We start from the raw sequence: 205,869 nt of genomic DNA on the forward strand, positions 1-205,869 counted from the left end.
TGGAGCTCAGTTACCCGACGGTTCCGTTACGTTTACATGTAATTCGTGGGTGGCCCCCAAGTCCGTTGACCGAGCCAAGCGAATATTCTTCTCCAACAAGTGCTATTTGCCTTCTCAAACCCCGAAGCCTCTTAAACAGCTGCGTAAGGAGGAGCTGAAGACCTTACAGGGAAAGAACCGCGAGTTAGTTGGTGAATTCAACAAGTTCGAGCGCGTTTACGATTATGACGTGTACAACGATCTGGTGACCCTGACAAAGACCCCAAACATGCCCGTCCCGTTATTGGAGGTCTTTCTCATCGGTACCCAAGGCGCTGCAAGACTGGTCGCAAACCCTGTGACAATGACCCCTCCTCAGAGAAACGCTATGGGGAGTTCTATGTCCCTAGAGACGAGGAGTTTTCTAAAGCCATCTTGGCAGCTCTTCCTTCTGTGTTCCCACACTTCAAATCTATAAAATATCTTTTTTAAGTAGGCATCGAGCTTCCCAAGGATGTAGGCCTTTTACCTGTGATCCCCAAACTTATCAAAGCTGTTTCTGAAGCTCAAGATGATCTTCTCCAGATTGATCCCCCTATTCTCCTCAACAGTACCAAGCCACCCTCTCTCCTCTTTAGTCCAGCATTTATTTTATTTCAATTCTATACTATCTACATTAATTAATCTCACTTTCTTGTATCATTCACACTAATTCAGAGGATAGATTTTCATGTATCCGAGACGACGAGTTCGCTCGCCAGACACTTGCAGCACTTAACCCCTATTCCATTCAGCTAGTTCAAGTAAGCTATTTCGTTCTATTTTAGTTCGAATAATCAGTTTCTTGTGTTTTATATATTAAAGAACCTAATTAAGACAATGGCATTGTTGTTCTAGGAATGGCCGTTGAAAAGAAAATTAGACCCTGCGGTTTATGGTGATCCCAACTCACTCATTACTTGGGAAATTGTGGAAATAGAAATCAGAGGAGTCATGTCAGTTGATGATATTAAGATAATTAATATCGCCAGGTAAAAAAACGCACATGGATGATTTTCCTTAATAAATAAATAATATGTATTGATGGGTGTATGCAGGCTCTAAAGAATAAAAGATTATTCATGTTGGACTATCATGATTTGCTTCTACCGTATGTGAACAAAGTGAGAGAGTTGGATGATAGCTCCTTATATGCATCTCGAACAATATTTTTCCTCAGCGATAATAGCACATTGAGGCCTGTTGCCATTGAGTTGACTTGCCAGTCGCCCCCCAGATGTCAACAGGCCCCAATGGAAGCAGGTCTTCACGCTAGGCTATGATGCTACCTGCTGCTGGCTATGGAGTCTTGCTAAGACTCATGCTGTTGCTCATGATGTCGGTTATCACCAGCTTATTTCCCACTGGTATTCGTGAACAAATTCGACCATTTAAATACATACATATATTTGTTTTATTGACAACAAAATTTGGTTTAACTGCATAGGCATTACACATGTATGTGTTATCGCTAACTAGAAAATTTTACAGGCTGAGAACTCACTGTTGTATGGAGCCATACATAATAGCTGCAAACAGAGAACTTAGTGCCATGCATCCTATCTATAAGCTTTTGCATCCCCACTTCCGTTACACCATGGAGATCAATGCTCGTGCACGCCAAAGTCTCATCAACGCAGGTGGAATCATTGAGTCTTGTTTCTGGTTTGGAAAGTATTCAATAGAGCTAAGTACAGACATCTATAGTAAACTTTGGAGGTTCGACAGGGAAGGTTTACCTGCAGACCTCATCAGCAGGTGTTAAATTCATATTGTTTTGTTAGTAATATTAATTATATAAATTATCACCACAGATTAATTGAGCTAACATATTTTGTTTTTTACACACAAAAAAAAAAAATACAGAGGACTGGCAGTGGAAGATGAGACCGCGGAACATGGGGTACGGCTGATGATACCAGACTACCCATTTGCGAATGACGGTCTAATGCTGTGGGATGCACTAAAGGAATGGATAACAGATTATGTGAAGCACTATCAATGCAGGACTGATCATGTTAGATGAGGAACTCCAAGGATGGTGGAGTGAAGTGAGGAACATAGGTCATGGAGACAAGAGAGACGAACCATGGTGGCCTGTCATCAAAACACAAGATGACTTGATCAGCGTCGATTGTGTGGGTGGCCTCCGGTCACCATGCAGCTGTAAATTTGGACAGTACGGGTATGGTGGATACTTTCCAAACCGATCAACCACAGCAAGGATAAGAATGCCAGTGGAAGAGCCGACAGAAAAAAAGCTAAAAGAGTTCTATGAGCAGCCAGAGAAGGTGATGCTTAAGACATTCTCGTTGCAGAGGCAGGCGACGCAGTGATGGTGACCATGGATCTTTTATCGACCCATTCACCTGACGAAGAGTACCTAGGAAAAGAGCCAGAAGCATCTTGGGCCAACGATCCTGTCATCTATGCTGCATATGAACGATTCAAAGGTAAGCTCCAATATCTAGAAGGAGTGATAGATCATAGATGAGAGGAACGTGAATGTTTCTCTAAAGATAAAGCTGGATAAGCTGGTGTTGTTAAGTACGAGCTTTTGAAACCCATCTCTGAACCTGGTGTTACCGGAATGGGTGTTCCCTATAGTGTTTCTTTTTTATCTAAATGCATTGGTTTTTCTGAAATTCTTATGTTCCTTCTCAATAAAATGAAAAATAAGTTTGCCTTTTGCACCTTTTCTTATAATAATAGTAATAGATTTCAAGCTGCGCAAGAATACCAAATGCTAAGCGGAGGAGGAATTTGACAGTAGCATTTCTTTTGGAGAGAAGAGTTAAGTAATGCCTCTTTAATTTTGGTCCTTACTTCTCTGTTGGCAGTGAAGCAGCAGAACATGTTTTGCTGATTACAGACTTAAAATGAAGAAGAAGAAGAACATATTTCATCTCAATCTCAAGCGCAGGCTCTGTCTCTCTGACTCTCTCCATCAGCTCCTTTTCCTTCCAGATTCCATCAGAGAATGCAACGATAAGTTAAAGAATTTTGTGACAAGAGGGTTAAACTTGTTGCCCCTTCGTGCAAGTCTTTTTACTTGCTTGAATAGTGTATGTTTGGTTGTTTATGATCTCTACCCTTTTTTTTTTATCAATGCTTACTATACGTTTGATGAATAAAGCGAATCCGATTATCTTGTTAACAAAATAGTCATCATTATCTATAATTTTTTTTCGGTTCATAAAGGATACATCCTCTCGAGTTTTATGGTTTTCTCATCCATCACTGTAAAGAGGTTATCATTGTATAAGAGTTTTCTTTGGGGGCCCAAGCAACACATGTAAAAAGTTCTCAAATTCTGTCTGGGGTCTTGTTTCATAGTTACCTTCATCTTTAGTAAAGTAGTTAGTACTAGTATCTTGTATAAGAAGAGATGATCTTTATTGCTCTCTCATAATTTGGTTAACAGAAACTAACTCCATAACCTTTGCACAATGCCCCCTCATTAGGGTTCTCACTTAAAGCTGAACCCCTCAAGTATTTGATGCAAATAATTTTTGTAAGACAAATTTTTCTTCAAGTCTCATATGCTCTTGCATTTCATTTGTTGTAAGTGCAGGAAACATAATTTGGACATAAGCAATAGCATCTTCTTCAGTTACTTCTTCAGCTAGAAAAGGCTCTTAGTTTGCAGATGCAATAGCTGGAGACGAATAAGCAATGCAACAATAGTAAGAGTATATGAGAGGAGAAAGATGAAGGGAACTATGAGACAAGGCCCCAGACAGAATTTTAGAAGTTCATCAGTCTTACAAGAGCTGGTGATAGTTAAAACAAAAACCTTGATAGATTTGGCATTAACACTTACCTACACTATTGAACATTCTTGCTTCAGAGTCACTGTTCCCCATAGATGGTGGAGATGCTTCACCGTCATGAATGTTGGGATTGTAATATCACCAACCTCTGCAATTAAAAGAGGACGACTTGGAACCGAGTTTGCGAAGAAAAAAAAAAGTTGTAGCTTTTTTTTGGTGTTATATATATAGTACTTGCTTCAAGCATTCAACTTGTAATCATCTCTTGTTCAAGCTATTGTATTCTCATTGCTAGAGTTGCTAACTTGAGAGACCTGACTGATATTTTAGTTCTGAACAAGAGTAAAATTTGACCCTTCTGTAAAGAAAAGAGACCAAATACTAAAAAAATTCCTGGTACAGATGAATCCATGGAAGATAATTATTTAAAAAACGGGTGAAATTTCTCTTGAAATCATTTCCATTACCTGAAAATGTTTTTTTTTGATTTTTTGGAGCAGCCGCAATGGAAGGTGGATGCTTTTAATAGATAGAAAGATTTTGTATTTTTATTGTTGAGGAAGGGAAGGGTGTGGGTGGGTAATAGCGAGCGAATGCCGCGGGATCGTGCATCATATCTGCCTAAGACTCAAATCTCCATTTCATCCCCGATCGAATCTAGATTTGATTTCCAGAGGCAGAGCCCATCTCAAGAATGGGTTTTGAGACAGGAAATGCGAGAGAAGACACACCCCTTGTCGGGGATGGAAGAGCATTGTCGAGCCAGTTCAAGACATTCGCCAATGTCTTCATAGCGATCGTCGGTGCTGGGGTTCTGGGTCTTCCCTACGCCTTCAAGCGAACCGGATGGCTCATGGGTGTGCTCACGCTCTTTTGCGTCGCCGCTTTGCTCAACCACTGCATGATGCTTCTCGTTCACATCCGCCGCAAGCTTGGTGTCGCCAATATCGGCTCTTTTGGGGACCTTGGATTCGCCGCCTGTGGCCCCCTTGGGAGGTTCCTCGTTGATATTCTTATAATCTTGTCTCAGGCTGGCTTCTGCGTCGGGTATCTCATCTTTATCGGCACCACTTTAGCTAATCTCTTCAACCCAGCCGTGAATCTTCGGCATTTAATGATGTCGTCGTCCCCTAAGAGTCTCTACATATGGGGATGCTTCCCGTTTCAGCTGGGCTTGAATTCCATCAAGACCCTCACTCACTTGGCACCTCTTAGCATTTTCGCCGATGTGGTTGATCTGGGCGCAATGGCGGTGGTGATTGTGGAGGATGTCAAGATTACAATGGAGCAAAGACCTGACGTGGTTGCCTTTGGTGGCATGTCCGTCTTCTTCTATGGGATGGGAGTCGCCGTTTACGCCTTTGAAATTGTTGGGATGGTTTTGCCTCTCGAATCGGAGATGAAGGACAAGCACAAGTTTGGCAATGTGTTGGCTCTCACCATGCTATTCATCGCCTTGCTATACGGAGCTTTCGGTGTGTTAGGCTACATGGCTTTCGGGGAGGAAACAATGGACATAATCACGGCCAACTTGGGGCCGGGGTTGGTGAGCATCCTTGTGCAGCTGGGACTCTGCATCAACCTCTTCTTCACCTTCCCACTGATGATGAACCCTGTGTATGAGATCGTTGAGAGGCGTTTCTGGAGTGGTATGTACTGCGTGTGGCTCAGGTGGCTCCTCGTCTTAGCAGTCACCCTGGTGGCTCTCTTGGTGCCCAACTTTGCAGATTTCTTGTCATTGGTTGGCAGCAGCGTCTGCTGTGCGTTGGGCTTCGTATTGCCTGCTTTGTTTCATCTGATGGTCTTCAAAGACGAAATAGGGTGGAAGCAACGGGCTCTGGACGTAGGGATCGTTCTACTGGGCCTCGTTCTTGCTGTCTCAGGTACTTGGACTTCCCTGAGCGAGATCTTCAACTGAAACCAGACACTGTAGCCTTGTAGGTAGGTGAAAGAGACTGATTGGACAATATTCTTTCTTTTCTGCCCATTTTGACGGACTGTTGTTTAATTTGTTGGAATCTTTAAGATCGGAATACATTATATATATATATATATATTTATTATTACAGTATATTGACCCTATTTGAATGCACAAGTGTGTGCCATTATCTTTTTACAATTTCTTTTGGAGTGTATATGTGTAGCTGTGGAAGTAGTAATATTTATCCAAACCAAAAAAGTCATATTCCTGCTAAAAACCAAAAATGTCTTCCTGGCCCTCTGGGATGGTGTTGTGGTTACGTAGCACGTTTGAACTCATGAGGCTTCGTCACGACTCGAGTTAGAGGAGAAGCTGCCACATGGCACATGCCACCCAACACAGAGGCCACGTGAACCCCCGGCATCTATATCTAAATCAATTCATATGCATATTATGTGGATTGTGAAAATTTAAAAGAGGTAAAGAAATGGCAGACACAGGTAAAGGAAGCTCAGGCGCTGGTTGCAACGATCGCTGTGGCTGTCCTGCTCCCTGTCCCGGTGGCGATTCCTGCAGGTTGCTCCTCTATACCCTCTCTAAGATTGATGTGTTTTGTTCATCTTAAACACAACGTGGTTGTGGTTGGACTCCATGTAGGTGCAGGATGAGCGAAGCATCTGGTGGGGATCAAGGACACAACTTGTGCCCGTGTGGGGAGCACTGCGGTTGCAACCCTTGCACCTGCCCCAAGACCCAGACCTCCGCCAAGGGCAAGGCCTTCTGCAACTGTGGTGAAGGCTGCACCTGCGCCACTTGCGCTGCTTAGACCATGTCTGTGGCATATACTTGTATAATAGGTACGAGGTAGTCGATTAGGTCCCTAGTCTCTGAAATAAAATTTGTGTTTACTAGGTCCACAAGTACAACAAAATATATCGTATGCTCTGTTCAGCTTGTACTGTAACCGCTTGGCTCTAAAGTCTACACGAGACAAATACAATACCTTGGGAAAGGTGATGTGAGTATCAAGAACCCAAGAACCAACAGGGCCTCTTTCTCCACATCAGTCTTCCTAATAACTTCACTTTGGCCTCGCAAAGTACTTACCACTTGTAACCATTACACCTTAGCTCCCCGAATTGAGCCGTGAACATTGTCCTCAAAAGCAGGCTCTAAAGTGTAGATAAAGAGTACTCCAACCCAAACCACCGTGCTTATTATACATCAGTTCATCCTTACAACTCACTAATACTCTTGACAATATCCCTGCAACCTGACGGTCTTTGAAAAGCATTCCACTAATTGAGTGTGAGGCATCCCCAAAATGAAAGCCAGTGAAATGCCTATCACCACTCTAATCTGTTCAAACGTTTAATCGTTGAAACTGAATGTGTAGCAATATTTTCTACTACTTGATAACTTTGGAAATGGTTCAGATACCAGAGAAAAAGCCACTGCCTCAGGCCGATTAGGATTGATGCTGATTACTTCCTATCTACTTAAATTTATCAAATGTTTTGAGGCAACCTTTGATAGATTTAAGAGTTTTGATATGGTACTGAAGGTCGACATGGAGACGCCAGCCATACCCCTGCATAGGTCCTGCTAAAATATGAAACCATGAATCCATATGCATTTACATTTTTGGAGTCTAATCCATAATTTTGATTTCGGTGATGGTACCCAATCGTCTATTTGTTTTATCTTTCTTTTATAGCTTCTAGAAGCAATATATATATATATATATAGAGAGAGAGTATATATATATATATAAAGAGAGAGAGAGAGGAGTATCATACAACATACAGAACAATGAATGATACAATACTACTACAAATCTAGCTCTCTGTCTCTCTGTACCATTGCTTTACTTATGTCTGTCACCATTAAATGTGCGCCCATGAAATCAAACGATTCAAAAAAATGTTGATCCGAGAGATGAAAGTATCACGCATCCGGAGAAAAGAAAGACAATACGTTTCATGAAATTCAATACTTGCATGCAGTAGAATGGATGATAGTTGGTTGCAAAAGTGAAAAGAAGTATGAACCAGGGGTCATTCTGATGCTGAAAATATATTCAGACAGAAACCACATTATGATTGCAGGTTCTTTTCAAAGTCAAGGCTACTCATAGAATCAATCTTTGTACTGATTATATTTGGTTTTAGGAGTTTAGCCTTGTTTTATATAAGATTCTTGGCTCTAATAAAGCGGTGGAACTGTAATCTAGTTACACTAATATGTGATGAGTTCCATCACTTTTTGATTTGTCTGTGGCAATTGGCAATGCTGCTGGATGAAATTGGTTGATTGCAAGAAGATACATATTATATCCAAGAACACAGACAAGTGTGTAACGTGGTGTCAGTGGTGATGAGTACAGGAGTGGAGAAGAGAGATGGGTTTGGGGAAGCGGTTGGCATTGAGAGTGAAGGAGCAGATAATCCTTGTATGGAACTTGGAGGTGACGAGTCTGCCCAGAATGTATGCTTTGGAATGGAGGATGAGAGTGAGATTGAGGGGCAGGGAGAGTGTGTCGAGATGGACAGAGACACCACCGTATAGGGGAACCTGATGGCCGTGCACCACCGTGACAACGCTCTTTCCTCTCTTCCGACCCACCGTGAACTTCTCCATCTCACCGGAGGAGAGGAGGAGGTTGGAGTAGTGGAGAAGGAGAGGGGAAGCAGTGACGTGGACGGCGAAGAAGGTGGAGGGGTTCCGGTAGAAGATCCTGACCGTCGAATTAAGAGACAGCATGTCCGTGGGGACTCCGCTCAGATCGTTCCCTGCCTGCACGTTCAAGTTCCTCACGAGCATCCCCTGCAAGTGCACACTTTTCTATATTCAGTCTAATCACATTCCAACCAAATCAATTGCACACTTGTCTGTCTGCTTGTCAGAGCCGTGCCTATAGTGTTAGAAATTAGGCATCTGCCTAATGCCACACCAGAATTAAAGAAATAAGAAGGCCACATTTTTTTTTAGCTAAACATTTTTATATATAATTTGGTAAATATGATTAGAATATTTTTTTGAAAACTCTATAACAATAATATTGTTATTGATATCTTTCATTTTTATAGATATGGATCCACATATATTAACAAATATTATCATAATATATGATAGAAAATTAAAAATATGTTAAAATAGTATTATTGTGTGTTTAATGACGATATTATTTTTTAATATTTATAAAAATAAAGGTCATATTTTTTCGATTTGCCTAAAACCTCGATGAGTCTAAGCACGTCACTGCTGCTTGTCAATCTCTAGACCCTTTTTTTTTTCTTTTTCCTTGGTTGGTGTTGTTGTCGTTAGAAAGTAGTGTTGAAATTATTATTATTATTATTATTAGTGTTGGCCTTTTCCAGATTGTTTCTTTTAAGGAAAGTGAAACGGAATGAAGTAACACCACCGAGCGATCCACTAGACGAGTCGGGTCTAGTCTTAATATTAACTCAGGCCGAGTCACCGAGTGGAAGAATTAAAGGAGTGATATATGATATGATTCATTTACCTTTACGACAACTTTAGGAGGGTAGGATTTGCTAGCACCCCAGAGTATGAGAGAGAAGGTTGTGAACAAGAGGAACAAGGAGAGGATCAAGCAGGCGTAGAGGCGCACATTCCGAAAGGGGTCGTCGTCATCTCCACCGTCCGTTTCGTCGTCTATGGCGTTGTTGATGTATCGGCGGCGTACGCTTCCTTCGCGGATGGACTTGTAGGAGAGGAGGGCACGGTCGGAGAAGCGAGAGGTGGATGACTCGCGGGAGTGATGGATTGGTGAGCAGTGATAATAATGTGGGTGTGAGGGCGAACCCAACGGGCTGCAACCCGACCCGAATGACATCTTCTCGACGTCGTGGTTTGATGGGCTCTGTACGTAGTATAGAGGTCTAACCGCCGAACGCGGCGGAGAACGCGGCGGCCATGACAACGCTGCGTCGATGCTAGTGGCCTCCGAGTCTGTCTTCGCATGCATGTCCCTCTCTCTCTCTCTTTCTCTCTTTTGTGTTAATTTTAGGTGTTTTCCTTAGGCACAGAGCAAGCGAGCAATAGAACAGAGATGCTAAAGTGCCGTTTTTGGCTCTTTCTTTGTCCACCACGTCTTATAATCAATACAACAAAACGCTTCTTCGAACGAAACGCGATAGTTGCCGATAGACGTTAGACGCAAAAAAAAAAGAAAGAGAGAAACTGGTTTGGGAGAGTGTGTAATAAAAGCGAAGCCGTATGGGGTCTTTCATAACTCTTTTCAAGCAAGTTGGTCCCATTTTTAGATGATCCTCGTTACGCGCTTACACGCGTGGCCAAACACACCAAACGGCTCATATTTATAGATGGCGGAAGGTGAGTCTCACGCCCGAGAATCAGCGCGTGGAATCGTGAAGGTCGAAATGCAGTCAACTGTACTGACAGTAACCCAGAATGTCTTTGAAGATCTGAAAATTAGATCTTTTACACATTTAATTTCTTCACTTCTTCATTTTGGTGGGAAAAAGGCCGACGTCATAGGCCCAAATCACATCATAACTTCCTTATTTTAATCGGTCTACTCTGGACCCAAATTACTTCCTCGGAAAGTTTCAAAAGTTAATGAATTTAATAACCAAACAAATACTAACATTTTCAAACTTTACTTTTATCGGAAACTTGAGTATCCATTGAAGAAAAACACAACAACATTTCCATAGGAAATGTGACGTCTTCATCCCTTTTTTATCCCCTTTTATAATACTGTTTTAAATTGAGAGTTCGACTGAAAATGAAATGTGGTAGTTAATTCATAGAGAGGAGTTAGATTGATTAGTAAATGTGGATACAGCTCACCTAATGTGACACATAACATCATCATGCATGAGCATGAGATATTTCTAGTAATCTTTCAGATCCAAATTGAATCGTTGCCATGAGAGAGAGAGAGCTACAGCTGCAACTGAAGGTGAAAGCAAACAATCTTCTTAATTATTGTCCCTATCAATTTCAACATTCAATATAGTTTCCATTTTATTGAATTCTCTTTCTTTTCATCTCCGCCCATTTAAGGAATCAGAAGAAGACGCCAAACTGTGTTTTTTCTTTCTTTTTGTATCATCTCTTGTAACTCTTGTTAGATATTTATTAGGTATATCGTAGTAGTATTATCAAAGTTATTAACCTTTGTCCTAACCTTAAATACGTCGCTCTGTGAAGCTTTCCAGTCTCCTCCTGAACGTGATTTTTTTTTTTTTTAAGTTTCTAAGCTTTGTATACAAGTTATAACAAGATTGATCAAGTCGTCAAATAAAATGCTTCTTTGTAAAAAAATGTTTTCAGTGAAGAAGCAACAAATTCATTAGAAAGAAACAAAACAGAACTCATTGAGTAGGTGGGCCGTGAATAGGAGGAGGCTGGGCCTCTTGTTCGTAGAGTAGAACAAGGCTAGAGTCGACGTTCTCCTGAGGCTCCCACGTGGCATCAGCCATATCAGTCCATTTCACAAGATACTCCGTCTTGCCATCGTCACCCATCCTCTTCCCCATCACTCTCTCCGCTACGGCGTACTCCAGGCCAGCCTCGTAGTCCTTGACTACGTCTTCCGCCACGTGTACGCCTTTCACCCACTCGCACTCTCCACCGTCCTTCCATTTGACCAGATATTCCACGTCATTGCCTTTCCCTCGTTTCTCCACGATCTCCTGCACCTCCGCGTACTCGAACACTTGTCCTTCCAGGACTCTGATCACCTTCTCCAGCCCCAGTCTCCTCCCGAACTGCATCGGATTCCCCTTCGGCGTCGTCTTCAGGATCTCCTTCGCCAGCTCCAGCGCCGTTAACCCTCTCTCATCTTCCACCTCCGCATCGGCCCCGAGCTCCACCAGCGCCGCCACCACTTCCGGCTTCACGTATCCAGCCGCCATGTGCAGCGCCGTTAGCCCGCCCCTGATGTCCCGGTGGTCCAGGTCGGCTCCTGCCTCCGCCAGAAGCCTTACGCACTTGTCCGAACCCAGCCCCGCCACGAACAGGAGCGCCGTCCTGCCGTTTTCGTCTACGGCGTTGATGTCGCGACCCTCCGTCGACTCCAGAAGCTGCGCCAGGGCCTGTTCGTCGGCTTTCCTCGCGGCGGTCCACCACGGGGTCTCGTACTCCGACACCACGTCTGCTGCGATGTAGCTGGATGGGACCCACGACGGCGAATGGCCGTCCTTCCACTCGATCAGATACTCCATGGCGGCGCCGCTTCCCGCCATCCGGCTTCCAATTATCCTGTTCACTTCTCCGTACGACTCATCGTCTTCCACGGAGGAGGCCGTTTCGTAGTTCCTTTGCACGGCAGATATGGCTCGGAAACACAGTCGGTTCCGGATCTGTCTGATCGTAAAGGATTGAAGGGAGAGAGCACTAGATTTGGGAATAGGGGAAAGTTTGATGATGCGAGACAGAGACTGATTAATTACGAGAGAAGCATCCATGGCCAGACGCAAAGACCAGACGAAGGTGACTGTGTCCGAAGAGAAAGAGAGAGAGAGTTAACGGGAACATTGGATTTTCTTGTGGATAAGGAATCTTAGCCACCCAATCATTGGAACAATCCAAAGGCCCATTTCATTTGCGAGTTTTGTTGGATCATTTAAAATTGACCCAGAATAAAGTTCTCTGTTTGGTGATGTATATAACCAAAAGGAAAAAAAAAAAAACACTCTTTCAGGATGACGTATAATAGGTACACACACATAAGGCAGTTATGGTCTTTGCATATGTATGTATCTCCTCCATTTGTCTTTCTTACTATATCATAGAGTTTCTACACAAAGCACAATCAACAAGCAATGTTGGCGAGCAGAATTATGCCACGAAGTATCTTACATTAGATCTTCATCATACTCTCTCTGCCATGCATCTCCCTCTTATGAGACCTTTCCATGATTTGATTTCGCTACCAGTTGCATTTCACTCAGCAGCAGCCTGTTCAGGGCATAGTTCAGCTTCCCATTGTCTTTACCAATAAAACATCAACTACATACGCATTTTGAAGAAGCTACTCTTAAATCATTAACTAAAAGTGAGATGGATTTTCACTTGCCTGGTTAAGAGGATTATCTGGCGATTTCTTCCACATCTTCCATATCAAGTCCTTGTACTGCGTGTGAGTAAGACCTGGTTTCTCCTCCTTCAGCCTTGGAAGTTCAGCTTCTTCATAAGCCTAAAAACCACAAATACAGCAACACAGCATGTAAATCCACCAATCTCGTGATCATTCTAACATCATTTTATCCACCGAGACTCTAGTAAACTATAACAGACATCAAAGACGTTAATTCTAGGACCTTCAGAATACCATTAATCACACGATTGCCAGCTAAACCATGAATTTCCTCTAGACCTCAGTTTCTTTTCTTTTTCTAGTTGGAATATGGCAAGTATGCAATAGCTTAGACATGAGAAATGAAGCCAGGAAAAGGATACATCATCGCTATACGGAATTGTTGCGAATGTTACGAAATCAGAGAGCATCAAACGTAGTAGTAAGCCACCACAGGAGCATAAAAGCAAAGGGCACCAGAGAATGGATAAAATAACCTTAAAGGAAGCCTTGAGCCTTTTTTCCGGGTGCCGATCAACGGGCAGGTTATCTGAGACAGTAATCCGTGCGAGCGCCTCGTCAACGCTATGGGCCTCGATGAGGGAATCATCTCGATTCGTATTGGTCACCAAGACCATCTTTTCGTACTCGTCTTCCCCGGCCATGCGTGTCTGTTTTTTCTTAGAGTCTTCCGCTTTCTTCGCCAGCGCCACCTGCTCCTCCTCGCGCCTTCGGATCAGCTCCGCCTCGGTGACCTTAGGGACCGGCACGGAGACGCGATTCACCTTCTTGTCCGGCTTTTTCAGAGCCTTCTCCAGTTCCTTCTCCTCCTGCTCAGCCAGACGCCGCGCCTCCGCTTTCTTGGCGGCAGCCTCCGCCTTCTTCTCTGCCTCCTCCTCCCGCTTCTTCGCCGCCTTGGATTTAGGACCCTCGGCCTCGCGCCAGTATTGCTCCTCCTTCTCCCGAGTCTGGCGATCCTTCTGCTCGGCCTCGGCGGCAATTTTCCGGGATTTGGCGACCTCCGCCTTGCTGTTGACTCCCATCTTCTTCGGCATCTTCGTCGCTAGGGTTAATTTGATCTCGCTCTCGGCTTTCCTTCACCGCACCGACGAGAGAGAGAGAGAGAATAAGATGTATACTGTAGCCCAAAATTATTTAACTCAAGGCTCAAGCCCATCAATACCCATGACATTTTTTAAAAAGCTGGTCATTTCCGTTTGTCCCACATCGACAAAATGGGATAATTTAGAAAGGGAAGCTATACTTTAAATAAGAGTCTTCAGCCTTTTTGGACAAAATGGGACAAAATGCTTCTCCAGGATCGAAGAAAGAAAGAAATGTAGAAATGAGACTAGTGAGCAAAAATTTCACTGTCCCATGTGAAATTTCGAATCCAACGTATTGCTGTTGTTTTCCTCGTCTTCATTATAGTATCCTGACAGAGCCATCAATATCATGCCGTCCCGTGTTGAGCCGAGTTCAGACAAACCCATCTCCCAGTGTCCAAGTCACTTCTATCGCTGTAGGCCCAAACAATGTTTTTCACCGGCTGGATGCCAGCAGCAATGATTACTCTCCCGTTGAAGCGATCGCTGTAGGCCTAGACGATGTTTTTCACCGGCTGAACGCCAGCAGCAATGATTACTCTCTCGTCGAAGCGTTTTGCTACATCCTTGAGCTCTGCGGAAAAACGAGAGCGCCTCTCTCTCTAGGTCGCCAGCTTCATTCGCTCATCTTCAAGACGTCTCTTGCAGTTGAATCAGATTTCCTGGCCGGTAAGCTTGTCTTCATGTACGGCAAGTGTGGGTCTTTGGCTGATGCAGAGAAAGTGTTTGACGAAATGCGCCACAAAACGGCCTTTGCCTGGAATGCGATGATAGGAGTGTATGTTTCGAATGGTAAGCCTGCTTCAGCACTCTCTGTCTACCGGATAATGCGTGCTGAGGGCATCCCTGTCCATCTCCACTCTTTCCCTGCTTTGCTTAAAGCCTGCGGCATACTTAGAGATATCCAGACTGGGACTGAGATTCATTGTCTTGTCGTTAAACTTCACCATCTATCAACAACACCTTTTATTGTCAATGCTTTGCTTTCCATGTATGCTAAGAATGATGACCTAAACGCAGCAAGGCGTCTCTTTGACGGATCGAAAGAAAAAGGAGACGTTGTTCTTTGGAATTCTATCATGTCTTCATATTCCACCTCTGGTAAATCTTCCGAGACTTTAGAATTATTCAGAGAAATGCAGATGAATGGTCCTGCCTCCAACAGCTACAGTATTGTTTCGGCTCTCACAGCGTGTGAAGGCTTGTCACATGAAAAGCTAGGGAAAGAGGTTCACGCTGCTGTCCTGAAATCAAATCACTTTTGTCAAGTATATGTATGCAACGCCTTGATTGCAATGTATTCAAGGTGTGGTAAAATGCTTGAGGCAGCAAGGATCCTTCGTCACATGGACAACAATGACCTAGTGTCATGGAATTCTCTGATTAAGGGCTATGTACAGAATTTCATGTACAAGGAGGCCTTTGAGTTCTTTTGTGATATGATCGCTTCTGGCCACATACCCGACGAGGTTTCATTGACCAGTGTCATTGCAGCGTCAGGAAGATTGAGCAATCTGTTGGTAGGAATGGAATTGCATGCTTACGTCATTAAACATGGCTGGGATTCTAATTTGCAGGTTGGGAACACGTTGATAGATATGTATTCAAAGTGCAACCTCACAAGTTATATGGGTCGTGCGTTTCTTGCGATGCATAATAAAGATCTGATTTCGTGGACTACGGTCATTGCTGGTTATGCTCAGAATGATTGTCATAGAGAGGCCTTAGAAATCTTCAGGGAAGCGGCTGAGAAAGTGATGGAGATTGATGAAATGATGTTGGGAAGCATCCTTCGAGCTTGTACTGTGCTAAAATCCATGATTATTGTCAAAGAAATTCACTGTCACATCTTGAGAAAAGGTTTACTGGATACTGTGATACAGAATGAGTTGGTAGATGTTTATGGAAAATGCAGGAACATGGGCTATGCTTCTCGAGTATTTGAATCAATGAAAGGTAAAGATGTTGTCTCTTGGACAAGCATGATTTCGTCTAGTGCTTATAACGGTAACGGAAACGAGGCTGTTGAACTCTTTCGACGCATGATTGAAACTGGTTTGGTGGTTGATTCTATAGCATTGTTGAGTATACTGTCCGCTGCAGCAAGTTTATCTGTCCTCAAGAGAGGGAGAGAAATTCATGGCTTCTTACTCCGTAAGGGTTTTTGCCTAGAGGGGTCAATTGCAGTTGCAGTTGTTGACATGTATGCATGCTGTGGAGATTTACAGAGTGCAATTGCTGTATTCGATCGGATAGAAGGGAAAGGTTTACTGCAATACACAAGTATGATCAATGCATACGGAATGCACGGCTGTGGAAAGAATCTGTTGAGTTGTTCAATAAAATGAGGCATGAAAACATCTCGCCTGACCACATTTCATTTCTGGCACTGCTTTATGCCTGCCGCCATGCAGGTCTGCTTGACGAGGGTAAAGGGTTTCTCAAGATCATGGAACATGAATATAAATTGGAACCATGGCCTGAACACTACGTGTGTCTGGTTGACATGCTGGGCCGTGCAAATTGTGTATTTGAAGCCTATGAATTCGTTCAAATGATGAAGACAGAACCGACAACAGAAGTGTGGTGTGCACTCCTTGCGGCATGTCGTTCTCACTCAGAGAGAGAAATTGGAGAGATAGCAGCTCAGAGGCTCCTTGAGCTTGAACCTAAGAATCCAGGAAATCTTGTGCTTGTATCTAATGTCTTTGCTGAACAGGAAAGATGGAAAGATGTTGCAAACGTGAGGACAAAAATGAGAGCAAGCGGACTGGAGAAACACCCTGGATGCAGTTGGATTGAGATTGATGGCAAGGTTCATAGTTTTTCAGCAAGAGACAAGTCTCACCCAGAGACCAAAGAGATATATGAGAAATTGTCCGAGGTTGCTAGAAAGTTGGAGAGTGAAGCTATATTTATATACAATCTTCATATGATATAAATATAATAAAAGAATTGTATATATAAAATATAGTATAAACTTATAGTATAGTGCGCAAAAAGATCTAAAATGTGGATGCAACAAAAGGCGACATACACCACGTAAATTGGTTGCGCACACACACACACACAAAAAAAAACACCACGTGAACTACAAAAGATTTCATCTTAGTTAGGAAACCATCAATGTCATTGCAAAACTGAAGCAGCATCAATGAAAGAGCACACTGCAGACACACAACTTTAACAACATTTCCTAGAGAGAGGAGATGAATATCTGACTTTAGTATAAAGTTCATAAAGAAGTTGGCAACTGAGGAAGCTCTTGAACACTAGAAATTCAACCTTCAACTTAAAAACATTAACTTTTTTATCATTTTTTAAAATCCTTATCACTTGCTTGCTTCATAAATAAAAAAAAAAACAAAGAGAAAATAGATGCACACCTTTAAATTTTTCTCTGAAGTACAGAGCCGATCTTGTCCACGTTGTAAAGAATTTAATCAACCTAGGAAATTATGGTTAAATTCGGATACAAGGACTTTTATCTAATGTACCATGTGTGTGAAGATAAAGCTAAAATTAAGGTATTGAAATGTGTACTTTGAATCTCAACATCATCAAAGTTGTTTTATCAACCAAGGCCATCATCAAGAACTGTGACATCAAAGCCTTAACAAATATCATCAGTAAGTATAAAATATGCAAATGATGTTTGAGATGAACTATTAACTCTCATGACAAAGTGACCACAACATTTTGTTCTTCTCTTATTCTCACTGTGTTTTGCGCTTGTGGGTAGTAATGTGCAGAAATAATACCACATGGTCACAAACATAGACATTAAATCAATTCATAACCAAGTTTTGTATTTTTATTTAACTAAACGATCTCACTTTTTTTACTAGCAATACTTATAAATTATGTATATTAGGTCCAAAGGACTTGTGCTCCGAAAGTATTGTCCTTTAAACACATGTGCAAACAATAGATTTAGTGTATCAATCAGCCTATATAACTGTTCTGCCAATAAAACCATGTTAAAATCCTCGATATCTCGAAATCCGATTCTCCCATCTGTTTTATCTCTACACATTTGTTTCCACGCTATCCAATGCATACTGCAATGGTGTCCGTCAAAGTTACCTTGCCGCTGCACCAATACCTTCTCTACATTCATATTATCATAATTTGTTATTTTCATTTTTCGGTTTCCTTTGTCATCTTTAATATATTTGTCCTTGTATTTTCTGAAATTTCTCTTCGTCAGCTTTGTATTTTTCTTTCTCTTCTTCTTTATCTTTTTTTCTTCATCTTTCTCTTCATCTTCTTCGACTTCTATTTCTTCTTACTTCTTCTTTTTTCTTCTTTTCATTTTTCTTCATCGTATTTTTTTCTTATTTTGTTTCGTCTCTTATTTTTACTTATCTCGTATATGTATTCTTCTTCTTTTTCTATTTCGTTTTCATCTACATGTTTTTCTTTATATTTTGATTTCTTCTCCTATTTTTCTTATTCTTTTTCATCATCGTAGTTTTCTTTAACTATTTATTCTTATTCTTTTTCAGATTTTACTCATCTTCTTCTTAATAAAAATAATGATTAGAAACAATGTGTGAATTAATTAATCACTAACTTTAGTATTAGTATTTTTCTTTTTTTATTAAATTAAAATAATATTATTTAAAAATGTGTGAACTATTTGGTCATTAATTTTAGTTTTTTTTTCCTGCTTATGTGGACACTCTATATAGAATGAAAACTCTTCTATTATATAATAGGTTTGATTTCATTTTATTTCGTTTTCAATATAATTACGGACAAAGAATATTGTTTCTACAAGTTGTACAACCAAATAAAGATTATCCATTTTACTTACTTATCAAAGAAATAGAAAAAAAAAACAAGAAAGAAATTAAATGGGTAAGTATAGATTTGCCAATTTATATTGTTTCCATTATTCTAATTGTAGATTGAACCCAATTTAAAAGACCTATAAAATGATTAGCATAGAGATAATTATATAGGTTTATCTACCGTCCGCTGTTCCCATCCGACGGCTGTGATACAACCCGTACAGCTTACACTCAATCTGACGGTGGACAAGAAAAAGATCACATCCCTCAAATCAAAAATTTAACAAGAGCCGTCAAGTTTTGGTTTCGGTGGAGACAAACCAAACCAAACCAAACCAGAGAGAAAGAGAGAGAGAGAGAATGGCAGCCGCAGCTCTCTCCGCAGCCCGACCCAACCGCCGTAGCTCAGCCGCCGAAGCTCCTATTTTTCTATGACAAGCAACGGGAGGGAAGTTACAGCTGTTATGAAGCTTGTTGGTCATACAGCAAGGATTCTCCCTAGAGTTTTCTATCAGGGATATCCTGCCGCCGATGCTCCTCTCCAGCCGCCGCTGCTCCTAAACCCTATTCTCCCTGTGATTACTCATATTATACCATTCTTTTCAGAACCATAATTTCTGTAAGTGACGAGAGATTTCACTCTATGCACATCACTTTTTCTGTGTAATATAAACTTTCTTTCATCAAAGACCTGAGTTTCGCTTTAATCCCTTCTCTTGCTAACCAGTTGCAGTCATGTGCATGGAGTAATACTTGAAACTGTTGCATCTCTCTTAATGTTGTTGCGCTCTAACTCAAGGATGGCTTACCGGATGTCGTTCGTGACGCTTTTCAGGCCGTTGAAGATGAGAGTCTAAGATTTACAACTTTCTTCCCTGTTTATCGTAATGCTTTGGCCTGATAATCATTTTCTTGGACCATATGTACTTTATTTTCTTTTTCAAAACATCTTTAAATTATCTTCAGTTTGTTCCATTAGTCTTACAAGGACCAACTTTACTGTTGGAGGTAGTTTCTTGAAAAACTGACATCACTTTTTGTGTTTGAGATGAGATTAACACTCATGACAAAGTGACCAGAACATTTTTTTCTTCTCTTATTCTCACTGTGTTTTGAGCTTGTAAGTATATGTAGTAATGTGCAGAAATAATGTCACATGGTGATGAACATAGATATCAAATAAATTCATAATCAAATTTTGTATTTTATTTCTATTAGCAATACTTCTAAATTATTCATATTTGATTTCCTTCTATATCATTTTCAATATTAATCACAGTTAAAGAATATTTTTCCTTCAAGTTACAAGACATGGACCACAAATACGTTTCATGGAAAAAAAAACAAAAGCAAAAGAAAGATTATTCAATTTACATACTTATAAGAAACAAACAAAAAAAAAACAAGAAGAAAATGAAATGGGTAAGTATAAATTTGCCAATTGCTTCCACGATTCTAATTGTGTAGATTGGACCCGGTTTAAAAGAGATGACATAAAGATAAATGATTAGCATAGAGAGAATTATATAGGTCTATCTACCGTCCGCTGTTCCCATCTGACGGCTGTGATACAAGCCGTACAACTTAGACTCAATCTGATGGTGGACAAGAGAAAGATCACATCCCTCAAATAAAAAATCTAACAACAGTCGTCAAGTTTTGGTTTCGGTGGAGACGAACCAAACCAAACCAAACCAGAGAGAGAGAGAGAGAATGGCAGCCGCAGCTCTCTCCGCAGCCCGACCCAGCCGCCTTAGCTCAGCCGCCGATGTTCCTCTCCACCCGCTCCATCTTCCCACAAAGCTCAATTCGCTTTTCTTTCCTTCCGGCAAGACTCATCACCCGGCCGCGATTCTCCTGCCTACGCGGCGGCGGCGGCGATGCGCGGCGCCTCCTAGAGCCAGTTCTCGCGCTGACGATTCTCCGCCTTTCGACATGTCTGTGGAGACGGCTCTCAAGGTACTCGGCGTCTCTGAAGGAGCTTCCTTCGACGAAATACTTCGCGCCAAGAAGTCCATCCTTGCTTCCCGTAAGGACGACCCCAACGCCATCTCCCAGGTGACTCTTTGGATTTCATCAGCAGCTTAGTCTGCTTTCTTCATTCTTTTCTTCAAGTTTCTCTCAGAGTTCCCAAATTAGGATTATCGGAGTTTGTTTAGCTTCGGGAGGAGAATCTCGCGATGAAGAATCATGGAGATAGTTAGTTTTTCTTGCTCTTGAATTTTTACTGGTAAAGAATGTTTTTTTTGTTCCTTGTCTCAGGCGGAGGCTGCATATGACATGCTGCTGATGCAGAGCCTAAACCAACGCCGAGCAGGCAAAGTTGTGAGCAACAACATTCGCTACGCCGACGTTAAATCCACTAACCCTCTGGGAACAGGCAGGGTGTCTCAATGGCTAAAGAATCCACCTGTCTCTGTTGATATGCCATCCACTAGCAATCTTGGAATACAAGCCGGAGTCTATGGAGCAATGATGGCCTTGACTTACGTTAACGGGAGCTCCATAGAGTCTTCCGGGGTGCCTTATGCCGCTGCTGATGTGCCCGGTCTGATATTGGCCACCAGCTTTGGAGCTTCCCTGTACTTCATGACCAAAAGGAACGTCAAGCTAGGTATACTCTATATATATATATATGTATATACATTCTTCATCTGAAGGAAGCTTCACCCCTCACGCCGCAGCTTTCTGTGTTGGCTTGGTGCAGGGAAAGCAGCTGCAATCACGGCAGGAGGACTAGTGGTAGGTGCAGTGGTGGGGTCGACCGTAGAGAGCTGGCTCCACGTTGATGTGGTCCCGTTTCTGGGTCTCCACTCCCCGGCCGCCGTCGTCAGTGAATTCATAGTCTTCTCTCAGTTCTTGGTCTCTCTCTGCTTACGGTAAAACTTTAGACTTTGGCTTTAGCTCAAACCTGTGACATTGGTATATGTACGTCTTCCCCTCTCCGTTTATATGCATTTTGTACAGAACACACCCCACAAAGTCCTTTGATCGATTCCTTTGGTTATCTCTCAAGTTTCTATTCTATTGTGTAAACCAAATCAAAGAGCAGAGTTGTCAAATTAACAACCAAAAAAAAAAACTAAGGAGGTATAGAGAAGTGCTAACGACTCTCGTGATCATTCTTCTTTTTACAATTCACACCTACTAACACAGTGTTAGGAAACAAAACTAGAATTTGCTTTGCTTCATTTCCCAGGCAATAATCAATACAGCTAGACTAGTTACAGATCTTGGATCAGGAGCCACGGGTAGCTTATGTTGGCGTGGTGATGCCAAAGTGTTAGGTAGGTGACAGACTCACACCGGTCCCTTTAGTTTTCAATTCCCCCGGGTTCAAGGTCATTATTATGTGGCAAATTTTTCCATTTTGTAACCAAATATATTAGACTACAAATCGAAAAAGAAATCATAACACCAAAGATAGATGGTATAAAGTCATTAATTTATGAAGAGATAAGAATAATGCAAAACGGTAGAGAAACAATAAGAAGAAACAGAAAAAAAAGGGAGAAGAGCTAAGGAAAATTTTGGGTTGGGAAGGTCCCTACTTGCTCAACATATCTTACATCAATGACCAAACTTCAATTTCCATTCATGTCTTAACATGTGAAGAACCGACAGTTCTTCTTACAGCAATTCCAGTGTTAATATGAACAACAACAAATGATGATAAAGAAATGACATTTCCTCAATGCTCAATAAACACAAATTTTGAGCTACAAAATAGCAACTGAGAGGTTCAGTTCAAACCGTATGATCCGACGATGTTGCTTACAGTACGTGCAAAGGTTCTTGAGGTTATCTTTTTGCCAGGGACATGGAAGGGGTTTGAGACTGCATCCACGTAGGCAGCATGGAACTTCCTGAAGAACTGTAGAAAATAAGGGCAATACAAAAAAAAAATGAAACTCTTTTTCATAGATTGGTGGTACGAAGAACGAACACTCTACAGGCCAGCAAACACAATTAGAAGAGCATGAACTAGTAAATGATAGAGAAAGAGCATGAAATGTAGTGTCGCAAGTCATGGAAAAAAAAAGCCTTGGTTTGATGCGAAATTAAGCAGTATCTGAGAAGATGAAAGATACTTACACTTGTCACATCGATGTCATTGACATCCAAATCAGTTGTGACCAGTATAAATTTCACTTTGGTATTAGTCAAGTAACCATATCTGCAGGAGAAGAGAGAAAAAGAAAGAGCCAAAAAAGGAGTATCATGAGATCTGAGTGTGAAGGTATTGTACAGTGAGACTGCTTAGTGCTTACACTTTGTAGTTCAGTGTAGGATAAAGCAGGCCAAGAAATGCCTCGTTCAATATCGAGCCAGACTTTTTTGGATTGTTCACTAAAGAAACAGATTGACACGTTTCAGAGACAAAAGGACATTACCCTCTGATATATATATATATACCTCAAGGAAGGACACAACAATAAGATGAAGAAATGCAGACAAGAAAATCAGACTCGGAAATAATAAAAGATAAAAATTGTCTGGGAATTCTTTTTTTTTGGTTGTTTTTGGAGAAAGGAACGAACATCGAGGGAGGAGGATAAAAGAAAGGACCTCGCTCTTGGATGACATCGAGGGAGCAATGAACGATGTGGTGGAGCTTGAGGGCATCGTCACCATCCGTGAAGCTCTGTATGTAAAGCGGATTGTTCTGTTTGCGGATCCAAGTCAGAAACAATCAACATATCGGAAAAATTCGGAATGTTTTAAAAAAGTCAGCGGAGGCAGACCTGGTGGCCGACGACGGAGACGCAAACGATCATCTTCGATAGATTTTGGAAAGTTCCGATGAGACCCCGAAACTGTCAAGATGTCGAAATCCACTCTTATGGGCCGGGCTTTTATTATCCATAAATAACTCTTGGGCTTCTTTTAACCAATCTAGTCAACAACTTTGATATACTTTCCAACTGGTCCCAGGATTCCTCGTTTCTTCTCACGGACATACGCTGTATCAAGCAAAAGAAAGCTTTGGACAGTATTTTTTTTTTGTCTGCAAATATTAAGTAGAATGGAGGAGAATGCTAATGGTGTGAAAGTCCATTTCAATATTGGTAAATCTGGGATTCCTTATTGTAAGCATCAGTCAACAATATATCTCAAATTTCTCTAACACGACATCTTTCCACATGATTTCGAACAAACACGCACATAAAAAACATAGACAGATAATGAAAGGAAGAGAGAGAGTCATCCGCCGCCGGTCTTGAGGATATTTCTGTGCCTGAGGAATCTGGCGATTGGGGGAGTGAGAGCCATCGTGATGGGCACTCTAATCGGAAAGAGGGCTTTATTGCACAGAACCGCCAGCGCTAAGGCTCCGCCGGCCGATTTGGCGAGCTGTTTGGTCTTGTTATCGCTCTCGCTCGTAGCCAAATCTTGCTCGAGGCGATCCTTGGTGGAGAACCAAGGGATTTGGTACTTGTCCAGGACCGACTCGACATCGACGTTGTTCTTGATGGCTATGTAGAATCCACTGATTGAGACGCCGGAGACGGAGAAATGGACCCCCAGCGCTACTTTCCCGTACTTCTTCACGATCTCCTTTAGCCGAGTCGCCATCGATACGATACTCCCAGAAGAAACTCACACGGATTAACACAAAACAAAGGTTAGGGTTTATCTTTCAGACCCCTCCTCATGGGCCATTTGGTCAAACTCTCGGATGAGTAAGCCTAATTTGGCCCATTTTAAAGCCCGTTAGTATTTTAAAGAAAATAATGCATAAAAGAGACGATCAATATTAGAGAGGTTGGTAACAATGCCGACAAAAAAAAAGAGAGTCACTAATCCAATATGGCGGGATGGTTGATTCCTTGTGACGTTTTTGGTCGTGTGTGTTTAATTTTCCTCAATAGTTTTGTCGTCAGATTTTTCAAAAGAAATAAGAAAGAAAGGTTGCCAGAATTGACCAGGTCAGTGTGAGAGTTGGAATGTCATCAATTCAATTATACAGACAGCAAATGCCACAAATTTTAATATAGGACCGTGATTGTCATTGTCACGTTGTTATTATACTCCCATCCATAATATTAAGACTAGAGTCGAGTAGAGTAGTTAGACTTCTGTCTTCTCCGGCGGCTAGTTCATATTTTTTAGGTACTTTCTGTCTCTACACGAATATATATATATATTCAGTTAAGTGTGACTGATACAAATTTGCACGCAGGCTTACATACATACCAAATTACATACCAATCCGAGGATGGATTTCTTCAATTCCAACAGGGAGAAGAAGTATGGAAAAAGAGCAGGTCACTTTTTTTTTTGTTTTTTCTTCTTATTAAAAGGTGAGATTAGATTAGATGGTGGCTAAACGTAAAGGAAACTCAAGTGGTGTCTGTATGTGTGCAGGGTTGTTGAGTCACAAAAGTGAGAGCAAGAGCAATCCTTCGAGCCCTCCTCATCCCACCGACGGCCGATCTTCGCCGGTTTCTTATATCGGCATTAAAAGATCGGAGTCAGAGTACGCCTTCCCAATCTCCGATGACCATACCACTCACTGGAAACAACAACAACAACAGCTACGCTCTGAACGTGTCCCCAATTCCCACCATCGGCCTCCTGTCTACAGATATAGCACGGTACTCTCCTCTACTTAGAAAACAAAAATTCACAGTACATCTCTCGTGGTTCTGATGATCCTTAGTTCCATACTCCAGCCGGAGCGCCCTAGAGATCAGGGCAAAGAAAGAGCAGAGGGCATTTCTTATGAGGCTGACGCCGACGTGACCCCAAGGAGCAACGCTTCTGTGAGCCCTTTTCGATCTGCCAGAACCCGCACGGTACTCACCTCATCATTTCTGCTTCTTGATTCTTCCCAAGATCGATGATGACATGGGACACATAACGTTTTGGGGGGTTGATTTGTCTCTGATTTGCAGCCTGATCGCCGTAGGAGGAGGTCTACCGACTTTAGCAGAGAGGCAGAGGCCAATGTGAGCCCCTTTCACCCCTCCAGAAGCCGCTCTCCAGCTCCCTACAACACGGTACTCACTCAACTTGTTTTTTTTTTTTTTTTTTTGTAACAAATTCTTGCGATTCAGATCCAAAACTCACTCACTCACTCAGTTGTTGTATCTGCAGCATGACCGAGGGAGAGACTACAGTAGAGAAAGGTATGAGGCAGAGGAGGGCCATGTAACACCACGGAAGAGCGCTCCTTGGAGCCCATTTCATCCATCCCGAAGCCCGCCACACACAAGGGTGGGGGTGCATTTCTACTCCAAACCTCCTTTTGTTCATTTTTTAAATTATTCTCTTGACTGATTTTTGTCTCTTGTAATATAAGTTGCAGTCTCAGAGATACTACAACGGGAAAGATCATTTGGAGGCAGATGCAGATGTGACACCGCGTAACAGCCCTCCAATGAGTCCTGTTCATGGAGCTACAAGCCGCTCTCCACCACCACCATTCTACTACTCATCCAGCGACGACGACGACGAAGACAACCATTCCACCTACCTCTTCCCTGAGATTGCAACTGGACATCGTTCCAGGGGCGTCTCAGGGAGCAGCACGGTGCGGTGTTTTTTTTTTTGTTCAACCATAAGTGTAAAAATGAAGAAAATACTCCCTTCCAAAATGATTGATTACGACTTTCCTGTGCTAAAAGATGTTGTGTTATGTGCAGCCGGTGCACTACAAATACCAGATCACAGCGGCCGATACCTTTTCCTACGAGCAGCAAGACAGGCAGTTCGAGCCGCCGGAGCTGCCGGACGAGTCTGAGAGCTTCACGGTGCAGGAGATGAGGAGAATGCGCGGACTTGAGAGCTACGAGGAGGAGGCAGGAAATAAGGAAGCAGAGATACAGTCGGTAGTCTCAGAGGCCTACGTGTCCGTCGCCAATTACAAGGTGCGGCAGAGCGTCTCGGGCACGCTCCAGACGATACTGGAGAAACACGGAGACATCGCGGCGTCGTCGAAGCTGCAATCGACATCGACAAGGTCGTTTTACCTGGAGTCACTGGCGGCGGCAGTGATGGAGCTGAGATCGACGGCGCTGAGAGACCTGAGGAAGACGCGAGTGGCGGAGATGGCGGCGGTGGTGAAAGACATGGATTCGGTGAGGATAGACGTGTCGTGGCTGAAAACAGCCGTCAAGGAGCTGGAGGAGGCGGTGGGGTACTTGGGGAAGTACGACGCGGCGAAGATGGAGAAGGAGGAGTGCGACAAGGGCATGAGGGAGGGGAGAGTGGAGATGGAGGAGCTGAGGGAGGAGCTGAGGAGGAGAGAGAAGGAGACGAAGGAGTGCAGAGAGAGGGTGACGGCGATGGCGGGTAGGCTGGGGCATCTGGAGATGAAGGAATCCAATGTGAAGAAGAATCTGGAGCTGTTTCAGGGCAAGGTCCTTAAATTCGACGGCGAAGCTGTCCTTGTCGACGACGACGACCTCTAAATAAATCAATCATTTTTTAGAATTCTTCTGATCATTGGAGAAAGTAGCCGTTGGAGGCTGATTGAGAATTTTCTTAAACGAGAAATGAAAAAGGAAACCGACCAGTATAGGATAGGATCATGATTCATGAATGGAGGAGTCTCTGTTCCAAATGCTTTCCGTGTGATTCTCTCTCACTTTGTTGTTGATGTATTAGTATTATTTATACTTTGTTTATAACAAAGCTCATTTGATCTGTCTCAATATTTCGATTTCTTTAAAAGAGTAAAAGACCAAGTCCTCCTGTGGGTCATATATGTTTGAAAAGAGCGTCGGAAATTTGTTAGGAGACGCAACACCAATGCTTTGAAGTTTCTACATATATGTATTTTGTGTTAATTTTTTTTTTTTTTTTTGCAATGAGACCCGCAGTCTTCCGAGTCCACACTAAAACTACTAAAGTCGACATTATTATCGTTGTTTGTATGTCTGTCTGTTTTGTGGAAATGGAGAAATCATTAAAACTGTGGGTGGTTAGTTTGGGTCAGAAGAAAAAGTAAATAACTTTGGGTGTACGAAGAATAAATGGGCTATGGGTGAGAATAAGAGAGTAAACGCTGGTAGACATTAAGCCCAATAAAGAGCGATACAAAGACAAATTAACTGGAATGCGACGGGTTTGTCCTTTCTGAGAAGAGAAGACCTTTCTCCAAATTCTTTGTCAAACTGAAATCTCCAATACATTGCTTAATTGCATAGCATTGGATTTTTTACTCTTGTTTTTTCTTTTTCTTTCTTACCCTTTCCCTAAAGTATAGATTAGCGAGAAGTCTAATTATATGATAGAGAATATAAACAGATAAATTTTAGTATAACAAGATTTAAATACAGGAGAAGAAAGAGAATGGAGTGAGAACACAATTGAAATGAAAGTTTCCCGAGTCCTCCCTCAGCTTCAATCTTTGATTCCTTGCTGCTTATACTGAAGAAGAACCCTTTCGATCTATATTATATTCTACTTTGACAAGAAATATATATGTAAATAAAATAAAAGAAATGGCGAATTGACGAAGTCTCGGCTGAAACTGTTAATAATAATAATTTTAGTGGCGGTCAAAGTCAGCGATACTAGAGATGCCTCTATGTATGTATGTATATATATACACACAAAGCAAAGCCAGAGTTTCATTCTGTCTCTCTCTCTCTATACAGATAAGAATAAGATAAATCATTACATTTCTTCTTCAACTGGCATCTTCGATCCTTTCCTCAAAAAAACCCTCAAGGTATCCCATCCATCTCTCCTCCGTTGACCTTTTGTTTATACTTTTTACATTTGCATGCATATATTTTTGCAGTTTAATTTTAGTATTTATTGTGTGATGGGAAACATATAATAGGATGGTGAGATTTTGCAATTGATCATCAACATCACAATCCATCTGATAAGTATTTGTGTCATGTTTGACTCCAATTTGTGTGCTAATTAAACCAACTCATGGAAGATGGTCAATCCTTTCTCTGTTAGTAAACATAATTAAGGGGAAGAAAAAACATCATTCATACTCTGTGATTTTTGCACCAAATCAAAATTCCAAAAGAGTTGACTCACTTTTTTTTGGTTGTTTTTTGGATTTTGTATGTCGACAGGTTCTGTTGCATAAAAGAGATCTTATTTATAGAGTTGCTGTAAGTTTGTGAGATGGAATTGGTGTCTGGAAAAGTAGTTCCAGGTTGCTCCAATGCAGGCAATCCTTTCCATGAGTGTACTGCTATCTGTTTCGAGAGATTAAACTCGGCAGATGTCCACAAGAAGGAAAAGAAACTCTTTGGTACTATATATGAACACTTTTCTATTAATAAATGGGGTCAAATTTTGTCATCAAGAAAGAATCTCTCGCTGATGATGAAACATTGTTTTTTTTGTGTGTCAGGGTTTGGTAAGAGAACTCCAAGCAGGGACACTCCCCCAGGGAGTCCAGCTCGTGGAAGCAGATCGCCTCTTGCCAGCTATTTCGCCAAGAAGAAGGTTGAGTCAGACATTTCACCTTCCACTGCTGATCACACCAATGGCAACTTCTTCAGCCGCCTTTCCCCGCTACATGGACGCCCATCCCAACTCAAGAACGAGCCTGCCAAAAATGTGGACTCGCTCCCCATCTCGCCTTCTCTGGCTGGATTTTCAGGGGGAGACTATTTTGCAAGAAGGGTAAAGGTCCCATTCCTTCTTATCAAAGAAAGAATAGCGCTATATATGCTTTCTCTTGTGACTCTCACTCATATATATATATACATGTTTGCTATTCCTCCTGCCAGACTGATCAGCGCGGAGGTGAGGATGATGACATGTCCCCAAGGCCCTTTGGAAACCAGCCTAAGACTCCTGAACACCCTCTTAGGACGCCTCAGCATAGGCCCCGCACACCCCAACACCGCTCTGATACTAGGCCGTGGCCTTACCAAGAGGACCCTATTTCACTTGAAACTAGGCCGACGACTCCTCAACGGCGATCCAACATCTCTGATAATAGACCAAGGACCCCCATACACGAGTCTGCTGCTGCTATAGGAAGGAGGCCCCAAACGCCAGAAACTAGGCCGAGGACTGGACAACATAGGGGGAGGTCACCTGAGTTCAGGGCAAGATCCCCCGGGCCAAGGTCCAAGACACCAGAGCCTCAACCTAGCTACTTTGAACCTTTTTCAATGACTCCAAAACAGCGGTCCAAGACGCCAGAGCCCACCCCTAGGATTCCTCAAACACAGCCAATATCCCACAGATTCCTTGACAGCGCTGCTCTTCAAAAGCCTCGGACAGCTGAAGCTAGGCCTAGGACGCCGCCAAAACACCAGTCCAGGACCGTGGAGACAAGGCCAAGAGTACATGAAAGTAGGCCAGAGACTTTAGTCTATGGAGGAAGGTCACCTGATCAAAGGGAGAAGATCTCACAAACTCAACAAACGTACTTTGAGATGACTCAAAGACCATCTCAGGCCTACAATTATCTTGGGAGCAAAGCTGAGTCGGTCTACATTGAGACCGACGATGAATCAGTTCTACTCTATCCAGAACTTATTTTGTCACCTCAAGAAAGGCCACTCTCTAGACCCATTACGGTACTGCTCGATCTCTACTCTCTACCTTCACATCTTTGTATTGCTGCACATGCCTAATGACTGTTTTGGCCGCTTAATTATCTCAGCCTGGTCGCCGCGGATATGAAACACCCACAAAACAGGAAGAACATTATGATCAACTGGATGAGTCCGCGAGCTCAGATGACGATAAATTTTCATTTGTGGATGATCATGACGATAACTCTGTTTGGCTTTACCCTGAAATCACACCGAAATCTGGAAGCAACACGGTATGTGTGTGTGTATCCCTTTGTCTCATGGCTTTCATGTTAGTTTCAAAGCACAACAAAGAGCTGATATTGACACAAAATTATATATTCTTCTCGTCTTGATGCAGCCCGTTCATCACAAATCCCGTAAATCGCCAAGGGAACTAGAGGTACAAGATAAGCAAAGCAACGAGCCTCCGGAGCTACCAGATGACTCGCAGAGCTTCAGTCACTCAGAGATCTCACGCATGAAAGGAATAATAGTTAAGAAGAAGGAACCAAGTTACGAGATACAGTCCATACTATCCGAGTCTTCCGTTTCTGTGGGAGACTACAAAGTAAGAGCGAGCGTCTCTGGCACTCTTGAGCAAATCATCGACAAGCACGGTGACATTGCATCCGCTTCAAAAACACATTCGCTTGCCACGCGATCCTACTACCTGGACATGCTTTCCTCGGTGGTTTTAGAACTCCAGACGACACCCTTAAAGCATCTCACGGAGAACCGAGTTGTGGAAATGCTAGCGATTGTTAGAGACGTTGAGTCCGTGAAAATCAAAGTAGGTTGGCTCAAGCCCGTCCTGGAGGACATCGTTGAGGCGGTGAAGCACTACGACCAACACAAGATGGGCCTAATGGAGAAGGAGGTGTGTGAACGGGATGTGTTGCTTGCGAGACAAGAAGTGGAGAAACAGGGGAAAGATCTGAGGGAGAAGGAGAAGGAGATGAAGGAGTGGAGAGAGAGAGTGACGGAAATGGCTGGCAAGTTAGGGAATCTGGATATGAGAAGAGCGCGTCTCGACAAGAGCTTTGCGTTTCTGAGTTCCAGGGTGGACAAGTTTCAGGGGAAATCTGTTTTTGAAGGCATCTTATGACCACCCTAATGCGGAAATCTGTTTTGCGTCCGGAAATTCTTTTGTTCATTATGTGGGTGACTACTCCTCTATATAACAAACATGCATGATACATATGTAGTTCAATGTGGCTTCTTTTTGTTTTATTCATAATTAATCGCTTCTAGAAAATAGAAATGTGCTCTAAACATTTCGAGTTCGCCTATAAGCATGCAATTAAGTGAACATTTGAGAAACAAGAAGAAAATATTGGTTAAAGTGGTTGTATGACTGGTTATTGTTTTCATGACTATGAGAAGAACAACAAATATCTATATCTCGACAACAATGCTCTGCATATGGCTAGAGCCGCAGAATTTGAATATTCGTTAAGGCCTAAATCAAATGTTTGACAATGTTGAGAGGACTCACTCATTCTTCGTCAGAGCTGCAGAAATCTAGGACCATCATTTTTCCGGTAACGTTCTCGGGAGTTTCCCTCTTTTCACGGCCGTGCTCTGTTCTCTTTCTCTTCGGCTCAACCTTCACTTGCGTTTCTTTTGCCAATGCTTTCCTGGGGAGAACAAATCCAGAACATCATACGTTTTCTTTTTACATTAGTACAACAACTCGGGAAGATAACAAATCAGGAAGATGGTACCTCTTCTCTACAGACTTGTTCACAGCTTCAGAATTTTTGTTAGCGTTCTTCAAAGCCGTTTGTCCTGTAAGTCCAAGATCAGTCACGCTGCATCTTATAAGCTTTTAAAATGTTTTGTATCAATAAGCAGAAAGAAGAAGAAGAAGCATACTGGCCATCTCGTTCAGGAAACGTATTCCTTGTGAGTGTACATTAGGCGTCACTTTATCTGCGGTACTGCATATTCACAATTAGATTTGGCAAGCCGATTCTGTTTCGTTATGTAAAAAAAAAAAAAAGACTTGATGGGAGTTTCCAACCTTAGAGCCTTTCGGAGACCTTCCACTGATAGTACTCGGACAGGCTGAGTAGCCTTTTTATTTCCGCTCCTATCTGCTGGTGGCTCAACTGTGTAAATCCCTTGGGATCTTGGATCTCTGAAAGACGTTCTCAGGTTCCTGAAATAAGATTAAGAAAAGACACTCCCAAGAATCATGCAAGATTCCCACTAAAGAAGAAGAAGGTATATGCCCAACACAACTCGGTAGCATAAACATACCCGCCTTTGAGTTCAGTTCTCGCTGTAACAAATTTGTCTGATGCATTCTGTGGAAAAATTCACAGTTAGTGAAAAACATGCTTCATTGCATTTGAAGCAAGAAAACAAGACTAAGGCAGAACCAATGTGTACCAGTTTATGAATGTTGCAGAATGCTCCTTGGCGTCTGATACAAAATTCAAAGTATACAAGTCAGCATTCAGAAACAATACACGGTGATATGCAATGGCCAAGGTAGCTTACTTGTTTACAACAGATGTACAAGTTGTTCCATCTTTCCGCTTCGCTGTGCAGACTCCATAATCAGCCGAAACTCCAAGTTTTACCATTTGTTTAGCAGAGTTGACACTTAATGAGAAGTCACCTCCCTGAATGCTTAAAAAGGTGAATTTTAGTTTAAAAAGGCATCAGGCTGCTTCACAGGCAAAGGTTGATGGGGATTGCTTACCACTTTGTCCTTGCGAACTGAGCAGTTAAACAAACCGAAAACCGTTCCTGCCATTTCGGTCTGATAATTCTTGTAAGCATCACCAAACAAGAACAAGGAGACAGTGTTTTGGTTTAAGCTACCGATTTTCCATATCCCATAAGGCTGACCAATTGAGCTTGTTTTGGGTTGTCCTTTCTCTGTTAGCACTCCCATTGTCGCCCAGCACCCGGAGAGTTTGTCACCCATTAGCAAGTTCCTAGCCACAAAATTGGTGTCAGGCTCTTTCAGCAACTAGCTCGTCTATGTTCATTTATCTTAAAAAAAACTGTAACTTACTTTATTGTTGGCAACCGGACGAAACGAATATCAGAAAACCGATCATTAATCTCTGCAGGGCTAAGTAACTGATTCCTACAAGAGACCAAAAGATTGGATAAAAATTAAAACAGAAACTGCAACTATATACATTGGGGACTTAATAAGTGAGTTTGATCGATGATATATGTGAAATTTCAGCCCAAGGAGCAAATTCGAGAAGATGTGGTCCGGAATGCTTAAGCTGAGATTACCTAATGCGCAAGCCAGAAAACTTTTCAATGTCGTTGAGATTGGAGCTTTTAAGCTTAGTAGTATTTTTGGCGAGTGGTTTAGGATCATAGTCAAGGCAATCTTGAACGACACTTCTGAAGTCAGACAAGTCCGCGTGAGCCCTACGTCTCGGGGATTCATCATCCGTCAGATATACTGCGCCAAATAATACAGCAACAAAAGCCTCCGAATTAAAATATACTGTATATCATCAATCTGAGAGAGAGATAAAAAAAAAAAAAATCATCAAACTTGACAATAATTTGGGCGAATTGGGATGGAAAAAAGAGGAACCCAGATCTATTATGCAAGTGGTTGATCGAACCAGAGATACAGATCGTGTTTTTTTTTTGTTCGTGAAAAGACGGCTCACCGGGTGGAGCAGAGGGAGAATCGGGAGGAGTTTCAAGAACCCTATCGTCAAGAGACAGAAGCAGATCAAGATCCTCTTGGTGCTTTTCCATTTTCAAATCTCACGCACGCAGAGTATCAAATCAATTCAATCAATTTCTCAGTACAACAAACCAGACACAACAACTGATTAGGCAATAGCGAAGCAAAACATCTCCTCTTCTGGTTCTGGGCGGGAGACTGATTTCGTTGCCGCCGAAACGTAAAAGCGACGCCGTTTCTTACGTAACCTTTGTGTCTCTGTGTGGGTCCTTTGGTTCACGTCCCGGTTTAGAGGGAAAAAAAAATCATCAAAAACCGAACGAATTTGCGTGGCGAACGGAGTGTCGGCATGCCATTTTGTCTCTTTACGAGAGCCATGTTCAGATGTGTTCAGCCCTACCGTGGACTACCAACAACTGGATTACTTCTTGTTGCGCTACTATCCAATTAAAGTGTGACAGGTCATGTGATTATGGGCTCCCATCGATTGTTAGCCTTGGCCCACATACGTTGGCCCAGGATCAGATGTTTACTGCTCATATTTAGGTCATGTTTCAGTCGAGACCCTTCAATTTCAAAACTTTTACATTTGGGTCAGATTCAGATGCTTTACTGCTCATATTAAGTCATTTTCTTAGTTACATTATACATATGCTTTTGTGAACAAATAACCATAAAATTGCCGTATTAGTTGAGAGGTGTATCATGTAAGTGATTGGGATGGGGTCAAAACATGTTATTAAAAGTGGAAAGTTCTGAGAGATGGAGTGCGATTTTCTTTAATTATTTAGTAGTACTAGTAGCATCAATCTGTTAAGAAACCGTATCACGAAAGAAAGAGATTGGTTTCTTTCCCCAAAGAGGCGAATTCGAATACAGAATAATCCTAAATAATAAATAAATAAAATTTGATAATAATTTTATTACAAACTATCAAAATAAAATAAAAAAATGATAAAAATAAAACAAACGAGAGAGAGAGAGAGCGTTTGTCTTTTGCACTCACACACACACATAGAGGAAAGATATTGCTTTGGTAGCGCTTTGACGAGATTGTGGCGACATCTGTTCATCTCCACCAATTTCCACGTCCATGGATCTCAGTCAATCTTCCGATTAGTCAAAATAGAAACCAATCATCTCTGTAATTCTACCACAGATCGGAGAGCTGCCACGTTAAAAAGCAAGGGAGGTTTTAATCATATCTTCTCGGAAGAATATACATTCCTTCCTGATCGGGATCTCTTTTCTTAGGGTTTTGTCTGCTTTGATCTGATTCAGTCCAAAAAAAGATGGGTTTCTTCAGCACTATTCTAGGGTTTTGCGGATTTGGAGTTGGGATTTCCATGGGACTTGTTATTGGATACTTACTTTTCGTCTACTTGCAGCCCAACGACGTCAAGGTCCTCTTCTCTGATTCCTTTTCCCATTTTTTGTTTTTGTTTTGTGAAAATCAGCAAATGGATTGAACAACTACATCTGTGTATGCTTTATTCTAGGATCCTCAAATTCAATCCATAGCTGAGCAAGACCCCAAAGCTATGCTAAGGATGCTTCCAGATATACCTCCTTGGGTTAAGAATCCGGACTTCGATCGTGTATGTGATACCCGCAATCTTCTACATTCTTCTTCTATCTTCTTCTTCTGCTCTCTCTGCCTCTCATGATTTTCCTTGTATATCTTCCTTGTCTACCAGGTTGACTGGATTAACAGATTTATCGAGTACATGTGGCCTTATCTCGACAAGGTTCCTGCAAACCTTGAACTAATTAAACTTTGCTCCTGCTTATCTTCTCTGTCATACTTGTGTTTCGTTTCCTAGATTTTGAGTATTTGGTCTCTCCAATTATCCCTCTAGGCCATCTGTAAGACTGCAAAGAATATAGCAAAGCCCATCATCGAGGAGCAGATACCTAAGTACAAGATTGACTCTGTTGAATTTGAAACTCTTACACTTGGTTCTTTACCTCCTACATTTCAAGGTAGGTTAATTGTTTTTTCCTCTTTTTTATCATCCTTGAATGTCATATTCCACCTAAGAGCTGGAGGGGAATTGGTCTTGGACTTACGATTATTATTCTTCTCTTTGCAGGGATGAAAGTTTATCTCACGGATGAGAAAGAGTTGATTATGGAACCATGCTTGAAATGGGCCGCAAATCCCAATATCTTGGTTGCTATCAAGGCATTTGGCTTCAAGGCAACAGTTCAGGTAGTTAGATATCCTGCTAGTGCCTATGCAACCTAAAACCAAGGAAAGATCTACTTAATATTAGCAATCATCGTTGTCCCTTATACAATACTCACATGCCATTTCCTCAGGTGGTCGATTTACAAGTTTTTGCCCAGCCTCGTATCACTCTCAAGCCATTAGTCCCAAGTTTCCCTTGTTTTGCCAGCATTTATGTGTCTCTTATGGAGAAGGTATGTGATTCAACCGATTTCAATATAGAGTCTTTTTTTTTGTATGTAGTAGTCAGTCAGCTTCTTTATCAGATCTTTGGTACAGCTTTTGTGTTGTTGACCATTCCTTGCTACTATGGCAGCCACACGTTGATTTTGGGCTGAAGCTTGGTGGAGCAGATCTTATGTCAATCCCTGGCCTCTACAGATTCGTCCAGGTTAATATCTTTCTCTTACATATCATCATTCAGAATCCTGACTTGTTTGACTCAGAAATTGATATGTATGTATCTGGAGATTCAAACTCTTATTTGGTGAAAGTGGTTTGGTCTTTTAGCTCTTACGTATCTGCTGGATCAAACTTTCATTTACTAATCAATGGCGGCGTTAATTGTTTCAGGAGCAAATCAAGGATCAAGTTGCAAACATGTATCTCTGGCCTAAGACCCTTGTAGTTCCAATCCTTGACCCTGCCAAGTATGCCATTCCGCCTTATTTCTGCTTTAAATAAGCAACCCATGACTTAAACCTTCATTGTTGCTTAGCAAAATCTTAATTTGTAATCTGCAGAGCGTTTAGAAGGCCTGTTGGAATCGTCCATGTGAAAGTCGTGAAGGCTGTTGGGCTGAGGAAAAAAGATTTGATGGGTGGGGCAGACCCATACGTGAAAATCAAGCTCTCTGAAGATAAGATCCCTTCTAAGAAGACAACTGTGAAACACAAGAATTTGAATCCTGAATGGAATGAGGAGTTCAAATTCTCGGTCAGAGATCCCCAGACGCAGATTCTAGAGTTCAATGTGTATGACTGGGAACAGGTAAAGAAGCCATTCCATGCCATGGTGAAATGGAGTAGGTAGGATACATATATGTTTCTTTCTGTTAATATATTTTGTTTCTCCTGCATGCAGGTTGGGAAGCACGATAAGATGGGTATGAATGTGTTAGCGCTGAAAGAAATGGTGCCTGACGAGCATAAAAGCTTCACCTTGGAACTGCGTAAGACTCTGGAGGGCGGTGAAGATGGGCAGCCTGACAAGTATAGGGGGAAGCTGGAGGTTGAGCTCTCGTATAAGCCATTCACGGAGGAAGAAATGCCGAAAGGATTTGAAGAATCGCAATCCGTGCAGAAGGCTCCAGAAGGCACACCGGCGACTGGAGGAATGCTTGTGGTGATAGTGCATTCGGCTGAAGACGTTGAAGGAAAGCACCACACCAATCCTTACGTACGCATCTATTTCAAAGGGGAAGAGAGGAAAACCAAACACGTGAAGAAGAACAGAGACCCAAGGTGGGAAGAGGAGTTCACCTTCATGCTCGAGGAGCCTCCAATCCGAGAGAAGCTGCACGTCGAAGTGCTGAGCACCTCGTCCAGGATAGGTCTCTTGCATCCCAAGGTAACGCAAACTCAAAACTCATCAGTGTAACACTAACAAAGTGGGTTTGGCTTTTCTAAAACTAAAAGTTGGTTGTTGATATGGGCAGGAAACACTGGGTTACGTGGATATTCCGGTGGTGGATGTGGTGAACAACAAAAGGATGAACCAGAAGTTTCACCTTATTGATTCGAAGAATGGAAAGATCCAAATCGAGCTTGAGTGGCGAACTGCCTCGTGATTCCTGTTTCGATTCGATTCCAGACCAAACTAAACTAAAGGGAGAATTGGTTTGATGTTGTTTAAAAACTCAGTGTTGTTGTTGTACAAAATGGGCTTAAAACTCTTAAAACCAACATCTGATTTGCAAAGTCCGCTTTTTTTTTTTTGGATTCTTTGTTTTCTGTCTTCTTCAACTTCTCTCTTCTATGCTATTCGATTATGTTTCTATTATGACCAAGTCAAAAGGGGTTGCATCTTCCGCCCGCATAGAAATGCTTTTTTGGCTCAATAATATAAAGTCTGTAAATAGTACCTGTAGCTGGTAACTCAATTCACCTCTCTCAAGGTCACCAACCACTTCCGCTGGCTTGCACACCAAGACGAAACCTACTGCTCTTGTCTGAGTGCTCTTGTCTGAGTTTTCTAGTTAGAATAGCAACCAAAGTGTGGTGGTTGTGGGCTATTAAAAGCATTTTCAGCCACCAAGTGAAGAAGGTAATTTTTGCTTCGATGACAGTCGATTTGTTGGGAGCAATCGAGAGATTCTTTTTTTTACTTTTAATTTTGTTTTCAAAACGACTTTTTTTTGAGATTTGGCCCAATTTCTTTTTATAACTCAGATAAAACCCATTTGTTTCAAATTTTGTATCCCCTTAAACGACGTCAATTCATAACAACGGACAGTAGGCGTGGCACCAGACTCATTTCTGTTAACGGTATATACATATTGACTAATGTGATAATAGTCAATGTTGGGATCGCCCAAAAACAAAATAGTTTAGATATAAATTTTCAAATAATTAAGAGTTCAAATATGGATTTGGACACTTAAAATTCTCAGGCCCGAATTCATATTATTCAGAAAAGTTTAGGCAGGTATTGGTCGTATTCTGGCGGATGGAGACATTCCTATTTCAAACTATCTATATATTTAATTAGTTATTTGTGAAGTGATTTGTTGATGTATAGTTTCATAGCGAGTTTCAAAGCGGTTTGTTTAAGCTCTTAAAATCAACATCTGATTTGCAAAGTCTGCTTTTTTGGATTATTTTTCTGTCTTCCTCGACTTTTCTCTTTTATGCTATTCGGTTATGTTTCTATTATGACCAAAGCGAAAGAGGGGTTACAACTTCCGCACAGATAGAAATGCTTTTTTGGCTCAATCATATAAAGTCAGTGAATCGTTTCAGTAGCTGGTAACTCAATTCACCTCTCTCAAGGTCACCAACCACTTTCGCTGACTCGCACACCAAGTCGAAACCTATTGCTCAAGTCTGAGTTTTCTAGTTGGCGCAGTTGGAAGTTGCTTGGGTTTAGTCGTCAACAAAGATCTGTACAGAGAAGAAAATCCATTACCGAATAGCAACCAAAGTGTGGTTGTTGTGGGCTATTTAAAGTCAAACATTTATTGTGTTCCTATCGTTTTACCCCCATGAAGTAGAGCTGATGAAGTAAAATAAAAAGATAAGGAAAAAAATATGGGTTTTTTTCCTCCCTACACTTTTAGCTTTTACTATTTTAGTGAGGTGATCCAAGAAAAATTCGACTTTGAAAAGAAAGATGGCCAAGATATAGGCATTTCTAAAAACTAATATTTTAGTTGAATATAACTTTGTAACTCTAGAGAGAGAGCTTCGATCCCCAAAAAGAGAAAAAACTAGAGTGTAAAAACAAGACAAGTTTCTAAAAAAAAAAAAACAAAAAACAAAAAACAAAACAAAAACCACAATCTATTATATAATAGGAAAGTTTTTCTCCATCTAGGGTGTCCATATCAGCAAAACTATAAATAAAGATGTATTTAATACATATTTATTTATATTTATTATTAGTATATGAAATATAATTAAATATAATAAAAAGGATTTTAATGTTAAAAAGGAAATAAATGACAATTAGATATCAATAATTAAATAACCTTGTTATAAAAGTTAAGAAGCATAGTGAATAGACCTTCCTACTTCAAACTATTTAAGCTTATTAAGCGTTTTTGGAATAAGAGTCTAATAGACCGCTTCATGGATTGAGTCTGTTATGGCTGAGGGTAATGTTTTAAACAGATTTTTTTCGAGCTAAGAATAAAACTCAACTAGATTTTATCATGTACATATGCAGGAGACTTTTTTTTACTAATCAAATGTTTTAATGTAATTTATATTTTCTTTATAGATATAATTTTTTAAATAAATGACAGGAAATTTTTTTTGTTTAGAGATAAATTGTTTTTTAATTTTATTTTTTTAGTATTATTATGACCACAATGATAAAAATATAATTATAATCCAATCATTCTATTAATAAAAAAGGACAGTTATTATAAAAATATAATTATAACTCGGTCATTCTATTAATCAAATAGTTATAGAAACATAATTAATTTTCAAATAATTTTTAGCTTAATATTTTGCATGTTTTGATAACATAACTCTCATAAGACCACAACTATAAAAAAAAATCTAATTCGTCCCATCAATTTTCCATATAATATACATATTTATTAATTTTCAATATGTGAAATTTTAGACTGATTGATTATTGTTAAAAAATACAATAATATATTTATTAATCATATGTGTTATTATGAAAATATTATTTAAATTTCAAATATTAAATTAAATTTAACTATATTTAAGAAAGTCTAAAGTAATTAAAATTAATATCTAAATTTTTAGAATTAAATTGAATTTCAAACTTTTTAAAATATTTAAATTTTAAATTAAATATAATCTATATTGATTAAATCTTTAGTTATGTAAATTAATATTTATTTTCGAAATTAGATTTATGTATAAAAGATATATTTTTTAAAGAATAATATTGTAACAAAATGAGATAATTTTAAAACAGTTTCTAATAATTTTTTTTTGAAAAAAAAAAGTAAAAATGTTTAGATGAAAACACTAAAAAAAGTTTTTGTTTTAATAGAATAGATATATGTTATGGTCGGGTTTGAATTTTCAAAACACGTAAATACTTTTAATGTCAATTATTTTCGGGGGGCCATTATTTTCTTACTACTTTTAATTTTTTTTTGTCTTACCGCTTATATAACTATCCTACCATTTTGTATCGTTATTCTTTTCTGTTAATTTTTTTTTTTACTATTTTGTGTCACCAATTGAACTTGTTATTTCTTAGTTTTTAAACCTTATGACTCCAAAATTGTGATTACATCGATCGTTAGATTGGCTTATTGAGATCATAACTAAATACTTTGATAACAAAAAATTATGTAGGAATTAAAGAATAAGGTATCACGAGGTTTAAACAACTTAGTTATTCCCTCCGTTTTATAAAATAAATTTCTAGATTTTTTACATCAAATATTAATTGATAAATAAATAATGGCTTATTATTCATATTTTATTAGACATTTTTCCGTAACTGTAACCAGTAATTCTATAAAGTAGATTAACACCATAGAGATTTTATGCTAAGCACCATCTAAATAATCCATTACGAGTGGAAATGAAGAGTTTCCATCAATGTTTGAAGATAATATATACTATTTGATCCTATCATAGGTTTAGAACATATCCATCTTAATAACCATAAATATTTCGATTAGAATGCATGTGGATGATTTCTTAAAGCATAAACCATCTTATCTTATGCACTATCGAAATGTTTAGGGTTTAGTGATAGGATACAATTTTGCCTAAGAGCATCTCCAATGTATTTTTCTATTTTTATCTTTAAAATGGAGGAACTGCAAATGGAGTTAGATTTCTCTCCAATGTATTCTTTCATTTTCAACTCCAAAATCAATATTCTTAGTATATTATTTATTTTTATTTTATTATTAGTTACTAATAATGTACTTTATTTATAAAATTACAAATGAACCCATTTATTTTTTAAATTAAAACTTCTAAAAATTATAATATTATTTTAAATTCAACTATTATAATATACAAACAATACTACATACTATTTAAAATAATAAAACAAAGTACATTTTAATTTTATGTTATTTCTAGTTTCAGCTAATCTTCTTATATTTTTTAGTTTCTGTTCTCAAATTTTAGATCTATAAATTTATAATTTAAATTACATATATATAATATAAAGAATTAAATTATAAATAAAAAATATAATTTTAAGAATTAATGAAAAGTAAAGGACTAATCATCTGCAAAATGGAGTTGAAAATGAAGTTACTCTATATTTGGAAGAAAAAATGGCATTTCTCCATTTTGCAGGTGAAAATGAAGTAGAGTTGAAGAAAAATTTCCTCCAAAATAACATTTGGAGGAAGAGATAGAGTTGGGTTGGAGATATCCTAAGTCAAGCCAACAAAATATTTAAAACAATTTTGTAAAAAACGATATGGAAATTAATTGGTATAAGATTCGTCATTTTGATCAGCTTCACTGTCTTAGATATAGTAGAGGCAGTTGCGTATAATTTCATTCTACAGGAAATGAATCCATCTCAAAAATGTTTAAGAAAATTTAGGACATGGGTTGCATTACAACCCAATATCTTTGAAACTTATGTAAAATAAATTAATATAAAAGATTTTTCTATGAGAAATAAAACAAGTATATAACAGTATATTATTTCAAATGATTGTAGTTGATGACAAACAATGGGAATCTAAATTATGATGGAACATTTGTTGTTCTCTGTCTTTATGGTAAGTGCTAAAAGGCGTGGCACAGGAGGCAATATTAACATTTATAGCCTAAAAAAATGATCAAAAAGAAGCTTTAGTTTGACCCGGTCTAATCAGTTTCAGACCAAAGAAAACAAACTCAAACTCTTTATTCATATTTACCTTACTGATAAGATAAGCACTTTTCTTTTGTATACACACACAACAAAAAGTTCTATAACTAATACTCCGCTTTTCTCTCTTTTTCAGCTAAATAAATGCCGAGTTCTATGAATAGCTGTCGCAATAAATAAAATGGGGAACGGAGGAGGGAGTATTATGTATATTTATGATGAAGGAGATAAAAGAGATCAGAAAATAAAGTGCTAATTTGAAATTGTTCTCTCCATCTCTTAAGCATTAGCAATTTTAAGCAAAAAACAAAGAAGGAAAGCGTGCCTTATGCTTATGCATCTGCCCTCACACTCAATGCGTAGCCTCGTTTTACGAAGTTACGATGCACATTACTACTTGTGAAATTACACCCATGTTTTAAATTTATTATTATGAAAATACAGTAATATATACACTTACTTACCAACGCTTTTAAATATTTTTCTAAAACAAATTCAACAACATATCTTCGAATCAATCACTAAAGTAATTCATGGTTAGTTAATCTTATAAATTAGCAGTTATATCTTCTTCTTTTTTATTAACATTCATTACTATATTGACAAAATGGAAGAAGTTCTATCAGAAAAGAACAAGCTTTTTCAGTTAGTTAGCCTTGATTTTTAAATATTTGCAAAGAATATTAATTATAATAATAAAATAAGAGGAAAAGACTCATGCATGCTATTTAGTCATTATTTCCAAGTCCTAGCAATGTTTTTTTTTTGTTTTATTCTATTATAATTATTGAAAAGACAAACCCATTATGAGATATGATATAGGGTCGTAAATAAATAAAAAATGTCTAAATGTGTATGAAATGATGCAACAAGTTACTTCTAAATTCAACTATGTTGTTATATATAAATTGATGATTACAGAGCATTATAAATCACCATCATGATTATTTATTAAATATATACAAATTATAAAATTTCTAACTTCTCACATAATATTAGCATCAGGGGAAGCACCTGAATGAGGTCATGAAAGGTTAACACCCCCCTCCCTTAGTTAATATTATCAATATCTACCGTAAGATAATATCAACAAACAGCGCACAAGTAAAATATTTTTCTTCTTAGTACTTGGACTGATGAGGAGAATCTAAAAAAAGAAACAACGTTCACTTGGAAAAAGACAGTAGACTTAAATTTAATCGTTTTCGTATAAATGTTTTGTGTTTGGGGTCAATGCATTTGCAACAGAACATAAAATATTATTATACGCATCAATAAACAAAAGATGTCTGTTTTTGAGACCACATGACGCATTCAAATTGTGTTTGGCTTTGTGCTGTGGCTGTCTACTTGTTTGTATTGGTTTGCCGTAAGCAGTTACTTATATGCTATCGACAGTTAAATGACAAATAGATCTACTATAAATTTTAAGCATTCCTCTCATATAGATGAATATTGGGTACTTTCACATATTCACAACATGCAACTCTTAAGAGATTAATCGAGTTCAAAACATTATTTTTGGGGTTTTAAGTTAATTTGACTACAGTCAGTAGTGCATTAAGTAAAAGTGTAGCTATAACGCCAATCATAATACTATAACATGAGTAGCTTGGGGCTTGGGTTTATTTTCATTTCAACTATCAATATTTTAGATGATATACTTATATAGATTGGTTGATAATGCAGAATTATAGATTTCTGAAAATTGAAAAGATTATACGAAGCAGTATAACTCTTAAACGAACAAATTAACTTACCTACCAAACTAACTTAAAGCAAAAAACAACAAATAACATAATAGTCTAAAGATTACGTAAAATTGCGTGAGTAATAAATAAATTTATAATGAGATAATTATTCACTTTATATATATTTCTACATATTACCAAATAATCCTATTGTAGGTGGGCTGAGCACAGCCCCTTTTTGTAATTTCGTTCAGGCCCGTTAAGATCTAAGATCAAAGATCAAAGATCAAAGATTGACAAACCCATGCGCGAAGAATAAAACGAAGTCATTCAGGGAGATAACCTTTTACATAGATGGGACAGCTCGCCACATCAACGAAGATGAAACAGCTCGCCAGCACGACGTTCTAATAGACGGTCGGTCAGGTCTATCTACCCAGCCGTCCAAGCTACTCTGACCGAGATGTATCCTAATTTGAACACTATAAATAGCCATGTAACTTCATTTATTACGGGATCCGTAATCTGAAATAGAGACAAACATATTCGAGAATTATAATCACAACTCTTACTTCGCTTAGTTGACCTCGTCCAAACAATCCCGAAATATTCACATCGATCTCACCTCTATCTTACACAAAAATCTCCGAGCTCAACCTAGATACATTTACCAAAGTGACCTCGTGTGCGGATACAATACAACAATTGGCGCCCACCGTGGGGCTAAGAGATTTCTTTCTACGCAAAGAGGAGCTCGATAATGTCAGGAATTCAAATCAACAAGACGACTAGTCTACCTATCTCAACTACAGCCGAGGAGGGACTTCACACATCACCGGTTAACAATCCAGAGACCTCGAATAGGCAATCACCAACGATGAATCCTGTGGAAAACGCAACCCCGCACCCAGAAGCGCAAGACGTAAACCGAGGCACGCCAGCTCCTGCTGATGTCGCAACATTATTTGCGACAATGATGGCTCGAATGGAAGAACTGAATCATCAGACAAGCGCTCGCCTGAATGAGCTCGCCGCGGCACAACTTTCTTGTCAAGATCAAGTCAACATATTACACTCATCAGAGACCCAAGCCCCAGAGAGACGAGCCCAAGAAATTCAGCGCGTACAGCGCGCCTTATTCGGAGACTCACCCGCACCACCAACAACAGAAAATCATCCAACCTCGAACTGCGATGAGGTGAACATCGGGGCTCCCGAACACGAAACACGTCGGCTTCAGATAAGAAACTCGCAGCAAGACGAAGAAATGCTCGAAATGAGAGCCAAATTGCGAGCCATGACCTCGCTTGTACATCAAGCAACTAGCTCGGCACCTGAGATCGACCGTGTGTTGAAAGAAAGCCAAAGCACACCGTTCACGACCCGAATCACCGATTTCCCGATAAGAACTCAAGTGAAGTTCAACCTCCCGACGTATACAGGCAACTCGGACCCAAGCCAATTCATGACCACGTTCAGCATTCAAATGGGCCGAGCACGATTCACCCCCGAGGAGAAAGATGCAGGCTTCTGACAACTGTTCGTTGAAAATCTCAGCGGTGCAGCCCTCGTGTGGTTCTCCAAGTTAAAAGTGAACTCGATTGACAGCTACCAAGCGTTGTCGACCGCATTCCTCAAGAGGTACATGATGTATATCCAAGGCGCAGTTTCCAGCGCCAACCTCTACCAGATCAAACAAGGCGAAAAAGAATCCCTTCGGTCTTTCATCGGCAGGTTCAATGCGATCGTTTCTCGGATCACCGTGACTGACGAAGCATCGCTGCCAGCTCTTCGAAATGCCCTGCGAATCAATTCGAAGTTTCGGGACAGCCTCAAGTTCAGCAAACCCCGAACTCTCGAAGACGCGCTTCACCGTGCCACCTTATATATCGAGGACGAGGAAGAAAAAGAGATCGCATCACCAGCAAAAGAGACGCCGAAGCAGCAACCTCACAAAGAAACCCCCAAACAAGATTGTCAAGAACCTCGACAACACCTCGACAATAACTATGGAGGTGACAATCGCCGAGGAGCGACGTACAACATCAGCACTCAACAACAACAAAATTGCCAGTATCAAAACCAATCGAACACCTGGCAACGAGAAGATTGCGGGGAGACACGACCTTTCTGCGATTATCACAACAAGTACGGTCACCGACAGCGATGTGTCGCGAACTACAGGCCTATTTGCTTGCCAAATATCGAAAGGGGGAGATCGCAATAGCAAACCAGCCCCAAAACACCGCGCCTCGAAACAACGAAGATCCACCAACGGCTCCCCCAAAGAACGAACGATCCAACGACGATCTCGCAAAGAGAGACCGAGGTAACCAACCACGAGGTGACACTCCTCCGGCATCTCAAAAGAAGGTGTTCTTTATCATGGGAGGCCTATCGACGTGCAACAATTCCGTCAGGTCGATAAAAAAGTACGCCCGCCAGGTCATGCTCACACAAAAATGGCAAGTCAAAAGCCCCAAGACCGCCGATAGCGATGCAATCACGTTCACCGAGGCCGACACGGAAGGAGTCGACATGCCACACAACGATCCTCTTCTGGTCGAGCTACGGATCGCAGATTGCGAAGTGTCTCGGATACTGGTTGATACTGGGAGCTCGGTCGACCTGATTTTCAAAGAAACACTCGACAAAATGAAACTAGCGAACCACCACCTCAAGTCCTCGGTTAAGCCACTCACCGGATTCGACGGAGACACGGTCTACTCGATCGGAACAATCAGACTCCCGGTCTACGCGGCGAAGACAACACGTCTAGTCAAATTTGTCGTCATCGACAAACCTGCCATCTATAACGTAATTCTGGGAACACCCTGGCTACAATCCATGAAGGCGGTGCCATCAACTTATCATCAAGCCTCAAGTTCCCAACCGTATTCGGGGTCAAAACCACTCGAGGCTCTCAAGAGATATCGAGACTCTACTTCGCCGCCGAGCACAAGCTTCGATTCAAATCCATGGTCCCAGCCAAGGTGTGTCTTACGATTTTACCCGTAACTCAAGTCAATTTGCCATCTCAAGAAAGACCAAAGCAGGAGCTCGTCGTCCAAGTAAACATCGACGAAAGCGATCCCGAACGATGCGTAGGAATCGGAGATGACCTAAAGGAAGAGATCAAGGTTGAACTCATACGACTTCTTCGCCGAAATGCATCGACGTTTGCCTGGTCAGTACGTGATATGCCTGGAATCGATCCCGCGATAACAAGTCACGAGCTCAACATCGACCCTACGTTTAAGCCAATCAAGCAAAAGCGGAGAAAGTTTGGTCCAGAAAAGGCGCAAGCTGTTAATGATGAGGTCGAACGTCTGTCAAAGGCTGGCTCGATCGTCGAGGTTAAATATTTGGAGTGGTTAGCAAACCCAGTTGTCGTCAAAAAGAAAAATGGCAACTGGCGAATCTGCGTGGACTTCACCGATCTCAACAAGGCGTGCCCCAAGGATAGTTTCCCCTTGCCACACATCGATCGAATCGTCAAGGCAACTGCAGGAAACGAACTCCTGTCATTTATGGACGCTTTCTCCGGTTATAATCAATGTTTTTAAAACCGGACCGCTGACCGAACCGGGAACGTTTTTGGGTCATGGGTTAGTATGGTTAGACCAGGTTCAACCGGGTTTGATAAATTTTTTCAAATAATTATATTTGGATTTAAAAAAAAAAACCAAAAGAAGTATAGAAGAGTTATGATTTAGAAACCTTTTTTTTTTTTTGGTCAAATATTTAGAAACCTTATCTTTTATTTTTAAAGTAAAAATAAATAAACAAAAATCAAATTGACTTGTTACCTTTTAAAAAACGTAAAAAAAATATGATTTAAGTTTTTTTAGTTAAACTCGGTTTAATACGGTTTATCGATTTATCTAATTTCCGGTTTTTGACGGTTCAATCTGGTTTTCGACTCAACCCGGCTACACTTCCGGTTCGTGGTCCAACCTGGTCTGACCGCCGGTCCGGTCCAAATTTAAAAACACTGGTTATAATCAAATCACGATGCATCCCGGCGATCGTGAAAAGACGTCTTTCATCACCGATCGAGGAACCTATTGTTATAAGGTAATGCCGTTCGGTTTGAAAAACGCGGGCGCAACGTACCAACGATTAGTCAATCACATGTTCGCCGAGCAGTTAGGACGAACAATGGAGGTCTACATCGACGACATGCTGGTGAAATCACTCACCGCCGGTGATCACATCGGTCATCTGCAAGCTTGCTTCACCGTCTTAAATCAGTACCAGATGAAGCTCAATCCGGGTAACTCCCGGAGAATTCCTCGGCTACATCGTCACTAAGCGAGGAATCGAGGCAAATCCGAAACAGATCGATGCCCTAATCAATCTCCCATCACCTCGCAACACTCACGAGGTTCAACGTCTCACCGACCGGATCGCAGCGCTTAACCGATTCATCTCTCGATCGACAGATAAATGTCTCCTGTTCTATCAGCTCCTCCGAGGCAACAAGCGTTTCGAATGGGATAACAAGTGTGAAAAAGCTTTCCAACAAATGAAGGAATACCTCGCCAACCCTCAAATTTTAGCAAAACCTGAAACGGGCGAAACTCTCTACCTCTACATCGCTGTGTCGAGCTCAGCGGTAAGCGGCATCTTAGTCAAAGAAGATCGAGGCGAGCAGAAACCGATTTTCTACGTTAGTAAAACTCTGGACGACACAGAAAAACGGTATTCGACTTTGGAGAAACTCGCGCTCGCGGTCATCATGTCCGCTAGAAAGCTACGACCCTACTTTCAATCCCATTCAGTCGTCGTCTTGACCAATCAACCACTTCGAACGATACTGCACAGCCCGAGCCAGTCAAGTCGCATGGAAAAGTGGGCTGTCGAGCTGACAGAGTACGATATTGAATATCGCAATAAGACAAGTGCCAAACCGCAGGTCCTTGCGGATTTTCTGGTAGAGCTTCCGCCAGAGCTAATCCAGACCGACCTACCCGATGAGAAGTGGTCCTTGTACGTCGACGGATCCTCTTCATCTCGAGGCGCAGGTATTGGCATCCGACTAGAGTCTCCGACGAAAGAGATATTGGAGTAATCGTTCCGGCTCGAATTTCCAGCCTCGAATAATGAAGCAGAATACGAGGCTTTACTCGCAGGACTTTGTCTAGCCCAAGGTATCGGGGTCAAGAAAATCGAAGCTTTCTGCGACTCCCAACTCGTTGCCAGCCAATACAGCGGCGACTACGACACCAGAAACGACCGGATGGACTTGTCTCTTAAACCCGTCAAGAGCCTCACTGATCGCTTCAAATTTTTCTCACTCACCAGAATTCCGAGGAGTGACAACACCTCGGCAGACGCACTAGCCGCCCTCGCATCGACGTCCGAATCGTATCAAAGCCGCGTGATCCCGGTCAAAAGCATCGATTCCCCCAGCATCGTCTTACCTCCCCCTGAGGTCATCGATGAGCCCACCGAACAAGAGCCAGCAACCGAAGACTGGAGGATTGAAATCTTACTCTACATAACAGATGCCCAAGTCCCACCTGATCGATGGGCAGCGAGGCGTTTAAAAGTTCGAAGCGCCAAATACATTCAGTCACATGGCGACCTCTATGGTTGGAGCTCTACCGGCGACCTGCTCAACTGTTTGCATGGTGAGGAGACGCTCGATGTCATGCGAGAAACACATGAAGGCGCGTGTGGAAATCACTCCAACGGTTGAGCTCTCGCTCTAAAAATCAAGAACGACGGTCATTTTGGCCGACAATGCTTACCGATTGCGATCGATTCGTAGCTCGCTGCGAGCAGTGTCAACGACATGCGCCCATGATCCACGCACCAGCCGAGCTTCTGGCTGCTTCCTCGCCACCTTATCCCTTTATGCGATGGGCAATGGACATCGTGGGTCCATTTCCTCGATCCCTACAAAAACTATTCATGCTAACCATCACTGATTATTTTACGAAATGGGTCGAGGCCGAATCCTACGCCAAAATCAAAGCAACCGACGTGAAGAACTTCGTCTGGAAAAACATCATCTGCCGCCACGGACTACCCTACGAGATCGTCACCGATAATGGCCCCCAGGACTTCTGTGCAAAATGGAAAATACGACTTAGCAAGTCAACACTGCGATACCCACAAGGAAACGGACAAGCCGAAGCAACCAACAAGACTATCCTCGACGGCATCAAAAAGTGACTCGAGGATAAGAAGGGCTTATGGGCAGACGAGTGAGACGGAGTCCTATGATCACATCGAACTACACCGCGCAGATCGACGAATAAAACCCCTTTCTCGTTGTCTCACGGCATGGAAGCCTTAGCTCCCGCCGAGGTCGGTCTACCAACAGAACGATGTTGACACAAGACGAGAAAAGGAACAGAAGAATGATGAAGATAGCCTCGACATGCTCGAGGAGGAGCGAGACCACGCTCTGTTACGTATGCAAAATTATCAGCAGCAAATCTCACGATACTACAACAAACGCGTGAAAGGTAAGCACTTCGAAACCGGCGACCTCGTCCTTCGAAAGGTGTTCGAGAATACCGAAGAATACCGCGCTGGAAAACTGGGCGCAAAATGGGAAGGCCCCTACCAAATCACCAACGTTGTAAAGCCTGGCGTTTACGAGCTGATGACGATGGACGGCGAAATGATACCGCGATCGTGGAACTCGATGAACATAAAGCGGTATTACTACTAAAAAAAAACAAAAAAAAGGACGCTCACTGAGCTATACTCGGTCGAGCTAGATCTCGAATGTGAACTACGATCGGCTTGATCCCAGTCTGTTGGGTACGTAGGCAACCTCTCACGAGGTACATCTATTAATAAATTTTTTTTTATAACAACTTTTACATCGACATCTTTACATCGATATCCTAGCTAGATGTTCGATCTCCTAATACGCATTTCCCTACAATGCAAACTCTTAATAAATCCTAAGGAACAAAAACCTTACGATTATAAGAGAATAAGTCGGGACCAGTCCCGCATCCTTTTTTAAATCACCCGAATAACTACGTCGAGATCATTCTCACTATTCGGACACGATTAATGAAATAAAACAGGGTAAGCCGAGTCATGCCTCGCACCGATGTCTTTTAAGCCGAGTCATACCTCGCATCTATTGTTCCTTAAGCCGAGTTTCACCTCGCACTCATTGTTCCCTTAATTCGAGTTTTACTCTGCAAATATTGATCTACTATAACTAAGTTTTATCTCGCACCAGTTATCCTGTTAAAAAGATTTCCTATTTACCTCAGTCTACTTTTCGAAACAAGTCTTTACCTCGTATTAGTCATTTTGCTTTACTTAAATATACCTCGAATTTATTATCTTTTAATGATTCAAATTGCGAACTGATACTTTGGGAAAAGAGTATGCATTAATGAGATTAGGTCGGGTCCTTACAAACGAGGAAAAATAAAAAGATAAAAGATAAAGAAGACAAGATCTAGTCTTCGGGCTGAGTACCGCCCTCACGATCTTCACGATCCTCGACATCGTTGTGATCTGAACCACCATCCGGAGTTTTGGGGTAAAGTGGAGGCAAGTCGCCCTCCTCGAGATCGGTAAGGCTAAGATTTTCCAGCTTCAGCTCGCAGTCGCGCTTCGTTGCTTCGAGCTCGGCTTTCAGCTCTGCCTCTGACATTTCTTGATCCTTCAAAAGATCGAGGCACTCCAGAGTACCTCGAGCTTGAACGAGGTCAAGCTTCACCTGCTCCATCCTTTCTTGCTCGGCGATGCGAGTCCTCAGCCGATCAATGCGACCCGGGTACTTGGCTTCAGCGTCCGCCCAGATTCGAGTGGTCTCCGTCTCGATCTTCTCTTCAGCCCGATGCTGCGCGCGAACGACCTCGGTAACAATCGATTTCTCAGCTTCGATTTTGGCCTCGTTAACGAACTGAAGATTCTTGACCAAGTCCAAGTTCTCCAGCCTCATCGTCTCAATCTCTAGCTGCTCCGCTTTTTTCCAGCCTCATCGTCTCAATCTTCTCGGTCAATCTCATGGAGCTCGGAGATTCTTGTTTAAATTAGAGGTGAGATCGATGTGAATATTTCGGGATTGTTTGGACGAGATCAACTAAGCGAGGTAAGAGTTGTGATTATAATTCTCGAGTATGTTTGTCTCTATTTCAGATTACGGATCCCGTAATAAATGAAGTTACAGGGCTATTTATAGTGTTCAAATTAGGTTATATCTCGATCAGAGTAGCTTGGGCGGCTGGGTAGATAGACCTGACCGACCGTCTATTAGAACGTCGTGCTGGCGAGCTGTTTCATCTTCATTGATGTGGCGAGCTGTCCCATCCATGTCGAGGTGGCGAGCTGCTCCTTTGATACGAAAAAGTTATCTCCCCGAACGACTTCGTTTTACTCTTCGCGCATGGGTTTGTCGATCTTTGATCTTATTGGGCTTCCACTTCACTAACAGACCTGAACGAAATTTCAAAAAGGAGGCTGTGCTAAGCCCACCTACAACAAATCCAATTTTTAAGTATCTACTATGCGCATTTCACTATATGTCTATATCTCAAAGTTAGCATTATCCAATGCAATTATCTGTAGATGAATCTCATATAAGGTTTTAGATTATGCAAATATATATGTATATATATATATATTCTTGAATAAGTTTAATTGAGAATAATAAGAAAGAGAGCACAAATTTCAGAGAGGGGAATGGGCATGTGATAAAAGCGAGCTTCCCTCATATTATAAAAGCGACCACGCTTGTGTTTCTTGCAATGATTCGGTCTACTTTCTTATTATTCTCTCTCTTTTTATTTATTTTATTTATATACTTCTCTTATAAAAATATATCCCAACTATCTATGCTTCTTGTTTTTTTCCCTCGTACATACACCTAAGTAGGGTAACGTTATCGATTTATTTTCCGTGATATTAATCATTGGCGAAATTTGTGAAATATCAAGAGTGAAGATTTTATCTAGGCAAAAATAAATGCTAAGTTGCTATGAATAAATTACACAATAAATTTGATTTTAGGTATGAGATTTAACGCATGATATTATTGAATGTATCTGAAAAAGTACTTTGTAGATGGATCGTAACAAAGATTAACACGTTACATTATATGAAAAACATAAAAAAATATAGATATATATATATATATATATCATCTTGCTTAGTAGTTAGTATCGCATAAATGAATGTTCATAGAATCATAGCACATTATAGAAAATTGTGAGCCGTTTTCTAAGAAAAATGCTATAGATCTAAAATGTTTAATTAACGTTCCAAAACGCACGTCTTTCGTTTCGTTTCTTTTTAAAGTTTTTGGATAGCTTCCGATCATTATACATGTTAGTTAGTATGTTACCGAAAGCTTAAACGACATGACAATTTTGAACGAAATCGTGATAACTCATCACCAATATTTAATAGTGTGCATGACATTCTCTTCTAAAAATCAGAAAATTTAATTTCTGAATGCATAATCAAAATGTTACTTCTACAACAGAGATCATTGAACCTGATTACCCTTAAACTTAGGAGTACAGACTTTTATGTTCCTCTATTCTCCGAAAGGTGCAGACATTCATTTACTTTAGTCACTAGATACGATACATAGTTGATGTATAAAGTTTTTGTTAGATGTCAAAAAGGTTTTTGTTCTACCATTGAAAGCCCATTGTCCTTTATGTTTTTGACAGCTCATTATTTACAGCTGTAAGTCTTGTAGTGCAGGTGCAGTAGTATCCGTATTAAAATCATCAAACACGTAGAAAAAGAAAATCTAGATCAATAAATACAAGGACTTCTTCTATAAGCAACATCGAGATTTACAATCTTTGTTCGAATCATGGGAGAATATTAATGTACTATCTAGCAAAATTTTCACCCCAAGTCTTGTCTTCTTATCAACGGAAACGGAGTAGTTTATTAAGAAGAAAAAACAATACACATTTCTTTTTTCAGAACATTGATACGAGAAAAGTTTTATGATCAATAGCTTGAGAGCATTTCATCAAATACTCAGCTTACAGCCAAGTAAAAATGTGTTTGTTAAGAAAACTTTTTTTATTTAACAAATAGCTTTAAAATAGTTTGTATAAATTTGCTGATAAAAACAACAAACCAGTACTTGGACTTTTAGTACAAGTAAATATATTAGCCATCTGATTTCGGCATTACTTTTTCATTAGAAAATTTTGACGGAGACAGTATACCATGATAATATCACGATTTCCATTTCCACAATGACTCGAATTGTTATTGTATTTTCCACACAAAAAAGAATGAAAAATATTTAAGAAATCACTGATCATCTTTACCGGATTGTCAATCGACATAATATTTGGAAAATAAAAAACAAATACATTGAAACTCTTAGTAAAATCACCCTTTCAAAGCTACCCATATTGTAATAAATATTCATGAACAAATAACAGTAATATTGGTAAGTGGGTAACAATAGAATTTTTGTTAGGTTTGATAATTAATAATACTGGTTACAATAAATAAATACAGTATGATAGTATATCATTATCTGTGGGAAAAAGATACTTTAAATCGAGAGTAGTATATATAATTTGAAACTATGTATGTCGTCACTCCCAAAACAAAATCTCTCACAAGTAGCTATCAAGAACAAAAGGGAAGAGAGTTTGCTTGGGGCTTTGCTCATCATCCTCTTGCCTTGAAAAACTACTTCCGTGTCTCCCTCTCTGTCTACACACAGTCACACTCTTCTATTAGTTTCCTTCTTTCTTTCTCTCCCTCTCTGGCTCTCTCTCTCTATATATATATATATTATTTATAAACTCTCTCCATCTACTGGTATTCTACTCAAAAGAGAGAAGAAGCAATGGAGAACGGTGAGAAAGCAGTGGAGACGGTTGTTGTTGGGAACTATGTGGAGATGGAGAGTGAAGGGAAAGCCTCGGATATGAAATCAAAGCTTTCAAACATGTTTTGGCATGGCGGCTCTGTCTATGATGCTTGGTTTAGCTGCGCTTCCAATCAGGTACGTAATGGAGAAAGCTTTTGGTCTTTACTCTGTCCGTCCGTAACTTGATGATATATCATATAATATAGAGGAATATGATGATGATCAGAAATTGATTGTTTGTTTAGGTGGCGCAAGTGCTGTTGACGCTGCCATATTCATTTTCACAGCTTGGGATGCTCTCAGGGATTCTGTTTCAGCTCTTCTATGGCCTCTTGGGTAGCTGGACTGCATACCTCATCAGCATTCTCTATGTTGAATACAGAACCAGAAAAGAGAGAGAGAAAGTTAACTTCAGAAACCATGTCATTCAGGTAACAATTGAAATTGCTATAGCTCTTTAATTTGTATATATATATATATATATTAGTATCTCAAGCTTAGCTATCTTTTTGACATTGGGTCTCTTTTTAAAAACAATATGTGAAGTGGTTTGAGGTTCTTGATGGATTGCTTGGGAAGCACTGGAGGAATGTTGGGTTAGCATTCAACTGCACCTTCCTTCTCTTTGGATCCGTGATTCAACTCATAGCCTGTGCCAGGTACTAGCTAACCCATTAATCAATCCTTTTTTATATATTGAGGAAAGAAAAGAAGAGAGGATTAGCTAGCATTCATCATAACAACTGATGAATGAATGTGCAGCAACATATATTACATAAATGACAATCTGGACAAGAGGACATGGACATACATATTTGGGGCATGTTGTGCGACCACAGTGTTCATCCCTTCCTTCCACAACTACAGGATCTGGTCCTTTCTTGGACTCTTGATGACGACTTACACTGCTTGGTACCTCACCATTGCCTCCATCCTCCATGGCCAGGTTAATTAATTAATTAATGAATCATTTCTTCTTTATAAATTCTAGCTAAGGTTAGATTAGCTAGCTGGTGTTGTTGTGGATTAAGGGGACTCAAAAACATCAAAAAAGTTGTCTTATTGCTTGTGTCTTTGGGCGCTTCTGTATGAAGCAACATGTGGTTGGGACCACTTTACCCAACCCCTATACTATACTATACTATACTATACTATACTATACTATATACAGTGGTGTCAGACGACTGACATAGTATATGGTTTGATGCATAAATCATACGTCGTTGCTTTTGTAGATGCTTTAGATATATTATTTAATAATAACATGTATATATGTAGTATGTGGATAAAATATAACTATTTAACATTTGTTGTTTGGTCACTACTTCATATGTATATAGGTAGAAGGAGTGAAGCATTCGGGACCAAGCAAGCTGGTGTTATACTTCACAGGGGCCACAAACATTCTTTACACTTTCGGAGGTCATGCTGTTACTGTGTAATGTCTCTTTCTCTATTTTCTTCTTTTACCTTTTTAACCCCATCAATACATAAGGGATGGGGGGCATAACCGGAATTACAAGAATATGTATATGAAATTAAATTTTGTCTGAATATGGTTGTTGGTGGTGGCAGAGAAATAATGCATGCGATGTGGAAGCCGCAGAAGTTCAAGTCGATATACCTGTTCGCGACTGTGTACGTGCTGACGCTGACGCTGCCTTCAGCGTCTGCGGTTTACTGGGCGTTTGGCGATATGCTTCTAAACCATTCAAACGCATTCGCTCTGCTGCCAAAGAACCTATTCCGAGACTTCGCAGTGGTGCTGATGCTCATCCACCAGTTCATAACGTTTGGGTTCGCGTGCACGCCGCTCTACTTCGTGTGGGAGAAGCTCATAGGGATGCACGAGTGCCGGAGCATGTGCAAGCGAGCCGCCGCTAGGCTTCCCGTCGTTATTCCCATTTGGTTTCTTGCCATCGTTTTCCCTTTCTTCGGTCCCATCAACTCCACCGTCGGCTCTCTCCTCGTCAGCTTCACCGTCTACATCATCCCTGCGCTCGCTCACATCTTCACCTTCCGCTCCTCCGCCGCACGCGAGAACGCCGTCGAGCAGCCTCCGAAGTTTCTTGGGCGCTGGACTGGGGCTTTCACCATCAACGCGTTCATTGTGGTTTGGGTCTTCATCGTTGGATTCGGCTTCGGTGGCTGGGCCAGCATGATCAATTTTGTTCACCAGATCGACACTTTCGGCCTCTTCACCAAATGCTACCAGTGCCCTCCTCCCGTTACGGCCTCGCCTCCTCCCATCAGCCACAATCACACTCGCTCCCACCTTTGAAACTTTACTGAGCAACAATGAATGATGCTCTCACGATAAGATTTGGGTTCGTTTAGATCTACAAAAGTTCCCCTAGTGTTTCCCCTAGTGTTTTGTGGGTTCGTTTTGCTTTGACCATTTTCATTGTCCTTTATTATCTTTGAAAATTAAAGAAGAAAACAAAACTTTTAGGAACAACGCAGATATATTTCATCCTTTGTATTCTTCCTAAACAACAAAATGTTTATCCGTTGGGCATAATAACAACCCAAAACCTCAATAGAACTTAGAGACGCCAAACATTTTCAAGGATTCAATTCGAGTTTTTCAACATAATTTATAAAAAAATGTAGTAAAGAAGGCTTGGAATATAGAGCATAAGCAAAAGTTTGATAAACATGCAATAACAATCCAACAGCTAAAATCCATCACAAGCACCATAACCATAACCATAATAACCATAACAACGAGTCCTAATAATTCCAAGACATAGATGAACACGAAGATTAAATAACCAAAAAAATAACGAAAAAGATAGATATTGATAGCAGGCGGCGAGAAAGAGGATCGTCTTTTCATGTGTGAGATGACTGATTTACCCTTGAACACCGCCTTGAAGTTGTTTTGCTTTAACGACCGCCGCTTGTGCAGTCCCTTGCGAAATGGCCCGACTCTCCGCAGCTGTAGCAGCTTCCGCCACCTCCTCCACCGCCGAACCTACCGCCACCGCCACCTCCTCCGTATCCACCACCGCCTCCACCGTATCCACCTCCACCGTATCCACCACCACCTTGAGAACAGTCTCTCGCCATGTGACCTTGTTCCCCGCACTTGTAGCAAGCGCCATCACCACCACCTCCGCCACGGCCACCACCACCATAACCTCCTCCGTAACCACCACCGCCGCTACTATATCCGCGGCCTCCGCCACCACGTCCGCCACCTCTTCCACCACCAAAACCACCGCGTCCCTCAGATGAACCGCCGCTATTTCCCTGAACGGGAGCGCCGTCGGGTCCGGACACTTCGACAGCCTTGGGACGTCCGGTGTTGTCGACCTCAACCTCGAACTCGACAGATTCGTCGGCGGCAAGGCTACGAAATCCCTCAGATCTGATGGAGGACTGATGAACGAAGAGATCGTCACCACCGTCTTCGGGTGTGATGAAGCCGAACCCCTTCTGGGTGTCGAACCACTTCACCGACCCCTTGCGTCTCTCTCCACCGTTGTTTCCGTCGACGCCACTCATTCTGATCAAATCTCTCTTCTTCTCTTTTCTCTCCGAATAACAAAAATCACCGATTAGATCTCTCTCTCTCTCCCTTGGCGTGAGGCAGACGCTGGCTTATATCTGCAGCAGATGTGTGGAAAGGGTATCAGTGCCACGTCTGCATTTTATTATTATTATTAATTACTTTCTCCCATTTTCTTTCAATATCTTTTCATATTCCCATTTTTTATGGTACGTCTTTCCATTTTCCCATTCGTTATTTATTATTTGTCTATATTTTTCTGCACAATTTCTTGACTTTTTCCAACGGAAAAACATTTAACACATTTTACAAACTTCGCCAAATTTTCTTCCAAAAAGAAACGAAATGGTGTGAATAATAATGCTAAGACAAAAAAAAAACATATATTAGAATGGATGTCCTAAATGGGCCAGCCTATTGTATTATTTTTCCTTTTTGGGAAACTAAAGGGAGCACTGGCCCAGCTTCGATCTGGACGGTTGGGGATTCTTTGCAGGACGGTTTTCAGCCGTCAGATTCACATCTTAAGTTGTTGAATTATATATATTTTTGCACTTCCCTTAAAAGAAAAATAGAGAATATCGTTTAAAGCTTATCCTCTTCTCCCGAAAAGATCTAACAGAGTAAAAGGGGTACTATGGGAAAGACAATAATCTTTTAATATACTCCCATAGAGTAAAGGGGTACTATGGAGTATTTGTTTTTTTGTTTTCTGGTTCAGTCAACATTAAAGTTGACGGACGTAAGCAGATATTTTGACTAGTCCCACAATTTTGGGAACGCAAACTGCGTGCCGTTTGATTTCTTTATTTTATAATATTTCGCTTTAGTATCAAAACAGTATTAAATTTACAGATTATCCCCTAATGTTTTTATTATTTCCAGTCAAAGCTTCAAAAAGAGTGGTCAAAAGTGTAACGTCCTTATTCCAAATGACATGACGATGGGACTTGTCAATGCTTCTTTTAAATCAGTCCTCGGAACATAAAAATATTTATTCTGAATATTTATTAGTACTTTTACTCAAAATATATCAATTTTTCAATAAAAAGAAAATACTGTATTAGACTATGGATCCGAATGGTGACAGCGTTTTTGACTATCCGAAAAAAACGGTTTAAGAGTGTGGTATGGTTCAATTGCGATACATGTGAAAAAATATATTTGCAGAACAAATACGATTTATATTTAATAAGCGGTACTCAATAATATTTGATTGGTAAAAAAACAATTTGCAGTTCACAATAAAATATTTGAATGGTAAATAAAACTAATGTGGTGCAGATTACATATTATAGATAAATATATAAGAAAAATAGATAATAAATAATATAATTATAGAGTGAAAAATAATTATAAATTGTATTATAGAGATTTTTATATAAATTTATATAAAAATTGATTTTAACATAAAATATAGTAAAAATTTTACATTAGAAAACTTTTAACGTGTTAAAAGATAATCAAACATTGTTTTGAAAAATATAGATAAATTTATAATAATATTGTTTATTCTAACATATATCTATTGATTTTATTATTAAAATAGTAAAAACTTATACAACTACATGCGTTTTTATTTGAACCACATCTTATTACAAGTGGGAAGATATTAAATTTGCGGAACTTATTTTACAAGTGATTGAAATCCGTGCGCAGTTTTCATTTATTTTTATATTATTTTTACAAAAACGCAATTTACAAAAAAAGTACATGATTTGTGTTTAAAAGACGTTTTTGAAATCACCAATAAAATACGTACGGCTTTTTCGTTACCATTCATACCTTAATACCCTATAGTTAATGTGTCGTTGATTTGTTGTCGTAGTAGTTGTAGCTACTAAGTTTATTGATATCAATTGTGATTCCATCAACCTATAGTGTGAAGAAGTGATTGAGCTTTAATAAATGTCGGTCGATAATTTCAAAATGAGTATGGATAGTGTTATGCAAATAGAAAAATTCAAACAGAAGAGTTTTTGTAACACAATGCCAATGCCAAACCTAGACCTGGTAAATTATAATTGATCGCGTCGAATTTCTGTTGAAATGCATTATAACTGATATAATAAGAGATATGTGTTTACTCTTTTTTGGAATTAAATGTCAAATTAATTCAACCAACAAAAAAAAAAACATGTTTTACAACTAAGAAAGATTAGGCTAATAATACAAAGATTTCATAAGAACTTCCTCTTCAAGCAATCAACTCGACTCAAAACTATGCTTCGATTATGTCTTCATATATGCTATCACCTATGTCCCGTATAGATGCTAGCCGATTCCAAATCTGTTTGTCGATGCGATGGAGAATGATCATGTTTTTAATTGTTCTGCTCTCGCCAATAGTAGAATCTGAAAAGTTTTGACTTATTATTTATGTGCGATTCATCAACCAAATACTTGGAAACGAAAGTGAAAAACGCATTTTCTCACTCTACTCTCTAAAAGAAAAGTGTTCGCCCTAGTTTTCTTCCAGCCGCCGCCGCTCCGGTCTGCCTCTCCAGCGTCCGGCGCTTCTCGCCTCCGCCAGGGAGGGTCTCCCTCTTGTCCCTTCCTCTTTTCTCTTTTCTCGGCGTTCTCATTTTGACCGTGTGCTGCTTGTCGAGTTCTCAAGTGGTCCTTCCTCGTCGGCGTTGCTTCCCTGGCGGTGTCAGGGGGTTGCAGTGGCGGTGGTGCAGCGTCTTTGATGGCTGGCGTCATCCACCTAGTCAACCGGATGTCTGTGTTGAAGCCTATCTCACTCCCTGTTCTCTGCAGGCAGGTGGTTGAGATCTGGTTTCTCGGCGTGGCCAGAGACCCTCACGACGACAGTCCTGGAGGCTGGTCTCGTCGAGGCTCTTGTGGTCTGTTGTTGGCTCGGTGGTGGCTGGTGGTGGCGAGTTTGCAGGATTTCTCCGGCGTTTCTTTTTAAGAGCAGCTCGAGGAGGGTGGTGGCTCTCCGGCCTCTCGATAGTGGCGCGTGGTTGCAGCATCTCCAATCGCGAGGCTATCCAACTTCTTGATGGTAGTGTGTGGCAGTGGTGTTATCATCGGCGATGGTTTCCATTTCTGCTTCGGTGGTTTTGGGTTCGCTTAGTAGTTTTCAGGTTATTGTCTCCTTTGCGAGGCTTCGCTTGGTTCTTCTGGTGCTCGGATCTCCTCGGTCTTGTTGCTCCACCAATGGGTTTTGTTAGGCGGAAGGTGGTAGATGGTGGAGGGGTTCTTCGTCTGTCTTCTCTTCCGGGTGGCCCGAAGACTCTCGTTGGTGCGTGTTCGGTCTCGACAGGGTGCGGCTGTGTCTTTGTCGCCTCAAGCTCATGTGCCGGTTTCTTAGGAGGGTTGGTTTGTTGTCTTAGTGGCTAGGATTGGGATGAGGCTCCTTTGCAACGGTTCCTTGTGGACTTTGTTTTGCGTGGGGTACTGGTGGTTCGACCTCCAAGAGATTTTTAAGCTCGCTATCTTAGTTCTCGTGTGCGGGATATGCCAATTTCTACTAGTTTTCCGAACGCAGCTTGCTCTTTTGTCTCGAAGAGGGTCTTTTTGCCCGTGGTGAAGCTGTAGGCATCGAGTTTTATAGGTTTTTGAGGACAGACCAGGATCTCGGTTCTCGTGGTAACATCTTCGTAGTTTTAGACATCCGAGCTTCCCCTTCCCACAGTTTGTCCTTTGCGCGCTTCCTCCGATGGTGTCTTTCCAGGTTGTTTTGTTAGGTTGTCTTCGCTAGTCGTGGTTGTTTGTTACCGTTTGCTGTAGTTTGCTTCTGTTATTTTTGGTCTTTTTCATTTCTTGTTTATCATAAAATTGAAAATTAGTAATATAATCTTAACATTTTTACCAAAAAAAAACCAAAGACTTGGATAGTCCTGTCCCATTGAGTTGTTGCAAAGGATTTTTCGAGTCAAGCTGGCAATGGAGCATTGGCAGAAGAGAGACACACCAAGGATCAGCGCCTGTATTCCAATGGACAATTGTTTACAACATTGGAGGATAGAAGAAAAGTAACACAACAATGGAGGACATCAGTGTTAAGCAGTATTGTTTTTTTTCTTTCTTTTTTTAGAAAAAAGGGAATGTAAAAATCAATGAGAAAATCAGTAGCAAACAAATTGGGATATCCAATCCATTCACAAGAAAAAAAAAAAAAAATCATCCGTAACAACAGCATCTGGCCGGCTATTTTCCTGATGAGGTTTCGAATTTATATATTGTTCCCCATCTCCCGCCGAATTGTTTAGGCTTTACTTCTCTCGCTCAATTTCGTAACCACATCAGCTTCTTACTCGCAGGTGCGTGCGAAAAAGCCTCTCTGTTTAAGCAAAAAAACTAGCTGTACGCCAAGTGTTCGACGAATTGCCCCAGCGAGCTATAACAATTATTGAGTCTTCTTCAGTTAACTTAACTAACACCCACCCAATTTTAGTGAATTGATTAACTGATTAATTTTGGTTTATTAGTAGTACAGTATCTCGGTTTATCTTATTAACACAGTTAAACCACATTGTCAATGATCGAAACAATTGTGTTCTCTCTCTCACACCCAGTTCACCGGCGGCTTAGGGATGGGGAAGGGGAAGAAGAGAGCTAGGTCAGGACCACCTGGTTCCACCAACCATCCCAGCAACAGATACTCCGACAACCCACCGGACTTCGCTGTCTTGGCCTCTCTTTACCCTTCTTTCAAGCCCTTTGTTTTCTTCTCCGGTGCTCGTCCCCGCATCGACTGGACCGATTACAACGCCACCCGCGAGCTCACTCGTATCCTCCTTCTCCACGACCATTCCCTCAACTGGTATTTGATTCCATTGTTACGCAAGTTATCTTCGTTGCCTTTACACACCTTTTATCTTACACAAATACTTCAATGTTTTTACTAGGTGGATTCCGGACGGACAGCTCTGCCCGACTGTTCCTAATAGATCCAACTACATCCATTGGATCAATGATCTTTTGTCCTCTGAGATCATTCCAAGTTGTTCTGGAAGCAAAGTTAAGGGCTTTGACATTGGTACAGGGGCCAATTGCATCTATCCCCTCCTCGGTGCATCCCTTTTTGGTTGGATTTTTGTCGCCTCAGGTTTCTTCTTCTTTCTTTCATGGGTATCAATAACTCCATTGCAGTATGGCTCTATGTTAGTTGCATTCTCTATTGGATGCCAATGTTGTTGTTTCTTTTGTGCGCAGATGTTACTGCCGTAGCTCTAGAATGGGCTGCCAAGAATGTTCAAAGTAATCCCCATATTTCAGACCTAATCGAGATCAGAGACTCCAAACCTCTTCCAGATCATTCCTCTGAGTCCCATGTCCCCGAGGTTGTAGATAGAGAGAGTCAGAAGCACTCTAGTCAAACGATACCTGCAGAAGAAACCACCACGCTTCACTCTGATTCTCTTGATGATGTCAACAAGAGCTATATGGGACCACCCATACTCCTTGGCGTTGTCAAGGAAAATGAAACATTCGACTTCTGTATGTCCAATCCTCCCTTTTTTGAGACCTTTGGGGAAGCAGGCCTTAACCCTAAAACTTCATGCGGTGGAACTCCTGAGGAGATGGTTTGCAATGGTGGGGAGCAAGCTTTTGTGACCCGTATTATCCAAGATAGCATTATACTGAGGCAAAGATTCAGGTGACTGTACCCCAAATAAACTCTTGGCTCTTTCACATTCGGGGTTTTCATCCACGAGGACTTATCTTTTGCCTTCATGTTTTGTATTAGGTGGTACACTTCAATGCTTGGAAAGAAGGCTAACCTCAAACTCTTGATATCTAAGCTTTGGGAAGTAGGGGTGACAGTTGTAAAGACCACTGAATTTGTCCAAGGCCAAACATCCCGTTGGGGCCTCGCTTGGTCCTTCATACCCACAGCTAGGAAGATTATATCACCTCCTGTAGCCAAAAAGAGCATTTCTTCATTTATGCTTGAGGTAACTGATCTTTAACTTTTACATGCTCTGGTAACATATGTTTTCTATGGCGACTATATTAAAAGTTCTCGGTCTCTAGTCGAGCCTTACATTCTTCATGGTGATTTTGTGTTTTATAGGGCATTACACGGCAGTACAGTGCTGCAGATGTGCTGCAATCAGTTGAAGAATTCTTCAAGAGCTGTGGTGCCTCGTGCAAATTAAACTCATCCACATTTTCTGTTGACGTAAGTGCACTACAAATATCGTTTTCATCTTGCCATCCAATCTTGTTTCTACGCTATCTCAAGCTCAACAAAGTTCCCTTCTATTGTTATGCAGATTGTTGCGTCCAGTGACCAGTGCAACATAATATCAAAGAATGGCATCAGAGATGTGGAAACTGTAAGAAGCCACGGATATGAAAAACAGTCCCTGGATAGCTCCAGTTTGCAAGTCCCTGAAGATAACCTATCTTTCCGCATCTTGGTTTGTTTGGATTTGATTTAATATATCCTTAACAATTGCCTTCCCCTTTTCAACGGGTGTATGATGGAGAAATCTCTGTTATAGGTGTTCCAGCAGATGCCAGGAACTTTGCTTATAAAAGGATCATTACAGCAGAAAGATAGTCCCCTCTCAGGTTAGTCATTTGCTCGGTTTCCCGAAATTGCTGGCCAAATGTTCACTTCTTTATTCATGAATCTGCCATCGCTTTTGTTAACTTCGACTGGTCTCACAAAAATTGTTAAGTATCATTTCGTTTGCTGTAAGTTACCAACGACAACTGATTTGTCCTAATAATTATGCATCTGCAGGATTGTTCTCAGTTGTTTTCTGTTCGTTGGAAGAAAGTATGAAGTCCAAATTTTGCCGGTAACCAGTTTCAGGGTACTGTTCTCACTTCTCTCTTGAAGAATGGCATCTGGCATAAACTAAACTAAACTGAATATAAAGCTTCAATCTCAGGCACATGTAACATGTTCTTACTCACAACACAAGCCGTGTTTTGATTCCTAGGTAAAATGATACAATTCCTCCCAACAGAGCAAGCAGAAATCTATCATCGAATTTTGTTGTGGATAAAAAGTGTTGTTGCATAGCAGAGCGCTCGTGTTTGTCAACTGCATATATTAACTAGAACCAAGACTTGAAAAGGCCTACCTTGCCGGGAAAGCTACACATAGCCAAGTTGGATCACCCAAAAGTAGTTAAGGAGAGAGAGAGAGAGGGGGTTCTTCACTTCACGGGATAAAGCAAGCTACTTTTGCTTTTCTCTCCAGTTTCTCTATTTCCTGATGAAAAATGTAAGACATATACCAAATACCTATATATATCTTGCATTGCATGTGGGTGTATTTATTTTGAGTTGTCACTTTCTCTTTTCGCAGTGGCCTTTACCTTCTATATATCACTTTGGTGATCCCTTAACAATTTGATTCATCTGGAAAAATATGAATCCTTGTGAAGACGAATATTTTTTCAATCACCTGTCCATCTACTCAGACACACCCTTACAACCATCAGAGTCATTGCTTTCTGATGATCTGCGCAACTTCCGTCTTCTCCTCAAGTGCTGCGCTTTGGATCACTCCTCTTCTTATGGAAAAGCTGTGTCCTATTTGATGTTTGTAGTCTTCACTTTACTAGTCCCCCTCATGAGTTGTCTGTCCATCAAAACTCCTGAAACCCCACCTTCACCAGTTGTCGAGACCAAGTCATTTAATGTGCTTGTCCAATTCCCAGAGTCTGGGCTGGCCCTCATCGGCTTCTTGACCCTAGTATGTTTCTTTAGGGTTTATTGTCTCAGACAGCTTCTGTTTCTTGATGATTTTACGTTGGTGAAGCTAGGCTTTTCGCGTGAACTTGACAAGGCCTTACGTTGCATGGCCTGCATACTCTTGCCTTCTTTCCTTGTAGAAATTGTGCATAAGAGCATATTTTTCTCCTCAGCCGAAGTATCATTTCCTTTCATAGAGTCATCTTGTGCTACATTGAACTTTGTGATGTTCTTGCTCGTCTTATTTTCATGGGTTTACCGGACAGGAGTGTTCTTGCTCGTTTGTGTCCTGTTCCGGTTGACCTGTGAGCTGCTGATACTGAGGTTTCGAGGGCTGCACAAGATGTTCGATAGATGTGGATCAGACACCATAGAAGATGTATGTAAGGAGCACGCAAGGATCAAGAAACAGTTGTCGAGTACAAGTCACAGGTACAGGTTCTTCATCATCGCGTCCTTTGTTGTGATAAGTTCCAGTCAGTTTGTGGCCTTACTGTTAGTTTTTGCCTCAAAGTCTGACAAGAGTTTCCTCAACTCTGGTGATTTGGTGGTAATACTCTAAATTTTTGTTGAGCTGATTCTCTACTTTCAGCAATCTGCATTAATGTTTTCTTCTATCTTAAGGTATGCTCTGCAGTTCAGCTCTGCGGATTCTTCTTGTGCCTGTTGGGTGCTGCAAGAATAACACACAGAGCTCAAGGAGTAGTGTGCATTGCAACGAGGTGGCACATGACTTTGACATGTGCTTCTGAAGCCGCCTCACCCGACAGTGACACTGACTCATCCGACAACGTATACATCAATGTGTCGCCGTCACTGGACTCATCTTCCTTCTTCCAGGCTAGGCAAGCTCTAGGTGCGTTATATTCAGATTGCATTCTTTTCTTCTTTTTCTCGAAATAAAACTTGCAAAGTTGATCATTGCAGTGGAATACCTGCGACATAACAACAAAGGGATTACGCTCTATGGATATGCACTCGATAGAGGATTGCTCCATACACTCTTTGCATTTGAGTTCTCTCTGGTGATGTGGATTCTGAGCAAGGTCGTGGTTCTATCTTAACCACTCACAGGACTATAGATATCAAACAACAAAAAACGCAGAAAGCTTCAATTAAAGCGCTTCTCTTTCATTTTGTAAACCATTGGACGAGCTTCTTCTTGAAGCCTTACCAGTAGAATTTCCAAATGTACACAGGATTGTAAAGTGTACACAGGAACTAAAAGCTTGACCGATGCACAAAACTTAGTCACCGGTTTAGAAAAACTGGCTTATTGGCTTGTGGCATTGTTTGGTTGCCTTTTTGGGCTTAGCCATAAATTTGATGGAGACATCATAAATATTGGTAGCTTGTCTTCATTTTGTATTTGTCCATTTCTTTCTCACCTGTCATCTCCATTGTTTTGTAATAATAACTATTAACTGAGCCAATTACAAATCCAACCAGAAAAATCCATTTTTTAACCGAGGTTAGCATTTAAAAGCGAGAAAAAACTGTCTGTGGGAATGAAAATTCTATTCCATTTTGCTTCTTTATTAAACAAATAAATCTGGAAGAAGAAGAAAACAAAATTTGTAGTTGTTAGCTCTGCTAGACTTACAAAACTTCTGAAGCTAAAAACGAAATCATCACAACACGTATAAATCTCTGCTCTTTTTGCAGGCTTTAACAGTGTACAATCCTGGAAAGAAAAATTTGCATCTTCTTGAACGCGGATCATGTTCTTGAAGCTTCTTCTTCCATAAGTGCAGCCAGATTATGCAGAACGGAGTAGATCTCTTCTTTACGTTGATGCGACCCGTCTGATACTGCGAAAGTTTCAATTTTCTTCTCGATTTCAATCCAACTAAGAGCTTTTTCTTTATTCACCCTTCGCATCTTCATAACCCCTCTCAGCTTCTCAACTGATTCCCAATTCCCATGGTCTGCGTAAATGCTCGAGAGCAATATGTATGGCGCAGACGACTCTGGGTCCAATTTGATCAGCTCTTCCGCCGCTCTCTTTCCCAGCTCTACGTTTCCATGGATTCTGGATACTCCTAGGATTGCATTCCAGATATGCTCGTCTGGTTTAAAAGGCATCTTCTCTATCCTGCTCATCAGTTCATTGAAACAACCGGCACGACCTAGGAGATCTATCAGACATGCGTAATGTTCTTGGTCGGGAACGACCCCGTGCTCAACTGTCATTGACTCAAACCACCTGACTCCTTCCTCTACCAGACCTGAGTGACTACAGGCACTGAGAATCACAATCAGAGTCGTCCGATTTGGATGAACTCTGAGTTTGATCATGTCATCAAGCATGCGCAAGGCCTTGTGGCCAAGCCCGTGCTGTGCCAATGCAGAAATCATCGTATTCCACAAAACGCAGTCTCGCTTGTCACCGCAGAGATCGAAAACCCGCTCGCTGGCTTCTAAGCTCCCTGATTTGGAGTACATATCGATCAAAGAACTTATAACAATCGCATTGGGACTAACATTTGTGCGGAACATGTAGCCATGAATTTGCTTCCCGTGTCTAAGAGATGCAGTGCTCGCAGAGGCACAGAGACAGCTGCTGAAAGTAAATTGCTCTGGTTTAACCCTCAAAGCAATCATTTTTCTGAACAAGTCCAGCGCTTGGTCCCCTGAACCTTGTCTAACATATCCAGCAATCAATGCGGTCCAAGAGACTGGATTTTTCTCTGGCATCTCACAGAATAACTTGTCAGCGGCTTCCATGTCCCCAAGTTTGGCATATCCGGAGATGAGAGTGGTCCAAATATGAATATCCTTCACTGACATCTCATCAAAACATCTGTGAGCGCTCTCCATCTGCCCACATTTTGCGTACGCATCGATGATTGAACAAGAAAGCACAACATTTGACAGAAACCCAGCAACCAGGACCTGCCCGTGAGCTTGCCGGTTGAGCTGGAGCTCCCTCGATTTCACACATGCCGTCAAAACTCCGGCGAAGCTGAACTCGTTGTACTTGATCCCAGATCTCCTCAGCTCTCTGTAAAACCACAGGGCCTCGTGTAGGTTCCCGTTCTGAGCGTACCCGATGACCATCGTGTTCCAGGACACGACATCCCTCTCGGGCATACTATCGAACACGACTCGTGCGCGAACCAACATCCCTGATTTGACATACCCAGAGATCATATTGTTCCACGAATACAAGTTCCTGAAATGCATTTTATCAAACACTTTACACGCATCGATAGGTTTACCACATTTCATGTACATTCCGATCAAATGATTGGACAAAAGCGTATTGGGTCTCTTGAATCCAGTTGTTATCTTCAAGTGACGATGAATCCATTTGCCTTGTTTCAGAGACCTCGTATCTCCACAACGCTGTAGCAGCGACGCTAGGACTTCAAAGGGTAAGCGAATCCCTGCTTCTGTCAAAGACTCGAGATGAGACACCGCCTGAGAGAGCTCTCCTTTGCTCGCGTGTCTGCTTAGAAACGATCGAGCGACACAGACTGGCCGTTTCCTAGGGTTACTGATGGGCATTGGAGGGAGAAACCACCATGGGAGGAGGAGACTTCACTCCTTGTATGCGATGAATTCCTGCTGCTCCCGGCGAAAACAAGCCCGAAAGGTTTAACGCCGGCGAGATTCGCCGGTTAGAAATCATATGACACGAGACTTGATCCGCCGTCGGATCGGTAAGTAAAACCGGATCTGGTTTTGGTAGTGGATCATGCAAACAAAGACAACCCGTTTTCACTTTTGGGCTTAGGTCTGTAGCCTACGGGCCTTCTTTGTCTAATCATCATTTCTCTCCGTTTTGACTTTGTTTGTTAGTTTGTAAACTTCTATTTGACTTTGTTTGTTAGTTTGTAAACTTCTATTTGACTTTGTAAAGGTGTTAAGTACAGTATATGTTGTTTTGATGTAAAAAAAAAAATACATATTTATTTATCTCGTCGTCAAGAGAAAATCTCGAGGTATGAAACGAAAACGTAAAGAAATGGAAAGTACTGAAAATATTACATTACATGTAGACATGGCCAAAAACAAAGCCGTAATCTCTCTAGCTAGTTTATTTCTAGTGAACAACGGTAACGTTATAGGCAACGATCGCATCACCGGTCTTGAGATCGAACCAATTGGTCTGTGCAATAGCGTAGCCACGAGCCATCCGGAACAATCCAGTGCCTCCGACGATAGGCATTTCTCGAATTGGGTTCATCGCCGAGTTCTTCCCGATCATGCTTATGGTGCTGTCCTTGTAAGGACCGTCCTCAAAACAGAAGCTCATCGCCATTATCAGCCCTACCTCTTCTTTACCTTGTCCAGCAAGAAACCCAAACCAAGATAAAATTAAATTAATAATACTATTAAGATTTGGTTTGTACCAAACATTAAACCGGTTATGAGACAAGATATGCATGTACATGAAGAACCGTAAAGGCCTTGGGCCCGGCCAACGAGCTTGGATTTGGGATCGGCGGTCTCGGTTAGAGCATCATCCACCATGAACGTGGCACCGAACAGGGTCGGAGATTTGTCAGTGTCGGCGGCCTGAGCCACCTTAACGGCGGTCGGATTCTTGCCGCTCAAGGTGTCGTGGAAATAGAACTGAAGGTTGGTTACCTTTTCCTTCCCTGATTCCTCCAGCAGATTAGCCCATCTTGATCCTTGTGCAACCAGTGGCATTATCGTTATTAACACTACCACCACTAGTATTATTACATCCTCTGCTTTTGCCATATTTTTACCTTATGATGTTGTCTATATATTTGCAAGTAATTAAAATGAGTTCCTGCTGCGATGGAATAAGCCTACTTATACGACTTACACCGATCATGCACAGTCGTCCAAGTTAGTTCAACAACAACAACAAAAAATGAACCTTCAATTAGCTACAAGAAAATAAAAAGTAGAATAAATGTATGACAAAGTCAGCAATGTTGTGGCGCGGTTCACCTAATAATCTAATTGCTTGAATTGAGTAATTCTATCATCCCATCCGATCTCATTTGACTTGAGTCTATCCCACATCCAGATTATATATGTTGTAGTATGTATTATATATCTTTGGAAAGATTTCATTCCTGTTTAGATTTTAAATTTGTATATGATCTTCGTACCTAGCTAGTCTTTTATACGTCAAAAAATAGTATTGTTGCTCATCATCTGTAAATTTTATACATAGAATACAACCCTTTCATATTAATGTGAACGTGTCTTAATTTTACAACGGGAATGATCAGTTGGGAAATACAGTCTGTTGGGTACTATATAAAGAGATTAGAAAACAAAAACGATTTTGGTACCTATGTTATGATTCCTATATGTATAACATGTTAATTAGCAGATTCATGAATCTAAATGAAATAATCTCAGGTATGTGTATTACCTTTTAGGGTTTATTTAATTACTAATTTGGCGTTAGAAAATAGTTTATTTCTTTGGTTTGTTCTCTTTTGATTTATCTTTTTTTTTTTTTGGCTCAGTCAAACTTATTGATTTTAAACCAAGTTTACAATGGTGTTATAGGCACAAGTGCATAATTATTGAAAATCATACTGCATAAATATTATATACAAGAAACAATATCTATAAGGAAAGATGCAAAATTACACATTAAAGTAGAAAAAGACTTGTAGAAATCATCAACCTTGAACATTTTATTCAAAGACAGTAATGGTTTGATCATAGCCTTGTAAGCATGATGGTGTTAATAAATGATAGAGAGTGACATTGTACTCAACAATATAACAAAAGATGCAAAATAACAAAAATTAATGTAGACGAAGTCTTGTAGAAATCAACCTTGAACATTTTATTCAAAGATAGTAATAGTGGTTTGCATATGGTGCTAATTAATAATGATAGAGAGTGACATGGTACTCAACAATAGCATCACCAGTGGTCAAGTTAACCGAGTATGTATTGAGTTGAGCCACTCCTGTGGCCATCCTAAACTTTCCTCGACCGCCCACAACCGCAAGCTCCCTCTCCTTGTCCGTAATCGGATTCCTAGAAAACACGGTGAATGAACTGCCGTTAAAATGGCCGGAGGTGAAGCCGAAGTCGAGGTACATAGTCAACGTGGGAAGACGTTCTCCGGAGGAGACGTACATCCCTCTGGCGTTACCGATCTGCTTCGATCTCGGGTCGGGTCCGAGGGTGAGAGGGTCGTCCACGGCGAAGAGAGAGCCGAAAGGTGACGGAGAAGAAGAGTTGTTCATCAAGCTGGTGAGATTAATGGGCTTGGCTATGAGGACGGCTGATGGGTTCGGGTAGGTGAGAGTGTCGTGAAAGAAGAAATGGAGATTGGTGACGACTTGTTGTTTCGGCGAGCAACGACGAGTCTTGGAGTAATATTCGGAGACTGCCAAGTTATTGTTGATGCAGCAGAGATAAAGAGTACTCAACACTGTTACTGTTGCTACTATTTGTTTCCCCATTCTTCTTCTACACTACAATTTACAAAGCACCTATCCTCTACGTGGGAATCAAATCCAACGTACGTTTTATTATATAGGCTTTCAAAATCAAATCAAATTATGTTCACTGTTATTCGTTTCCATATATGTATATACAGTCAATGCAGTATACAACTTTTGAATACTATCAGAACTGAGCTTAATTAGGAACTGGATTTCAACTCGAATCACTCGCATCAGTTGCACAAAACGAATTTTATTTAACCATTCTCAAAAGCATCAAAATAACCGAATCAAGTTTAAATGTTTTTCTTTCTGGTCAAACCTTTTAACTCTTTTTCTTCTTCTTTCAATTCGAGTACAATTAAAGAATATTTCATCCCAGAAAAATGAAGATACATATATTGGGACAAAAGTCCATATGAGAAGAAGAAGAAGAATAACCTGTACTGAGTGCTAACAAGAGATACAGAGCTCAAAACTAAAAAATGTGTGAAGTTTAATTTAGACAAACTTTTGTCTGTACAGAGCGAGACCACAAGAGAATCAATACAAAACTAACAAGCCACCACAACGAACCAGACATCATTTCACGAGGCTAGGCTTGTTTTTGGCACATTTCAAATCTATTGGGATTCTAGAGATGCCACCTTCTTCCTAGTATTCAGGACTGTACAGGCTTATCAGATGTTCTTCATTCGTGCTCTTTCTAGACTCGTACCATCTTACTGTTTCTGAAGACCCAAACATCAAATCTGCATTGCGTTTCATGCCTTAAACAGATATGATGGGGCTTATCTATCTATCAATAGTATTTGAAAAATGTAGATTTTTTTTTTACCTGAAGAAGCTTGTTGTTCCTCCTCCTTGGTGCCATGAAGTATCATTGTGCCTGTGAGCACAGTGATGAATCCACATATCTCAGAAGCTACGCTGGCTGCGTCTTGCCCAGACCAGTCCTGTCAGAAGCATCGGACGTAATGTTAAGAGTGTTTCTCATAACCAATTTCTCAAGCAGAATTGCTGGTGTAGTTACCTTGAACATTATTGCACTAGCAACAATTGTGAGGGTTGTGAACATTACGTAGTACACTGGAGAAACAATTGCTGCGTTGAATGTGTCCAAGGCCTGCCAAAGAATTCAATCATAGGCCAAAAGTTTCAACAAGTCAGCACGGGAATGGTACAAGTATCAGCAATGCCAAGTGAAATTCTAGACCTCCTTGCTAAACGATTAAGGCTCTGATTTTTTGGTCCAAAAAATCCTAGCAGTTCTGCCCCTAGAGGTCTAGTTGATTGATGATCTACTGATGGATATTTGTTCCCGGGCATTAACAATATACATGTTCTACTCTAACTCGGAACCTAACCTATTGACCCCAGAATGTAGGGATATCAAAAGAATTCTGATAACGGGAGCTTACCTTATTCAGATAAATCAACTGTATAACAACACAGGTTGCTGCAACCATGACAAAAAGCCATGTCTGTGGATACCAGATCTGGCTTACTCCCTCCATTGTTAATTTTATCGCAATTCCAATAGCTTTTATGCTCATAACCTGGTATAAACATGGCAAACTTTAGAGACACCAGCAACAAGAACTTACTCGAGCCTACATAGGCGCACAAGAAAAGTAGAAATACAGTTCAAAAGTAAGAACTTGGATGATCAGATGAAGCAACTTACAGTGAGAGCACCCATTAATGAACAGATTCCGATATAAACCAGAATGTTTGTTTGGCCGCACAGAGGTTCAAAGTGCAGAATTAAAGCAAGGACAATCGACATGGTTATGGCTACGTAAAACAGAAAAGCTGTTTCATACACAAGAAAGGAAAAAGTGTATTTGTCAGATAAACAATCAACCGCACAGAAGGCATAAGGTGTGGGAGAGAAAGAGAGAGCTACCTGGCTGAGTTGCTAGATTCCATATTTCTTCAACGGAATTTGGAGTCTGCTCCTTAGGAGCGTGTATGACAATAACAACGGATCCAACGATGCAAGACACACATCCAAGAACCCCCATTTTCTTAAGTTTTTCCTTTAAAAGGAAATGTGCCAAAACAGCACTAGAAAATGAGTTGGAAAAAATGACAGGTTAGTCAGAGAATCACACAAGACAGAACAGTGGAACTGAGCGGTGTCATCACATATAGATACCTGATGATTATACTCAATGCACCAAGAGGAGTGACGAGCACAGCCGGTGCATAAATGTAGGCAACAAAGTTGGCAGCTTCTCCAACAATCACTAAAACATTTTTGAGGTTTTACAGAATCTTGTTTAGAATCAGAGTATGCGAACATGGAAGAAAAAAACTACTTAAAAAAACATGATGGGAACTCACTTGTCACCATGCCCGCCCACCAAAGAGGCTCTAATAAGTATGTATAACCTCCATAACCTGCATCATCAAATGGTAGATTAAAAAAAAAGTAACAGAGAAAACTTGCCCATCCATTAAGGATTTGTATAGAGAAATTAAGGAAAACTGAAGGGGAAGATGTTACATTACCTGCTCGGGTACCATTAGAACCAGCTCGCTTGAGACCTTTCTTCTTCAAGATGAAGCTGGAACCAATGAAAACACTAGACGCCACAGCTAGTATCAACCCCTTCCCATTGTCAGACTCCATTCTCTAATCGATTTCGAGTCTAACGAAGACCCTCCCCACACCCCAAATTAACCCTAAATTATTTATCTATCGAACGAATCGGAAGAGACTTGTAGTCAAATCTCGCTCACGAAAAGCAGCTCCCCCGGTAATCCAATTATCCAGAGTCTTTCTCAGGGATGGTTCCGATCAGAATCAATCGCGATTTTCCGGCGGCAATGAAAAACGAAGAAATTGAAGGAGGGTAGCTGATAAAGAGAGGGAAAGGAGAGAAAGTGGATGACGAAAGAGAATCGCACAAGTGGTCCGATGCAACGCGGCCGTCTCTCGCGACTTACGATTTGCGGAATTCAAATATGAGAGAAGAGAGAAGAGAGAAGAGAGAGAGAGAGAGAGAGAAAGAGATCTGGTTCGAACTCTTTTCCCTCTCAGGAGACGACAGCTCACGAAACTTCGTCGCCTTGCCGAGGGCTAAACCGGGTCCGGTACGCGTTAGGTTTAGTTAGAGAAGCAATTGTTGTTGTTGTTTTCACTTTCGTTTTTTTTGGGTTATAGCCATCGGCTAGACTCCATTTGGGTAATTGTCTCTTTTTGTCTCATTACTAACCATTTCTCACCTAATAATAATTACAAAAACATTACCTTTACCGATTCAAAAACATTTTATACAGTTGTCTGCCCATGATAGAAAAAGATACTGTGGAGCTGGGGTCCAATCGACTTTCACACGTTTTAATCTTCGGTTTGCCTGGCTCTCCATTTTTTTATTGCGAAACAATATACTTTTTTATAGCATACAACAACATAAGCACATGCTTATCTCAAGAGCTGCAGCATTACCCGGAATTAATTTATTAGTACTATCATACGTTACTAATATTTAATAGCCTACAAAAATGATTTTAAGTCATATTTGATATACCATAAATTTTGCACAAAGAAGACCCAAAAAACATTAAGAAGAAGACTTGTTAAGGTGATTTACAATTTGTTACGCTTTCTTCACCTTATAAATTTTCTTTACAAAGTAGTTAACTTCAAGTGAATTACGGTTGCTACTATATTCGTGTAGGAAAAGAAAAGCCCATAAGGATTTAAAATGTTGTTAACTCCAAAGGGCCTATTTTCCTTTACTCTATTTGTATTTATTATGGGTCTACTGAACAAAACGCCAAAAAAGGAGTGCTATTAGTGGGATGGTTAATTAGGAAAAGGGAAACAGTCCATCATAGCTAAGAAACGGAGATTCAAAGAGATTAATTAGGAGATTAGCAACAACACTAAACCACCACCGCAACTAAAACCCTAAGAGATCTGACCGCAGTCGGCGATAACGACTGGCTTCGTCGGCTTTCCAGAGGAAGATCCGATCTTCTCAATCGCCTTCACAACGTCCAATCCTTCAATCACCTGACCGAAAACCACGTGCTTCCCGTCGAGCCAGTCGGTCTTCACGGTGCAGATGAAGAACTGAGATCCGTTCGTGTTGGCACCTGCGTTCGCCATGGACAGAATCCCAGCTCCTGTGTGCTTCCTCTCGAAATTCTCGTCCTCGAACTTGGCTCCGTAGATCGATTCCCCTCCGGTCCCGTTCCCGGCTGTGAAATCTCCGCCCTGGCACATGAAATTTGGGATCACTCGGTGAAACGACGATCCCTTGAAGTGGAGAGGCTTCCCACTGCGTCCAACGCCTTTCTCGCCGGTGCACAGTGCTCGGAAATTCTCCGCCGTCTTCGGTGTCTTGTCGGTGTACAACTCCATCACGATCCGTCCCGCCGGGTTTCCACCGATGGTCATGTCGAAGAAAACCTTTGGATGCGCCATTGTCGATTTTTTTTTTCTTCTGGAATATCAAAAGTGTGAGTGACCTAAATTTTCCTTAAAAGTAGTAGAGAGGATGAAGAGGATATATATAGCGAGATATCCGTGAGAAAATAATATCGTGGCGTTTTGGATTGGGACGCGTGTCGAGATCCCCATGGCTTTGAATGATTTAACCGTGGTTAGGTTGAGTTTGACCACGGTAAATACTCTTCAATATCCATACCAAAACTCGACACGTGTCTTTGCTCATTAATAATGCTGCGACCTTTTTTTACAACAAATACACCATTTTATTACGTTTGCGGCAAATGACTCTCTTCGAGAAATAGCCAGGCTGGAGCCGCAACGCTTACATAGGAAAACCTTACTCCTCGTGCCCTAGCGGCTTTTGCTAACAGGTCAGCACGGACATTACAAGACCGGGGGATATGAGCTAAACGAAATGAACTAAAACATGAAGATAAGGACCTAAAGTCTTCAAGCTCAACTGCAAATGTAGGCCAATCCGAGGGGTTCGCTGTCATGGAAATTAAGTCCAGGCAATCTGTATAAAAGACTTTATTAGTAACATGTGAAGAGAGGACGCATTTCATGGCCCATAAAAGAGAATCCAGTTCCGCGTGCAGGGGAGATAAGCTTCGATCTATTCCGCGTAGACCCACAAGACTGATATTTCGGTTGGCAACGACAATCCAACCGAGTCCACTAATGCCCGCGGAGTCCAACCATGAACCGTCGATAAAGCAGCCTGACATCTCGGAAGTGGATGTGTTTGTTGGCGTTGGAGTCGGACCTGGACTGGACGTCCTGCTTTCCTCCTCATTGGCCAATCTCCAAGCTGCGACCTCTTTTCATCTTTTTTTTCATTTTCCACTTCAAATTTAGGAAATAATCCGAATATTTTGAATTTTCAATTCTTGATTAAAAACGGAAATCGTCAGAAAATCCGGGAAATATAGTATTCTTGTTATTGAATTTATGTATATTTAATAATTTAACACAGATCCTATGCAACCTTATATTAAGTTATTATTCAACCTCGTTTATGTAAAGTTCCTCTGTATTTAGTATTTCCTAATGGCGATTGATTCTACATTTTACAGAACTTTGTTGCTACGGTACCCTCTGTTTTTTAGGTACAGTAAAAAGATTACATATTTTATTTAACAAACAAAAAAAATACGGATTTTATTGGCTGGAATGTGAAGATATAGAAACAACAAACATCTACAATAGAATTCAACGAAGGAATATATCTTTTTAAGTATCACTGAACATAATAAGTATGGAGGGAGTTTATTATCCATGATGAGAAGGGAAAGGAGGCCATTTGCCGAACTTAGGGTGTGGAATGTATTTAGGCGGGAAAGGAGGAAGCTTGGGAAGTGGTGGACATGGCTTCTTTGGAATCACCACCGGCGGCTTGTATATCGGCACTGGAGCTTTAGGAGGACACGGCTTCTTTGGAAAAACCACCGGTGGCTTGTAGATCGGTTTGTAGATGGGCACCGGCGGTTTGTAGATAGGCACCGGAGGCTTGTAGATTGGCTTGGGAAGTGGCGGACATGGCTTCTTTGGGATCACCACCGGCGGCTTGTAGATAGGCACCGGCGGCTTGTAGACAGGCACTGGCGGCTTGTAAATGGGCACCGGCGGCTTGTGAGCGATCTTTGGTGGACACGGCTTCTTGGGGATCACCACCGGTGGCTTGTAAACTGGGACCAGTGGGGGAAGCTTTACCTTTGGAGGACAAGGCTTTTTGAACTTAGGAAAGGGAGGAAGGTTAAGCGGTGGAGGCAAAGAGAATTTAGGCATATGCCAAAAGAACTTTGAGACACAAACTTCGGGCGAGAATTTAAGATTTTGCTTCAGACCCAAAACGTATTTCTCTCCGGATTTCGATAAAAACACCATCTTGGAGGCCTCGAGGCCGTCGTCTGCGGGGCAAGGGTTGCCTGAAGCGCTATGAAGCTGAGCATAGCAAGCTTCTTTAAGTGTTCCATCGTCTCCAACGATGTCATGATGAGGAATATTGAAACTAAACTTTCCTGATTCGTCAACTTCTCCACTTCCTCTTCTAACTAAATGCTCTTTTATATCCGCCATTTTGCACTCCATCGTTACTCGGAGTCCTGATCAACAGTTCAGTCAAACAAAAGCGTTACTTGCATGGAGAGTCAAAGGATTCGATCGTAATGAAACTAAACAATAGATGAAGTTATAAAAAGATTGTTGTGTTCCATTTCCTTGCATAATTAACGAAGTAATCATATTTATTTTGATCGAATAGGAATATTTCTCGACCGGAGCATTAGTACCATCAACCACTGATCACAAAGCATATATTCCATAACGTATAAACATAGGTAGCAATCGTGTTTATATGTAAGTATAATACTAGACCTGAGTATGCATATGGGCTCTTGATCTTGTTGCTTTCGGCGTAGCCAACGACCTCGATGTTACGGGCAAGAGAATGAGCTGCCGAACAAAGAACAAACACAAGGAGGAGGCAGAAAGCACCTCCTCCGCTTTCCGGTAATATCCTCATGATCGGATTCGTATTGAAAGAGATATTGAGGAGAGAGGATATGATTCTATGAGATCGTCTCTTGTCTGTATTTATAATAGGTCTCTTATTAATTTTCTAAACATGACAATGCATTCCTTGAGTTATTAATTTGATTTTGTTTATTCTAAAAGTTACTATTCAAATACTTGGTGTGTATACCGTAGCCACGTGAATATACGTGTTTTTTTTCCTTCTTCTTCTTTAAGACTTTGAGTGTTTCGTTTATCTTTCTATACATGTACATGTCTCAGTTAGGCATCCGGTTCAGCTTTTTCATTTTAGAAGAATAATAGCCAAAATAAACTGAACTTAATTACATGGTTAGTATCAATGAAACACAATAATAGCTCAAGAATTTATTTTCTAATTTGATTCATATTCAGTTTCAGTCTTTTGTTGTCTACTAAGAGTCCATTTATCTGGAACAAACACCTAAATACACAAATTATATATACTAAGTACGTAGATGAGTAAATGAGATCAGTATATAATGGTATCTACGTACGTACCACCGACCCCAAATTAAACAGTATCACATGAGAGGATAACGTTTAGTGCGTTTGCCCAAAAAAAAAAAAAAACAGATAGTGTAGGTAGAGTTCACGCATTTCTCCGCACCCCTTTTATCCTCGTCACCTAAATATGCAATATAGAATGTGGTGATTCAGACAAAACAAAAGTCTTAAGTTCGCGAAAACCACATGTCAGGAAAGGGCGATATTACAACATACTATGAATTTTAACCCGATAGTACTATATATGAACAATTAATTCGCTAGCTAGGTCCATATAATTAGTCATGTAAATCGAATTCTGCGACAGTGAAAATCTGAATTGCGTGTATTAAGTAAAAGTCGATCACAATAATCCATCCCATATACTAAATTTTCCCTTTATAATTAAGTTTGAGATGTAAAATGCTAACAATGTGGTTGGAAGTGCGTCCAAATATCAAATGCTTGGATGAAAAAAGTCATGTATTTACCACTACGGCTAAAAGTACGGCATGCAGAGCGCATGATCTAGGTAACAAAGATAATTACAAAATTTATGCTAAAAAGAAGTAGTTTTAAAATGTACATATATATATTCCGATTGGTTAGAGGGCAACTTTGTAATAAATTAACAATATATGGTTATTAGTTAGAAGGTAGAAGCACTAATTCATATTGTCTTATGGAGCTGGCAAGGCCCCTCCTCAGCCACAGTTCCTCATAGCAGAAATAAAGCCAGCTCAAAGCCTCAAATGCATTGCCTGTTATAGCTTCTTCCACCTACATATTGATTCCTCAACTACTTCATATATATACATTGTGTATACACATACACCACATTTATTGTAGCTTCTACATTGACTAGCTAATTTGATATGTTGTTAACCTTTTGAAATCTAAAATGATCATTAATTGGTTTCTTTATCGTGGATCGAATTCGGGATTGATTTTCTAAATATTTTCCGAAGATCCTTAAATAGAAGGAGCGACTATAGTTTAGAGGACTTGGTGTTACGAACTATATGTAGTCTTTCAACTGTATGACATTGATCGGGTTGATAGTTTACTAAAGGAATATGAATAAGATAACTATAATAAGCATTTAATACATAGCATGATTTTGTAGATGGTGTGTCTAATCAACAATCTCCTATAGGCTTCTGTTGTTCATTACTTTATCAGGGATCTATAGATCATTCATTTTAGCTCCAATAAATAGCTTGTTTTTATAAGTTTGCATTTATAGTGTTTAGTAGTGACGTAAGAAAAGAGACAGTGACATCAATAGTCTCTCCATACACATGCCCGGTTTATGATGTGTTGTGCACACAGTAACGTTGTTTCATGGGCTGTGCCGATCATACGAGATGTGTTCGGTTCCTAGACATTTGTTCCAATATATGTCATGACAACATATAATAAGATTGCATAGGTTCATTGTTTAAGGCCCATAAGAAAACAATAAAGCCCAAAACGAGCAAAAGCTATTTTATGCACAACAATGGCGGTCGGAACTGGCAAGTATCATCAAAATCATCCCGATTTGGAGCGAAAGAGGGAGAGATAGAGAGAAAGAAAGCGAGAGAGAAGGATGTCGGGTATGGGAGATGGCTACGTGGGTACGGCTCAAGACGCGGTGAGGATACGGCGGCTGCAGAAGCAAAGAGAAGCTGAACGCCGTAAAATCCAGGAGCTGAAGAGCAAGACTGCCTCTGGCCAGGAGCAATCTGGTCTTCTCCAATTCGGCACTAGCTCTTGCGAGGTTCCAACCCTTTTTTTCTTAAAATCTTTCAAGATCCCCTTTGCTCACTGCTCATAGACCATTATGGTGGATTGTTGTATGAACTATACATTGAGAACTTCTGCGAGCTCCCGCAATATTTTGGGAATTTTTAAGATTGAAACCGTCAGTTCTCGTGATGATTCTCAGAACAAAATTGGAGAAATTAACACTTGCGAAACTGCAACTTTGGTGTTTTAACAAATTGTATAGCAAATTAGGTCAACCAATTCTTTCACTGAATTCCAAATGTTTTTCTTTTTGTGATATTACTTGTGTATTTGACATATATTTGTTTTCCTTAGATTCTTGACACTGCCTTTAAGAAGGAAACAGTCGGTTTAGTTACAAGAGAGGAATATGTGGAGAAGGTAATGGCTTGTCCACTTATCGTTCAATACCCTTTTTAACATTCTTCAAGATTATGGTCCTGATTGTTTCCGTGATCTCTAGAGGGTTAATATTCGTAATAAGTTTGAGGAAGAAGAGAAGGAGAAATTGCAGAAGCTACAGCAAGAGTGAGTTTCTTTTTTAGGTTCATTTCTTCGTTGTTATTGATGTTTTCTTTTTTTTTTTTCTGGATTAGCTTCATCTTCCTTGTTTCTAAACTACAGGGAAGAAGAGCTTCAACAACAGAAGCGTAGCAAGAAAAGAAAAATTAAGGGAGCCTCCCGCTTATCTTTTGCTGAAGATCTTGAGAATGGCAGTGATGAAGATGATGGTAAAAACAGTAAGTGGGTTGTTTTATCAGTCTCGTACTTAGTTTACGTTACGTGGACCATACCTATTAGGTTTTCTTCATGTTTACCTTGATTCCTGAATACGCTCATGTTACATAAGTGGTGAATTGTGCTAGTAGTAGGATTAGGTCTGATACATGCTGTCAGTCAACTGAACCACTGTAGACATTAATTCTTACAATTGTAGATTGGAGTTTTGAGATGCAAATAGCTTGCGGGCATAGGAATTTCAGACAAATCTCATCTTATTGTGTCCTCTTGAGTTTGCATATTTGGTAACTTGTATCATGTACACTACTTACGCAGAGAGTTCTGGGACAATGAGCTTACGCTTCGGAAAACTTGGCAAGGACCCCTCAGTGGAAACTAATTTCCTGCCTGACAGGTGATCCCTTGCTCTCTTGTTGAACCTTTATCTTCACTGTCTGCTTTTGCAGCAAGTCTTAACTTCAGCTGTGGTGTTTTGAGGTTGCTGTTTCAGTGAGCGGGAGGCGGAGGAACAAGCTGAACGTGAAAGGCTGAAGAAGCAGTGGCTTCGTGAGCAAGAGCAAATTAAAAGTTCTTCACTTTCCAGTTGCTTCCAGTTTCACTAGTAACATTTGATCCAAGGAATATTCTCTAACTTTTTTTGGTGTTTTTCAGACGAGCCTCTTCAGATTACTTACAGTTACTGGGATGGGACCGGCCACCGACGAGTTATCCAGGCAAGCAACAAGCTACATATTTGTCTTGCTGTATAAGCCTAAGTCTGACCATATTGCTTAACTTTATGATAAACAAATTTACAGGTACGCAAGGGTGACGCAATTGGGAATTTTCTACGGGCTGTTCAACAGCAGCTTGCCCCTGACTTCCGGGAGATTCGGACGACATCAGTTGAGAATTTGCTATACGTAAAGGAAGATCTTATAATCCCACATGTGAGAACCCTTTACAATAAGAAACAGTTATCAAGTTATTCTCTCTTCACTGTCTTAGAATATAAGGATAACATGGGGATGTTGTTTTTGGTGTTGTTTGCAAATGTAGCAACACAGTTTCTACGAGCTGATCATTAACAAAGCAAGGGGGAAGAGTGGCCCGGTATGCCTTGTTGACATTTTCGGAACTCATGTATTAGAGTGAAGTTTGTATTTATAAATCCAAAGCTGAGACTTCTCCTGCATTGTTCTTCTTAACAGCTGTTTCACTTTGATGTTCATGAAGACGTGAGAACAATTGCAGATGCGACAATAGAGAAAGACGAGGTATGCTTCACTGATCCAGTTGCATCAGAAAATAGAGTATAAGAAGTACTGGTTTTTAAAGCTTTGTTAAATATGTTATGTTGTTGAAGTCGCATGCGGGTAAGGTGGTGGAAAGGCATTGGTACGAGAAGAACAAGCATATATTCCCTGCTTCCAGATGGGAGGTACCTACCAGATCAGCCTTTCTCTGCACAGTTTTTTTTATTGATTCTCTCAGCTAATAATGTCTTCAAGAACTGTAGACTTAAAATTGCTAAGCCAAAAAAAAACTTAAAGCATCTAATTTCGTGTGATCTTTTTCAATATTTGGGCAGATTTACGATCCGACAAAGAAATGGGAACGGTACACGGTCCATGGGGATTGATCTTGGACCAGAACAGAACATGCTTTTTGATGGATCACTTTGTCACATGGAATCTTGTTGACATGATTGATCAGATTTGGTGTATTAGTAGTAGTGGAATGTTCATGCAAACCTTTTTTTAATGCTTATTTTTCTATAGAATAATGGAAACGATTTATTTGACTTTTGTTAAATTTTCCCTGTTATTTTATGCTTTTTCATTGAATGGTAATTTTGTTTGAGATCTTCTGGTTATAATGAGAGCGCGCAAATTAAGAATGTCGAAGAAACTAATAATTTGTGAATCCTGATGTACATATATGAATAAGGTAACAAAATCAATCAAAAATGAGACCAGGTAAAACGCTGTCGTTTGCGTTTTTTTTTTTATGGTTGTGTTTCGTTCTGTAACTTGTGTTGTATCCCGATTTGTGATTTTGTTCTTTTTTTCAACAGAAAATAAATTAAACTCTTTTTTTTTTTTTGGTTGCTGTTGCTGTGAAAGAAAGAGCAAGCATAAATACCATCGAGCGAGGAGACTATTCTCTTGTGCAATTTCGTTGACCAGAGAAACCAAAACGATGATGAATCTTAGGGTTTTGTTCCTCGCTCTCCTTCTCCTTGCATCTCCTCTGCTTCAAGGTCTCCTCTCTCCTTTTGTTTTTTTATTTTCTGGATTTTTGTAGATCTAGATCCGTTTGTTTCGTCGCGTCTTCCTAGTTTACAGTTTCCGATTGGATTTCATACTTGATATCTTGCTCCGATCTGGTTTTCGGAAGGATTTGATCCTGTTTTCGTAGAATGTGGCGCTCTTAGTTATCTATCCGAGTGAAATTGAGCTCGCGATTTGTTACACGAGACAAATCTGTCGTTTACTGTGTGTTTGGGTATTGCTGCCTATCCTCGAGCAATGTGGTTTCAAATAGACAATTCTTGGATCCATTTGCTCCTCTCGTATCATTCTCATCACTTGTCTGCATGTAGATCGATCGAATGCCAAGTAATAGATTCTTATGTAGTGTCTTCGTGCATGTCTTTATTTGCTTACTTCCTGGTTGGTCTTCGATACATGAAGATTTGCATAATTGTAACGTTTTTGAAAGTATTCACAGCTCCATTTTTCTAAAATGGAAGTTGGATATAAACAGAAACTCGATAGATCGATGATTTCTCTTATTTTATATTTTATATGGGCTGATTGATAAAACTTGTGGTGACAATGACATGATGGGATTTATTATTCCTTTTCTCAGTTGCTAGATGTCAAGAAGATTCCGAGGATCATTCCAGTCTTGTTGACGATGTTGTGGGAGAAAACAGTGATTCTGGTGTTGAGGAAGATGATCAAGATTTGGATGTGAACTTGACCTCTGCTCCTGGAGTTGAGACTGTTTGTGTTTTCCCCAAAAACAGTGCCAAATGTAAGGCATTGCACCCCTTATTCACGTGTTTTTCTATCCATCCATTAAAGACTTTTTGGTTTTGTTTTTGTTTGTAATGCCCATTGTTTCCCTGCAGTGGTTCCTGCTGGAGAAGAGACTGAGCTCCTTGTTGGTCTGAAAAATGATGGTATGTTTAAAAACAAAAATCACCTCTTTTATCCATTCCTTTGAGTTTTCGGTTGGTAGTAATAAATTTCTCCAAATTGGCTGTGTGTGGCATAACAGGAAAATCTAGCGTAGGTGTGATGGGGATTAGGGCCAGCGTTCATCTTCCTTATGATCATAAGTTGTTGGTTCAGAATCTAACAATGATGGTAAGTTTTTTTCTCTAAAAAACACTTTGTTCATATTCGAGGATTGAAATTAATATAATTTGGGATCTGCTTCTGACTTTTGAGATTGGATGCATGTTTCCTTTATTTAATTCCAAAAGGGAGGAAATCAATAGAATGTCAAACTTGTATATCAGCCGCATATAGTTTACAAACCATTTGACTAAGAATCTGTTATGGGTTGTCATTTGATGCTGCCTTTCATTTGCAGCGATTCAACAATGCATCCATCCCAACGTCTCTTCAAGCAACATTCCCATACATCTTTGCAGTCAGCCAGTACCTTCAGGTCCACACACATATCCAACAATAACAACAACACATTTTTCTTAAAAAAACAACTGTATTCGAGAAAAAACTTGGTAACATGTTATCTAATTTGTGTGCTGCTGTCATCTTTCACAGCCTGGAGCATTTGATCTGGTGGGTTATATCATCTACGATGTGGAAGGGAAGGCACACCAGAGTGTCTTTTACAATGGAACCATAGAGGTAGTTGAATCTGGAGGTCTTCTCAGCGGCGAATCTGTCTTCCTTATAACACTTGGAATTGCTCTCCTCCTCCTCCTCGGTCTATGGGCATACAGCCAAGTACAGCGTCTCACTAAGGTAAACCATTGGATCTGATCTGTTTTTTTCCGGTAAGTCTTGAATATTCATTTGATAATTTTCTCTTTTACCAGAAAACCAAAAAGGTGTCCAAGGTGGAAGTAGGAACCAGGTCTACCGACGCATCACTCGACGAGTGGCTCGAGGTTCGCTTCTCTCTCCCTATCTTTCTACGCTTCTGTGCTCTTTGGTTGTGATTGAATCTGATCGAAAAATGTGTTATGTCTCTCTTCAGGGAACTCCTTTGGCCAAGACATTGTCTGGGAAATCGAAGAACAAGAAGAACTAAAAGAGCTGTTCTGCTCTTTCCAGTTTTTTTTTTCATAGACTCAGCCTTTTGGCGTTTTGAAAGAGTTTCCAAGTTTTAAGTTTAGGGTTTAAAAGTTAAAACGTTACTTTTTTTTCGTTGTTTGTACTATTTAGACAATCTTTCTTTCCTTCTTGACATAATGTCTCCTCATGAAACAACTTTACTTATAATGATGTAGAATCTGCCGTTTACTTTCTTTATCAATCCTCTATATAAGAAGAATTGGATCAGTGAGGTTCCTACTGGTTCGAAAATTGACTTTCCTCTGTTAACCAACCATTAGACCAATGCAAAAAGAAGTAAATTTTACGATCAGTTGTGCTGATTCATCATCACTAGTGACTTCAAGAACAACCTTCGTAAATTACGTTAGAGTATATGGCTAAAGAACTTTTAAGAGATTATATAGAAGAGCCTCTTGGATTCAGCTTTACTCCAAGTATATAGCATAAATTCAGCTTTACTCCAAGTATATAGTATAAATTCAGCTTTACTCCAAGTATATAGTATAACATAACTTTATAAGTAACAAAGATCTTAATTAAAGACCTTTTTCCCTCTCTCTCTCTGTGTTGCAGAGCCAAGCGGTATTCAAACCAGAACTCATGAATCAAATTTTGTTTGCCATTATTAGTCCAAGAACTACTAAGAACACAACAACAACAACAAGGTCGCAAACCTCCCTTTATTTCTCCTCTCATCTGTTCCATGGAGACATGCGATTTCCGTCGCTGCTACTTGTCAATTAAGCAGCAACTTTCTTTGACGTGACTGAGTTCACAATGGTCGCAAACTCCGGGCCCTGGAAAAACATCAACGGTGGTGGGTATATGAGTTAGGCTGTATTCATCAACAGCATATCCACAAAGGTCTAAAACTTTACTTACTTTCAAGGAGGCACCACCGACAAGAAATCCATCAATGTCCTCTTGTTTGGCAAGCTCTGCACAGTTCCCTCCATTGACGGAACCTGTCAATTAAGTAGGAGATAATCAACATTCAGTTTGATTTGCAAGGGGATAACTAAACTAACGCACCTCCGTATATGATTCTTGTTTTGGAAGCAACTTCCTCAGAGACATTTTTCTTGAGCCAATCGCGGACAGCTACATGGACTTCCTGTGCTTGCTGAGGCGATGCAACTTTACCAGTTCCAATTGCCCATACAGGCTCGTATGCAACCACTACGTTGTCCCAGCTAGGCACAGCATCTGAAAATACAAATAAGCTCCTGCTTTTTATTGAGTTCAGACATAGTCTGGAATATGAGACTTTAGGTAAGTAATAAAAGAATACAGGAAGAGTGTTGTTACCAGCAAAGGCCTTCATTTGCTCGAAGCAAACATCAAATGTCTTGCCTGCTTCCCTCTCTTCTAGCTTTTCCCCGATACAAGCTATTACTCCAAGACCCTCACTCAATGCGTAAGCAGCTTTCTTCCCAATAAACTATGGTTGTATTGAGAGAAAAAAAGGAGAAACATGTCTTCACTAACATTTCTTAACAAGTCAATGGTTCTGATTAGTTATTTACTTACTGACCTCATCCTTTTCTCCGATGACATGTCTCCTTTCAGAATGCCCAAGAATGACCCACTTGCAGCCGAGGTCTTTGAGCTGTTCCACGCTGTATTGTGAAACGGATGGCTTTAAAATTCAGAAATGGTTTAAATATATAAACCGGAAAGTCTTTCCAAAGCTCAGATACTATAGCAAATTAACAATCCATATACTGTATAAAGTGAATAAGAGAAGTTGTAACCTGATTTCACCAGTAAAGGCTCCACCTTTTCCAACCCAAGAGTTCTGACCCGATATCTCTATACGGTCTGTCAACGAAGACTTGACTTGGTCGATGTAGACAAATGGAGGTGAGACAACAACATCTACACATAAGTGATCATTAAGAACCAATGGTCAGCATGAGGATGGTTTCAGAAGAAGTTTGACTTTGTGACTTCTCTCGCAGACATTTTAGTAGGAAAACTAAATAGAATGGAACTCGATAGATACGACTTGCTTTAGGTCCGTTTTCAAATCAGATACGGAAGTAAAATATAGAGAGCTTCAATCATTCCAAGAGTAGCATATAAGAACTCTAGTATCTCACCTACATCTGCTTCCAAGGTTGCACTGTTGAGGTCAGAGACAAGCTTGGCGATGGAGTCCTTAGTCCCGTTCTATGACACATGCCAAAAAGAGACATTAGTTTCAGGAGAGATAACAGATAGAAGAAAACACGACTATGAAGATGATTCTGATTCCTTTGGACATTGTACTTACACACTTCCAGTTTCCTCCAACGAAAAACTGCAGCATAAAAGAGGAGAAACCAAGAGTTAAGACGATGATAAACCCCAAGTTTGCATTGAACACATTTATATCATCTAAGGAGTAGCAAACTGAATCAATCGTCTCTCGAGAAGCGCATTGAATCAAATAAAGAGTTTTGAAGATTCTTTCTACAATCCAAAAAGCGATTTAGGGGCATTTGAAACTAAAAGGAATAAACTTTCGATCGAAATCCTAAACCAATGAACTAGCATTTTCAAAACAGAGTAAAGGGTTGAAGTTGGAATATTTAGAGTTGAGAGCACCTTTCCGGATCCGGCCATGGCGACAACGCCTCTGGGAGACCGGTGCGAGGAGGAGGAAACGAGGCGGATAGAGGAATTGACGCGGTTGAGGAAGGACTGGTGGGAGAAGGAGACGGCGGCGTCGAGCTTAGGACAAATGCGGCGGAGGCCGGAGAAAGAAGGGGCAGAGGGCTGGGTACCACCGGAGATTTGGGCAGTGAGAGAGGTAGCCATAGCCGGAAAACAGGGAGAGAGAGAGTGAGAGAGAAGCTATTGGGTTTGGCGTGTAGTGAGTGGAAAAGAGGCGATAGAGACGAGACTGAGACTCTGAGCTAAAGGCAAAGCAGAGATAGAAGAAGGGCGATGAGGGTTGGTGATGATGACTTGGTGGTGCTCCTGAGTTTCTTCTGATGCTCAAAGGGGTCATTTTTGTCTTTTCCACAAACAAGAAGAATCATGTGTTCGTATCAAAGGTGTTCACGCGCCTGTGGACTTCTGTATCTCACGCGCTTCTGTCCAGACGCCTTGATGGGTTCCATGCATTTGTTTCCATAACCAAACCTTACGCCTTACGGTGTGGTGGGTCGATGCATCATTTGTTTATGCAAACAAATAAAATAAAAAAATTAGAAAGAGTCATATTTCCAAATTGGAAGAGAAAATAATTAGAACAAGCAGAAATTGATGGTTTGGCCAGAAAAAGAAGATAGAAACAATCCGTTCACATTATTGGAGAAATTGGCCTGTAAACTCTGTTAAAAAATTGCAGAAATTGTGACGGATAACCGGAACCATGGTCGCAATAATAAAAATGGACACATCTGTTAATCGTTTTTTCTTTTTTTCCCAGTCTATTAAATTTTCAACCTTGAATTTTTGTCTCTTTCTCTCATATTTGTATTATAATTTGTTTCTACTATTGTTATATAGTAAACTTTCCAAGATTCTGTATGATCCAAGAAGATTAGTTTTTATTTAAATTGTTCAAATTTCGTGGGATGGTATGGTATATGATGAATGCATGAAAACTGCGGCTCTTTTGTTTTAAAAAAAAATATATATATATAACATACTCGATAATATATAGATATTTCAATTTTTAATTTATTGTGAATCTATTAGAAGTTTCCGGTGACATTAATCAAACGATATCACGTGTTGTATGTAAACAAGAGAGGTGAAAGAGATCGGATAACACAACTCACGAGATCCTCAACCTCGTAGTAGTAATAAGTAAATGATCATCAAGAAACCAAAAAACAAGAAAGAAAAATATCTGAAAATCATTTTTACATTACACTAGCTTAGCTAGACGACAAAATTAAAGAAGCTAAATCAACCAAACCACATCTCCAAGAAACTTGACTGATAGTGAAGCAAAACAAGCAACAGAAGTATAATCGCGGCCACCCCCCAAGGCGAGCTTCCACCGTCATCTCCGGCGGCGGGACTCCGGTAAGTCTGACGACGGTTGGAAAACATACCGAGAAACGCGTCAGGGTTATCCAGGGAAGATAACCAGCGGACCAAGACTATGAGAAGCAGAGGGATCAAGAGAAGAGCAAGATTCATCTGCTCTCCCGCGGATTCGGCTGCATCTTCGAAGCTCCAGTACCATGAAGTCATTAGGAACACCGAAGCCACGGCCAGGATGATAAGCACCGGATACGGCAGAGGCGATAGCGAGAATGATTCCAACATGGACGGTCCTGATCTGCTCTCTCCATACGCCATGAAATGATGATCGATGATCAGAGAAGCTCTTCTTTCTTCTTCTTGCTTTTATGATGATGCAAACTTATTGAAACCGCCTTAGCGTTTACAATATTATACTTATATCTGACCGACAGACCAATAAGGATAAACTAATACTGTATTTTACTATATAGATTTATAGAAGAAAAATAATTACTGAGCTCGATTTCTTATGATCTCCTGCTAATTATTTTACTTGATTTATGGTTTCCATGTATCGTAAAGAATTATTTTATCATATTGGAAAGCGTAAAAGATGTGTATTTCCATACTGCATATAGGTTTTCTTCAGAACGTTGTGGATGCAGATGATTGGTCAGTGTAATTAAATATGCGTTTTATGTTGCTTTTCTCTTTCGTAATGGGCTCACTACACGATTGTAGGTGGAGCGTCATTATCATTTTTCCTTATTTTTCCTTTGCTTTAATTGTTATCATTAACCTCCTCTTCAATAAGCAACTCAAATTTTCAAAGATAACAAAAAACAATTTGACCTTTTAACCTAAGCAACACAAAATTCAAAGATGACGAGAATGATTTTGATCTTTCAACCTACGCACCTCAATTCTTATTGCTAGTGTATATAATGACCACAAAATAGCATTATCACACTTTGATTTCGCAGCTTGTACATAATTTATTAATTATAACTTTTCATTTTCATTTTGAATTTTTTTTTTTTTTTTGATAGATGTTATCAAATGAAAATCTTTTTTTTTTTTGTGTGTGGAAGAATGTTATTTGGTGGGGTTAGATTTTCTGGAACCGCTAATTCTCTATTTCCAAGATCACACAAATGCAGTATATGTTATGTAAAAAACAAAAAACTTAAAAATCTAAAACGGTAGACGATCACGTTCGTAAAAAATTTACAAAACACACAAAAGTCGATGATCACGTCACAATACGTCAACATCAACAGAACCTACTAATGAAACGAAATTATTGATTTACAAATATAAAGGTAAACGCAAACACTAACCGCGGTCAAAACTAACTAGTAGTAGCAAACGCATTTCCAGCGGCCACAGGGACAGTAGTAGATGGATCGCTTTGACGTTTCAAGGCAAGAGAGACACCGCACGGCGAATAGCAGAGCCAGTGGAACCGCCGCGAGGAGCAGCCAGCTCAGCATATCTTCGCCTGTGGTGATGGCTACCTCAAATTTCACGGCGGAGGAAAGCGCCAAGAGGATGAGCGCCACCGTGATCATGACAATTACCGGCAGCGGCGACGTCGATACTCTGCACCGTCCGCAACAGCACCCGTGGTAATGCATATCGATCGCCCACTCTTTGTTTCTTTTTTTTTTTGGCTTTAGTTTGTTTAGTGGTTATTGATTTATCTATGGAATGCTTTTTATTACATGAAATATATGATAAAAACAGAGAGGGATAAGAGAGAGAAAGGAAATGGTTTGCTAGGTATACTAATTGAAATTATTGTGGTCCATTATACACTGTTTTGGAAATCCATTAGTACTAGCTAGTGGGTAGTGAAGGGATTTCATATCGTCATTTTACATGTGTACATATGTGAATTAGTCGGACCACTTGTCTAATTTTGAGAGAATCATGACCAATAATTTATAGCTATACGTATTGACATTTATCTAAGCAATTTTTTTTTTAAAAACTGGTTTGCAGGTAAGCATTTAGTTTTGATCATCATTTTGATGTTTGGAGTTTTATAGATACATCTCTTCCTCATTTGTAATATTTTGCCACGGTTTCCTTTTCTTAGCTGTCGCTACCGTCTCACAAAAAACAAGAAGTCAATTTTGTTCTTAATCATAACTCAAGAAAAAAAAGTTGTAAAAATGATAGCTAAACCAAGTGATTATACTCTTAAGTTATAACTTTTGTGTATTGGGAAACAAAGATCAGTGTTGAACATGATCCAAAAACAGGCAGATGTTTGAAATACTGAGGATTTGTGTGAAAAATGAGTGATTGGTGGTTAGGAAATCAAAAAACAAGGAAGCTTATCTGAGTGGCCTACGAGGAAAAAGACACTCACTTCACGTTGCTCCACTCATCTCATATAATAGACTTTAAATGTCGCCTCCTCCTGCCTAATGTATGTCGTTTCTAGGAAATTCTGATCGTGGATCTCTTTTTCTCTCTTTATTTATATGTACAACAATATTAAGGAGGATCCCATTAATTTTTTTTTTTGCATTGTAGTTAATTTTTATTCAAAGTTAAATTTGATAATATCTTATACCAAAATATTAGACTGAAATAAAACAACATTTATTTTGAAACAGAAAAACAATGGTAAACTAAACTATGTTTTAAAAAGATGTAAGCGTACGGCGTACCATATTTAGTATTTTGATGATAGAACTATACTACTTGTGCCTATAGAAAAAAAAAGAAAAATCCTGCATAAAAAAAAAAAAGCTGGTAAATCTAGAAATATTCTTTTTTTTTTTATGAAGAAATATTCATTTTACATTTACATACTATAAATATTACTTTTGGAAGAAAGGGAGAATACTCGGGCTCAGGCCTACATTAATAAGTGCTTGTTTTTTTGGGTGACTAAAGCCCATCTGAGCTTGACTAACATTTTCGTGTGTGAATTTAAGAAGAAGAAGAAGCAGCAGGAGGAGGAGGAGGAGGAGGCATCGAGCATGAAGGCAACGAAGTCTCCGATTCACGCCGTGTTGACATGGGTGAGGAGGCAGCCCCCAAAGGTGAAAGCTTTCCTTGCGGTCGTGTCGGGCATGGCTGCTCTTGTTCTGCTCAGATTCATCGTTCATGATCACGACAATCTCTTCGTTGCCGCCGAAGCTGTTCATTCCATTGGAATCTCTCTTCTTATCTACAAACTCACCAAGGAAAAGACCTGTGCTGGTACTACTACTACCTTAGTTCCTTCCTGCTTTGACTTCGGTTTTTCTTTGTTGTTGTGTTTTTTTATTACCACATCCAATTTACGCGTTCTAAGTTGGAATTCAAATAGTTTTGACTTCCTTCATGGGTTCTTCGTCTTGCTTTAACCTTAGAAAATTTTGATCTGTGTTGGAATATAAAGTTCTAGACTTTATTCATTTTCAGGAGTTTGTAATCGGTTATTTAGTTGAATCAGCACCCTCAATACAGACCCAGATTAAAGTTTTGCACGATTGGGACTAGTTATTGACCTTTTTCCGGGGAAAATCTGCAGGATTGTCATTAAAATCTCAGGAGCTTACAGCAATATTTCTAGCTGTGAGGCTTTACTGCAGCTTAGTTATGGAATATGACATACATACCATTCTGGACTTGGCTACTTTGGCCACTACATTAGAGAATTTTCTCTTTTTAAAGTTAGAGAGAGAGTTTTGGGCCTAACGGCCCACTTATACGCATAAATTATATTATTAGCGCATTAAGCCTAAACAAATGTGATGAAATGATTCTAAGGCGATTAATAAATGATTATCCCAAATCTTCACTCTTCAGCTAATTAAAAAACTTAAAGAAACGGAAGAGATAGTTTTACACCTGCCGTAAATTATCAAATTTTTATATACAGAGTAGAGTCTGTGAAATACACTATTTGAACTAAGCAACAAGTCTTGTGGAAAAAAAAAATCATGCTAATAATATCCTTCAAATTTATACAAAGAAAATTAAAAAAAAAAACAAATATTAGGGGTTGGTCTCAGGGAGTAACTTGAGCAACCTCAGGCTGCTCAGATACACACAAAGCTGAGTCTGAGATGCAATCTTTTGAGTATCTATTTTACACAACTCCGGATGGAAGTCGGAGAACAAGCTGGCCTCCGAAAACACTGCACAAGAAAAAGATGGTGGAGGAATAACCAAACAAGTGAAGCGAAAAGACATAATAATCAAGAAGACTAGAAGAGGCATGCCAGAGGAAGAAAAGGAAACTACCTTTTAACGTAGTAGTAGCAGAAATCTGCCAAGATGAATGTTTGGACTATTTCTGAGATTAGAACCATCGATGGCCATAGTCCGTAACCCAGTGCTACAAGCAGCCGTCCCCGGCTGTCCACAACCTGTTTTAGACCAAGTCAAATCACACAGTGAATCTTAAGAATATCAAATGGGGGATACTATAGAGATGTGAAAGCCATAAGCATACCTAAACCCTAAACCCTAAACCCTAAACCCTAAATCCTAAACCCTAAACCCTAAACCCTAAACCCTAAACCCTAAACCCTAAACCCTAAACCCTAAACCCTAAACCCTAAACCCTAAACCCTAAACCCTATCAAACTTCTCTTTAGTTTTGATAGTTTTCTTTTTGGCTGGTGCCGGCGTTAATCCAACGTCGGTACCGTGCTATATATGTTTTCCGGATCGTTGTATAGTATTGTTTGGTTTTAAGTTTCCGGTTTTTCCGGATCTTTTGTTTCCATTAATCGGATAGTAATCTCCGGCGTAAACCGGTAATAAATTCCGACTTGTTCGAATTTATTTTTTAGTTTCCTCCTTTTGCTTGTTTTATTTGAATTCCGAAAGAGTTAGTTGTGTGTTGTTTCATTGGTGCTTGTTTCTTCCTCCACGGTGTGTAAATCCTCGTTCTCCTTGAAGGAATATTGAGCGATGGTTCTTCATGGATGAGAAATTAACAAGATGAAGCAGCTGTTTGGTGAGGAGTATGACGAATTAGAGTTTGTCGTCGTGTTTTGATGCTTCTCTAATGAATATTACGCAATCGATCAAGCTGAGGAAAATTTCCGATGGATCAAGTTTTAGTTTACTAGACATCTTCCGGCGAAATCGCAAAAGGAGTCAAGTCGGTACCAACCACTACGAGCTTCAAAGAAGAAGAAAAGAAGATTTGTAAAATATTACCGGCGTTGAAATTCCCGGCGGTGAACGTTCCCGGCGAGAGATGTATCACAGCGGTGATACGTGTAAGATGGAGCTTCTGATCTATCTGCTAAGGTGGCCACGTGGAGATGTTTTTCTCCGTTTTATACACGTGTTTCTTTGTTTTACTGTGTATTTTTGTGATTATGTGTATTTTCGATTGGATCTTAGTATAGGAATGTTGTTGTACCGATTTTATGTCCATTGGACTTTTAATGAATCTTTAGTTGACAAAAAAAAAAAAAAAAAAAGTGTCAATAGGCCCAATAGTACATATTTGTAATCTCCACCTTTCTCTCCTCCCTTTTCTATCTATCGGTTTGACGGCGAGTCTGTACAGCGGAGGAAGAGATGGAACCGCCGGCCACCGCACCCAAACGCTCCTCAAGACGCCTTCTCTTTGACCGCCGTTACGGCTGGGTGTAAATTCTCTATCTTTTACCACTTATTTGAATCCTTTTTTTTTCTTTTCCTAATTTGATTAAACAGATGATTCTGTGTGTTTGCTTCGACTCCCTAGGGTCGACGAATGGAAGGACCCATCTGAGGAAGCTCTCGCCGGTGGCCGAGGAATGTTAGTTAAACCTTCGTCTTTTTTTTTTCACCTGGAAAAAGTTTCTTCTTTGAAGTATATTGAATCGTAGAAGAAACTGAATCAAGTATGAATCGCTTGAACAGGTTTTGTGTTGTTCCGTTGGGAAAAACTCTGTTTCAGACCGCTTCACATTCAGTAAGCTTGCTTTTTCTTCTTCCCAGTTCAGAAGATTTCCAGAGTACTATCAGCTCTCCTCAGTTTGATCTCTACTATTTCTTCTTACAGGTTAACTCGGCTGTAAAATTTCTCGATGTCAAGTTTCATAAATGGGCAACGAATCCTATGCTTAATCCAAAATCTAGCCTCGTTGACAGTAGTGGAGATTGAGGGTCATTGGCTGAAACCTGAAAGCAAAAACTGAACCAAATGTGTTGGATTGACAACTAGTACATGTGTTGTTTAGTGTTGCATTATACGGCTGCAGCTGATCTTTTGTGCTTTGTTGAAATTTGTTGCTTGTGTTCAAGAAAGACACTGTGTGATTACATGAATTTCTCTTTTTGAGTAAGGAGTTAGTGGCAGATATATGATATAATTTCTTGTCAGTATGCAATTGAGAGAGAAATTTAATGGCCATATTGCCTCAACGTAAAACAGAGTCTCGAAATTTGTAAAGAATCTCTTTGCGAAAGCTCAATAGAAACCATCTTAGAAATCTTTGTGAGGCCTTTTTTTCTTTCTAACATCTATTTTATTAAATGGTAAAAGGATAGTACGATTTGTTTTGCAGCCAAACCGGCGGTACATTAAAAACTGAAAAATCTACGTTAGAATCATAAGCCTTTTTTGGCTAAGGAGTCAGCTGCTTGATGCCAGTGAGCAGAGAGGCAGTTTTTGTATCCAAAACCTGATATAAATCAACACATTGCCAATGTCTGTGCATTCCCCACCCTTGTTGATTAAGTTCACCAACTCTTGATTATCTCCTTCAAACCACACATTTCTCCATCCTTGTGCCCAAATAACTTGTAGTGTACATGTAAAAAACCAATTGCTTCCGCTGGTAAAGGTGACTGGACTTGACTTAGACGAGCATTGCCCGAAATTATATGTCTTCCGTCAGAGTCACGTAATATCCAGCCCACACCCGCAGCATTAGTATCTATCAAAGTTACATTTAAACCTTTCTTTGTGTTGTGCCGTCTCATTCTTGAGGTGCCACTCTGATTTTCTTGTTCTTTTTTTTTTTTTTTTTTTTTTATTGATTTTTTTATATCTTTAGCTGATGGTTGTCATTTTCAACTTAACTATTGATCATCGTACAAAATCCATGTTCATATTTAGCTGATTTTTAGCTTGCATTAGTAGTACATCTTATCATTTTCAGTTTCTTGTCTACGCAGGGTCCACGTTCTTCGTTATTTTCCTGCAACCCATGTGATGAAAAGACCTTACATTCATTCAATAACTTTACATTCATTCAATAACTTTCTCAACAAAAAAATACATATTTTTGGAGATTGAGTTATCGACAGCTGATATACAAACTCTGAAGCAACTTTTCAATTTGTATCTTAAAAGGGTTCATGAACACATATATTCTCTGTTTTCTTTCCAAGCTTTGGAGAAGCAAAAAAAAAAACAGAGTTATAAGATGAAGCGACGAACTGTCGACTATCTTTCACGTGGTTGATCAAGAAAATAAAATTTCGTAAGTGTCCCTATTATAAGTAGACATGGACTTTGGGGGATGATGAGATGTCTGGATCAAGCGATAGATGTCCATTGAATTGACACGCTCATGTTCCTTTCTGATTTTGGGAATGAGGGAGAAAAAAAAACAGAGTCGTACGAAAACAGGATAGGTCAAGGGTTTTTATAGATTTGTCTCTCACGTATTTTGAGAAAGAAAAAGTATAGATTAATAAGGGATTTTTTTCCATAAAAGAAGCAGACATGAGTTTTGGGAGGTGAGATGTCTGGGGCAATACAAAATGTCTGAGAACGACTCTCTTTATTGTTCTTTCAGAGTTGTGTGTGAAAAAAGGAAAGATTGTAGAGACAGGACAGCTCATGGATTGAGGCAAGACAATAGTAACATGGACTTCATGTGGTTACATTAGAGACATGTCTTAAGTCTTTTCTCAAGGCAAATTTCCCTAACGACTCTTTTTTTTTTCTCTCTCTTTTATCAATTCTTATTATGTCACAACAAATCCCATTCACAGAACATGCTAAGCTTTCTCCTCTCTGACAACGACGAGTTCTACAGCAAAGGCTCTGTCTCTATGTCTCTCTTGACGTAATTGTAAGTTCTAAATGAGGAGACTTCTTACAGGAACAGGATTCAAGACAGTATTAATGTTGAAGACTTTGATCAGATCAAAGGGAAGATGAAGAATAGTGAACAAAACTGCATAGTTTACTGTTTCTTGAGTAATAAGAAACCAGTGTGGGGTTTAAAGGTTTTGGATAAAGACTTTTTTGTAATTCAGGTTTTACAGTTTATAAACATTGCCATGTTTATAAACAATACATGAACTGAAATTACTCAAAAGGCTGAAACTAGCATGTTAATTCGTGTTTGTTTGCCTTGACTATAAACGACTGTCAGAACTTTAAAACGCAAAAATAAAGCGAAATGTGAGTTACAAAAGAAAATTAGAAAAGTCCATTTATATTCTAAATTTTAATTTTTCTTAATGTAAGTTAAAACTTAAACACATACAATAAAACCACAGTTAAACACTTTATAATCAACCATTATCGATGATTATGTGCAAAGCATGATCATATGATATCATATACATAAGTGTCTCAAAAAAACTTTGAGTATCATGTTACAGTTTTGTTATCAAACGTGTGTATTTTGGTGTGTTAAATGACTTGTCTGTTAAAAAATAATTAAGGGTCCCAATTTATATAACCGCAAAAATGAAGAACTTTTTTTTAAAAACTGAAACTATATTTAAATGTTCTAGTTACATATGCTAAAACGACTGTTGTGACTCTATAACACATGGTAACATGGTTAGTAACATTATAAAGATATATGGTCGTTGTGTTTTGGGTTTTTGTTTTGTTTTGTTTGGTTTAGGGATTGCGTGCATGGATATTGGAACACAAAAGGCTATATCATAACTCGTCTCATAAGCTAGAGGTAACTATTTATTAACTAATATAACATAACGAAATAGTGTGCATTATAAGAATTAACAAGTACATCCACTTCGTACGTTCTAGTACAAACATCCATATTCCTACTTCATTATGAAATCTACATAGCAAATGATGATATCCTCTTCTTTATTTATATTATAAGCACTAAACTAGGAGAGAGAATAGACGAGGGACCAAAAGTAGTTGGTTATATAGACACACAATATGGATCTTTAGAAATTAGAATGATATCATTTACTACAATAATAAATGGGTTTGTTGAAATGTGAAATTTCATGGGTAGACACATCTAGAGTTTAAACGTCGATATCGATTTTTTTATTTTTCAAATGCTTTACTTTATACACTTAGTTTGATACGATTAGTTCGTACGTAGAATCTAATTTTACGACAAAATATTACAGCACAGATAAATCACTAAAAATGTTTGCATCCACGAAAAAACAAATTCAAGAGTAGTTGAGTTTACGACATTACCCTATATTGTTTCCATCACTAGCTAGTAGACGAATGCAGCCATATAAAGTTGAATAATCAAGAAATTGAAATATATTGGTGTAAGCATCCCATATCCACATCCTTATTCTCAGCCATAAATAACCCTTTCACCATCTCTCACTTCTCTCCGCCATCTAAACAGCTCAATAACGTCTTCTTCATTCTCTCGAGAAACTTACATCAATGGCGGTAAAGAGATCTTCAAAGCTAACACAAACCGCAATGGTGAAGCAAATCCTCAAGAGATGTTCGAGCTTGGCCAAGACACAATGCTATGACGAGGATGGACTGCCTTTAGACGTGCCAAAGGGTCATTTCGTAGTCTACGTAGGCGAAAAGAGGAGCCGTTACATCGTACCAATCTCCTTCTTGAATCATCCTAAGTTCAAGAACTTGCTTCAACAGGCAGAGGAAGAGTTCGGATTCAATCACGACATGGGACTCACTATTCCTTGTGAAGAAGTTGTTTTCCGCTCTCTAACATCCATGCTCAGATGAGATCATGAAAGAGAGGCGTGCGCCTATTATTATTTTTCTTGTTACCTTTGGATGAATATTGTATTCAAAGGTTTTTTTCTTTTTCTTTTTCGAACCATAACCCATAAGATCGATCCACCTAAAATGAGCCTTTTACGTGGATTAGGTAAAACCTGGGTTTTAGTTTGTTAATTAATTTCTAAGTGTAGCACCCTAAGTTTGTTATCCATTCACAGGGTTTGAAATCTAAACCTAATTAGGCTTCTTTTTTTTTTTGCTAGCTATAATAAATCTGAGTGATGGCTTATTGGCTTGCATTAATTAATAAGAACTATTGTATATTGTTTATGGTTCATATTCTTGTTCAATGGAATTAAATTATCAATCGATTCTCTTTCAACCTAGAATTCGAACCCAGAAAATGTTGATCAAATGGTAAGTTTGCATTATTTCCTATGATGTTTGTTGAGTGAGTTACAAGCGTTTTGTACTGTATTTTAATTTCCGGAATATCTACGTAAGAAAATCTTTCTCTTTTTCTTTCTAAGATATAAATAAACATCTACTACAAAACTTGATTTGTTTCTTATTTTCTGGGAAAATTGCTAAAAATAGGCCACAATTTGAATGCAAATGCAAAAGTATACCCCAAATTCAATCTATTACAAAAATAAGTCAAACAGGTAGAGAAATTATTATTATCTCCTACATGAGTAAACAAAAAAATGGAGGGCTCTATTACAATTTTAACTCTGTGAAGTTTGCAAATATTAATGAAGTCCGCAGAGCAGACTTATAAAAAGTCTGCTATATTATTAAATCTTATATTTAAAATTTAAAATTATATAAAAATAATTTAAACTGAAATTTGTTTCTATAAATCAAATGTCAACAAGTATGATCTATATAAATTATAATTTAATAAAAATAAATCATTTTAAACCATCTAAGATAAACATCAAAAGTGAATAATTTTAAAGTAGAATTGTAGACTTCTTTATAAGTCTGCTCAAACCGTAAACGAAATTAAAATAAAATATTGATTTAAACCGGAAATAATTAACCTAACCATATATAACCGGATATTTTTGCCCTGTTATATAAATGAGATTTTACCCTAAATCAGAAACTCTCCACTTTGATCCCTCTCTCCAAAAACGGCGCTCCATTTTCTTTGTTGCTGTAATCCTCTTTCTTGCTGCTCTCCATTTTTGCTATGTTCTTCGTTCACTTGAGTTCGGATCTGCAATCATCTACAACAAGGACCAAGCTTGGGACGACCACGTAAGAAACTGTCCCATTTAATTATTTTACAAATTTTTGTTGATTTCATCTTCTTCTAATGCTATTTTGGTCGTTTTCTTTGTTATTGCAGTGGATTTTCTGGGTGGGACTATTCGTTGGTGCAGCTCTTGTGGCTCTCTACCAACAGCTTGTCATCAGAGCAATTTCATTCATGACCACAAGCTGATTTCTTTCTTAGATTAGTCCCTTTCTTTTTTAAGTTTTTTGTTTTTTTTTTCACAGAGGCTTTTTCCAGTGTATTGTTCTCATCCTTTTCCTATTTTATTTTCTTTCTCTCGGATCCATTGTCTGTATCCCATGTTCTAAAAAGCGGCCACCAAGACCAATTAGTCGTTTAAGACTTGAAATCAAATTCTTTGAAAATTCTTTTTTTTCTTCGTTTAAGACTTGAAATCAATATATGTATGCCAGATCTATAAGATTTAGGTATGAATAATAAGAATAATGCAAAAAACTGACTGATTATGTGAAAAAATTGGCTTGCGGCCGCGAAAAAGAGTTGCAGAACTCGAAAACCCTAGATAGAAGACGAAAACAAAATTACAATTATGCCCTTTTTAAAACAAAAAGAATAACCAAAATTGGAAGCATAATGGTTCGAACCCACGTACTTTGGGCAACAAGTGGGTCTGTTTCCACCAGACCACAAGAGTTTGTTAACGTTGTACGCGTTAATAAAGTAATTTATATACTATCAAGACCGTTAACAAAAGTGGCCAATAGTTAAAGTTGAGGACAAACCATGATAGGTAAATGCAAGAATAACTGATTTTTCAAACTTATACAAATGCAAGAACAATAACAAATAAAAATAATTGAAAGGAAGTAGACTTCTAAACTTCTTTAGAAGTCTGCAAAAATAGATAAATCAAACAAGAAAATTCATTACTTTGTAATTATAACACATAACAACGTCAAACTCATATAGATGCAACACAAAAAACAAATAAACATGTCAAAACAAGAAAATCATTTTTACAAGTAACAAATATTTCAAAAATGAATTTTTTTTAAAAAATAATTAGGCAGACTTCGTATGCAGTCTACTATGATATGCTAATACGTAACAGTAGACTTCATCTACAGACTTCTTTAGAAGTCTGCTTAGATGTGCTAATTACCTTTCAAACCAAAAAAAATCATAACTTTATAATTATAACACATAAACACACCAAACTCATACAGGTGCAAGAATCATACATAAAATGCATTTACAATTTAAAATTAAAAAAACATTACAAATACTTTATAAAATGCATTTTAAAAATTTTTAAAAATACAGACATCCGTTCAAAATCCGCCGGGGAAATTTCACGTTGAAGTCTTCTAAAAAAGGGTTATTTTTGCATTTGACCAAATATTTGACTTTTCGTAGTAGACTTCTTTTTGCAGTCTGCGAGAAGAAAATGTTATTTTTGCAATTGACCAAAAGTTTGACGAGTAAAAGAAGTCTGCTATAGTAAAGAAGTCTGCTTATGAAGTCTACTCTACAAAAGAAGTTTACTCAAGGTTATTTTTGCAATTGACCAAAATGTTGACTTTCGAAGCAGCTATGCGCAGACTTCTTTAACAGTCTGCTTGTAGGTCAGATTTGCATTTGACCGAATCTTAATTAAATAAATAGCAGACTTCTTTTAGAAGTCTGCTATTTATTTTTTTGTAGCAGACTTCAATTGAAGTCTGCTATAAAAGTCAAAAGTTGTCAAAATCTTGGTCAATTGCAAAAATAACCTCTCGAGTCAAATTACAAAATAAGTCTGCTATAAAAGTCAAAGTTCTTCAATTTTTTTGGTCAAATGCAAAAATAACATTTTCTTCTCGCAGACTGCAAAAGAAGTCTACATGATTTTTTTTGTTTACAAATGACAATTCGCAGACTTCAAAAGAAGTCTGCTTACACAAATATTAAAAAAAAGTCAATTGCAAATCTAACCTCTGCGTTGACTAGCAGACTGAAAAAGAAGTCTGCTTTCGCGAAACAGAGCTAAATGTTAAAGAAAATGAAGTAGATGTTTACCTACTTCCAATTTAAATTCGATTAACTTTGACAAACACCCAGAATTTTGTATAGCACCGATAACAAACTAGCTAAGTCGTTGTCATGCAAGAATCTCCAAAAATAGATGATTTATGAAATTGGAATTTATAAAAATGAGCATGAAAGAGTTTTTTAGATGAAATTGGAGAGAAATTTGTAGGTAAAATGAAGTTATAAGCGACATAATAAGCATTTAGAGCTTCAAAATTGGTTGGACAAACATTTAGAGCTTCAAAACTGGTTGGTAATGGTGGTTGGCAAAATTGAAGAAGATGGCATTTTCGTAAATAAATGATATATTTTAGGATGGTTGTGTCTTTTTAGTATTTTTAAGAAAAAACAAAAATTAAAAACATAATGGCATTTTTGTGAATATATGTGGTTGCAAGGAGATAGTAGGGAGAAAGTGGCATTTATTAAAAAGGGAGAAAAAAGAGGTTACTTTTGCATTTGACTTCAAATTGTGGGTTATTTGTGTAAGTACCCCCATTTTCTAGAGAATTTACACTATAGACTAATAGGTGATAACATATGGGACCAATCAATTAATGAATAAAGAGTTTTTAAACTCAATTGTCGATCATGAGAAAGCAAAATATTAAGAAGTGGTAGGTGAAGCAAAGCATTGTCTCTAGTAATTACTTGGTGTCATATATCTATAGTATTTGTATATATCAACATTCAAAAATAATGTATATATATCTACATTTTGATATAGCCATGTTTAGTATAAATTAAAATTGTTAATTCAATGCACATATTTAGTATAAAATAAAAATGTAAATTCGATGCACTTAACTTCCCTCTATTCCTTTCCCTACTAGCCACAAATGGTGTTATGGAAGATAGCAACTAGTCTTACTGAATTAATGCACATACTTTTTTCCATCGAACTCTCAAGAATATATTTTTGGCTCATATACAAAATTTTATTTTGGCTTGGAATAAACTGCGTCCACATGTACCAATAATATCTATTATGCCTCGTCCCACACACACACATATATATATATACACATCGTATCTCTGTATATTATTTTGGACTGGATTTATACATGGCATCTCTGTATATTATTTTGGATAAATATCATCTTAAAATTAATTAAGGCGAATCTTTTGATATTACCTGTAGTTTACTTTAGACCATCTACGCAATTTGCTTAGTTTGTTTTCCTTTGTCAGTCTTCATAAAGAATTTCCGGTTTTGGGTTTTTGGTCCACCCCTCTTCAATGATATTGATTTAACCGACCAATAATTTTAAAAAAATTTCAGTTTTTTAGCCTTTTACTGTACGTAATAATGTACGTATAATGAGTTTGGGAATATGAATGGACAGAAGAAAAGCCGTAAAAAGGAGGGAGATGGATGTGAGTCAATTGGATGAGAGTAGCTAACAAAAATGAAGAATCTTTCATTTTCGTCCCATTCCGTACACGTCCCTTTTCTTTTCTTCTAACGATTGGGTTTTTTTTTTTTGTTTTTTTTTGTGAATGTCCCTACTACACTTTCTAGTATAAGTTGTTAGTGACCAGAAATTCAAAATATTTGTATCTAAAATGGACATTGTATTCGAATAATACTGATATATCCAAATCTAACATTCATCTGCATAAACACTTTAGATCTTCGTCCAAGAGATTGAGGACGTCCCAAATACAAAAAGTCTGAACTGACCTCTATTTCTAGTGTGAGTGCGTGTGCATTATCTTAGTTATTGATAACTCACTAGATAGCTATCACAAAATTAGTTAATTTAAAACATTTTGATTATCTTAAGCAATTCTTTACAATGTCATGAAAACTAGTTTTGGAGACAAATATATCAAACACTCCCAACATATCCATTTATACCATTTTGTAACTAACAGAAAGACTAAACTACATGCACCTACAATGGAGGGGGTTAGTGACAGTTGGATTTATGAAGAGTTTGTTGGTTTTTGAAGTTAAGAGGTTTTTAAAGTTAAGAGGTTTTTAAAAGTTTCAAAAAACTCAACAAATATTTCTTACAAAGACAAAATACACTAGTATTTAGAAGTTAAGAGTTTGTTGATAGTGAAAGAGACAAAGCAAAGGTTTCAGCTTAGTTTCATAGCCATTTGGTTCTGTTATTGGTCAATTGAGATTAGATACACTAATATTTAGAGCTCTTAAGGGAGTGAATTGTCTCAGAGAACTACAAATGAAAATCCAAATCGAAAGGGAAATGAAGTCCGAACTGTATTAAGACCAAAACGTCCAAAAAAGAACACTGTCCAGAAGCAGAGCCTCCATTACCACTATCTATATATATTTGTCTCTGTTTCAGGGTATATGATGATCGAATTACCCGGACATACTATTTATATGTTTCTTTAGAATATGCAAAAACAGACTCTGCACATAAAACGATTATCATATATATGTAAACTGCGGATCACAGTTCTTACTCTATTCATTTGATGTGTGCTTTGCTCTCATGGTGCTATTCTGATTGGAATGCTGCATCTGCTGTTGCTGTAACTGGCTAATACTAAGCTGCTGAAACATCTCCGGGTTTAGTGATGTCTTTGATCCACTGCTGCGGCTCGGCTCGCCAATCACCAGTTTCAGTCGCTGCACTTCTTCAGTCAGTTTCTCAGACAGAGCTGCAAAAGAAAGAAAATGTTTTTTTCTTTTGTTTATACTGGTTAGGAATCATGAGGCAACACACAAAATGTTACTTCTCTAGTAGAACTGAGCAATGGACAAGGATCAAGCAACGCTAGTTTGCTAAATTCCCAGGAGAAAGATTTAAAGCTTTTCATAGAGTGAATTACAGAGAGATCTATTATCGCGTTAGGCCAAGGACATGACACTGAGTTGGTTCCACGGAGTTCTAATACAAAACAACACTAAAGCGACGCAGCAACCTTAATCTAAGAGAATGAAGATAACATAAAGTGCGTACCATCCCGGAGTTGTGCCTGTTGCTCCATAGCTTGAAGACGAAACTTGAGTTCACTGTTCTGGTTTGTCAACCCCATTGAATCTCTCTGAAACCCGAAAAACGGAAAAACATTATTATAAGACTAGTGATGATGTATCCAAAGAGGACATTTTTGTGGGACTTGTGTGTTTCTCACCTGCAAATGTGTGAGCTGGGCTGATAATGTAGTAGCTTCGGTCTGCAGCGTCTGCACCTTGTGTTCTAACTCTGCCATGTATCTCGTCTTCCGCTCCTTTGAGCGTGCAGCAGATACACGGTTCGCCAAGATTCTAAAACAAAGAGTCTCGTCACAACAACAACAACATAATCATCAAATGAAGCATCACTATCTCTCTATCTACCTTTTCACACGCTTAGGGTCAGCCATCACAATCTCGGCTAGTTTCTCATCAGCTGCAATCTTCTTCATTTCAGCTGCAGAAAACTCACTGTTTCCAAACTCTACACTATAAGCACTCGAATTCCCTTCCCCTGAATTGGTCGGGGAAACTTTTGCTGATGATGAAGGCGGAAGCTTTTCATCACCGAAATTCAATTTCCCCATGAAACAACTGTCCATTGAAACACTCCGGTAATGTCTACTAGTCGGAGCAATATCTCCGCCGGCTCTTCTCTTCACGCCTGAAGAGCTCGCCGCCACAGCAACCTTAACGTTCCCACACGCACTGCTCTCTCCTTCAGAATCACTGCAACTTCCACCATTCGTCTTCCTCGTGCCGCTGCCTCTGCTGCTCTCCATCTCCTCCACGTTCTCATTACTAGTCTTGCCATCTTCACCACCTCCGAAAGAATTCAAGACATCAATGTTATCAAGATTCATATAAGCCGTGAAAACATCGTCCATAGCTTCAGTCTCTGGTTTTCTTCCCCTGAGGAAGCCTTCTCTTGGCTCTTCCTTGACCAGATTAGACCAATCCGATACCTCTCCTCCGCCGGAGATGGATCTCTCTAAAGACCTCGCGGGGATCAAAGGAGGCGACTTCTGACTCTGACCCATCATCGAACTAAACCCAAATGTCACATCGCTGTTCGAACGCCTATGAGACTTTCTCGGCGGTAGATTCTCGCCATCGCCGGTGATCCTAGAGCTCGAATGACACATCGTGAACGGTGACGGAGGCAGCGAAGGGCTGAACCCGGCGCCGGTTCTCTCCTCCATCGGCGGAGTGGGCTTTAACGGCGGCAAGGAATCGAAGGAGAAGAAGGAGGACGGTTGCGACATAGACCGGGAATGTCTGGGCTGTAAGGTCGCCGGGATCTGAGAGTAGGGAGAAATGGGGGGAATCGGCGGCGGAGCTCCGACTCTATTACCGGCGCCGTTATTACCGCCGCCGAAAGGCTGTCGGAAGTGCGGGGAGCGGATAAGAGCAGGACTCAAGTGCTGATTAATCGGCACCGTCACCGACTGTTGTTTTGGGATCGACGAAGACGAAGTACCAGACGATGAATTAGCTCTCTGCATCATATTGGTATCCGTATCACCCATTTTATCTTGGATTTTCTGAGAAACAAAATGTTAAAAAAAGTCACAACTTTGAAGAACCAAAAACCCTAAAAGCTCGAAGCTTGCGATGGTGAACAGTGAGGATAGATTAAAAAAACCAAACTATTATGGTAAAGAAAATAGAGAAAGTTTGGGGAGAAACAAAGATCAACGCACAGTAATTGATTTACCAAACCGAAGAAGAGAAAATCAAGAAAGAAATTTGACCTGCAAGGAAGGAAATGGAATGCGAATCTCTCTCTCTGTTTCTGGTCTTCTCTTCACCAAATCAATGGCGCAAATAGCGAAGAAGCAACAAAAGACGTCTCTTTGAAACGTTGACCAAAACAATCATCGACTGGTCGGAAAAAGGAACATCCGAGATGACCACTTTCGTCTATTTATGTTGTTTTCTCTGAAATACTAACATTTGGATAAATAAAAAATTAAAGGACCCAGCTTTATTATTGTTATTTTTTTATGGATAAAACAAACCAGACATATTGTACAAGAGATCACATTGTCTGAAGCTTTTTTCAAAAGCCTCACCATTACAAATCAATTTCTTATCTATCTATCTATCTCCTATAAATTGAATTTTTCTTTCTGAGACAATAACTAGATAGATTTTCTTTACTCAACATGACCCTGCACATTAAATAGATAAAACTGAAACAACTTTTTTTTTTCTTTTTTTTTTTTTATAAAAAAACTATAACTTGATACGGATACCAATATCCTACAGGATTTACCAATACGCCACCAAGTCTCTCAACTTCCATTGACCTGTTCACTGGAAATCGGGATTTGTCTGCGGCTGATGTAACTGGTTGTTGAGGTTGAGTTGCTCGAACATGTTTGCGTTCACTGGTTGCATATTTGCGTTCACTGGTTGCATATTTGTTCCGTCAGTTTCGCCAAAGTTTTGGTTCACTACTTCGCCTGTCGCCACCTTCAGCCGATGAACTTCTCCAGTCAGTTGTCCGATCAAGGCTGCAATAACAGAGGAAATCAAAAACACACAAATTCCACAGTTACGGATCATGGAAATGTTACTAATTAATACAGGGGAAACATTTAAGTCTTAGGGGGTATTATAACAATGTGAAGACAACATATTTCCTGGTTAATAGGATCTCTGCTTTACCCTAATTAAAAAAAAAAAGTTATTTCTAAACATGGCAATATGTTTAGGTCTTTCTTTACTAAATGAAAATGATGGCATATAATGAAGATCTAGCAGCCATAGTTACTATAGTATCTCCTGCTCAATGCAAATCAACAGGATATCGAGGTAAACCTTTTTAACTACCGGGTTTATTCGAGTCAGATATCTTGAAATGGTAACAAAGTAGAACACTAAAGGTTATAGATGTTTCGACAATTAGGTGTTACTATATGAGTGAGGTCAATAGCAAAGATTGAAAATGACGTACAATCACGAAGTTGCGCCTGCTGCTCCAATCCTTGAAGACGAATCCTCAGTTCCCTGTTCTCGTTTTCCATCACCAGATTAACTCTCTGCAGGCAAACAACAAATACAAAACTTAACAAAGTAGTATCTTACAGGAACCGGTTTTAGACATGATATAAGTGTGTAATGTGATGTGTTGTCTCACCTCCAAATGCGCGACCTTTGAAGACATAGTAACAGCCTGAGTCTGCAAAAACTCTACTTTGTTTTCCAACTTGTTCATGTACTGCGCCTTCTTCTCCTTTGAACGTGCAGCTGATTCCCGGTTAGCCAAGATTCTGTGAGAGAGAGAGAGAGAGAGAGAGAGAGAGAGAGAGGATCATATGGACAAATCAATGTCACAACAAAACCAGACATTAACATCATATAACCGAGGAAAAAAAAGACCGGAATCTCGCATACCTTTTGACATTCTTTGGATCAGATGCAGCGAGCAGTTTGAGTTTGCGACTGGCCTGAATCTTAATCATCTCAGCCTCAGTAAACACGTCGTCTCTAACAGGAATGGTAACCTGGAGATTCCTAGGAGAAGGAGGCAGCTTTGGCTGCGTCTGGTCATTGAGACTAGTATCCATTGAAACACTCCTGCAAAGTCTGGTTGAAGTAGCAATCTCTTTGCCTGCTCTTCTCTTAACACCCGAGGTAGTGGTTGTTTTGGACACAGTCTGCTCATCAGTAGCATCAGGGTCGCTGCTGCTTCTCTCCAAGTCGTCGTCATCTCCATTGGAGAGCTCGTCTCCTTCCTTTGAACTCTCCACACCAACCCCAACAGGCATATGTATTGGCTTCGGGTAGATCAATCTCGGAGTGTTCTGAGCCAACATCGCATTCAACCCACTGATGATATTATCACTGTTGGCCCTTCTATGAGCCTTTCTCGGCGGCAGACCACTACTGCCGGAGCCGGAGCCTCTCGCGAACGGAATCGGAGGCAATGCTGACGGAGAGTCTCTGTACGGCGGCGGCGGCGGCGGAAAGGAATCGTATGAGAAGAAAGGCGACGAGTACTGAGACATGGGTCCGGGGGTGAAATTCTGCGACGCGATTGGCTGACGGGTCGTCGGGATCTGAGAATACGGCGAAGGGGGTGGGATCAAGCTCCGGGGAGACGGCGGCACGCCGGCTCTCTTCCCACTTCCTCCGGCCGCGCCGCCATTGGCAGAAGGAGCCGGGATTTGGGTGGAGTGGATGGAACTAGAGCTTAAGGGAGTGATATCGTCTTGAGGATTCATCGATACAACGGAGTCTCTGCATCATGATATACTCGTCTCTTTCACTCATTTTCTCAACCGAACCAAATCAACAGATAAAACGGGATAATATAGTTACAGTGATAAGAGAAACACTCAGACACAAAAACCCCTATATGGAATCATAAAAAGATCGTTGCTTTTTTTCGTTTCTAATCGAAAAAATCAAATTTGAGTTGTTGAACAGTGAGTGTCAGAGACTATCAGACTAAGAGAGACAATCCAAAACAAAACAAAAAGAAAAAAAAAAAACAAGAATAATAAAAAAAAGACTGAAACTTTTGTGTAAGAAAGTCTCTATCACTAATTTTCTCACCGAACCAATTCAACAGATAAATGGGATAATATAGTTACAGTGATAAGAGAAACACACACACACAACAAAAACCCCTATATGGAATCATATAAAGATCGTTGCTTTTTTTCGTTTCTAATCGACAAAATCATATTCGAGTTGTTGAACAGTGAGTGTCAGAGACTGTCAGACTAAGAGAAACAACACAAAACAAAACGAAACAAAACAAAGCAAGAATAATAAAGAAAAAGACTGAAACTTTTGTATAAGAAAGTAAAAGGAAAAGCAGTAAGAATACCTGTCAGCTTCAACAATGGAGTGGAGTCATTCAATCAAAGGCTACGTAACAGTTAAAAACGAAATTGGTTATCTTCTAATCACCTTTGCACGAGCTATTTATATTTGTAATTAGCACTACGCAAACGCCAAATGGAATGCACGAATCTCATGCGGATAAGAGGGATAATTTAACATTCACCACCCTCCCCACATCTATGGATTCAGTGATTTTTTATCTTCACTAACTCCATTTAGGGGATTTATAGCCATAGATTTTCATATTACTCTTATCACAAAGTATTCTCAAAGTTAAACTAAAATCAATCACATGTTTTTAAGTAAAAAAAGTGAAAATCTATTTACTACTTAGTCAAATTTAAATTTAGGTGCGTAATTTACTTTTGCTTTCAAAATATTTAGGCACGTTATTTATTTTTCCTACTGATGAGTTTTGAAGTATAAAATTTTTGTATACATTATTTATATGATACATTATCAAAGGTGAATTTTTTTTATCATTCCTATCATTTTAGATTTTGACCATGTACATGTTTTTATAAGCTTTATCAAACTATGCATCTACATTCTAAGAGAGCCATGGGATGAAATATACATCTATATGTTGTCTATATACCAATGTTGGATTTTCTTATCGTATCTTCTTAGATTTTGGATGCATAATTGTTTTATTTCATTATATTTCCTACAATTAGATGCTGTTAATTTGTTGTCTTTCTTATATCCATAACTAGTATATCATCACGAAAGCCACACTATTTCAAAAGCCATTCTAATATTTCATTTATAAAGGACCTGTTTTATAAGAATTAAAAAAACTATAAAGTGTCAATTTTTTTTTCTATAATTGTAATTTTTTTTTAAAGAACACAATTGTACAATTTGTATTTATTTAGGTAATAAACGTCAAAAAGGTAAAAATAAATTAGGAAGTTACGAATTTAATGCCGATGCATGACTCTCGTTAAAACAGATATGTTAATCATTTTCCAGATATGGCCAGAGTTGTTGTGGTCCTTGTGGAAGTGGACCTGGAAAAAATCCAGAAAAAAATTAAGATCAAATGAGCACCAAGTAAATATATTTACCCGAAAGTTTGCTTCCAAGCTATCTAACGTGTTGTGTTTTAATTTGTTAGGTTTTAAATAGGGAATCGTCTTTGTTTTTGTTTTTGTTTTTGTTTTTGTTTTAGTTTTACTATCATTACAGAATCTATGTACAGATATATAGTTTCGTACGTGGTCCTATCTATTCTCAACAATATCCTACGTATACTGTGAAGCCATTTATCAAATCAGAACTATATATTATGAGTATTAGTGAGCTGGCATAAGTTATTATTATGAAGCTAACTGTATAGCAATATATGTATACAAAAACTATATATCTGTACATACATTCTGTAACAAACTAATCATAAATTTTCCTTTTTGCACTCTCTCTCTCTCTCTCGCACGTGCTACTCTTGATAAGAACAGAATACATACTTCTCTCATTATACATCTGCTTGTATCTTAAGTTTGAAGATCTTTTCCATATCCAAAGACCCGCTCTACCATCATGCACGTCCCAATATACATATTTTAGGTTTCTTCGTAATATATATTATATCATAAAGCTAAGTACGTGCATGTGTAGGGTCAAAAGGTACGAAGATGGAATTTTTCTTTTATTCCTTTCCAGTCATCTTTTTCTCTCTCTCTCCAAACAAAAAAAGCTAATCGTTGAAACTCTCCGAGAAGTCTTCCCACGTGGGGGTTGCTACAACCGATAGACGACATTCACTCAGCAACATGGACCCATATGCATTTTGAACAAACAAAAAAAAGTAAAAAAAAATGAGGAAAATGGACTCTAAATTCGATTTTCTGAAGATCCTTCCTTGAATCATATTGAAACAAAGAAGATTTTTTTTTTTAATTAAAAAAATGACATTTCACAGACAGATTATTAGATTCCCGAATTGATCTGAATACTTAGACTAAACAAACCTAGAATTTTTAAATCTTTCTAACGAGTACGACATGATCTTACTTTGCCGTGGGACGGGAACGAAACGGCACGTTTCATCCTTGGCGTCTTGTTGTCTATGTTCTTCATTTCGTCCGATTCAACCACAACAGCTAAACTCCGGCAACTGTTTCTCTCCACAGGCTGAGCCTTGGGAACGTCAACACACGGTTCTTTGGCTGCGACTGAGTCTGCAATCTGACTTGAGCCGCCGCGGCTAGCCATGAAGATACGTAGACCAATCAAGATGAGAAGAGGAAGACATATCAAGAACAATGCGTAGTAAATGATCCACACGAATCCACTGTGGCTCTTTCCGTGACATAACCACTCAATGGCTAAGGCAATTCCTGATGCGAACGTTGCGAAGCTGCTTATCCCGAATACTCTTACGATCGCCGGATTCGGAATTTCCAAGAATGCTCTCGTTTTGGCCACCCAACCAACAGTCTCTGCCGGCTGCGAAAGGGTCTCCACTTTCTTCATCTCAGTTTCTTTTTGTTTTCTCGAGGAACACTCGAAAGGTGAGTAGGTGACTCGTTAAAGTTATTATATAAACCAATCACTAATTCTTAAACTTCACTGTTCTGTTGAGATTTAAAAAAAAAAAAAAAACTAGTATAGTGGTAAAAAAAAGATATCGTAATCTTGACTGTTGAGATTTGGTTTTTTCCTAGTAAAAAACAGATTTTTTTTTAATCTAATTTTCATTAATACATCAAAACAGAATACAAGAAATAATACAACGTAGAATACATTGGTGGAATACGGGTAAATACGGGTAAAATACTAAGCCGGCAGGAATACAGGTAAAATACTAAGCCGGCAGAAATACAGGTAAAATACTAAGCCGGCAGGTTCCAAACTTTCGGAGACAAAGCTCCAAAGACCGGAAAAACTAAGAAACATCAAAAAAAAAAAAAATTATTAAGCCTTTAAAGACAATATTGAATTACAGAAGAAACAAAAAATTTGAGAAGATACAAGCCGAAAATCAAAGATCCAAAACACAGAAGCCAAATCTTAGATTAGAGCAATACCAATCAGAATCAGATTCAAAACACTCCTTATAACTACAAGAAAGAACTGGATGAGACGGCAATATAACCTCTTTATATTGCTCCGGGAAAGATGAAGCAGAGCCATCGACGATTCAAGGAGCACTTTACTCATCATGAGAGATAGAAGCAAGAAGTAGCCAACCATGATGAAAACCTCTACATCTCAGATGGAAAAGGAACCGTAGGACCGTCTATGCTGAAAAAGAATTTGGCCAGATCTGACACAAAGATTGAAGAAGAGACACCAAATGAGCAGCAAAACACAGACCTAGAAGGATCTAAGAATTTTCGAGCAAATCCAAACAGATTTTTAAAATTAATACCGAAAATCAATCAGTTCTATAAAATAAAAGTTACAAAACCCGATTACAATAATAAACAACTAAAAAACACAACCTCGGTGCTGTGGAAGCCGCCAGAACTGCAGATCTGAGACTGCAATTTTATTCCTTCTCTCACTTAGAGAGAGAAGCCATATAAAATATATATAACTTATTCGTAAGTTTTGATGGTTTTTCCCTTAGTCAAATTTTTTTTTATGGCTCTGACACTAGTTTTTTTTCTTCTTCGTCTCAAGGGTTAAGTGTTGTCTTAAATTTGTCCAGAGGTCCTTGTGTATGACGAACTCCAAAATGTTAATTATATTTTGAACTGAATTGGCAAAAATGGTTTGACATAAAAGAAAATCTGTCACTTACACTTTTCATCTCTCTAATTTTTCTCTGCCTCTGGCTTCTATAAATGTTTTCTAGAAAATCAACAATACAAAAAATGTGTACAAACAAAGCACACACATTTTTGTCTTTGATATACTTTAATTAGTTTTACCACATTCATCAAACAAATTACTATATATATGATGAATACTTTCAGCATTTTTAATTATTTTGGAAGAAATTTATTACAATGTTAACTTACAAATAATTAGTTTTATAGAAAAACATGATTTATAAAATTGAACTGCGTTAACTTATTTAAAAGAGCTAGAGTTTAAATCTTATAAATTTGGCATAAATATGTTAACCTATGTATGTTAATATTATGTGTGATATGTTTACATATTTATTGACTAAATAATCTAAAATTTATAAATGAAGATAAGTGATTTTGAGAGAAAAAAGCAAGTAATTTAACCATCAAATTTGAAAGATAAAACTCAATTATATTGGAAAACATTGATTTAACTGAACAAGATGAAGAAAACAAAATATATTATTTGATATGACAGCAATAATTATCCTTAAAAACTTACGAATACATTATATATTTTACACAAATAAACATTTCAAACACTTTATAAACAATTTCAAAAAACAAAATTATTTACATATAGAAGGTGACACAAAGCAACAAAGAGAAGTATATCTTTCATAACACATTTGCACTTTCCCACCATTTTGCTCTAAATACAGATCATATTAGCTAGAAACAAATATTTAGTGTTTGCCATTTTGATTGTAAGGCCATAAAAAATCATTAAGCTAGCAAATGGCTGAAATCGGATAGTAGAAATTCAGCTTTTATATATACAAATCCTGTATTCTATTTTTTTCTTTTTCCCGCCCCCACCCACACCCACACAGAAACCCGTTAAAATCCTTTCAGATCCAACGGCCAAAGCGGCAACATGTCAGCAATCCATATATCATTGAGAGAAATAACTACATATATATATATGTACGTATAGCTCAAGTAATAAAATCAAATCTGACACGTCCTCGATCCACTTAGTATATATAATTAATTAACACTTCATTAGATTAATGATAGTAAATTAATTTCTGTAAATCGCAAAATTTGTTTCCACACAGAGAGAAATGGTTCGCTCAATGCTCACCATTGTTTCCACGGCGTTCTAGCGACCACCATGGCTGGGATATTCTCGATATTCGGCGTGGACGTAGACGATAAGCTAGCAAATCAAGCCCGGGGTGCTCATCCCTACATTCAGAGGTTTCGCACGGCGTATTGCATTTGTTTGGTCATCCATGCTTCTATTTTCCTAGCGTTTTATTTCATTCACCAGGATTCTATTCGCTCGTGCATCCTATTTGTACTGAATCACTGCGGTCTGTACCTGTGTGCTCTCATGGCTCACAGACAACCTACCTAGCGCAATTGGTACCACAATCTTCTGTGTATGGCTCTCTTTCTCTATCTTATACAAAATGTTTATTGAGATTGGTCAATGACGGAAAAATTTTTGACTAGGGGAAAAACCATCAAAACTTACTAATACATTATATATTTTTCACATTGCTTCTATAAATGTTTTCTACAAAATAATTAATAAAAAAATGTGTACAAACAAAGTACACACATTTTTATTTTTGATATGTTGTACTTTAATTAGTAAATTACCACATTCATCAAACAAACTATTGTGCATATTATTTTTTTTGGTACGAAGAGGGAAGACAAAGTGTCTCCCTTGTTTTATTTAAGAAAAATCGTACAAAGAATCACTCCCGCACAAGTCGCGGTCGTGTAAACCCATTAACATCATCCACCCAGATCTCATGAACACATTCTGGAGTAGATTGTAACAGAAAAAAACCTAACGGTAGAGAGAATGCATAGTTCGCCAATCCATCTGCAAGACGATTAGCCTCCCTATACACATGATTGATTCGGACAATCCAGTCCTTCGCTAAAAAGCCATAACACAAATGTACTAGGAATAACAGAGGGTGAGCATCACTAATCCCTGTCGTAAGGAAGCCCACCACAATCTCTGAATCCACCTCAAGCTCCACTCGTGTAACTCACTGCTCCCAAGCAATGTAGAGCCCGTAATACACTCCCCATAACTCGGCTAACGGAGCCGAGCAAATGCCAATATTCAGCGCAAACCCACTCCTCCAGTTCCCCTCACTATCCCGCAAGACTCCGCCAGCTGTAGCCAAACCCGGATTCCCATGTGACGCTCCATCCGTGTTTAACTTGAACCAACCATCTTGCGGCATAGACCACGCAACTTGTCTTTCAACTCGCAAACTTAGACTTGTTCGACCCGTCTCCTTCACATGTAGCCCATACACTTCCTTACTCAACTCTCTGATGAAACGAGTCCAATCACGACATCTTCTTTTCTCTCCAAAGGCATTCCCACACCTCCATTTCCATCCCCACCAAATAGCCATCCCAAAGATCGTCGACCAAGCCATTAAGTAAACATCTCGATTCGTTCCTAAGCTTATATAAATCCATTCGAGTAAAGATTGTCCAAAAAATTCCCGTTGGTGGCGCAGCGAGACAATTCTCCTCCAAATCCCCTCCATTGCGGGACAGTCACACAGTACGTGGAGGATTGACTCCTCTCCTCCCTTACAAACCGGACAAGTGCTCGTATCACTGAGATGTCTTCTATGTCTCTCCTTATTTGTCATGACTACCTGATGAACCACCAACCAAATAAACATTTTAACCCTCTCGGGTACCAAAACCTCCCAAACCCGATCAAAGAAACTCTGCATATTCACCCCATGAGTCACCTCTCTCGTGATAAGATCATACGCCGAGCTGACCAAGAAATCCCCACTTTGATTTGCGCCCCAAGACAGCCTGTCCTTAGCGCCCGTTACATCATCAACCACCATAGATGTAAGCTGTAACCGTATGTGAGCAGGTACATATTGAGCGATACGATCCATTTTCCATCCCATACCCGTTCTCCACATATCTCAAACACAAACATCCTGTAAATCCTTCGGAACTTCCCCTATTACTATCTCTGAAAGGGGCTCATGCAAGAGCCATTTGTCCTTCCAAAAACTGATCGTATGTCCATCTCCAAGACACCAAATCACTCCTGGAAAGATCACTTCTCTCACACCTAGCCGTATACTTCTCCATGTGATCGACCAGTTACCTTTGGTCGCAAGCCATGATGGATCTTTAACATCTTTAATCTTATATTTGCTGCGTAATACCTGAGCCCATAGGCTCGTATCCTCCTTCAGCAATCTCCACCTGATCTTTGCAAGGAGCGCTTTATTCATATCCGAAGCTCTCCTTATACCCAACCCTCCTGCTCTCTTCGGGCGACAAAATTTTTTCCAAGCTCATAGGTGCTGTTTCTTCTTCTCCTCCGTGCTACCCCAGACAAAAGATCTTGAGGCTTTCTCTAGACCTTTTAAAATAGACTATGGTAAAGCAATATCACTCATCGTATGCACCGGTATCGAAGCTAAAACTGATTTTGTCAAAGTAACTATACCAGCAAAGCTTAACATCCTCCCTTTCCATCCTGCCAACTGCGACGATACTTTCTCAAGAACCTCCCCAAAAGTCTCTTTATTAATTCTTCTTTGTAAAACCGGAATCCCCAAATATTTCCCCAACTCTCTTGTCGATTGGATACCGCTCACGTCGCTTATTGCCTTCTCGACGTCTCGATCAACATTGTTCGAGAAAAAAGATCTTTGACTTCTCTAAACTGACTTTCTGTCCCGACGCATTACAGAATCGTTCGAGTACACTCCGAATAACTCGAATCTGACCCACCGATGCTTCCGCAAAAAGGATTAAGTCGTCCGCAAAGCATATATGGGATAATTTCGGGCCACCCCGAGACAGACTAATCGGTTTCCATGTCTTCAATCCAACCGATTCTTCAATGAGGTGACAAAGCCTCTCCATACATAAGACAAAGACATATGGGGAAAGTGGATCCCCTTGTTTTAGACCCCGAGCCGGTGTAAAACCATCCGTATTCTCTCCATTCCACAACAAGCTCATCTTTGGCTCCTTAACACACATGAGAACCGACCGTATCCAAGACTCTGGAAGTCTAGCCGCTCGAAGCGTATCCTCCAGGAAATCCCATCTAATGCGATCATAGGCCTTCTGTAGATCAAGTTTCAGGAGCATCCATCCTCTCTTTCCTTTCTTACGTCTCATTGAGTGTACAGCTTCTTGTACCACCACAATATTATCTAAGCTTAATCTCCCTAGTATAAAGCTTGATTGAGCTGGCCCTATCAGCTTCTCCATTATATGCTTCAACCGTATAACCATAGTCTTTGTAATTATTTTGAATAAAACATTACATAGACTAATCGGGCAGAACTGCATAATTTTCTCTCGTTTCAACACCTTTGCTATTAACACCACAATCGCATCATTAGTTCCACTCAGTAGAATCCCTGTCTCAAAAAAGTCCAAGACGAACCGAACTACTGAGTTCCCAACGACATCCCAACAAATGTGATAGAATACCGGTTGGAAACCATCCGGCCCTGGAGCTTTATATATTCCCATACTCTTGATTGCAACCTCGACTTCTGAAGCCGAGAAGGGTTTATTCAACTCTCGGAAATCTCCTCCATTTAACCCGACAAACCCTTCCTGCGGCAAACTCTCCACAACTACATCCACATCGTCCATAGAATACAATCGCTTGTAATAATTGATCGCCAGCTCCTAAAGCTCTTTTCCCTCCGAAATCCATCTACCCTCATCATTTCTCAAACTCTCAATCTTGTTTCTCTTACGGCGCACAATAGTCGTAGTATGAAAGAATTTGGTGTTCCGATCACCCAGAACTATATATCTCTCCCTCGACTTTTGAAACCACAAAACTTCTTCTTGTTCCAAGATGGTGTCAAATTCTTTTAGCAACTCGTCCTCCTTTGCCAAAAGAACATCGGTTTGGTTCAATTCTAAAGAAGTTTGAACCTCCTGGATCTCGTGTATCAATCTCTCTTTCTTCTGGTGTATATCTCCAAAAACCTCCTTATTCCATCTCTTCAAAGACATACGAAGTCTATTAAGTGCTTCCGGTGTACTAATACCTCCATTCCAGGATGTTGCGAGCAACTCTTGAAACTCTCGTGCTTCAGCCAAGCAGCTTCAAATCTAAAGGGTCTCCTACGCGGATTTCCTCTAGTTTCTGGAACCAGCTGCATATGGATTGGAGCATGATCGGAGGATAAAAAAGGCAAATGAGTAACGATCGCTTCTTGCCATTTTAATCTTGCTTGGGCGCAACATAGTACCCTATCCAACCTCTTAGCCACAAAGGTACCCTCCACTCGGCCTCGTTTCCATGTGAATTTACTTCCTTTGAAACCCATGTCAATCAAAGAGAGCTCATTCAACCAATCTCCGAAGGCTAAAGAATCCGGTGACAACCTCCCATTCCCTCCAGTTCTCTCATCAAGCCGCAGGATAGTATTGAAATCTCCACCAATAAAAAGGGGTTGATTGATTCCCCTAATCACCTGGCTCAACTCACCCCATAAACCACTCCGTCGACTTACTGTCGGAGCAGCATATACGACAATCAAGTGCACCACGTCCAACCCATTCGTAACTCGTGCATGTACAAACTGAGACGTTGACAAAATAATGTCAATCTCCCCCACTTCGGATTTCCACAGTAACCATATTCCCCGCTCTGCCCAACTGCATCTACTCGGAAAGACTTCTCAAAACCAAGACCTCAACAAATGTTCATCGCCTTATCTCCCCCCGCATGAGTTTCAAACAAGGCTAATACATTCGTCTTATATCTCTTCAACATATAACGAATTGATCTCCGAAAATTGGGTTTATTCGCCCCCCGGCAATTCCACAATAAGCAATTCATCGATACTTGATGTTTAATAATCCAAAGAATTACCGGGGCAACCCGTTATGCCCCATGAGCCTTTTCCACATTCGTCCGCAAGCTCCCTTCGAACTGCATAGAGCTTGTTTCCGATACACTTGCTGTCTCTAAACGAGAATGTCGTAGATCTTTGCTACCCATCTCCCCACTTTGGTCTGTTGCAAACACTCCACCTCTCTCTCCTGCATTCTCTTTCTCGACACGAAGTCGTTTACCAGAAGTAGACAAATGCAACTCTCCTTTCGTCGTCCCAAAAACCAGACCCCTCATGGGCCTATTTGAATTGCCTTTGGCCTTTTGTCTCCCAGTCTCGTTGGGCCTTTGACTCACTCTCTTTGATCTACCGGCCCAACTTTTAGCCCATTCTTTTGCTTACCCGAAGCCCCTCCACGTCTCACGTCCATTCCTTGTTCCCTACTTTTAATGTTCCTCTGTTTATTCACCATAACATGGTTTTCCTTATCCTCCACATCCCTATTAACTGTATTTCCTAATTCTGCAGTATCCTAATCCTCCTCCAAATTTCCAAATCGATTCGAAATTATGATACTTTCTCCCCCATGATTTGCGGGATCTCGCATAAATTCCGACTTTCCTCCTGCTAAGCTCCTCCCGCCGTAAAAACAATCTGGCTCGATAACACCGGACTCTGTCTCCCTGTTCTCCTCACCTCCGTGAAACCATCATCTGGTTCCTTGTTTGCAATCCCGCCACTACCTCCATGCGGAGCACTAACGTCATTCACATTCTTTGTTGACCCCTGAGGACAAGTATGCACAAGATGCCCATACATACCACACCAAGAGAAAATTGTTGACAAACCCTCATAGGCTACAAAATATCTCTCCCCGTTAATGAGAACCGTTCCCTTCAATGGCTTTGCTAAATTCACCTTGACGCATACTCTCGCAAATCTTGCCCTCTCTAAGTTGAGAGTGGTATCATCCACACGAATAGGCTTCCCTAATCCCCTTGCTATCCCCATCAGAATTGACTTATGGTATAAATTCACTGGGATATTAGACAATCGAACCCAAACAGGTGTTGTAACAATGTTGTCACTCAGCGGATCAAACTCAGGCGACCAAGCTGGCACCGTAAGATAACTCCCAAAAGCCCTCCATGGCCCTCCTGTCAATGCTGCCATATACTCCTCCTCCAATCCAAACCGAACCATAAAGAATTGCCTGGGTAAATCAATGACAAACATCGACCCTTTAGGTTGCCACATCTCTTTAAGTTTCCGGTTTAGAACTGCGATATTGATATTCCTTCCCAAAACCTTCACTATCATGCAGTTCTTCCACAGGCCATGCATCGCTTCCAGTACCTCTTTCTCTATCGTCACCACTGGTTCACCATCCTCCCCATTCGGAAACTCCACCTTCAATCTTGCCGAGACAAACTCATCATTCAAAACCTCCTCTGGATTCGGCCTTCCCCCAACACTCGAGCCTCTAACCATCTTCGCCCACGATCCAGATAAATTCGGTGGTTTATCCGGTGGTCTCTCCTTCTCTCCAATTTCCATCATAGTTGCACTATGATCAGCCAGCCCCAAAACCCTAAAATCACCGTCCATACCTTTTTTTTTTTAATTACTGTGCATATATGATGAATACTTTCAATATTTCTAATTATTTTGATTTTTTTTATTGCAATGTAACTTACAAATAGTTAGCCTTACAAAAATATTTCATAAAATTTAACTGTGCTAACTTATTTAAAAGTGCTAAAGTTTAAAATCTTATAAGTTTTGCATAAATTGATAAAGGTGTAAGAAAAAAATGTGTTATTGTTTCTGTATATGTTAACATTTAGATATATATGTGTTAATATTATGTGTGACATATTTATTGACTAATAATCTAAAATCTATAAATGAATATACAAGTGATTTTAAGAGGAAAAACTCTAAAGTAAGTAATTTAACCATCAAATTTGAAAGATAAAACTCAAATATATTGGAAAAAATTGATTTAACTGAACAAAATGAAGAAAATAAAATATATTATTTGATATGAGAGCAATAATTATCCTTAAAAACATACACTACTTAATTTTTTTTACTGGGGCAGTTGACCCCATCCAACTAAAAAAACATACAGCTTTTGGATTTGTAAAACCGTAGAGGCTACTTGATAGTGATGTAACGGTTAGTCCCGTGCCTAGCCCAATAGTCTTTAAGATCAACAGGGCAAGAGAGCTCATATCCTTCCGCTGCTAAACGGCTTAGCAATCTGGAGAAAACGTTTCCGCTCATTTTCCTACCGCCCACTCGAGAATGCCTCTTGTTTGGCATCTGCGGCAATGGATACTGTGACAGAGTGGTTGTGCAGCAAGACGATTGCCAACCACCATTTCCCCATTTGTAACACTGATGTGCTGATCCTGTGCATGTGCACACCGGCACTGGCATTGTCGTCTCGTCGAAGGTGACTAAGTTCAAACCCACATCGTTACTGTCCCAATCTGTTCTACTCTTCTTTCCAGGAGCAGCAACTCCACGGTTCAGATCTTCACCAACTTTCTTTCCTTTTGCTTGTCCTTGCTTCTTCCTTTTGCTCACCTTCTTCTCTGCGGGAATGGTCGTTATAGGGAAGACATCAGGCTTGTGGGTTTCTCCGAAACTGAAACCATCATCCACGTCATAGCGCTGCTTCCCACCGGACAAAGCAAAGTTGAGGCTGTTTTCATGGTGTTGAAGAGCAGCAAATGCAGTGTCTCTCTCTATCAAGGCTTTATCTCTTTCAGAGAGAGCTTTGTCACGTTGCTGAAGCGCTTCATCTCGAGCTGCTACTGCTTCCCTTTTAGCTGAGACGGCTTGGTTTCTTTCCTGTACAGCTGCGTCCCTCTCGGCAAGGATGGACATGATCTTCTTGTTCATCACAAGCGCATTGTGCTGCTCTTTTATCTGATGCTGAGGCATCATATTCCACTGTACACACACATTCGTTGCTTAGATACAACTATCAAAGTAAGAAGATTTCTTATTTGAAAGAAACCAAAGCTTTGTCAATCTTACCATAGTAGATTGTGCTCCTTTCAAGTGATCTGGCTTGTACCGCCCATTCTCATACTGTCCACCGTTCTCCATCCTCTTTTATCTTCAAAAGAGAATATCAAACACTGTGATTCGATCTCTGAAACAACATTGACAAGTCAGAATTACTTTTCAGATATTTATCACAGAAATGCAATCGAAGATCTCTCTGAGCTCGCAGTTTGTTTACTTTCATCAAATTGGCAGCCATTAGAATAAAACAAAGCAAAAATCTCAACTTTAAGACAAATCTCTGATTTCTCGTATTCGAAACTCTTGTATCATTTCCCAGTTAGGGTTCCGTCATTAGCATACACCAAAATGAATCTAAACTCGCTTAGGAAACAGGTCACAAAGAACAATTACGAAAATTCGAACAGTGTAGATTAAGTCACACGATCAAAGAGGTGAAATCAATCTAAAGCTTGCGTCGTCAGCTTACAAAGCAACAGAAATTCCGAAAAAAAAAATATGTAAAACGGGGTGGAAAGAAAACAATTTCAAATTGGAAGCAAGACTCGATAACGAAAAGGGGGCGCGAAAGCTTACGAATTTCTCGAGTAGTGGAAGAAATGGGCAATGGATTATTGAGAAGAAAGATCTAGGAAGAACAAAAGATAGTGTCTCTCTGTAAGAGAAAGGCAAGGGAAGAAGCAGAAAGAGAAAGAGCTCAATACTTGATTTGACATTTACCAAAATACCCACGACGGAACTACCAAACAAGTACAAAGGTCAAGGTCACACTCGTCTTTTATTATGATTTCCTCTCAGTGCAAAGTACACGTTTAAAAGGGAAGGATCTTCAATTGTGGATAGCATAAAAAACAAAGAAGATATAAAATATTCCTCTTTTTAGACTAGGGAAATCATAATCATTTTAATAACATGAGTTCATGTAGGCTCACACACATTTGAGAATGTCCCAGTGAAGCTATAGCTTCTTCTCTTATTCATATAGTCGATAGAGAGAGAGAGAGACAAGAATAAGATCATCAAGCGTAGAGATCAATGCCCCAAAACTTGGCCGGTTGGTTCGTACGGTACTTTCTGTCCATGCTTTTGATCACTTCCATGTCTTCTTTTGTCAGTTCGAAGTCAAACACCTGAAAATTCTCTTCCAATCTCTCAGGTTTCGATGTCTTTGGTATCACCACCGTGTTCCTCTGGATTCCCCACCTCAGGACAACTTGTGCCACTGTCTTTTTGTACTTCTCGGCCACTCCCTGTATTCGTAAGAAGGATTCATCAGTAACCAAGTCCTTTTTAACTCTCAAAAGTTCAATCTTTTAACTGTTTTAATCAAAACTATATAACTAAACTTAGAGGATCGGCTTGCTTACTTTGAGAGCTGGGTCATCCAGACATGACACAGTACCAAACCACTCTGCGTTCGCCGTGGCACCTCCTAGAGGAGTATGAGCGGTGACACAAATACCGTGCTTCTGGCAGAATTTGACAAGAGAATCACGTTGAAAGTAAGGATGTGTCTCGATCTGATTCACTGCAGGCTTGATCTTGGAGTAAGCCAAGCAATCTCTCGTTAGAAAGACGTCATAGTTACTGCAAAAACCAAATGGTCAGAAAACAAAAATCAGAAACCAGCGACTAAACAAAAGGAGTTGTTAAGATACTGTGAGAAAGTTTTGAGGCTGATTACAATAAAAACGACACATCCATCACACATTGAGTTCGATAAGTAACAACCAAATATTTAGATGATTTTCTTTGTTAGTAGCCTATACCTGATTCCAATGCTGCGGACCAAACCCATAGATACAAGCTTTTCCATGTCATGCCATGTAGTTTCCAGAGAAATAGTCGTGTCTATGTCCAATACCCCATCATCGCCCAAAGCACTATCGGTGGTTCCAACTCCTGCAAGCACATATAGAGAGGGGAATGCTTACATGTTAAGGCTTATCATTCTGTGAGTTAATTGTTAGAGACTTCAGTAAATAGCTTGAAATTGGCCGGTAAGATAGGAGGGTGAAACAAAAATACATTAGTCTCTACCTGAGACTTATAATACATGAATAAGGCAGATATCTCACCAGTGTGCTTCGTTGCTACAGGAAAATGAACGAGGTAAAGGTCGAGATAATCAAGTTGAAGTTTCTTGAGACTGTCCTTGCACGCCTCAATAACATGGCCATGGTCTGAATTCCATAGCTGCGAAACCAAGACAGATCAGAGCTCAGAAGTTTCTCCCTTTTTCATTATTCAAGCTTAAAAACCAGCGATTAAGATGATAGCTATGTATTTTGGTGAAATAGAATCCGTGTCGACCTTGGTCGTAATGAAGAGATCCTCCCTCTTGACTAGACCCGTCTTGAATGCTTCTGCGAGAGCCTCACCAACTTCGGCTTCGTTCTTATAATCAGCTACACCGAGTAACACCAACACGCCGAAACAATGTTACATAATAAGATGCAAAAGACTCATAAACTCCCAATTTAAAGACATGGAACAAAGCTAATCCCATAAATAATACTCAGAGACAAAACTTGCTCTGCGAGCTTTTTATATAAATAACTAAAAACTAAAGACTTGATCATTCCATGATTCCAGATACTTTTTTTTTGGGGTATGATGATTCCAAATACTTATAACTTCAGATAAATCCAAAGATCTTGATAGAGGTTAGCTCAGGAGGATTCACTTAGCTAACATGTTCACAGGCTAGAACTAGAAAACCCAAATCATAGCCTTTTTCCAAGTAAAAAAATTACATCTTTCAACAAGTTAAAACAAACCCAGTGTTCTATTCACATCTCCAGACGAACCCGAAGCAACAAAAAAATCCGAAATGAAAAAAAGTTACGAGTTACAGAGTCAATAGTTACCAGCACAGTCGAGATGGCGATAGCCGATCTTGAGGGCATTGATGATAAGGTCTCGGATCCCTTCCTTCTCCATTCTCCACACTCCTAAACCGACGATCGGCATCTTGTAGCCACTGTTGAGTGTTATCTCCATTTTCAGCTCTTCTTCTTCTTCTTCTTCCTCTTCCTGATTGGGTAAATATCTGCTCAGATTGAGAGTTTCTCAGTCGACTGTTTTGGCCTACGCACACGTTACTAAAGATGATTGATCCGATGGTTTCAAAACTTCATGAAGCCTCAAAACCTTACACTTAGGCCCAATGGGCTAAAAAATATCCTAGGGCCCGATACGCACCGTATGTTCTATATTTATCAATCGTGAACATTATTCCAAGTTAACTTCTTCTTGTGTTGGGCATCAATTTCCTTTTCTTCTTCTTTTCTTCTCCCTCACAGGTAATTGATTGATTCTAGTGGTCGGTAGCTCAATCGATACTCTCCCTAGTTTTCGTCTCTCTCTAGCTTTCAATTCCAAGTTTTCTCAGATTTGTTTTGTATATAGATCTCCTCGCGCTTATACGATATAGCAGAATTTGTGATCGGATTCTTCTTTTTTTTTTTTTTTTTTTTCGGTGAGGCCTATAAGAATTGGTGAATAATCTAGGTTTCCAAGGATCTTGATGTTGGTGGGTAGGTTTCAAAAGGTGAAATTTTGTGAATTCTAGATGGTTCTAGACATTCTTCGAGTTTAGGTTTTCTTATCTGTTGCGGAGATTCGAGTTTGAGGTATCAGGTTTTTAGTTATCTAGGAAAGTCACCGAATTTGATTCTCCGGCTGGATGGAATTGTTTGCCCACAATTGATTATCGGTTCATTCTCGCTAGCGTAATGAAACCCTAAAATTTAGGACTTTCTGATTCCAATCACTCAGTGATTCATCTAATTGACTCGTGTGAATTTTCTTTGTTTGTAGGTTGAAATTTGGTTGCCTGCATTATCTTACTCTTTTTGTCCACCAGCAAAACTATGGTAAGTGTCTTCTTCAGGTTTTAGCCGTAAAGGGTTATTTTTAAAACCGTTGATTTTCAATCTAGCTTAATGATCCGCTGGTTTGTCTAAACCCCAATACTTAACACAATGCAGTTTTTCGATGGATACCACCATTATCATGGCACAACCTTTGAGCAGAGTTATCGGTGTTATCCGGCATCTTTTATTGACAAGGTTTGATTTCGTCCGTCTACTTCTTTCATTTGATATCTTGAACCTGGGAGTAATTTGTAATGTTAAAATCTTTGTCGTCTTCATGTTCCACTGTCTGAATTCTTAACAAAGCTGAGACTCGAGATTGGAATTCTTCATGCTTGACCTTTAATTTCGAGTTTCTAATCTCTGTTTCCTTTTCTCTTCCTGCAGCCACAAATCGAAAGTGGAGACAAGAGTAAGACTTTTTTTTGTTATCTAGACACTGATGTGTGTTTTCCAGTCAATGTTACTATTTCCATTTGTTCAAGTTTGAAGTTTGACTTATGTTAAAATGTTTTTCAGTTATAATGCCACCATCAGCCCTTGATCGTCTGGGTATGCCACTACTTGCTTTCTCTTTTGAATTTTGTTTAGTAAGGGTTAAACTTAAAACAATTATCAGAGTGCTAATATCGAGGAAAATTTCCAGCCTCTTTGCATATTGACTATCCGATGCTGTTTGAGCTTCGTAATGCTGGAATTGAACGTGTGTCTCACTGTGGAGTCCTTGAGTTCATTGCAGAAGAAGGCATGATTTACATGCCATATTGGGTAAGTATCTGTTTCCTTTTTGATTGTCCATTGAAATACTCGGGGATCATGCGGCTTCAATACGCTAATTATTTGCTACTTTGATCCAATCCAGATGATGCAGAATCTGCTACTGCAAGAAGGTGACATTGTGAGAGTTAGAAATGTCACACTTCCAAAGGGAACTTATGTTAAACTACAGCCCCACACTACGGACTTTCTGGATATATCTAACCCAAAAGCCATGTGAGTCCTCATTTAGTTCTCTCTTTTTTTCTTTCTTTTCCCCAATTTCATGTTGATTATTGCTTGCAGAATGTCTAAAAAGTATTTCCATATCGTCTGTGTCTTGCTGATGATTGAATGAACCTTGCAGCTTGGAGACTGCTTTGAGGAATTACTCATGCCTAACCACTGGAGATAGCATTATGGTTCCATACAACAATAAGAAATATTTTATAGATATAGTTGAAACAAAGCCTGCTAATGGAATCAGCATCATAGAAACAGACTGTGAGGTTGATTTTGCACCTCCTCTTGATTACAAGGAGCCTGAACGTCCCACAGCACCTGCTGCAGCTAAGGGTCCGGCAAAAGGTATGTAACAATGGACATGGAATCGTAAGATGGAGTTACTATTTAGCTTCTAGTTGTTATATATCATTGGGTTTTCTTACTTTCTAAATTTCACAGCTGAGGAGGTTGTGGCTGAGCCTGAACCAAAGTTCAACCCTTTCACGGGATCTGGACGACGGTTAGATGGGAGACCTCTTTCCTATGAGCCCCCGCCTGCCTCTTTCTCATCCTCTAGTTCAAAAGACAAACAACCTGCTGTTGCTAATGGTAATGGACAGTCATCTGTAGCAAGTAGCTCAGAGAAATCTGCGCGAAAGGCTCAAGGAAAGCTTGTGTTTGGTGCCAATGCAAACCGTACTCCCAAAGAAGCTCCAAAGGTATTCATATAAACATTTTTGATGAATGAGAAACTGCAATGGAATTGAGAGACAAGTACAAATGATTGTTCCTCTTAAAAAATTTTCTTCAGGTTGGAGCTGGAAAAGAGACAAAACAGGAGGAACAGGAGAAGAAAGAAGATCCTAAGTTCCAAGCTTTCACTGGAAAGAAATATTCATTGAGAGGTTGATCAACTCGCACAATCAGTTCGCTCAGACTATTTATGATCCTCTCATGTTGTGTATTATAAGTACTAGTGCTTCGAATCAGAAAACAAATAATTTAATAAAGTTCTGGCTTTACTTCTCTGGTTCTATGTGAGAGAGAGAGGGGGAAAATCGCTTTCTATTATCAGATTTAATGCAACTTTCTTCAGTTCTCTGCTCTTTCATGTTCTTGCCTCTTACTGCAGGAGATAAGACTCTGAGCACCTCTTTCACATACTTGTTCATGAATTCGAAGCTAAGTCATTGACTGACGAAGAGGGTCTGTGATTTGGAAACTGAATCTCAACTATGAACCGAGAACACAATAGATGAGAAAGAAGTTGTGTCTGAGGAAAATAGATTTGAACCAAGTCATATCTTCTTCTTCTTGTGAGTTCCTCTACAGGTATCATATCTCTGAGATATCACGGAAAATACTTTACCAATACATACATCTCTCGAATTTACTCAAAGAACAAACAGACAAAATATAGAAAGAATCCCTTGTTTACTGTGACCAAATCTAATGCTCGAACGATGCTCTATGTGTCACCTTACTGCATAATGGCTCTGAGTGCATCTTTCACGTATTTGTACTTGAATTCAAAGCCGAGCTCTTTGGCTCTTACAGGTAGAACCTTCTGTCCTTCAAGAACCACAGTGGAACCTTCTCCGAGCAAAGCTTTGAGTGCAAAGTCAGGAACTGGTAGCCATGATGGTCGACCAAGAACGATCCCTAGCTCCTGGCACATCTCCCCAAGCCTAACCGGGTTTGGCGCAGTCCCATTTATAACTCCTACAACGACCAACACCAGTTGCAGTCTACTTTAGCGTTTGACTTAGATGAGTCTAGCAAGTATTTATGTATGTATGTTGCTACCTTGATAGGATGGTTTAGTGAGGGCCTCATAGATTAGATTCACCAAGTCATCCACGTGAATCCAAGAGAACCTACTCAGTGAATTAGGCAAGAATGGTCGTAAGATTCGGAGGGAGGGGGCAAGAGATGACCAGAAAAAAGAATTCGAGTTTACCATTGTTGTCCTGAACCCAGAGGTCCTCCAGCAAACATTCGGAAAAAGGGTATCATCATGGCTACAATGCAAAAAAAAAGACTTGCATGATCAGCAGAGAAATTTAGGTCCTTCACGAACGCATTTCATTAGGGTTTGAGAGCAAGAGAGAGAATACGTACCTAAAGCCCCACCATCTTTTCCCAGAACAACACCAATGCGGATAAGTGCTACTCTTACATCCTTATTCGCTTTCAGTGCTGTTGCTTCCCATTCTCTGCAAACCTAAGTACACAAGTACATATTTTATCAACGTAGCAACATTCTTTGCACATAGAGTTAGATTGACATCTATCACCGCCAAGTACAGGCTCTTTCACCGTCACGTTCATGAACCAAAACCGCCAAAAAAAAGGGATTAAGACTTTGCAAGGGAATTTATTCGAGGACGTTTACCTCTGAAAGATAATCATTCCCTGATGGACTCGTTTCATTGAATACTCCTGTCTCACTGGTACCTGAGAGTGTAAAGCCCGTTAGGATTCTTATTGACATGATCAGATTCACGAGTATGAAACTTTGTTTGACTCGGCATAAGATTGTGACAGACCATAGTAACCAACAGCTGTAGCGCTAACTAGAACGGTAGGTCGAGCCTCCACAGGTGATTTATTTATCAACTCAACAACCTTCATGAAGTTTCAAACAATAAGACATATCTTTTAATTACAAGAACTACCAAAACGCAGCTTGGAGCTACAATAAAATCAGAAAAGTCGTTAACCACTAACTTTAGAGGTGACACGGACTCGGCTGTCCTTAATCTCTTTCTTGATCTGCATAGCAAGCAAATATATCAGAAGGTAAAAGAGTAAAACCATCAATTAAACTTTAGAGGAACGTGAAAGAAGAAACTGACCTCAGGAGACCACCTTGTGCTAATAGGCAGTCCAGCCAAGTTCACAACAGCAGTTGAGCCTTGTATGCAGTTTCTCCACTCGGGTTCTTCTGCAATCACAATACCCGGGAAGTCCTTGGCTGAAAAAGTCCAACAAGAAGTAGATGATGAATCAGATCAACGATTGGATAAGATAAGTAAGTAATCACAGACAAGTGTATTTATGATCCTAGTTGAAATAGAAGCAGAACAGTCATTACCTTCTTACCCGGAAATATATGCTCAGCTTTGGATTTAGTGCGCGTTAAGACACGGATAGAGTGATTATCTGCGGAATGAATAAAGAACAAACCCATTTAAGAAACACTTGAATACCAGTAGAACCAACTCTCATTTGCATCAAAATTGAAAAAAAAAATATAATTGGATTGAACAAAGGGTGTAAAGTCATAACAAAGTCTGAATGTGTGTCATCACTATATAAGCAAAGAAGAAGAATACCAGCTCGAAGTCTCTGAACCAATCGTCTTCCGATAAATCCAGTTGCTCCAGTTACTGACACTGTCATCTGATTTTCCTGGGAAAACCAAACCAAAAAAAAAGAAAAAATCTCTCTGGTGAACATCCATCCACGTTTGGATAGGGACTTTGATATTTCAAAACTTTGTTCTTAGGGTCAAACGATGTCTATGGACTTTTCTAGTTCAAAATGTATAATCTAATGCAATGGGTTCAGGTAAAAAATGGAGAATTTGAATGAAATACCTTCTGGGATATATCGGAACTACACAGAACCATGAACCTCCTTGTCCCTGGCGTCTAAAAACAATGTAAACAATCAAAACACTGATTTTGAAATCCCACAAGGAGAATGTTTACACACACGAAAAAAGATAGCAAAATTGCGTACGGAGAAAGGTGGATGAACGAAACGAGCAGATGAGAAAGCGAAGGAGGAGGAAAGAGACGTTGGTGAGCAGAGAAGCTCCATCGTTTCGCTGATTTGATTTGATCGCTAACAGTGAGTGAATGGTAGAGAGACACATACATATGGGAAGAGAGAGACTGAAAGAGAGAGCCAAATCAACAGGGCCATTAGTGGGCTTTCACAATTAAATCTAAATAAAATATATGGGCCGTTTCTGGCCCATAAGTGAATCTCATGTTTTAATCTATGAAAAATGTTCGTCTAGAGTGAGAGACAGAGAGGAAGAGAGAGAGAAAGAGAGAGATGGCGGCGATGCAGTGGTGCGGCGCGATGGCGCGACGGATTATGATGACGCAGCGTACGTCTGCAGCATTGACTTCTTCGGTGAGGTATTCGTCGTTATCTCCGGCGTCTGCAGCTCCGGCAGCATCGGAGATGAATCTGTGCGGGAGAGGGGATAAGAAGACGAAGAAGGGGAAAAGGTTCAAAGGATCGTACGGAAATTCGAGAGGGAAGAAGCAGAAGATGATCGAGAGAATCAAAGACAAGCTCGAGGTTCCCAGGTCTACTCCTTGGCCTCTCCCTTTCAAGCTCATCTGAAAGTTTCTCCTCTTAGGGTTTTCTCGTTTGCCACAAAAAAATGTTGCCTTTAGTGGTGAATCACCAGTTCTTAAAACCGTCTGTATACTTCTTTTTCATGAATCGTTGAATACAAACATCATCTGCATTCATGATCTGTATTTTTGTTTGATACGTTTTTTGGCGCTTTAGAGGCTCAAAATTACCCCTCTTTTTGACTGATCTAGCTTCACTTGGGATCAGAATCTCTTGGGATCCAATTCAGGTTTTTGGTTTTCAGCATTAGTTCATAAGAGCTACAGAGATCAATACTGTGAGCTGTTTAATTGGCTTTTACTTCTCTTTTGGTATGAATGTGTGTAAAATGAAAGTCAAATCATGATCGTTTGGATGAATCGATAGTTGAATGTAGGATAACAAACTTTGGCTTGAGAGACCAGTTGATTGAAAACCAGTCTTTTTGCATATCGCACTTGATAATGCTGATAACTCGTTTGGTCTCACTGAATGTTTTTATTCGCATTATGACAAGAGGTCTGAGAGTTTCATGGTCTAGCTTCCTGTTTTGTTGTTTGAAGATTTTTTTCCAAGTTATCATATTGAGTGAATATGATCATATATATATATATATATTGCGATCTGGAAATTAGAATTAGTTCGACAGATTTTTTCCTTTTTCTTTCGTAGCTGCTGCTATTGATCATAGTTTTTTTTTTTGGGGTAAAATGTAAAGAATCTTGGCTGTTCTTTTATTTGAGTTTTTTTTTTGAATTTGGATTCTATCATCTGTAGGTTCTCTATGAGTCTGCTTTTATTTTTCCATATTAGTTTCAAAAGATTGTGTTGTTTAACGAATACAGAAGTTACCTCTGTGTATGGTTTCACTAAATTTTAGGTGTTTTCAATTCTAAAACGACAGTGTTTAGAAACCGATAGTTCTTTTGGGCTCATTGGGGTCTAGAATAGTAGTTCATATTGGACTTGGCAAAGCGCATGAATCGTAAAGAAAATCGTAACCGTAATGAGATTTTGGTCAAGAGTTGATAATTCGATATCACATCACCAAGAAGACATCAGAATTAGATAATTCTCTGTTTCCAAAAACCCCCAATAAAGTAATACAAACAGATAGAACCCCTTAAAGCTTAGTCCAGCTGCGGAAACATCACCTAAGAAATCTTTTTCATCAAACATCAAAACCAACAAGAACCCACCTAAAAGATTTACACACAAACCTCAGAAACCATTTTTTATATAAACGTGTTGCATTATTAAAAAAGCGTGGCCATGCTTTTCTTCCAGCTAAGTGATTTCCGAGTTGCAGGAAGCGGAGGCGTGAAGCTCAGACCAAACATCTCCTTCATAGCTCTTCCTTGCTCCACGAACCTAACGAGCTTCGCTACGACGGCTGCACTTTCCACCGTGTGGATTAAGTCCTTGGGCTTACTCCAGAGCTGGTTAGCCAGCTGCAACCTCCGCCGTCTCGAGTTCACATCAATCCCAAACTTCTCGTAAAGTCTCTTCCTTTCTTCTCCAGAAAACCTCTTTCCGACCAGCTTGCTTAGCATCCGTCTCTCCTTCTGAAGCGCCTTCAGACTACAACAAAAACCAAAACGAGCGGTTAACAAAACATTACCTGTCTATAGCGCAAATGCTAAAAAGTACCTTGAAGCTACTGTGAGTGTTTGTCCTCTTTCGAAGGCTTGGTTCCCCTGAGAGAAGCTTTCTTTCATAAAGGAGAGCCTCCTTAGCTCTACTCGGATGTATATCGAATCCGCTTGATCTCCCGTGAAGAGCAAGAAGAAGTATGTTCTATGCACCAACGAGACATGACATGTCTGCCACAGCCCTAAAATTTGTTCTCTTTGTCTGTCGAACTCCTCCGACCAGTTCGTCATTGTCCCAGACTCTTCTTTCTCCATAGCGTCCAGACCGATGTTCTTTTCTATTTTCCCTGAATTCTCAGGATCCGAAACCTGAAACGCAAAGCTTAAGTCAGAGGTTGAATCATATTAGATTTGAATACGTGGTTTGACACAGAAGTTGAATACCATCTCCTTGAGTCCTTCAACAAATGACCGGATGCTGGTGATACCTCCATCATCTCCCACCATTGGTGTTCCAACGCTGTGTGCCTCAGTGGAATCGCTTCCGCGAGAGGACATTGAATCATTCCTCAACAACTTCCTACCCGAACCGAACTCTAAATCAGGAAACGCAACACCATGACCCTCCGGTCTTCCAGGGTAGTCCATCTCCAGGGCATCAGGAGGAGTGCTTGTGCCTGGCACGGTATCTCCGCGGCTCCAACTCTTCCTCACCCTGACGCTTCTAACACTTGATGCATTCCTGTTTTGCGCGAGACCTGTTCCACCGTTTGCCGCTGCACTGTGGCCCACATGTGTTTCTGCGTCTGTCCTTCCTTCATCATTGTTAATAATGTCACTGGCTGATTCTTCCATCTCAATGCATTGTACTTCTTTGCAGTATTCTTCTGATTGATCTCCTGTTCGATCAGGCGACGATTCCTCCTCCAGATCCTCGTCAGAGTGAGACCTATCTGGAGCTCTTGCCGTCGACAGAGGCGTTGACGTGCCATCTGTTATGAAACTGGTCCTGTCAGGATCAACCACGCCTGATGTCTCTGACACTGAAACATCCTCCCATTTGTTGGTACGGTTACGGAAATGCGGAGTTCCAGCCTTTGAAAGAGAGGAAAAAATTAAGCAATCGGTTGCGCTAAAAACGCCATCAAATCTAAAGAGCTTATCCGATTATTGGATCATATGTCGATTGAACTGAGATACCTTCGAAGACTCATCATGTTCGACCATCCTCATGAAATCTTCAAGCCGAGATTGAGCAAGATCCCGCTGTTTAGTCATTTCTGCGAGCTGCTTCTCCATCTGCACAACATCAAACCTTAGTCAGAAGAAACCCAACTATCCCAAAATCAACATAGCACAAAAAAGGATCTGTAGAAATTACTTCTGGGGTTTCATTAAAGCACACACCTTTTGTATCTGAAGATCTTTCTTTCTCAGCGCAACCCCACAATCGCAGCTTGAGGTGGCAGGGGCTGGGTTCCTCAGCTCGCTCTCGAGCCTGGCCAGCTCACGCTGTAGTTGCTTCACCAAAGCCTTGTCTGACATGACAACATTGATCTGTGCCTTCGTGGTGACTTCCTTGGCACAGCAGGCAAACAAGAGCGTGTTTCTAGTCTGCTCCACATGGCTCCTTGCTGGACTAAGCGTGCATACTATTGCGGTTCTGGCATTGCCCCCCAAGCACGGCTGAAGAATGCGTGTGAGCTTGGAGTCTCGATAGTTGATGTGTCCTTGTCTTCCCTTGCTGCATCATGTTGACAGTCTTTATATTAATGCACATTAAGTTTGAGAAAGACAAATACAGATTCTTGTAAAACACGTCTTTTGTTTGGTCAATGTATCTGTGGCATATGGTACAAGTAGTACGGTTAAGTGTCAGCCAAAGTATCACTTCCACACCTGAGTTTGCGTATCACAGTTCCTAGAGTCAGCAAACTTCGATTAATATGGCAACCCTCCTTAAGTCTTGCACCAGCTGATAAAGCCTGCGATGCGCGCTCGCTCCCCGCTAAATCAATGAAATTCTGTACATAAGAAACAATGAGCACAAACAAGATGATTCGGCAAAGCTTACTATGTTATGAACCAATGTAGATAAAGCATATGAGTACATACCACACTCGCCATGAGAGTGGTTGAGTTTTCTTTGCCTAAGAACTCACGAGCAGAGCTTTCAACTGTCTACAAAAAGTTAACAATTTAGGTAAGACACTAAGTAAAAAAAGAGGGGAATCTTTGACCCTTATAAAGTGATAGAATAGAGGTTTACTAGTTTGATAATTTGATGAGATCTTGAACTTCTCTCATTCAATGAGGTTTCACCAATCTTCCGCTGCGCTGCAATAAGTACAACAAGGAAACGTGACAAGAGATTCTATTCAGGCAACACTATCAACTGATCGTAGAAATGGAAAATCGGTGGACTTTCTGAGGTTATTACCTTCACAAACAGAGATAAGATCCTTCAAATGGTTCCAGTCTCTCAGGATTTCCTCTGTGGTTTTTTCAACGACGGCCCCTTTCTAAATAGCAGAAAAAAACACTAGAAGAGTCACGCAAGATTTATTACATAAAAGATTTCGCAATAAGAAGAAAAACAACAATCTTCACCTCAGGGTCATCTCGTAGCCTCAGTGGTGTACTATCCGGGCTAAGAAGATCTCGTATGGCCTCATTGTAGATCTCTATAGCCGAAAATTTCACAACAAACGCCCGATCTTCATGCTGCAACGTCCAGTGCAATCAGTGAAAAAGAAGAATACATAACAAAGTAGTATGGGTAAAATATCAGACTTGAATTTTTAGCAGTACCTTAAATATATAGTCAAATATGTCAGCCACAGCATACTCAGTTATACCAGTCATGGTGTATGTCTTTCCACTGCTCGTCTGACCATATGCGAAAATACTAGCTGGGAAACAATAATTATTGAATCACTTAGCTTTTGAAGCTATCGATTTCTACGTCATCACAACAATTGAGGAAGCTTACAGTTGATTCCTTTGACAACCGAGAGAGCAACTTCCTTGGGGCCATCCTCGTAGACTTGTCTGGTTGGGCATTCTCCTCGGTACACTCTATCTGTCACCAAAATGTCAAAAGAGCATCCACAAATCAACTAATGGATATGACAAGCTTGAAAATCAAGGAGACAACGCCGGGTAAAATTAAGTTTATGTAAGAAGTTAGAACATTGCAAATTATGCACTGTCAACAAAAGATGATACCATAAAATAGTTTTGGATGAAAGGTAAGATTTTCGGGATCAGGAGCAGTAGATACTTGTTTAATGTATCAAAGAAACCAAAAAACTGAAGCTGATTTAGGTACATTGAAGAGATTAAACTACAAACACCACTGTAATTCTTACCAAATGAGTATGCAGAAGGAAAAGTTGAGCCTTCACGCAACGTGTTTCTGTATAATACGGTGGTGTCATTGATGCATTCCCAATCTGCAGCTTCATTAGCCAAGATCTCTTTCTCGTTGAGAGGTCTCAGTCTCACCAGAACCAATATCTTCTCTTCCCGGGCAATAGGCACCTGTGTCTTATCCATTTTCTTCAGCTCTTCTCCAGCAATCGCTCCCATCGGTCACTTGTCAGACTACAACGATGAACAATGAGTTCTATAAGCAGAGGAAACTCGAACTCGTTTTCCTGAAACAGTTCAGACGTTAATTTGGATGGATTTGCAAAATTCCATTCATATTTTAGCGACTGCTGAAAGATTTGAAGAGCAGAATAGCTCTGAAAAGAGACCAAAAGAGTCCTGATTTTCCAACTAACACAACCATTAAGAAATGATAAAGCTCAGACATCTCACCTTACCAAACCAGAGACAAGAGGTTAACACAAGAAGCATGCCTAGAAAAAGCCCTTAGTGTTCCCCTAAAGAAGAGAAAATTTGAATAATTCCACAAAGCAAACTCATAATGTCAAAGAATGTCGATTGCACTGAAATTAAACACCGGACTCCAAATTTTCTTCAACTCACAACTTAAACAGAAAGAAAAAGAAACCGAAAGAGAGATGACTTATTACTTATTAACAGGGATACTGTTATTAGAATATCAACGACAGAGTTTACTTAGAAGGTGATCAACCTTTTAACTGAAGAACAAACAAAAAAGATTACCGACTTTTTTTCAGTAGTGGTCACCCACTATGCTTGAAAACGAAGTCATGCATCATCAATCTAAAGTTTCTTTAATGGAACAATAAGTAATAAATGGCCCCACAAACCACCCTTCTCTGTTGAAATGCATAATATAGTATAAAGGAAAAGGAAGAACTAAAAAAAAGGAAAAGCTATCATATTCTAAGTACTTTGATTGTAATCTTACACACGCAAAAGCAGACAGAAAAAGATAGAATTTATATTTTAATTGTTGTATCCACAAGTCTTTCTTACCAGTGCATCTGAGTTATCTCTTTAACAATCCAAAATGTAACAAAAGAAACATTAAAAATGATAATTTAAAATAATATTTGATTTGACTCGCTCGAATGTAAAATAATCTAAAATAAGCATCTCCATCTTAACACTAAACCCTAAATCTTCTATTGTTCATCACATAATGTGTGTAAACAAAGTAACAAACAAATGTATATTTTGCGTCAAGATGTTGAAAATATGGGTATTGCATTTACATAGAGAGAGGGCCTATACCTTGTTGAGTTGTCTTCTTCCCCAAAGTGATGTCGTGTCTGTAGAAGCTCTAGTCTGAAACATACCACCACAGATTTCAGCATTAATAAACACGTAGAATTGATTTTGAGGGTGTAATCGGAGATTCAATATCCCCAAAAATATAGTATCTGAATCTATCAAGCAAATCCAGATAAAATGCCGAAGTGTTCTCCAACAAAAAAAACTACCAAAAATAGCAATCTCGATCTAAGAAAATAGGGGATAAGTAATTAAAACGGAGATAAAATTCCAAGCTTCAACAAGCTGGGGAAAAACCCTCAAAAGAAAATGAAGGTTTCGCCCAAAATCAGAAATCGGAGAAGAAAAATTTGAGAAATCTAGGACCCGATGAAACAATGGGATTGGAAAATCGATGTCGAACCCAGGATCTCTAACAGTAGTGCGAAAAATCCGGAGAGAAAGAGATACATAGAAAGAGAATCACAGTACCCTTCATCTTCGTCTTCTACTCAATCCTGGTGCTGCGTCGTCGTGTTCCTCTGCCTGATGATTTCCTCTATCTCTCTCTCTAAAAAGTCTCCATGGGCTCTCTCTCTCTCACACACTGTCACTCTCACTCAAGGAGGGACCAATGGGGGCATTGATTTGGTCCCGCAAATCTCTCGTAGGCAGGGAGGCGCCTCTCTCTCTCACACTCCTTTTTTTTTCTATTTCCTTTGAGCCGAGAGAGAGAGAGAGAGTGCGGTGGAAGGAAGATACCATTTGAAAATTCCTATTTTACCCCTGGAACGTTGTCGGGAATCTGAGAAAGCTGCCACGTGCATTAAAAGCAATGGCCGTTCGCTTTTTTTTCCCCTTCAATTTATTGTTCCCGATCTTCTCATTTACTTACACAACTGACACGTGTCACAAGGCCCGCTGCTTTAAAATAGCCGTTGAAAGGTCCGTAGCCCAAAGGTTTTATGGAGACGAGGACTCTCTCCACGATAAAGAGTTTTCCCTTCTTGTTGACGAGTCCTTAAAACTGTACTGATATCCCATTTTACCGAACAAACGTGAAATTAAGTAAAAGAGATAGCGAAAATCACGGATCGCTTTTCTCCTTTTTGTCGGTCCATTTATCATATAGTATAAGTATTTGCATGCACATATTAACAAAATTAAACCAAAACGAAACCGCAGATAAAGTCAAAAGCCATAAACCCTATCCACTGTAATTAATGCCCCATGTGCTTAATTCGTAAGATAATTACATTAAAATTTATCATCCCAATTTACACAAACTAAAATTTCACTCTAAATTCTGACACCAATGTATAACTAACTTGACATAACTTTATAAATGTTTGACTATGGTGCCCCATTTTATAGAGTTAATAAAACATTTATGTATGACATGAAATTTATTCATGCACACCAGTGTATGGGCTTACACACAAAAGCCCGTTATTCTATGGATTTCAAGACCCAAAACTATGGGCACATAATTTTTGCGTATTTGAACGTTGAGAGACAAAGGGAAAAGGACGATTGTGCGGGGATGATGAAGCAGCTAAGGTGGGTATCGTTAACAATTTGGGACACCCATTTGTTTCCATCGTTTGAATTATTTCTTTTACAATTACAAGATTATTTACATGGACGATTCTATAACATATAGTTTTACATTTCTACAAATATTTCCGACAAACGGGTTTTACATACATCACATTTTGTGATAGATAATTTTACCTTTGATATGTGAAACTATTATGAATGACTACTTACGCGGTTTCGCCAAGCTACATATTGCACAAAAAAGGAGAGAGGTGCAAACAGCAAATTTATACCATAACTAGTACGGATAACATTACCACAAGGTCCACAACCATGGACAATCAAGATATAAAAAGGCTATTAAACTCTATAAATATCTAGATCATTGATTGGACCGACGAAAAAAAAAAATCTTTCCAATAAATTGGATTTTTATATTTTAGTCAAAATCGAATATTTGGGACATAATAGGGAAACTGGAAAAAACAAACTTACTTGGAAACGACAAATTACTTCTTCACCACCAAATTCAATGGCTGTTGATGCTTTTGACCCTACCTTTTACTTCTTCTTCTTCTTTCAATTTCTCGTGTGGCCCTTATTTCTTTCCTCCTGTTAATATTTCTTACCTAAAACTAGCCTATCGTACAACACTCTACTTCTGTACAACCAATTATATAAAAAAAAAAGCTTGGAATTGATTACGAATTGCCAGATATATTAGACATTTCCATGGACGAGAAGAGATGAACTCCAACATTCTACAAACTCAACAAAATGAAGGAAACAGCACTTACAGTTCTTTTGTCTAGTCTACTGAAGTCTCTCCTTTGCCATGGGGTCCCTAGACTCTGACCCTATCTTAGATTTATTATACTGTATCATTTTCCTTTTGTCCTTTAGATAGACTTTTCAATTATGGAACAATTTATTTCGAAAAAAAAAAGTTTTAGTGTAACATTATATTATTAAGTATTTCTGACATTATAAATTTGTGCAATAGAAACTATGTGAGATAATCCGACTCTATTTATTATATCAAAGGGGGAGTCTTATAAATACTTAAGGCTCTAAAGTAGGAGTAAAATGTTCATACAACTCAAAGCTTCCTTAGCCAAAGTGATAAAAAAAAAAAAGAGACATAATGAAGAAAAAAAGGGATAAAAGCATACAGTATGAATCGTTTTTTTGTCACTATATAAAATTTGTTTCATATAGCACTCATTATTTTAAAATCGACCTAAAATACGTCTAATTTTTAAAAAAATTTTAAAATGGATAGTTGTTTTTTTTTGTCACTATTTTAGGTCTAGTGTCGACTATACAATCAGTTCGTTGAGAGAAAAAATATGTGTCAAAAGTAAACGGGAGATAGAGCGAGTACACAAAAGTTGCTACTCTCAACGTCTGGTAAGTCCATCATATTTATTATATATCTGCTTCTGTCTCTCTCTCTCTGCTTCCCTCCATTGCCCTAAAAAAGGAAGCTGCTTCATCGTATCCTTAACCCAATATCTACAGCTTCCTTTAATCAATCAAATTTCTTTTCCGTCAACAATCGGAATCTGGGTTTGACAGAAGATGCAAACTTTGCAAGTGGGTTTAATCGTCCAAAGATAACGAGAATCGTGAGTTTATATATATTTTTAAAAAATCATGCGAATTTTGTGCGATGCCTGTGAGAACGCCGCCGCAATCGTCTTCTGCGCCGCCGACGAAGCTGCCCTCTGTTGCTCATGCGACGAAAAAGTAACTTACTTTATCTGAAACATCTCTTACCTCAACCAATGCAAAAAGTTTGAAACTTTCGAGGCAATTCCTATCTGCAGTGCTAAATTTATAGATTGCGGGGTTTTTTGTAACTCGAAGATGGCCAAAAAGCTGTATCAATTCAGTAAATTAAGCGGTTTCTGATTCAACAATAGATGTTCTCTGGTTGCGTTTTCATTCTTAACGATCATATATGTTCATCAACACTAGATTTGAGTGACTTTGTATTGTAATGTATGTCTTTAGTGTTTGCACTTTGCATATTGCATTCGCTTGTGACAACACTTTACAGTCACTCTATTGCAGCTCTAAGAGATCTGAAATGTGTTTGATTGAGAAGTGTGTTCATAAGAATAGATATCAATTGTCTTATAACTTGTAAGAGAGAAACATATTGTTTGTTGGCTTCAGGTTCATATGTGCAACAAGCTGGCTAGTCGACATGTACGTGTAGGCTTGGCTGATCCAAGCAATGCCCCAAGCTGTGACATTTGCGAAAATGCACCAGGTATTGATCCTCTCTCTTTTCTTTGAGGTATAAAGAAAAAAAAAGAGATTTTGGTGTTTCTGAGTCGCTTGCTTGTTTTCATCGATGAGCAGCCTTCTTTTACTGTGAGACAGACGGTAGTTCCCTTTGTCTACAATGTGACATGGTTGTACATGTTGGCGGCAAGAGAACGCACAAGCGGTTTCTATTGCTGAGACAGAGGATTGAGGTTTGTATTTTGATATCAGTTTTGAGGATCTTGAAGCATTCTTGATCTGTGATCTTTTGAGTATATTCTTTACAATGTGTTGTTGTTTTCTTCATAGTTTCCAGGCGATAAGCCTAATCACGCCGATGAACTGGGATTACGGTGCAAGGAGGCAAACCGTCAAAAGGTTTCATCCGGTCGCGGTCAAGAATTAAATGGGAATGGTGATCACAATATGATCGATCTTAACTCCAACCCTCAAAGAGTACACGAGCCTGGATCAAACCACCAAGTACGCGTATATAGAGGACCATAATCATGGCTCAATTTTTTGTTTTTCGGTGTTTTAAACTTTTTGTTTGTGTGTTTTGTTTTTCTTAAGGAGCAGGGTTTCGATGTAAATAGTGTAAACAATCATGATCCTGCTGGTGTGGTACCCGTTGGACGGTTAAAAGAGAGTCAGAAAGGTGATCACAGATACACAAGATCAAGTAGGAACCTTGTAAGCACGCAAGAACAAGGAAATATCTTGTGCGTTCTCTTTTAGTTTTGAAGAATTTAGCTTAAAGGGCTCAGAGGAAACGTTAAGATAAGTTAAGATCTGAAACAAAATGTCTTTTTCTTTATCTCTTCTCTTTTTTCTTTCTTTTGTGAATTGATCATTTAGATATAAAAAAACCTTGGAAGAGATTGTGTATAAACGATTCTTCATAAGTTATATCTTAATTCTTGATAGAACTATGCCTAATAGATCTCTCTGCCTAACTTTGTTGAGACCTCAACTCTGAGCTTACTCTGGTTTTCTAAATTTTCATTTGTTATAAAGATGAGCTGTTTGAGATAGACATGACCTTCGACTGCAATCTCCCAGTACTCAATTTATATTTCTCGCTAAATCTTTTCTTGTAAACCAAACTAGAATTTTTTTGCATCATACACATATTACTTGGTGTTTTTATTCACTTTATTCTTGTATCAGATGTTGTGTTATTGTCATCATAGCTAGTAAAACCAGAGTTTTTGATTGAATGATATGTTTTATCAGCAATGATATGAACAGACGTAACTCAATTATAAGCAGTAGGCAGATAGTACAAAACGACCATGGAGAAAGAAAACTAGTCACATAAAACACGAATTGACTTTTTATACTCCTTATAAGAAGAAGAGTATTACAACTCAAACACCAGAATCAAGCTCATGTTTTGAGTTTTTGATATCGGGAATAATTGATACAAATAGCTTAATAGGTGTAGCCTTTTACAAACATACCCTCCTTAGCATCCTCGGACTCACCTTCTTCTGTGTATTTCCCGAGCTGAGCCAGCGAATTGGCCTTGGCTCTGGTCAAGAGAGTGTCCTGAGCTGCCTTGACGTTCTCTTCTCTGCCTCCCCATGTCTTCAAGCAGGTGTTTTGCAAGGCTCGTGCGTAGGAGAAGGACACGTGCCATGGGTTCGTTCCCTGGTTCATTGCGTTCAGGTTCAAAGTGGCCTCCAACTCGGACTGTCCACCAGACAGGAACTGCAGACATACATAGATCAAACAACATCAAATCACTGGCTCAAATCTTGAAAGATAGTTTCTTCAGCTGTGTAAAAAGAAAAAAACTTGCCATGATTCCGGGAACAGCAGGAGGGATTCTGTTGCGAAGGAGCTTAAGAGTGTAGGAAGCAACTTGCTCGGGAGTAGCTCTGTCTTTGGCCTCAGCACCAGGAGTAACCATGCTCGGCTTCAGGAGGATACCTGTCACCAAATTAAATCCGCAAAAACTTGTAAGTTTCTAGTAACCATGCTCGGCTTAAGCATTTTAAACATGGTTCATTTTTTAAGTTTTACCTTCGAACATGACGTTGTTCTGAGCAAGGTAGAAGAAGACCTCAGCCCAGACCTTCTCTGCAACCTCGTATGTCCTGTCAATGCCGTGTTCTCCGTCCAGTAGAATCTCCGGCTCCACAATCGGTACCAGACCGCTGTCCTGCAGAACGCAGAAAACCATATAAGTATATACAAACATCAATGTAGATGGGATCAGAGGATTTTAGAATTTTATTGTACCTGAGAAATAGCGGCGTAGCGGGCAAGTCCCCAAGCCGCTTCTTTAACAGCCAAAGCAGAGGGTCCATTTGGAATGCTCACAACAGTACGCCTAGTCATACAATCAAAACACCATTTGGTGACATTCAAGACTCTATATACAAAATCCTGAGCTCAAAACTCATTTCCAAGTCATTATAATAACGTACCATTTGGCGAAACGAGCACCTTGTTGGTAGTAAGCAGCGGTACGAGAGGCTAAACCGTCGAGTCCTTGGCACCATGACTCGTCGTTTGACCCAACAAGTGGCACCAAACCCTGTTTATATACAAACCCAATTACTCAGTTTCGTCATTAATTACACTCAAAGAGGTTCAAATTCACACTTGTAGTATCTGCGTTTTAGTACTTAAAGACTGTACACTCCAAATTAAACCGAACCGTGACAAATCCAATCTCATTCGAAACTTAAACCAAAATCGGTTTATAAAGTAAATACCTTGTCGACTTTGATGCCAGGGACGATGTTCTGCTCGACGAGGACATCGACCATTTTCTTGCCGTCGACGGTGGACTGGTAGAGAGTTTCCTCGAACAGGATTGCTCCGGAGATGTACTGTCCCAGTCCTGGAGCCGACACTAGCAGAGTTCGGTAAGCCTGACGGTTAGCCTCCGTGTTCTCTAGCCCAATCGACGCCAAACGTTTCCCGCAAGTCGCGTTTGACTCGTCCATCGCCAAAATTCCGCGTCCCGGAGACGCGATTGTTTTCTGCCACCATCCCACACAAATCATATAAATACAATTGAAAGAAACGTTTTGATATTCGAGAGAATATGTAATCTATATTGATTTAATTACAGCTGTCTTGACGAGCTCATCGGCGTAAGCAGAGGCGGCACGAACGGTGAGAGCGGAAGGTGCCACGTGGCTCCGGATAGCTGCGACGGAGGAAGGTTGACGGAGGAGGTGGCTCTGTCCCTTAACCCAATCGGATTTCACAGGCGAGGCTTTGAGCAGAGTGGCAGAGCTTGACGCCATTGTTGCTATCTTCTTCTTCTTCTTCTTCGAGCTATTTTAAATGAAACGCTTATAACGCTCTGAACACCACTGCAGCAATCGTGCGTTTGAGTGGTTTAATATATAGAGAACCCAGATAACATAATTAAGATTGGGAAATTGAGGTTCTCGTGAGCCGGCTGACGAGGATTTGCCACGTGGACGATAATATTTTTGAATGCAAAATTCCCAAAGACGATAAAAAACACAATAAAACCGTCCCAAAATGGAGTGTTATAGTAAACCAAATAGATTTTACGTTTTCCCCTGATAACCGGAAACATACACTGACTAAACTAAAACTAATCCCAAAATGTGGAGAACCTGAGTATATTTTTTATTTGTTATGATTGAAATCTTAATTAAAAAAAATTCGAATTATTATCCATTAACATGTAATATTTCTTTATATATAATAAGATATGTTTTCTTAGCTTAACTGAGAGTACGGTCCACATGTTCGTTCACTAGAAATCGGCAAACTCCATAAAAATTCAATCCAAGGAACCAAAAAACAATAAAATTTACAAAGCGAGATGAGTTTAAGAGGTGGTGATGAGTTCTCAGTGGTTTTAAAGGCTGAGGTTTATGTTTGGAGATTTTCTTCAGATATTGCCAAGTCTAACATCAACGGTCCATAGACTGCCATGTCACCTCCAACTGGGAGCCGTCCATTTATGGACTCGTAACCCTTGGGCCTGGACCAGAGACTCTGGATGGTTTTGGGAAACTAATGTTTCATGGCAGAAGATGTACATATTTGATTTATACGGACTCAACAGAAAAAAGCCCATAAGTATATGCCTCGTCGATTCCATACGAAATGCGAAATAAACCATTGCTTGCAAATTGCGTAAGGTTTTAGACTTATTAGTCACCAATTTACAAAGTAGGGTCATGACTCATGAGTGACTCGATGCATATTAACATCTTCTGTCTCCGACACGAAAATAACACTTGGGACTCGTTTACAGTCACACATTGCCTTATCATAATGTTAATTTCCCTTTAAGAAAATAAAAACTTCTCAAAATTTTGGTCATCTTTCCTTCTGGGCCGTCAAATTTTGCTTCTCTTTTTAGTTGTGCCAATAAAAAAAACAAAAATCAAACAATTGGTTTGATCTTGATTAGATTAACCGGTTAATTGTACCAATCATTAGACGGAAGGCTTACCAGAAAAATGATGAGACCAGTGAGTATGTAAACTTGGAGAATGGGAGTTGGTGCGTTGTTTTCTATCAGTTAATCGCCCGAAGCTTTGAAGCCGCAATTTTTTTTTTTTTTTGAATTTTTTTCCCATGATTTTTGATAAGCAGGAATAGGAAGAAGAAAGAATGCAAATTCAATGCAAAGCCCTAACCTTTACAGTTTCTTCCATTTCTTGTAACCCGAAGCTACCATTTCGATCTTCAATCACCTTACGGTCATGGAAGCATTCATTCCCGACTTTCAGGAGCTCTGTTTCCGAAGCAAAGCCTCTGGAGTTGAGCAGGTTCATAAGAAACTGCTCAAGTCCGAATCAGGAGCTTGTTGTTGATGGAGGAAGCGGAAATGGGTCGATTTCTCCGGCGACGGAGGAAGTGATTGAGCTTGGAGGAGGAGGAGATACAAACGACGGCTCGATTTCTCCGGTCGAAGTGGAAATAGAAGAAGTGAAGAAAGATGACTTGGCGAATCAGAGTATTTGGGGACAGATGAAAGAGATCGTTATGTTTACGGGACCTGCGGCTGGTCTGTGGCTATGTGGGCCCTTGATGAGTCTCATTGACACGGCGGTGATTGGTCAAGGAAGCTCACTCGAACTCGCTGCTTTAGGTATCTTATCTCTATACACACCATAGAATCTGAGAGCTTTGCTTCACTTGATTATTTGTTCTTCTTGGGCCTTTGATTCTTTAACTGGAACCGGGGAATAAAAAAGTGGTGATTTTTTTAATAAGTCTCTGTTCTTTGCTGATCTGTTCTTTGCTGAAAAATGAATGAAGAGTTTTCTCTCTTTTATTACCTTGAAATCCTAAGTGGACCTTGTGTATCACTGGTAATGTGCTGGAAAAGCACTTACCTTTCTTTGATGACGTATTTAATGGTGCTTAATTTTTTGTCGTGTTGAACACTTAGTCTTATCAAAAGTTGCTGCTTTAGCTTGCTCTTGATTTTTTATTTGTTTAAAGTACTGAGAGAAAAATTAAGGTCTATTCTTTGTAACTCTATTGTTTTGCAACAAAAATGAATAGGAATTTTAGGTTTCACACATGTCTTTGATTACTCAAGACTTCTGAACGTTTGGTTTGATTTCATATTGTATCTCGAATTTGTTACTTCTGAAACGTTGCTATGTTGTAAAGTTCACTATGGATGATACAGGTCCTGCAACCGTCGTCTGTGATTATTTGTGTTATACCTTCATGTTCCTCTCAGTTGCGACTTCAAATCTTGTTGCCACCTCTCTTGCTCGGCGGGTCAGTTTAGTAGAAACTTCAGGAGATTTTTATTCTTCAACTATGAGTTTGGCCTATTCTTTTGGTCATCACTCGAGCAATTTCCAAGAATTTTTTTTCATCTATGTCAAGTGCACATTATTAGCAACTTCCTTATAGAATAGTGCTTATGCAGGATAAAGATGAAGTACAACATCAGATATCGATATTGCTTTTCATTGGGTTGGCTTGTGGAGTCATGATGATGGTGTTTACAAGACTGTTTGGTTCCTGGGCACTTACTGGTAAGAAGGGATATTTGTCGCGGACCAGTAACAAGTTTGTAACTAGTAGTAAATCAGCAGTCTGTTGACTGTTTTGTCTTTTTTTTTTTTAAAGCTTTTACGGGGGCAAAGAATGCTGAGATTGTCCCGGCGGCAAATACATATGTTCAGGTTCAAACTCTCTATCTTGACCCTTTCCTGTTATAAATTTTCAAATTACAATGTTTTTTTGGGTGCTGGGGAGTGTGATGGCTCTATGCGTATAGACAAAGAGTATGTTTGTTCCCTGTGAACCTGTCTAAAGATGTACTACTTATACTGACTTCGACCCATGCTATAGCCTTGAATTTTAAGTCACTTTCCTCATTCATCCTTTGATTTGACGATTTGTTTTTTTTTTCATTCTCAGATTCGTGGTTTAGCATGGCCAGCTGTTCTCATTGGATGGGTTGCTCAAAGTGCAAGGTCCCTTTATATCTCATGTTCCTCTGCACGTTGCATTTTTGCACTTCCAAAGCTTCAGCATTGTCTCACAATTCTGACCGTGGGATCTTAACATTCTCCTTTTTTTTGTCTCAGTCTTGGTATGAAAGACTCATGGGGTCCTTTAAAGGCATTGACAGTTGCTAGTGCAATAAACGGCATTGGTGATGTGGTCTTATGCACCTTTCTAGGATACGGTATAGCAGGTGCAGCTTGGGCAACTATGGTGTCACAAGTAAGCTGAAATCTATAAGATTCCAATTAAAAAATTTCAGTACCATATCAGCTAGTTAACAATATTGTTTTAATTAGAGATGTTTTAGATTGTTGCAGCTTATATGATGATGGATGCATTGAACAAGAAAGGATACAGCGCGTTCTCACTCTGTGTTCCTTCTCCAAGTGAACTCTTGACGATCTTTGGGCTCGCTGCCCCAGTCTTTATAACTATGATGTCAAAGGTTACTACTTCAGACACTCAGTTGCAACAGGATCGCCTCTTTAATATCTGATATTTGTGTGTTTATATCCCCTTAGGTTTTGTTTTATACGCTCCTTGTGTACTTTGCTACATCAATGGGTACAAGTGTCATAGCTGCTCATCAGGTGATATGTCCTTGTATATTTCACCACTAAGCATATTCTCCTGATATGAGTTTGTTATATAACTTCTATGGCTCTTTTGGTCTCTAGGTTATGCTTCAGACATATACCATGAGTACGGTTTGGGGGGAGCCTCTCTCTCAAACTGCACAGTCCTTTATGCCTGAGTTGTTATTCGGAATCAATCGAAATTTGCCTAAAGTAAGACTGTTGTTGGTGAAAAATGAAAATTGCCTCAGTTGAAACCGTTGGTACATCAACTATTACTGTGGCCTAAAGCAACTCTGTTTTTACCGTTGTCTGTAGGCCAGAATGCTTCTGAAGTCACTTGTTATCATTGGCGCTACACTAGGAATAGTAGTTGGAACCATTGGCACAGCAATTCCATGGCTGTTCCCTGGTATCTTCACACAAGACAAAGTTGTCACATTCGAGGTATTTTTTTTTTTGTCCTTTTTCTCTACAATTTGTGTCATCTGTTCACGGCAACACATTTTAAGGATGTTGAGTTTCTTAGCACTTCTTTTTCATTACATATTGTGACAGATGCACAAGGTCATAATACCATATTTTCTTGCTTTATCCATCACTCCGAGTACTCACAGTCTTGAAGGCACCTTACTGGTAAGTTTAGATTTTTTCTAGTTCCGATTTTCCTTCTAAAGATCCGGTTACCTGGAAACCTGATCCATATGAACGAAAACTGTTGTAAATTGAAGGCTGGAAGAGATCTAAGATATATCAGCTTGTCAATGACTGGATGCTTCGCCGTTGGTGGACTTGTACTAATGGTAATCACTTCTCTTAGCCTCAGTTTCCATCACTCTCCTGAATTCTAAAATAGATTTCTGTAACTCTTTCCTTTTTGTATTGTTTACAATTGACTAAAAGCTTCTGAGCAACGGAGGATTTGGCTTGAGAGGCTGCTGGTATGCTCTCGTGGGATTCCAATGGGTAAAACAAATGCTACACCTTTACTAATCCATATTAACTAAAACCACTCATATTTCAGGCTCTTCTTGAATCTAACATGATTTATTTCAGGCTCGGTTTTCTCTAGCCCTTATACGTCTTCTATCGCGGAATGGTGTACTTCACTCGGAAGACACAAGCCGATATGCAGAGAAAGTGAAAGCTGCTTAGTTCAGAAAGTCACCACCATATATACTCTCACTAGAAAAGTATAAGGAATAGAGAACAACTTCATTCATTCAGATGTAGAAAGTGAATACTGTTTGAGATTTTATTCTTGAAGAACAAGTATCCGACTGAAAATGATAAAGTCTAGCCATAAATGGCCTTGCTTCGAGTCTTAATCCTGAGACTCCCCTGTATATGAAAAGATGATACAATCATTCTGTTACTAATCAACTACCTCCTATTTAGCTTTCAATTTGGTGGGACGAGAACGATAAAGTATCACAGTCCTCGCAATTTTCCCGACTGCTACGGAACCAGTAGCTTCCTCCAAATGCAGAATCATGCCCTCTAGAGTTCCGGGGCATGTCCTGTGTATTTTCACCTGTTCATGGAATCAAGCAGGCTTTAAGTCAAGTAACCACATAGAGTTCAGGCTCAGACTTGACTGTTCCACAGCTTCAATCCGTTTCATTGACTCTTCAATCGGAAACCACAATTTCAAGTTACAATAAAGTTGATACCTTTAAGAGCTCGTTCTTCTCCAGGGTCTCTAGGAAGGAGAAGACGACTGAATCCGTGACGCCTGACTTGCCTACGAGTTGACATTTCAGTTTGTCGCCTAGACTGTGCGCGTATGAAGCAAGCTTTTTTTTCTCCTTCACCGATAACTTCACTGTCGAGCTCTCAGTTATCATCTCTTCAGTTCTTTCACAACTTCTTTCAATTGGAACCATTGTACGTTCCGAATCCGACCAATCTTTTTCTTCTTCTCCTTCACTGTAATCGTCTTCATCATTTTTCTCGCTAAGGGACTTGTCTTCTACGAGTTCTGACTTGCCAACAGAAGAGAATAATTTAGGAACGAGGAGAGAAGAGAGTGAGATCAAAGGACGTGGAAGAGGTAAAGAAAAGGCGATCGAAGGGAAGAAGTAACGGGAGCGATACTCGTCACGGTAGTTGGATTTAGTGGTTAATACGGAAAAAGATCTGAGGATCAAATAAACTGGAGATTTTGGTTTGGGATGTCGGAGGAGACGGTGGATCAAGTAAGTCAGAGTTGTTGATCTTACAGTCGCCATTGAAGCCATGTCCGGTCTCCTCTTCTGCTCCCTGAGATTTATGGGGTTTATATTAGCGTTTTTCGATATTTAATAGGTTTTGTTTAAATTAGCAAGATGGGTGTTTGGTCTAGTGGTATGATTCTCGCTTCGGGTGCGAGAGGTCCCGAGTTCGATTCTCGGAACACCCCTCATCGTTTTCTTTTTAGTTAAAGACACGCATTGTTTTCACAAAACCCGTTAATTCGTTTTGTAACGCTTAAAATTGCACGATTCAGGCACACAGGAGCAAAACTGCAGGAAAAGTGATTTTGTTACTACAGTACTATACATAACAAGAGCAAAAAATTCCGCAAGAAAATGTGTTCTGTTTCACATGCATTTGTCTCCTTACAAAGAGCAGAAACATCCTCTGTTCTTAAAATATGTGTTCTGTTTCACAGGCATCCTCTGGTCTTAAGAAATGTTTTTTTTGTCTTTCACAGACCATTGTTCTGTTTTGCGCCCTTCAACGCAAGAAGAGAAGCTCCATAGGAAGCTTCGGTGTGGACGGCTTTGCTCACAGGCAAACCCAGCACTCTCTCCCTAATTTTTATCCACGTGTCGTTCTTGGCACCACCTCCTGCTGTCAACACTTCCTCAGCCTCCGTTGCTCCCATCTCTTTCAACAACTTGTAGCCTTTCCCCTGTAATGTATACACCCAAGTTACTTGGTTGCTAACTGAGCTTTAACCTCTCCACGAGCTCTATCGAGAACTAAAAGCTATACCAACTAACTGAAAACTTGTGGTGCTCGAGGAGCAAAGTAAGAGACTTATTCAGATTCTCTTGGAGTTCAAGATCAAAATTGCTGTGTTTCGTAACCATCATTTTTGTTCCGAGTGATACTCTTGAAGAACCACTATTACCGTTAGTCATGTGAAACTTGGTAGGAACCACCTAGAAATGAATGATTTGTACCTCAATACGTGCGATTGATTCCAAGATACCATGTAAGTATTCAACATCGCTTTCTGGGCGTGGAAGTAATCTGCGACATTTAATCATGTTTTTCTTTTAAGTGAATCTACACAGATAAAGGAGATATATATATTAATTGCTTCAAGGGTAGTTTGATTTATATATATATACAGAGAGACCTGTGAAAAAAGCAGACAAACCTGGGAGCCAAGTTAGGATCAGCCACGGGAAATCTTTCACCGCTGCTCTGGAGAGGATAGTAATCCAGTGAAGATGCGACCGTAGGATCGATTTCTCGGCTCAGTCTCTCTAACTGCTCATCACTAAAGAGCTGTCTGAGAATGGCTCCACCAGTGTTGGAAGCTCCTCCGACCAGCCATTTGTCATCCAGACGGTGGCTGTAGACTCCATACCTCGCATCATCGACCCTTTTGGTGCTCAGAAGTTTGATGGCTAAGGTCGAACCCAATGAAGTTACCTTTGAAAAATCTCAGTATAAAAAAAGGGTCATGTCACGTAATGAACCAGCAGGAGACATTTGGACTGACTTGCTAAGATACAAACATCAAAATGTGGCTTATAGTTCTCACTTAGAAAGAGTTAAGAGTATAGCTGAGAGAGATAAATAAGATTCAGAAAGTATTGCAGAGTTCTCACTGCTTTCCCAGGTTCAGTGGCACGTGCTGCAAGAAATGCAGCTATGCTATCAGTAGTACCGGTGCAAACAATGCAATCATCTGGGAATCCTGGTCAAGCCAAAAAGGAAAACTAGAAAATTTCATGTTGCTTGTCATTGATGTATTTTTGTTAAGACTCAAGATTAATTTTTACCAAATTGCCTTCTAATGATTTCTTTCAGATTGCCTATTGACGTTCCAGGAGCTTGCACCATAGGTAATAAGTGAGAATAAGGTTGACTTAGCAACCAAGACGGATATGATTCACTTTCAGGATCATAGCCTACCTGACTTAAACCCAAAATAGTAAAGCACTTATGAGCAACATTTGCTTTGCACGAGACAGACAGAGAATACTTCATCTCTCGTTACCTTCAGGGCATTATTGTAATCTGACACTCCGAGTCTGCCATGAAGTAACCACAACAACCAATCTGCCTGATGCAGCAACACGGCTGATTCTCTCTTCGGAAGCTTAAGGTTCCACCATGAGACGAGTTTGCAGAGGGTAGAGGAACCAGAGCAGACCGTGTGGTTTGCTGGCGCTATAGACTTAACCTCTGGCAAAGCATCAGGACAGCTCTGGTTGTAGAGAAATGGCTGACACAGAACTTCTCCACTCTCACTGGTACACATAAGCAAAGGGGATTCAAACAACATGCCAATGACTTCATTTTGCTATGATGATGATGCATAAGGATTACCAAAAACGTTGGTACTATAATGGAAATCAAATCCTGTAATTAAACTACAGAAGCAGAAAAGAGATTCGAGGAACCACATGCCTGTTTAAGATGAGAGTTGTTGCAGAAGTTCCATCAAGCGAAATGGAAGAGACGAGGGAGCGAACAGTAATGGGAATGTCCTCTAGCAACGAAAAAAGAGTTGCTTTCCATGAGCTTGCCCAATCCATGCTTTCTTCCCTCTGTCTAGATGACAAAACAAACGTCCCAGTCCATAAATTCGAGAACAATATTTTTTTTTCCTTAAATTTGTTCAATAAGTAGCTCAGAATTTATATTTGAAATATGTTAGATGAATTCTTAAGTACTCGTTCGATATAAGTAAGACAGCAAATCAAGGCTGTTGAGGATTTTTAAGTACTCATCAAGACCACAAATCAAGCTCAAATACTGAGCAAATGCTCGATTAACTACAAGAACATTTCAAATTTGGTAATGGCTTCATAGCCATACCTTAACCTTATCAACAAAATCATTAATCCACGTTAAATATGCAGAAAATGATCATGGCAACACACAAGCAACCAGATGTTAGCTGGCTTTGACAAAAGACTTATCGAACTCAAACTTGGTGAATGCAAATTTCTTTACCATGAAACGAGGATATTCTCTTTTCCCTTGTGCTCTAATTTCTCCTTGTTCATCAATAACTGTAAAACGAGCTCCAGAAGTACCAAAATCCATACCCAGATAAAGTTTTCCTACGTTCGTTCCACCATTGCCACTCGTATCAGCCATAGCTCTGAAATCAGAGCTCCTGTAAAATCGAGTTCTGGGTAGAGGGACACTCCTTGAACTAGAACACCCTGAGATTTAACATTATCATGTTTCAGCTCTTTCCGAAAATCAACTCAAATCAAAACCGAGAAAGTAATCAACTTTAGCGAACTAAGTAAACATATTCTTCGGAGGGATTTTGATTATTGACCTGGTTGTTTCGGAGATTGGAAGAGCTCAAACGTAGAGATCTGAAATTGACGGAGCATCAGCATCTCTCTATCTCTTCCTTTGGCTCTCTTTTCAGTTTCCTTCCTTTGGCTTTCTTCTTCCAACTCCATAGATAAGGAGCTTGCAAGTTCGTGACCGTTGGATTGCTGGATTTTAAACGATGATTTTATTTCTTCTATAGTAAACTATCATTTTACCATTTTAGCCTTCAGCTCCAAACAGTTGGGCTGCACGTTCTCTTCGGCCCTACCAGTCATTAGTGTTTTTTTTCTTTCTTTTACAAATTCATCAAACGGTTCAGATAATGCGTGTGGTTTTGGTTTGGCATTTTCATAAAAAGGGGCCACGCTATGCCCACTTTAGTTGCGGCCCAAGAGTAATAATGATGACATCCCTAATTGCACCATATCTTTCTATACAATCATATTGAAATTTACAAGCAAATGCTAAATACTGTAATACTACGATAAACTTTCTCTTTTTGTGAAAGAAAAACACATACAATATGTAGCGTAACCAATTAAATTGATTTCGTTTTTATTTAGACTCGTTTTTATTTAGACTGGATTTAAGGTTTAGGGTTTAAGGTTTAGAGTTTAAGATTTAGAGTTAGATTCCACATAACACTTGAGGGAGGAAAAGCATGCACGTGTGAGCCAGATGTGCGGTGGAGCTCAAAAAGTGGGAGATATGACAATTACGTACTCGCCTTTTCTTTAGCTTCGAGAAGCAAATACTCTCCATATTCGAAGTTTACTTATATTATTAAGCTCTAAGGGCCCACATACTCACTAAATGTGTAACGTAGGCTCTTTCAAAAATATAAAAATAAGATATACGTGCTTGTAATAACTCCATCCATACTGTTGTATGTATTATTTTTTATTTATTTATTTTTAAAGTACATACAAACTATTTGTCTTTTGCAGGATTTAATAGTTGTGTACGTAATCTATTTGAGGAAAATGTTTCGTTTCATTGAGTCATTATTAAATTCAGTACTCAATCTATTGGACATGTTAGATGTATCTTCAATTTAGTAGAATGTCGTAACGAATAGACTATTCTAAAGATATCAAAAAAAAAAAAAAATTTCTATCTGTTATAAATGGGTAGAATTTCACTTAGGACTTCGGTTCTCTTTGGTTTGGTTGTTGAACCGGAACCAAATGTATAAACAATTAAAGGGCAAAAAGGACAATCCCCCTTTTTTACCGACTCATCGTTCTTCCCGCTCGTTCGGTTCCTTCAATTTATTTCGAAAATCATTTAATCCGGTTCGCGGTTATTTTCAATCCTCGACCACGTTCAAACCTCAAAATGGTTTTGAGCGCGCCACGTCAGCACACAGTTAAAAAAACATTATGTTAATTAGAATTTCAAAATCTGCAAAAAAAAATTTGGATGCCTTCACCCGAAAAAAAATATCTTCATACGATCCCTCTCTCTCTCTCTTCACCACCATCGCGTGAAGAAGACGAAACAATCGCTCTCTGCTTGTGGTCTCACTATCTCTTTCTCACAATCGCAGAGCTTAACCATGGAAAAGTAGGGTATAGAGAAAGAGAGAGAGTAAAAAGAGAGAGAGAAGAAGAAGAAGAGCATAATGCTTTTTCTGTCCCCAGCCATGTGAGCTTCCACTGACACATTCCCTGCATCTTCACATTTGGTGGTTTTCGCTTGATTCTTTCTTCTTCAGATTTTCACCGATTCGGAAACCGAGTCGCCGATTTTAACGAGTCAATTTCCCTCGGAGTGCCAAGAGAGTGTATGGCTTCATCGTCATCTAGAACAAGGAGCCGTTCTCCTTTCTCGCACCGTAGACCTCCGAGCCCTTACTCTTCGGCTTCGTCGACTTCTTCGTCTCATATGAACAACCGCCTATTACCTCGCTCTTGCTCCACATCTTCTTCTACCATCTACAATTCCGGCGGGGTAAGCGGGTCCCGATCTATGACGTCTAGTCGTTCCATCTCTGATCCCGGTCCCATCGGCGGCTCCGGGATTTATGGAGTGCAATCGCCTGTCCCTTACCCATCGAAGGGGTTGATTGGCGAGCCAGTGCCGGCTATTACCTCTGAGCGAGATAGCATCTCCGTCACCGTTCGGTTTCGTCCGATGAGGTACGGTAGATCTGGGCTCGGAATAGCAGATCTATTGGATACAATTTCATGATTATTCAACTTTATAAGTTTGGGATTGATGGAATGTAAATTTGGAATTTGAAACTCTGTCAATTTTCCGCCATTATTTGTTTGATTGCAGCGAGAGAGAGTATCAAAGAGGAGATGAGATTGCTTGGTATCCTGACGCGGATAAAATGGTCAGGAATGAGTACAATCCCCTCACTGCTTACGCATTCGGTATTGAGATGAATTTAATTGCGGCGATGATTTCAATTTACTGTTCATTGATTAGATTTCTGGTAGTCTCGGTATGTTCAATAAACATTCTTCCAAAATATGTTGATGCCAGATAAAGTTTTTGGACCTCAAGCAACAACTATAGATGTCTATGACGTAGCTGCAAAACCTGTAGTCAAGGCAGCAATGGAAGGTGTTAACGGTAAGGAGTGTACCTTTAGCCCAACTCATTTGCTAGTAGCAATGCTTGCAGGGAAGTTTCTGACACTCTGTTGACAATTTGGCAGGAACCGTTTTTGCTTATGGTGTTACAAGCAGTGGAAAGACACATACAATGCATGTAAGTTCTCTCAGTGTGGTTTGTTTTCTATATGATGTTTCTCGGATATATGGTGTTACAAGCATGTAAGTTCTCTTATGGTGTTACAAGCAGTAGAAAGACACATACAATGCATGTAACTTCTCTTAGTCTGGTTTGTTTTCTATATGATGTTTCTCGGGATATATGGTGTTACAAGCGTGTAAGTTCTCTTATGGTGTTACAAGCAGTAGAAAGACACATACAATCCATGTAACTTCTCTCAGTGTGGTTTGTTTTCTATATGATGTTGCTCTAAAGTGGCACTTCTTTGGGATATCTTTTTCTGGCTTAATATAACGTTAACTGTGTTGCAAAACATGCCATCCAAAGACCTAGATTATAGTTGCTGATAAATGTTTGATTGCCATGCCTGAGTCAATAGAAAGTATAAAAGATATTGATTAAGGTTGACCAAAATCATCTTCTCTTCAATCATCATTAGATCATATGCATCTTGTTTATCCGTTAGACAATAAGAGGTTCAGTTATACATGTTAAAAAATTTAAATTTTGACCGTTCGCTTCACTTGCAATTTGCTCAGGGTGATCAAGATTTTCCTGGAATCATACCATTAGCAATAAAAGACGTGTTCAGTATCATCCAGGAAGTAAGTGATCTTGTTCTACTTATAACCTATATGGTCCTTTACTGATTTACAGTTCTTCATGCACCTTTTCCGTACAGTGACATATTTACTAGTTTCTTACATCATTCTTAATTTCAGACTACTGGAAGAGAGTTCCTACTCCGTGTTTCATATCTTGAAATATACAATGAGGTATGCAAAATATTTCATCAATGATATGAGACAATTTACTGCCGTCAATAAACCCCGAAATTCAGACTTTTAGCTTCAGATAGTTTCCTATTCTCCTCACCTAGAAGAATATCTCCCCTTGTTTTAGTAACTTGTGCGATAACCCATCATGTCTTTGGTTTTAGACAAGCGTGCTTATATGTCCCATCTACTGGCAAGTTATTTTATTTTTCTCATTGTATCAGGTGATAAATGATTTACTGGATCCAACAGGGCAAAATTTACGTGTTAGAGAGGATTCCCAGGTTTTGACTTCGTTCTCTCTCTCTCTCTCTCTCTCTCTCTCTCTCTCTCTCTCTCTCTCTCTCTCTCTCAACACACACACACAAATACAAATGTAAATCAGGCAAGAGCATTTGCTTTTTTATCTGCTTTCATTATTTCTCTCTGACGAGGACTAGAACGATGAACACAGATGATAAATTGTTTATGTTACATCAATTCTGTTTCTCTTATGGATTGCCTTGGTTTGATCTAGAGGGATATTGTTTTCAGGGCACGTACGTTGAGGGTATCAAGGAAGAAGTTGTTTTATCTCCAGGTCATGCACTATCGTTCATTGCAGCTGGGGAAGGTAACTAGAAGAATCACTTCCGAAACATGTATTCATTTTATTAGATATTCTTTTTTGCCTTTCCTTATTACTCTTTTGATCTCCAACGGCAGAACATCGTCATGTTGGTTCAAATAATTTCAACTTGTTAAGCAGCAGAAGTCACACAATATTTACACTGGTACATCTTCGATCTACTAAACATCCCATGTTTATTTTCCAGTCCTCTCAATGTCCTTTAAAAATTTACTAGCTATGCATTTTAAGTCACAGATATCGTTTGTTTGCAGATGATTGAAAGTAGTGCTCATGGAGATCAGTATGATGGGGTTATCTTTTCTCAGCTTGTAAGGGCCTTTTTTTTTTCATTTATTGCATAAGATCGCTGATCGCTCTTGTCTTTTAGACAGCTCTCTCACAGTATCTCTTTCTTGCTTAGAATTTGATTGACTTAGCTGGATCTGAGAGTTCCAAAACTGAGACAACTGGACTAAGGAGGAAAGAGGGTTCATTCATCAACAAGAGTCTTCTGACTCTTGGAACTGTAGGTGTCTCTCTTTCTGCTTGAGCTTTCTTTTAACTTGTATGTTTCCTTTTCCAATCATGATAAAATGTAGATTAGATTTTGTATTGTTGTACAATGCAAAACTGCCTTAGAATACTAACTCGGTTGCTATGGATAAAATGTACCACATCCGAATTGGTGACACTAGAGGCTCAGAAAGGCCTTTCAAGTTGCTATGGAAATAGAATTCTTGTTAAATTTATCCTTCAGTGCATGATGTAGTCGTGCTAGTGTATCTTGATGATCAATGCCTCTATTTTGTGATAAGTCTCTTCCCTCTCTCTTTTTTTTTTTGTATTTTTTGTCAAAGATAGCATCTTTAGTCTCTAAACCATTGAGATGAATTTGAAGGATGTTTTGATTATACTTCTTTCTAATGGTTTCAACATGTAGGTGATCGGAAAACTTACTGAAGGGAAGACTACTCATGTCCCATTTCGGGATTCTAAGCTAACTCGTCTTCTGCAATCTTCATTGAGTGGGCATGGTCATGTATCGGTACGACTCTTCTGTATCTGGTGAATATTTCCCATTTCACTGTAGTGGTTTTCCATGGTTGTTTTTTCGTATTGTTTAATTGTGATGTCTCCAGCAGCATCTTTACGGCAGTTTAGTTTGTTTATATTGGCTATCTGTAATAACCTGAACGCTGATGTTATTTCAAATAGCAATGAGCAGAAGCTAATTCAGTTTTTATTTCTTAACTTTTATAGCTCATATGCACAGTTACTCCTGCGTCAAGCAGTACTGAGGAAACTCATAATACATTGAAGTTTGCTAGCAGGGCAAAGAGAATAGAAATTAATGCCTCACGCAATAAGGTGATTCTTAGCCGTCTGGTCTTGAAGTATTTGTCTTCTCAGTCACCTACGTGCCTAAAATTATTCTTGTATTTTTTTCTCTTTTGAAACAGATTATAGACGAGAAGTCATTGATTAAGAAATATCAGAAAGAAATCTCAACCCTCAAAGTAGAACTTGATCAGCTAAGAAGGGGTGTGCTTGTCGGTGTCAGTCACGAAGAGTTATTGAGCCTAAGGCAACAGGTTCTAATCTCCCAGAAACCTTGCTTACATCAATATTTGAGTTTCTTCCAATTTGGTGGATGAATGGAAGTACCAATTTATTAAACAGTTACAAGAAGGTCAAGTGAAGATGCAATCAAGATTGGAGGAAGAAGAAGAAGCTAAAGCAGCTCTAATGAGTAGAATCCAAAAGCTTACAAAGCTCATACTCGTCTCTACCAAGAATTCTATTCCTGCGTATTTAGGTGATGCACCAACTCACCAGCGCAGCATTTCTGCTGGTAAAGATGATGTAAGTTTGCTAGTTAAATCATATTATCACCATATACTTATGTTTTCTTACTGTTGCATGTTGATACCTCACTGCACAAGATGTTTCATACCAGAGTCTCATTCTGTTTTCTTTTTGCTCTTCAGAATTTGGACTCTCTGCTCGTGGATAGTGACAATCTGGCATCCCCTTCTTCGACTCTGTCTCTTGCATCAGATGCTTCCGTAGGTCTTAAGCACCGGCGGTCTTCCAGCAAGTTAAAGGATGAAAACTCTCCGGTTGGTTCTGCTGCAGAATTAACTCAAGTGAGTTTGGTATTCTTAGCGTATATGTTTTAACATTGGATTATGTGTATTCAAAGTTTGGTATATCGTTCTTCTCAAAACCAATTTTGGTTATAGCAAATGGTGTTTGATGATTCGATCACATGCACCGATTTACCCTCTCTTTTAAGTTTTAACTCATGAGTATGATTTGTCACTATGTTCTTGTCAGAAAATGACATCCGATAGTTTTCGTTATTGTAGGGGGTTATGACTCCGGATGAAATGGATCTTCTCGTTGAACAGGTTAAGATGCTTGCCGGTGAGATAGCTTTCAGCAAAAGCACCCTAAAGCGTTTGATGGATCAGTCCGTAAATGATCCTGAGAACGCAAAACCCCAAGTAAAAATTCTTCTTTATATTACTAAAAATTCAATATACCAGTAGGACAATGCTATACCTTATTTTGACCCTAGAAATCAGAAAAATGCATGATCTGACCATTTTGTAAACTTTACTAGAATTTCCACAATAACTGTAAGTATGGAACTTAAATAAAGATTAAATGCAGATCCAGAATCTAGAAAGAGAGATTCAAGAAAAGCAAAGACAAATGAGGTCTTTGGAACAGCGAATAACTGAGAGTGGTGAAGCTTCCATCGCTAATGCATCATCGGTTGAGATGCAACAGGTAATTTAATTTCCACATCCTATCATCATTATGATTTTATTTTGTTAAGTCAGCCAGTGGTGGACACAATGTGGATCAGCTTATCACAATTATTTTGTTGTTTCCAGAAAGTTATGAGATTGATGACCCAGTGCAATGAGAAGAGCTTTGAGCTGGAGGTAAAATATTTGTCTTCTCTGGAATGAAACGTCTTGCTTCATAGCGAAAATGAAGATTGCTTAAAGCCAATATATATTTAATTGTGTTCCACCTATGGATCAGATCATATCAGCCGATAATCGTATCCTCCAAGAACAACTAGAGAAAAAGGTCACTTCTAAGTCACTGACACATCCATATCTTCTCTTTTACCTCCTTCATAGCAGTGTCTTCTGGCTTATATTTTCAGCCATCCTTGTTTCTTCACACATGTTCTAACAACTGCAGTGTATCGAGAACAATGAATTACACGAAAAGGTGCGCCTTCTAGAGCAACAGCAATCGAGTCAGAAGTCTTCACTGCCTTGTTCTGGTAATGCTGTAAGTGAAGAGTATGTAGACGAGCTGAAAAAGAAAGTACAGTCTCAGGTAATTAATCAAAATCTCAAATCCTTTTTGTCAAATTTATCACCGCACAGTCTCACACGTATCCCTGAGAAATTTTTGCACCGGTAGTGAGGTGACACACACATACACAAAAGATCATATATATTTTTTGGACCCCTGATGTTTTTATACTTCAGGAGGTTGAGAATGAAAAGTTGAAGCTCGAGCATGTGCAGAGTGTGGAAGAGAAGAGTGGATTACGAGTTCAAAATCAAAAACTAGCTGAAGAAGCTTCGTATGCTAAGGAATTGGCCTCCGCAGCTGCTATTGAGCTGAAAAATCTAGCTGATGAAGTAACAAAGCTCTCGCTTCAAAATGCAAAGCTAGAAAAAGAACTAATAGCTGCAAGAGACTTGGCGGCGGCTCAGACACGTAACAATAACTCCTTGAACAGCGTGGCAAGTCGCAATGGGACAAGGCCAGGGAGAAAGGCAAGGGTCTCAGACTCATGGAATCTCAACCAAGAAGATATTAAAATGGAGTTACAGGCTAGGAAACAGCGAGAAGCAGTTCTCGAGGCCACATTAGCTGAGAGAGAATGCATAGAGGAAGAGTATAAGAAAAAGGCAGAAGAATCAAAAAGAAGAGAAGAGGCCCTGGAAAACGATTTAGCCAACATGTGGGTACTTGTTGCCAAGTTGAAGAAAGCCAGTAATGGGGTCTTGTCCGGGCCAAAGAGTCACGAAGCTCTCGTCACCGAGCCTGCAATGAGAGACGAAGCAACAGAATTAGAGAACAAGAGTCAAAACAGTACGATTTTGAAAGAGAGACAAGTCTTGAATGCACCTGAAGAAGTGATAGTTGCCAAGAATGAAGAGACGCCAAAAGAGGAACCCCTCGTTGCTCGTCTTAAGGTACCTTTGCAAATTTGCCTTCTATTTTCTTTCAGCGTTATTAGTTGTCTATAAGCCTACTACAAAGTCTACGAGTAGTCACATATATATATATATACCCTCTGCGTACCAGTTATGCTATGTGAACTTTGGATCGGGTTAGAAAATATACCCTGGAAATACCCATAAAAATATGCTTCTAAATATTGATATAACTTTACCTGATCCAAACTACCCTATCACCTGACAAAGGTACTCAAGTATCATGTACTAAATATCTATACTACAATATTTTTTTTTCCGGATAACTGCATTGTTAAGTCAAGTTACTCTCGTGGGTATTGACACTTTCTGTGGTTAGTTGGGGTTTATGGAAATTTGGTACCCGTGTGTGATCTTCTAAACTTTGTAATGAAAAGCCATGATTCATCAGACACATTCAAATACATCCATAACAATACAAGCTTTCAAAAAATCAAATAATTTTTTTTTATCCTGCAAGTAATGGTTTTTACATAACAGGCAAGGATGCGAGAGATGAAGGAGAAAGAAATGAAATCGCAGGCGGCTGCAGCGGCCAATGCAGACGCAAACTCACATATCTGTAAAGTCTGTTTCGAGTCGCCAATTGCAACAATTCTCCTCCCTTGCCGTCATTTCTGCCGTAAGTCTCACTCCCCTGAGTATCCTTTCTTCATCAACTATTAGTACACTAAGACAATAACAAAATCTCTCCTCTGTTTACACAGTTTGTAAATGTTGTTCACTTGCCTGCTCTGAGTGCCCAATCTGCCGCACCAAAATCTCGGATCGCTTGTTCGCCTTTCCCTCTTGACCCCCGGACAAGTCTATCTTCTCTAATACGCACAATTCAAGGTAATTTCATTATGATCCACCATCGCTAGAATCTATAACATCCAAAGTGCTCTAGTTCAACAAGGTTAACTCGCTTCTTTTGTATAACAATTTACTATTTGTTTGCTCTAATATGTGTATGACTTCAAACTACAAAATTTTAACAAGATTTTGATACACGATTCTATGTGAATTTGCAGGTGTCAAAGGAAAGCCTGTTTGTTTGCTAATATTTTTCCAGAAAAGGCAGGCTTGAATGCCTTTAGTACCTTTCGGGGTTTTTTTTTTTTATTGTATGTAGTGTCTTTTTGTCTTGAATGTGGTCTATCGTCCTATAAAAATGAGGCAAAAGGAGAGGAACACATAGCATATACGTCTGCTCACACTAAAACGAGGGGTAAGTATTTGTATAGAATTCTATAATTTCTCACCGAAACCTCCTTTTGTAGGAAAAAAAAGTTTTACAAAATTGAATTAATCTGTGCTCAGTTCTTCTCCATTGTGGTCTCTCATAAGTACAGTACAGAGGTAGATAGATAGAAAGTATATGTGAGAAACAATATATATTTTCGAGGATTCCCAGCTTCCGAGAGATATGGCAGAGGAGATATTTTCGAGGATTCCCTTGAGATATCTGAGAGCAGTGCGATTAACATGCAAAAAGTGGGACAAATTATCCAAAATACAGGTTTACAGATTTTGTTACGGAGTTTACAGATACAGGTACGCACTCGGATATTCCAAGAATAATAAGAATAAGAAGAAGAAATCTCTAGGTAGCCACAAAATCTTGAGGTTTGTAGATGATTACTTGTGTATGGCCACGAGGCCCAGACATCAGTTTTTATGGTATGAAATCTACGATTTTAGCACTGGTTTATGGAAGACTCTTGATATCACTTCACCATACTGGAAGATATTGTCTACTAACCTTGGTGTTTCTCTCAAGGGAAACACTTACTGGATCTCTTATGATAGAGAACCAGTAAGAGAATAACACTTTCACTTAATATGCTTTGATTTTACAAGAGAGACATTTGGGCCGCTTCTAGACCTGCCTCTGCCAGGCCTTGTGGAAGGTGAACATGCAACTCTATCTTGTGTTAGAGAAGAGAAGCTTGCGCTTTTATTCCAGTACGACGAAGCACCTATGGTTGATATATGGATTACGAATAAGATCGAGTCGGACGAAAATGTGTTGTGGAGCAAGTTCTTGGCTGTAAATATGGAAACAATCGCCCACGTTCCGATATCATTTAGGCATGCAGATTTCTACATTGACGAGGAGAAGAGACTCGCTTTTGTTTTTGATAAAACAAGTGACAAACATCGTCACACAGTTAACATCATTGGAGAGGATGGATACTTTAGAGAATTGGATCTTGGAGAGGATGGTTCTGCAGAGAATTATTGTTGGAGGACGTTAGTGTGCTCTCACGTTCCCAGTTTAGTGCAAATCAAGCAACTTTGCAAAAGGAAACAACAAAGCAGTTTAGAAATGCGTCGATGTGATAAAAAATCGTCGAGATTCGAAGCAATGGATAAGCGAATCAAGCAGGAGCAAGAGTTGCGTCAACAAAAATTACATAGCTAAATCTTTGAACAAAGTTTGCTTGCTGTATTATTATGATACTGATTTTTATGCTTTTTTTTTGTTTTTTTATTTTTCCATCTTTAATTTATGCAATATGATGATGATTTGCTAAGACATTTATAAACAAAACATAAAAGACAATGTAATCTATTTCTTTTCTCATAAACTATATTTGACTACCCCCAAAGCTATATGAATTTTGTGTTTTGGGAACTCAAAGAGGTTCATGTGTATCAATATCCGCTCTTCTCTTGTGTAACTTTCAGCTTGTGGACAGTAAGAAGCAGAGGCTGCACATCATCAAACACAAAGAGAGTTATTGTTCTGAATGGGGAGAACAAAAAGAGCCGATCGATGAAGTAACGGGCTCGTCCAAAGCTCATACAGTTTGTGGCAAAAGAATTTAAGATTTATTTTAAATTACATGAACTGCAGGAGCTCTTGGTATCATTAAAGCATGCATGTATACTTGTGACGACAGATTTCAAAGAGATTCTTATTTCCTCTTAGTGACGCTCTTTCTTTTAGATGTGAGAGGTATGGGGCTTATGAAGGACATTTAGTAGTATTCAAATAGTTCATATATTTCAAGGAGCTGCTCTGCATCATCGAGCACACTTTTTGTTCGTCCATATTATCTATCAAGCTGAAGAAATCTTATACACAAACTGACTTCTCAGGTTTTCATTTGTTTAGCTTTATTATTTGCATTTTCTTGAAAGAAGAAGAACATGCAAAAAAAAATAATATAAAATAGTGCCTTATTGGACTCAAATAGTAATTGTTACGGCCCGATTGTGGGCAACAGATCACGTGAGCCCAAATAATACAGCCATAGAAAGAAAGAAAGAATAAAAAAAATTCGGCCGACGAGGATTTGGTTACCCGAGAGTTTGAACGGTCGTCAGAATTTTGGGAGCTTTGTAATTCTCTGTGTAGTGTGCCTTGGCTTTAATGGCGGCAATATCCTCTGTTCAATGCTTATTCTCTTGCGATTCCCATCATCATCAACTCGTGCAGGTGAAATCTCTAATCTCTCTCTGTTATCATTTCTTCACGAGTAGCGAATAAAACCTTGTTTTGACTCGAGAAATATGACTTTATTCCTCAAGCAGAGTGGGTCGCTTTGGAGATTGGGTTCTAGGGTTTTAGTATCTTCGAGTCTGTGGAAGCGTTCTCAGTTTTCTCGAGGGGATTCGTTGCGAAGGTGATTCAATATCCTTAGACTACAGTTTTTGATTTCGATTGTTTAACTCATTATCAGCAAAGCCTTTCTCCCTTGGAGCTATGATTCCGTGTAATGTAGTTAGGTATTATGAGATAATGATTTTGCATCTTTTGGGTCTAATAAAACAGGAGAAATTTGATCTGTGCAGTCAAGGGGGATGCAGAAGGAGCGTTTAAGAAGACTGTTGCAATCGATCGGATGATTGATGCTCTTCAAGATGCAAACCCAAGAGAAGTAAGTTGTGCAATTTTCTTTTGCTTTTAGTCCTTGAAACCCGATTCCACTTTGAAAATGAAAGGGGAAATGTATTGTTGTTATCTTCTCTTGAGTAATTGTATTTTTTTTGTTTCTGTTGTTGCTGCCATTTCCCTTGGCCAGCTTGAGCAGCTTGTTGTTGAAAACATCCTTGCTTTTGATGAGGTTTTCTGGATAAGACTCGCGGCCAGGTCGGATACTTGCAAATCAGATGATGACAAGGCACGCATTTTCTGTTGTTTAATGTCAATGATTAAGAAGATTCTCGAGCTCTCTTTTCGCTAATGCTCGGTTTGTTTCTTGCAGAAGGACTATGAGGAGTTAGCTGCAACCGTGATGAGCATAGTTGACTGCGTTGTGAATAAGACTCGGGTTTGTTTTCAGTTGTTTTACATATCCTTTTTTTTTATTGGTTCCATGTCTCTTCTTGTTCTTCAGTGTCTGCTTTACTATATCCCTGTAGGAAAAGATAGAAACGTCTACTGATGTTCTGAAAGGAATATTAAGACCCGTTGTGGAAGGAGTGGAAGAAATTTCATGGCCTCCAAGAGATCCTGAAGCCATCAATCAAATGGAAAACGTATACTTGTTGTTCTTCACTTTCCTTTTTTGACCAAGACATGTTCTTCCTCAGATCTCCTGAAAACTGATGTGATCAATGTCTTACCAGGAAATAATACAACGGGAAAAAGAAGGGCAATTAGATGAAGGGTTTCTTTCAGAAGTTAGTGCTCAGCTACGGCAGGTAATTGCAATGGATTTTACTTGTAAGATCGTTGCAAATATAGGTCATAGACAAAAGAGTTCTATTTAAATTGGAGTTTGCATTCAAAACCGGAGGTTGCTTTCAGGCAAAAGAAGATAAAGAGAAACCAGGGCTTGCGGCTATGCTGCAAAAAGTTCTTCAACTCTATGCTGCTACGATTCTCTCCAAGCGTAGCTACGCAAAGAAAGGTACATTATCTACAAACAGATTCACATCACGTTTAAACTCAGACACAAACTATCAATTACAACTTGTGGTTGTTGTCACAGGGAACGAAGTTGTAAAGGCCGAGTATTTTCTCGAAACTCTGATCAAAGGCACGTTGAGTCTTCTCATCTGCAACCTCTTTTCCATGTAGTAGATGATCCAAGAGTTTACTTTTTTGGCTTTTGTGTGTGGTTTCAGCTCCTGAGGAACAATGGAACAAGCTTTTCTTAGACGGGTTAACAATCGGGAAAGGTGAAATCGCACCTGATGAGCTATCTTCCGTTATCAAGAAACGAATCGAGCGCACGCTCATTCGAACTGTAAGTAACTTGTTCTCACAGCTTATAATGAAAATGTGAAGGGGAGGCCAACCGGGTTTAATTTGGGCTTAAACCAGATGGTGATTGCATTGTTTAATCCGGTTTTCCAAAATTACTCGTTCTGTAACCATTTTATATTGATCGAACCAGGAAGGAGGCTCGTACCAGCAGCGAGTCTTGATTGAGTATCTCAAAGGGATCGAGTCCAGGGCTACTGAAATTCTCAAATTAATTCAAGAATAATTCCGATAATTATTTCCAATTTTTTTTTCTATGTATTATCAAATCATCTATCCAATTAAATTTCGTTATAATCTTATCTCTCTTGAATTGATTCGTGCCTTCGAAGATTACAAATTACGGTACTCAAAGTTTTATTTATTTATTTTCTTGGAATAAACTCTCAAAATGAATGCTTCCGTGTAAACTTAAATAAAAATAATATAAATGTAAATTCATTCCAATTAATTAGCGAGAGAAATTGGAAACAGATAAACTGAGCGGAGGGATTCAGATCTATTCGAAGAAACTGAGAGCCACCGTCGTCTTCATCTTTTCTTCTCGACGATCGCTTTCTCAATCTAGCATCGTTGTCTTTCTCTTTCTCTCGCATCCACGCTTCTCTGGTAATGCTACTGATCGTCACCGTGAAGCTGTGCTTGAACGCTTCCCTTTTGATCTGATCTGATCTGATCTGATCTGAGGTGAATCCCCATTTCTCATCCTCTTCAATATTTTGGATCTCACTATTTGGTGCCATTAGATCTGGTGTTTGCAATTTCGCTTGGATTAGGTTTTTTTGCTTTTGCGATTTCGTTCTCGGTTTTCTGTCAACTGACTCGTTTCTTCATTCAAAATCTCTGTGATCTGGTTTGCGTAGAGCCGTTGCTGTTTCGTGATCTGGGGATATGTTGACCAAGTTCGAGACCAAAAGTAACAGAGTTAAGGGCCTGACCTTCCACCCCAAAAGACCATGGATCCTCGCCAGTTTGCACAGTGGTGTGATCCAGCTCTGGGATTATCGTATGGGTACTTTGATCGATCGATTTGACGAGCACGAAGGACCTGTTCGTGGTGTTCACTTCCACAACTCACAGCCTCTATTCGTCTCGGGAGGTATATGCTTTCTTCTGACCATTACGTTTCATCTAGAATTTGAGGTACAAGTGCGTATATCAATATAATTTTCATGATCCAAGGTCATTTCGCTTTATTATTACTTTATAGCGTATTCGGTTTCTAGATCTAGCTTGGTGTCTTTGCAGAGAATCTCTGGGTTGAGTTGTCCCAGCCTCGGTTTACTGAATGACTTAAGCGCATGTAGTGTAGTGATAAATGATTTTTAGTCGTGTGTTTTTGACATAAGCAAGAATTGAAAACCTGTAAATGCAAATGGCTTGGATTCTTCTACATTACAGTTATCCCAATGTTTTACATGATTTTAGACAGTTTGATTTTTAGTTTTAACTTTTGTGCTGAATGCTAGCGAATTGAAAGTTTTTGTAGGTTTGGTTTGGCTCCATTTAGAGACATCTAATATGTGCTATATTAACTGTGATAACAAGTAGTGGTTTCGACATATGCAAGAACTGAAAACTGTAAATGCAAATGGCCTGGATTCGTCTCCATTACAATTGTCCCGTAATGCTTTTCCAGAACATTACTAATATGTAGTTGATGGCATTGACAACATTTTCTGTTTCAGGTGATGATTACAAGATTAAAGTTTGGAACTACAAAACACACAGGTGCCTCTTCACTCTTCTCGGGCATCTTGATTATATCCGCACTGTCCAATTTCACCACGAAAACCCATGGATTGTGAGTGCTAGTGACGATCAGACTATCCGCATATGGAACTGGCAGTCACGGACTTGTATCTCTGTGTTGACTGGTCACAATCATTATGTTATGTGTGCTTCTTTCCATCCAAAAGAAGACCTTGTCGTATCAGCATCCTTGGATCAGACTGTCCGTGTCTGGGATATTGGTTCTCTTAGGAAGAAGACAGTATCTCCTGCTGATGACCTCATGCGATTTACTCAGATGAACTCTGACCTTTTTGGTGGGGTTGACGCTATAGTTAAGTATGTCCTCGAAGGTCATGATAGGGGAGTAAACTGGGCTTCTTTTCATCCCACCCTTCCCCTCATTGTCTCTGGTGCAGATGACCGCCAAGTAAAGCTGTGGCGTATGAATGGTAATTCTTCTACTGATATTCGTTTTTTGTCTCCACATAAATTTCATTTTATGAACCATCATTTATACACTAAATTGCAATTTTTGTAATGGTGGAGCAGAGGTATAATGCATTCTTTTAAATTATTGCAGAAACTAAAGCTTGGGAGGTGGATACACTGCGAGGCCATATGAATAACGTTTCATCAGTTATGTTCCATGCAAAACAGGACATAATTGTATCCAACTCTGAGGATAAAAGCATTCGTGTCTGGGATGCTACCAAGCGAACTGGAATCCAAACTTTTCGCCGTGAACACGATCGATTCTGGATTCTTGCAGTTCACCCTGAGATTAATTTACTGGCAGCGGGACATGACAACGGCATGATCGTGTTCAAACTTGAGAGAGAACGTCCTGCATTTGCTTTAAGTGGTGATTCTTTGTTCTATGCCAAGGATAGATTTTTGAGGTACTATGAATATTCAACTCAAAAAGATTCCCAAGTTATCCCCATACGGCGCCCTGGTACTCCAAGCTTGAATCAAAGTCCGAGGACTCTATCTTACAGTCCGACGGAAAATGCAGTGTTGATCTGCTCAGATCTGGATGGTGGTTCTTACGAGTTGTACATCATACCGAAAGATAGCGTTGGCAGGAGTGACGTTGTGCAAGATGCAAAGAGGGGGACAGGCGGTTCTGCGGTATTCATTGCCCGCAATCGGTTTGCTGTTCTTGAGAAAAGCACCAGCCAGGTGCTAGTCAAGAATCTAAAGAATGAGGTGGTTAAAAAGAGTTCTCTGCCTATTCCCACAGATGCTATCTTCTATGCTGGGACTGGAAATTTGCTGTGTAGATCTGAGGATAAAGTGGTTATATTTGACCTTCAGCAAAGGCTTGTTCTTGGTGAACTTCAGACACCGTTTGTTAGGTACGTTGTTTGGTCTAATGATATGGAGAGTGTTGCATTGCTCAGCAAACATACTATCATTATTGCGAGCAAAAAACTTGTCCTCCAGTGCACGCTTCATGAGACAATACGTGTGAAAAGTGGAGCTTGGGACGACAATGGTGTCTTCATTTACACAACGTTGAATCATATCAAGTACTGCCTTCCGAATGGAGATAGTGGAATCATCCGAACCCTGGATGTCCCAATCTATATCACCAAGGTTTCTGGAAATACAATCTTTTGCTTGGATCGGGATGGGAAAAACAGGGCTATCACAATTAATGCTACTGAGTACGTTTTCAAGCTTGCACTGCTGAGAAAGAAGTACGACCATGTCATGAGCATGATAAGAAATTCCCAGTTGTGTGGGCAGGCTATGATTGCTTACCTGCAGCAGAAAGGATTTCCTGAAGTTGCCCTCCACTTTGTTGAAGACGAGAGGATCCGATTCAACCTGGCTCTTGAAAGTGGCAACATCAGTGTAGCTGTTGCATCCGCTACACAGATTAATGATAAAGACCTCTGGTATAGACTTGGGGTGGAGGCTCTTCGCCAAGGTAATTCCGGAATTGTTGAGTTTGCATACCAGCAGACAAAGAACTTTGAGAGGTTATCTTTTCTTTATCTCATTACTGGTAATTTGGACAAGCTTTCAAAGTTGATGAAGATTGCGGAAGTGAAGAACAACGTAATGGGTCAGTTTCACAATGCTCTCTACCTAGGAGATGTTAAAGAGCGTGTTAAGATACTGGAGAATGCTGGTCATTTGCCTCTAGCCTATATCACGGCCTCAGTTCACGGTTTAAATGACATTGCTGAGCGACTGGCGACTGAGCTAGGAGACAACGTGCCCTCATTGCCTGAAGGGAAAACTCCATCGCTTCTAATGCCACCATCCCCCGTCATGTGTGGTGGTGATTGGCCTCTTCTAAGAGTGATGAGAGGAATATTTGAAGGAGGGCTTGAGAGTGCAGGCAGAGGAGGGGCTGTTGATGAAGAGGAAGATGTTGAAGGCGATTGGGGTGAGGAACTAGACATGGTCGATGTTGATGGAATGGAGAACAGAGACATCGAAGCCCTTTTGAATGAAGAAGAAAACGATGAAGAAGGTGGATGGGGGGTACTCGATGACTTGGAGCTCCCACCAGAGCTTGACACTCCTAAGGCCTCTGCCAACGCACGTACATCGGTCTTTGTGACACCTACTCAAGGTATGCCAGTAAGTCAGATCTGGAGCCAGAAATCTTCTCTTGCTGCTGAGCAGGCTGCAGCGGGAAGCTTTGACACTGCGATGCGTCTGCTCCACAGACAGCTTGGCATTAAGAACTTTGCGCCTTTGAAATCGATGTTTCTTGATCTGTACAGTGGCAGCCATAGCTATCTGCGTGCTTTGTCGTCATCTCCTGTGGTTCCACTTGCCATTGAGCGCGGATGGAGCGAGTCTTCCAGTCCCAACGTTCGTGGCCCACCAGCTCTTGTTTTTGATTTCTCTCAGCTGGAAGAGAAGCTGAAATCTGGCTACAAAGCCACAACGAGTGGAAAATTCACTGAGGCTCTCCGTCTCTTCCTCTCTATCCTCCACACCATCCCTCTAGTGGTAGTCGAGTCAAGAAGAGAAGTCGATGAGGTTAAGGAACTGGTCACTCTCGTTAAAGAGTACGTCCTTGGTCTCAAAATGGAGCTTAAGAGAAGAGAGACGAAAGATGATCCGGTGAGGCAGCAGGAGCTCGCTGCTTACTTCACTCACTGCAACCTCCAAGCACCTCACCTACGGCTCGCGCTGCTTAGTGCAATGGGGGTCTGCTACAAGGCAAAGAACCTCGCCACTGCTTATAACTTCGCCAAAAGACTGTTGGAAACCAACCCAGTGGAGAGCCAGGCCAAGATGGCTAGACAAGTTGTTCAAGCCGCTGAACGCAATATGACGGATGAAACCAAGCTCAACTACGACTTCAGAAACCCGTTTGTGATCTGCGGGTCAACTTATGTCCCGATCTACAGAGGACAGAAAGACATTTCCTGTCCTTACTGCACCGCCCGGTTCGTACCAGGCCAGGAAGGAAACATTTGCACGGTGTGTGATCTTGCAGTCATTGGTGCAGACGCATCTGGTTTGCTATGCTCTCCGTCTCAAGTCCGGTGATCGGTTCATTATCATCTTCGAAAGTGAGGTAAGTACGCGATGCTCTTTTTAACGGAATAAGAGTGGTGAGCTTTTGGTGTTTTTGTGATTGTGTTGTTATTAAATAGTCTCTGGTTTGTGAACTTTTCGCTGCAGGTTCTATTATATTACTCTCTCAAGTCTTCAGGTTGTTTCTTACCTTTGTAACGACGCCTGACAAATTTGCTTCTTGCTCTATTTTTTTTGTTGGTTTGTTTGGTTTTTATATTTACATTCTCAGAACATTTCATTTAGGCTTATCGGATTTAAAACTCGATCACTATGATGACAAATATAGACGAATTTTGTTTATAATGTTTTATTTTTGTTTCCCATTTTAATTGGTTATTTCTGACTTTGATGCGTAATAATTTTCAAAATATTTATATTATTATGCAAAAATTCAGAAATACCCACACATTCATTTAAAAAAAGTATTACTGTGTTCATCATATTTTAGCATAAGAAAATCAAATTAAAACACATGTTAATCTATCAGAATCAAACAAGAAAACAGAGAGAAGACAGAGAAGACATGCCCCTGTAAAATGTAATGGACAGCAAAAAACTGAAAATCATCTAATGATAAACATACAAGCCACTAATTCTTAGAAATACAATATGGGCCCTGACGACGAGATCCATATTTAAGAGAACAAAACGGTAACTTAATTATTATCATTTCATATCATCATATCATCATGAGATTATTATAATCATATGGTCAAAATGGGGTACATAATTAAGATCTCATCTATATATTATATTTAATAAAATATCATAAATACGTGGCAGTAACAACAACAGAGACGAGAGGACAGCAAAATTGAAATTGTCCTGAAGCTCATCGACCCACACTTAGAGGAATTGCGAATCATCATCATCCGAGATCTTCGATCTCTTCCGCCAGATTCGGATTTTTCACGACAACCATCCGACTTTGACGGCCATGGCGGAGAGTCGCGGTGGTGGTTGCTTCCCGCCGATGGATCTGATGCGGTCGGAGCCGATGCAACTCGTTCAGGTCATTGTTCCCATGGAATCTGCTCATCTTACCGTCTCTTACCTTGGCGATCTCGGCCTCGTCCAGTTCAAAGACGTTCGTATCTCTCTCTCTTGATCATCTCTTTACTAGCCATTATGATTCTAGTGTTTTCGATGTCCATTGCAGCCGGTTTCCTTTGATCTTCGATTACCATCTGAAGGGAGTTTTCAGCTCACAAAGCCAGAACGATTTTTTGTTTTTGTTTTTTGGGGATTCCTCCTCTTATATGGCTATTTTTATGTTGATCCCAGCTTAATTCTGAGAAGAGCCCATTTCAACGGACTTATGCTGCTCAGGTCAGTTCATGTTTATGTGAATGCGAATTGAATATGCTATTTACCTCTTTTTTGTGATGAAATGTGATTTATGTTGAAAGAAAGTAAAGCTTACAATGGTGGATTTCTTTTCTCTCATTGATGATGGATGAAGATAAAAAGATGTGGAGAGATGGCGCGAAAGATACGTTTCTTCAAAGACCAAATGTCAAAGGCTGGAGTTTCTCCCAAAGAGATTCTAGATAAAGAAATTGATATTGATTTGGATGATGTAGAGGTGAACAAAGATGCCCTGCTTCTGATTTTTGAGACATCCTTGCTTCCGATTACTTCATGCTTATACATTTTTCCTCCTTTCTCCTTTTCAGGTAAAGCTTGGAGAGCTGGAAGCTGAACTTGTCGAAATCAATGCTAATAGTGACAAGTTGCAGCGGTCTTACAATGAACTTGTGGAGTACAAGCTCGTTCTTGAGAAGGTAATATGTTTTCATTTTACTAAAGTCACAGAAAGTCCTATCTATTCCTGATTTGGTTTGTAACTAATTTGACAGCTTTCCGGTTCTGTAAATATATTTACCTGAGGAGAAAAGTAGATACTAAGGCCACCGCACAGTACATGATCTTTGGCCAACATAATTTTAATGACTGTAAAGGGCTTTCCATAGTGAGAAATGCAGATTACAACTGTTATGGTTAAAGCGTTGGATGTGCATCTCGTACTATATTCATGTGGATGTTTTGTTTTTAGGCTGGTGAATTTTTTGCTTCAGCCCATAGAAGTGCTACCACTCAGCAGAGTGAGATAGAATCACAACAAGCGGGTGAAGACGCCCTGGAGGCTCCTTTGTTGCAAGAAGTACGAAATCTGCGACTGTTTTACTTGTGCACTTTGTGTTTTCTGCAATTAGACTTACAAAAGTTCCTTTTTAACAGGAGAAGTCTATTGATCCAACAAAGCAAGTAAAGCTTGGATTCCTCACCGGGCTAGTGCCTCGCGAAAAGTCTATGGTGTTCGAGAGGATCCTCTTTCGTGCAACTAGGGGCAACATCTTCATACGACAGTCTGTCATTGAGGAGTCTGTTGTTGATCCCAACTCTGGGGAGAAGGTTAGCTGCTTATGTTCTGCTCGTAGAAAGTGAATGTGTGGCCTTTTTTTATCGCAGGGTTTGGTTGCTTTCTTCCTATATAATTTATTTTTCCTTATAGGCGCATGCAACTCAAAGTTTATATTCTATATAGTTTCTACGTTCTCATATGCACATGCTAATATTTGACATTGGAGCTGCCTCTATGGTTTTTATTTCTGTTTCGCCGATTCAGATCTACGTTACTACCTAGCCAAGAATTGTTCTTCATGAAATTGCTGAATTTTGCAGAGAAATATACTTATTCTGTTTGCCTCTACTAAAGATTGACTTTTGATCTAAACTATGTAATGTTACAGGCTGAGAAAAATGTATTTGTTGTCTTCTATTCTGGGGAAAGAGCAAAAAGCAAAATTCTTAAGATATGTGAAGCTTTTGGGGCCAATCGCTATCCTTTCAGCGAAGAACTTGGCAGACAAGCTCAAATGATGACTGAGGTATGTATTATCTTTCGATGTGTCAGTGATTCCGGCGTTTTCTCTTCTTTCTCATAGTCATGTGTTTCTATGTATTATTTTTATCTGTACAACGTAGCTTTATTTCTGGGCATGAGTTACATATGATAACCATATGGAGCTGTAGCCAATTTTGGAATGATAACCAACAATAAACGATTGATTTATGGATATCCTCTCTGCATTATGCTTATTGGGGAATTCATTTACTGATTTTAGCTTCTAGTCATTAGAAACTTTATCCTCTCAGTAATTAGCCTGTGATGGGAAGTAAGCATTTCCAGGTTCAACAATTGGTATATCTTGGGAGTAGTAGTTAATACGTCTCAGAGAGTTTTTTTGTTAAGGAGGAAAAAATCAAGTAAGGAAAATCCTCGTACCTTTTTGTGGTCCCTGTTAGAGTGTGTGAAGTGTTCTTTGGGTGGGCTATGTTTGTGCACACATGGTTAGCATCCATGGGAAAGTGAGTCTTAGGCCAGTGATTTATCTGCTGTCTGCAATGTTGATAGACTGATAGTATATCCTCAGAAACTATTAACCTTGTTTAGTCTTCTCATAATGTTTCAGGTTACGGGTCGGTTAGCAGAGCTTAAAACTACCATAGGTGCTGGGTTGGATCAACGCAAGATTCTTTTGGAGACCATTGGAGATAGGTTTGAGCAATGGAACCTCAAGGTATTTCATTATTTGGAGCTTTCTTTTCACTAGTAGAGTTCCCATTGATGTCCACTTTCACATCTGAGTTAGGTGAGATCAATTGTCATCATTAACCTTTACCCATGCAGGTTCGCAAAGAAAAAGCCATCTATCACACATTGAACATGCTTAGTCTTGATGTGACTAAGAAGTGCCTTGTCGGTGAAGGCTGGAGTCCTGTCTTTGCAGCGACGGAAGTGAGTAACTCTAGTTGCATATAATTGTAATTACTGCTTATATACTCGTGGGATAGTGAGTCTAAAGTTTTGCATGTCCAGATTCAAGATGCGTTGCAGCGTGCTGCGGTTGACTCCAATTCTCAAGTTGGATCAATTTTCCAGGTCCTGAGGACCAAAGAGATGCCTCCAACTTTTTTCCGCACAAACAAATTTACTACTGCGTTCCAGGAAATTGTTGATGCATACGGGTAAGCATCTCTTTCTGGAGCTTCCTCTCTTTGGGAAAGAGGAAATCGAAAATCATTTAGCTATAGGTAACATTTTTGAAGGAATAGTGGATAGCTGTATAGTATTAACCTTTTACCTCTTACAAACTCGTTAGAATATAAAGTTTTTTTTTGGTTTCAACTGTTTTAAATTTGTATCAGCTTCGTCTCCTTACTCTAGCTGTGTTTTCCTTTATCAATTTAGCTGCTAGAATCAACCTTTCTTGCTTACTTCATTTTTTCCTCATGCAATGCTCATTTGTGCCTAACGTGTGTCTCTTGAATTTCACTGATCTTTATTGATCCTACATTGCAGTGTAGCCAAATATCAGGAAGCCAATCCTAGTGTCTTCACAATTGTTACCTTCCCCTTCCTGTTTGCTGTTATGTTTGGTGACTGGGGTCATGGAATCTGTCTGCTGCTCGCAACTATGTATTTAATCTTGAGAGAAAAGAAACTTTCCAGCCAGGTAATATCCGTACTAGCAGCATCTATGTTCCGACTGAGCACGGTATCTGATTGGCAAAATTCGCAGATTGTTTTATTGTATGTTGCTGATTTAAGAGTTGCGTGCAAATGTCATATTAAACAAAATTCACTTGAGCATTCCAAAGAGCGTAATAGACGATTAGATGTCATTTCCTTAGTTGTTTACTTTGATTTAGTCGTCAATGTTTTTCTGTCTTGCAATTCCAGATGCTAACTCATCACTCCTTGCTTCATGACAACAGAAACTCGGGGATATTATGGAAATGGCTTTTGGTGGACGTTACGTTATATTTATGATGTCACTCTTCTCAATATACACTGGTTTAATCTACAACGAATTCTTCTCTATACCATATCCATTGTTTGCTAGCTCAGCATATGAGTGCCGTGATGCCTCTTGCAGGTATGTAGATTAGTTCCCGGAACCCATTAGAAAAAAAAAATCATTACGATTCTGAGTTTTTGTCTTCTGCTCTCTTGTTCAGTGAGGCTACTACAATTGGTCTGATCAAAACCCGAGACACTTATCCATTTGGCGTGGATCCTGTGTGGCATGGTACCCGCAGTGAGCTACCGTTTCTGAACTCGCTTAAGATGAAAATGTCAATTCTTCTTGGTGTTGCTCAAATGAACCTTGGAATCATAATGAGCTTCTTTAATGCGAAATTCTTCAAAAGTGCTGTAAACGTATGGTGAGTTAATTCAGTTTAGTTACCCTGAACGACGTACACCTTCCAGTTCTTTCATCATCTCCCAACACAAAAAGTCGGGTTTAATCATATTTTAAGTGTATGGTCTCACATGGTTTCAGGTTCCAGTTCGTTCCCCAGATGATATTCTTGAACTGCTTGTTTGGCTATCTCTCAGTCCTCATCATCATAAAGTGGTGCACTGGTTCTCAAGCGGATTTATATCACGTAATGATCTACATGTTCCTGAGCCCTATGGATGACTTAGGAGAGAATCAGCTTTTCCCTAACCAGAAAATAGTACAGGTTTGCATCGATCTACCTAATAGTGCTCCTTCTATGTATTTAAGAAAAGAATATGGTCTCATCTCATTCCTTTTCCGTTTTCAGCTCACTTTCCTCTTTCTGGCACTGGTTTCTGTTCCGTGGATGTTGTTGCCAAAACCGTTCATCTTGAAGAAACAACATGAAGCTGTGAGTCCGTTTCCTTTGTCATTTAACTTAAAACCTCCAAATTGAATTTGTGCTTGACCAAAACTGAAACTCGATTTTTTTTTTTTTTTTTTTTTGCGTTCTTCAGAGACATCAAGGTCAGTCATACGCACAGCTTGACGAGACAGATGAGAGTCTTCAAGTAGAAACAAATGGGGGATCTCATGGACACGAAGAGTTTGAATTCAGCGAGATCTTCGTGCACCAGCTCATTCACACCATTGAGTTTGTGCTGGGAGCTGTTTCCAACACTGCTTCGTATCTTCGTCTATGGGCCCTCAGGTACAAACTACAACTCTCAAAGACACCAACCACTTACTAGTCAGTTAGTCACATATAAGCTAGACTCATCATGTCATATTAACACTAGCACTTGTCAGACGACAAGTATCATCTAGACAAGTATCGGTTTGGTGACTAAAATTGTTATTCTGATTTTGACCGTAACTTGTGCCTAATATATGCTTTGTTGGGCTTCAATTGTTCAGTCTTGCCCACTCGGAGTTGTCGTCAGTCTTCTACGAGAAGGTTCTTCTTATGGCTTGGGGGTAAGTAAATGCAGTTACATCTTTACCCATTAATTACTCTGTCTGAAGTAGTAACGTGTTTGTTTATTAACACAATCTCTCTTTTGGTTTTGCTTTTTTGTTTCCGGCAAAAGTTTCAACAATATCTTCATCCTGATCGTTGGGATACTTGTCTTCATCTTTGCAACCGTGGGAGTGCTTCTGGTGATGGAGACGTTGAGCGCGTTCCTTCACGCGCTGCGTCTTCACTGGGTGGAGTATCAGAACAAGTTCTACGAAGGCGATGGTTACAAGTTTGCTCCTTTCACGTTCGTACTCGTCGGAAACGAAGACGAGTGAAGTGTGAGTGATGATCGAGTCTTGAATTACCGAAAATGCTCTCTTCTGCGTGTGCATATATAAGGTATGAAAAGGATTGGGACTTCCTTCTTTCAATCAAATTTTTTTATTTTCTTTTTGTGTAAGGAAAGGAAAAACTTTGGGATGTTTTCTCTTCCCCCTTTTCCCTATTTAGAAGGTTATATTGAAATTATTTACCTTTGCGGATGGAAAAAAAATGGTGAAAATAATTATAATAATAAAAAAAGGAGAGATGGGGAAGAATGGGATTATTTAAGGTTAAAAAGCCCTATTTGTTGTTGTGCTTGATTATTAAGAATATATGCTGGTGTTGTGTCGTCTCCCTTTTTTTAATTTGATTTTTCAAATAGATTGAAAAACACAAAACCACTTAAAACCTTTTTTTAATAATATAAAGAGAATCATCAAAGCTGAAAATGGAACTACTAAAACCAAAAGAATAGTTCGTTAAGCAAACATTTGGGCCATCGCAAACGGGGGATCTCATGGACAGAGCAATGGACAGAGCATTCTAGCAGAAGCCAAATGTAAATGAACAGAGCAAAATGGTTAGCAAGACGATCAAAAATACCAATGGAAGTGAGACGAGATGATGATAATGCAGTTAAAACAGCAAAAAAAACATTCAAGCTACAATGCCGTTTGGAGATGACCCCTTTCCATTTTGCACAATTCATCCATTTGTCCATACCTTTTTTTGGTTCCTCGACCAGACTTTTACTTATCTCTATTTGACAAACAACACTTCGTTAATGGCGAAGTTCAACCTCAACTCAAGGTCTGATTGGTATTGGTTTGAAAAACAGTTGTTCATTGTAGTGATGTTCATGGTTCATCTTTCGTACGCAATATGGAAAAAGAAAGAAGTTGTTCAATTTTTACAAAATTATAAGCATATATATGCACTTGGCAATACATACCATCTAGATCACATTATCTTGGTGGTCAGTTTGTTACAAACTCAACAAGACTTAATTCGTCAACAAGAACAATATATATATCTTGGTGTAAAAGACCATCTTCTATTAATCTTTGAAATATTTAATCATCAAACGTATCATTCTCAAAGTTTACTAGTGATTTTTTTTATTGTTTTCTACAAAACTAAATAACTTCTTTTGTTTCATCAGAATTGAATGTTTCACACTTTGTAGATTTGTTAAATTTTGTCTTTACAACATCTAATATATTTTAAGCTTCAATCATGAATTTAAAATAAAATTTACAGATTTTATAATCGAGATTTAATTTTTATGAATTCATTAGTTTAGAACACTCCGCATATTTCAGAGATTTTATTCAATCATAATTTTTAATATAATTTAAATCCAACCACAATCCAATGTTATTCAACTAATGATTTTAAATAATGTTTTAAAATCTAGTTCTATTGGATTATGTGATTGTAAATCATGTTTAAATTTTTAAAGTTTGGTGTTGTTCAATGAAGATTTCAAATCTTTCATTAAAATCTAGTGTTATTCCAAAATAATAAACTTTTAAAATTTTTATATGTTAAGTCATTTCAAATCAATTCCAATAGAATTTTATTATTAGAATCAAAATATAATGTATATTGCAGATATTTTAGAATCTAAACAAATGAATCCATAAAACTGATATCAACTTTTAAATTTAGAAGATTATAAAACCTAAAAAAATTCATTTGAAATTCATAATTGAATAACACTCCCTAAATTTTGGTTTTGATAATTTACTCATAAAACTCAATTGGAATTGATTTGAAATGAATTAATATAGAAAGATTTTATAAATCATTTAATTTTGAATAGCACTATATTTTAGTGAAAGATTTTAAAATAACACCAAAATTTAAAATCTAATTTACAATCAAATGATCTAATAACATCGGATTTTAAAACATAACTAGATTTTACCCCGTGTATTCGCACATGATTTTTTTTATAAATTCAAATTTGTAATGTAAGTTCTATTTTTTATATAAATATAATTTTTTTAATAATTGATAAATATTTTTTATTTAGATATAATTTATTTTAAAATTTTTTTCTAGTATTATTATGACCATGATCATAAAAAACACAGTAATTCTATTGATAAAAAATGACTGTTATTATAAAAACATATTTCTAACTCGGTTATTCTATTATCCGAAAATGATTGTGGTTATGAAATAATAGTTCTAATCCACTTGTTCATATTACCATATAATATAAATATTTACTAATTTTGAAATAATTTTTTTAATATATTGCATGTTTTGATAACATAATCCGCATAAGATTATAATTAAAAAAAAATATACTGCCTCATCAAATTATCTTATAATATTAATATTTATCAGTTTTCAATATATGAAATTTTGATCTTATATTGAATATGATTAAAAAATATAAAAAAATATTTGTTAATTATATGTGTTATTCTAAAAATATTATTTATTTTTTAAATATTAAATTAAATCTAACATATATTCAAGAAAATTTAAAGTAATTGAAATTAATATATATTTAAAAGAATTTAATTAATTATAAAATAGTTTGAATTTTAAATTAAATATACTAAATTAATATCTAATTTTCGGAATTAAATTTATATTTATAAAAAAAATATTTTTAAGAAAATTTTTGGGAGGTTTAGAAACAAACACAAAAAATGTTTCTGGTTTAATATAATAGATATTTAGAATCATTGAACAAGAATAGATTGTGGTTGGATTTAGATTCTATTGTATTTTTAATTACATATTAGTGGATTGCTTCCATTTATTTCAAAATCTAGTAAACAGAGATTAATAACCTTATACAAGTTTTGCATTTAAAATTATAAATCGTGGACATAAAACGGAGAGATTATTTACTTGAGCTGTATTTTCCATTTTTTAATAAAAATCTATAAGAAATTATCTATGATCTGGGCCGTTCGTTCTACTCACGCGAGCGATATACGAAGCGGCATAATTTTCGGATAAGACCATAAAATTGACTCTGAGGTGGACCATCGCGAACAGGAACAGCACTAGGCAAGCACCTTCTTCCTCCTCATCTCTCTCTCTGTTCGACATCTGGGTCCCTCTTTGTCGCAATCTTTTCGACATTTGTGTGAATTTAGGGATTTACTGAAACTCTCACTCACTTGTCGGATAGATTTATATATATTAGGGCAAGGATTTACGACTTTTTTCGATTGTTAATTAAATATTCATCTTTTCCCCAATATTAATGAACAAGCAAGAAGCTGCCCTAATTTCTCCTTTTTTTCTTCCACGTGATGTGGTTTTTCATCATGGGTCACTGACACTAACACATTTTAAAATCAATTCATGTGCAGGGTTTCATGTTCTCGTGAAGTCCATTTTATCCAAAAATGGTATTAAATTCGTCTAATTTGGAAGTTTTCTTCTTTCTTTTTTTGGGGCTGTGTTGCATTTCTTCATAAGTTTTGGGAATCTTGCAGAAACGCAACCGAGGTGAAGGAGGTTCCTCTGATCGTGAAAGGAATGAAGAATTTCCAAAACCAGAGACCTTGGATTTTGACGAGACCCATATTGGTGTACGTTATACGTAGCTAGAGACACACAAACTAACATTCACTCTTGTCTACATTTTGTTTTTAAACGTTCTCTTATGGTTCAGGAAGGTTCATATTTGTTTCCTGCTTGATGTCCAGGACAATGCTGCTGCTGCTAGTTCGTCTGCAATGCATGTGAAGTCAATGCTGATTGGCATGGGATTTTGCTCTACTCTTGTTCAGAAAGCAATTGATGAAAATGGTATTAATCAAGTGTTTCTTTTCTACAAATCAGAAAGTATAGTCATCTTATGAAAGGCTATTGTGTATGTTAACTTTAATCTTGGGGAATTTGATTACTGAGGTTGCTTTCTTTTCACATCCAGGTCATGATGATATTGAATTGTTAATAGAGATTCTCACTAAGACGACTGTGACTGAACTTCCTCAACCCAGCTTTCATGGGCCTATGGAACCAAAACCGGTAAATCGCATGACATGTACAAGGATAATATTGATTATCAATAATCAAAATCAAGTAGTCTGATATTGTTTTGTTTCTTTTATCTTTGACAGGAACCGGATATTGAATATGAAGCTGATGGTACTAGGACTATGCTGCTAACAATGAAGTTTCCTGAAAATTTAGTTAACTTTGCACTAGATAAACTTGGTAATGTATTTAATACCCAATGACTTTGGCTTTCCATTCATGATTTCTAACAGCAAAAGTTGCAAATAATTTACTGGAACTCTAACGTATTTTTTCTGATATGAGAAATAACATTTAAGATGTTATGTTCTTTAAATAATGTCCAAAGGTGAAAGCCATTGCATATGATCATAATAGATAATTGCATCCAGATTTTAGGAAAGGTTCTTATGTTATTTGGAGTCATACAGAAACTTCGCATGTGGAAAGCAACTCTCATTTGGCGAGTTGCTAGTGCATTTCTTCATTATTTTTTTTTATGTGTGATAGGTAAAGATGCGCCAATTGATGTGATAGCAGATTTCATTGTTGCTGCTCAGTTAGCGGAAAAGTATGCAGAAGAATCTGAGGATGTCATTCCAGTTGTTGCTAGAGAACCAGATGTATGTGGTGCTTTAGACAAGCTGTTGATTTCCTTGCTAATGCTTTCTTTTACGCTCTGTCATGTTTCCTTCATCTCCATTTGTTGCTTCGCCTTAGTAGATTCCACTACCTTTCTTCTAGGTTCATTTTTGTATTTATTCATGTGGTTATTACCTCTAACCTTTTATTTTATGTTTTACATCCAGGTTCCCAATGAATTACTGTTTGAGAAAATGGATAAAACCTTACGTTTATTGGAAATGGGATTCTCTGATCATCAAATCTCAATGGCAATTGAGAAAATAGGTGAGCAACATAGGCATTCACCTGTTCCTCAGTTGTATAGAATGAAACACCGATCTGATCTCCTGCCACTAAATAGATATGAATCATGGTTTATATATATAGAGATGATCATTATAATCGAAAGTTGAAATGAGAAAACTATTATTTATTTTGCACAGGTACAGAAGGTCAAATTTCAGATCTCGCTGAGTCAATCATTGCTGGTGAAGTTCCTGGTGGTTTTCATCATGACCTTGCAAATACAGAAAAAGTATGTTCCTTCTATTATTTAATTATTAAATTTTCACGCATTGAAAACTAGAGCTTTTGCTACTCTTTCTATCATGAAACCATTTTATTCTTTTCGCCTTAAGTATGCTAAGATATTGTTGGATCTTAATTTAATGATATTTGGTGCCATTTGTAGAAAGTTTTAGCGGCTCCGTCTGCAGCAAATGGTGCATGTCCTTCAAAAGGTTGGAGATTTGTTGGTGTTGGTGCCCAGAAAAAGGATGATGATGTGGGTTCGTCGAGTGGCACTGCCAATCTAGGAGAGACATCAAAGGGTAAAAAACTGAAAGATGAAGTTGAGAATGCCGACACTGATGACCGAAGGAAACGGCTAAGACCTGGGTATATGGGAGATTCAAGTTCGTTTATGGAACTTCCAAGAATGCAAGATGAGTCAAAAGAGAACACATATGGAGTTCCCAGTGCAATGCAGCCACGTTTGTCCCAGGTGCTTCAGCCAGATGTCGCCAAAAGACCTTATTTCCTTTATGGAAACATCACTGAATTATCTCCTTACTGGTGGTCGAAGATATCAAGCTTCTTGGATGAAATTCAGCCTGAACATGTTGATACTCGGTTATTCTCAGCGTTCCATAGGTTAGAAGGGTATGTGCATAATCTCCCTACTGAAAACCGGTTCAAGATCCTCCCAAGACAACAGTTGACTTTGCAAGACAGAACACCTGAATATCTAGAGTCTGTTATGGGATATCCAGCAAACCACACAAAAATGGGTGGGGTAGGACTGGCTGAGAGATTGAAGATGCTTGACTATTGCTTCCAAACAGAGACGTTGGCATATCATCTCTCTGTCCTCAAGACTTTGTTTCCACAGGGATTAAGAGTTCTATCGTTATTTAGTGGAATTGGTGGCGCGGAAATTGCATTAAGCCGACTTGACGTTCATCTGAGATGTGTGGTAACCGTTGAGCACTGTAGATTGAGCCGGGACATAATGAAAAGATGGTGGAATAATTCTGGACAAACTGGAGAGCTTGTGGAGATTGAAGATATCACGAGAGTGTCGTTAAAGAAGTTGGAGAGTTTAGTTGAGAGATTTGAAGGATTTGACATTGTCATATGTCAAAACCCACCAACACCAAATGATTTCTGTGAAGAAAGCTCAAGAAGCCAAACATGCAAATTTGATTTCTTGTTGTTCAACGAATTTGTTCGTGTGTCAAAACGTGTCAGAGATATCATGGAGTTAAAGCTGACCAAGTGATTAGGCAGGCTTTTCAGCGCTGAACTCGTGAGTCATGGAGACGGTAGAGAGATTTTTATGAAACTTTTTGTCAAAGGATTTTTATGAAAATTGCCATTTTCACTTTCTTTGTTGTTTGATACATGGTGAATCTTCTATTAACAGAGTTTTGAGAACAATAGTGTGTGTGGTTTCTATCCTTCCTGTGTCTTCTTTGAGATGTTTCTGATCCGTGAGAAAGCGTGTGTTCTTGTGATTTAGCAGGTTGAATTTGCACGGAGAAATGCATTTCATTAATTTTATTTACAGGTTTTCAACTTGTTTAAAACAAAAAAAAAAGACAAGGCGATGAAGATTGTCTGAATGGAAAATGAAAACCTCTAGACGGAGACAGCGACGGTGGAAACCAAGCTGTCAACACCACAAATGTTACGACCTCTACATAGCTTATAGTAACCATTCTCACCCCAAGTTTCTCCCCATGAGTTTTTGATGATCCAATACGGCTTTTTCTTGAGCCTAGCTTGAGCAAACCCGGCAGAACCATAACCAACCAACAAGACACCGTGGTTGAGCCGTCTCGAGCATATGTAAGGGCACGAGACTCCTCCAATGTAGGTTTGCATATAACCTGCGTTGATTGCCACTGCAAGGACAAAAATCCAAAACTTAAGATTCAGCTTTTAATATTATTTGTTTGAAATCTGAGGTTAGGCAGGGAGTGATTTATATTACCAGCTAGAGGACCGTTTTGGACAAGATTTGCAGCGATCTGATCTTCGTTGATAGAGACAAGACTGAAGTTGGAAACAGAAGCAACAATATTAGACTTGTCTAAGTTGCAGGTCCCACCATCAGTGCCGGTGTATGGATAATCTTCCTCTCGCATGAGCCCTCCTGTTTTGAGCGTGTACTCAAAGGCGGTGTTCATGAGCCCACCGTTGCAACCAGAGTCACATGAACCTGCCTGTTCTGGATCACACTACGTAGATACAAACACACAGACAAAGTGAACCACATCATGAATGAATCTTCCAAAACAAAGATGGTGAGAGCAAACAACAACGCAAATGAATCAGACCTCGTGATCACAATCGAGGAGCTGTTGTTCACTGAGACTGACGAGTTTCCCAGTTGCGAGGAAGTGAGCACCTTCAAGCGCACCTGTAGTGCTGAAACTCCAACAGGATCCACAAGATCCCTAAACTCAATAATAATTAAAAGACACAAAATCTATTAGATTTTGATCATATTCTTCATCAAATTCTTCATCATCATACAATACCTGGTTTTTCACGGGAGTAACAGCGCCACGATCTCTCCAGTCAAATTCTTTGGGAAGATTCTGCGTAGGGAGAATCGGGGCTTGATTAACGTCTTTGGGAATCTTAAAGCCTAAACCTTTGACACCCAAATGCATTCTCCGAAACTCAGAAGGAGTCAGATCCGAAAACTGAGTAACTCCATGGCTAGCAAAAGGATCCATCCTCTGGTGATGCATTGCTCGCAGAAGGTTTCGTCTGAAAATCGACAATCTGTGGTAATGCTCCTCAACAGAACCGTAAACCTTGCCGAATTTTCTCTTGAACAGAGCAAAGTGATCCTCCGATGACAAAACTCTCGGCTCCGTTACATTAACCACTTGTCGGATCAATAGATCGTCGCTGTCGTCCTCACAAAACGAAACAGAGACCAACACAAAGAGGACAAGAGAAACGGAGAACAAAGCCCTAAACTGATCCATCATGAGTTTGGTTAGATATGGAGAGAAGAAAGAGGGATTTGATTATATATATACTGAGAGAGAGATCTTGGGGAGGATCTTAAAGAGATATTTTTTTTTAATCGAAGAAAGCGGAATGTTTGGAAACTGAATTCAAAACCAGTTATGATTTGACAAGTGGCGATAGATTGACATGTATGTAGTAGGCGTGATCTTATTTTCCCGCGAGAATGTGAGTTGGCACACACATCTGTTGTTTCTTGGTTAACCGTTATGGGCTTACCGTTTTCTTTCTCTGCGAAAGACGATTATCATTATCAGACACAGAAGTTTTCCAGGCGTTTTTTCGTTTTCTCCGGCCGGCCGGCGTCGGCTCTGATGCAGGCTGTATTCGTTTGGTTTGTAGATATTTTAATCCATTAAATTCCTATCAGATTTGGTGACATCCATTGATTGGTAGAGAGATTCCGATTGGGTTGATTTCTCTTATTCCTTTTGTGATCACCAGTCAAGTCTGATATGATTAATCTCTCTTTTGTAAATTCTTGGGCTATTAATTTGTTGATTTTTTGGTCGTTTCAACATCCCCTTCTAATGGTGATTGTAAATGAATACACATCACCGAATCGATGCATGGGTCTGTGTGCCTGGGTTTGCATTCGTACATGGGTGGTTAATTGCAATATCAAAAAAGGATCAACACACTTTGCTCAATGCAATTCGCTTATAACAATTTTTTTGGTAAGTGGAAGCTTTTTCTTCCTTTTCTTATTCTAGTGATGGTTCAATGGAATCTTAAAGTATCTCTTAGTAGAGTTTTTGCTTCCGATGAGTTCTTACTCTGCCGGTGTAAAGTCCGGTTATCAACCGGTGATTGTCCTTTTATTTCACGGTATAGAGGTGTCACTTGGATTTTTGATCCCGGAATCACTAGAAAAATCAATTTCTTAGAAGAAGAAATAAGGTTTTCATTATATCAAATTAGGAGAACAACAAAGTCGAAATATTGTAAGAAGACTCTGATACGGAAGCATTGGTCTCAGAATGTCGAAGTTCCAGAACTATTATTGGAAACATCGGGTTTTGTCATGCAGTGTGTAATTCAAAGGTTTAGCTAAGAGATGTTACCGACACACTCGCATCAGATTAAGATCAAATACGGAGAAGGAAATAACGGATTTCATGATTCGTCAGCGAGTAAGACTAATCTACAGAAAGCATCGTCAAAATCACTTCTTTTGTTGTATCTTTTTCACTATATGGCGCATATATCTGCTTATGTAATAATTTGTATTATAAAATTTTTGTATGACTTTGTAATTCTAATTTGAAATCAATGAAATTGTTTGCCGTAAAAAAAAAATCGTTATGGGCTTATTTATTTCACAAGGTACGTTTTGTTGACCTGAAACGGTCCGGTTTTAAAATAAATGTATTGATTTGTCAAGGTTCGGATTCGGTCTAGTTCTAAGGATACAAAACAACAACGACATGTTTGCAACACAAAAAATAAGAATATGGATTAATTTGCCACATTTTAAAGCCGTCTCTTTAAAATTATTTATGCAATATGGATTAAAATGCATAAAGAAAACTGACAATTTGTTGATTTGAAGTCTCTTTCTCAGTACGTGGGTCACATCTTTGGAAAGCTCATTATATCTGACAGAGCACAAAGTGCCAATCTCTTTGACACGACTATGGAGTACCTCTGCCTTCTCAGCATTGACAAGGCCCACAACAAAGATTACACTATCTTCACCTAATGAAAACTAAGCATATAGGATTTGCTAAACCGATAATTATTACGCATGTAATTCACGCGAGGCGATTTTTTCTCTCCTTTCTTCTCAGTCTCTTCTTCGTCGAGTTTTTCAGCGGTTCCCTCCGGTGATGCCGGCACTGTGAGGGAACCCGCGTTTTTCTTCTTCTTTTGATCCCCGTCTGCTCTTCAATCGTGGGAAAGAGGGCTTCTCCGTCGATTCTGGGAAGAGATCTGAGTGACAAAGGTGAATCTGGCTCCCGTCTGCGGCGGCTAGTGTGTTCCAGATCTGGGCTTTGAGGACGTGGTCCGGTGACGGAATCTTACTCGTTTGTTCAGGCGGTGGTGGCTGGCGTTTGACGCGTCGGTGTGGCGAAGCCTTGGCCTTGGGTCAGAGTTGGGTGAGTGGGTTTGCGGAGGTTTTTGTCGGATGTGGCTGACTGTGGTAGCGGAGCCGCCCAGGGACAGTGGCAAAGCAAAGTGGCAGGTCTTTCCCGGCTTGTCTCCTTCCCACCTTACCCCTCGTCTCATCTGTGGTTGGGGTGAGCTGTGCGGCGTCTTCGTCTTCGTCAGAGTTCAAGAGATTGTGGTAGCCTCGGTTTCCCAAATCTCTTACGGTGGTTCTGGGCCGTTCTGGGCTAGATCGAAGGTTCCTGGCTGCATCGGAGGTTTTCTGTTCTGGTGCCTTTCGTCGGAGGTCCTGATCGGACGGAGGGGAGAGTCGACGGCGAGAGTTCTTCCTAACGGCGGACGCGTTGTTTTAGGGTTTTCATTTGGTTTGATTCCGGTTTGTTTTTTTTGTTTGGTTCGCTTTTTTCAATTTCTTTTGTTTCTGGTTAGCCCGATTTTCCAGACCCATTCGGATTTAGTTTGGGTTTGTAATCCGGTTTATTAATATAATATTAAAAAAAAAAACTAAGCATATAAATATAGGCAATAAAAACGAGAGACGCTGTTACTATTGAATAATTAGATTATACGTATAGGTTATGTCAAACTACATGCTTGAATAATTAGATTATACGTCTTCAAGTCACCAGATTCCAGCCAGATTACTCCTTGTCAGCAATCCTGCCAAACATATGAACATACCCAAAAAGATAAGCACACTAGGAAATGTAGAGAGAGAAAGAGATTGAGATTGTTCATGGGTTATTATTAGTTTACCTGAGCTCTGACAACTTTTGATGAGCTTCCTCCGCAGCAGCTCACTCAGCAACCTTCATGGCATCCTGATGAGAGTATATAGCACTCGAATCAGTGAGATAAATCCTATTGAAAAAAATATCATATATATATATTAAATGTATGAAAATCTATGAAATGATTTCGATGAGTCGTATAATTTACTGCAGCAGCTCTCTCACGAACCTTCTTAATGATCTGAGAGTAAGTAGCACTCGAATCAGTGAGATAAATCTATGTATGATGAGAATTTCTGAAATGATCGATGAGTTGTATAACTTACTGCATCAGCTCTCTCACAAAACTTCTTGACTTCTTCTTGTGAGTACGTAGCACTCGAATCAGTGAGATAAATCCTATTGAATAAAATACTGAAAAATGTTGCGACCAAAAAAAAAGAAAAAGGCGATTCACTGGCCCCCTTCAACGTCTAAATTCGCCCGTGTAATCGCAATGCCTCCAAATTCTGCCGCCGGAAGCTTCGTAAGGACCGCGGCTCTGCGAATGTTCTTAACCCCTCTCGAGATGCCTCCTCCTCCGATTTGGCGGTGCCTCCTTCCCTAGTCGTCCCCATTTCGGATGGTGCTGATGCAGATCTGGGTGGCTCCTCTCCCTCGGGAAATGAACCCTCCCCAGATCTCGAACCGCATAATACCGTTCAAAGCTCGACTCTTTCCAGCCGTTAAAGCTTATGTTCCCTCAGTAGTGGTAGGGGATTCCGTGATAGCTGTTGAAGGTCCAGCCTCCAGCTCCAACTCTACCGTTGCTGTAAATCTTAGTAGTCCCTCGTTGGCTCAGCAAGAACGGAATTGGGCGTCTCTCTTGAAAGACTCTAGTCAGCTCGAGGAAGTTGGTGAGCCCTCTCAGCACGTTACGGGTGTGCCGTTCGTTCTAATCCCAGATGAGAACATCGAATCAGCTAAGGAGGAGTTTAAGGACTTCATTTTCGCTCGTTTTCACGGTGATTCCCCCGTTATGGGTCGAATTATCGGAGTGGTAAACGCTATTTGGGCACGTACAGGTCCTAGGATCTTTGTTCACAACATCGGCCCTGGCATCTATCTGCTTAAGGTCTCTAACCCTAGAACAAGGGAAATTCTTTTGAGTAGAAGCATGTGGAATATAGCTGGATTTCCTACGTTCGTGGCTCCGTGGTCACCGGAGTTCTCACTGGAAGTCCCACCTCTCACCTCAGCTGTTGTTCCTGTGGAATTTCGGCAAGTACCATACCTGCTTTTTAACAAGCAGAGTTTAAGTCGCCTCGCTACTGCTATCGGGAAGCCGGTGAAACTAGCCCCTGAAACTGAAAGGAAAGAAAACTTTGAAGTCACAAAGGTCTATGTGCGCATTGATCTTCAGAAGGAGCTACCCTCAAAGATCGTCTCAGGCTTTTCAAATGGCAGGGAAGTTCTGATTTCAGTATCTTACCCATGGATGCCGGTGAAGTGCTGCGAATGTGGGCATTATGGTCACGAAGGAAATAGATGCCACATCAAGAGCCTTCAGGTTCCGGCATCAGGGAGAAAGCTCAGTCGATCCCCAAGTTGAGGTCCTCGTTGCCGCGCAAGGAAATCTCGCTCTGGGAGAGCAGCTCTTCGTAAAGATATAGAAACTAAGTGTCTGACTCGGTTACTGCCTGAATGGAAGAGGTTCATAACTCTGTTGTTGGGACCAGGAAAGGTAGAAGTGCCCCCCCCGGCAAATGAATTGGGTCACTCAGGACTGGTATGGAGACGCGTTGATCAAAAGGATAGAAGCATCATACCCACCTCTGATTCAAAGTCTCCAGATGAAAGCGGAGTTGGTCAAGTTGATCAAGAGGCACCTAGCAAAGAGGTGATTCAGAACAGCAGAGCCGGCTCCTCTACAGTCGCATCTGCACCGAAGAGTGGGGAAATCTTTAGTAAAGAAGAAGAAGCTCCTTTCTTCTTGGTCTCTTACAAGAAGAGCGGCCGCAAGGCCAAAGCACATTAATCAGTATATATGTTTTTTGCGTGGAATATTCGAGGACTGAACAGCAATCGACGCCACATTTTTGTCAAAGATTGGATCAATATAAACCGACCTCTCTTTGGAGCGTTCCTTGAAACGCATATTCAGGAAATAAATGCTAGTAGGATTTTAAGAGCAGTTCCGATGGGTTGGAAGTTTTTTGGGAATTTTGCTCACCATCACACTGCCCGGATAGTTGTTGTTTGGGACCCTCGGGTGTCTGTATTTGTCTATCAAGCCTTGGCTCAAGCCGTGACATGTGGGATTTTTTGGCAAGAGGAGAATATAAATCTTACGGTAACCTTCTGCTATGGTGTTAATCAGGTAGAGAGTCGGATCCCTTTATGGGAAGAGCTACATTTTTTAAACTCAACCACTCCGGTTGCCCGGTCTCCGTGGGCAGTAATCGGTGATTTTAACCAAATGCTCCGCCTGGAAAACCATTCAAACCACCAGCAGGTCGACGTAGACATATCAGGAATGGAGGATATATATCTGGCACTTCAAGATGCAGATCTGTTCGAAGCACAAGCGAAAGGACTCTCTTTTCCTTGGTGGAATAACCAAGATGATGCCCCGATCTCGACTAATATTGATCACGCTTTTATAAACTTGCCATGGTCATCTTTTTTTCCGGATGCTTATGCAGACTTTCTCGAACCTCTCCAGTCTGATCACGCAGTATACCTGTTTAGAGTGCCATCTCTTCACCGTCAAAACCGTAAGCCCTTCAAATTTTTTCATCATGTGATAGATCATCCTCTCTTCGCAGATACGCTTAAGGATGGCTGGAAGTTTGAGGATATATCAGGTTCCCTTCAGTTTAAATTGGCAAGATCCATGAAGCTTCTGAAACCGAGACTAAGGGGTCTGAATAAAAGGTATTTCAGCGGAATCTCACAACGCGTTAAGGAGCAGGCTTCGAAGCTAGCAGAGCTGCAAAGAGCTTTGCTGACGAACCCCAACTCTGACACGGCTAGAGAGGAGCATCTTGCGCGTGAAAAATGGAGAACGTTGCTCACGGCTGAGGAGAAGTTCTTTCGTCAAAAATCTCAATTACAGTGGCTCCAGTTGGGGGATCGGAACACCTCGTTTTTTCACCGGATGGTTGCTCAGAGGGCTTCTAGGAACCATATTCACTTCTTGAGAGATAGCGATGACAGATTGATTGGCTCCCTTGGTGAAATCAAAGCGCACTCTGCTTTATACTTTGAGAATATTCTAGGTCACACCGAGTTACCTATCTCTCCTTGTACGGTCACTCAGCTGCAAGCGCTAATGTCATTCAGGTGCTCCGAAAGCCACCGCGATGCGTTACAGAAAGAGGTTATGCGGGAGGAAATCAAGAGTATTGTTTTTTGCCATGCCATTAAATAAAAGCTCCGGACCTGATGGTTATTCGGTTGAATTTCTCCGAGCATCTTGGAAATCTGTTGGAAAAGATGTGGAAGATGGCGTTATGGAATATTGTAGAAATGGCAGGTTATTAAAATAGCTCAACAACACGGCCATCACCCTTATTCCAAAGACTCCTAAGGCGTGTAAATTGGGAGAGTATAGGCCGATAAGTTGCTGCAACACTGTTTACAAAGTGATCTCCAAGATCATTGCAAATAGACTAAAACCGGTACTCATGGAGTGTATAAGCCCGAATCAAGCTGCATTCTTAAAAGGCAGAAGCCTTGGTGAAAATGTCCTTCTCTCTTCAGAGCTGATCCGGAATTATCAGAAGCTTGCTTGTCCAAAAAGCTGCATGCTGAAAGTTGATATTAGAAAAGCTTTTGACACAGTTTGCTGGGACTTGGTTTTAAAGCTGATGGAGGCTCAGGATTTTCCTCCAATGTTCATAACATGGATTAAGGAATGCATTTCATCTCCTCGCTACACTATCTCCATAAACGGAGAGCTTGCAGGGTTCTTCGCAGGTAAAAAAGGTCTGCGGCAAGGGGATTCAATCTCTCCATATCTTTTTATAATGATAATGGAGGTCTTATCCAGATTGTTGGAGAATGCTGTTGATAATGTATGCCAAAATCAGAAGGCGGCCTTGGAATCCGGTCCTTAGAAGATTTTGAGATGGTTTTTAGGCTGAAAAAAATATGGAACTTCTTCTCAAATGCAGGTTCCCTTTGGGTGGCTTGGGTCAGATCTTACGTGTTCGGGAGAAGGTCGTTCTGGCAAAGCGAAGACTCTTCTCATTTCTCAAATACAATACAAAGTATGTTGCAACTGAAATATATGCTGGATGAGTTCCTCCGATGCAAAATTGGAAATGGAGAGAGTGCTTCTTTCTGGTTTGACTCATGGACTGATTTAGGCCCCCTTATCACCTACTTCGGGGAAAGGGGTCCTCGTCATCTACGCATGCGTCTTCAAGATAAAGTAATTCAGGCCACTCGGCATGGAGAGTGGAATATGCCACCAGCTAGATCAGATCAGGCACAATCTCTTCAGGTGATCCTCACTAATCTAGACCCACCGTGTTCGAGCAGAGGAAAGGACCTGTTTTCATGGCGGACCGCATCTGGCTCCTTTGTGAATGCTTTCTCGACCAAGGACACTTGGAACCATATTCGAGTATCATCTCCGACAGTCTCTTGGCACAGAACTGTTTAGTTTAAGGAAGCTATTCCTCGTTGCTCTTTTATCACCTGGCTGGTGATGTTACTGCGGCTTCCCACCAAGGATAGGCTCTTGCGGTGGGACATGAATGTCTCTGATCAATGTGTCTTATGCACGACAGGTCGGGAATTTCACCAGCACTTGTTTTTCGAGTGTGGCTTCTCTTCAGATATTTGGTCTCAGTATGTTCGCAGATTATGGTCTTTGCCTCCTTTATCAGTTCCAGAAATTTCTGAGATGATCCTTCTTCGATCTCATTCCCTACCGTCCAGTCTCCAGCCTCTGCTAAAGCTGTTGCTTCAGATTGTCATTTACGTCGTCTGGAAGTAGAGGAACACGCGCATATTCACCTCCTCCTCATCCTCTCCTGTCTCGGTGATCAAGGCTTCCGTTGATAGGATGATGCGGGACCGACTTCTATCGTTTCCTTCCCGTACCTTATCCTCCCCGTCTCTCCTTGAATTATATTTTCAGCAAATGAGTTCTCTAAGCTAGTATATTAATTCTTTGTCTTTTTTCTTTCTCTATCGCTGTAATTTTGTCTTCTCCCTTTGTAAACTCTTAAAATGGTATGAATCTTAACATGTTCGACCAAAAAAAAATAAAAATCCTATTGAATATATATATATATATATATATATATATATAATGTATGAAAATCTATGAAATGATCGATGAGTTGTATTGTATAACTTACTGCAGCATACTTGGACTCTGCTTCCCTGTTTTTTTTCCTATCAACCTTATGATTATAATGATCAAGTGTTGGTGTTGGATTTAGCATAAATCTGGCCCATACTTCGGATAAATTACCACATCAGTCTTTTTGGGCTTCAAGACCCATAAACGAAAGGAGAAAGGATATTGGAAAGATATTCGATAGGACGTGATGAGATATGGGGACTAGAATCATGGATAAGTGGAAATCCCAAAGATCTCGGAGAGCTTGAGATCGCAACGCCTCGCAAATCTCGAAGTAGTTCGAGTCGGTCTATTTAGTATAAATAAGTTATCGCTTCTATGTAAAAGATCATCCAATTTTTAGCTATAAACATTCTTGTAAACCTATAATCTCATAAATACAATCCAAATTCGTCGATCTTAGTCTTTTACTTTACATCGCTCTTACCAGAATTCTTGACCTAATTCTTCTTCCATTAAACTAAACACTAAACTCTTGAGCGTGGATTTTAGGATCCACATTTTGGCGCCGTCTGTGGGGAAGAAACAAAGAAATTCTTACACTTGAGACCGATGTCAAAGACAACTAAGAACAAAATGGATCTCAAAAACACTGAGACATCTGGTCCAAAGACAAGCTCTGCCCCCGCGCTAAACCCTAGCATGTCGGCTCTCCGATCTGGAAATGCCAAAATTACCGGAGCGCAGAGCTCATCCGGCCAGAAGCAAACGAGTGAATCAACCGTCATAAATCTGACACCCAGCTCGACTCAAACTGCAACCCCAAGCGTGACACGTACTGTCGTAATAACTGCGACGTCTCACTCAGACCCCAGACCGCCACCGCTACACACGTACTCCCGGACCTGGACAAGATCTGGAATTTCACAGGTCGGATCAATCAGTTCGGACCAAACCGAACCTACCCGGGCTGGACCGTCCCAAACGGTGATCGGTGACGACTTGGCAGAATTTCGAAGGATGTTAGCCTTCCTAGCCGAGCAAGCCCGCGAGCAACGAGCTACCGTCGTGCGAAATAAAAAGGAGATAGCCAACATGCGAAAAGAGCGGGCAGAGCCAGCTCCAACTGAAGATGAAGACCCGGACGATCTATCCGAAGACGAAGATCTAAGTCCGCTCCCAACAACTCGCCTAGAGTTCGAACACCTCGCGTGTGACGATCCGTCCACGCAATTCGTTACTCCACCGCGAAACAACAACGCTCCTTTGTTTAACGAGGTGGTCAACCATCTGCCAGTGTTCGGATCCGGACAAGCGGAGCGTGAAACCCTGGCAGTTGAAGATCGCCAAGATCCGCTGTTAACACCTCCGTTCTTCCGCGGATCACAAGACTAAAGTACGAACCGTGCTAACCCACCAACCGACAGGCGATCCAACGAAGAGCGGATTGCTGACGACACTTTCCAAACCAGAAGTCAGCAACAAGGAAACGCGTCCAATAAGAAGCGCGCGGAGGACCCTCCAAAGATTATAGATCCGCGATCTATAAACAACTTTGATGCGATCCAGCGATACATCGAAGCAAACAACGCCGAGCTTAAACATATGTACGCCGCAGTACATAAAGCGACGAGCGCAGTTCCCGATATAGACCGCGTGCTGGACGAAACTAGAAAGACCCCCTTCACCGATCGCATAGCTAACGCTAAGATCAAAGACACTGGGAAAATGCGATTCCCATAATACAATGGAACAGCAGATCCCTTAGCTCATCTCAGAGCTTTTAGGCTCTCCGTAGCTCGAGCTCACCTATTGCCGACTCTTCGCCAAAAATTTAGTCGGATCCACCCTAGAATGGTTTGCTGGACTAGAAGAGGGATCCATAGACAATTTTCAACAGCTCGGCTCGGTCTTTCTTAAACATTATTCGGTGTTTATAACCTCCAAGGCCACGGAAGCCGACCTCTGGACATGCAGACAGAACCACCAGGAACCCCTGCGGGCTTACTTGGCTAGGTTCAAGGAAATTAAGTCCAGAATATCCGACTTGAACGAGGGAGTAGCACTCTCTGCACGCAAACAAGGGCTATGGTTCGACTCGCCCTTCAGACAAGAACAATCGGTTCGTTGTCCAGTAACAACAGACGACGCGCTCCATAAAGCCGCAAGCTTTGCCCGATACGAGGAGGAACAGAATACCGTCCGAGAACAGTACGAGGCAAGCTTATTAGTGCCTAATCCCGCCGCTGCCAAAAAAGCAGCCAAAAAAGAGCCCGGTGGCAAAGGGATACATGCTTTCACAATAGGAAGTTCGTCTAAAAAAGAGTCGAAAAAAGAGAAAAAATCCACCTATGATGCAAGCAAATTCTGCACCCATCATAACAAAAAGGGACATTCCACAGAAGAATGCCGCACGGTCTTTGCCAAAAAGGCTAAAATCGCCGCGAAGGCCGCAGAGCAAGAAGGGGAGCCCACAGGAAAGAACGAGGAGCGGAAAACTCAAAAACTTTAAACAAGAAAAGAGATCGAGCTCCCACAGATGAAAATTCGAGCTCTCCCCCTCCAGGCCCTAAAAAGAGAATAGACCTCATATTTAGGGGAATAACTCGGTGCGGAGGATCTATGAAATCTGTGATCTCACCTCTGCCCGCTCCTAAAAAAGATGCAAAGCCGCAAACCGGCAATCCGCTACTAGAAGCTCGTAAGCCAGCAAGACTGGAATTTCCCAAATTCCAGGGAGTTCTGGAGCTTTTCGAGCGACCCAGACCTAAACGTATAAATTTTATACCCGGAGGCTCCAAATATTGCCAAAATTCGGTAAACTCAATAAAAGCCTACCAAAGAAGGGTCGAGAACGATATGCAGGAGCGCGCCCCCCCTACAGGGTCCCAACCACAAAGTAGTCTTCCTGGAAAGCGAAACACTCGATCTAGACAAACCTCACGATGACGCTCTTGTAGTTCGTCTCGATGTTGGAGGGTGTGAGCTATCCGGGATAATGATCGACACCGGAAGCTCGGTGGACGTGCTATTTTATAATGCGTACAAACAAATGGGCTTTGGTGACGACACACTCTGCGGCACCAGATCGCCGCTAACCGGTTTCGCGGGCGAAACCACCTATTCGATGGGCACTATCACACTCCCGATAGTAGCCGGCGGAGTCCAAAAACTGACAGTTTTCGAAGTTGTAGACCGCTCCGCCCCCTATAATGCCATACTAGGGAGACCATGACTCTATAACATGAGAGCAGTTCCTTCCACGTACCATCAATGCGTAAAGTTCCCAACCGCTGAAGGAGTCAAGACAGTCCGTGGGAGCCAATGGCTTTCTAGAATGTGTTATATGACCGGACACAAGCAGATTAAACAATCTCCTTTGTAGCAACTACAGAAACAAGAAGAGCTCACCGAACAACGAGCAAAACGGGGAAACGACCTCACGACTCGCGGTCACGCAAGGATCTCGTCTTCCGGATCTGTATTGACGAAAAACACCCCGACCGAGTAGTCAACATCGGATCAGAACTATCGATTTCTGTCCGCGACGAGCTCATAAAATTCCTCAAAGAGAATATTGCAACCTTCGCATGGTCCACAGAGGACTTGCCCGGGATTGACTTGCAGATAACTTCCCACGAACTAAAAATCCGGGTAGCCAATCCGGTCGTTGTTAAAAAGAAAAATGGGAAGTGGAGAGTCTGCGTGGACTTCACCGACCTAAACAAAGCATGCCCGAAGGACAGCTTCCCACTCCCTCACATAGATCGACTGGTAGAAGCTACAGCGGGACACGAACTACTGTCGTTCATGGATGTCTTCTCAGGGGTACAATCAAATACTCATGAACCCTGAAGACCAAGAAAAGACCACATTCATAACAGACCGCAGTACATACTGTTACAAAGTAATGCCGTTCGGTCTAAAGAACGCGGGAGCTACTTACCAGCGCCTAGTCAATAAAATGTTTGCCAAACAGCTCGGTAAGACCATGGAGGTCTATATCAACGACATGCTCGTCAAATCTTCAATTGAAGAAGACCATGTTGCACAGCTTAAAGAATTCTTCGAAATATTAAATCAGTACGGAATGAAACTCAATCTGACTAAATGTTCGTTTGGAGTATCATCCGGAGAATTCCTTGGTTACATAGTAACGGAAAGAGGAATAGAAGCAAATCCTAAACAGATTGCAACCTTTCTCGAAATGCCGTCCCCCAAAACTACGAGGGAAGTTCAAAGGTTAACAGGGAGAATAGCAGCCCTTAACCGTTTCATTTCGAGATCAACTGACAAGTGTTTACCTTTTTATCAACTCTTAAAAGGGAACAAAAAATTCCAATGGAACGATGAGTGCAAAACGGCGTTCAAATAGCTCAATGCATACTTGAGTGAACCGCCCATACTAGCCAACCAGTCGAAGGAGAACTTTTGTATCTCTACATAGCTGTATATCCCGCCGCAGTAAGCGGTGTATTTGTTCGAGAAAAACAAAACGAGCAGAAATCTATCTACTATGTAAGCAAAACACTAGTAGACGCCGAAACTAGGTACCCTGCTATGGAGAAGCTAGCCATAGCGGTCGTAATGTCTGCCAGAAAGTTGCGACCATACTTTCAATCACACTCCATAATAGTAATGACCTCTCAACCCCTTCGCACTATATTGCACATTCCTAGCCAATCCGGACGACTCGCGAAGTGGGCTATCTAACTAAGCGAGTATGACACAGAATACAAGATCTGGACCTGTGCAAAGGCCCATGTCTTAGCAGACTTTGTTATTGAGCTCACCCCAGACTCCGACGATGCAACATCATCTAGTCAAAAGTGGACGCTCCACGTGGATGGTGCGTCATCAAAACACGGCTCTGGAGTCGGAATCAAACTTGTTTCCCCAAAAAACGAAGTCCTTGAACAGTCTTTCCGACTAGGATTCCAGGCTTCTAACCATGAGGCCGAATACGAAGCCCTCATAGCCGGTCTCAAGCTGGCTCTTGGGATAGGAGTCCGAGAAATAAACACATTCAGCGATTCACAGCTCGTAACCAGCCAATTTCACGGCGACTACGTAGCAAAAGACGAATGAAAGGAAGCATACTTAAACGTCGTTCACCAAATAGCAAATCAGTTTAGATCATTCGAGCTAACCAGAATTCCCCGGGGGGAGAATACCTCCGCCGATGCCCTGACAGCCCTAACATCCACCTCCAACCCAATGGTCAAAAGGGTGATTCCTGTGGAAGGAATCGAAAAACCAAGCATTGACTTAGCTCCCAAGGCAGTCAACGTGGTAACCTCCTCCGACGAGCCCGGGCCATCCAACAGACCCGGACCAAAAAGATTCGACCAGTCAACCCGACACTCCGGTCAACGATTTACCCAACTCCGAAAACCAATCCACCCATCCAGAGTCCGAAGATAAACTGGATGATTGCGAAGAAATCCTAGATAGACCAGACTGGAGGACCCCGATTATGGAGTACATCCAGAACGGTGTAGCTCCCACCGACAAATGGGCAGCAAGAAAGCTAAAAGCTCAAAGTGCCCGATACTGCATAATGGAGGGTAAACTATACAAACGTAGCTTGATAGAACCCTACCTTCTGTGCGTACACGGTATCGAGGCCCTGACAATTATGGCCGAAATTCACGAAAGAATGTGCGGAAGCCACTCCGGAGGACGAGCTATGGCAGTCCATATCAAAAGACAAGGTTATTTTTGGCCGACTATCATCGCAGGATGTGAAAACTATGCAACGAAGTGCGACAAATGCCAAAGACACGCACCGATGATCCATCAACCAGCTGAAAAGCTATTCTCGATATCCGCGCCCTATCCATTCATGAGATGGTCAATGGATGTAGTAGGACCACTAGTGGTCTCAGGACGCGCCAGAGTCTGTTTCCTACTCGTTTTAACGGACTATTTCACCAAATGGATAGAGGCCAGAGCATACCAACAGATCACCGGAAAGGAAGTCAAAACTTTTGTCTGGAAAAACATTGTCTGCAGACACGGCCTCCCCTACGAGATCGTAACGGAAAACAGAACGAACTTGACGTCGAAAAAGTTCGCGAGGTTCTGTAACACTTGGAAAATTAAGCTTACATCCTCCACACCCCAATACCCGCAAGGGAACGGACAGGCAGAAGTCGCTAATAAAACAGTACTAAACAACCTCAAGAAGAGGTTGGATTCAAAGAAATATCGATGGAGCGACGAGCTCCCCAGAGTACTTTGGGCGTGTAGGACTACACCCCATCGAGCTACGGGTGAAACATCCTTCTCTCTAGCCTACGGCATGGAAGCTGTTATCCCGGATGAAGCATCAATACCAAGCATCCTTCGGACCTTTTGTCCAGACAACAGAGAACTCAACGAAAAGATGCTAAGAGATCGGCTAGATATGATCGAAGAACAACGAGATCGAGCCCTAGTCCGCATCCAGAATTATCAGCAGGCCGCAGCTCGCTATTACAATTCCGGAGTCAAACACCGGAGCTTCAGTATTGGCGACCTCGTGCTGCGCAAGGTATTCGATAACACTAAGGAGCGAGGCGCCAGCAAGCTAGGTACAAACTGGGAAGACCCATATAGAGTTATCGAAGTAGTGCGTAGCGGGGTATACAAGCTCGCGAACAACAAAACCGGAGTGCCAGAGGCAAGACCATGGAACGTCATGAACCTCAAACGTTACCATCTCTGAGCATTGACAATAATCGAACTACGTTCAGGCTTGATCACTTGACGGGGTACGTAGGCAGCTCGACACTGAGTCCAGCCACTATCTTTACATACTCTCGCACATTGTAAAAACGTATGTAATCAAAACTTTGCGAATAAAAACCCTCATTCCGAAACGTCTTCTTCTCTGATCTCTTCAAACGATCTCACAGCTCGAGGCTCGTAGCCCGCTAAGTATCGATTGTGCAAACAATCTCAGCTTATTTCGCTGCTAACTCTAGGTAGATTTTAATCGACCTCTCAAAATGGTTTCATAACTTATAGATCGTGGTTTGCTAACAAATGATCTATTCAAACGATCATCAAGCTCGTAGCTCGCTGAGTAACTTAGCGCTTACAAAATAAAGTTACTATCACAGTTCGTTACTCGCTACTCAATACTATGACGAGATCTCCATAAAACGATCACATAGTTATTACTTCGGCACTATCCAAGAAAAGAGTCTTCCTAAACCTTTTATCTAAAGTCCTAAACGACAATCAAGCAAACTGATGATTTGAGTCAGAAAGTAAAAACAAACTCAAAAGCATATGCAAATTCAGCCCCCTCCAGGCAAAAAACAAACTAAGTACGGATTAAAACCCTCCCAGGTAACAAAAGTACTAAAAATGCGAAGAAACAAAGCGAAAAGCCTTACAAGCGAATCAAGTTCACAAAAAAGGAAAGATAGAGGAGGGGCTAAAGAAAAAGGAGGATTACTCATTGGGCTCGTTCTCGCGTCCGTCTTTCTCCATCGGGTCCGCCGAGTCATCCACCAGCTCGTCTCCACCTCCAGCATCGGCGTTACTCCCAAACTGATTAAGCCCGAGCGAAACCTGCGTCT

General features: G+C 39.8%; 51 protein-coding genes, 1 non-coding gene and 2 pseudogenes across 79 annotated transcripts; 27 read left to right on the forward strand and 27 right to left on the reverse strand.

The window, feature by feature from the left end:
• Positions 1-4: 4 nt before the first annotated feature.
• On the forward strand, positions 5-2,785 carry LOC18022381 (annotated as a pseudogene).
• A 1,609-nt stretch (positions 2,786-4,394) lies between these two features.
• On the forward strand, positions 4,395-5,818 carry LOC18022314 (amino acid transporter AVT3B). The gene has a single exon (XM_006404467.2). It carries the CDS (start codon positions 4,486-4,488, stop codon positions 5,707-5,709), a length of 1,224 nt encoding a protein of 407 aa, XP_006404530.1. The 5' UTR covers positions 4,395-4,485; the 3' UTR covers positions 5,710-5,818.
• A 324-nt stretch (positions 5,819-6,142) lies between these two features.
• Positions 6,143-6,670, forward strand: LOC18021864 (metallothionein-like protein 4A). The gene is made up of 2 exons (XM_006404468.2): positions 6,143-6,288; positions 6,370-6,670. The coding sequence occupies exons 1-2, from the start codon at positions 6,200-6,202 to the stop codon at positions 6,536-6,538; spliced, it is 258 nt and encodes an 85-aa protein (XP_006404531.1). The 5' UTR covers positions 6,143-6,199; the 3' UTR covers positions 6,539-6,670.
• A 1,223-nt stretch (positions 6,671-7,893) lies between these two features.
• Positions 7,894-9,993, reverse strand: LOC18021763. The gene is made up of 2 exons (XM_006404469.2): positions 9,239-9,993; positions 7,894-8,538 (listed from the first exon to the last, which is right to left on the reverse strand). Exons 1-2 carry the CDS (start codon positions 9,701-9,703, stop codon positions 8,080-8,082), a joined length of 924 nt encoding a protein of 307 aa, XP_006404532.1. The 5' UTR covers positions 9,704-9,993; the 3' UTR covers positions 7,894-8,079.
• Positions 9,994-10,922: 929 nt separating this feature from the next.
• Positions 10,923-12,311, reverse strand: LOC112081419 (signal recognition particle 43 kDa protein, chloroplastic). Its single transcript, XM_024158097.1, has one exon. It carries the CDS (start codon positions 12,171-12,173, stop codon positions 11,079-11,081), a length of 1,095 nt encoding a protein of 364 aa, XP_024013865.1. The 5' UTR covers positions 12,174-12,311; the 3' UTR covers positions 10,923-11,078.
• Positions 12,312-12,384: 73 nt separating this feature from the next.
• On the reverse strand, positions 12,385-13,925 carry LOC18021764 (coiled-coil domain-containing protein 124 homolog). Its single transcript, XM_006404471.2, has 3 exons — positions 13,282-13,925; positions 12,785-12,904; positions 12,385-12,666 (listed from the first exon to the last, which is right to left on the reverse strand). Exons 1-3 carry the CDS (start codon positions 13,837-13,839, stop codon positions 12,652-12,654), a joined length of 693 nt encoding a protein of 230 aa, XP_006404534.2. The 5' UTR covers positions 13,840-13,925; the 3' UTR covers positions 12,385-12,651.
• Positions 13,926-14,095: 170 nt separating this feature from the next.
• LOC18021861 (pentatricopeptide repeat-containing protein At3g63370, chloroplastic) lies at positions 14,096-16,831 on the forward strand. The gene is given in 2 exon segments (XM_024158449.1): positions 14,096-16,209; positions 16,212-16,831. Coding segments are annotated over 2 exon segments (2,700 nt in total). The 5' UTR covers positions 14,096-14,129.
• Positions 16,832-20,304: 3,473 nt separating this feature from the next.
• LOC18021862 (protein CHAPERONE-LIKE PROTEIN OF POR1, chloroplastic) lies at positions 20,305-21,701 on the forward strand. Its single transcript, XM_006404473.2, has 3 exons — positions 20,305-20,744; positions 20,949-21,300; positions 21,394-21,701. Exons 1-3 carry the CDS (start codon positions 20,400-20,402, stop codon positions 21,567-21,569), a joined length of 873 nt encoding a protein of 290 aa, XP_006404536.1. The 5' UTR covers positions 20,305-20,399; the 3' UTR covers positions 21,570-21,701.
• A 559-nt stretch (positions 21,702-22,260) lies between these two features.
• Positions 22,261-23,950, reverse strand: LOC18021863 (trafficking protein particle complex subunit 2-like protein). The gene is made up of 5 exons (XM_006404474.2): positions 23,432-23,950; positions 23,256-23,352; positions 22,958-23,036; positions 22,782-22,863; positions 22,261-22,560 (listed from the first exon to the last, which is right to left on the reverse strand). The coding sequence occupies exons 1-5, from the start codon at positions 23,462-23,464 to the stop codon at positions 22,429-22,431; spliced, it is 423 nt and encodes a 140-aa protein (XP_006404537.1). The 5' UTR covers positions 23,465-23,950; the 3' UTR covers positions 22,261-22,428.
• Positions 23,730-24,296, reverse strand: LOC18021993. Its single transcript, XM_006404475.2, has one exon. It carries the CDS (start codon positions 24,261-24,263, stop codon positions 23,892-23,894), a length of 372 nt encoding a protein of 123 aa, XP_006404538.1. The 5' UTR covers positions 24,264-24,296; the 3' UTR covers positions 23,730-23,891.
• LOC18021994 lies at positions 24,022-27,373 on the forward strand. Of its 3 annotated transcripts, none has more exons than XM_024158315.1 (8): positions 24,022-24,312; positions 24,871-24,955; positions 25,056-25,285; positions 25,364-25,486; positions 25,586-25,690; positions 25,788-25,907; positions 25,993-26,223; positions 26,336-27,373. In XM_024158315.1, exons 2-8 carry the CDS (start codon positions 24,907-24,909, stop codon positions 27,101-27,103), a joined length of 1,626 nt encoding a protein of 541 aa, XP_024014083.1. In that variant the 5' UTR covers positions 24,022-24,312; positions 24,871-24,906; the 3' UTR covers positions 27,104-27,373. The 3 variants fall into 3 exon arrangements, with proteins under 3 accessions (XP_024014083.1, XP_024014082.1, XP_024014084.1); XM_024158314.1 differs by lacking the exon at positions 24,022-24,312 and adding an exon at positions 24,750-24,800; XM_024158316.1 differs by lacking the exon at positions 24,022-24,312 and adding an exon at positions 24,750-24,800 and having other exon boundaries at positions 25,999-26,223.
• Positions 27,374-28,278: 905 nt separating this feature from the next.
• Positions 28,279-31,454, forward strand: LOC18021995 (serine/arginine repetitive matrix protein 2). Of its 2 annotated transcripts, XM_024158337.1 has the most exons (7): positions 28,284-28,368; positions 28,483-28,605; positions 28,733-28,914; positions 29,017-29,291; positions 29,399-30,199; positions 30,286-30,450; positions 30,558-31,454. In XM_024158337.1, exons 3-7 carry the CDS (start codon positions 28,785-28,787, stop codon positions 31,302-31,304), a joined length of 2,118 nt encoding a protein of 705 aa, XP_024014105.1. In that variant the 5' UTR covers positions 28,284-28,368; positions 28,483-28,605; positions 28,733-28,784; the 3' UTR covers positions 31,305-31,454. The 2 variants fall into 2 exon arrangements, with proteins under 2 accessions (XP_006404541.1, XP_024014105.1); XM_006404478.2 differs by lacking the exon at positions 28,483-28,605 and having other exon boundaries at positions 28,279-28,368.
• Positions 31,455-31,538: 84 nt separating this feature from the next.
• On the reverse strand, positions 31,539-34,059 carry LOC18021990 (protein MCM10 homolog). 2 transcript variants are annotated; one of them, XM_024158338.1, is made up of 12 exons: positions 33,853-34,059; positions 33,461-33,635; positions 33,228-33,302; positions 33,032-33,147; positions 32,910-32,926; positions 32,705-32,829; positions 32,594-32,627; positions 32,462-32,508; positions 32,223-32,360; positions 32,075-32,139; positions 31,924-31,987; positions 31,539-31,836 (listed from the first exon to the last, which is right to left on the reverse strand). In XM_024158338.1, the coding sequence occupies exons 1-12, from the start codon at positions 33,941-33,943 to the stop codon at positions 31,695-31,697; spliced, it is 1,089 nt and encodes a 362-aa protein (XP_024014106.1). In that variant the 5' UTR covers positions 33,944-34,059; the 3' UTR covers positions 31,539-31,694. The 2 variants fall into 2 exon arrangements, with proteins under 2 accessions (XP_024014106.1, XP_006404542.1); XM_006404479.2 differs by having other exon boundaries at positions 32,910-33,147.
• Positions 34,060-34,862: 803 nt separating this feature from the next.
• On the forward strand, positions 34,863-38,104 carry LOC18021991 (synaptotagmin-1). Its single transcript, XM_006404480.2, has 11 exons — positions 34,863-35,275; positions 35,372-35,470; positions 35,570-35,620; positions 35,732-35,855; positions 35,966-36,084; positions 36,195-36,296; positions 36,419-36,493; positions 36,676-36,752; positions 36,846-37,092; positions 37,186-37,671; positions 37,760-38,104. The coding sequence occupies exons 1-11, from the start codon at positions 35,165-35,167 to the stop codon at positions 37,889-37,891; spliced, it is 1,623 nt and encodes a 540-aa protein (XP_006404543.1). The 5' UTR covers positions 34,863-35,164; the 3' UTR covers positions 37,892-38,104.
• Positions 38,105-48,822: 10,718 nt separating this feature from the next.
• Positions 48,823-49,998, forward strand: LOC112088171. Its single transcript, XM_024158450.1, has 2 exons — positions 48,823-49,321; positions 49,391-49,998. Exons 1-2 carry the CDS (start codon positions 48,823-48,825, stop codon positions 49,996-49,998), a joined length of 1,107 nt encoding a protein of 368 aa, XP_024014218.1.
• Positions 49,999-54,884: 4,886 nt separating this feature from the next.
• LOC18021992 (auxin transporter-like protein 2) lies at positions 54,885-57,934 on the forward strand. Its single transcript, XM_006404481.2, has 6 exons — positions 54,885-55,272; positions 55,383-55,568; positions 55,684-55,796; positions 55,900-56,083; positions 56,478-56,575; positions 56,713-57,934. The coding sequence occupies exons 1-6, from the start codon at positions 55,114-55,116 to the stop codon at positions 57,416-57,418; spliced, it is 1,446 nt and encodes a 481-aa protein (XP_006404544.1). The 5' UTR covers positions 54,885-55,113; the 3' UTR covers positions 57,419-57,934.
• Positions 57,748-58,739, reverse strand: LOC112088146 (cold shock protein 2). Its single transcript, XM_024158388.1, has one exon. The coding sequence runs from the start codon at positions 58,645-58,647 to the stop codon at positions 58,027-58,029; it is 621 nt and encodes a 206-aa protein (XP_024014156.1). The 5' UTR covers positions 58,648-58,739; the 3' UTR covers positions 57,748-58,026.
• A 4,091-nt stretch (positions 58,740-62,830) lies between these two features.
• On the forward strand, positions 62,831-65,829 carry LOC18021751 (U6 small nuclear RNA (adenine-(43)-N(6))-methyltransferase). Of its 2 annotated transcripts, none has more exons than XM_024158369.1 (10): positions 62,831-62,919; positions 63,175-63,422; positions 63,508-63,707; positions 63,815-64,259; positions 64,350-64,557; positions 64,677-64,784; positions 64,879-65,025; positions 65,110-65,179; positions 65,355-65,427; positions 65,557-65,829. In XM_024158369.1, the coding sequence occupies exons 2-9, from the start codon at positions 63,193-63,195 to the stop codon at positions 65,414-65,416; spliced, it is 1,470 nt and encodes a 489-aa protein (XP_024014137.1). In that variant the 5' UTR covers positions 62,831-62,919; positions 63,175-63,192; the 3' UTR covers positions 65,417-65,427; positions 65,557-65,829. The 2 variants fall into 2 exon arrangements, with proteins under 2 accessions (XP_024014137.1, XP_006404545.1); XM_006404482.2 differs by lacking the exon at positions 62,831-62,919 and adding an exon at positions 63,006-63,022.
• LOC18021752 lies at positions 65,557-67,739 on the forward strand. The gene is made up of 4 exons (XM_024158370.1): positions 65,557-65,843; positions 65,928-66,866; positions 66,941-67,172; positions 67,244-67,739. Exons 2-4 carry the CDS (start codon positions 65,991-65,993, stop codon positions 67,378-67,380), a joined length of 1,245 nt encoding a protein of 414 aa, XP_024014138.1. The 5' UTR covers positions 65,557-65,843; positions 65,928-65,990; the 3' UTR covers positions 67,381-67,739.
• Positions 67,740-67,881: 142 nt separating this feature from the next.
• LOC18021753 (pentatricopeptide repeat-containing protein At2g21090) lies at positions 67,882-70,179 on the reverse strand. Its single transcript, XM_006404484.2, has one exon. The coding sequence runs from the start codon at positions 69,824-69,826 to the stop codon at positions 68,036-68,038; it is 1,791 nt and encodes a 596-aa protein (XP_006404547.1). The 5' UTR covers positions 69,827-70,179; the 3' UTR covers positions 67,882-68,035.
• A 10-nt stretch (positions 70,180-70,189) lies between these two features.
• Positions 70,190-71,064, reverse strand: LOC18021754 (dirigent protein 23). Its single transcript, XM_006404485.2, has 2 exons — positions 70,714-71,064; positions 70,190-70,606 (listed from the first exon to the last, which is right to left on the reverse strand). Exons 1-2 carry the CDS (start codon positions 71,027-71,029, stop codon positions 70,365-70,367), a joined length of 558 nt encoding a protein of 185 aa, XP_006404548.1. The 5' UTR covers positions 71,030-71,064; the 3' UTR covers positions 70,190-70,364.
• A 906-nt stretch (positions 71,065-71,970) lies between these two features.
• Positions 71,971-72,794, reverse strand: LOC18021755 (dirigent protein 4). The gene has a single exon (XM_006404486.2). The coding sequence runs from the start codon at positions 72,730-72,732 to the stop codon at positions 72,145-72,147; it is 588 nt and encodes a 195-aa protein (XP_006404549.1). The 5' UTR covers positions 72,733-72,794; the 3' UTR covers positions 71,971-72,144.
• Positions 72,795-73,094: 300 nt separating this feature from the next.
• LOC18021756 (probable magnesium transporter NIPA6) lies at positions 73,095-75,761 on the reverse strand. Its single transcript, XM_006404487.2, has 9 exons — positions 75,232-75,761; positions 75,064-75,120; positions 74,876-74,966; positions 74,624-74,784; positions 74,402-74,529; positions 74,136-74,273; positions 73,748-73,840; positions 73,553-73,670; positions 73,095-73,466 (listed from the first exon to the last, which is right to left on the reverse strand). Exons 1-9 carry the CDS (start codon positions 75,350-75,352, stop codon positions 73,369-73,371), a joined length of 1,005 nt encoding a protein of 334 aa, XP_006404550.1. The 5' UTR covers positions 75,353-75,761; the 3' UTR covers positions 73,095-73,368.
• A 739-nt stretch (positions 75,762-76,500) lies between these two features.
• On the reverse strand, positions 76,501-77,230 carry LOC18021757 (peptidyl-prolyl cis-trans isomerase CYP19-2). Its single transcript, XM_006404488.2, has one exon. The coding sequence runs from the start codon at positions 77,153-77,155 to the stop codon at positions 76,637-76,639; it is 519 nt and encodes a 172-aa protein (XP_006404551.1). The 5' UTR covers positions 77,156-77,230; the 3' UTR covers positions 76,501-76,636.
• A 1,094-nt stretch (positions 77,231-78,324) lies between these two features.
• On the reverse strand, positions 78,325-79,743 carry LOC18021758 (proline-rich protein 2). The gene is made up of 2 exons (XM_006404489.2): positions 79,559-79,743; positions 78,325-79,287 (listed from the first exon to the last, which is right to left on the reverse strand). Exons 1-2 carry the CDS (start codon positions 79,704-79,706, stop codon positions 78,455-78,457), a joined length of 981 nt encoding a protein of 326 aa, XP_006404552.1. The 5' UTR covers positions 79,707-79,743; the 3' UTR covers positions 78,325-78,454.
• Positions 79,744-81,734: 1,991 nt separating this feature from the next.
• Positions 81,735-84,526, forward strand: LOC18021759 (protein XAP5 CIRCADIAN TIMEKEEPER). The gene is made up of 12 exons (XM_006404490.2): positions 81,735-81,983; positions 82,307-82,372; positions 82,455-82,519; positions 82,616-82,731; positions 83,048-83,126; positions 83,223-83,299; positions 83,384-83,445; positions 83,530-83,661; positions 83,771-83,824; positions 83,923-83,988; positions 84,078-84,152; positions 84,303-84,526. Exons 1-12 carry the CDS (start codon positions 81,813-81,815, stop codon positions 84,351-84,353), a joined length of 1,014 nt encoding a protein of 337 aa, XP_006404553.1. The 5' UTR covers positions 81,735-81,812; the 3' UTR covers positions 84,354-84,526.
• Positions 84,527-84,789: 263 nt separating this feature from the next.
• LOC18021760 (translocon-associated protein subunit alpha) lies at positions 84,790-87,255 on the forward strand. The gene is made up of 8 exons (XM_006404491.2): positions 84,790-84,974; positions 85,586-85,753; positions 85,851-85,901; positions 86,000-86,088; positions 86,318-86,395; positions 86,512-86,715; positions 86,790-86,861; positions 86,951-87,255. Exons 1-8 carry the CDS (start codon positions 84,914-84,916, stop codon positions 87,002-87,004), a joined length of 777 nt encoding a protein of 258 aa, XP_006404554.1. The 5' UTR covers positions 84,790-84,913; the 3' UTR covers positions 87,005-87,255.
• Positions 87,256-87,481: 226 nt separating this feature from the next.
• Positions 87,482-90,008, reverse strand: LOC18021761 (triosephosphate isomerase, chloroplastic). Its single transcript, XM_006404493.2, has 9 exons — positions 89,620-90,008; positions 89,306-89,332; positions 89,133-89,202; positions 88,785-88,908; positions 88,565-88,649; positions 88,339-88,471; positions 88,063-88,236; positions 87,913-87,995; positions 87,482-87,827 (listed from the first exon to the last, which is right to left on the reverse strand). The coding sequence occupies exons 1-9, from the start codon at positions 89,830-89,832 to the stop codon at positions 87,771-87,773; spliced, it is 966 nt and encodes a 321-aa protein (XP_006404556.1). The 5' UTR covers positions 89,833-90,008; the 3' UTR covers positions 87,482-87,770.
• Positions 90,009-90,735: 727 nt separating this feature from the next.
• LOC18021762 lies at positions 90,736-92,689 on the reverse strand. Its single transcript, XM_006404494.2, has 2 exons — positions 92,339-92,689; positions 90,736-91,416 (listed from the first exon to the last, which is right to left on the reverse strand). The coding sequence occupies exon 2, from the start codon at positions 91,330-91,332 to the stop codon at positions 90,934-90,936; it is 399 nt and encodes a 132-aa protein (XP_006404557.1). The 5' UTR covers positions 91,333-91,416; positions 92,339-92,689; the 3' UTR covers positions 90,736-90,933.
• On the reverse strand, positions 91,023-92,798 carry LOC18021996. The gene is made up of 2 exons (XM_024158384.1): positions 92,339-92,798; positions 91,023-91,416 (listed from the first exon to the last, which is right to left on the reverse strand). The coding sequence occupies exon 1, from the start codon at positions 92,631-92,633 to the stop codon at positions 92,352-92,354; it is 282 nt and encodes a 93-aa protein (XP_024014152.1). The 5' UTR covers positions 92,634-92,798; the 3' UTR covers positions 91,023-91,416; positions 92,339-92,351.
• Positions 92,799-96,077: 3,279 nt separating this feature from the next.
• On the forward strand, positions 96,078-97,332 carry LOC18021998. The gene is made up of 4 exons (XM_006404497.2): positions 96,078-96,611; positions 96,710-96,763; positions 96,868-96,919; positions 97,010-97,332. The coding sequence occupies exons 1-4, from the start codon at positions 96,541-96,543 to the stop codon at positions 97,109-97,111; spliced, it is 279 nt and encodes a 92-aa protein (XP_006404560.1). The 5' UTR covers positions 96,078-96,540; the 3' UTR covers positions 97,112-97,332.
• A 3,176-nt stretch (positions 97,333-100,508) lies between these two features.
• Positions 100,509-101,264, forward strand: LOC18021999 (auxin-responsive protein SAUR50). The gene has a single exon (XM_006404498.2). The coding sequence runs from the start codon at positions 100,586-100,588 to the stop codon at positions 100,898-100,900; it is 315 nt and encodes a 104-aa protein (XP_006404561.1). The 5' UTR covers positions 100,509-100,585; the 3' UTR covers positions 100,901-101,264.
• Positions 101,265-106,391: 5,127 nt separating this feature from the next.
• LOC18022000 (probable transcription factor PosF21) lies at positions 106,392-109,314 on the reverse strand. The gene is made up of 5 exons (XM_006404499.2): positions 108,903-109,314; positions 107,533-108,692; positions 107,328-107,460; positions 107,153-107,237; positions 106,392-106,850 (listed from the first exon to the last, which is right to left on the reverse strand). Exons 2-5 carry the CDS (start codon positions 108,675-108,677, stop codon positions 106,654-106,656), a joined length of 1,560 nt encoding a protein of 519 aa, XP_006404562.1. The 5' UTR covers positions 108,678-108,692; positions 108,903-109,314; the 3' UTR covers positions 106,392-106,653.
• A 64-nt stretch (positions 109,315-109,378) lies between these two features.
• On the reverse strand, positions 109,379-112,036 carry LOC18022001 (transcription factor RF2a). The gene is made up of 5 exons (XM_006404500.2): positions 111,992-112,036; positions 110,551-111,396; positions 110,294-110,426; positions 110,111-110,195; positions 109,379-109,667 (listed from the first exon to the last, which is right to left on the reverse strand). The coding sequence occupies exons 2-5, from the start codon at positions 111,378-111,380 to the stop codon at positions 109,465-109,467; spliced, it is 1,251 nt and encodes a 416-aa protein (XP_006404563.1). The 5' UTR covers positions 111,381-111,396; positions 111,992-112,036; the 3' UTR covers positions 109,379-109,464.
• A 1,964-nt stretch (positions 112,037-114,000) lies between these two features.
• Positions 114,001-114,503, reverse strand: LOC18022002. Its single transcript, XM_006404501.2, has one exon. It carries the CDS (start codon positions 114,484-114,486, stop codon positions 114,001-114,003), a length of 486 nt encoding a protein of 161 aa, XP_006404564.1. The 5' UTR covers positions 114,487-114,503.
• Positions 114,504-123,670: 9,167 nt separating this feature from the next.
• On the reverse strand, positions 123,671-125,360 carry LOC18022003 (protein BASIC PENTACYSTEINE4). Of its 2 annotated transcripts, none has more exons than XM_006404502.2 (3): positions 125,267-125,360; positions 124,700-124,817; positions 123,671-124,612 (listed from the first exon to the last, which is right to left on the reverse strand). In XM_006404502.2, exons 2-3 carry the CDS (start codon positions 124,769-124,771, stop codon positions 123,809-123,811), a joined length of 876 nt encoding a protein of 291 aa, XP_006404565.1. In that variant the 5' UTR covers positions 124,772-124,817; positions 125,267-125,360; the 3' UTR covers positions 123,671-123,808. The 2 variants fall into 2 exon arrangements, with proteins under 2 accessions (XP_006404565.1, XP_024014153.1); XM_024158385.1 differs by having other exon boundaries at positions 124,700-124,781; positions 125,267-125,334.
• Positions 125,361-125,530: 170 nt separating this feature from the next.
• On the reverse strand, positions 125,531-127,806 carry LOC18022004 (NADP-dependent D-sorbitol-6-phosphate dehydrogenase). Its single transcript, XM_006404503.2, has 6 exons — positions 127,561-127,806; positions 127,004-127,098; positions 126,769-126,886; positions 126,460-126,592; positions 126,058-126,277; positions 125,531-125,940 (listed from the first exon to the last, which is right to left on the reverse strand). The coding sequence occupies exons 1-6, from the start codon at positions 127,691-127,693 to the stop codon at positions 125,710-125,712; spliced, it is 930 nt and encodes a 309-aa protein (XP_006404566.1). The 5' UTR covers positions 127,694-127,806; the 3' UTR covers positions 125,531-125,709.
• Positions 127,807-127,936: 130 nt separating this feature from the next.
• Positions 127,937-130,644, forward strand: LOC18022005 (ubiquitin recognition factor in ER-associated degradation protein 1). Of its 3 annotated transcripts, none has more exons than XM_006404504.2 (10): positions 127,937-127,995; positions 128,513-128,568; positions 128,683-128,763; positions 128,956-128,980; positions 129,088-129,120; positions 129,215-129,336; positions 129,431-129,561; positions 129,692-129,912; positions 130,009-130,268; positions 130,361-130,644. In XM_006404504.2, exons 2-10 carry the CDS (start codon positions 128,566-128,568, stop codon positions 130,457-130,459), a joined length of 975 nt encoding a protein of 324 aa, XP_006404567.1. In that variant the 5' UTR covers positions 127,937-127,995; positions 128,513-128,565; the 3' UTR covers positions 130,460-130,644. The 3 variants fall into 3 exon arrangements, with proteins under 3 accessions (XP_006404567.1, XP_024014133.1, XP_024014132.1); XM_024158365.1 differs by having other exon boundaries at positions 127,992-128,015; XM_024158364.1 differs by lacking the exon at positions 127,937-127,995 and adding an exon at positions 128,022-128,424.
• Positions 130,645-130,823: 179 nt separating this feature from the next.
• Positions 130,824-133,432, reverse strand: LOC18022006 (epimerase family protein SDR39U1 homolog, chloroplastic). Its single transcript, XM_006404505.2, has 12 exons — positions 133,297-133,432; positions 133,152-133,205; positions 132,888-132,963; positions 132,655-132,714; positions 132,408-132,526; positions 132,280-132,324; positions 132,099-132,177; positions 131,945-132,006; positions 131,671-131,773; positions 131,510-131,570; positions 131,356-131,426; positions 130,824-131,271 (listed from the first exon to the last, which is right to left on the reverse strand). The coding sequence occupies exons 1-12, from the start codon at positions 133,375-133,377 to the stop codon at positions 131,030-131,032; spliced, it is 1,053 nt and encodes a 350-aa protein (XP_006404568.1). The 5' UTR covers positions 133,378-133,432; the 3' UTR covers positions 130,824-131,029.
• Positions 133,433-133,571: 139 nt separating this feature from the next.
• On the forward strand, positions 133,572-134,095 carry LOC18022007 (30S ribosomal protein S31, mitochondrial). Its single transcript, XM_006404506.2, has one exon. The coding sequence runs from the start codon at positions 133,618-133,620 to the stop codon at positions 133,912-133,914; it is 297 nt and encodes a 98-aa protein (XP_006404569.1). The 5' UTR covers positions 133,572-133,617; the 3' UTR covers positions 133,915-134,095.
• Positions 134,096-134,940: 845 nt separating this feature from the next.
• Positions 134,941-140,870, reverse strand: LOC18022008 (kinesin-like protein KIN-7E). Of its 11 annotated transcripts, none has more exons than XM_024158356.1 (16): positions 140,643-140,870; positions 140,172-140,225; positions 139,326-139,390; positions 138,872-139,106; positions 138,493-138,582; positions 138,312-138,412; positions 138,111-138,224; positions 137,941-138,022; positions 137,770-137,837; positions 137,616-137,681; positions 137,400-137,524; positions 136,908-137,244; positions 136,701-136,799; positions 135,945-136,595; positions 135,559-135,869; positions 134,941-135,489 (listed from the first exon to the last, which is right to left on the reverse strand). In XM_024158356.1, exons 4-16 carry the CDS (start codon positions 139,089-139,091, stop codon positions 135,165-135,167), a joined length of 2,589 nt encoding a protein of 862 aa, XP_024014124.1. In that variant the 5' UTR covers positions 139,092-139,106; positions 139,326-139,390; positions 140,172-140,225; positions 140,643-140,870; the 3' UTR covers positions 134,941-135,164. The 11 variants fall into 11 exon arrangements, with proteins under 11 accessions (XP_024014124.1, XP_024014127.1, XP_024014129.1 ...); XM_024158359.1 differs by having other exon boundaries at positions 138,312-138,408; positions 138,493-138,578; positions 138,872-139,159; XM_024158361.1 differs by having other exon boundaries at positions 138,312-138,408; positions 138,872-139,159.
• Positions 140,871-143,147: 2,277 nt separating this feature from the next.
• Positions 143,148-144,920, forward strand: LOC18022055 (B-box zinc finger protein 18). Of its 2 annotated transcripts, none has more exons than XM_024158406.1 (5): positions 143,148-143,438; positions 143,871-143,967; positions 144,060-144,175; positions 144,273-144,446; positions 144,543-144,920. In XM_024158406.1, exons 1-5 carry the CDS (start codon positions 143,346-143,348, stop codon positions 144,699-144,701), a joined length of 639 nt encoding a protein of 212 aa, XP_024014174.1. In that variant the 5' UTR covers positions 143,148-143,345; the 3' UTR covers positions 144,702-144,920. The 2 variants fall into 2 exon arrangements, with proteins under 2 accessions (XP_024014174.1, XP_006404571.1); XM_006404508.2 differs by having other exon boundaries at positions 144,537-144,916.
• A 282-nt stretch (positions 144,921-145,202) lies between these two features.
• LOC18022056 (fructose-bisphosphate aldolase 1, chloroplastic) lies at positions 145,203-147,767 on the reverse strand. The gene is made up of 7 exons (XM_006404509.2): positions 147,050-147,767; positions 146,690-146,959; positions 146,399-146,508; positions 146,211-146,301; positions 145,992-146,130; positions 145,768-145,898; positions 145,203-145,676 (listed from the first exon to the last, which is right to left on the reverse strand). Exons 1-7 carry the CDS (start codon positions 147,227-147,229, stop codon positions 145,398-145,400), a joined length of 1,200 nt encoding a protein of 399 aa, XP_006404572.1. The 5' UTR covers positions 147,230-147,767; the 3' UTR covers positions 145,203-145,397.
• Positions 147,768-148,305: 538 nt separating this feature from the next.
• On the forward strand, positions 148,306-152,345 carry LOC18022057 (protein DETOXIFICATION 46, chloroplastic). 2 transcript variants are annotated; one of them, XM_006404510.2, is made up of 15 exons: positions 148,306-148,472; positions 148,566-149,064; positions 149,614-149,708; positions 149,863-149,971; positions 150,066-150,121; positions 150,360-150,415; positions 150,530-150,668; positions 150,757-150,894; positions 150,971-151,039; positions 151,127-151,237; positions 151,343-151,471; positions 151,583-151,660; positions 151,756-151,827; positions 151,928-151,990; positions 152,081-152,179. In XM_006404510.2, the coding sequence occupies exons 2-15, from the start codon at positions 148,584-148,586 to the stop codon at positions 152,177-152,179; spliced, it is 1,695 nt and encodes a 564-aa protein (XP_006404573.1). In that variant the 5' UTR covers positions 148,306-148,472; positions 148,566-148,583. The 2 variants fall into 2 exon arrangements, with proteins under 2 accessions (XP_006404573.1, XP_006404574.1); XM_006404511.2 differs by lacking the exon at positions 148,306-148,472 and having other exon boundaries at positions 148,584-149,064; positions 152,081-152,345.
• A 54-nt stretch (positions 152,346-152,399) lies between these two features.
• Positions 152,400-153,255, reverse strand: LOC18022058. The gene is made up of 2 exons (XM_006404513.2): positions 152,698-153,255; positions 152,400-152,558 (listed from the first exon to the last, which is right to left on the reverse strand). Exons 1-2 carry the CDS (start codon positions 153,253-153,255, stop codon positions 152,415-152,417), a joined length of 702 nt encoding a protein of 233 aa, XP_006404576.1. The 3' UTR covers positions 152,400-152,414.
• A 98-nt stretch (positions 153,256-153,353) lies between these two features.
• TRNAP-CGG lies at positions 153,354-153,425 on the forward strand. Its single transcript has one exon. It is a non-coding gene; the product is annotated as a tRNA-Pro (tRNA).
• A 109-nt stretch (positions 153,426-153,534) lies between these two features.
• LOC18022059 (xylulose kinase) lies at positions 153,535-156,688 on the reverse strand. 2 transcript variants are annotated; one of them, XM_024158565.1, is made up of 9 exons: positions 156,543-156,688; positions 156,206-156,420; positions 155,657-155,796; positions 155,244-155,496; positions 155,026-155,158; positions 154,852-154,940; positions 154,395-154,672; positions 154,195-154,264; positions 153,535-153,920 (listed from the first exon to the last, which is right to left on the reverse strand). In XM_024158565.1, the coding sequence occupies exons 1-9, from the start codon at positions 156,670-156,672 to the stop codon at positions 153,714-153,716; spliced, it is 1,515 nt and encodes a 504-aa protein (XP_024014333.1). In that variant the 5' UTR covers positions 156,673-156,688; the 3' UTR covers positions 153,535-153,713. The 2 variants fall into 2 exon arrangements, with proteins under 2 accessions (XP_024014333.1, XP_024014334.1); XM_024158566.1 differs by having other exon boundaries at positions 155,657-155,800; positions 156,543-156,635.
• A 1,309-nt stretch (positions 156,689-157,997) lies between these two features.
• Positions 157,998-166,215, forward strand: LOC18022061 (kinesin-like protein KIN-7M, chloroplastic). Of its 3 annotated transcripts, none has more exons than XM_024158395.1 (25): positions 157,998-158,685; positions 158,828-158,925; positions 159,038-159,127; positions 159,213-159,265; positions 159,829-159,894; positions 160,012-160,065; positions 160,290-160,349; positions 160,600-160,678; positions 160,771-160,838; positions 160,948-161,004; positions 161,097-161,201; positions 161,616-161,720; positions 161,936-162,043; positions 162,136-162,267; positions 162,356-162,538; positions 162,664-162,822; positions 163,045-163,182; positions 163,352-163,471; positions 163,579-163,629; positions 163,733-163,780; positions 163,898-164,038; positions 164,233-164,910; positions 165,412-165,553; positions 165,639-165,765; positions 165,945-166,215. In XM_024158395.1, exons 1-24 carry the CDS (start codon positions 158,333-158,335, stop codon positions 165,722-165,724), a joined length of 3,174 nt encoding a protein of 1,057 aa, XP_024014163.1. In that variant the 5' UTR covers positions 157,998-158,332; the 3' UTR covers positions 165,725-165,765; positions 165,945-166,215. The 3 variants fall into 3 exon arrangements, with proteins under 3 accessions (XP_024014163.1, XP_006404580.1, XP_024014164.1); XM_006404517.2 differs by having other exon boundaries at positions 157,999-158,685; positions 164,194-164,910; XM_024158396.1 differs by lacking the exons at positions 157,998-158,685; positions 158,828-158,925; positions 159,038-159,127; positions 159,213-159,265 and adding an exon at positions 159,354-159,380 and having other exon boundaries at positions 164,194-164,910.
• Positions 166,216-166,319: 104 nt separating this feature from the next.
• On the forward strand, positions 166,320-167,338 carry LOC18022062 (annotated as a pseudogene).
• An 865-nt stretch (positions 167,339-168,203) lies between these two features.
• Positions 168,204-170,431, forward strand: LOC18022063. 4 transcript variants are annotated; one of them, XM_006404521.2, is made up of 11 exons: positions 168,204-168,358; positions 168,454-168,545; positions 168,695-168,800; positions 168,945-169,043; positions 169,128-169,193; positions 169,285-169,401; positions 169,492-169,566; positions 169,673-169,775; positions 169,857-169,904; positions 169,993-170,114; positions 170,265-170,431. In XM_006404521.2, exons 1-11 carry the CDS (start codon positions 168,293-168,295, stop codon positions 170,355-170,357), a joined length of 987 nt encoding a protein of 328 aa, XP_006404584.1. In that variant the 5' UTR covers positions 168,204-168,292; the 3' UTR covers positions 170,358-170,431. The 4 variants fall into 4 exon arrangements, with proteins under 4 accessions (XP_006404584.1, XP_024014167.1, XP_024014166.1 ...); XM_024158399.1 differs by having other exon boundaries at positions 168,213-168,358; positions 168,451-168,545; XM_006404519.2 differs by having other exon boundaries at positions 168,214-168,358; positions 168,715-168,800.
• Positions 170,432-170,572: 141 nt separating this feature from the next.
• LOC18022064 (coatomer subunit alpha-1) lies at positions 170,573-175,731 on the forward strand. The gene is made up of 5 exons (XM_006404523.2): positions 170,573-170,818; positions 170,995-171,230; positions 171,820-172,314; positions 172,446-175,415; positions 175,523-175,731. Exons 2-4 carry the CDS (start codon positions 171,023-171,025, stop codon positions 175,385-175,387), a joined length of 3,645 nt encoding a protein of 1,214 aa, XP_006404586.1. The 5' UTR covers positions 170,573-170,818; positions 170,995-171,022; the 3' UTR covers positions 175,388-175,415; positions 175,523-175,731.
• A 472-nt stretch (positions 175,732-176,203) lies between these two features.
• LOC18022065 (V-type proton ATPase subunit a2) lies at positions 176,204-182,004 on the forward strand. Of its 2 annotated transcripts, none has more exons than XM_006404524.2 (18): positions 176,204-176,504; positions 176,702-176,746; positions 176,880-177,002; positions 177,094-177,201; positions 177,474-177,581; positions 177,659-177,832; positions 178,171-178,308; positions 178,894-179,001; positions 179,112-179,219; positions 179,301-179,449; positions 179,784-179,937; positions 180,200-180,360; positions 180,443-180,649; positions 180,769-180,952; positions 181,037-181,120; positions 181,227-181,420; positions 181,627-181,686; positions 181,800-182,004. In XM_006404524.2, the coding sequence occupies exons 1-18, from the start codon at positions 176,355-176,357 to the stop codon at positions 182,002-182,004; spliced, it is 2,460 nt and encodes an 819-aa protein (XP_006404587.1). In that variant the 5' UTR covers positions 176,204-176,354. The 2 variants fall into 2 exon arrangements, with proteins under 2 accessions (XP_006404587.1, XP_006404588.2); XM_006404525.2 differs by having other exon boundaries at positions 176,345-176,504; positions 176,577-176,746.
• Positions 182,005-186,429: 4,425 nt separating this feature from the next.
• On the forward strand, positions 186,430-188,403 carry LOC18022066 (probable inactive DNA (cytosine-5)-methyltransferase DRM3). Its single transcript, XM_024158397.1, has 4 exons — positions 186,430-186,612; positions 186,799-186,898; positions 187,057-187,148; positions 187,305-188,403. Exons 1-4 carry the CDS (start codon positions 186,430-186,432, stop codon positions 188,391-188,393), a joined length of 1,464 nt encoding a protein of 487 aa, XP_024014165.1. The 3' UTR covers positions 188,394-188,403.
• Positions 188,404-188,632: 229 nt separating this feature from the next.
• Positions 188,633-190,116, reverse strand: LOC18021865 (probable cysteine protease RD19B). Its single transcript, XM_006404527.2, has 4 exons — positions 189,658-190,116; positions 189,454-189,573; positions 189,108-189,354; positions 188,633-189,018 (listed from the first exon to the last, which is right to left on the reverse strand). The coding sequence occupies exons 1-4, from the start codon at positions 190,114-190,116 to the stop codon at positions 188,753-188,755; spliced, it is 1,092 nt and encodes a 363-aa protein (XP_006404590.1). The 3' UTR covers positions 188,633-188,752.
• Positions 190,117-205,869: the final 15,753 nt, after the last annotated feature.

Source organism: Eutrema salsugineum, unplaced genomic scaffold (assembly GCF_000478725.1).
Source record: "Eutrema salsugineum unplaced genomic scaffold, Eutsalg1_0 scaffold_15, whole genome shotgun sequence".
NCBI lineage: Eukaryota > Viridiplantae > Streptophyta > Magnoliopsida > Brassicales > Brassicaceae > Eutrema > Eutrema salsugineum.

Coding starts and splice junctions, on each gene's coding strand:
- LOC18022314 (XM_006404467.2), top strand. CDS start 4,486: ATGGGTTTTGAGACAGGAAATGCGAGAGAAGACACACCCCTTGTCGGG.
- LOC18021864 (XM_006404468.2), top strand. CDS start 6,200: ATGGCAGACACAGGTAAAGGAAGCTCAGGCGCTGGTTGCAACGATCGC. Junction 6,289..6,369: donor CCCGGTGGCGATTCCTGCAG/GTTGCTCCTCTA, acceptor GACTCCATGTAG/GTGCAGGATGAGCGAAGCAT.
- LOC18021763 (XM_006404469.2), bottom strand. CDS start 9,703: ATGCATGCGAAGACAGACTCGGAGGCCACTAGCATCGACGCAGCGTTG. Junction 8,539..9,238: donor CTCCTAAAGTTGTCGTAAAG/GTAAATGAATCA, acceptor GTGCACTTGCAG/GGGATGCTCGTGAGGAACTT.
- LOC112081419 (XM_024158097.1), bottom strand. CDS start 12,173: ATGGATGCTTCTCTCGTAATTAATCAGTCTCTGTCTCGCATCATCAAA.
- LOC18021764 (XM_006404471.2), bottom strand. CDS start 13,839: ATGCCGAAGAAGATGGGAGTCAACAGCAAGGCGGAGGTCGCCAAATCC. Junction 12,905..13,281: donor GGCTCAAGGCTTCCTTTAAG/GTTATTTTATCC, acceptor TGTGGTTTTTAG/GCTTATGAAGAAGCTGAACT.
- LOC18021862 (XM_006404473.2), top strand. CDS start 20,400: ATGGCAGCCGCAGCTCTCTCCGCAGCCCGACCCAGCCGCCTTAGCTCA. Junction 20,745..20,948: donor ACCCCAACGCCATCTCCCAG/GTGACTCTTTGG, acceptor TCCTTGTCTCAG/GCGGAGGCTGCATATGACAT. Junction 21,301..21,393: donor CAAAAGGAACGTCAAGCTAG/GTATACTCTATA, acceptor GGCTTGGTGCAG/GGAAAGCAGCTGCAATCACG.
- LOC18021863 (XM_006404474.2), bottom strand. CDS start 23,464: ATGATCGTTTGCGTCTCCGTCGTCGGCCACCAG. Junction 22,864..22,957: donor CCTACACTGAACTACAAAGT/GTAAGCACTAAG, acceptor CTTCTCCTGCAG/ATATGGTTACTTGACTAATA. Junction 22,561..22,781: donor ATGACATCGATGTGACAAGT/GTAAGTATCTTT, acceptor TATTTTCTACAG/TTCTTCAGGAAGTTCCATGC.
- LOC18021993 (XM_006404475.2), bottom strand. CDS start 24,263: ATGGCGACTCGGCTAAAGGAGATCGTGAAGAAGTACGGGAAAGTAGCG.
- LOC18021994 (XM_024158315.1), top strand. CDS start 24,907: ATGGATTTCTTCAATTCCAACAGGGAGAAGAAGTATGGAAAAAGAGCA. Junction 25,908..25,992: donor GAAGCCCGCCACACACAAGG/GTGGGGGTGCAT, acceptor TTGTAATATAAG/TTGCAGTCTCAGAGATACTA. Junction 26,224..26,335: donor GCGTCTCAGGGAGCAGCACG/GTGCGGTGTTTT, acceptor TGTTATGTGCAG/CCGGTGCACTACAAATACCA.
- LOC18021995 (XM_006404478.2), top strand. CDS start 28,785: ATGGAATTGGTGTCTGGAAAAGTAGTTCCAGGTTGCTCCAATGCAGGC. Junction 28,915..29,016: donor GAAGGAAAAGAAACTCTTTG/GTACTATATATG, acceptor TTTGTGTGTCAG/GGTTTGGTAAGAGAACTCCA. Junction 29,292..29,398: donor GAGACTATTTTGCAAGAAGG/GTAAAGGTCCCA, acceptor TCCTCCTGCCAG/ACTGATCAGCGCGGAGGTGA.
- LOC18021990 (XM_006404479.2), bottom strand. CDS start 33,943: ATGGAAAAGCACCAAGAGGATCTTGATCTGCTTCTGTCTCTTGACGAT. Junction 32,628..32,704: donor TGTACATCTGTTGTAAACAA/GTAAGCTACCTT, acceptor ATTTTGTATCAG/ACGCCAAGGAGCATTCTGCA. Junction 31,988..32,074: donor TTTCCTGAACGAGATGGCCA/GTATGCTTCTTC, acceptor TTGGACTTACAG/GACAAACGGCTTTGAAGAAC.
- LOC18021991 (XM_006404480.2), top strand. CDS start 35,165: ATGGGTTTCTTCAGCACTATTCTAGGGTTTTGCGGATTTGGAGTTGGG. Junction 35,621..35,731: donor TGTGGCCTTATCTCGACAAG/GTTCCTGCAAAC, acceptor TTATCCCTCTAG/GCCATCTGTAAGACTGCAAA. Junction 36,753..36,845: donor CCAATCCTTGACCCTGCCAA/GTATGCCATTCC, acceptor TGTAATCTGCAG/AGCGTTTAGAAGGCCTGTTG.
- LOC112088171 (XM_024158450.1), top strand. CDS start 48,823: ATGAAGGAATACCTCGCCAACCCTCAAATTTTAGCAAAACCTGAAACG. Junction 49,322..49,390: donor CTCTTCATCTCGAGGCGCAG/GTATTGGCATCC, acceptor TCGAATTTCCAG/CCTCGAATAATGAAGCAGAA.
- LOC18021992 (XM_006404481.2), top strand. CDS start 55,114: ATGGAGAACGGTGAGAAAGCAGTGGAGACGGTTGTTGTTGGGAACTAT. Junction 55,273..55,382: donor TTAGCTGCGCTTCCAATCAG/GTACGTAATGGA, acceptor TTGTTTGTTTAG/GTGGCGCAAGTGCTGTTGAC. Junction 56,576..56,712: donor GGAGGTCATGCTGTTACTGT/GTAATGTCTCTT, acceptor TGGTGGTGGCAG/AGAAATAATGCATGCGATGT.
- LOC112088146 (XM_024158388.1), bottom strand. CDS start 58,647: ATGAGTGGCGTCGACGGAAACAACGGTGGAGAGAGACGCAAGGGGTCG.
- LOC18021751 (XM_024158369.1), top strand. CDS start 63,193: ATGGGGAAGGGGAAGAAGAGAGCTAGGTCAGGACCACCTGGTTCCACC. Junction 63,708..63,814: donor TTGGATTTTTGTCGCCTCAG/GTTTCTTCTTCT, acceptor TTTTGTGCGCAG/ATGTTACTGCCGTAGCTCTA. Junction 65,180..65,354: donor GAAAGATAGTCCCCTCTCAG/GTTAGTCATTTG, acceptor ATGCATCTGCAG/GATTGTTCTCAGTTGTTTTC.
- LOC18021752 (XM_024158370.1), top strand. CDS start 65,991: ATGAATCCTTGTGAAGACGAATATTTTTTCAATCACCTGTCCATCTAC. Junction 66,867..66,940: donor TCAACTCTGGTGATTTGGTG/GTAATACTCTAA, acceptor TTCTATCTTAAG/GTATGCTCTGCAGTTCAGCT. Junction 67,173..67,243: donor CCAGGCTAGGCAAGCTCTAG/GTGCGTTATATT, acceptor TGATCATTGCAG/TGGAATACCTGCGACATAAC.
- LOC18021753 (XM_006404484.2), bottom strand. CDS start 69,826: ATGCCCATCAGTAACCCTAGGAAACGGCCAGTCTGTGTCGCTCGATCG.
- LOC18021754 (XM_006404485.2), bottom strand. CDS start 71,029: ATGGCAAAAGCAGAGGATGTAATAATACTAGTGGTGGTAGTGTTAATA. Junction 70,607..70,713: donor AGGCCTTTACGGTTCTTCAT/GTACATGCATAT, acceptor TTGCTGGACAAG/GTAAAGAAGAGGTAGGGCTG.
- LOC18021755 (XM_006404486.2), bottom strand. CDS start 72,732: ATGGGGAAACAAATAGTAGCAACAGTAACAGTGTTGAGTACTCTTTAT.
- LOC18021756 (XM_006404487.2), bottom strand. CDS start 75,352: ATGGAGTCTGACAATGGGAAGGGGTTGATACTAGCTGTGGCGTCTAGT. Junction 75,121..75,231: donor TTCTAATGGTACCCGAGCAG/GTAATGTAACAT, acceptor TTGATGATGCAG/GTTATGGAGGTTATACATAC. Junction 74,530..74,623: donor GAATCTAGCAACTCAGCCAG/GTAGCTCTCTCT, acceptor TGTATGAAACAG/CTTTTCTGTTTTACGTAGCC.
- LOC18021757 (XM_006404488.2), bottom strand. CDS start 77,155: ATGGCGCATCCAAAGGTTTTCTTCGACATGACCATCGGTGGAAACCCG.
- LOC18021758 (XM_006404489.2), bottom strand. CDS start 79,706: ATGAGGATATTACCGGAAAGCGGAGGAGGTGCTTTCTGCCTCCTCCTT. Junction 79,288..79,558: donor GAGCCCATATGCATACTCAG/GTCTAGTATTAT, acceptor ACTGTTGATCAG/GACTCCGAGTAACGATGGAG.
- LOC18021759 (XM_006404490.2), top strand. CDS start 81,813: ATGTCGGGTATGGGAGATGGCTACGTGGGTACGGCTCAAGACGCGGTG. Junction 81,984..82,306: donor TCGGCACTAGCTCTTGCGAG/GTTCCAACCCTT, acceptor TGTTTTCCTTAG/ATTCTTGACACTGCCTTTAA. Junction 83,825..83,922: donor CAAGGGGGAAGAGTGGCCCG/GTATGCCTTGTT, acceptor TCTTCTTAACAG/CTGTTTCACTTTGATGTTCA.
- LOC18021760 (XM_006404491.2), top strand. CDS start 84,914: ATGATGAATCTTAGGGTTTTGTTCCTCGCTCTCCTTCTCCTTGCATCT. Junction 86,396..86,511: donor CAGTCAGCCAGTACCTTCAG/GTCCACACACAT, acceptor CATCTTTCACAG/CCTGGAGCATTTGATCTGGT. Junction 86,716..86,789: donor AAGTACAGCGTCTCACTAAG/GTAAACCATTGG, acceptor CTCTTTTACCAG/AAAACCAAAAAGGTGTCCAA.
- LOC18021761 (XM_006404493.2), bottom strand. CDS start 89,832: ATGGCTACCTCTCTCACTGCCCAAATCTCCGGTGGTACCCAGCCCTCT. Junction 88,237..88,338: donor GCAAATGAAGGCCTTTGCTG/GTAACAACACTC, acceptor TTGTATTTTCAG/ATGCTGTGCCTAGCTGGGAC. Junction 87,996..88,062: donor AACAAGAATCATATACGGAG/GTGCGTTAGTTT, acceptor CTTAATTGACAG/GTTCCGTCAATGGAGGGAAC.
- LOC18021762 (XM_006404494.2), bottom strand. CDS start 91,332: ATGGCGTATGGAGAGAGCAGATCAGGACCGTCCATGTTGGAATCATTC.
- LOC18021996 (XM_024158384.1), bottom strand. CDS start 92,633: ATGCATTACCACGGGTGCTGTTGCGGACGGTGCAGAGTATCGACGTCG.
- LOC18021998 (XM_006404497.2), top strand. CDS start 96,541: ATGGAACCGCCGGCCACCGCACCCAAACGCTCCTCAAGACGCCTTCTC. Junction 96,612..96,709: donor GACCGCCGTTACGGCTGGGT/GTAAATTCTCTA, acceptor TCGACTCCCTAG/GGTCGACGAATGGAAGGACC. Junction 96,920..97,009: donor TTCAGACCGCTTCACATTCA/GTAAGCTTGCTT, acceptor TTCTTCTTACAG/GTTAACTCGGCTGTAAAATT.
- LOC18021999 (XM_006404498.2), top strand. CDS start 100,586: ATGGCGGTAAAGAGATCTTCAAAGCTAACACAAACCGCAATGGTGAAG.
- LOC18022000 (XM_006404499.2), bottom strand. CDS start 108,677: ATGGGTGATACGGATACCAATATGATGCAGAGAGCTAATTCATCGTCT. Junction 107,238..107,327: donor CCCAGCTCACACATTTGCAG/GTGAGAAACACA, acceptor TTCGGGTTTCAG/AGAGATTCAATGGGGTTGAC. Junction 106,851..107,152: donor ACAGGCACAACTCCGGGATG/GTACGCACTTTA, acceptor TTTCTTTTGCAG/CTCTGTCTGAGAAACTGACT.
- LOC18022001 (XM_006404500.2), bottom strand. CDS start 111,380: ATGAATCCTCAAGACGATATCACTCCCTTAAGCTCTAGTTCCATCCAC. Junction 110,427..110,550: donor GATCCAAAGAATGTCAAAAG/GTATGCGAGATT, acceptor TCTCTCTCACAG/AATCTTGGCTAACCGGGAAT. Junction 110,196..110,293: donor CAAAGGTCGCGCATTTGGAG/GTGAGACAACAC, acceptor GTTTGCCTGCAG/AGAGTTAATCTGGTGATGGA.
- LOC18022002 (XM_006404501.2), bottom strand. CDS start 114,486: ATGAAGAAAGTGGAGACCCTTTCGCAGCCGGCAGAGACTGTTGGTTGG.
- LOC18022003 (XM_006404502.2), bottom strand. CDS start 124,771: ATGGAGAACGGTGGACAGTATGAGAATGGGCGGTACAAGCCAGATCAC. Junction 124,613..124,699: donor AAGGAGCACAATCTACTATG/GTAAGATTGACA, acceptor GTGTGTGTACAG/TGGAATATGATGCCTCAGCA.
- LOC18022004 (XM_006404503.2), bottom strand. CDS start 127,693: ATGGAGATAACACTCAACAGTGGCTACAAGATGCCGATCGTCGGTTTA. Junction 127,099..127,560: donor TCGCCATCTCGACTGTGCTG/GTAACTATTGAC, acceptor TACTCGGTGTAG/CTGATTATAAGAACGAAGCC. Junction 125,941..126,057: donor TGGATGACCCAGCTCTCAAA/GTAAGCAAGCCG, acceptor TTACGAATACAG/GGAGTGGCCGAGAAGTACAA.
- LOC18022005 (XM_006404504.2), top strand. Junction 128,764..128,955: donor CGGCATCTTTTATTGACAAG/GTTTGATTTCGT, acceptor CTCTTCCTGCAG/CCACAAATCGAAAGTGGAGA. Junction 128,981..129,087: donor AATCGAAAGTGGAGACAAGA/GTAAGACTTTTT, acceptor AATGTTTTTCAG/TTATAATGCCACCATCAGCC.
- LOC18022006 (XM_006404505.2), bottom strand. CDS start 133,377: ATGGAGCTTCTCTGCTCACCAACGTCTCTTTCCTCCTCCTTCGCTTTC. Junction 132,325..132,407: donor GCACAAGGTGGTCTCCTGAG/GTCAGTTTCTTC, acceptor CTTGCTATGCAG/ATCAAGAAAGAGATTAAGGA. Junction 132,178..132,279: donor GAGTCCGTGTCACCTCTAAA/GTTAGTGGTTAA, acceptor AACTTCATGAAG/GTTGTTGAGTTGATAAATAA.
- LOC18022007 (XM_006404506.2), top strand. CDS start 133,618: ATGGCGGCGATGCAGTGGTGCGGCGCGATGGCGCGACGGATTATGATG.
- LOC18022008 (XM_024158354.1), bottom strand. CDS start 139,091: ATGGGAGCGATTGCTGGAGAAGAGCTGAAGAAAATGGATAAGACACAG. Junction 137,682..137,769: donor CTCATCAAATTATCAAACTA/GTAAACCTCTAT, acceptor AACTTTTTGTAG/ACAGTTGAAAGCTCTGCTCG. Junction 137,245..137,399: donor ACTGTGATACGCAAACTCAG/GTGTGGAAGTGA, acceptor AACATGATGCAG/CAAGGGAAGACAAGGACACA.
- LOC18022055 (XM_006404508.2), top strand. CDS start 143,346: ATGCGAATTTTGTGCGATGCCTGTGAGAACGCCGCCGCAATCGTCTTC. Junction 143,439..143,870: donor GTTGCTCATGCGACGAAAAA/GTAACTTACTTT, acceptor TGTTGGCTTCAG/GTTCATATGTGCAACAAGCT. Junction 144,447..144,536: donor AGCCTGGATCAAACCACCAA/GTACGCGTATAT, acceptor GTTTTTCTTAAG/GAGCAGGGTTTCGATGTAAA.
- LOC18022056 (XM_006404509.2), bottom strand. CDS start 147,229: ATGGCGTCAAGCTCTGCCACTCTGCTCAAAGCCTCGCCTGTGAAATCC. Junction 146,960..147,049: donor ATGAGCTCGTCAAGACAGCT/GTAATTAAATCA, acceptor GGATGGTGGCAG/AAAACAATCGCGTCTCCGGG. Junction 146,131..146,210: donor GCTACGCCGCTATTTCTCAG/GTACAATAAAAT, acceptor TGCGTTCTGCAG/GACAGCGGTCTGGTACCGAT.
- LOC18022057 (XM_006404510.2), top strand. CDS start 148,584: ATGCAAATTCAATGCAAAGCCCTAACCTTTACAGTTTCTTCCATTTCT. Junction 150,895..150,970: donor TTATAACTATGATGTCAAAG/GTTACTACTTCA, acceptor ATATCCCCTTAG/GTTTTGTTTTATACGCTCCT. Junction 151,472..151,582: donor ACAAAGTTGTCACATTCGAG/GTATTTTTTTTT, acceptor ATATTGTGACAG/ATGCACAAGGTCATAATACC.
- LOC18022058 (XM_006404513.2), bottom strand. CDS start 153,255: ATGGCGACTGTAAGATCAACAACTCTGACTTACTTGATCCACCGTCTC. Junction 152,559..152,697: donor AGAAGAACGAGCTCTTAAAG/GTATCAACTTTA, acceptor TTCCATGAACAG/GTGAAAATACACAGGACATG.
- LOC18022059 (XM_024158565.1), bottom strand. CDS start 156,672: ATGGAGTTGGAAGAAGAAAGCCAAAGGAAGGAAACTGAAAAGAGAGCC. Junction 155,497..155,656: donor ACAACTCTCATCTTAAACAG/GCATGTGGTTCC, acceptor TATGTGTACCAG/TGAGAGTGGAGAAGTTCTGT. Junction 154,941..155,025: donor AATCATTAGAAGGCAATTTG/GTAAAAATTAAT, acceptor TGGCTTGACCAG/GATTCCCAGATGATTGCATT.
- LOC18022061 (XM_006404517.2), top strand. CDS start 158,333: ATGGCTTCATCGTCATCTAGAACAAGGAGCCGTTCTCCTTTCTCGCAC. Junction 159,266..159,828: donor GAAAGACACATACAATGCAT/GTAAGTTCTCTC, acceptor CAATTTGCTCAG/GGTGATCAAGATTTTCCTGG. Junction 162,268..162,355: donor TATTGAGCCTAAGGCAACAG/GTTCTAATCTCC, acceptor TTTATTAAACAG/TTACAAGAAGGTCAAGTGAA.
- LOC18022063 (XM_024158398.1), top strand. CDS start 168,293: ATGGCGGCAATATCCTCTGTTCAATGCTTATTCTCTTGCGATTCCCAT. Junction 168,359..168,450: donor ATCATCATCAACTCGTGCAG/GTGAAATCTCTA, acceptor TTATTCCTCAAG/CAGAGTGGGTCGCTTTGGAG. Junction 169,194..169,284: donor GCGTTGTGAATAAGACTCGG/GTTTGTTTTCAG, acceptor ATATCCCTGTAG/GAAAAGATAGAAACGTCTAC.
- LOC18022064 (XM_006404523.2), top strand. CDS start 171,023: ATGTTGACCAAGTTCGAGACCAAAAGTAACAGAGTTAAGGGCCTGACC. Junction 171,231..171,819: donor GCCTCTATTCGTCTCGGGAG/GTATATGCTTTC, acceptor TTTCTGTTTCAG/GTGATGATTACAAGATTAAA. Junction 172,315..172,445: donor AAAGCTGTGGCGTATGAATG/GTAATTCTTCTA, acceptor AAATTATTGCAG/AAACTAAAGCTTGGGAGGTG.
- LOC18022065 (XM_006404524.2), top strand. CDS start 176,355: ATGGCGGAGAGTCGCGGTGGTGGTTGCTTCCCGCCGATGGATCTGATG. Junction 179,450..179,783: donor GAAATTGTTGATGCATACGG/GTAAGCATCTCT, acceptor CCTACATTGCAG/TGTAGCCAAATATCAGGAAG. Junction 180,953..181,036: donor CTAACCAGAAAATAGTACAG/GTTTGCATCGAT, acceptor TTCCGTTTTCAG/CTCACTTTCCTCTTTCTGGC.
- LOC18022066 (XM_024158397.1), top strand. CDS start 186,430: ATGTGGAAAGCAACTCTCATTTGGCGAGTTGCTAGTGCATTTCTTCAT. Junction 186,613..186,798: donor TTGTTGCTAGAGAACCAGAT/GTATGTGGTGCT, acceptor TTTTACATCCAG/GTTCCCAATGAATTACTGTT. Junction 186,899..187,056: donor AATGGCAATTGAGAAAATAG/GTGAGCAACATA, acceptor TATTTTGCACAG/GTACAGAAGGTCAAATTTCA.
- LOC18021865 (XM_006404527.2), bottom strand. CDS start 190,116: ATGGATCAGTTTAGGGCTTTGTTCTCCGTTTCTCTTGTCCTCTTTGTG. Junction 189,574..189,657: donor TTACTCCCGTGAAAAACCAG/GTATTGTATGAT, acceptor TATTGAGTTTAG/GGATCTTGTGGATCCTGTTG. Junction 189,019..189,107: donor CCAAAACGGTCCTCTAGCTG/GTAATATAAATC, acceptor TTGTCCTTGCAG/TGGCAATCAACGCAGGTTAT.